Raw genomic sequence first — 233,673 nt, 5'->3', positions numbered from 1 at the left:
CGGAGTTCGACCTCATTCCAAAGCCATTTAGGCCTTTACCATTGAGCTTAAAGATTTTATACCCAAAAAACCTCAATAGCTTTTGCAATACATATGGTATGACAATGAAGCTCCACTAACAGCTAATATAACTATGATGGGCATCTACTTGTGAAATTAAAACATTCCGAGCTTGTATGACCTACTTAGTAAAAATAGTAAGTTTCCAAAAATAGTAACTCTACCTTGAAATAGCCCTTATTGAAAAGACAAAAACATAAATATTTTTGGGTGATGCAAGATTGCCCTTACACCTAAGATGTTCTTGGATCATAAAGGTATTAGTTAAGGGTATTGTCATTCAATGCCAAAGGGGGAGATTGTTGAGATAATCGGTATTAGGAGATAAAAGGAGACAATTGGCATTGCCTAGGTATATGATTATTTGGTCATTGTCATTGATGACAATCATTCGTTGATTGGTGAGTGAGAACTAAGTTGGTAATCCAACAAGTTCATTAGTAAAAGCATAGATTAATAGGCAAAGGAAGGACACATGTCATGATCTGTGATCACTAAGTGATGATCAATGATTATATGATAGAGTGTGGATGATTTGCAAACTAGTCAAGGAAGAGGTTAAATTAAAAAAGGTAGTCACACTAGATAGTTTGAATCCATAAGGTGATAACTAAGGAAGGATTGCCTATACCTAAGTAACACGTTTTGACCAGTCCAAGTGGTGGATAGGTAAAACATGTTGTGATGTGGAGCCTAATTAGACTTGGAAGTTAAATTTTTTCCCACTTCATTTAGCACGGTGTCCCCTAGATTTTACTATAGCGGTTTGGGGGCAATGTAACCATGCTCTAGTAGTCAAGGTGAAATGCCCCTTGTAGGGTTAAGGGGTAGTACCCCTTGCGGGGTCTTGAGGTCAACGACACTAGGCGTGCTCCCTATTGTGATAGAAGGCAAGGTCGAGGGGCAACACCCCCAAAGGAAAAAATAAATTTACTATTGTAAAATGTGTTGGGAGTTATATTTTTCTATTGGTCAACTTATTCTAGCCTTAATTTTGTAAGTGGCATAAAGCTTGTATAAAATGGCTTAGGGTTAGGGATTTTTATTATGTATGGTGAGATTGTAGCTTCTTGTAGCAGTATTGAACTATAAGGGATACAGATTGTAATCGGGTTGTAATCACTGGATAATATGAATATTGGACTCATTGGTGGTGGACATAGCCTAGGGATAGGATGAACCACATTAAATCTTTGTGTATTGTGCTCTCTTATGTGTGGTTTATTATTTTATGATATTGGTTATAGCTGCATGTAATTGTTATTTATGTCTCATTAATCCTAACAAAACAAAGATAAAAGTTAACCCACTTGTATCCAATCATTTTGATTTGTGAAATGTTTGAGAAAACAAAGAGGGAAACAAAAGTTCAAATGGAGGGTCAAGATCAAGATGCAAAAAGATCATATATAAACATATAGGATCTGTAATAGGTATATCGGCATGTATGTTGTTAGAGATGAAGTAGATGATGAAGAAACCGACGAAGGAAGATGATCGGTGTAAGGTAGCAGAAGAGAGTGATATCGTAATTGTGATCAAGACATGGAGAAGAGAAGGGCACAATATAGCATTATTAGACCATATAGCATAAGGGATCTGATAGGAAAGGAGATCCATATCTAGATCAAAGATTTAATTGTATCCTAATAGCCATAATTGGTAAATTCCTAGATTGAGTGAACCCTAATAGGTTCAAAGGTGTAAATCCCCTTATAGGGTAGACTCTCAACACACTTTAGCAAATCCTCTAACAATGATGCAGGAGCATCCAGAGGTATAAGGGCAATCCTGTGTCACCCAAAAAAATGTACTTAGACTTAGTTTCTGTTTCATGTCTTTTCATTTTTGGATACCCATTTGGGTCAAATAAAGGTTCCAACTCTCACAGTTCCACTATCAGTGTGTTTGAAAATCTCGAAAAAATAGGAGCATGTAATTGGGCCATCATTTTGGTAAACTAGAAGGTGTGAATTGGCCAGATGAATGTAATCGTGATTTAGAGCATTCCAGAAAAAGAATCAGGTCAATAGGCCCCACGGTTTGAAAGTTATTACAATCTTTCGAATTTTGGAGACCTCCTAAGAATGCTTCAAAGTCAAGTTAGGGGCATTAAATGACCTCGAAAAGGGTCGAAAAATGGGGGATGAGTGAAGCTGGTCCATAGGGCTATAGAGCGCTTCCAGAGCTTTCCGAAAATGTAAACGGTTCATCAATCGGAGCTACGGTTCAAAAGTTATGCCTCCCAGAAGTTTGGTTACCGTTTCTAGATTCTTCTAGATTTGCGCCGACTTCTACCGCAGCTTCCGGAACCTTCTATTTGGTCGGTGGGTACCTACTAGCACTTTCTAGAATGTACTCCTAGTCCTTAACCCTTCGGGGTCTATTTAAGGAGATTTTTGGCATTGTAAAAGGTAGTTCGGAGTGGAGTTTGAGAGGAGGCACTGAAAGGAGAAATTATCTCTAGATTTATGCTATTGTAAGCCCTTAGGGCATGTTTTGAAGTTTATTTTCTCTGTACTATTTGTACTAGCTTATTTTCTCAATTAATACGATTTCTCTTTTCTGTTGTGTCCATTCTGTTCTTGGGTTGTGTCCCCATCAAGTGGTATCAGAGCTGGTTTTCCTGAGTGTGTAGACAGAACGCCGACTGTGAGGCAGTTTGCACAAGGACTGTTTGGTTGTGGGTTTGAGTTAAGAAGATGCCTCCACGAAGAGAGCGTGGTGGAAAGGCCAGAGCTATTAATCCTGAGGAGGTTAGAGCCCTCCAGAGGAAAGTACAAGCATTGCAAGAGGAGCTCCGTAGAGGAGCAAATGTTGCCGCTGGTGACGACAGTGAGGATGACAATGAAGAAGAAGTAATGGAACCAAAAGGGGAATTTGACGGGGAAGTTTTGAATCATGCAGAGGAAAGGCTTTTTAGGGCCATTACTAAGTTTGGGAAAAGACCTACAATTGAAGTGGGTATATTTTCAGGAAATCTGAAACCAGATGAGTTGATCGATTGGATAAATGAACTAGAAGAATACTTTGAGTATGAGGATATCAGGGACCCAGATAGCGTTAAGTTTGCAAAGGCCAAACTGAAAGGCCATGCCAAAATCTGGTGGCAAGAGGTTCAATTGGAAAGAAACAGAAGAGGAAAGGAGAAGATCACAAGATAGGATCGCATGGTGGACAAATTGAAGAAGCAGTTCATTCCTGTGGACTATGAGCTTGATTTGTTTAAAAAAATGCATGGGTTAAAGCAAGCAGGAAGATCAGTCTAAGAATATACAGAGAAATTTTACCGACTCTTGATTAGAGCGGGACATGCAGAAGCAAATAAGGAGAAGGTTGCTCGTTATATCAGTGGGTTGCGACCTAGCATCCAGGAGGAATTAAGTCTGGTAAGAATGACCAGCGTTGAAGAGGCATACCAATTTGCCCTACAAGTTGAAGAGAAACTGAATAAAAGGTTTGAAGGAAGACAAAGAGGGCGCGGTCAAGGAGGAAGGGGAAGTGGTAGATCATTTGGAGGCCGCAATGAAACCCAAAAGAAAAATGAAGATGTGGGTACTAGCAGGAACTAGAGGAATGAGGGTTTCAACCGCTCCCATGATCAAGACTTTGGAAATCAGAGAGGAAGAGGTAGACGATGTGGACAAGGAAGAGGAGGCTTCCGTGGTACCTGTTTCTATTGCAATGAAGATGGCCATCGTGACTTTGAATGCCCTCAACGACAAGGAAGGACAGATAGGAGAGCTGAGGGCCAAGCTAAGGTTGCTCATGTGGATGAGGATGCACAATCATCACATTCAGAGGACGCAGAAAAAGGAGAGACCTTGGTAAATGAAAGAGTCCTACTAAGTGGTGAGATTGAACCAGGACAACGGAGGAGTTTGTTCCGTACTAGATGCAAGTGTGAGGATAAATGTTGTGACGTGATCATTGATGGTGCTAGCATTGATAACTTGGTATCAGAAGAGATGGTCTCTAAGCTAAAGCTCAAGAGGGAGAAACATCCCCAGCCCTATCGGATTGCTTGGGTAAAAGATGATCATAAGGTCCTGGTAAGTGAACAATGTTTAGTGAAATTCAAAATTGGGAGTTACCATGATGAAGTTCTCTGTGATGTTATTTCGATGGATGTTTGCCATCTATTGTTGGGTAGGCCATGGCAGTTTGATAGACATGTAGTACATGATGGACATGCAAACACGTACTCTCTGACAAAGGATGGAGTTCGCCACAAATTGAAGCCCGTGAAAAAGGAAGGTGAAAAGGTATGTAGCAGTGCTAGGATTTGTCTTGTTGATGGAAGGAAGTTTTTAGATGTCATGAAACATCAGCATATGTGCTATGCTTTGATTCCTAGGAAAGATAAAGAAGTAGTAGTGAAATACTAGTTGAAGTTTCAGATTTACTAGGGGAGTTTGGAGATATTATCTTTGATAATGTTCCAGATGGATTGCCACCAGTAAGGCAAATCAGTCATCAGATAGATCTCATTCCAGGAGCTAGTTTACCTAACAAGGCTGCTCACAGGATGACTCCTACTGAAACAAAGGAGCTAAATAGACAGGTTCAGGAGTTGTAAAGAACCTGTTGCTGTAGATAGAACCAAGTGGTTAGACTATTTGATTCAGGATGGCATGTTGTTCAAAGGTAGTCAATTGTGCATTCCAAGGAGTTCCATGAGGGAAAATCTGATTAAGGAGAAACACAACAGAGGGATGGCAGGACATTTTGGTCGAGATAAGACCATTGCCATTCTTAGAGAACATTATTTTTGGCCTCAAATTTCACAAGACGTGAAGAAGTATGTACAGAGTTGCCAGGTTTGTCAAGTTGCCAAGGGGTTTAGTCACAATACTGGCCTATATCAACCATTGCTTGTTCCACCAAGGCCATGGGAGGACATAAGTATGGATTTTTCTCTTGGATTGCCAAGGACACAAAGTGGTAATGACTCAGTATTTGTGGTGGTTGATAAGTTCTCCAAAATGGCACATTTCATTCCATGCCACAAAACTCATGATGTTGTCCATATTGCAGACTTGTTTTTCAAAGAGGTGGTAAGACTACACGGTCTTCCAAGGAGCATAGTTTCTGACAGAGATACTAAATTTGTGGGGTATTTCTGGAGGACATTGTGAAAAAAGTTGAGAACAGACTTGAAATTCAGTTCCACGCATCACCCAGAAACTGATGGCCAAACAGAAGTGGTAAACAGAAGTTTGGGCAATTTGCTGAGATGTTTAGTTGGGGATAAGCCCAAGGGATGGGATTTGATTCTACCACAGGCAGAGTTTGCTTATAATAACTCTGTAAAAAGGAGTACTGGAAAATCACCATTCCAAATTGTATATGGGAATAGCCCAAGGACTGCACCAGAATTGAGGAAGATAGAGCAAGGGGAGAGGACAAGTGTTGAAGCGGAAGAATTTGCTGAACATATCAAGCGTCTACATGAGGAGGTTCAGGCACACATTACCAAGATGAATCAAGAGTATAAAGCTAGGGCTGATCAAAGGAGAAGACATAAGGAATTCCAAGTAGGAGATTTAGTCATGGTACACTTACGAAAAGAAAGATTTCCAACCGGTACTTACAACAAGCTGAAAATGAAGAAATTTGGCCCCTGCAAAATTTTGAAGAAACATAACTCAGAAAATGCATATGAAGTGGAGCTGCCAGATGGTATTCACATTTCTCCCATTTTCAACATTGTAGATTTAACAGAGTATCATGATGATGGTGCAAATGAGGAGTTGGTGTTAGAGCCATGTCCAATTCCTGCTTCTAAGAAGGAGGAGATAGAAGACATTCTAGATCATCGTGTGGGTAGGAGTACCAGAAATAGGCAGCATGAAGAGTATTTGGTCAAATGGAAAGGACGACCGATCGAGGACTCAACTTGGATTTCAGCAGCTGAGGTTTCCCATTTGGGATTTCCTCTACCATTCATAAAGTGACAGGGTCACTTTTCAATCTACCCTAGGTGTCTGATGCAAGAGCATCCAGAGGTATAAGGGCAATCCTGTGTCACCCAAAAAAATGTACTTAGACTTAGTTTCTGTTTCATGTCTTTTCATTTTTGGATACCCATTTGGGTCAAATAAAGGTTCCAACTCTCACAGTTCCACTATCAGTGTGTTTGAAAATCTCGAAAAAATAGGAGCATGTAATTGGGCCATCATTTTGGTAAACTAGAAGGTGTGAATTGGCCAAATGAATGTAATCGTGATTTAGAGCATTCCAGAAAAAGAATCAGGTCAATAGGCCCCACGGTTTGAAAGTTATTGCAATTTTTCAAGTTTTAGAGACCTCCTAAGAATGCTTCAAAGTCAGGTTAGGGGCATTAAATGACCTCGAAAAAGGTCAAAAAATGGGGGACGAGCGAAGCTGGTCCATAGGGCTATAGAGCGCTTCCAGAGCTTTCCAAAAATGTAAACGGTTCGTCAATTGGAGCTATGGTTCAAAAGTTATGCCTCCCAAAAGTTTGGTTACCATTTCTGGATTCTTTTAGATTTGCGCCGACTTCTACTGCAGCTTCCGAAACCTTCTATTTGGTCGGTGGGTGCCTACTAGCACTTTCTAGAATGTACTCCTAGTCCTTAACCCTTCGGGGTCTATTTAAGGAGATTTTTGGCATTGTAAAAGGTAGTTCGAAGTGGAGTTTGAGAGGAGGTACTGAAAAGAGAAATTATCTCCAGATTTATGCTATTGTAAGCCCTTAGGGCATGTTTTGAAGTTTATTTTCTCTGTACTGTTTGTACTAGCTTATTTTCTCAGTTAATACAATTTCCCTTTTCTGTTGTGTATATTCTGTTCTTGGGTTGTGTCCCCATCAAACAAGGTAGATCTTTGCAGATCTATTTGTACTTCCAACAAGGTACAAGGTAATTTCTAACAGGGAAAACCCTCAAAAAACATAATTGTATGCTCTTAAACTAGAAAATTAATTTATTGCAGTAGTGAACATTTATAGGCACAATCCTCATCGCAATTTTTACCTTTTAACCAAGACTTTCCTTACAACCAAAATCATCACATAATTGTGATATATGATTAACAAAAAAATTAAGTTGAGTCACCTCAACTTCACAATAGAGTTATTTAGATGCTTCAACAACATTCTAGATCCAACAAGACTTCCAACACAATGTCAATGTTTTTAATTTGAACAATAATATATTATCTTTGTTAAATCTTGATAGCCATATCACATTTTAATTAGTTTAAATATGAATGCATATGCCAAGTGGTGTTCTATAGTGGAAGTATGGGGTGTTTTGTCATGGTCATCTATAAACTTAAAAATTATAGTCATTCACATGTCAAACTATTATGTTCTATGATCTACGATTGGTAGTACAACTGCATGTGGCAAACAATGAAGGCATGGAGAAGATAGTGCAAAAACTATCGTCATTGTGGCAATGCAAGGTACAACTAAGAAGTGTTGAAGGTGGTGGAAATTTCATTATTATTTTTGGTAACAATGAGAATAATTGATTAGACAAATGAAATCTTTTGTAGGTGAGAAGCTTAGGAAGGTGCAAAAAAATCGCATGTCAAACTATTAACATTTTATGATCTAGGATTGGTAGTAAAACTGCATGTGCCAAACAACAAAGGGATGGAGAAGGTAGTCCAAAAATTATCGTCATTGTGGTACAACTAATAAGTGTTGAAGGTGGTGAAAATATCGTTATTATTTTTGGTACACCGAGATTAATTGATTAGACAAATGAAATCTTTTATAGGTGAGAAGCTTAGGAAGGTGCAAAAAATTGAAAGGTTTTGGGGGAAGGACGTAATTATAGTGAAGAATGAAAAGAAGAGAAAGAAAAGAACAATAGAAAAAGGAATAATTTTATAACCTTCATAGAAAGAGAGATAGAAAAGCTTAAGCTTCACCATTACATTGTTATGACTTTAGGGAACTTGCAAAAGAGATGCATGACATGCTATGTGCTAGAATCAAACTCCCCATAGTTAACATGCTTAACAACCTCAACTAGGTGTAAGGACAAAAAATTCTTTAACATGTAGACATCGAGATGCACCTCAATGCTATGTACGATAAGTGTAGCTTATCGTGATAGTATTGAGGTTGCACACCGAAAAAGTCTTTTTCGATTGTATCTTAGACAACTTTATTCCAAGAAAAATGAGTTAGAATTGTTTGTAGAAGGCAATGTGAGGTAATATGAATAGTTTGATGGTAATCTTACCAATGGATGCTATTCTAACCCTCTTCTAAATGTTGTGAATGATGGTTTTGGTGAAGTTATCAATATACTAGAAATTAGTAATGTTTTCTCTTAACCTAAATTTTTGATCTCTAGCTTTGGGTTCAAGTGGTATAATTGGACAATGGCTTGGTGTTTTATTGTGGAAGGATAGTTTTGTAATTTTTTTATTACCAATTACTTGGGTATCTATGGATTAAGTCCTCATCAATTATTTGTGTGATAATTTTTTTTGTGGATTTGGTGGTCCTTTGTGCCAGCATCAAGGCATTGTGGGCATGTTTTTGTTTCTATAAATCTTGGGCCATACTAAGTTACTTATATATACAAATATATCAATATATATATATAAATTCTAAAAAATAGTTCAGCTGTTTTATTTGACATTTAGAATAATTTTATTTACATGCATATATGAACACAAATTATACTTTCAAGTTTAGAAGTTTATTTTTAGAATAGTTACACTTTTGTATGTGATTGGAGATATCACATGGCAAGTCCTCTAATAACACATGGGGGACGGGGATACTAGACTATATGACCTCATGCCAGAAGAATTATTTATCTTATCTAAACTTGAAAGAAAGAAAAAATATTTTAATTGAAGAACTATTTTATTTTTTAGTGATATAGAAATAAATCATAGAGTATAAGGAATGCAAATAATATAGATTTCTTTTCAATTATAACTTAAAATTATATCATTATATAGTAATCAATAAATTTTGTGTCTATATGAATAGTGAATAAAATGATTCTATAATAAAAATATTATTAAAAAAGTAAAAATAATATTGAATAAATTATTTAAGATATCTATAATAGTTTTATAATCATGAAATAACCAATTAAGCATAAAATCATTGAATTGCAACATTCAGGTTGGACTCAACTTAAAATTTTGTACATTCAATTTGGATTCAACATAATAAAATTCATTACATATGAAATTTAAATGGCCTTATACTAGAGAAAAATCATGGTCAATTATGTCAGTGGGCTTGTGTAATCTTTTCCCCACCTCATTTGACTTTAGGGTTTTTAGGTGTTGAGTTATAAATGTTTGAACTCTACCTTTGGGTTCAAGTGGTATAATTGGACAATGGTTTGGTGTTTTATTGTGGAAGGATAGTTTTGTATTTTTTTTATTACCAATTAGTTGGGTATCTATGGGTTAAACCCTCATCAATTATTTATGTGATAATTTTTCTTGTGGATTTGGTGGTCCTTTGTGCCAACATCAAGGCATTGTGGCCATGTTTTGTTTCTATAAATCTTGGGCCATACTAAGTTACCTATATATACAAATATATCAATATTAATAAATATTTTTAAAAAAAAATCTAAAAAATACTTCAGCTATTTTATTTGACATTTAGAATAATTTTATTTACATAAAAACACATATGAACATAAATTATACTTTCAAGTTTAGAAATTTATTTTTAGCATAGTTATACTTTTGTATATGACTGGAGATACTCGCATGGCAAGTCCTCTAATAACACACGGGGGAGGGGGAGACTAGACTATATGACCCCATGTCTAAAGAATTATTTATCTAAACTTGAAATAAAAATAAAAATTGAAGAGCTATTTTATTTTTTAGTGATATAGAAATAAATCATAGATTATAAGGAATGCAAATAATATAAATTTATTTCAATTATAACTTGACTTAAAAATTATATCATTATATAGTAAACAATGTGAATACAATAAATTTTGTGTCTATATGTATAGTGAATAAAATGATTCTATAGTAAAAATATTATTAAAAAAGCAAAAATAATATTGAATAAATTATTTAAGATATCTATTATAGTTTTATAATCATGAAATAACCAGTTAAAAGTAAAATCATTGAATTGCACCATTCAGTTTGGACTCAACTTAAAATTTTGTGTCCATACGTGTAGTGAATATAATGATTCTAGAATAAAAATATTATTAAAAAAGCAAAAATAATATTGAATAGATTATTTAAGATATCTATAATAGTTTTATAATCATGAAATAACCAGTTAAAATGATTGAATTGCAACATTCAGTTTGGATTCAACATAATAATATTCATTACATATGAAATTTTAATGGACTTATACTAGAGGAAAATCATGGTGAATTATGTACAATGGGCTATGTCTTACTTCTTATCACATAGTATGTGTTGAATGCATTGTGATAGACCGTGTTTACAGACAATAAAAATGCAGTTATGCTTTTCTGAACCACATTGACGGCAATCATATATGAGATTTTACTTCAGGCACGATTTGTTCGTCTTCCAACCGCCAAAGCTAATTCTGTATCAACTTTAAGGGAAATATCCAACGCCCGTACAGAATGTGTCAAAGCACCACTGCAAGATTATAAATTTTACAAAATCAACACAATAAGGCGAAGAAATGTGGTCTTCTTTCCAGCAACTCAAACAATATAGGTAATGCCTACACATTTTTGTTTGATACAAGTAAAAGCTACGTGCATAAAAAATATCATTCTAGCTCCAGATATTTCATTGTTGGCACTACTGTAGTACTTCTATCTCGAGACATTATTGTACCCACCATCGTTGATTATATAAATTCGAATGTAAACTGCAGTAATTACAATCCGAATGCTAAACTTCTCTTAAAGCTAGGCTAGAATTCAGTGCTATTGACTGCAGAAATATAAAAGATATCACAAATGCTGAAAGAGTCTGTTGCAATTTTTGTGATAAAAAAACATCAGTGGGGTACGTGATGTCTTTCAGGCAAACTGACCAATTTTTAAATCCCTCTCAGATTTTATGCCCCTCTCAGATGCATGTGACCTGATCTACTAATATCCTTCACATCTATAATTCCTTAATATGGTATGTAGTAAAATCTGTTAATCCATCAAAGGAAACAGACCAAATTCAAGCTTGAGGACTTGGGGTTGAAATATTATAAATGTTCAGTTACACCAAAGTTAGAAAGGGTGCGATTTGGCAGAGAAATTTATGATGCCAAATACATGAACTTCCTGGAAGTTGTGATATGGACGGTGCCTTTAAGTCATTTTATGTGAGACATCACTAATATACGTTGCCAGCATTTTGTGTTCAAACTTCAGTTCACTCATTGCCAAAGAGCGACTAGCCAGTTTTCAACAAATGCATTGACAACTGGTTTCCAGAAGGATTGTGATACATGCGTCAACAAATATTCATATTGGCTGCTTGGCAACATGTGCTGCCATGGAACATGTTGCCACATAGTTATCATCTAAGAGAGGAGTTTTATCAACACACAAGTGCTCATGTTGCTCTTAAGGCTAGAGTTGTCACCAAAACTATGCTAGCAAAGGAAGATGAACAGTAGCACAATCAGGTAGAACACAGCATGGCGATAACAAGATTATTCCAAGATACTTTATTGAAACTTTTCATAGCATGTAACATTGCTTGAATATTATTATTAGCATAAAACATGCAACTTGTTCTTCTTTTAAGGGTCACTGAAGGGTCACAAGGTTCAAAGAACACTTTATCAAGCATTACAAAAGACCCTAATCTTGGTTCTCCATGTCAGTTACAAGGATAATTATTCATTCATCCCTTGAAAACAGATAAATGTGTAGCATAGTTAAGTTTTAACAGAGTAGCTGGTTGGTTTAAGAATCATTTGGCATCAATTGGCATCAAATTAAGAAAATCAATCATGACAAGAAGAATAGTTGCAAAAGGAGGCCTACATTACATGTTTTCTTGGAGACTAATAGATATTCAAGAAGGCTTGTTCACAGGTATATCAAATGGAGCATGTAAAGATGTCATAAATTCTAAACAAACAAGCTAACAAGAGCAGGAAGAATCTGAGAAGAGATTTATGCAAATGGGTGCTACCACCTCTACCTTGATGAACATGTTTACCAACGCTATGTTGAAGGAGTAAGGCTCCTCCAGAAGCAACAACAATAGAAACAAGTTCCTAAGATTCAACCTGACCATATTAGCACAGAAGTTGAATGTTCAAGATGGGATCAAGTTTGCTTGTCATTTTGTGTATTTAAGCTTAAGTTTTAACTACACTATACCCCATTTCTTTTGAATGTTGAGAAATTATATTGCTGGTTGCACCATAGACAATCAATTTTAAAGGAGGTAGTGATTAGAAGAAGGTTCACCTTGTAAAGTTGAAAATACCAGAGCATGTGCTAATCTAGTGGGAGAGTTGAGGCCTTACCTTCCAGATATAGAAGACATTATATGTCGGGAACTCAAAACATGGAAATTCTCATTGAATACTCACTTCTATTCAACTACCCATGAAGATGACAGATTAATCAAGTGGAAATCAAATAAAAGCAAGGACAGAATGCACAGAAGTGCAAATATACGTTTTGGCCAACAAGAACGGATAGGGTGATATAATCCATGCCATAATTTTGTCGACAGGAGATAATTCGTATGCCTCAGAAAATGTTTTATCTAAATACAGGAGAAAACCCACAAGCATTGCAAGTAGAATTGGAAACTCCAAGGAGTGATATTGGGCATTCCTCTTCAAAAATAGTTCCAACCAATAGGATGGAAACTAATATTCACAAAGAGAGGTCCTGCCAACACGTGGCTAGAAAAAAGTGTCACTGCCATCATTAGCTAAGCCATTGCCTAAGAAGATGGCTGAAAACAATTTACGTCAACAAGAGTGGGACAGTGTCAATGATTAAGAAGTTACAGCTGGTCGCTAACATTTTGAATATTCAGTTTAGTATGTCTTCAAAGGCCTACTATTATTGACTTGGTTGATTCCACTACCAGTTTTATTATACTTTTCATAAGAAAAGTACTCGATCATTATTTGCAGTCAGGATGTCATGGTGGTAAGTTGTTTTAGGTCTTATAATATGTTTAGAGATGGATAGTATTCTCTCAGTTCATGTAATACAAACATTAGGCCTTTTAAATGGCCTTGCAACTAGGCGCTATACTTCTCACTGATTAAAAATTGACGGTTCAAACATATATAATACAAAATGGTCATTTGGAATACATAATTAGATATAAGTTCACACTGCAAAGAATATTTTAAACTATATGATCAAGTATCGACAAGAAATAAGAGAATATTAATGTATTCAACATAGTTTGACTAAAATATTCCAAAAATGTGATGTTAGGAAAAAGTCTACAAATAAAACTCGAAGCAACACTCACAAGGCTCTAGAAACAACTCTGAAATGAAGGTGCACTTTATGCAGAATTTCCATTATACTGTCATTAACAACGTCAACACAGTAGTGCTTGGAGAATTCAAAATCAAATTTCAGAACAAAGAAATTTAATGAGAGATGTTTCCTTTTTTATTGAAAGGGGTGAGAATTTATTGAATCAGAAAGAGCAGTAGAAAACAAAGGCCAAGCAAGCCCGGAAAGACGGCAAAGCCAAAACTAACAACAAATAGATGACCCTAACAGGTCACCATTAGTCTACCATGTCTTCCATAATACTCTCTTCAAATTCTTTAGCATACTCCTGGGTCTACTAGCCCCATTCTCTTATGTACCAGTTATCCAGCCACTCAGAAGCCCACTTACTAGATAGTCTGCCACCTTGTTCCATCCCTGCAGAACATAACAGAACGAAATAGATTCCAAGGAATCCCTTAGTCCAAGTATCTATCTATCCACCAAAGCCAGATGCCACTCAACGTCATTCACTACCTACTTGTCCAGCATATCCACAACCACTTTGGAATCAGATTCACGAATAATCTTACTTTTACCAAGGTGACATGCTCTTCCCAAAGCTAAGAGAACAATAAGGGGTTGCATGTAATTGTTAGCCTGCATCCCCTTATATTCAGAAAAGCAAAAGATCAGATTTCAGGTGCTATCCCTACCAACTCTTCTAATACCTACATGTCAAGGATTTCCTCTAGAAGAACCATCAAATGCTAAACTTTGGGAATCCACGAGGTGGTGGAGACCACTTGACTCGTCGTTGAGCACTCTTTCTAGCATAGAGAAACTTAGTCTATCGTCTTTTGAGGGATCCACTAAGATCCTTACTAAAACTATTCAGAATTTGAACAAAATGCAAATCATTGGGATCCACATCCACCAAAAGATCACACTTAGCCATCAATGTTTCCTGAAGCACGCCAGCAATTTGTAACCACAATTGTTGCACCATTATCTTCTTATCTTGAAAAATCCTGCAGTTTCTTGCTAACCACGATATCCAAATAACAAAACAAGGTCCAATCTCCCAAGCAACTTGGAAAAAGGGAGTCTTAGTAGGCGATCTACTAAGGCTGTTCCAGAATTCAACCAAAGAATTAGCATGAACATAGGCATGTCTCCAAACTCCCAACCACAAATGCTGAATCTCCCTAGTGAAAGAACATTGGAAGAAAAGATGGGAGGTATCCTCTTCATTATAATTGCATGGAATACAAAGAGAGGGCCCCTGAAACCCTCTTTTCCCAAAGATTATCCCAAGTGAGGCATCTATTATGAGCCACTAACTACAAGAAATAGTTACATTTAGGCCAAGCCATTTTGTTCCAAAGCTTCATCCACCAAGGAACAACCACCTTCATATATATTGAAACCATAGAGAACCTCCCCATAGGATGAGGGACCCAGCAAGAATATTTGCACCAATCTTCCACTAAGATTACACAATCTTCCAGCCAAGAATAGTAAAACAATCGTCCATCCAATATCCTAGCTAGCATAGCTCCTCCCTATCCTCCAGAGATCCTCCTAGAGTTCATGTGGTTTTGTCCATAGAGTCACTTTTCTCCTTGACCCAAGGTGGAAGTATAGCCTTCAAACCATCCAGCCGTAAGAAAGCTATGACACAGATGTTGTAAATGAGGAAATTGAGAAAGGATGGGAGGAAATCCATCCCAAGAGCCTTTCTAGAAAAGAGTTTCAGCACCCTTATTACAAATCCAGAAGAGTCCTTGCTTCACTAGATGGGCTCCCCTCTTAAGGGTACTCCAAATCATGGAACCATTACCTACTAGATTTTAACAAAGCACATCCTTTCCTTCCACCCTTCCCTAGATAATATTTAGCCCATCTTTGATCTTGATTGATGTACTACCTCCAAAAAAACTTAGGAGCTAGAACATAGTCATTCATGCTTGCTTGATACAAACCAAGCCCACCATCCTACACTGCCCTACAAATAGTCCCATCTAACCAAAATCCACTTAAAAGAGACTAAATTACCTATCTACAAGAATTGTTAGGAAATAACCTCAAATTCCTTAATAAAACTTGCACGAGTCATCTACACAAAACATCTATAAATAGGGAGGGCTTGAACTTATTGGCTAAAAAAATTGTAAGTCATTGTAACTACAACTTACAAAATTGTGACATTAGGCAATGTCCCATGAGATTTCTCTCTCTTTTCAATAATAGCGGAGGCTCCCTTCTTATTGTAGGTGGCTTCAACAGAGACCTAATTGAAATTAAAAAAAGGGCAATTCTTCTTAATCACTTCCTCTTTTTTCAAAAATGACCGATACACAACTATAACTTTGAACTTAACAAAAGGTATCTATTGCTACGATAATATTGATGGCTCCGGAGTTGACATAAGAACAACACCAGAGACAACAGTTTATTTATATATTTTGTGAAACAAATACACGAACCCAAAGTCTCTTGCGCTTGACTTGGAATGAGGAATCAAGTAGAATAGCTATTAAGGCACAAAGCATCTTACTAGATACTCTCAAATTTAATAAAAACACTTACAATTTAAGCCTAAAGTCTTTGGCTCTAAGTACTTGTAGCCACTACTATCTATAACAATTTGTCCTCTTGAAGCTCAAAGTCTTAAAAATTTCAAATTGGCTCTGAATACAATAGGAAGCTCAAAATTTGCATAATTGGATTCAAATCCCTCTTGAACAAAGCACTTAAACTCACAATCAACCCAAGAAAATTGTCATGTCCCCTTTTTGGAGGTAATTTGATTTAATTAATTAAATTAATTAAGTTGTCCAAAATAATGAATATTTTATGAGGATGACTAATTAATTATTTTAATTAAATAAATAAGTGGTATAAAGTTATCAAATAAACAAATATTAAAAGATAACTTTATATTTAATTAATTTAATAAGGTGACTTGAATTATAAAATATTTTTGGAGAAAGTGGAGAAAAAAAAAAAATAGGCATCCTCGGCTTCATTTTGAGGAGGCAGATTTGTTGTTGTTGATGTGCATTGTGGAGCCTAGGGTTTCTACAGTAGTCACAATTGGCCATTGAGAACGAAAACTCTCAATTGGTACGCAATTTTGAGGGTGTGAAATATCACTTGAATTATTGCAGCTGGGAGGAAGATACTTCAGTCTTCTATTTGTGCTACATTGAGAAAAAAATAGTATGAAAAAGTAGATCCGAAAAAACAGTTCGAAAAAGTAGTCTGAAAAAGCAATAAAAAAAAGCAATTCGAAAAAGCAGATTCGAAAAAGCAAAGCGAAAAAGCAGATCCGAAATAACAAAGCGAAAAGGCAGCATTGGTGAAAATTATTACAACCATCTACAATCAGGTTCCTTTGGATATTTCATGCATTTTTCTTATCATTTAGATGCATATTAGAAGGTAAGGCTGTAGGTGAAAGTTTGTAACAGATTTAAGCATTATTCTTGCGGATGTAAGCCAAGAGTCTTGGCCATTTTCATACTAGCATTGTAGTTGACATTTTATGTGCAATAAAGGAGACATTAGTTGCTGGTCTGATATAGTTGTAATTGAATATGTATTTATCATTCATGATCCGCTTATTAGTTTGCATGCCAATTGTTTGACAAAATGTCAATTGGCTGTAGGTTCTCTTTTTGGCATAAATAATGCTATAATTCTGCATACCAAGTGTTTGTATTAATGCCACTTGGCCATAAGTGCATTAATGCCATCATAGGTTGCATCCAAAGTGTTTATCATAATTACTATTTGCTGTAACAACATATTGCAAGTAGTTTTTAGATACATATATGCATTGAATATTGTCAAAATCAGTTGCACATTCATGTTAGGTCATTGTGTAGTCAATTTCGAGCCTTCTTGCAAAAGATTCTCATTGATACAAATTGAAGAAAGAATCATTAAAGCAAACTGAAATACTATATCAGTTATATGACCCTTGCATGTGAGTTGTTTGATGAAATTTCTTGAACCTTTATCAACATTTTGAGATCAGATTTGAGCAAGGACATTACAAAAATGACATCATATAGCAGCTTGAATTGGCACAAAGTCTCTAAACAACTTGTCTCTTTTATTGAAAGCGATTAAATTTAAATCTAAGCTTAAAGTGTGCATATACAAACTAGCAAAATCTTCTTACATTGTCAAAAGATTATTATTTACAATGAGCTCCCTCCTTTATATAGGAAAAGAGAGGAGAGAAAGGTGGAGAAAGAAGGGGAAAATATTTAACCACCTTGATTTATTCTCAAACTAACTTTGACTTACTCGATGCTACAAGGCTTAAAGAACATGCAACATGATTACATGAAACAACTTTGCACACGATACTATCATATGAAATTACATTGTGTTTTACATTACATGTAATCTATCAAATACAAATTACAAATACATGATCCTTTCTTGGTCTCCATGTTGCTACATGGATGCTTTATGATTGATGTGCTCAGGATTGGTAGAAGCATCTTGATCTAGAGCATAAACTTACATCCTTGACCGTTATACAATATAATGATGGTTGTTTCATTAAAACCACATTTCATTTTTACATCTGTCTTGAAAGCATTCTATGCTTGCAATTGTTCCATCTTTCATCCCTTTCTTTGCATGTTTTTGTTCTTTAATCATGAGAAAAAACCATAACATGGTCTTTCAAGCTCAAATTTTGTATATCTTGAAGTCTATGCATATATGATATGAGTGGACGGCTTTTGAGCAACAAAGGGTGAAGGATTTTAGGCAAAACCAGCTCTTCAAATGAGCGAAAAAAACTCAAATATGGGATTTTCTAAAGGCAATGGATATGAATAGACAAGCTTTAGGTAGAAAAATGAAGCAAGAATGGATACATATACATGTGGTGAGGTATCTTCTTCTAAATGGAATTTTGAAATCCTATAGTAAGTCCACCAATAAGCACTTAAAACTTTCAAATGGGGATTTTAAATCCATTTGCAGCCTTCGTAAAAAGCATAGAATGAGTGTGTAATACGCTTGAAAAGTGGGCTTTAATCTTGCGCTTGCATGTGAGACATAAAACTTGCTTGTTGAATGAAATTAGCCAGACTTGACCTATTGTGCAGTTGTTTACACTAGGAATACCTAAATATCTTTGCTAGCACTTCTTTGCGTTTGAAAAAGTTACTTGAAAGTTCATAATTAAATAGGAGTTTCCCTTTGATTCAGTCACACGTCACTCAAAAAATATTTGCAATGCATGATGATTATCACCAATGTTGCGAGGGGATATTGAGATAAATTGGATTCATGGAGATACAGACATAACAACAAAATGCTAAATACAAGCAACTATTTCCTTAGACTCATCGTTATATATTGCAAGTTGGACTATGTTACGGACTCTACAGCCCTTGGGTGCTATCATGATGATTCCTGTAGAGACCGACTCTCTTCACCACCACTCCTTTGCCATGTGCACTTATTGCAATGTGCCTTCTCAACTCGAGCCCTACAACATCTACCCACGATCAGTGCTTGTGCATTCCCCTTGTTGCTCATTACAGCCGATATTCAATTCAACTCACATGATTCTGTTATTATCGATATTTCCATGTTGGAGGTTTTGGCTGCTATCAGTCTCTCCTCCAATATTCAAATATATATTGATACTCCAAACTTTTGTAGCTGACTAAATAAAACCTCAAGACCCTCCTAAGACGGTGTCAAGGTTGTTGGTATGTAGGGTTAACGTCACACACACCCTCGAGCTTAGCTCTACAAATTCCTATGTAGTTCTCCCACACTGTTCAATGCTTTTGTTTTTGTTCCTAGATGATATATGTCTCTCATAGATGATCTCCTTTTTTCTCTTTCCCACCCTCTTCGTATTCCCTTAGGAATGCAACTACACCCAATGTAACGTATGAGTCGACAGGCATACTCATAATCGTCTACTCAAAGCCATTAGCTATCAATGGTCATTGTAGGCATTCAATATGAACTGTGAGTTGGCATGACACATCACTCATGCTTTGTCTTTATTCCCCTATCACTACTTGTCCCCTTTTAGGCCCCAATTTTGCCTTCACAGGACGGAAAAAACTGAAGGCAGGCGATTCACACTTGAGCCTCACGTTGGAGGCATTACGGTCTGCCCCCCCTGAATTTGCTTGTCCTCAAGCGGATTCAGTCCCAACTGCTGAAGTAGCTCCTCACGTTCCCAGGTTGCATCTTCATAAGGCAAATTTTTCCATTGCACCAAATAGTCCTTGATGGTCCTATTGCGAAGCATCCGCTCACTCGTGTCTAAAATTGCCTCAGCAATCAATATCAATTTCCCTTCATCATCAAGCGATGGTAATTCCATTGTAGGTGTCATATTTTGCCCAATTGCCCTTTAGAGGTGAGACACATGTAACACATTATGTACCTTATTGTTAGCTAGTAATTCCAACTCATAGGCCACTTTCCAACCCGCTTGACCACCTTAAAGGGCCCACAATAACAAGGCTTCAGCTTCTATGCCCCACTCTTCTTAAGAGAGGATTTCCTATAGGGCTGCAACATGAGGTACAACAAATCTCCTACTTTAAAGAATCACTCCACCTGGCGCTGGTCTGCATACTGCTTCTACTAGTTTTGAGCTTTAAGCATATTATCCCTGAGTGATTTCATGATGTCTTGGGTGTCTGACTATCACTGAAGAGCAAGGCCAAAAAACCAGTGCATCATAGCCATAGAGGGCCATGAAAGGTGTCATTTGTATGGACATGTAGTGTGTTGTATTATAGCAATATTCACCAATGTGTAACCACTTGACCCATCCCTTTTGATGTCCGACAACATAATTACGTAAATAACCTTCAAGCCACTTATTCACTATTTTTGTTTGACCGTCAAAGTGCGGATGATAGTTGGTGCTCGATGTGAGTTCAGTGCTGCATAATCTAAAAAGTTCCTGCCAAAACGAACTCACGAACCTGTTGTCCCTGTCACTAACAATCATTCATGGTAGCCCATGTAGTCTAAATTTCTCTCTAAAGAATATCTCTGCCACTTGAACTACAAAATGGGCAAACTTAGTTAAATGATCCACCACCACGTAAATACAATCCCTACCCTATACCTTAGGTAATCCTGTGTCAAAGTCCATGGATATGTTGTCCCACTTTCGCTCAAGAATGGTAAAGGGTTGCATTAACCCACGAGGATAGGAATGTCCATGTTTATTTTGCTAACAAACTACACACTCCCTCACATGCTACAAACATTCATCTTGAGTCCTTTCCAAGGAAATTGCCCACTCACCTACATGTATGTCTTAAAAGTAGCCACAATGTCCTATCATAAGTGAGTCATGAAAGGCTGTAAGGATATTCCAGTTAATCGGAGAATCCGGTACTAGCCATATCCTATTCTTATACATGATCAATCCATTCACACCTGTATACCTTTCATCCTGGATAGTGTCATCTATGACGCCAAAGGCCCAATCATCTATAACATAATCCACCATAATCAGCTCTCTCCGATTATCTAGTAACACCCCAATAACACACAAATGTGGTCTACAAGATAATGCATCAGCTACTATGTTCTTCTTTCCTTTTACAAAAACTACATAGAAATCATATGCTTAGTTTGCTGACCCACTTGTGTTGCCTATCATTCAGCTCCTGCTGCCCAAGGAAATGTTTCCATTTGTCATGGTTTGTCTTGACTATAAACTTGTTACCAACCCAGTATTGTCTAAATTTAGCCAAGGTGTGCATTATGGCCAACATCTCTTTGTCATTAATACTGTAACTCCGCTCACCCCCTCTCAGCTTTCTACTCTCATAAGCAATCAGATGTTTATCCTACATCAATACTGCTCCTGCACCCTTCTCTGAAGCATCACAATGTAACTCAAAGGGCCTAGTAAAATCAGTAGTAGCCAACACTAGGCAAGAGCTCATGAACTGCTTGAGCTTGTCAAAAAACTACTGAGACCTATCTATCCACTCAAATGCATCCTTCTAAGTCAAGTCAGTAAGGGGGGTTGCTGCCTATGAATAATGCTTTACAAAGCGCCTATAAATTGCACATAGTCCCATGAACCCTTGGAGGTGTGAAAGGTTCCCGGGTGGTTGCCAATTCATAATGGTGTGAATCTTCTTTGGATCCACCCAGACACCCTCTGCACTAATGATGTGTCCAAGATATAATAACTCTATCATGCCACACTCACACTTCGACATTTTTGCATTTAACAACTCCCTCTCCAAAATGCTCAGAACTGTGTCTAAGTGTTGCAAGTGCTCTTGCCATGTCCTACTATAAATGATTATATCATTGAAGAAAATCAATACAAATCTCCTCCACTGGTCTCTAAATGTCTTGTTTATACATGACTGGAAAGTTGTTGATGCATTGGTCAATCCAAATGGCATGACAAAAAACTCGAAATGCCCATAATGGCAACTGAAAGCAGTTTTCTCAACATCCTCATCCCGGACTCTGATATATAGTGGTAGCCTGATCTCAAATCAATCTTCGAAAAATCGCATGCCCAATGCAATTCATCTATCAACTCATCGATCCTAGGTATGGGGTACCGGTTCTTACTGGTGTGCTTATTAAGCTCCTTGTAGTCAATGCACATCTGAAATATCCCATCCTTCTTGACTAAGACCACTACTGAAGCAAAGGCAGTCTTACTCGGCTTGGTTTGACCCATCTCTAGAAGCTCCTTGATTGCTTTCTCTATCTAATCTTTGTACCTCTTTAGATGCATGTAAGGCGTAATAATAACTGGTTTGGCTCCCTCCTCTAACTCAATCACATGCTCCATCCCCCTCTCAGGTGGTCAAACTTGTTGGAATATCATCAAGCACTTTAGAGTATTTGGTCAACAAATCCTGAATCTATGGGAGGTACTCATGCTTTGTTGCATACTCTCTTCCGGCATCATCACAACTCTTGCTGCACACTGTACCTAATCATGTTGGATGAGTCTCTCCATGCGCCTCAAAGATATCACCTTAAGCCCCTTATCTGAAAGAGCTCTAATCACTTTCCTACCCTGATGGTCGCATTTCAAATCCATCCATTCAAATTGAAAGTGAACTCGTGTAGGGTCTTCATCCAAGTCATGCAAAAAAAGCAATCATAATCACTCATGGGAACCACATAAAATCTGCCTATCATATCATAATCTCCCCTACGTAGGGGCATATCCTTCACTACCAAGGAGTTGAGAAGTTGATGTTCACTAACCACCATGACTCTGAAACCTCTATGAATATCTGTCTGAAGTCTCAATCTATCAACAAGTGTCTCTGATATAAAATTATGTGTGGCACCTGTATCTACCAAGGTAATCACTTGCTGCCCTTGAATTGTGCTCCTTACAAGAAAAGTAATAGGTTGTTCATCACCTGATAGGCGGGCTTATAACTTTCCCTTCAATCACCTCATCATCCGTAGATTCACCTCCCTTGTTGTTCCCATCTTTTGAATGGCTGTCCTCTCCCTCTAATAATGATTCTTCCACTGAAAAGTATTCCATGTTAGCTGCCTTAGCTTTGAGAGGGCATTTATGAGATAAGTCGCACGGTCCCCTACAATGGAAACACAATTTCTTCCTTCTAAGTTCATTGAGCTGATCACTAACCAGCTCTTTGGTTTCAGCCCTTTGAGGTCGTTCCTTGAGGAAAGGCTTCTTATCTTCGTCCTTTTTTGAAGTGGAACCCTTAAAATAAAATATGTCCCTAGTTGTAGTTGGCTCCATGTCCCTTGCCTTTTTGTAAGCCTATTGCAATGAAGTTGGACCCAATCCTTTGATCAATCCTCTTAGTGGTTCGATGAGGCCCTCCATAAAGAGCATTAAGAGCCTATTACGTGCTATATCAGTCACTAGGGCTGCTAGCCTTTGAAATTCAGCTATGTAATAATCAACACTTGTCCATTGTTTTAGCTGTGCTAATTCTTTCAAATGCAACTCAAGATCCTTGTTGTTTACAGTATAGGGTAAGAAGTTCAACACATGTATAACGCGATTCAATTCAAAACAGGTACTTTATTCATGTATGCACTTGCTGATTACAGTCCGATTACAATGACTACAATGATCAATGATGATTCCAAAGTCCATCTCGGACGTGTACATATACCTTTCCGAAGGGGTGACTGAAGCGTCATGCGCCTGTTCGGATACTACTCTACCTGTCGGCTACATGATACATTTACCGACAACATCATCCCCCCCAAAAGAAAAGTTGTCTCCGGACGACAATACAACAAAATTAATAACAAAATTTTACTAACAAAATGCATCAATGCATAAGTACTGGACAGAGGGATGCGTCCCTGGCGTAGTGGTCGTCCGCATCCGCAACTCATTCACCTCTGCCCTTAGCTTGTAGACCTGTTCTTTCTTGATCTTCAGCTCTGCTTCTACTTCCAACTGGAGCTCTAGGGCTGACTGCATCATCTCTCCGACCTCTCCCAATTCCTTCTCCTTCTCCGCTGCCATCTTTTCTTTTTCTGCCACCAACTATTCGTTTGCTGCTGCTAACTATTCTTTTGCTGCTGTTGTGGTTGTTTCCTTACTATCCTTTGCTTCCTCCATCACTCTCAAGGACGGTGTCATATTTATAATAGCCGTACGCAACTGTGGCATGGTGAGAAGAAGATCATTTAATTTAATTGGCACTTCCGTTTGCATTATCTGTTTCACCATGTTTTGTTCTGCCAAATTTCTTTTTGGAATTTCATCAGTGTCTTTTACTTGTGACTTCTCCGCTCTCATCTGCTTTTCTATCTCTGTTCGAGCTTTTTGTAACCTCTCCTTTTCTTCTTCCGCATTCAAATATTTTGCTTTCCTCGCCTGCTCCCGTGTGATTGCCAACACGTTCTCATTACTTGTTTCAATACTTAATAAATTACGCTTTGCTTTGGACATTTTGAATCTTCATGGTCCCCTGGACCACACCATCTGCATAGTAGTTGCAGTGTCTCCTTCGTAGTACAGTCCCTCGTGAAGTGACCCCAAAGATTACATGCCCGACACTGTATCATCGGCCGTCCACTCGCATCATATTGTATTCTACTCCGGCCTCCATTGTTATTGTTATTGTTTCCACCCCTTCCGCCTCTATTATTATTTCGATATCCACCTGAAGTTGCATCATTGCTCGTGTTATTACTATTGTTCGATGCTTCCTACGTTAGTAACACCTGTTGGTGTCCTTTTGCTTTCAAGTTAAACAGGCACTCTTTCAGGGAATGCCCCGCCACCTGGCAGATGTCACAAAACTGCTTCTTCGGGCATGAACCTTTCGTATGGCCATCCTCCTTGCAATTTGTACACCACAGTTCTCCTTTTACTATAGCTGGATTCTTTTTCAAATTTTGAATTCTTTCATCATCCGAAGCATGTCTTTCTTTAGGGCTTTCACCTTCTTTTTTGATTCCTCATCGCTATTGCTGCTCTCCGAGGATGAATCATCCGAATCAGAGGACTTATGCTTTTTCTTCTTACTCGTCTTCTGTTCACTTTCCAAATCCATAGCGTGAGTATATGCATTGACGTACGACGCCGGTGGTACAGTCTTCATTTTCTTTTTAAGAGCTGGTCGTAGCCCCTCCACAAACCACCATTTTTTCAACCCATCCGCTAGTTGACTCTCCATCTTTCCGATCAATTCTTTTAGTCGCCTGGCATAGGTTCGGACTGTCTCATTCTTTCCTTGTTTGGTGCTGTAGATTTCTACCACTATTTCTTTATCATCTCGGAGTAATCTGAATTCTGCTATAAATTCTTTTTTAACATTCTCCCATGTATTAAGTTTTTGAGGACTAGTGTCAAAAAACCAATCTATCGCCACACCCTGTAGGGTCCTTGGGAATTGTCTTACCCAATCATCCTCACCCGTCACACCATTTGCCATCCATATGGTTTCACACGTTTTACAATGTCTGATACGGTCTGCTGAACCATCACCGTGAAACTTGGGTAACTTTTCTTTAGGGCCAGCCATCATTACTTGCCTTTGATTCTGAGGTACTTGTGTACCCGCGCTGTTCTGGATTCCTGTGCTGTTCTGAGCTCCCGCGCTGTTCTGGTCTTCCGTGCTGTTCTAGATAATAGTCTTGTTTCCAACAACTGCGTTGTCTGGTGAAAAGTCTTCAAGTGACGTTCTATTCTTCGCCTGTATCTGTTCGTTTGGTGTATCGGGAACGAAGAGATCACTCCACGCTTGTGCTCCCTTGGCACTCCGAGCCATGCGAGTTGCTTCCCTTCCATTCAGACAGTCTCCCCTCGGCATATACAGGTTAAAGAATTCTTCCCTTGTTTCCTCCAAATTCAAGCGTTATCAAGTTTCTTCCAGCAATTCCTCGGCACTCCTCAGCCTACTAGGTGAGTGCACTCCCTCCGTCTGTGCCTCTTCACCCCTTCCGTGCCCCTCGGCAATCTGCTTAAGTCTCTGTTTGCGCTCTGCTTGCTGTGTTAAAATTAAAATTTCTTTTGTTGTACTTAGTTCATTTTTATCTTTTACCTTGTTCCGATCCTTGTTTGGCAAATTCGGCATTAATCTTCATATCATTTCTTCGTTCTAGGTACGTCTGGCAACGGCGCCAAATGTTTATCGTATAGGGTAAGAAGTTCAACACATGTATAACGTGATTCAATTCAGAACAGGTACTTTATTCACGTATGCACTTGCAGATTACAGTCCAATTACAATGACTACAATGATTAATGATGATTCCAAAGTCCATCTCGAACGTGTACATATACCTTTCCGAAGGGGTGACTGAAGCGTCATGCGCCCATTCAGATACTACTCTACTCGTCGGCTACATGATACATTTACCAACAACACTTGTTATCAAACCTTTTAATCATTGTTTCTATAAAGTCAATATATAAAGTAATTTGATTATGCCCCAAGGTAATCATACCATGATTCCACCATTCATGTGCAAGTTCCTCTAGGTGTAATGCTGCAAATTTGATGGCATCCCCTTCTGGCATAGGATTCAGCTGAAATTACATATCTAACTTTTGGACCCAAGCCCTTACGGCCGTCTTACCCGTTCCATCATAAGAAGGGAGGGAGAATTTATTAATCTTCCTCAACAACTCTGTCTATTGGTTTCTATTGCCACCCCTTGGCATATGTCTCATCCTCAAATCCATGTAGTCATGCAAAGTGATGGTTGCGCAAAACTCATCTCCTTCTGCTGTCCATTCTCTCATTAATTGGCCCCATACATCTTGTAATTGCACCTCTTGCCCTTGTTGGACTTGAATTCTAGGAGGAAAATTCGGAATGCTTGGCCTTGAACAAGTTGTCCTCGCTGGTCTAGGCACCCTACCAAAATTATAAGCCGCCTGTATTCCTCTGTTTGGTCCATTTTGGTCAACCTACCGGTATACATTGTTCCCTTTATTAAACCCACCATTGTTGCCCATATTTTGTCCTCCATTAACTCCCCCATTCGCATTTGCTGCACCATTGACCCCAATATTGTCATTAATATTCACATTTAACCCCATTTGTTGTGCCATCATTTGCATCATAAATTCCATTCGCTGATCCTGTCGTTGCCTCTTTGTTCAGTCAATATATTCTCTTTGTTGATGGCTTCTATCAACTATCTAAAAATACGTGCCTCATTGTCCTCTGCATTTCTTTTACCCATATTCTCAAATATTACTTTCTCAGAATCCATATCACTAGGTTCTATCTCTACCTATAATGAAGTTTCACTTTCAAACTTCAGACTTCAACCACATCACAATCTGCCCATAAAAAACTCCACAATGGAGAATCGTTAGGCTTTGATACCACTGAAATGAGCCAAACCTGACTTGTTGTACAGTTGTTTACAATAGGAATACCCAAATATATTTTCTAGCACTACTTTGTGTTTGAAATGGTTATTTGAAAGTTTATAATTAAATAGGAGTTTCCCTTTGATTCAGTCACGTCACTCATAAAACATTTGCAATGCATGACAATTATCACCAATGCGGCAGAGGAATATTGAGATAAATTGGATTCACGGAGATACAAACATAGAGCAGAATGCTTAATACAAGCAATAGTTTCCTTAGACTCACCATTATATATCGCAGGCTAGACTACGATAGGGACTCGATAGCCCTTGGGTGCTATTGTGACAGCTCCTGTAGAGTCCGACTCTATTCTCCACCAATCCTTTTTTGTGTGCGCTTGTTGCAGTGTGTCTTCTCAACTCGAGCCCTTCACCATCTACCCACGATCAATGCTTGTGCACTCCCCTTGTTGCTCACTACAACCGATATTCAATTCAACCCACATGGTTATGTTAATCCCAATATTTCCATGTTGGAGGTTCTGGCCACTATTAATCTTTCCTCCACCCATATTTGAATATATACTAATACTCCACACTTCTATAGCTGACTGAATAAAACCTCAAGACCCTCTTAAGACGGCGTCAAGGTTGTTGGTATGTAGGTTTGACGTCCCACTTAGCTCTACAAATTCCTATGCAGTTCTCCCATACTATTCAATGCTTTTGTTTTTGTTCCGAGATGGTATATCTCTCTCACAAACGATCTCGTTTTTTTCTCTTTCCCAACCTCTTTGTATTCCCTTAGGAATCTGATTGCACCCAACGTAATGTATGACATGACAGGCATACTCATAATCGTCGATTAGGACCCACCAACTATCGATGGTCTTCACAAGCATTCCATATGAACCGTGAGTTGACATGACACATCACTCATGCTTTTTCTTTATTCCCTTGTCACCACTTGTCCCCTTTCGGTTCACAATTTTTCCTTTACGAGATAGAAAAACTGAAGGCTGGCAATTTGCACTTGAATGAGGTTTTTAATCTCAACTGCATAGACAAGAATGAAGAGCTTCTTGCATATGCATCATGGAGAAATTAAGATGGAAGAAAGAAGGATCAACATATAAACAAAAACACATGCAAATCTGAAAATGAAATGAAGGATTTGCATTTACAAACAAGAGCAAAAAATATATAAATGAACAAGATAAGTTGCTTGAAAAGTGTTTGATAATGGAGAAATAAAAGGCACAAATCTAGCAACAAGATTGAACCATTCAAACCTGAAAATGACTGAAGAGATTTCCACATGCAATAACAACCAAAAACGGTGCCTAGCAGGTCAAATGCAACTTGTACATGATAAGACAAGCTGAAATCATTGTTTACAACCTTAGATGCCCTCCTTGATCTAAAATACAGGTTTTAAGAGCAAGAATCTTCACTCTTTGAACTGTTTTTGGCCAAGAAATGATATAGACGGACTGTTTTTAGCAAAACGGATATGTTAAAAGAGCATGCAAATGCTCGGAAAATCATTGCAGAACCTTGTTGGAGTCAAACGCAGAAAAAAGGAGTTAAAACGTGTTTTTTTGGATCATTTACACATGTATTTGCTCATAAAATTGCCAATTTGGTCAAAAGTAGAAATATCCCTTGTATAGGAAGGGGTGTATTTGCTCATAAAATCGCATCACTAAAAAATAAGGCATATATAGTCAAGTACAAGCCCTTCCTCCACACTAGTAGGAGCAGAATCCTCAATGACCAAGGCAAAATTAACTATTGACTTGTACGAACTCCTTATGGGAAGATTGAGGAACCCCCTTTGAGGAAATAACAAAAGTAATATAGCTTCCTTTCCTTCTATCTCTCATAGCATTGTGGAAAAAGAAGTTGTTTCAATCAACCTCTTAAAGTCAAACAACACATGACTTTTGCTTCCAAATTTTCCTCACAGAGCTCCGATTCTTCCAACTGCTTCACTGTGTAGACTCCTCTTTGTATAAATCCTGTAATAAACCTTATCTTTGATTTTGCAAGTGATAGCATCAACTCAAAACTGAGCATTCCTTTTCTCCAAGAAGATATTGCCAGAAAACATCGAGATCCACCTTTTAAACTTATGTTTAATGTATTATAGTTGCTTGAAAAAAAACACATTGCATTACCAAAAGAAAACTTCCCCTCAACAAATTCAGCAGAAAGTCATGATGGGAAGGGTTTCAAAGCCACATAATCTAAAATTTAAAATAAGGGTGTTGAGACACTCAAAATTGAGAGGCAGAAAACTTGATCAACCAATCATGAGATCCTCTTCAATCTAATATCTTCGAACTATTTGCTTCCAAATTTTCCTCATAGAGCTCCCATTCTTCCAACTACTTCACTGTGTAGACTCCTCTTTGTATAAATCTTGTAATAAACCTTATCTTTGATTTTGCAAGTGATAGCATCACCTCGAAACTGAGCATTCCTTTTCTCCAAGACGATATTACTAGAAAACATCAAAATCCACCTTTTAAACTTATGTTTAATGTATTATAGTTGCTTGAAAAAAAACACATTGCATTACCAAAAGAAAACTTCCCCTCAACAAATTCAGCAGAAAGTCATGACGGGAAGCATTTCAAAGCCACACAATCTGAAATTTAAAATAAGGGTGTTGATACATTTAAAATTGAGAGGCAGAAAACTTGATCAACCAATCATGAGATCCTCTCCGATCTAAAATCTTCGAACTATGAGCCCAAATATCACCCATCCAATAGCAAGAGACCAAAAGTGTATCTAGTCTCTCAGTATTGTCTCCACACCACATCTATTATTCCAAGAAAATAATTGATGGGTTTAACATCAATTAATTGGAGAAGCTTGATATTGTTCCTCAAGAGACCAGCCAAAGGGTCAAGCCTCACATTACCACCTTTCTCATCTAGGCTTGATATTGCATTAAAATCCCCTGCAAAAATCCACAAGAAGAGGGGAACAAGGGAACAAACATACCTAATATGTAACCAAAGCAAGGATTTTCTAAAGAGGTCAATTTGAGCATAAACATTGGAGAAAATAAAGTCTCACCAAATTTAAAGCTTATGGTCATCAAAGAGATAAAGGATCTACTAGAAATCTAAAAGAGTAAGATAATCTTTTGCGGATTTCACAAACAAGCCAGTTGGTGTGAGTTCTATTCCACTCCATACAAAATCAAGCAATCAATATTTTCGGATGAAGCAGCAAATACTCAATCCTCTTGAATAAGGTCACTTCTCATGCTAAGCTTGCAAAGTAAGATCATGAAATGACTTCAAGGTTCCCTTTAATTGTGCATACTAGCTCAGTGAAACAATATGATTTTCAAGTAATCACTCAAGGAAAAAATGAAAATTACATTGTTTTTTAGAACCAATGAAAAATGGTACATGTCATATCCCCATTTTAAGATAGAATTTTAATAATAATTAAATAAGATAATATTATTAAATAAATAATGATAATAAAATCATATATTACAATAAGTATTAACATATAAAAAATAAGAAATAGTAAAAAAATACTATTCTAATATAAAATAAATAATAATATAATATATTATCAATAAAATAAGATCTAAAACTAAATAAAACTATAATGGACAAATAAATTAATAAAATTGACTACAAGAGATAATAGGGTGCCGGACATAATAACCCTGGACACAATAACCCCACCATAATAACCCAAGGACACAATAACCCAGGGTCACAATAACTCATGGTCAAAATAACCCATGGACAAAATAACCCATAGTCATTCTGGATCAAGTTAGTATGCTTAAAAAGGGATTGTGAGGCACCATAGAGGATATTTAAGTCATTTTTAGACCACATATCCATTATATACCCCTAAAATAGCCTTAAAACATTTTTAATATGCTTAAATAACTTATAAAATGGTAAATAATTATAAAAATAAAGACAAATTTGTAGGAATAAGCTAAGTAAGAGTTATTATGAAAAGATGTAAGTCAAAAGGCATTATGAAGAGGCATTAAGAGGATATATAAAGTGGTAAAATTAAGAGCTTAGAGAAGTAAAGGAAGGAAGAAGGGGAGAAGAATGAAAAGTGTGTAGAGTGATAAGAAAAAGACAAATCAAAATTCATAAAAAAAAAAAAAAATTTAATCTAATTTTTTAAACATTATATTAAATTTTTCTAGGGGTTTCTATAAAGTATACGAAAATAAATATACTTTTAGGGAATCAAGAAATTCTTCATAGTTTTTAATATATACAATGCCTCTTCAATTTTTAACAAGTCAAAAAATAAGAAATTACTAATTTTAAATGGTTACACATATTTGCTTCATCAAGAAGGTGGCAATAAAAATGATCTGGCGTTGTGCAGAATATTTTACAAATAAATGTTCAAGTTGATGCTATACTACAACACAAACAGAATATGGTGATGTGATTAGTAGTACAGGACATAATCATGCTCCAAAAATTCAGATGATCACTATCAAACAAAAGTTGACTCAAATAAAAGACATGGCGTGCTGGACTCAAGACTCTACAAGAAATATCATTTCTACTACATGTTCTAATATTTCATTACCAGTAGTAGGAGCAATCCCATCAACCAATGTATTATCCAAAATGATTCGAAGGAAAAGAATAAGATTTGAAGCACCACCACCAAATCATCAAACATCGAGAGATCTTATCTTACCAATTGAATATACAATTACCAATAGAGGGGAAAAGTTTCTTTATCATGACAATAATGATGAGAATCATTTTTTAATATTCACCACCATACAAAATTTGTAACTACTAAAGAATCTGAAAATTGGTTTAGTGATGGTACATTTAAAACAGTACCAAGTAATTTTCAGCAGTTGTACACAATTCATGGCTTGAAAAATGATGCAATATTTCCACTCGTCTATATTCTTATGACCAACAAAACAAGATCCACTTATATACAAGTACTTGTAAAATTAAAACAACTGCAACCTGATCTAAACCCAAAAAATATACTTATTGATTTTGAATTAGGTTTCAAGGGAGCTGTTTCTGAAATTTTTCCAAATATCACTATTCAAGGATGTCTTTTCCATTTCTCTTAGTGCTTGTGGAGGAAAGTTCAAGAAGTAGATCTACAAACACGTTATAGTGTCGATGAAGTATTTTCATTTGAGATCAAAAAACTGGTTGCATTAGCTTTTGTGCCTCAAATATATGTAATCAATGCATTTGAAATACTTCTACAATCTCCTTATTATATAGAACATGAGGAGACTTTGCAACCCATAATTGATTATTTTGAAGACACATGGATTGGAAGACTAAATAGAAGAGGCAATAGATAGTCACCCAAGTTTCCAATCACAATGTGAAACTGCTATTCAGCTATTCAAGATTATCTTCCCAAAACTAATAATTCTATTGAGGGATGGCATAGAGGATTTAATGAATCGCTTCAATCATCGCATAGCTCAATCTGGAGATTCATCAAAGTAGTGAAAAAAGAACAAGGTCACCAAGAGAATAAAATAGAGAAATATATGGCTGGACACACTACACAACCAAGCAGGAAAAAATACCGTGAACTCAAAGAAAGACTAAAAAGACTAGTTGATGGTTATGACAACAATAATATTTTAGATTACATAAGAGGCATTGCTCATAATTTGACACTTTAATTGAAAATTCGAATAATTTTTTTTCTTAGAAATATACTTGTAATTTATAAATTTTGTTTTCCTTTCTCTATAACCTTATGGGATTATTTTGTCCTTGGGTTATTATGGCTAGGTTATTATGTCTTGTAATCGAGATAATATTGTATAAAGTAAATAAGTAAATAAATAATATAATATAAAACAAAATAAGTTAAATAAACCTAATGAAATGTTAAGAGATATGTAATAAAGAGACGCGACTCTTTCAAAATAAGATACAAAAGAGAGGAGAGCTCATTTCAAAAAGGAAGAAGCGAGAGGAGGAAAAGATAGGAATAAAAGAAGGGATAGTGGAAGAGGAAAGTAATATGAAGAAAATAAGGAAGTGAATTTATCAAAAGGTATCAATGATATTGAAAGCATGTGACTCTTCGAAAGATTCATAATCATTAATGATTGTTACTCTTCAGAAATATTGTAATTATAAGATATTGAGACATTTTTCAAGCATAATGATTATGAAGGGTTGTGACTTTTCAAAAGGGTTTTGACTTTTCACGTAGATTGTAACTATGGAGGGTTGTGACTTGTCATGTGGATTGTAATTATGAAGGTGTGTGACTTTTTGAATGGATTATAATTATAAAGCAAAATATAATACAGTGTGATTTCTTCAAAAGAAGGAAATAAATATTCTTATATGATTCTAAGATATATTTTAAGTTATATGATATACATGTTTATATATCTGAAATTGATCAAATATCAATAACTATTGTAGTACTAATAGTCTTGAGAATCTCTTTGCATCCTAGCTTCTACCTTCAACGACTCACCTTGAGAAACAAGAAAGAAAAGACATTAAACTTTGAGAAAGAAAAGGGAAGGAAATCTGGAAGATCTCATGAGATAAAAGTATTAACATGAAAGAGTCAAAATGAAATTAATTAAACTCGAGATCAAACCTTTTTCTTTTGTGAATTTTTAGCTGCAGCTTTTTTTGATACTATCATCTTGTTATCACAATATGAAATGAAATATTTCAAAAAATATGGACTTTAAATGGCCTTGGCTATGCACGACATCCCTCGATTTTGGCTTCTCTTTTCACCCTTTAGAATTGATTCTTCAAAAGAGAGATCTGCCTTTAAAATTGCCTCCATATCAATATCTCATATTGCTCAAATTGATGTAATTGTTGCCTCTAGTTAAACTCATTTTGGTTTGATTTCCAAATAAATTGATTGTATCCTCTTTATAGGGGCATTGAAGAGATGTAGAGGCGCTATCTCAAGGCTGGCCAACTTTGACTATAATTGGACAATAATGTCTTATTGATTTTGTCTTTTTTCCCCCCTAAGGCTGACTTCTCAAAGGAATAAATGATTTCTAAATATTTTATTTCATTCCAACCATGGTTGCTGCCTTGTTAATCTCAAACCGAGCCTCATATAAGGGGCAGAGATTTGGGGTGTGCAAGGATAAAATCCTCATGGGAGGGCAGAATCCGTCCTCCATAGATGAATTTTCTTTGTCAATTTAGAATGCTCATCGCTTCTTTACACTCAAGCATCAAAGATCTTGTTCAACATCACCATCTGCAAAGAGGAATCTTTATGCATTTGGAGTTGTGCAAAATTGAGGCAGGCACAAGGATTTTTTCGTAGAGTTGGGTGGAGATCAAAGAAAAGAGAGTATACAATCCTCCTAAGGTAGCGGATATATTCCTCTTGAGCTCGTTCCTCTTAGGGCGGCGGATTTTTCTCAAACCACAACATTTCCCAACATCATCCATCTCATTTTGACTAGGCCAACTATTTACTCACCTCCTTTTGATTGTTTATCTTGCATTCTAGACGGAACTACATGATGTTTGGGCCCCCATACACTCAAGGCAGAAATTAGCCCACTAAAAGGAACTTGCATGCTGTATCTTACATCTATCTTCACTTCAAAAAACTCGATCGATTTTCATAGTTTCTCTTTCTCAAGATCAAGTTGTCATTCAATTGGGCTTCATTTGACTCCAAGGCCTTAACCCTATGTTTTCTTTGCATAGGATGGGACGCAAGCTTTAAGGGATGAGAAAAATTCTGGATTCCTCAAGGCTAGGTAGACTTCGCCTTGCCTTAGGGAATTTTCCTCATACTTACTCTCCGTTAACTCATATCACTATCTAAACTTGCCCCATCACTATATCGCTAATTCTCATTGACCATCTTGCAAATTAGAAAGAGTTGCTTCATGTTTAAGGGCCTGCAAAAACAACATGGAAATTTGCAGGCCAAGATGAACATGTACTCATCATCCCATATTAAACTTCATTTCATAGACTTGGCCTAGTTGATTGTTGCCAAATTTTGTTTATCCAAATATATGTCTTGAACCTTGCCTCATCTTCATCACAAAGGAGCAAAATTTTGGGCCTAGACAGGAATTGTCTCTTTTATGCTTGACAAATTCAAATTAATCCCAAAAGTCCACTGAGCTCACCCTCATATCATCAAATTCAATCCTATGTCATCAAAGTGTCAAATAGCTCATACCTTGATGGGGCAAGAATCCACTAGCTAAGAGGGTAAAAATCCTAGGGAGGGGGTGGATTTTGCCTCTATCCAAGGATTCTACATTTTCATTTCAATCAAACATCACTCTTTTTGCCCCTTTTCCCTCATCAACTAACTTTCAACTTCATTCCCTGTCACTCCAACTTACATCAAATCATCACCCAAAGGCTGAATTGTTACAAATTTTAAAGGGTGAAAGTCAGGTATATACAAGGATAATGAATCTTGGAAGGCAGGCGAAGTCCGCCCTACCTCCAAGATTCTACCCTATGCTCTTGACGCTAGAACTTATTATTTTTTATTTCCTCTAGGCCCTCTAAAGCACATCAAATATGTCTAGAAGTTGTTACCTAGCTATGTGTGCTTGGTCTAGAGTCGATGCCACCCTTATCTCATCAAACTCAATGTGACCTCCCACTAAGGACTGGTCATTTGAAATTGCTTCTACATAAGACCCTAAAGACCATCTACTCTTACTAATAAACAAAAAAGAGGGTTCCCTATTTGCAATGGGGCGATGGTGTCAAAAACTCATAGTATCAAGCACCCAACCAAAGAAATGTTCCTAAACATTTCAAGGAAAAAACTTGCATGGAACTAAGAACCTTTGATCAACTCCATTTTCGCCTATCAAACAACTAGGAAATGCACTCAAAATGTAAGAAACCATAAACTAAGCTAAGAGTCTTCATCCTTGATTACCCACGAGTGTGCAATTCCCCAAGTTGACAAGAACCTACAAAGCTTCTTAGATCCATAGGACATAGTTGTTTTAATATCCTTACTTCAACAACATCCTGGATAGAGCCTTATTGTCAGTCATGTTGTTTACGAAACTTTTTCAACTTAGTTTCGCATTTCTCTAAGTTTAGTTCATTATTTATTAGGTTAGTATTGATCAATCAACGACCCCCATTGATATAATGATTCCTCTTACTGAAGGTTTTCGTCATGTCTTTTTAGTTTTTCTAATTGTCAAGCTTATGCTTGATTTTTGAAGTCTTCAATGTCCTTTTTCTTATTTTTCAATGTGTGTTTGTTGGCTTTTGGTCCTTTGGTTTTCCACAAATCACTGTTTTTAGATTTCCCTTCGATTTGATCTTAGGGCTTAATCGGAGTTGGCAATCAAAAGATATGATCATTTTAGTGCCCAAAAAGTGGACCTTTTAGGTGCAACTACACAAATTAAAAATATTGTGTTTAAGTTGACATTCACTTTTTGAAAAATATAACATGAATTCATTTTATGCTATGTTTTTAAGTTACTTTATCATTTCAATTTTTCCCTTGAAGTAACTATAGTGCACTTTATTGAGTTTTAAATCAAAACATTTTTATAAATATTACTTTTAAGATGATATTTATACATACTATATTAACTCTATAGTGTAAGTATTATTTATGACCCACTTGAGTAATATTTATTCAAACATTTAATTGACATGTGTTTAATTCACCACTTAAGTCGTGCGAACATGTCTACAAGCACATTTTCATTAAAAATATGCAATTTCACCTAAAAGGTGTAATTTTGAATGGAAATGCCTTTGAAAACACTTAAAGCATATTATTACATGTATTTTTTAAACATGCAATAGCACCCAAAAGGTGCATTTTTGCCCATATACACATTTTTGTGCAAAATTCAAAACATGCAATTGCACCTAAAAGGTGTGTTTTCACTTATGGCTCCCATTGCTTACATGTAATGGCATCCAAAAGGTTTGTTTTGCCTTTAGAGTCATTTTTTAAAAACATGCAGTAACACCTAAAAGGTGCATTTTTGCTAAGGAAGTCATTTTGAGATAATTAAAACATGTAATGGCATCTAAAAGGTCCTTCTGTCTCCAGGAACATGCATTTGCCTCCAAGAAACCCATTTTTGAAGATTGAAGAGAAATTTCATGCGCTTGCCCTCCAAGAACACGTTTTTGCTTGGAAACTCCATATCTCTTCATTCCAAGTCAAGAAAATCTTCTCTATAGTGTTGTTTTTGCGTCTCAAGGCATTTCCATGCAACAAACGTCATTTTTCACTCCATTTTAGGGAACGTTTTGACAAAAAAAGCCCAGATTTGGCCATTTTCAAATCACACTTTTGCATAAAGAAGAGGGGTTTTGTGATATTAATCCATATCATTGCTATTGGAAGACACGTTTTTGCCCTTCAATGCCAAAAAAGACTCATGTAAGGGCAGATTGAAACCACATTCTTATCCAAAAATGACCCATAATCTTGCATTTATTGAAAATGTTGGAATTGAGAGGGATTTTAGGGCACGTTTGGGTCATTCTCATCCAAAAAACGCCTCATTGGATGCTCATTTTGAATTCATTATTACAAGGTTGAAGAGGTCTAAGTTTGTTTGAGAATTTGTCAAAGTTGGAACTTCATTCCCTTCATATTTGGCACATTAATCTTCAAGTGGACATTTTCCATTTTGCTAATTAATTCATGCTTACCTTGCTGATTTGATGCATCTTGTAGCTTGATGTTTCACATTTGTTGATATAGATGCCATGAAAGTGCATTTTCATTTTCAAAAGATGAATAGTCTCATTTTCATACTTTTGATTTTTTCCCAAATTCCAAATTCGAGTTTGCATGTTGAGGCATCTTGCTTGTTGACATGATTCAAGGTATGTATTTCTTTTGTGCTTGCTTTCATTGTTTGCTTGCTTGTTTTCTTGTTTGTCTTCATTTGGAATAAGTTGCAAATTCTTTCCCAAGAACTTGAGCACATTTCATTTCACTCCATCTTCCATCAACGAATGCAAGTGCATCTTTTCATTCTATTTTCTTCATCACATGTCAAGGCACATTGCATCCATTCCTTTCATATGCAAATACATTTCATGAGCAATTACACGTAATTCCATTTTTCATGTCATAACACATTGCATCTCATCTTTTGCATGCAATAACATGTAAACTCATCTTTCATCCGCATTTACATGCAATCTCACTTTTCGTCCCCAATTGCATGTCATATATACATGTAATTCACTTTTTGTGCAACAACATCTTGAAAACCTATTTTTGACTTAAAGTCACTTTTAAAAAGTCAAAAAAATTCATTTGCACGCATTCCTATGCATTTAACTTTCATGTCTTAAAGCATATTCATAAACACTTACTTCTGCCTCATATTTTCATCCCTTCAAGCTGTATTCCAACCTTTACATATGCATGTTGTCTCTTTTCAAGATTATCACATTAGATCTTCAAAGTGTCTCATCCATACTTCCAAGCTTTGTTGTTGATCAAGAATCAACGCTTTTATGGAAGCAATATCCTCTAATGATGTGTTCACATTTTGTATTTTCATGTTGCTGCACAAGCACAAGGGATGTTCTCATCTACAAAATCAAAAGGCAAAATGAAATAATTGTCTCATACGACTCCATCCCAGGTCATGTCTATTCTTGATAGTGTGTCAAATACAGAGAGCAAGCATGTAGATATGATTGATTTCTTGCGAAGGATAGAAGCTCTTGCTAGTCATGAAATGAAACCCATCAAAAGGAGTAATATTCATTCAATGTCTTCCTTTCCTATGGCTGCCCTAGAACCATAATTTGTTCTAAGATGTGTAAAGCATTTTAGTTTGAAGTCAAAAAAATCAAGGATGCTAATGGTAATGTTATTATCAGCAGAGTGTATGGATTTGACTAAAGAAACATCTTTGCAGATATGGAATGCAAATAAGGGAAATTATCAGAAATATGTTAATCTATATTGTTTGGATTCCAAGAGAAATAATTTCTCAAGATGGCCTAAAACCATTCACAAATCCAATTTTAAGCCAGAATACAAACCCCTGATTATCCTTCTCAGCAGAATACGGGGTCTCAAGGATTCCAGTGATTTTGAACCATTGATGTATGTTCATCTTCCAAATTATTGATAATAAGGAACATATCTTTTGGGGAGAACTCATCGGCACTGCACTTTGTGAGCAGCCACTCAATGTAGGAACATCGACACCTTTCTACATGAATTCTTATCTTGTCTATATTGTTGCTACTATGGGATTTTTTTTAAGGACTTTCAACCAAAGGAGACCATCTTCAAGTTCCAGTTTGGGAATATTATGATCAGATTACTTTGACAACAGTAAGTATCACTATAGAAGAGTTCAAGATGCATTTTTGGGACATTTTAGGTGCTTGTTTGATAAGCAGTTCTCTGTCAAAAGAGTGTCAGATGAAGCTTGGGATAAGGTTAATCAATATGGTTGTATCTTTATTTAGTTTCCAACTTTTACCTATTTAAGAGTTGGGTATTTCAAAGGAGAACCATATACCTTACGTAGGTATGCTACCGACAAGATCATTATAATGGAATTGGCCAGACAACTCATGGAGGTTCAATCTGATCAACATGCTCTTCATAGGCCAAGTTTTGGTATTTCTTCTGCCAAACTCTTGGTGATCGGTCATTATATGATCAATTATGTACACAAAGAAAAGGTCATGGAAGTAGAACTTCAATTGGTTACATTGAAGAAATTCAAAGCCAGATTTGATTTTGATTACATAGAGATGAATTCAAAAATCAAGAGAGCATTTACTCATGTCCATCATATAGAATATATTTGGATTGATATGCAAACGGAGTTGGATATAATGAAAATGGACTACTGCAGGTTGACTTTGTTGCAAATCATTGATCTTAATATGCTCGAGATCCCATCTGATCTTCGAATTGAAGATGATGGTAATATTCTTGATCTAGAAAATCATTAGGCTGGTTTTGATAAACGGTGCCCTTTCCCTATTCAATGGCAGCAAAAGGAAGGTACTTCTATCCTTGATAGATTTCAATCCATTCTAGCAAACACCAACAAGTGGTTGAAAATCAAAGGTCTTAAAAGGGTCAATCCAAAGTTGGGTTTGGATTGTGGAAGTTTTGGTCCTCCTAAATTGAAGTTGGAATTAGAAATTGCCAGTAAAGATGGAGCATCTTCTTCTAATTTGACAAAGTCCCTCAAATTCAAATTGAAAGGTGGGGAAAGGATTTAAATCATCTTCTTCTGATTTGAAGAAGTCCCTCAAATTCAAATTGAAGGTGAAAAGGGATTTAAATCATCTTCTTATGATTTGAAGAAGTCCCTGAAATTCAAATTGAAAGGTGGAAAGGGATTTAAATTATCTCAGATACCTGAACAAGTTCAAGAGTCAGAAGGAGAATCAGATGAAGGACTTGATGAAGAAGATGAGGAGGAAGAAGAAGAAGTCGTGATCATATCTCCTTTAAGGCTTGCACAAACTCAGGAACCATCTATGTAGGAAGCACCTTTTTTGGGTACAATAGATGATGATGTGGATTTATTTTCCACTGTTTACACACCTTCCATCCCAACCTCAGAAGTAAATACATTGGCTCTTCCTATATCTTCAGCAGCTCCTCCCATTTTAACAGTTGAACAATGTGAACATTTAGGGAATGTGTTCGAGGATTTTCCAACTGTTACAAAAGGTCACATTTCTCAACTTGATAAATCCCTAACTAGTTTTGAGTTGTTCATTACGGAATCCTCCTATCAAGCACCTATCAATTCAGTTGTGCAAACTACATCTTGCTTGGTCACAACAGAGATACAATCAGGATCGATATCAATGGTCTCTACTATACCTACTTCCACAAATAAAAATTTCAGTTTGCCTACATGGTTGAGCAAGATTACAATGAAGAGAAGAAAGGTTGTCGTACCCCCAAACTAAGTCACAAGATTTGAGTTCGAGTTCATGTTAGACAACAATAAAATTCAGATGAAGTTCGACAAGGGTCAAAAGTTCGGAAAAAAATTCAACTTTTAATTTTCCTTATATAAATTTTATTTTTTATATTATAATAAATTGATTAAATTATTAAAATAACTTAACATCGTTAGATGAAATTGAAATAAAATAAATTATTTAATTATTTATTAAAATAAAATAATATTACTTTAAATTTGAAACTTTATGTATATATTTTAGTTTTACAATTAATAAGTTAAAATTGTAGAATTATAGAAAATAGATTAATGTAAACATTAAAAAAAATTTAAAATCATTATAATGCAAGCAAAATTAAAGTTTTAACTATTTATTTAATTAATATATAAATAAGAAAAGTGTTGTTTATAGTATCTGAAATAATAATTCCCAAAATGTATATTAAGTAATAAATATATCTTCAATATGTACATTAAATAATGTGTTTTAATGTATTATTTAGTACTTCATGTACATTTGCGTACACATTTGTGGGACTTAAAATACTTTTGGACTTGTATTATCAACTCTCATTTTGACCGCTCACCATGCTGGAAAAGGATTTGCATTGTAGGGAATAATCTAGATGCCTAGTAGACAATCTTATGGAAAATCCGTATTTTCACAACAATATTCTACCTTGGGAAACATTCAAGATTCATCATAACGCTCAAAATCATCTTAGATGGAAAACTCAAAACTGACTTCTCCTCGGTGGGCTTTTTACCCATTAAGTCCGTTGCCAAAGACAATTGTAAAGGAAAGAAACGAGAAAGTGGGTCCCTTTTCGACTTTCGCAGTCCCTTTAAGCTTTTCCGAACCCAAAGGAAATTTTAACTCAAAGGATAAAGTTTAAAGGAAAGCCTAGGTGGAAAAATGAGAATCGTCTTCTCCTCAGTGGGTTTTCAACCCATGAGGATGATTTTTCGCATTCAAGAGGAAATCAACTTTGTAAGCGGTTGGCCCCACAAATTACACACAAAACATCTTAAGATGATAATGGAAACAATCTAACCATTACGAGAAAGGTATACTGAGCAGAATACAATTAGGCGGATATTTCCTTACGGGGTACTCTATTCATAATTCTCTCAAACTTAATGGGAAATGGAAAAGTAAGCATGAAAGAAAGGAAAGTTACCGTTGGGCCAACAAAAACAGTGAAAAGACACCGAAATATCCGCTAGAGCTCCTGCATTCACTGTTTCAACAAATTTATCCTTCAATTCATTCGTGTAGCGCGAATTTTAAAGATCAACGGATGAATTGAAACTCCTATATAGATGAAAACATAACAGTTATTCAAACTACCGCCTTTTCTTGAACTGTTATTCTGTTAAATTGCACAACACTTTCAAATAGTTTGTATTTGTGAATTCAATATCTTGTTCTTCATCTAGATTTGAAATTTCAATTTACTTCATTCTTAGACAAAATGGCAACCAGGTTTGCGGGTTTTGATGGGCTAAATGGAATCAAGTCTGCATAGTAGAATTTTATAGAGACTTCACTCCGTTTTTATGATATGCAAGATTTCCAAAGGAGGCTGAAGTTGGAGCCAATTCATCCCATAACTGAGAAGCTCTGAGGATGTGGACTAGTAGAGGCAGTTGGTTTCCCAGTGGCAGTCCAAGTTCCAGAATTGATTTATGAATGCATAAATCACTACAATTCGGATACCAGATAGATTTTGTTACCTAATCATACAGTATTAATCTCTATTGATAGGTAAACTGTGGTGAATTGCCTTCGAGTTCTAGAATGGGAGGAGTTTTCGGACTTGACAATAGGAGCAGTCTCTGAGTTCTCCGCAAAGAAGATGGTGTGGAGGAAGGAAATTATGCAATCCTGGTTTTAAAAGCCACAGAGCGCCAAGAGTAAGGTCCCCAAAACTCTATTTGGTACTAATCTCAAACCTGATATTGTAGACATTCTGGTTCTCCTACACAAACTGAAAGGTGAGGTAGAAGCTCTAAATTTTGTTGAACAGTATTTCTTTCTGGTACAAGTTATTTGTTCAGATATGCAATATATTGATTGGGCTCATGAGGTAAGTGAAAATCTTTCCAATGCTCTTAGTGCCGCGAAGTTCTACAACACTTTCTATATCTCTTCCTTTCTGATTTACATGCTAGCATCTCTACAGTTATGGTCAATCTTTCCAAGAATAGAAAACTTTCCTGATAACGTGAAGTGTTATGAGTTCTATCCATGTTTGCAATTGCAAAATAGTTATGTGGAGTATGTCAAAGTTAATGATGCATTCACAATGAGAATTTGTAGGGAACTCCAAGGATGCCCAGAGACGAGATTCAGTCCGGAGGCAATGGCGGCTATTAGTCAGTTCAAAAGCTATTTTATCCAGTTCTCATCTTTCTCATATTTGGTCTTGTAGCTTTCAATGGATTCCCCTTGAAGTTGCCTAGGTATCCGAGCAACATGATCGTGCTGATAGAGATCGTGAGGCAGGCAATCCAGGTGAATGTGCTAAGCGGAAGCTTGAAGAAGAAGGGATATGAGTTCCCTATGAAAGTAGGAGCTTTCAATTGCGAGTCCCGATCTGATGCAAAGAATATGCTCAAAGTGTTCGAGATGAAATACAAATTAAAGATGTATGAGGTCTTGAGACCTATGTTTGATTTGAATGGATATGCTAGGGAGGTGTTGCAAATTGGGAGTGTGATCAAACACATTACCACGGTTGAAGATTATTGGGCAGATTGTAAAGATGAATTTGAAAGTCAAGATCTTGCTTTTGCCAGTCTCATAGTGGAGCAAATAAAAACATATAATATAAATCTTAATGTTGAAGGATTGGATGATGATGGGCAATATATGTATAGTAATACATATCTAACTAAGTTAAGAAACACTCCTATCAATTCGGAGCCTTATGAGGATGCTGAGGAAGATTTAGACACTATGATGGCCCGAATCATCAAAAGAACTGGGAAATGGGTCGAATGGACAGCCAAAAGAAGCCGAAGTAAAGGCACGACCACTCAAGCTTCTCCAGCAACTACAACTCCCTCTTGCTCCTAGAGTGCTACACCAGGCGTAACATTGGCTATCACTCAAGGACCAGCTCAACCTTCGGGAGGAGGAGACCAACCTCTAGACAAGAGCATCCCCATAGCTAAGACTTGTCATGATGGCTCCCTCTCAGTTATTGGAACCCAAATTGATGCTAAGGAGAAGAAGACGGAGGAGCCAAAGGATAGTGTTGTTACCTCAGTTCCCTCTCCTCATGTTACACCAATCCCCTCTCCTCATGTCACCCCAGTTCCCTCACCTCATCATAGCCTAGTTCCACCAGTAAATGCTACACTTCTGCAACCAAGTGGCTCCCCGGTGCAGATAGTAGATTTGGGAGATGGAAAGAGCAGTAGCAGTGAATCTACTGAATCTAATGAGGCAACTAAGAGAACCTCAAAGGTGGAGAAAGGCCAGAGCTCTTCTAAGCTCATTTCTCAGGCCCCGAAGAATCCCTTCTCTTCAACTGCGATGACAATCACTCTAGTCAGATGATGTTTAGCATAGACTCACTTGGGACGGCCTCCAAGGTGATAGGCATTGATTTTTGGTTAGAGGATACTCTGGAGAGAAAGAGAAAGAGGAAAGATGAAAGCGCCCCCGCCAAGGATACCATATCCCTTGCAGTTCATTCTGGATCTGCATTAACCAAGGTGAAGAAGCATAAAACCTTGTCTATACTTGGGCAAGATCCAAAAACAGGGCACCTAACAATGGAGATAGCCAAGCCCAACAAAGAAGGAAGAATTGAAGATATGACTACTGATGATTTTACTTTGCACTCGGTGGACCTTGGAGAGGCCAGACATGACACCAAGGTTGGCTTGTGGAAGTCAACCAATGAAGTAATTGAGGGACAATTGGAAAACCTGAAGTTGTCAAAAGTTAGGATGAAGGCTGAGATAGAAGAGTTGAATAGATTCATCAGACAATTGGTCACTCCATTGGCAACTATCTCCGGAGTATAACTCACAAGAAATCCTACTGCTGTCGAAGTTCAAGCCCTTATCTCTCAACTTTAGGAAGATAGGCACTTTGGCTAAATTGGTAAAGATTGGACTGGGAAGCTCAAATTAGAGGGAGTTCCTATTATAGAACAAATTGGCAATGTTATCATAAGATTAGAAACAGAGAAAGATAACATCTTAGCAAATAGTAGTACTTTGGCTGGAGAAAGAGCGAAGAGCGACGATTGTATTTCTCTTCTGAAGATGATCATTCAAATGAAGGCAAAGGAATCCGTTGAAGAAAAAAATCTTGCCAAAGAGAGGCAAACCTTTGTTTAAATGGCTTCAGAGCATGCAATTCAAGTCAGAAATGATCTTATTAGCAGAAAAAGGACTTGAGGAAACAGAGGATAAAGTGAAGAAGACCCAAGACAAAGGATTTGAACTGATGAGGGGACTACATACAAATTCACAAACTAGTGGCCAAGGGAAAGCACTCATTGGGATAAACGTCATGAAGGAGAATTTCTCCAAATTCTTAGATAGTCTAACTGATGTATCTTCCAGTAATCAAAATAGAGTTGCGGAACTCCAGAAACTCAGCGAATGCATACACGTGGCCACAGAGGAATTGCCAAATCAATTGAATGTTGTAAAGGAGTTGGTCAGGGAGCATTCTAAGTGGCTCTTGCAATACACCAACATATACGTGCCTAGACATGAAGAGCTAATCCCAATCATAGTTGTTGCTAAGGCCTATAGAACAAAAGCAGAAAAGGGGAAGAAGACGAAGTGATTCACATTCTGCCCCCTTTTCACTTTCTTATGTAATTATTGCAATACGACAAACTGGTTTCTTGCCATTTGTCACTCTATGAGGAGATGAACCGATTGAACTTCTATTGTAATGGTCATCTCAAAATCCTATATGTATGAAATTGAAAGATTAATAAAAGGTCGGTGAATTTTTTGTGTGAAGTACTTGATGTTGCAGAGTCGATTGAATGATATTTTGTATCGACTATTTTCTGTTCCATTTCTGTTAGTTGTTAGTTATATGTTTTCTCTTCTATCTGAATTGAAACAAGGAAAGAACAGAGTTTCATTCCCCTATTTCGAGGCAACAAACGGATGTGATAAGTAGTGTCATTACATGTTCAAAGAGGAATCTTTTAAACGTTTTTTTTTTCCCTTTCAGTTAACTTCTTCACTATAGTTCAGATTCTAGTCAATTCAGATCAGTATTAGTTGTTATGCTATTTTAAGTCATTAAGCTTTGTGAGTTCATAAGACGTGTGGGTTCATGAACTTAATCAATTGTTAAAAAATCTTTTTTTGCCTAAGTTAGATCCTGTTTAGGTCTGGCTCGGTTTTACCTCTTCTGTTCTTGGGTCAAGAACACACCCCCATATTAGTTTTAGGAATAAAACATAATTCATTGCAAATCCACCATAGGGAGCTGTACCTATTAGTTCAAAGAAAAGTCAGTCTATCCAGAAGTGGCTTTTCAACTGCTTGTAATCATCTAGATATTGTTCATAATTTGGGCATTCAAGAATCATAATAAAAAAGGAACAAATCTGTTTACCAACAAATAGTAGAAGCTATGAAGTCTTGGATGGGAGAAGTCATTTTTGAGGGAGTACAAGCCATTACAAATACGACCAAACTTCTTGGACGTATCAAAAATGTTGAAGAAATGATACATGATTTGACTGCATCTTTAGCTCAGGAGGCTAATACTTTGAATGAAATTCTGAATAATTGGGATGAGATTGCTAAATTTGATCTAGATGCCATGGTTACGTGTGACCTTCTTCCATCTTGTGAAATGTTCTACACATGTCATGGACTCATGGATTACAAGGAAGAGACGTTAAGAAAGCTCATAACAAAGTTGCGGGCTAATTTAGAAGATTGTGAGGCAATGGAAGTTGGGATCACATGTGACTTGGAACAAATAGGATGCTAAATTCTTGATGAACATAGTAACTCAGTTCCAGTTGAAGGGATAACTTCAGAAAGTACAATCAAGATCAATGTTGATTTAGATTCTGAAGATTTTGGTTCTCATACAATGAACAAGTTTGCTTTGTATAAATCTTTAGCAAACAGCTTACAAGATTCTTTGTCGGCAAATTCCAAGATTGTGAAATCAGCATATGTCGATGCAGTAAGAATAGAAGCTATATCAAGACAATGAAGATTTCTGATCTTCCGACAATGCGTGATGTCATCATCAAATTCAAGGCACTAAAGAACAATCTTTAAGATTGTTATTCTATTTTTATGTGTGTAGATCAAAGAGGTTGTATGACATGAAATTGTGTAACTACATATAATATGAATTGCATGTGTAGTAACATGTAATCCAATAATTTTTCTTTCAGTTAGACTATAGGTCAAAGTTGGTTGAGTTCCTCCCACTTTTTCATCCATCTTTTTCTCAACTCCTTTGCCTATATAAAGGAGTGTTCTCTTATTGTAAAATCTATCTTTTATTGTATGGAAGACAGCTCTGAAGAAATTGCGCAAGCATAACTTTGATTGTGTACCGCCATTTTGAAAGAAAAGTGAATACAAATAATCAATTGAGATTGAACTTTGATTGAGTGAATCTATTACTTGTGCAAGTTAGAAGCTTTAACTATGATTTGCATTTGTTATCTTTGATTCACGTGTTGTTTTGCATTCTTGATAATTGAGTTTAAAAAGAATTAGAAAGCAACCGGATCCAAAGCTGTGACTAGGAGCGGTTGTAGAGATATATAGACTAGTTTTGTTTGTAGCTTATATCTCTTTCTTGATTCACAAAATAATTAGGATATCTTTACTTCTGGAAGTCTTTGTGCCCCAATAATAAAGCTTATTCACATAGAATAGATTACGACCGGACTCAGAGCCAAATCGGTACACTTTAAGCTAGCCTTTGAGTTGGTGTTGGTTATCAGTATCACCGTTTTCAGCTATTAGATAGAAGTGTAGTTAGAGATTTCATCTTGCCCATTACTTGCTCCATGGGTAAGTGGATTCTTTCTTGAAAGCCAAGAGGAAAGAATATTGGTAACACCCCTTTACAAAATCTCTCGACTTATTTCTTACTTTTGAGTTGATCCAAGGAATGATGAGAAGGGGGAGCCTTCTCTTTAAGGTAGGAGAGACTTTGTCTCACACGCTATGGCTGGTCATCCTATTCTGCGATTGGATTTTACCCAAAACTGTCGGTTGCAAAATATTCACCCAACAAGTCAAGCACCCATAATCGTTGGGGTTCACCATGAACATTGTTCTACCTTTGGGGATTTGACTCAGTAGCACTAGTAAAGGAATTCGCACACCTAGAGCCAAAATGCTTTTCTAATTCAATCATTCTCAATTTTTCTATTTTCTTTTTCTTTTCCTTGCTTTCTTCTTTTCTTTTGATTTTTTTTTCTTTTCAATATTTTATTTTGGTTTACAAGTAGTGAAGCTTGTAGAGGGCTTCAAAAAACCATAGTAGTTTTGAATCAGGTGTACGATTTTTACTAATTCCAACTTCACTTTAAGAACTCCCAAGAGACTCGAAAAAATTAAGTGTGAATAAAATGTTGTAATCGAAAGATTGAATTACTCAAAAACACAACTATGACAAAATCCAAATTTAGGACAAACCATTTTCGAAAGATTTCCAAGAAATGAACCAAACAAATCTACTCGGAAAAATACCAGCACTGTACGATACCTCACCCCTTTCTCACAAATTCGGACCCCTCAAACTAAACTAACCACAACACACACCTAAACTCTAGCAAATTAAACAACTAAAGAAAACAACTACTTGGGTCAAAGACTCAAGGTGGACCTACAAACTGACTCCCTAAAACAAACTAAGCTAAAGCAATTGATTGAGCCCCTCAAATAAATCTCAAGTCAAGCGACTAGAGGAAAATTAATCTTTAGGCTCAACAAAGCAACTAAACTAAATACAAGCATAAGGGAAACCTACTATAGCCCTCTTGAACCAAGTGGCTCAAGAGAAACCTACTCTATCTATGTACAAGACTCTAAAGCAATGTTACCGTGAGACTCATCTCCCCCCCTTCCAAATGCGTCTTGGAGATGGAGATGTGTCTTTGAGACTTTTCACGTCTATGGAGTCTTCAAAAATGGCTAGAGACTTCATGGTGAATCCTTCGAAGAATCCAAATCTCCAATTCCAAAATATGAAGTCTAAAGCCCATCTCCTAATTAAAAAGAAATTTAAAATACAACATTAAATCATTTTATGATTTTGACCCTGATTTTTATTTAAAATACAATATTAAGTCATTTTGTGATTTTGACCCTCATCTATGACGTTGACCAAGGTAGAAGAAGCAATTGAACCAAATGGCCTTAATGATTGCCTCCATTTGTACTACAACCAGAGGAACTTGAGTTGGAGAGTGATGATTTCTGGACAGCATCATAGCTGAAGACCTTGAGATGGATGATTACAGATTTGTGGAATAGATGATAATAAATAGATTTCTGATTTTTGTTTAAAATTCTGAGTTTTTTGTTTGAGTATCATCGATTTAGCATCAAGCTATAAAGTTTTGAATTTCAAATTTTAATATTGATGATAATCTGAGCATTTATTAATCTCATGTGACAACGATCAGATATGATATTATAAATTAGATATCACTATGAGATATGCAATGTGAGCTTTGAACAATTTGACTCGATATTAATATAACATTACTATTTAGTATTAGTCTTTGACTCTTTAAACTTTTAATGTTCAATGTTCATACTTATAACTTTCCATTGTTCTTGTTTTCAAAGCACTATGTTATGAATCTATGTTATTTCTTAGAAATTGTTTAATTATTTTAAAGATTGTTGTCTCCAAGTACACCCCCCCCCCCATCTCCTTTTAAAAAAAAAAGTTGTACTACTACTGATACTAGTACCGTTACCAAAGATCTCCAAGTCTCCCCATCTCCAAGTAACCTTGCTCTAAAGGGATGACACTAGAAAACTTCATATACATGCTTGACTAAATATGGTTTCTCAAACTATTCAGGAGCAACAAGGCTTGTGTGATGGTTCTCAATTTGGCAAACTTATCCTTATGCTCTCAATAAAATTTCACTACCTCATTTTCAAACTCAAAAAATTAATCATGTAAGATCAATATAATTGAGATTATTTATGAGGGTCATGATCAATCCAAATGCAAGCTTACTTCCCTAGATTACCTAATCAAAATAAAAGCTTTCCAAATTAAGACCAGGGAAAGAAATAACCAAGTGTGCTCTGAATAAAAATTCTTGTTCAAGCCTTTGTTGATCATTCACAACTTCTAGGGGGCGAACATGGTGATAAATTCTTCCACTAACATTAGCATCAAACTCATGAGTAATCAAGACAAGATCAATATTTAAATTAAGGCCTTGGAATACCACTCTTGGAGGCTTGTCCTTGTATTAGATGAACCGTGCATCCTTGCGAGCCTCCTAGAGTGCACCCTCAAGACTTAAGGATTCTTTGATGATTTATCCCTCAAATATCTTTTCAAGTTATTCAAATGGAATATCTAGTTGTAGCACCAACCCAAAGTACTTTTCATTTTTATCCTCCATGGGAGTAACTCATTCACCTCTCATTCTATGATTCCCAATTGATTTTTCCTTAGGAATATCTTGCACTTCTTTATATGAAATTCCATCATGCCAAGTATCCTCAAAACTAATAGGAGGATCATCAAACATTTCCCTGTATTGATCATCGAATGGTATTTCAAGTGATAATGTCTCTAAAGGTCGAAGTTGATAGTGAAGCATGCCACTTGCAACAACTTGTCTATCTTGAAATGTCTTTGGCAATGATTCCCTTTGTATTCTTTCATGAGATCATTCAATAACTGCCCCCCCACACAGACAATGGAATATGGTGGTGATGACATCCTGTATTGCCTTGTTGAATTGTTCTTCACATTGGAATTCATTTGTGATAACTTGTAATTCTTTGTTCAACTCGTCCATTTGGCGACCTTCTCCTCCAAAAATGTTTCAAGTTTCTCGAAATTCATCCTCAAGAATCTCACACTGTAGCAAACTTCAGCAAGGATTTCTTCTTCTTCTTCAAATTTGTGATGGTTTTTGCAGTTCTTCAAGTGTTTCTAAATGTCTCTTTTCTTGTTCATTCTCTTCCTCGTAGGAATCTTATTGCCTCTTGGGTTTCCTTCTCAAATACCTTCTCCTTGTGATATAATCAAGGATCCCAAAATCACCGCGATTCAGGCGATTTTTCCCGACTCAATGACTCAAACCGCCAATTTTTTCTCATGAATCGCCAAAAAATCACCGAGTTAGGCGAGTTTGGGAACTTTTCGCCTAAATTGCCGAGTTATGTGCTTCATGACTCTGGCTAAATTTTATATTTTCTTTTGTTAAATTTTGTTTTTGTTGTTTTTTTTTTTTTTTTTGTATCTCAATTATGAGTTATGATTATTTTTAATGTTTGATCAGTAGATATTGGTGTTTTGGAAACACATCAGATATATAGTTACAAATAAATTTGAGAATACCTTGACCAAACATACCATGAACTCTAACATTCTTAGAAGATAATTAGATCCTCCTTAACCTCTTTCAATCATATGCAACATTCAACACCTTTCATTAGATCAGATATATCATATATCATATTATCAAAGCAATAAACATTACAATCATTAATTTTCAATGAATTCTTGCTCTAGGGCTTAGTATATCTCCTCAAATATAAAGCCACTTAAGATGAGATCAAAAGCAATGGAGAGATAATTCAATACACTAACAAAATCCAAAGAATTAAAATTTTCTAATGATTAGAAGTAAAGGTATCAAGTTATTTGTATTCAAAGTTACAATGTTACTATTTACACTTTACTATTACACATATGTGTTTCATGGAACATTTGATGTCATTGGTTTCATGGACTTTACATACATTTATGATTTGACAACATTTATAATTCTATATATCTATGTCATATGATTCTATGTTTTCTATTTCCTGCAACTACAATTTACATTTTACGTATGTTATGGATTTATCATTTATGTTCCTTGCTTATGTATGTTAGCTTCTATTTGATGATGTTATAGTGTGTTTAAGTTATATTCAATAACGGGTGCATAAAACAAGTTATACATCATTAAAATCTCCAAATCTCAAGGGTTTTTTTTCACTTTGTTGATTCATAGTTGAGTCATAGTTCGATTCACGATCGAGTAGGCCTTGCTGATTCCGAGTTTTAATTCTTTGGATATAATACATGAAAGTTTGTCTTCCTCTTGAATGTCTTTGTCATTATGCTCAAACATGCTACCTAGCAACAAATTGTTCTCCTTGGATGGTGATGTTGCATGCCCTTCATTTGATTCCAAATTGAGCACTAAATAGACCCTTGTTTTCCTCCTTCGTCGATTTTTCATACAACACTATTTGTAACTTGACTAATTTGATGATATCTTGGCAAGGTGGACAAGTAGATTTTGAAAGAAATAGGTCATATACACTATACCAACAATGATTGCAACTATTTCCTCCATGTCTATTTCTTGGTTCTTTATGAATCTTCTCTTTAAACATTAGGGACTTTGATTTTGCTTTTAGAAGAACCGCTAGTTTATACAATACTATTAAAGAAACTATTTGTTGGGATCCCAACTCCACCCTCAAAAGAAATACCAAGCAATGCATCTCCTCATGCTTAGTAGGTGTCATGTATTCTACATTGTCCTGATGCTACAAGTTGAGATAATCCTAGTGGATGTAATTGTTTCTTCAAATCGAACCATATTAAAAAAAACATCAACATGCATGTCCATTGAGAGACTTTTTTTCTTAATTTTCTGATTTTTCATTTTTTATGGATTTTTTAGACTTCTCATTTTTCTTACAGGCATTGGCATTGGCCTTTTATAGGTGCTCAATTACAATGAAGGGTCAAGATCAATTCAAGATCAAAGGCAAGGATTAATCCCTACAAACTCTAATTAGGGCTACCACCCTATTAATCAATTATATGCAGACACCCCTCAATGGGCCAATAAGAAAATTAAATTATTTTTGAGTGTAAAAACCACTTTTTCTGGGTCTTAACTAACAACTAGCATATCAAAGAAATATAGTTGCTACTTCATATTCATAGGAAGACAGTTAAACAATTATTTTCATGTAAATGAGATTAATGGCTACAATCAATTAAACAAAAATTTCATAACTAACAATGGATAGCATCATCAATAAATGTAAATATAGAATTTGAGTTTTTCATACCCTAAATTCTGAAACCGGAATCTACCTAGGGCAACATCTACAAAACCCAAGTTAATCCACATATACCACTTAGGGCACAAATAGTTATACCACTATCGAAATGTCAATTACCATTTAGGGCATCAAATGCCACTGCATCATAATGACAAATACCATCTAGGGAATCAAACACCACTATATCATCCTTTTTCTTTCCTATGGCTAAATATGGCAATAACATATATTTTAAAGATATGTTCATTTTCATTTTTCACAAAAGGACAGTTATAATATCCATCAAGTAGGCCTATCTCAAGCATACAGATATAATTCATGTCCAATTGGAAGATCAACTGATCTAACCGGTTACCGTTTATATTGACGAGAAAAGTTGACTCCATTGAAGGATATAACTAATTCAATGATATAAATCAATCTAACATATCTTCAACTTGTAATTTCAAAATATCATAAAAGTAAAATACATGTTACCAATATATGTTTGAATGCATAACTTATCTTTGTCTTGTGCAAGACTTGGCATCTGGTGGAGAGGGGAAGCATTGTCAGGGGCTCAACCTCTCAACCATGGACCCTTAAATATCCCCACACAATCTCATCCAAGAAAGGCCCTCCCTACCTGGAAATAGACATGAGACACCTTGTCCAACCACTGAGCATTCTGGCATTTAGAGCATCAACCCACTGCTTGACTAGACAACATGAATTTGTACAAAGAATTTCCATGAGCTAACTTAGTTACTAATTTGAGTATTATTACTGATTATATTTTCTTTCATTGCAAGATTGTTCCCGCTTTCTCCTTTCATCTTGACCATGTCAGTCCTCATGGATAAATTCTAGGGAGTTTTCTTATATGATATCTACTTCATAGAAAACTTATGCATTTCCATCTTTCATGCCAGTTCCAGCCTATGGCATTATAAAAGAGTAAAGCCCTTATTCTAATCATTACTTTTACATGTAGAGCAGCTCCCCATCTCACTGATATATATATATATATATATATATATATATATATCTATGCTCCACGGGGACGCGTCCCCTGCCTCTGTACCCTAGTACCCGTACCGGGTACGAAACGGGGACGCGGGTACGGATTTTGGACGTACCCTGCGACGTCCCTTTTTGAGGGGAAAGGGGACGGTCCCCGAAACGCAAAAAAAAATTTCGTAGGAAACTTGGGTACGGATTTCCGTACCGGGGACGGCGTTCCCGTCCCTCGCCCGTACCCTTTTGCCCACGCCGTCCCCTATTTTCCAGCCGGCCATGGGTGAGTTAAAAAGTTAAAAAAAATGGTTTTTTTAAAAAAAAATTTAATCTTTTCTATTCCGCCTAGGGCCCACATGGATGTTAAGTTGTTAACCCTAATGTGTCTTCTTAAATAGTTAAAGTTGGAGCTCATTGCTCATTTGGAGTTGTTTGCAAGTTGGGAAGAGGAAGAGGAAAACATTGAACATTCAACAACAACAAAAGAGGAGTGTGTTTTGGAGGTGGAAGAGAAAGTTTTGCCTTCATTTCTACTTCATTCTAGGTATGTTTTTTATTTTCTTTTTGTTTGATTCAAACTTCATTGTTGTTTGTTGTCATTTTTCATTTTTTTCAATGACATAAAGAGGGCATGTTAATGGAACATTGAAATATTTTTTTTTTCTATAACTTGCAGCAGTATACTATAAATCATTGTAAAATCCAAAGGCAAAAACATGAGCAGCAGTGAGAGTGAGGGAAGTAGTGATAGCATGGAAGTTGCCATGCAAGAAACTCAAGTGTCACAATTACAAAGACCAAGAAAAAGACCTAGGGCAGCCATTGATGAGCCTAATGTAGATGTCCCTATGCCTAATCCATTTGAGTGCCCTTCCAAAGCCTTAAAACAATATGCCAAAGGCCCATTCAACCCTAAGAAACCTCTCCTACAATTTGCCACAAAAGTAGACAAGAATAAGAAGAAAAATTCGGGGGGTAGTAGGGAATGGGAGTGTCATTTATGTAAGAAGCATTATTTTGGGAGCTACACAAGAGTGTATTGCCATCTTTTATGGATAGGTGGGCAAGGGGTGAAAGGTTGCAAAAAAATTACGGAGGAAGAAAAACTTGAGGCCAATAGGTTGTATGTGGAGGGGGAGTTATTGAAATCCGGGGGTCCTATGAGTAGCACACCCACACCCTCATTGACTCCCACTAGCACTGTTAGTAAAGGGAAGGGAAAGGCCAAGACTAAGAGAGATACCAATGTGGCTGATTTATTTAACATACAAGCAAAAGATAGAGCTGAAGAGTCCATTGGCAGATTTCTTGTTGCTCATGGCATACCATACCATGTTTCTCGTTCCTCATTCTATAAACAAATGTGCAAAGATATTTATGCTGCTGGTCCCTCATTTGTACCACCAGGAGAGACTAAATTACGCACCACTATCCTTGACAAAGAGTACTCAAAAGTAAACATTTTGATGGAGGATATGAGGCAAACATGGATGAGTGATGGATGTTCTATTATCATGGATGGTTGGACCGATATCAAACATCGGCCACTCATCAATCTTATTGTCACTAGTACAGCAGGGGCCTATTTTCTTAGAGCCATTGATTGTTCGGGAAAAAAGAAGGATGCATCCTTCCAATTTCAGATTTTGAAGGATGCTATAGAAGAAGTAGGGACTTCAAATGTTGTGCAAGTAGTCACTGATTCAGCCCGTGTGTGTAAATCAGCTGGATTGATAATAGAGAGCACCTATAGACACATTTTTTGGACCCCATGTTGTGTACATGCATTGAATAACACCTTGAAGGACTTTGGGAAAATTGATTGGATAAAGACTATGGTGTTTGAGGCTAGAGACGTGCAAATGTTTATTTGCAATCATCACACATCTCTTGCATTATTTAGGACATTTTCCAAAAAAGAATTCCTCAAGCCTGTGGAGACTCGATATGCTAGCTACTTCATTTTGTTGGAGAGGATGCTTGAGGTCCAAGAGGCCTTACAATCCATGGTGGTCAATGCAGAGTGGAATAGATGGCATGAATCAAGCACCCCAGATGGAAGACTTGTCAAACGAAGAATCCTAGATGAACATTGGTGGACCACAATGAGGTAAGAAACTTAAGAATTGGTGGATATCATAATTGTTATTATTGCTGATTTAATAAAAAAAAAAAATTGATTTAAGCACTTGCTGATTTTTTTAACATATTATGTTTCTCACTTGCAATTTTCTTTCATTTGCAGATACATTTGCTCCTTCATTGACCCTATTGTGCAGGTCATTAGATATGCTGATACTGACTCTCCTAGCCTTGGAGAGATTTATGAGACTTTTGATAGCATGCTTGGGCAGATCAAGCAAGCTGTTAAAGATAAGGAACCTACTTTGGAGTTCTACGAGGAGCATCTTAAGCCCATTGTAATGAAAAGGTGGAACACTATGAACAACCCACTTCATATGGCAGCCTATGCAGTCAATCCAAAATGGTATGCACCAAGGCCTGGGAGAGTGCTTCCATCTAATGATGAGGAGGTGAGTTTAATTTATTAAAGAATTCTGATTTTATAATACATTTTTAAATATTTTATTTTATTTGTAAAGTTTATAAACTCTAAGTTCTCACTTCTTAATTTTTGTTTGTTCAATATAGGTGAAGGACGGCTTCTTCAAGGCCCTTTCAAAAATGTATAGTGCAGAGGATGCTGCAAAAATTCGAGGGCAATGGCTTGACTTTGCCAATCTTCGTGGTCCAACATTTGGTAGACCAGAGGCGAGGACTGATAGAGCTACATTAGCTCAAAAGGACCCGATTGGATGGTGGACATGGCATGGTAGAGATGCACCTGAGCTGAAAGCCCTTGCCACCCGTCTTCTCTCACAGGTTGCGAGTTCCTCTGCTGCAGAGAGGAATTGGTCTACATATAGCTTCATTCAATCGGTCAAGAGGAACAACCTTACCTCTAGACGATCAGAGAAGCTTGTGGCTGTTCATAGTGTATTGCGACTACAGGAGCGACAGAGTCTTGAGTATCGACAGACTCCAGCACTACGTTGGGATGTTAATCCTGAGGATGCATTGCAGATTGATGAGGATAACACACCCCCAGGGCTGCTTGGAGTTCCATTGGATGAGGACCCTCTGCCTACCCCTGCCAGTGATTCAGAGGATGAGATTGATGATGATCTTGATTTAGATAGAGATTTAGATTCCTAGAGGACAGCCATATATTTGGCTTTCTGCTTTTCAGATACTCAGATACATTATTGCTTTTGATTATTATGGAGTTGGACATCTCATTTACACTTCTAGTATTTACTTTCATTGTGTCATTTTGATTTTCATTTCATGCATGATGATGATAGATTGATACTTGGAGCCTTTGGGCATTTTTGCTAATTGTATGCGATATTCGGATATATCATCATATCATATTCTCATTTTGATTCTAATCTTAATAGTTTTCAATTTCCATGTATTCTATGGTGAATGGTTTATCAATGTTATGATTTATCATTGTTATGGTATGCATATCAGAAATATATCTCTAAAGAAGTCTAATTCTCCATATATAAAAAATTTAAAATTCCCTATATTTTATAGCCGTCCCCTGAGGTCCCGTCCCCTAAATTTTGGCTTCGACCCGTACCCGTACCGGAAACACGTTCCCGTCCCCTAAAACGTCCCCGTCCCGGAAACTCCGTGGAGCATATATATATATATCTATATATATATATATATATATATATATATATATATATATATATATATATATATATATATATATATATATATATATATATATATATATATATATATATATATATATATATATCCTTTTATAGTTCGGTACTCATGACAGAAAATAAAACATATGTGCTTTTGAATTTAAGTATCATCACTTGAATAGTCTCTTGACGATCAAATAATTACTTTTTTGTAACAAAGTTATAATTGAAAAGGAATACTTCACAGTAACACCAATCAATTCTGGCTTTCAAGGAAAAATAAGCAAGGTCTTGTTCCTAGTGGCAAGGCGTCAATGTTTAGTTTCCACATGATAAACATGATCAATAGTATGTGATTGTAATTCATGACCTAATTATGGAGACGTGATTCAAATAGTATAATTGGTATCAGTGTCAGAAAAAAAGCCACCCACTTTTACAAAGAGACTATCAATTTTGACCAAAGATTAATACATGGGATTTCCTCATAAGCTAGGCAATATCAAGCATTCCCTAGTTACAAAAACACCACAATACTTAATTATGAGCAGCGAGGGATATAGCATGAACAAGATAAAATATTCATATTAATGTCCAACAAGAGACCAACAACGGTCTAGGGGACTGAAAGATACAACAGTGCACAAAAGAATAAACCAGCAAGAGCGCCAAATAGCCTCCGGCAAAAAAACACTAAACAAGAAAGAAAGAGAAAGGGAAAAAACAAGAAGAGAGAGAAGGATCATCAATCCTTTCTCAGTACAAACAAATCCCGCACAGAGGGATAAGGCCCAAGACAAGCAAGGGTCGGAGCCCAGCTCCATCTCTATCTCTGTGTAGCAATTGGGATAGGGTGTCATTGCTTGAGGAACCCACGCCAAGGTTTGACCAATCTAGTGTCTCTGGAGATGGGTGTATGCAGTCATTTGATGCCCTTGGAAGTGGGCATGGATGGAAAGAAGTCAGTGGTGAGCTGATCCAAGGTCTGGCTTTGAGGGAACAAGAGTTGTAAAGTGTGGTCTCTGAGTTGGGAGGTCTCCCGGAGGTAGAGCGCTAAACACTGCTAGTCAGAGTAACTGAAAAAGGTCGAGAGGGATCTACAATCTTTGAATAGGCAGTGGAATCTGCCTCTGATCTAATAGTAGATGGGGCACTTGAAGACAAAGTGGGTCTCAGTCTCCGTCTCGGATATAGTGCAAAGGCGGTACACACATTCCTCTCTTGTCAGGTGGTGATCAGTCTAGCAACGAAGTCAGTGGGATCCAACTGAAGAAGAGATTTTTGTAGTAGCAAATTTTGAAAGCTAGCCCCCACCCCCTTGAGAGGGCATGAGAACAATATAGAAAAAATGCATTTATAAGGAGGCGAGCAAGATAAGCAAGGGAACGCCCGCATGCCTACTCGGTTATGGAAGAAGGACTGAGGTGGTGGAGAGTTACGCAAAGCCAACGCTCAAAGAAATTGAAGCCACCAATTCAAATATTTGACTTATTATCTTCCAAGTAATAAGCCCGATGAAAGAAGAAAGAATATTAATAATAATAATAATTGCTCATCCTCCTAATGTTTTAATGTATAGGCACCATGTTATCTACATCTACCTCTATTTGCATGTACACCTGTACATATACATGTGTCAATTTCAATCGTATATTTCTCATGTATACGTTCTTAATTTGATTTCTGCATATATACATATACATGTATGTACAAGTATCGGTATCTAGGTGTCACGGTGTCGATATATTAAGACATGCCTAACACACTAGGAGGCTCCACAAGTATCTCAAATAATAAAAGTAACAACTTGTTCTCACTTTAATATATGCTTAGTGTTTTGCTTTATTGTTATATGTTAGATAATAATTGGTTAGCTCATGGTCGTCCAACGTACACTCTTGCTTGCCTGGTCATTTACCCTCACTCACAGTGATTCAGGACTTGTACCTATTTGCCCAATAATAGGTGGTGCCCTCGTGCCCAATTCTTTTCTAACAATGCTTTCCCCCCCTTCGATGTGCTCCTGCATGGAAAGGAAATTTTCCATGATTATATCATATTCCTCAATATAATAACAATTTACTATAACTAGTTATTATTCATAAACCATCATAACGGCTAACCACCATTCTACTTCCCATGATGAATAACCAACTTTCTAACATTTCAAGATAACAATATAATAGCATAATAACGATTAACTAACATGTCATCTTCATATGAAATTATAACGACTAACCATCTTTCCATTTCACGTGATCATAACAAATCTTAACGGTCAATTGACTTCACGTGAAACCTCAACGGCTATATGAACATTTTTAATTGGGTCAAAATTTGGGATGCAACAAAGAACCACTGGGAAAATGGTACACTTGGCATAATATGATTGAATGGGCTTGTAATTGAGATTTTCTGATTAGAGAACACAACTAGGTGTCACCTTGTCATCCTTATCTTGTAGGCATGATCAATATTTTAGTGAAGAGAAAATATCTCTTGATACTCAACATTACTAAGCCTTCGAATTTGATGGTATATTCCCAAATTGCCTCATCTTTCTAAATCTTCTTCATCTTCTTTCTAAAATCTTCTAATTGCTAACTTGAAGCACTTGCATCTTGAACTTGTAAACGTGGCTTGAATTCAATAACCTTGACTTGAAACTTCTCATCTGAAAGTCTTCAAGCTTAAACTTTCCTTTCTACATCTTGGAGTTCTTGAGTCTGATCTTATTAGACTAATATCTCCTAAGTTATTCTATTTCTATTTTATTGGTCACTTGTAGATATTGCAAATATCCTATATAATAGATTCTTCCTATTATTTGTCTATTTCATTTAGAAACATCTCAATTGTAAACTCTATAAGAACAATTCATTCATTGTTAATTGATCATCCAATATTCTACCGAATATCTGTCTAATATGGCATCAGAGCAGGATATTTTAATTCTTTGGAAAAAAATCTCTTTAGTTTCTAAAAGAAATTCCTTTGGAAAAATATTTTAGAGAAATTTTTTTTCAAAAACTCGTGGGTGTGTTCGAACTTCTAAGAAAGTTTTTTCCTACCCACATTTGTTCTCTACAACCCATTTATGTTTTTTAGGCCTTCGTTATTCTTTCTTCTGGGATTCTTTGTCACAATTGCAACATATTTTAGGTTTTCACTTATTGTTTTTTCTGAAAAAATGACAGCAGCTTCAACTCCATTGTCTATGGCTCTCACGATCTCTATTTGTGGTCATGTTTTCCGCGACGACGTCCAATTATGTGACCTTTTTTCTGCAACTCATGACAGGCCACTTTTCAGTGTTTCATGGCCTTTCTACGCATCTAGGGCATGCAAGGCTCCTTTCTTTATCTGTCTTATAGATCTTGCAACTTGGATGTTTGAGGTTGAGCTTGTTTGGAGTCTTGAGAATCTCTTTGCCACCTAACTTCTCCCTTAAACTACTCACATTGCGAAACAAGAAAGAAAAGGCATTAAACTTCAAGAAAGCAAAGAAAAGGAAATCTGAAAGTCCTCATGAAACAATTGTATTAACATCAAAGAGTCAATATGAAACTCCTTAACCTCAAGAACAGACCTTTTTCTTTTGCAAATTTTCAGCTCCAACTGTTTTTTGATAAAATCATCTTGTTATCACAATCTGAAATGAAATATCACGAAAAATCTGGACTCTAAATGGTCTTGGCAATACATGGCATCCCCAGATTTTCGTTCTCTTTTCACCGTTCAGATTTCATTCTTCAAAAGAGACTTCTGTCCTTAAATTACCCCTATATCGACCCCTTGTGATGCTCAGATTGATGAGATTGTTGCCTCAACAAAGGAGATACCTTGCTGCCCAAATGCAGAGGTAAAAATAGCTTTGGTTTGATCTTCAAATGGACTGATATCATCCTCTTCGTATAGGCATTGAATAGGTTTGGAGGCACTTATCTCAAGGCTGGCCGTCTTTGGCTATAATTGGCCAATAAAATGTCTTATTGAATATCTGTTTCCCCAATAAGGCCGACTTGTCAAAAGAATTAATGATATTTAAATATTTTCTTTCATTCCAATCATGGTCACTGCCTTGTTAATCTCAAACCAAGCCTCATAAAAGACATGGAGATTCGGAGTGTGGGAGGATAAAATCATCATGGAAGGGCAGAATCCACCCTCCATAGAAGAATTTTCTTTCTCAATTTAGAATGTCCATCACTTCTTAACACTTAAGCATCAAAGACCTTATCCATCATCACCATCTGCAAGGCGGGACCTTTATGCAATAGGAGCTGGGTGGAATTGAGGCAGGTAGGAGGATTTTGTTGTTGAGTTGGGCGGAGGTCAAAGAAAAGAGAGTATACAATCTTCTTAGGGTGGTAGAACCCTCCAGCCTTTGAGGATTTTTCTGAAACCACTTCATTGACGACCACCATCCTTATCATTTTGGCTTGGCCAACTACTTTATTACCTCATGTTAATGGTCTATCTTGCATTTTAGAAGAAACTGTGTCATGTTTGGGACCCCACACTCAAGGCAAAAATTAGCCCACCAAGAGGAATTCACATTCTTTACCTTACATCCATCTTGACCTCAGAAAACTCAATCAAATCTTTATAGTTTCTTGTTCTCCAGATCAGGTTACCATCCAATTGGACTTAATTTGAATCCAAGGCCCTAATGCTATATTTTCTTTGCTTAGGAGGGGAGGCAAGTTTTAAAGTATGAGATAAATTCTAGATTCCTCAAGGCTGGGCAAATTCAACCCTGCCTTGGGGAATTTTCCTTAGACTTACTCTTCGTCAGCTCATATTATCATCTAAACCTTGCCCCATCATTGCATTGCTCATCTTGTTTGACCACCTTGCAAATTAGAAAGGGATGCTTCATGTTTTAGGGCCACTAAACACAAGACAGAAATTTATAGGCCAAGAGGAATCTGCACTCATCATGTTATATCAAACTTCATTTCGCAGACTTAGCCTAGCTTCCATTGTTGCCAAATTGAGTTTATCCAAATCTAAGGCTTGAACTTTGCCTCATCTCCGTCACATAGGAGCAGATCTTGGACCAAGAGAAGAATCCTTTCTCTTTTATTCTTGAGAGCTTCAAACTAGCCTAAAAACTCCACTGATTTCACCCTAATATCATCGAATTCAATCTTATGCCATCAAGGTGTGAAAAAGCCCATAGCTTGATGGGGTGGGAATCAAGGTGCCAAGAGGACAAAATTCCTAGGTAGGGGGCAGATTCCACCACTACCCAAGGGTTCCACATTTTCAATTCAATCAAACATCACTCTTTTCCCCTTTGTCCTCATCGGCTAACTTCTAACTTCACTCCTATCACTCCAGCTTACATCATTTCATCACCCAAAGGCTGAATTGCACAAATTTTAAACGGAGAAAATCGTGGGAGGCAGGCAAATTCCACCTTGCCTCCAAGATTCTGCCCTATGCTCTTGATGCCAAAAATTAGTCATTTTTGGTTTCCTCTACACTCTCTAAAGCACATCAAAATGGGTTTGGAAGGTGTTGAAGTTGATTCCTAGCTACGTGTGGTTTGTCTAAAGTTGATGCCAATCTTTTCTCATCAAACTCGATTTCACCTCCCACTAAGGATTGAAAATTTGAAATTATTGCTATCTAAGACCCTAAAAACTGTATACTCCTACTAAAGAAAAAAGAGGGGGGCCCTATTTTCATGGGGGCAATGGTGTGAAAACCTAACAACAAAGCCATACACCCAAAGCTTCTGTGAGCCCTAATGCATTGACAATTAATTCTAGCCCAATTTTTTTCTGTCGTGTTCAACCTACGTACCATCATTACATAACTTAGTTTCCTGAATAAAGATCAAGTCAAATGAGAATTGATGAACTCTTCAATTGCTTTTTGTCTAAGTATGTTATTTAACCCCCTCCAATTCCATTAAAGAATAATCATTTCTAGAAAGGAGAGAAAAGGGAATCAATGTCTTCATAGAGCTAGACTCCACTAATATCAAACCATTTAGCTTCACCTTCTAATATTTTTTCCTTCCCACCTTTGGAGGCTGCTCTAGGGCACCTTTCATAAGATCTTTCTAGTGGATTCCTAAAACAAGGGGAGTTCCTTTTATTACCATCTTGAGACTTTCCCTATATTGGTCCCAAAGTAGCTGAGGCCTTGCCCATCTTTCATTTTGTTATGTCTCCAAATCACCTGAAGCCCCCAATAGGATGTTTGTTTCCATTTGCACCACTAAACCATCCTCCTAGGATCCTAATTGAACAAAAATGCCCCTTTCAACATTTGGATCTCCGTTCTCTAGAAGATCTTGTCCAATGTAGAAGTTTGTAATAGCCCCATCAAACTGATCTAAATCCTCTAGAACATCAAACCTATTAACAATATCATCAGATTGCTTACTACTAAAAGTACTCTTTATACCTCTTTGCTTGTTATAGATCCTAACTGGAATAAAGCCCTCCTTATTGTCCACCATAACAGACTTCCACTTGTCATATGCGGTAGTTGACCAAGTTGTTCCAGTGTTAGATGCTCCCATAAGGTTTGATTTAGGTAACATTCTCTAGAAATGTCCACACTCGTGATTGATATGACAACAAAATGATAAAGATTCATAATCTTAGTATTGAATCCATGAATTCAAGCCCAACAAAATTTCCATTCAACTAGGAAGAGGCTTAATCAAATAAATTTAATACAAGCATGAGAATTAGTGATTACCTTTTTGTCCATAGTTTGTTTTGAAGAACCCACTAACTTGCCAAGTTGCACTACCACACAAGATATAAGGTATCGTTTCGGAAGCCTCACCCAAACAAGAAACCACAATGGAAGTTCTTCTATAAGGTTGAAGCCAACATTGTTACATCCCAAATCTTCGCCCTAAATTTTAAGTTGAACATAGCCATTGATTTAACGAAACAATATCATGTGAAATTGAGTTAGTTAATTATAGCCATTGTTTATTTCTTCATGATCGTGTGAAATTGAGTTAGTTAGTTATAGCCGTTGTATTGATTTATTTATCATATGAAAGTGAGTTAGTAAATTATAGCCGTTGTATCAATTTATTCATGATCATGTGAAAGTAAGTTAGTTAATTATAGTCGTTGTATATACGATGAACATGTAGAGTTAGTTATTCTAACATTGATAAAATCCCTAATGGTCACTTGATGATTTGAATTAGCAATTTATAAATCTTGAATTGATGTCTTGGCGAGAATGTTGTTTTGAATGATTATAGGAAAAAGACTGAAGAGAGAGGGGAAGCATTGCTAAACAGGTTCGTCAGAAGGGGATGGTCGAATAGTTCAATCATTAGAATCGACAAGTTTGACCTAAAACTATCTTGGCAAGGTTACTAGGACTTGGCAACATATTTCATGGTGGAACCACATGAGCTATAAGTGGAACATTATAATAAATAATGTAAAATAAACATAAATTCTTACCTTTAAAGAAGTATTAAATGTTAATATTATTTAATTATTATTTTACATTCTCAAATATGATCATATGTAAATAATAATAAGATGACACCATTACATTATAAATAATAATCCAATGATGCCACCCTATCATTACGTACACATTAGCATAGATGAGAAAATATAATAATAATAAAATAATTATAACTTTTAAAAACTCCTCATTTTCTTTCTTTCTTTCCTTCCCTCCTTTCTTTTTCCTTTAAATCGATTTGAATGGCTTCGAATAGAATCTTGTAACTGTTGGAAGCCGATGAGTCAAATTAAACCTTTTAATAGAGACTGACAAGTTCACCGAATACATACACCTTTTCCCTCTATTTTTTGATGATTTCCGACTCACACCTATGAAAGAGTTAATCTGCGAAATACCTCCTGTTTTCTATTTCCTGTACATGCTACTCTTCCGTCTTCAGAGCTACAAACCAAAGTCAAGCTCAGTCTATATCTTGCCGCAGCAAAAGACAAGATCAGTCACGTAAGAGTATTTTTCCTTTGCAAGTTTATTATACTTTCTTTTGCTATGAATTGCATGAGCTATCGAACATTTATGCATAATCTTAATCATTTGCTTTGCCGACTGTAAGTCTGGCTAATCGATGGAACCCGGCTGAATAAAATCATTTTAAGATGAGGATGTGATACGTTTTAATTAAATACTGAAGCCACCCTTTTTCCTTTCAAGTTTGAAGTCGATTTAATTAAGAGAAGAATCTTGTTCAATCATTCTGTTCAAATCTCTTTGATAATCTTTGATCTTACTTTAGAAGTATCAACCTTGAATATACCACAATAATCTTGTATAATAAATTTGATCAGAACATAATACATTCTTTCTATCATACTAAGATGGTAATTATAATCCACACTGAGAAATTCACCAGCGATAATACCATAGAAGGTGAAGAGCTGTATGGTGGATATGACTCGTGAGCACTTGGGAATCACTGGCATGGTAGCCTAAGATGTGAGGAGGTGATGAGAGTTTGTACAGAAAAAAAAGACATCAGATGTGAATAATAAATTAAAACACTACAATAGCTCATGCATGTTCTAGTTACGCAATATGTTGTCAAGCCGAGTGGTGGAGATTGGGTTTGTAGACCCAATTTTGAAAACCTTGGCCAAGGTGGAATTAGGCTGAATTGTCGAACAAGTGATCTTTGTTGATTGTCCAGACGCTTCAATTTTTTTGGCAAATAACTGTTGGGACTTCAACTCACTTGAATACTCTGATGGCTGGACTTATGAACATCCCAAGCCTGATCCTGAGGTAGGAAGGGTCATTCTATTAAATTAGAATAAGTGGGGATAAGTAATGGTTTGAGGTTGGGAGGTTAAGCCTATGTGAATGCTTCTCCTCTCACTAAAGCCAGGGCTTGGACAACAAATAAAAGAAGTTTCTAAAATTATATTGTATGTTCTTTAAACCTCTGAATGTTTAGTTATTTCATTTCAAGATGAAAGTCATTTATTTACAAATAGCTATTACTTTAATTAGAAAAAGTTAAATGTTCGCAATTATTTCAATCTGTAATTTGATAGATATTTCTTTTCAAGAACATCTTTCAGTTGAATATTTAATAGTAGTTAAATGATTGCATTATATAATATCTCATTTTGTGTTTTGATATATATGTTATTTACTTTCAGCTGAAAATGCAGTTTTATGTATTGTAATCTCAGAAACTCGGTAGATTATGTAATGTATATAATGAAAGTAGTTTCTTATTTCAGTTTAAAACAGTTGATGGAAACCATAATCATGTGAAATGAAATAGGAAACCAGTTTGATTCAAGATTAAAATTAGATTGGGAAAATTTGTACGTTACAAGCATGTCATTGTTTTAATGAAGTGATAAACTTGATTGCAAAAATTGAGGCTCCCTTTTAAAGTCTTGTTCCTATTTGGCATGCATGGGAAAATCATGAAGTACAAACCACTGGTTGCTAGCAACACTTCCATTTCTCCCTCTGGGTTCCATGTGCATCGAGTCTACAATCCTAAGAGAGGAAAGGACACCCAAATGCCCATGAACTTAGATTAAAGCACGATTAGACAGATAATTGATATCCTCCTCAACAAAATTAGGCCGAATCACAAGGACAGGCATATGGTCACTCCTTGCAAGGCATCCATTGACTTTTGGAGGCTTGAAGCCTCCGAATTGAAAACTTCCTCCCGTTCCATTTTTATCCACACCAAAGATAGATTTCTTATGCATGTGTCGAGAAAGACTGTATCTAACCACAACATCTGTAAAGGTAAGCTTGATCCTCCATAGAAACCTCCTCTCAAAGCCATTCAAGGCTCACGCAAGAGAAAAAAACAACCAAGAGCTCACAACAAGCTAGAAACAAAATAGCAAGCCTAGGGGAAAGGATCCCCACCAAACAAAGCACAAAAAAGCTTGCAAAAAAGCTCCAAAAGGTTCGCCACTTGTAATATCCCACACGGAATATCTAACCAAATTCTTCATCACAATTTCCAGAATTTATACAAAACATTTCACACAATAATTTTCAGATCTAGAACAGAAAATAACCCTAAAATTTCCAGAATTAAATGTATTGTATTATAATAATCAGTAACACGATAAAAAATCACCAATATCTAATCTTAGTACAATAACAAAAATCAGGTTGGAAAATTACTTAGGATGAACTTGCATATGCAATGCGAACTCCGTCTTGAATCCACCACACATTGAACTGGCTTTGTGTTTATTTGGTTGAGAAGAACCTAAAGTTTTTCATCCTCAGGATCCTTGAATAGAAGTTGAAGCTTCCTTAATTTCTCCAAGAGAAACCTCAAATCAATTCAATATCCAAGCATGCTCAAAATGAGTCTCCTTCCATCTTTTAAAGCATCAAGTTGTGACTTCAACCTCCACTCTTGTCCCTTGCCTTCTTGCCAAATTGTCTTTATTTTACCCTTTTTATAATATAAAATTGACTTAAATAATATTTCCTTAGTTCCTCTATAAGTCAATTTCAATATAATTTTGGGTTGGCCTAATATCTCCTTTATGTCCCAAAAAAGGGACATTATAGTCCTCCCTCCTCGAGATTGCTTGCCCTCAAGCGATCATGAGTCCATAAACCAATACCCAAATCCCATATCCATTTGTTAGCATCTCTGTGGCCCACAAGGGCAACTTTGAAGTCATGACAAGCCATGTTGTGAAAACCCAAAGAAGAATACAACTCATATGTCAATAAGATGCCCATATCCCATGCCAACCTAAGAAATATTATTGCACCTGTTTGATGTGTTGCTCTGATTACAACTGCTCCAAGCCCAAAACCGTGTAGAAGCTCGTCATAAATGCCAAAAGTAAAGCACTTATATTGTCTACTCCTAGGTCCCAAACCAGTCTATCTATTTGATCGTGGAAATAGATGTGTATACTTCTACCAACTTCTCTGGAAATCATCCCATCACTGTAGTCCTATGACCAAGTTCCAACATCAGTTCATGTACCTAGGTCCCAAAAGCTGCAATCAATCCCATCATTGTCATGTGAATCCGTATGATCTTCCTCATTCAATTCAAAAACCAAATTATCAAAAGTGAAATCAGCATCCATCTCAAGTAAACAATTGTCAACCAACTAAATTTTTCTCATCTTATCTTGACATTCCAACAGTGCCAACAAATTCTTTGGGCAGCTACCCAAGTCATAGGTCATTTGAATGTTATGTTCCTTAATCACTTCTTGGAAAAAATTATGCTTTCTTGTGATCTCCTGCTCCCTACATTGATTGGTGATAAAAATCTGATTTTCAGCTTCAGGCAGGGCAATCCGTGTATTATCCAATGCCTTATGAGTAGCATTAAGCTCCCCATCGAGTTTATTAATCTCATCATCTTTTCTCCTTAATTCTTTAGCATATTTTCTGGCAACCTTTAAGATGTGATCCCTGTCTGAAAGTAAACATAAATTATCTAATTTCAAAGACTCAAAGGCTACTTTGACCCAGGTAAACCAGCAACATAAGAATCACTTCCCAATTCCATTTGACTCTTCCCCATTTTTGCCTCACTGCAAAGATCATCAATGGTCCTATGAGTGTTGTCATAGCATACTAAGGCTGCAACAATCATATCTTCAGTGACTTTCAGCTGATTTTTCAAAGAATCATCGTCACTCTGGCATTCATTTTCTAGTTGGTCATCCAAAGCACCGCCATCCTAAAAGTTTGTTTTTTATTGTCCCTCAAAATATCTATCATATAATAGTGAGTGGTCATAAAAAACACATGATTCATCACTCCTCACGAAGATGTCATCAAATGTCATGGTAGTCTTCAAGCTTCATGTTTAATTGATCTGTATGCAATGACAAAGTAGCTGTCATGTCATAATTTTCAAGCAAATTGTCATCAGGTGAGGTTTCCGAAAAAAATCTCTCCTTAAATACAACCATCCTCCTCAAGTTGCTTGGCTATAACCACCTCCAAGTCACCAATATGGAGATGCATAACCCATTCCAGCGTTTGTGCTTTGTAAGGGCAAAGTTTTGAGATTTAGATCTTCTTCAAAGCTGGCCTAGAATTCTTTGGTTGTCTTATCTTCATTATAATCCTTACAAACATGATTTAGTGTCCAAGTTTGTTGGCATGTAAAATAAATCTGCTCTCTTCTCATTTAATTTTTACTTTTCTTGTGTGTCTCTATAACTTGTAAACCCATTAAAATTAATTCATTTCTTGACATGTGCTTCTTGAACTTGTCAATTTGGTGCTCAATCAATCTTTTTGAGAACTTGTAAGCAATGGATGATACCAAATGGCCAACAAATCTGATCGCAACTGTCTGCATATACCATCATTTTCATCTAGGATTAAGGATATCACAGTATGCATGCAGGTCTTAACATTATTTGAATGATGCTTCCTGATTTCAGCTAAGAAGCACTGAAACATGTGGTGAATTAGATCATTGCATTCAAGGTCAATCATAATGATAAATGCTTTGACTTTTGACATAAATCAACATTATCAAATTTCCACAATCCATTTGAAATAAAATTTAAAAAATTGGATTCAATTGTATATGTTTTTTTAGCATCAATGTTTCTGATCGCACTTTGTGATTCATCATCAGGATGAGAGAAGCAAGAACAAATTATTCTATTTTACTATTTTATTCTTGCTTCTCTCATCCTAGTGATGGATCATGGAGTGTGATCCGAAAAATTGATGTTAAAAAAACATACACAATCGAATCCAGAAACAAAAAAAAATATTTTGACATGATTTCTAGGATCTTAATCCTCTTAACAAAGGTAAGGCCTTTGTTATCATGTAATCCTTGAAAGCCCTTGACCAATAGCTGCAAACTTTCCTCAACACATCATCATTATAAGCTGCTATAGGTGCAGTTATCCATGTGATCTCACTGAGACATGAAGCCACTGTAAGTCTTAACATCTTTATTTGATGTTCCATATACTTGTGTTGAACCAAAGCAATCACTGAGGTTTGTAGAGCCCAATTAAGAAGCCTACAATCTGCCTTGTCCACTTTGGACAAATCTGTTTCCAGTTCTTCTAGCTTGAAGAGAACACCATCTTGGATTTCCATGGACTTCAATTGTAAGCCAATCACATATGGCCAATTGCCTATTTCGATTTCCCTCTGTAAATCCCTGAGCTATTTACCATTGAATGTGTCATTAAAATCCTTTGAAAAGAGTTCAATTTTCAGACTTTCCATAGTTTAAATTGTGTTTTGCCTCCAATTCTGATGCACTGAATTTACCTCAAGAAAAAGGATTTTATCTACTAGTCAAATGACCTTTCTAATTATACAACTGCCATAACCTTCCACTCCACAGTATGGCAAATTATTATTCAATTCTGCAACTAGTCTTCTAATTACAGAGCAACCCAAGGGTACAAACTTCTTGCAATCAAAGAATAACATCAATCTGGAATGACTCAAGAAGTTATGCAACTGAAGGTTTCATGCATAGAAAATGATCTCATATAATCTCAACATATAGAATGAAAGGTATATTTCTGACCCAGTGTGATGAATTTCAACAATTCTGACTTGTCACCAATTTTGTCTCCAACAGTCCGGCAATACCAAAACAATTCATTTGCAATCTTCACCAATTAGGAGAACTGGACTCTCAATTTCTTATTAGATTTCCCTGTGAATGTTGTATTTTACAGACCAATGCATTAATGCAGTGATCATTTCTGGACGGACCAATGTCTTACAACTTATGTCGCTCCCATGAGAAAAAAAGCTATGCAGAGCATTGTCTTCTTGTCAACTGTAGAATTTGTCAATATGAAGAGTCTCGTTCAAAGCATTACATTCTCATGAAGACCCCGATGCCTCACAGGGTCAGAGGTAAAGGAATTCCCAGGCAGAAACTTAAAAATATTTCTTGTCGTTGAAAGCCCAGATTCACATAAAATGCAAAACGGCTCTCCAACTATTACTAGCAAGAATAATTCATTTACAAAGTTTGATCTTTAAATCTTCTTGAAAGAAATTGTTGCATCAAATACTAAATGACATGATGATAGACTTCTGTAGAACATGGAATCACTCTTTGTATGAGAAAACCTTCATATGCAAACACAGATGCCTCAATTTTTTTTCTAACTTTTCTCAACAATAAAAGACTTCCGTCTAGCTCAAGCTCAACACTGTTTCTTCAAACTTCCATTAATTTACGACTTCCTGCAATCTCCCATTCATTACCATTTTCCTTCAGTTTAATCCAACGTTACACTACGTGCTCAACTGAGTCATCTCATAGTAAAAAAAACTTATATGTCGCCGACCATAAATGATTAATTTGAATTTTCGAACCAATGCCCAGGCATCTGCGATATTTTGTAAAGTTAATAAATTTGGTCCCTCCCTTAATATTTCTCACACCCCAATAGTAAACATGGCCTCCCTTAATATATCTAATTACATTACACTATGAAGATCGCACCAAAATTTCGTACGAGCTTAAAATCTTCATCTTCAGGAACGAAAATAATTAACAGCCTCTTCCTTTGATGTTACTCACACAACTGGTAATTTCTTTCTAATTCACAATGAATAACAAACTCCTCCTAACAAGTCTGCACAACAATCCTTCCATCCCTGAGCATGTGTTTCAATGGCGAAGGCGGGCCTTACCTTGGTTGGACACTTGCCTACAGTTGTCGATGTTGATTATTCAAACTCAATACTTGGCCAAATTCCCTTGACGAAGGAAAGGAAGACCTCAGTTTAGTGTATTTGTAAAGCTCACTTCTCCTTGTTCGTATTTCTTCTCACTATCAATTCCAAGCACTGAATTTTAAAGCGTTACAATATCATCGCCTCATCAAGAAGTATATTTGAACATTTACAAATGATAGCATTCTCCAAAGTAGGACCCAAAGATTTTTATGAAACGCAAACCACAACCTAAACCTTAAATTTTCTTTGACAACAATTAAAATATTTGATCCAATTCTATATTGTTCACCTTTCAATCTTCCCGACGGCAATAAACAATTCAATATGGTCACAAACCTTATGTCTTGTCAATAAATCTTGCTAATTTGGAATTTATTGCTCTTGACAATACCAAATATTTTTTGCTGCATTATTCCTTCACCAGTCGATGCCAGAATGAAGACTCTCTCCCTCAGTTAAGCTTCTCCCATTTTGTAAATGTAACCACACTCTTAATTGTGTGACACTTGTCTATGTATTGGCATTACTGTGGCTGTTTATGTCCAGGTTGGGGTCACCTTTCACATAGAAGACATGAATGAAGAGGTGATTTGATGTTCAAGTTTTCATTTCTAGAAGCATCCTGAAATTTAAACAACACTAGAAGGAAGCATGGTTGTTGATGTTTGATAGCTTCAATCGAATAAATCTGTATATAATTATATATGAGATATAAGCTTATTGTGTTGTGAGAGAAATTCATATATATATATATATATATATATATATACACCTATGATTATATTTGTTATTATATTAATTACCTGACTAATGAATGGACGTGTCCCATGAAGGGACATGTCTCTTCATAGCTTATTCTCAATATAAATAAGAGATTGTTGTCATTCAAAAAATATATACCTGAACAGACAGTGCCATTATACTTGCAGCGATCTTGAAAAATAACATGGTATCAGAGCCAGGTTCAAAGTATTAGCAGATTTAGGTTGCATGAGATTTATACCGGTACATCTATTTTGGTCGACTCACAACTTCATATCACTAAGAGTTTGTAGACTGCCAGATTTGTGGGAGATTATCTGCAAGGCTGCTTGGTGAAATAAGGATATACTTTACATAAGTAAGAGAAGGCCCAAGGAAAGGAAATAAACAATGACACTAATATATTCTGTAAGCATGCTTTCAGCACCCGAGTTTTAACCTTTGCAAATTGGTCCTGTGGGGAAATGGTTTCAGTTTCTTGTCAGTTTTTGTTACTAACAATTCCTTTGTAAAGTTTGATCTACGAAGAAGCAGTGTTCTGGGATCGCGTTGAACTTGAACATGAACCCTGAAGTTCAAAGTTCAAAGTTCGGAATGCAAGTTCATTGATTTGGGAATTCAGGTTCAAGGTTCAGAATTCGATGGCTCAGCATCTACAAATTCAAGGATGCAGATTCAGCAGTTTAATAGTTCAGAAGTTCAGGTGCAGATCCAAAGTTCAGCTTCAAAGCACATATTGGTTGATTAAGTGAAGTTCAACTTCAAGGCTCTCAAGATAGAAATTCAAAGGTCAGGTTTGAAAACACAGGCGGCCAGTTCAGATTTGCAGTTCAAGTTCAAATTTCAAAAACTGAGCTTGCAAATCCAAAAGTCAAGATTCGAAGATATCAGTGTGACTGTTCAAAGTGCGAATGCTCACAAATTCCAATCAATGGCTTGAATCCCGAAGCATAGGCACACATTTGCTGGTCTAAAGATGAAGAATTTAGCACATTGTTTAATACCCTGACCATTGAGGAAACATTCATCAGACCTCCTCTTAGCCTTATATGTAGAAGATGTTCCTCTGAAGATCATTGTATCTACATGGACATTAAGGCAATGAGTTCCATGAGATGTGCAGTCGGCATTATCATCAAATGTTTACAATTGATTTTAGAAGAAAAGTGTGAACTTCCTTGATAACTGACCAGGTACAGCAATAGACAACATTGCTTGTAAATTCATTGTGGCATTATCCAATTTAACGATCGACACATAAAAGCCTTGTTATGTGGATCCCCGCGTATTCATTATAAAAGGAGGATATCTCTCATCAAGTCTAGTGGCACCAATGATGTTGGAATTTCAAGTCTATGACACTAGTTCATCAAATAAGGGATTAAGCTAATATACAAACATCTAGGTGTATCAGAAACCGACCCGAGATTGTCTCTATGTTCAGGCTCTCGATTCGGAGGAGACTAGCCATCAGTAGCAAAGCAATGTATTTTGACAAATAAAGAAGATTGACATTCAGTTCAAATTCCACCACCACATGAACACCCATGTATTGAGGGGGGGAAGTGGTAAAGTTGTTGATGCCCAAGTGTGCCACGACGTACCTAAGAACCTTCTTCATATTTATCAAGAAAGGTCAGGTTCAATCTATAATCCAACTGCAACTGTGAAGACAATCAACAAGGATCCATTTCTAAAATTGAAATTTGAGCTCGGATTTCATGAAGATATGGACTCTAGTGCAGCATCTCTCAAATATGAATGTTGTGGGCACTTCCATAAAGGAGATTTCTCATCACAAAGGAGGATGTTCATGATCTGTTTGACAAAATGCCCTATTGTTTGGAAGACTTGTGAGAATACGATTTGAGCTTGTGAAGATGAAACCCGATACTAGCCCATCAAGCTTCTATGCCCCCAGCTTATCAAATATCGTGAATCTTGTTTAGCGAATCCCAAGTGCAGATGTAGACGAGACCGAACCTTGGGTAATTCACACAAGCCATGAATTGGGCATCCAATGGGTAGAAATACATTTCATCATGATCGCAACCAAGCTATAAACTTGCAGATGATGAATTGTGTTATTGAGGCAAGTCCTTGTTAAGCCACAAGACAAAACACGGAGGACATAGATCATTCTCCTGGTTGATGACATGAGGAATATCCCCAATTTTTGTAAAATAATGAGATTCATCGAGTATGTATTGAAGATTGTAGCTGCGACAGAGATCTTTCTCTGATTTTATCAGAAAGAAATTTGTTTGTTATGACCATTATGGTCATCTTCAGCTGAAAGAGATATTTGCGATCGAATCCAAGTTAGACGTGTCATACATCATGCAAAGAGTCATGCGCATGGAAATATGAAGGGTCTTATTTTTGGGACTCAAAGAGACTTTCGTGTAATAGATCTTTTATGAGTATATTATGGATGTTGAGAGATAAGTATTTATGATTAGATCTCTTGAATATTGATTTTTTAAAATAGTGATTACTTGTAGCATTGATAGTTATGAGTTATTAATATCTCTCATGGTTGCAGGGTGCAACAAAGAAGCAATGAGATGACTATTGCCTTGGTGATACATATTCATAGGAAGACTATTCAGCTTCAGAGGGAGATTACGTGACAGAGGGAGATGTCCAACCCTTTGCAAGTTTATGCAATAGTTAGCCATCTTATTTTGGTGATTAAAGATGTCCCTACTGAGAGGGAGTCTATGTTAAGAGAAAATCTCAGTTACTATATTTGTCCCTACTGAGAGGGAGTCTCTATTAAGAGAAATTCTTGATTATTCATGCATTCTTCTCTGGGAGAAGTTTGAGGTGAAAGTCCTCGTTCCACCCTCTACAAATAGGTACGGTGGACCATCCTCTGCAAGTAGGCATGGTGGAAATGTATTCTTCTTTGGGAGAAGTTTGAGGTGAAAATCCTCGTTCCACCCTCTGCAAGTAGGTATGGTGGACCACCCTCTACAAGTAGGCATTGTGGAAATGTATCCTTCTTGAGAAGAAGTTTTGAGATAAAAGTGTTTGTTCTACCCTTAGCAAGTAGGCATGGTGAAAGTCATGTGTGTGACTTCATTCAATGTACTTATAAAGTAACTACGGTGGATTATGTTATGCTAAGATAACATGTGAATTTATCATCTTTGATTGCAAGTATGTGTGCATGCTTGAGTAAAGATTTTTCTTGCAAAGAGAGAGTTGAAGATTGTAGCTGCGACAGAGATCTTTATCTCTAATTTTATCAAAGAGAAATTTGTTTGTTATGACCGTTATGGTCATCTTCAGCTGAAAGAGACATTTGCAATCATATTTAAGTTATTATTTTATGTAAAAGGACATGTGTCATACATTATGGAAAGAGTCATGCGTATGGAAATCTTAAGTGTTCAATATGTGGAAAAATGAAGAGTCTTATTTTTGTGACTCAAAGAGACCTTCGTGTGATAGGTGAAGAGTCTTATGCAATCTATTTAGATGATTGCTTGGTTTATTGAAAATGAATCAAGTGGAAACCTATGTAATTGAATTTTTATGATCAATATAATGATATTTTGTTGTGTGGCTGGGTTTCTCCCTTCATTCTAGGAGGGTTTTCCCAAGGTAATTCTGGTGATTATTGTTTCAGTTTTTGGCTCTTTCATATTGTTGTTTATCTTTGTTGATTTTATTAGGCTCAAAACTTAACAGTATGAAAGCTACATTCATGAGATCACCGACCTCCTTGGCGACTCACCATGACTAATAATGTGGTGATTGAAAATGAAACATAAATCTAAGGTACGTTTGAATAGGGATAGATTTGAACATCCAAGTTGAAGTTAGATGCTGAGAACGAGGAGTTAATTATATTTGATCCAAATTTGTGAATGGCTTTATAAAGAGTAAAGCCAAAGAGAATAATACAAATGTGACGATAATAAGCTCATTGATGCACGTAAACTGTTTGAGATAATTCTTATAAAATCAAACCCATCGAAGATAAGAGCTTGGTAAGCATCAAGCGAATACACAAAGAGAAATCCGATAAAACAAGGCTTAAAGGTAGTTTGGAGAGGATGAACCCACTTGGGCTTCAAAGACTACTTCTTAACCTGAGAGATACATGTATACCTATATTCCTAAATCCATGGCATGTTCAAAGGGAGGAACAATATCAAACAGACATGTTATGGTAATATGTAGATCCAAGTCATGACACAAAATCCCTCATTGGTAGGAGTGACTTAGCTCAATCGCTACAGGTGGCAAGATAATATGGTTGCACTATTATTCCATGATTAATCAAGCTCATTTCAGGCATATGGAGACACTTGGTAATTCATGGCTAAAGAATAATATTATAAAATCATATAGAGCACCCATCTTCAATGAAGTTTAGTTTCATTTCCAAACTATCCGAGGATGTTGAGAATTTGTAAGGATGACAAGAATTTATGGGGAAGAAAAGTGAAAAAGTGGTTTCCCAAGAATCGGTTGTTAGAACCAAAAGAGAACATCGATATGCAAGAGGCAACAGTGGCTATTTATTGGATCGGGTTTCTCATTTTCAAGGGTTCTTTTTTTTCTGCAGGTCATAAGGCTACAAGAAGAAGACATTTTAGTAAAGGTTGATTGTAACAGAGGACAGAGGAATGAATTTGTTACTTTGTATTTCTTTGTAATTATAGGGATAGGTTAATCTTAGGATTTCTTATTATGAGTTCATAATAAAAACAGTTTATGCTCATCAGATTGTATGGTCTGAAGGTGTAATTCTAGGATTGCTGCTGATTGGTCATTGCTTTCATGTTTTCAATTCAGTCTTGTAGTTATTCATAATTGTAGAATAATATTTTGGTTTTCTTCATTTTTCTATGATGTAAAGGGGAGTTGAATGATTAGTCGTATGGCTTCTTTCTATTCTTCCTCACTTTATTCTATTCTTAAATCCGACAATCGCATTCATTCCATGTTGATGGGTGAATGTCTGTAAACCTTCGTGTCTTTGGGTAAAAGAGATAACTAGTCATCTAATTCATTCTAACTCTTTTTAAGAGGGAGTTATAACTCTCAAATCAGAGAAGAGTTATCAATCAATGATAACTCATCCAACTATTAGCACGTTTTGTTCTTCTCTTTGGGCATATTGAGTCATTATTTACATTTCTTTCCAAAGGACAAATCTGTTCACTAACATATTCCGTGATCTGTGTGCTAGTCCTCTTGTATGTGCGTTGGAAGGTGAACTAACCGAGTACAAGGACATCTATACAATCAGGTTTGGTACCTAGGGACATACTTTATCATCTGCTTTCTCACTCAACTTTAAAAAATCTTCTATATATTGTAAGACATGATACCATAAATACCCCATTCATCTTATGTTCATCAAATGTGAAAGTGTCGTCTAACAATGCAATGTCGTGATAGAAAATTCAAAACGAAAAAAAAAAAGAGAGAAGTTATACATAGAAACTACATTGTCATCAATTGTAAAACTAAGCGGATTTGATACATTACAGAAGACATTTTAATGGTGAGAAATTTGCAATTACAAAGAACCTGTCACAATCCAAGTTCATTTGAGTTGACTCGTGACAAATATTTCTGGGAATACATTCTTTTTCAAGAAAAATTAAGCGAGAGGAAATTTAATCCACGGTTCTTCACATTGACAGAAATATCGTCCCCATTTTGCTTGGTAAGGAAACTATATAATTGACATCCTTACGTGCACTAGACGACAATGCAATTTGATAGAGGGAGACGTTTGTGTAAACTTTGGAAGAAGAAACAAATCAACAGCAAACGTAGACAACGAAGTAGGAAGGAGTGAGTATTATCAGGGAATGTGAATAGAAAGGACCGAACAATAGAATGAAAAGTAAATAAAATACATTAGCCACAAACATCACAGTACATTGATCAAGTGGCGTGGGGCATACAAACCCGTTGATAAGGTCAAGGGCTACAAAATGGTGGAGGAAGTCCTTGGTCATGCAATCAGGTGACGTGGACTACCAAAGAAATCTGGTGTGATATTGTACTTGCGAATATAAGGGAAGGAACACCAAATAATAATAAAGGACACGAATTGGTACCGATAGAAATGATGTAGAGTGCAAAAGGATACAACCAATGAGAACAATCGAGGATTGTGAGTAAACACAAGGTATATGATATTGTTATTGGCTTAGTAAACACAAGAATGAAAGTGCTAGTCTGCAAAGAAGGTTTGAATGTGTCCACAAAGCTATAATTTAAAGGATATCTTAGTTATTTAGTTGTGAACTTTGAAGGGTTGTTTCAAAGTTAATATTTTGACTTAAAGAGTTTATTTACCATGCCAATCTCCTTCACTGATAATTGATTTTATGCAACTGAGTAGGCATGTATGCAATGGGAAAGTAGAAGAATTTCACTCTCTTTATTTTACTTTTTTGATAGCAAGTTTGTTCTTCTTTTTAGTAATTTGAAAAAATTAGAGATTGATTGATTCCATTTTGGTTGTTAAAAACGTCTGAAGTTTTTGTATTAGGCTGTATTCACAGAATTCCTTTGTCTCTTTTGGACAGGGTGAAAGGAATTGCAAGAGAATCCTTTCATTTAACATTGGACGAAAAAAACAAGTATGGAGTGGAAGCAAATTTTGGCTATGGGCAGGTCTTTGTATCCTGAGATGACCAACAACTAGACTGGGTAGATAGGCAAATGAAATTTTGGGGGAGAGTTTCACGAGTTCACCCGGGTTTATGTGTACCAAATTCATCCGTCTAAATCCGGAGCAGTAGGAGTTCGATCCCTTGACCAATTCTTGACATGTGCTCCAAATTAACTCATGGAAATATTTGTCAATTCCTATTTGAAACACTTCCAAATCCTCTGATCTCTGCTTTAAAATCCATAAACGAACTTAGTTGCAATGGTAATTATATTTTATTTTAATAGTGCTTACAAATATATAATTATTATTATTTAATTTTTTATTTTGGTTGTCTTTTAAATACATAGATTATATTCTAATTTTTTTAAATTATTAATTTATTTTATGTTTAGTATAAAAAGATTTGTCACTCATATCAATAAAATTAACAATGTAGATATAATGTAATAAAATTAAAGTAATTTAAAGTCACATACTAATATTTATCTAGAAAAAGAAGATAGATATTATTTTAGAGCATTCATTTAATAAGTGTATTATCTAAAATGTTGATATAAGAAAAGAATAAATAATTGAATTAAGAACTTAAAAAATCTCCAAGTCAATTATATTAAAATTAATAAAATTTTACTCTATTAAATATGATTTCTATATTATATTATTTTAACTATACTTATCTGAACTAAAATATTGTTACTATGAATTAAGATTAATATATGAAAATATTTAGTAAATTCACACAAAAATAAACATACACAATTAGGGTGAATAATGCGCAAGCACATAACTGGTATTTGATTTCAAAGTAGCTCAAAAGTTAGATGTTTTATAATTTGTTACAAATATAAGATTGGAAAGCATTGTTTAAAATAAATAAAAAATAAGATGCTTACCAGTAAAATTCTATGTTACCTCATTTCCTTAAGAAGTATGTTAAAGAAATTGTAGGTTATATTACATAAGGATATATTTTAACCATTTAATGGTTTGGTGACTTGGGCACACTATTTTTATAGGACTACATTACTCTTACTTAGTGCTAAAATATAGCATCCTTACAAGGTATGGCCATCCTTTAGAGTGTAGCGCTATAAACTGAATGAACGACTCTGTGGAATTTGTAATGTGTGTTGATGATGTGAGGTGAAGTGTTTCTCAATTGCCATTCGGAAAACAACTGCAGTTTCAGAGGAAGAGCACTCTCCTTCCAAAATAAGCTTGTGCCTTGCCCCTCATGATGTTGCCCTATGCTAATGGTGACCTTCAATAAATCCTCTATAAACCTAGTTAAAAAGTGACTGTACATAGATTTTTTCTTTGTACTAACTACTTTGCAATGGATGGTGCATCATACTCACAACGAACATATGGACACAGGCAAGCCTTGTAAACAAAGTTCTCAACGAAGTCATTGACATTGTTTAGTCATGATTGGAGGTAACGCATAGATGAAAGTAAGATTCAGAATTTACTTTTCTTATTTTTCTTCTACAGCATATTGTAAAGTATATATCACTATTGGCGAAACCATTGCACCTCCTTTTGGTGCAAATGCTAGTATTACCAATGGTGTAATATCCGTCTTGTGTTTATTCTTCCTACCTAAGAGGGAGTGTGGATGTTTGATAGCTTTAGTCCAATGAACCTAAATAATATTATATCAATATGATATATAATTTATATATCTGTGTTCATTATATTTGAGATATAAGCTTATTGTTATGTGAGAGAAATTAACATAATTTATATATATTTATATAACTAGGATTAAATCTGTTATTATTTTAATTATCTGATTATCGAAGAGACATGTCCCATGAAGGGACATGTCTCTTCATAGCTTATTCTCAATATAAATAAGAGATTGCTGTCATTTGGAAAATATATACCTTAATAGGCAGTGCCATTACACTTGCAGTGATCCTGAAAAATAACAACGACGACACAAATTCTTATTCTGCATTTCCTACTCCTTATGGCTTCCGCTTCAGATATACTCTGCAACACTTTCACAACTATAGCTGGTCCACAAATATTCGACTAGTATAAATATGTCACTGTCATGGTTGACTACAAATGGGCAAACCAATGATAACAATATTTGCAGTATTAAGAACTTGCAGGAATATTTTCAGACACACAATTCGCAATACTTGTTATTTTGGTGCTTATTAAGGAATATGTCGAGACTTTGCATGCAGAATTTATTTGAGACAGCTTCACATATTTTAATCAGCCCAAAAATATTCCAAGACTATACTCGAGTCTGATTAAATAAATCTCGGTCAATTATTTAATATGGCAGTTGTATCTTCTAGTCTCAGGTTTTATAAAATAGGCCCAATGATTTAATACATTGAATCCTCATGACAAAAATTTAATACTCCAGCACATAAAAATGAAAGTTTCTGAAGTCTCGATTAAATATCAATGACTTGATTCTACTTTTGCCTTAATAATTTCAATGAGCTTTACTAAGTCCGTTCCAAATATGATCGTGTTTCGTAACTTCTGAATATAAACCATATAATAGTTGTAGTAGTAATCTTAATAACAAATGGTTTATAACCTAGCCAATAGTAGGATCGTTGCTCAGAGCATAACTTGAGATGGTCTTCCCTGCTCTGAAAAAATTCTGATAAGTATTTCTCGGCTCTACAAATGATTAAATTTTGGGAAATTGTTTCTGCATAAACCCCGCAGGATGGCAGGATCAATGCTCTGATACTACTGTAATATCCCTCCCAGAATATTTAACCAAATTCTTCAACACAATTTCCAGAATTTAAACAAAAGATTTCATGCAACAATTTTCAAATTTAGAACAGAAAATAACCCCAAAATTTTCAGATTTAAATGCTCAAGTTATTGTAATATAATAATCGGCAATACAATAACAAATCACCATAAATCCAATCATAGTACAGTAGCAACAGTCAGATTGGAAAATTAGTTAGAATGAACCACAAGCTGAACCGAGTTTGCATCTGATTCATTGAGAAGAGCCTGAAGGTTTCCATCCTCAGGATCCCTGAATTGAGGTTGAAGCTTTCTTAATTAGAGAAACCACAAATCAATTCAATATCCAAGCATGCTCAAAATGAGTCTCCTTCCATCTTTTAAAGCATCGAGCTCTGACTCTTTGGTCTCCACTCTTGTCCCTTGTCTTCTTGCCAAATTGTCTTTTTATCCTAACCCTTTTATAATATTAAATTGACTTAAATAATTCTGCCTTAGGTTCTCTATTAGTCAATTTCAATATAATTTTGGGTTGGCCTAATATTTCCTTAATGTCCCAAAAAGGGGACATTACACCATTCCACCCACAAATAGAAAAACTATTCAACAGCTCCACCTGCCACCACATATACCCCCCTAAAACACAGCCCGAGAGGACTCTCAACCCCCAACAACAGATCTGCCCCTTGCCCAGCAGCCAACAGCCCTCATCTACACACAACTCACGGTCGTGAGAATAATTCAAGAACTAGCCCGAACAGCCCTAGCCTAAGACAGGGACACCCATCACAAAACCCCCCCACTTGGCCATAAGGAGAAATGTTGGGACAGGCAAGGCTACATATTATTTGTTGAGTATTTCTTTTTGTACTATGCATAAGAATCATTAGAAGAAACAACAACTCATGACCTAGGTAAAAGCATAGTGAAAAATTTCCATGTTATCAGCATATATGACTTCATTGACTATTTACAATTAGCTCAATAGATAGAATTTATCTTTTTTTAAATTAGGAAAAAGGAGCAAATCTGCTTTGGTGTAAAAAAAAAGTGGATAATGCTAGTATTGATTGATAAAACAATCAAAATAATAAATTAGTAAAATATACAATGATAAAGCTTTTAATTACAGAAACCTGACATACTACCAGCTCCTTATTTTCTTATACAAGTCTCTAGAGTTCAAGATCTAAACAAAGGATTATTTACAACCGACAAGCAATTTATCATCTTGTCCATTTTCTAAGGGCCTGTTTCTCAATTATGATGTTGACTTAATCATTTATTTAAAGTTCCATCACACAGCTAAAAAAGCAAGTGCTCAATAAGAACAAAGCCTCCATAACAAAAATCTCAAAAAAAAAAAAAAAATGTTTAAAACATACGATTTCTTATTTTTCACTGCCTTCGTGTTAATAACATACATCTACTTCAAATTATATTATTCACAACTAGGAGATTGTTTCCTGCGAATCTGAAATTCCAAGACTTTTGTGATCACATTGATCACTATTCTAAGTTTGTCCGTCTGATTGTATTAATTCAAGCTTGCAATTTATTTTCAAACAAAAATATCTGCATATATAAGGTAGTGTTCCATTTATTTTCAAATAAGAAAGAAAATGCATGCAAAACATTAATATGCACTAGTTACTTTCTTTTTAAAAAGCATTTAAATGTTAAGAGTTACCTGGAAATAAAGGTTACTCCAGTTGTTCCAATTTTTCCAACAGTGTCGAGAGTAACATTTCCTGATGCCTTTCAAACAGATAAGTTTGTTAGGCCATAATTATTCTTTGTTGGTTCAAGAGAAAATCCAATGGAAGAAAAAGTAATATTAGGGTATTAGTTATAAACATACCTTCAATATTAATTGTCAAATAAAGCCAAATATTCTCACAACTAGTGTGTTATACTTCAAATTATTATGTTTGCAAAGGCGGAGAGGGGAATATAACAAAAATGTTCTGCTTAGTGTTATGGGATCTCATTTATAAAAAAATCAAGAGTAAAAGAAAAGTCCAATGAAATCAGAGAAAATGCATATTTTCATTTTGTTAGAAAAAGATACACTCTTATCAAGAATTATAGCTCGCCAAAACCAACAAAGAATGGTATGCCATTTTTAAAATATTATTAATTACAGTTTAAACAACAGAAAATCATCCAGAGAAAGAAATATAGTGTCTTCGCGGTGCATCACTCAGAAACTACCAAACAGGCATATACTGCAGTATATGTCTTCCCTAGATTTTCATTTACTTAACTACATTCCTAATTAACAAAAGGGTGGACATATGGTGGTTAAACTGCATTGTACCTTATATTTACCTTTGTCTGTTGACTGTGAATGGTGATTGGGAATGAAGAAATAAAAGAAGCCACTCATTGTAGGGTAATCTCTGTGCAAAATTCTCAATCCGACACGTGGAATTGGAACAGTTTAGCAGGAACATCTGGAAGACTGAAGGAGAAAATAAATATATGACTGCTAAATTTGCCTATTGCTATGATTTTCTTGTTTGAATAAATGGGCTCCTGTTGGATGAACATCTTACTTTTGATAGTTAATCTTTTCATAGTGTACAACACTTGCAAACATGTATTAAGCATTCAGTCTATAAAATGAAAATTTATAGTGTGTAACAATATTGAATTACATTATACAATATGGTTTGGAGGGTAACTATGTTTCTTATTTTCCATAGAATAGTGCCAGAGGCATGAGTCAGAGTAAGGGCATTTTTCTTCTTGTGAGGTGCGATGACTTCATCAGATTTTTGTTTCCAGATTTCTAGCTTGCAATTTAATCTCAATATTGTGTCATAATAAGCTTCAGATCAAAAAGGTATAACAGTTCACTCAATAAATTCCAAGATTTATAAAATCATTTTCCACAAGGCTCCAAGAGTCCATACAGATGGCTTGAGATATGTGTGAAGACATCTAAAAAAATAAAACTGCTGTCCCTTGCTTGCTGAGTGTCAGTATTGCTTGGAAACAGGAAAACTAAATGTTGCCATAAATTATTCTATTGTCAACATGAAAAGAAGACAACTCTTCATACACAGGAAAGAAATCTACTCTCGTTTATAGCTGCCCACTGATTTAATTATTATCCATGCACATTATTTGTTCTTATTTGTATTTCTGTGCAAAAAGTTCTAAATTTTCAAGTACCAGCATTGGTGATACCTCTTAATTGACACCTAGAGGTTTAGAGCATAGATGGAAAACTCGCCGAGTTTCCTAGCTCGGCGAGTTTTTCACCAGTTAACTCGCCGATTTAAAAACTCGGCAGTCTGGTAAAAACTTGCCGAGTATTCAGCGCGTAATCGGCAAAAACTCGGCAAGTTTTTATGAAAAACTTGCGATTTACAAGTGAAATTTTTGCCCGCGGCCTGTGACGGATTAAAGCGGCAGTGAGTGTGTTTTTTCTCATTCTTTCTTGTATTTGCATTGTTTAAAGCCTTGAGGAGTGAAGAGAATAAGGTTTGGAGGCATTCTTGGCTGATTGCAAGTGATTCAAGGCGGATTTGAGTGGATTGCAGAGGATTCTAACCGATTTTAGAAGACAAATTTCTTTCCAGGTATGTTCATCTTATCATAGTTTGAAAACTTTTTATAGTTTTATAACAAATGTTCTTTTGTTTTTGTTGTTGTTTGTAAATGTTTTCAAATCATTTAAAATCATTTTGAATCATTTGAAACCCTAGCTTCTAAGGATATGGTTGAAGTTTGTTTGAAGTTTGAAGTTTGAATCATTTGAAATCCTAGCTTCTAAGTTCTAACTTTGTTTATTCATTTTTCTATATATTTATGTGTAGGGCAGCGGTCAACCATTAAAAAAATGACAAACCTGCAAGAAGAGTGGCCACAAACACCATGCCCATCTGGATATATAGGCACTCGGCCTAAAAATGCAAGAGATAAGGCATGGTGGTATGCCTATGAAGCTCCAAGTCCAAATGATATTGAGAAGGTGATATGCATTCCCTGTGAGAGAATTATTTCTGGAGGCATAAACCGCCTCAAATATCACCTTGCAGGCATAAAGAAACATGACTCAAATCCTTGTCTCAAGGTAACTGATGAAGAAAAAAGATTCATCAATGCCCTACTTGCAGCTGCTGAAGAGAAAAAATTGAATAGGGAGAGGGCAAAATTAGCTATGAGGGTAGCCATGGTTGAATCTGAAGGAGCTCCTTTTGATATGCAAGAGAAAAAAGAAGCACTTGAGAACATACCAAGATCTCTTCATGGCCCACGGATCCGCAAACAAAATTTCTCTTTTACCGGTTCCACTTCTTCTACATCTCCTACTTCTTCATCATCACCATCTGGATCCCCATCAGGGATAGGTGGTTATTTTGTGCCCAGGAACACACCTGGAGCACAACCATCATTAGAGGGCACTGCATGGTTTAAGGAAATGCATGACCAAACTGATATTGCAGCAGCTGATTTTTGGTTTTTCAACAATATCTCAATGAATGCCGCTGATAGTCCCTATTGGGTCAATATGGTGAATGCAATGACAATATCAGGCAAAGGGTACAAGCCGCCTAATCGCAAGGATATGAGTGGAAGGTTAGTATTTTACTATTTAGTAATTGTAAATAATTGTGATTCACTTTAGTTCATTGTTATATTTTAAATCTTAATTGTTATAACTTATTTTCTAATATTTTACTAACACTTACACTTTATTTAATATTACACTTAAATTTTGTAGGTTGCTTGACAAAGCGGTTGGTAGGGCAACATTGTTGATAGAAGACCAAAAGAAAGAGTGGAAGAAGTATGGCTGCACCATTTTATCTGATGGGTGGACAAATGGAAGAAGTAGAACCATTATTAACTTCTTGATTGCTTGCAAAGATGATGTGGTGTTTTGGAAATCTGTCGATGCCTCCAACAAAGTGAAAAATGCAGCCACATTGGCTTTAATGTTGGAGAATGTTGTCATGGAGGTGGGAATAGAGAATGTGGTGCAAATAATCACAGATAATGCAGCAGCATATGTGGTAACAGGTAGATTTAATTTTTTTTATTTGAATCAATATGAATCATGAATGTAATGCTATGGTATTATTCAATTTAGATTTGATGTAATTTGTAAATACTAAATATGGAAAGTTTGTTACTGATTATTGATTTTTTGCTAATCTTTTAGGTAGAATCCTCCAGGAGAGGCATCCCACACTTTTTTGGTCACCTTGTGCAGCACATGTCCTTGACCTTCTTTTGGAGGACATAGGAAAACTTGATTGGGTGAGTCTAGTTGTGGAAGATGCTAGGCGAGTCACGAAATATATCTATAATCACCCATGGGTTCTCAGTTTGATGAGAAAAGCCACTAAAGGCAAAGATTTGATGAGACCTGCTATGACAAAGTTTGCAACAGTCTTCTTGATGTTGCAACGTATTCTTGACCACCTTTGAAGCAAATGTTTGTGTGTGCTGATTGGGTTGCTTCACCTTACTCAAAGAAGCCCGAAGGAGAGGCTGTGGCACGAATAGTCTTTGATGATAGCTTTTTTGCAAAGGCTAAGGAGATTGTGAAGGTAACTTCATTATATTTTTAGTTTATTCAAGTTTCATTATCAATTCATAACTTACTATGTTATTAACTAATTTGTATTTTTCAAATTTCAAATGTAGATGTCTCTGCCCCCGGTTCTAGTCTTGCGCACATGTAATGGGCAGCAATCCCAAATGGGAGGTCTTTATGAGGCCATGGATAGGGCGAAAGAGGTTGTTAGAAGTTACTATCACGGGGACAGTCTCAGATTTGACCCCATTTGGGAAATAATTGATAGGAGGTGGAACAATATGCTCCACCAACCTATTCGTGCAGCAGGCTACTTCCTTAATCCCAAATTCAGGTACTATGATAATTGATTGTCCTTGAAGTTGGGATTTTAATAAGTCTTTATTTTACTTTACTTTTTAAGGTTGTGTAGTAAGACTTGATATCATTTTCTATTTGTTTTAGGGTTGATGATTCCTACTCAGATCCTAATGGAGAGGTCATGGAAGGTCTCTCTAAATGCATTGAGAGAATGATATCAAGTGAAGAGGAGAGAGACCTTATTGTGACCGAAGAACAAATCTATGTGGAATCAAGGGGTCCTTTGTTCTCTTCTATGCTAGCAAAGAGAGCAAGATCTACTCAAGCACCAGGTAAAGCGTCAAACTTTAAAACTTTTGCTAATTGATAAGTTGTGCTTCTATTTTTATTTTTTATTGCTTTATAACTTTTTTAATTTTTTTTTGCAAATGCTTGGTGGGCAAGTTGGGGTGGCAATACCCCCAATTTAAGGAAATTTGCTCTCGGAGTCCTATCCCAACCTTGTAGCTCATCCCATTGTGAGTGCAATTGGAGCTTATTTGAGTCCATCCATACAAAGAAAAAAAACAGAATGACTCAAAAACGGCTTAATGACCTTGTTTATGTGCACTATAATCTTAAGTTGCGCATAAAAAAGACACAGCTCTTAGAAGTACCTGGTCCGTTTGATCTAGATGAGATAGATCCTTATTCTGATTGGACAGCACAGGAGCCAAGTCCATTGTTTACACCAGATGAGATCGCTGATTTGGAGAGGCAGGCCATGGAGGGGGAGGCTAACACTGATTTTCAGTTCACTATGGATGACATTGAGGATGAGGACGAGGATGATGATTATTCAGGCGAGGATTAGGCATTACCATTAGGAAGAGATGCATCCTCTTCTAGGACGTTGAGCCAGTTAGTAGGGACGTCGAGCGAGGGGGCACAGCCACAGAGTTCACAGTCACGCAGCTCACGCCCTATCCCAATGCAGGGCACTTCTTCTAGGACTAGACCCCCTCGCTTTCCTGCTAGTGCAAGTGGAAAGAGGAAGATGCGATTGACATTGTATTGATGTATTTAGACTTTTAGTATTTACTTCTAGTTTGACAGATTGAAACTATTTAGTAATTTACTATTTTGCTTCCTACCATGAGCATTCTGCATGAGAATGCAATTTTGTACGCATTATGCATTTATATATATCTAAACTTTGTTTCTTTCTTTTGTATTGTCTTTAATTAACTTATTAGATGCATCTTCTCATTAAATTTTGCAAAATAAATGTATTTTTAATTAAATTTCAGCGATTTTTTAGGTTCCCGAGTTTTTTTTTTAAATCGCCGAGTTTTTCCCGATTAAACTTTTGGGAGGCTTGTCGAGTTTTTGCATTTGGCAAGTTTTCCAACTATGGTTTAGAGTTCAAAAGAACAAGCTGTTTCAAGCATTCTCCAAAATTTTGTTGGTTCATTATTTCTTTAGAAGCACTTTGAACTAAACTTGAATTCATTGGAAACCCAGTTTGAGTCCAAAAAGGTTAAAAGTGTCAAATGATTTTTTCACATTTTTTGTCATTTTGCAAATCTGTTTGCAGTTGTGAATCAGGAAAACTACCAACTAAGGGTGATTGGGAAATTGGATGATACAGGTGAATCACAGAGTATTTTTCCTAAAACTTTATTTGCTTGTTCAAGGTCTAAGAAAAAGATCCAGTAAACATTTTATTCTTGCTCAATGATAGGGGCGGGGCGCAATAAAATAATAGGCATACCCATAAAATTCTAGGCATACCTAACCTAACCTAAAAATTCTAGGGCTAGGGGGCGCAATAAAATAATAGGCATACCCACCATACCATAAAATTCTAGGGGGTCCCCCCCATAAAATGATAGGCCATAAAATTTGAGGCTAGGGGCTAGGGGCTAGGGGGCCCTTTGTGTTTTGCATTTCTTGCTTACAATGACAAGAATATATTATGATGGCATATTAATATAATATCTTTTTGAATCAATATAAGAAATATAAAAAAGGTTGAAGTAATCTGAGAATGGTGGAGCCACTACAATTCTAAGAACAGCATTTATTGTACTAACAGGAGATAGATATTAAGCAAATTCAGCTAGATAATCAGACATCAGAATACTGTTGCATCATTGTCCAGCACTGCAAAGCAAAAGAATTGTATTGCTAAGAAGATTGATGTATCTTCTCCCAACATATGAAAGCAGAGAAATGCACATGTGAAGAAAAAATGTTGCTGTCATCAAAAGTTGAGCTGAAATCCAATCTGACAAAATAGGTAGTCTCAGATAAGAAGAATGGTAGGTCAAAACTTATGTATACACTTTTGCTCTGCTCCCAAAATTCAACTTGTAGGTATGGTAATCACAAAAGGCAGGTAGTGGTTCATGTGATCTACGACTCTACTGTATAAAGATTTTGTGGGATGTTTTGTTCCCAAACAAAACATATCAAGTTTGTATTTGACAGTACCCCTCATCAGTGGCAAATTGTGTGTTCTCTTGTTTGTGTTAGTGAAGTCCAACCCCTAGGTTGTGCACAGACCAAACCAGGTTGTGTTCTCAATGTGGTTGTCATAGACAGAGGTCAGTTCACTGTTTTGATATGAACCCATGTTTAATGTGTGGTTTACAGGCACATGCTTCTTGCCACTGTTTTTAGAGTAATGAGTTAATACATGTTGTGTGTCACCGATCCCTTGTTTGTTCCTATCAATGCAGAATACCACTGTTGTTGCAAATGCTACAGATGTAACACTTGTGTCAAAGATTATATCAAATGTTGAGAGTTGGGCTCCTAATTGTGATGTGGATGATCTTCCTGCCGTTCAAGCTTGGGTTTGGTGTTCGTTGTTCCAATCTTCAGATGTGTATGTGAAAATCCTCCGTGCTAGATTCTTGTTTCATATTTGCTCCTGATTCAGTTCAACATTGTGAGTCTGAGAATGTTGGATGACGTGCATATGTGATTGTTGTTGATGCTATGGTTATGTTCAGATTCCGGTATGTGTGTTCATGTTAGTAATGTAAGCACAGCCTTGTGATCACCTCTGTGATCCTTTCTGTTTGTGCACAAGTTCATTAAATTGAAAAACCAAACATGTAGCATAGTGGAGACTTGTGACAAATACCTGTAAGGAAATCACTGAGTTCTGTGCACTTATGATCACTTTTTAAGAGGTGTGATACTTCACAGTTAGAAATTAAATTCTCTCTACTTCATCACATACTGAGGGGGAACTTCTCCTTTTGAATATGTTACCCTTCTTTTAACACCAGCATTCTAAACTTTCAAGTCAACTCCCTACAGTAAATTTTGTCCAATTTTTTATCACTGATGATAGTTTATGAAGTATAAGTCCTTAGTTACCGGATTCGTGACCTAGAGGTTGGATCCGGATTCGGGTCCGATCCGGATCCAGATTCGTGCCTAGATTCGTGCAGATCCAGGCAGGATCCTTGTTTTACACAGTGGATTCGTCCGGATTTGTGGGCCATGAATCTTGACGAATCCACTGTGTAAAACAAGGATCCTACCCGGATCTGCATGAATCCAGACATGAATCCTCAAGGATCGACAGGTTCAAGTGAGTCTAAATTATTTAATATGACTTTTTAAAATATATTTTTTGGCTTTCTAGTGCTAAAATGACCTTTTTATGCATTATATATACTAATAAACGAGAGAAATAAAAAAATTAAAAATATATATATATATATATATATATATTTGTTACTAGTTGGGGCTTGGGCAAGATCAGTAATATATATATTCACGAATCCTCCACGAATCCTAATCGGGAAAAAAAAAATCACGAATCCACAGATCCAATTCACGTGCCCGAATCGGATTCGTATCTCGAATCGGTAACTAATAGTATAACCTATGAAGAAGATAGAGTTATGAAGATATGCTGAGGTGGAATCATCGAATTCAACAGTTCAATTTCTGCTTCATTTTAAGATTGGGTTTGCAGAAGGCTGAATTGTTAATACATTCCAAGGTGCAACATAATCGTGCGAAGTTGAACTCGAACTTGAACCAAAGGTTTCAACTTCAACTTCAACTTCAAGTTCATGTTCGAGTTTGCAGAGTCAAAATTCAAGCTTCAAGGTTCAAGATCAAGATCCGAAGCTCAGTTCAGATTTCTAGAATCAGATCAATGGACACTATTTCTTTGAATTTTAAGATACAACTTGAGTGAACCCTCAACAAATCGCAGCTCCAAACATGTCATGATCATCTTGGCAAGGCGTAGTGGCAGAATCGTCATTAAGGCTTGAGCATGTTTAGATTCAATAAAGAGTGATATGTAAATTGTTTGATAAATGAGTCTCACTTCAAACATGAGTAGGTGATGGTGGATAATGAGATGTACAACAAGAAGGCTTCAACATGTGATTTATGTGCAGATATTGGTGCATATACTATTATAAGTTTTAATACAACCTGCAACCACAGATTTTTGTCAGCATTAAAATAATAGTCACAATGCGGGGAGCATAACTTTTAGCTCCACTGTTGGATCTGATTTAATTTTAGATATGTTTCCCAAAATCAAGTTTTCTAGACGTGCACCAAAGTGATCTTCAAAATTTGGCCAAAGTCAAAAGTTATAATGGACTGTATGCAGGTCTGTCAACGCACCAGCAAATGCAAATGTGCTGCAGTCAGAAAAACAGTCATGTTGCGGGGCCCACAACTTTTAATGCAACCGTTGTATTGAGCTAAATTTCAGATATGTTTGAAGAAACCTAATTATCTAAATTTTCTCCAAGCCGTTTTGTAAAATTCATAACGAATTATAAGTTATGATTATTTAAATGCAGCAGTATATCAATGACAGTTACAAGATCATGACAACAGTTTGCTACCAGCATATGCCACTCGTCCAAGAATGCACATGGGATTCATTTTAAATTTGGTAAATAGATTTGTTATAATTTATGAAACTTTAAAATGGCTCAACTATTAAAATTCCAAGGTGATAAGAAGAAGATTATTCATGATAATAATTAAACTAATTTTCAAGAAATGGTTATGGAAACCAAAAGACAACCCAAAGATGTTATTTATTGCAAGATTTAGATGTAGTGGGGGTTCTTCTTTTCCGGGGGGGTGGGAGTTTTATAGCTGCTGCTACATGGAGAAGATAGTTCTATTTTTGTAACAGGGAAAGCAATTTTTCTTTATGCAAATTGACTATGATAAGGGGATTGAACAATACTATTATTGTTTCATCATGTTCTGAAATAAAGAGAGATATGAGTGTGCTTGATTTTGTAGTCATATACATTTGTGTTTCTGATCTGGAAGGATTCTGAGTCCTTTTATTTCTGTTTTAGATACAGTTCTTTATTACCATGTTGAATGTGATATACGTAATCTTGTGGTTATGTATTCACGCTTTTGCATAAAGATATTTACAGCTTTCTCTCTTTCAGTTTTCTCTGTAATGTGAAAGACTTGGTAGATAGTCGTATGGCTATTTGCTAGTTTTTCTCTCATTATCAACTTATTAACCTTATAATCACGTTCATCTCATGTTGATGAGTGGATGTTAGAAAGCCTTGGTGTCTTCTGGTAAAAGGCATAACCAGCTATTAAAATTCTTTGAATATCTTTCTAAGAGGGAGCTGTACCTCTCAATTCAGAGGAAAGCTATCAATCTCATGATAGTATTTCCAACCATTAGTGGCAGTTGTTCTTCTATTTGGGCATTTTGAGTCATTCTTTGTATTTAGTTTTGGAAGGACAAAACTGTTTACTAACAGAATACGACAGGAGGAATCTTGTGTGTATTTCAGATTCAAGAGTTGGTGGCAGTCCCTTACACCCCCTTTGTAGTCTCTTGCTGGACATTAATAAAAGTTATCTTATCTCCTAAAAGATGCCTTGTGTTGCAGATCAGATCTGGTTCTTATGTGCATTGTGATGTAGAGATAATGTTGCAAATTATGTTGCAACAGACAGTGTGTGCCTCAGATGTAAACTGGAGATGCAATTGAGAGTGCCTGAGTTGCACTTGGTGATTAATTACATTTCATTTGGTGATGCTGAGATGAGCTAATATTGTCTTGTGATTGTCCAGAGTCTAGACGTTGGTTCTTTGATGTAACTAGTTATCCAAAGATTTTCATATATCAATGCATGGTCTTGGATAGCTTTGGAATTGTCAAGTAGTTGTTGGCTTTTCTCAATAAGATGAATTGTTGGTGCATTGATATTCACCTTGTTGAGATTCCTGGATGGTGGATTGATGCTTGCTTACCAATTTACATGGATCATTCTTGACTGTGTGTATATATATATATATATAGAATTTTGTAAACATAAGGATGAATGCATAAAAATGTCAGCAACAAGAAGAGTCTATCTTGTGTTGCAAATTTGACCCGGGTTTCACAGTGCCACAAACTTAACCTGTATATAATTTTGTAAACATTCACGTGAGTCATAAAAATATCAGCAACAAGAATTAAAAAACAGGACTGTAACTTGAAGAGAATTTATTCTTGCTGCAAATTTGCCCTAGGTTGATTCTGTACCAGAAAACTGATCCAGATCATTTCCATGCTACAACATCAAGCCAAACCATGCAAAAACAAAATTTCAACAGAATGGAAAGGGTTTTAGCATACAGCTTCTTGAAGGTTTCTCCTTGCTCTAATGGATCATGATTCATTATAAATAAGGGCAGGATGTATGTCTTTAGACATGGAAGAACTTCAATAGTTGTATTGATTGAAAAATTAAGGCTTCAATGACTCATCTTGGTTTAAGAGGTTTAGACAATGTGGATCACCATTAAAGGAGGAAGGGTGAGTTTGCATGTTAAAGATATGGTACATCAGTCAGAATTTGAGGACTGTTCTGATAAATCTGTATACATATGTGCATGTATGTATGCCAGTTCATCATATGAATTGGTATAGATGCATACACATACATACATAATCAGAACTATTATTGCCATCAGTGAAATAGCTCTTGAAATTGACCAAACTATCATCGTCAAACTAAGTAAAAATTCTGAAGCATTCATTCTCTTGGGATCACGTTTGATCAAGCAAACAAATCGTGGTTATGATTGTTTATTCCAGATCGAAGTTTGCAGATGATTAGTTTAACCTAATCACACCCAATTAGGATCAGGTTCCTTAATTAATGCTCTTTAATATCTAATCGTGTCTCTTCATGAAGAGAGATATGGTGAATAGACTTGACCGTTTGTGATTGTGTCCCTTGGAGTAAATATAAGATAAGGATCCAAACAAGAGATATGACCATCAAAATCAATAAATGATTATATCTCTTCAGATCAGGACTGCAGTACAGTGACCGAACAAACACTAGTTCAGATTCAGACCTGTTAATTTGTAGTCAGTGTTTTTCAAAGCTGTTTCAGCATTTTGAAAATGTATCAGAGTCTCGTTCCTTCTATAAAGCCTAGCAACTTGAAGGTAGATCTTCAGAACCAGACTAAGGAAGATCCGATTAGATTATTTTTGAAGCCCTGAAAATTTGTGTTATGATAAATACTTAGTTACCGGATTCGTCCATAAACACCCGGATCCAGATTCGGGTCCGATTCGGATCCGGATCCACGTATGGATCCGTGAGGATCCACAGGCAGGATTACGGATCCTACCCAGATCCTCGAGGATCCACACGCGGATCTACACAAATCCGCGGCAAGGCCCAAATAAAGAAGCAAAAAAGTGGGCCCAACTTCATTTTTTAATGTTTCTTTTTTCCTAAAGGCCCTAAACCCTAAAAACGACCCTCTAAATCACAATGCAAGTTCATTTACTCTCTATTTTGCTCTCTCATACTTGCTAGTTTGAAGTAAAGTGCTTGGATTTGAAGGAGATCGGTTGTGGAGCTTCAAATACCTTGCAAGAAGTGTTTAAGGTATGCATTTCAACCATATTCTTGAGTTCTTTCATAGATTATTGATTTATTTTTAGTTTTGCAAATTTTCAAGTTTTTGTGTAAGTGTGAAGCATGGTTTTCTTTCACTTTTTTTTCTACATTGCAAGAATAGAACAATGAGTAGTCAAGGCTCAGTGGGTAGGGGTGGGGCTACATCACCAAGCTTCAAAATTGATAAGGGGTCTCCTTTATGGAGACACACAACAAGAGTTGCACAATGTCTTGGGGGTGGGGCATACATATGGAAATGTAATTTTTGCAACATACAACATAAAAGCTCCTATTCCCGAGTGAAACTACATTTTTTGGGCCTTGCGTGTGAAGGAATTCACATGTGTCAAGGTAGTGATAAGAAGGGATTACCAGCTGCACAAATAGCAGCATTAGCAAAAGAGCAAGATGATGCTGATAGAGCAATTGCAAAAGCAAAACGTGGTGCTTCCAAAAAAACAAATATACCAACACCATCATTCGATCAAACAAACACAAGAACACATCCTTTTTTGCCTATGCCAACTACAAATGATGAAGATGAAGACCCATCTCCACTCACCCGCAAGAGAGGCCCACTAGATAGGGCATTCCAAAATGAAAAGAGAGACATTGCTGATCACAAAATTGGACGTTGTTTAATTGCAAATGGTGTTTCATTTAATTTTGCTAGATCACCTTATTTTAGGGAGATGGTGGAAGCAGTAAATGATGCACCCCATAGTTACAAACCGCTTGGTTATGAGAAGTTGCGCACTACCATATTACATGATGAGAGGAAAAATGTAGAGGCTCAACTTCAACCAATAAGAGATTTTTGGGTTCAATCGGGTGTGTCTATTATTTCGGATGGGTGGAAAGATTGTAGAAACCGTCCATTGATCAATGCTATTGCTGTATGCCCTAAGGGGGCAATGTTCTTGAAGGCAGTTGATTGTGAAGGGCAAGTGAAAGATGCAGAATTTATTTCACGCATTCTCATTGATGCCATAGAGTCAGTGGGTCCTGATAATGTTGTCCAAGTGGTCACGGACAATGCAAAAGTTTGCAGGGCTGTAAGGATAATTGTATAGTCTAGATATGATCATATCTTTTGGACACCATGCACCGTCCACTCTCTCAATTTAGTGATGAAAGCAATTGGCACCGAAATAGATTGGGTGAAAAGGATATATGAGGAAGTTGAAGAGATTCAAATGTTTGTGACAAATCACCAATGTCACAAGCAATTTTTAGGAGTTTCTCGGACTTGGAGTTATTGAAGGTAAATTTTTATATTTAATATATAATTGAATATTATTGGATTCCAAAATTTTTTTTTTTTTTGTTGTTTACATTAACATGTTTTAATTTTTAAATGTTTTACTAACTTGAGTTTAACATGTTCTTAGGTTGCTGAAACCCGCTTTGCCTCTCACACAATCGTCTTGAGACGACTTGTGAAGGTAAAAGAAGCATTGAAGCATATGGTCATTAGCCTCCAATGGGGCGTTTGGAAGAATTCCAATACAGCAAGGGCCTTAAATGTGAGAAGAATGATACTAGATGAGGATTGGTGGGGTCTTGTGAGTTATGTGTTGGAAATCACCGATCCAATAATGGCAATGCTTCGCTTCGCAGATAGTGATGAGCCATGCCTTGGGGATATTTATGATTCCATGGATAGTATGCTGGAAAAAATTAAAATGGTAAGTTTTACGCTCTTTTACAACAATTTTTTATTTGAGAGATATCTAGATTCTAAAGTTTAAATTGACATATTCACTAATTATAATTATTATTCATATTTCATATCTTAGGTCATACAGAGGAGGGAGAATGATCCTGAGGACACCCTTTACAAGAAGGTGGAAAAAATTGTTCATCATCGATGGAACAAGATGACCACACCTTTGCACCTCCTTGCATATGCTCTATCCCCGAGGTACTGTAGTTCTTATCAAATGTTTGTGCTTATTTTATCCAATGTTTGTGCTATTGATATTTGATAGTGTTCAATTGTCTTTTGTTATCCTCAGGTACTATAGTGCAGATGTACTTCGCCTTCCAAGTAGAGTGCCACTATTTAGAGATGAAGAGGTTGCAGATGGGTATAAGAGGGCACTAGCTAAGATATTCCAAGATCCAGAGATTGAGGCAATTGTGAGGAGTGAATTTGCTGCTTTCAACTCAGGTGAGGATTTCCACCCTATTGCCATAGCAGACCAAAGCAAGATGGGCCATCAAATGGTGGTACCTTCATGGGCAAGCCTTCACGTACCTCCAACCTCTTGCCATAAAGGTCCTATCCCAAATAAGTTTGTAAAATTAAGCTTAAGGTTAACATTCTCAATTCCTTGAATTTATTATTTAATTTATTTATCTTGATTGTTGTATTGATAATTTTTAATTTCTGTTTAGGTTGCCAGCTCTTCTGCAGCTGAGTGGAATTGGAGTACTTACTCCTTTATCCACTTAGTCAAACGCAACTGGTTGGCTCCAAAAAAATTAGAAGACCTTGTGTTCATTCACAACAATTTGTGCTTGTTGTCACAGAAGGATCCCAAGTACAAGAAGGGGCCCAAAAAGCTTTGGGATGTAGCACCCGAGACTCCTGATTTAGATATGACCATCCGGGATCTTGCTAGATCCACTTTGATTGATGTGGGTGATGAGGAGGAGGATTATGAGTTAACAATCCCCTCTACTACTAGTGGTTTGGGTTCCTCTACTGATACAGATGCAACACTTGCACCTCATCAGTACCCCTCTGATGCGGATTTTCTTGAAAATCCATTTGATGATTAAATCAAAAACTTTAGTGTTGACTCTTGACTCTTTTATGAGTAAATCATGTTACAAACTTTAAGTTTAATGATCTATATTTTGAATGTTACAAACTTTCACTTTTAGTAATTCAATGTGAATGTGTTGATTTTCTTTATAATCGTGAAAATAGATTAATTATCAATGCCATCGATCAAGTATACTAGATTCATAGATGCATACTAGAATCATAGATTCATACTATAAAATGATTTAGTTTTAGAATTATGTATATTTCTCTTATTTTTTAGTATATATAATGCATATATATATGCACGAATACTCCACGAATCATAATTGGGGGAAAAAAAATCCCGAATCCACGGATCCGATTCACGTGCCCGAATCGCGGCAACTAAGGATAAATATCGTGCAAACAAAGTATATTTTAATTCAGGCCACAGTAGTGGAATTTACTTGTGATATGAGTTTCATAACAATCCACGTATCCCTTCAGAAGATAATACAGAGACAGAATCAATTCTAGAAATAAATATTTGAAAATTCTTTGCAATGATGATAGGAATATATTTTTTAGTTGGAATTTCTGATGACTGTGTTGCTAGCATATGGAAATAATAAAAGTAATAAAATGGTCTCCAGCAATGATAAATGTCATATCTGGTTGCCAACAGCAATCAAAACCAGAATGGCTTCAGTATATATTTCCTGGACACCATCTGAATGAATCTGCTGACGAAATTCTCTGTCAAAGTAGTTTGATAGATTTGAATGAAGGAAGGTGAATAAACGTCGAAGAGTTTGATGACTCGGTGGATCCCATGCCACCGTTTACAATAAGTTTGCAATTAACGCAAAACTGTCAGGCTAGGAAGTTATTTATTATCTATGTTTGCAGCTGTTAAATGATAATAAATATATATTATCTTGATGCCTTTAAGGATCCGATTTTCAGAATATATTTTTAAGCAGGCTTCGATTAATTTAACCCGAGCAACTAATTTCAATTGTTATTAGCATAAGGGTGAGTATACGGACGACTTGGGCTTAGTGTTACGTGTTTAATAAATTTTATAATACCCATTATTTGGCTAATAGGAGTGTTTTAAATAACTAATGATACAATTGGTGTACTCGATGGAAGTTGAAACTGAACATATCTATATATTTTGTCTCATTCAATCATCGAACCTGTTTACCGTACTGGTAAAGTAAATGAACACATACAGACAATGAACTCTAACAGCAGAATTATATTCCCGATAGTAGATGAATGATGATTTACAATGATCCCAGACAAGATATAAATACTACTGCCGAACCTTCCCGAAGGAGTCCGTCGGCCACAATTATTCTATCCGTTACAAACTATTTACCGCCGGACCGTCAGCTACGGAGTACCGAAACACCGCCGGACCGTCGGCTACAGAGACATCGCCGGACCATCGGCTACAGAATACAAAATACGGCACCGTACAGGTAAAGAAATCAACACATTTAGATAATAATAGCAAAATAGCAGAATAATATTCGCAGTAGTAGATTAATGATGATTTACAATGACCCCAGACGGGATATAAATACTACTGCCGAACCTTCCTGAAGGAGTCCGTCGGCCACAATTATTCTATCCATTACAAACTATTTACCGCTGGACCGTCGGCTACGGAGTACCGAAACATCGCCGGACCATCGGCTACAGAAACATCGTCGGACCGTCGGCTACAGAAACATCGCCGGACCGTCAACTACAGAATACAAAATACCGCCGGAACCATCCAGTCGGCTAACACCATCCCCCCCAAAAAGAAAAGTCGTCTCCTGACGACTAACAAAATATCTGAGACAAATTAACAAACAAAATACATTAACAGAGTGACTACAACAAGAGAAATCTGCTTCTGTCACATCACTTCCACATTCATCACGTTACATCTGTAGCCTCTGCTAACACAATACTGTCTCCTCAAGCTGACCTTGATAGCCACCTGTGCTGCTTTCTCTGTTTTCAATTCCTCGGTACCCTAAGCCAAGTGTCGCTGCACTGCCTCCAACTGGATGATCGGCTCCTCCCGAGCTCTCTACGCATCCACCAAGACAGCCTTACAGCCAACACCTTCTCCCACTGCCTCTGGTACACAGAAAGTCCATGCTTGCAGCAACTTCAACTCTTCTCAATTGGTCAGACTGCCACGACTGATATCCGCCACGACTGGGGGTCCAAGGGGCAACGCCCCCGGCGGGGTCGAAGGGTAGCGCCCCTCGCCACCAAGACCAATTTAACACTTCACAACTCACACAGAAATGCACGGATCACACCATTTTTGTCATTTTCTGCCGATTCTGCACTCTTTCTGGCAACCACGGATGTGTCCCTTTTCCTTTGGCATCATTTGTCACTCATTCTGAACAACTTGATTCTGTCGTCGTTTTTTTTTTTTTGCTTCCTCTACAATCTACCACAAATCCCTTTGTACAGAAATTCTTCTCCTTCGGATAGAACAAGCACTCTTCTTTATGTCTCTGTTTCCCGCGGAAGTCTGGCTGGAGGAGGGAATGGAGTCTGGCGGGAATGGTTTTTTACCCACGGCCTTTCTTCTCCTCCCTGCGGCCTATCTTCTCCTACCCGCAGCATTTTCTTTCCTTACCTGCGGCCTTTCTTCTCCTACCCGCGGCCTTCCTGTCGTCGCCCGCGGTCTTTTCTCTTACCGTCGGAGGCTGCTAAAAATTCTGGCGAAAATGATTGTAAGCCCGCGGCTATCGTTGGCGGAGGATGCGAAAAAATTTTGTGCCCGCGAACCATTCTTCCACCGGTGGCTTTCTGGCGAGGATTTCCTAAAATGTTATGCCCGCGGGACTTTTAATAACCTGCGGACACACTGTCCGCGGGGACCTCCGCTTCCCTGCCCGCGGGACTTTCTCACCCATGGACAGACTCTGCCCGCGGGGCTTTTTCCACCCGCGGACAAACTCTGCCCGCGGGGTCCTCTTTCCACCCGCGGACAGACTCTGCCCACAGGACTTTTTTCACCCGCGGACAGACTCTGCCCACGGGGTCCTCTTTCCACCCACGGACAGACTCTGCCCGCGGGACTTTTTTCTCCCTTTTTTTTTTTTTTCTGTAAAATATTTTTCAAATTTTTTTTAAAATTTTTTTTTTTGCTTCCTCAAATAACAGGGGTACCTGGGGCATCTTTGGAGGCCGCCGCCGCCAGAGAGTGTTGTGCTGACGACAAGGCAGGATTCAACGACGGCGAGAACTTCCTTACACGATATGGTTTCAACTTGGACCTGTTAACCAGCTGAGCTATCTCCTGTCCGTCCAAGGTTGCCAATTTCATTGCCCCAGTGTCGCCAATTTCTCGGATTTGATACGGTCCAACCCATCGCACTTTGAATTTGCCCGGCTTGATTTCATTACGGCCGTCATACTTTAGTACTAACTGTCCCGGCTGAAATCTGCTACGTTTCAGATGCTTATCATGCCAGAGTTTGCGTCTGTTTTGCGCCACTTCTGTTGCCCACTGTGCCAGCAACCGTTTCTCCTCCAGTTTATTCAAATTATTCAATCGCTCTTGGAGGCTTCTGTCATCATCCAGTTTGTTTTCCAACGCTATTCGGAGACTTGGAATCACGAATTCTGCGGGGACCACTGCTTCCTGTCCAAACATTAACTGGAATGGTGTGTGCACGGTCGTCACTTTGTATGCCGTGCGGTACGCCCAGAGGGCAGCAGGTAAGTTCTCTTCCCAATCCGCACCTTCCACCGCGCAGGATTTGTAGATGATGGATACCAGAATTTTATTGGTGGCCTCTGCCTGCCTGTTTGCTCTTGGATAGTATGGAGTCGACAGTGAATGATAAATCTTGAACTGAGTGGTGAGCAGTCGAATAACATGGTTAACAAAATGACCTCCCCTATCACTTGTTAATTGTAATGGGATTCCATACCTTGTGATGATCTGTTCATAAATAAATTTCGCGGTACTGACGGCCGAGTTATCTGGTAGCGCACGGGCCTCCACCCACTTGGTCAGATACTCCGTTGCAACAATGATGTAGCGACACCGTCGGGTCTTGCTCACCCTCAGTGGTCCAATGAAATCTAGTCCCCATCGCTCAAAAAGTTCCTGCGCATGAGAGGGTTGAAGGGGCATGAAATCTCTCTTCAGCGGCTTCCCAGTCCGTTGGCAAGTGTCACATCAGACGACCCATTCCCGTGCATCATTGTACACCATTGGCCACCAGAGTCCTGCGAGCAATATCTTCCGTGCAGTGGTGTCAGGCCCCATGTGTCCACCTACGGTATCTCTTCTTCCAACACACACCGTCGAAGAATATGATCCGGCCCCATTTTGTAGAGCAACCCATTGATTAATTGAAATGTACAACTCCTGATTATCAACTTGCGCCTATCGTTTGGTGACATCCCCGTGGGAAACTATCCTATTGAGAGGTATTCACCAATATTCCTGTACCACTCCGGCAGCACCCCAATCTGAAACAGCTGTGCATCAGGGAAGTCGTCATTTACACCATCCGTTGGTTCCCCTGTTTTGATCCGTGACAGGTGGTCGGCACTGACGTGTTTCTTTCTTGGCCGGACAATGATTTTGAAAGTAAATTCCTGCAATAGTAACAACCATCGGCTGATCCTCCCTTGGATGACGGGTTTGTTAATCATGTACAAGAGGGCCTGGTGATCAACATAAAACAGAAACGGTGTAGCAAGCAAATAATGGCAGAATTTTTGCACGGCATAAACCATTCCCAAAGCTTCTCTTTCAGTCGTGTTGTAGTTCTGCTTGGCCTTTGATAGCAATCGGCTAGCAAAGTATATTGGATGATCCAATCCGTGATTACCAGTCTGTGCCAGGGTTGCGCCGATCGCATAATTGGAGGCATCCACATGAACATGAAATTCTTTATTCCAATCCAGATATGCCAGGATGGGTGCCGTAGCCAGTCGTACCTTTAGCCCTTCAAATGCCTCATCCTGCTCTTTCTCCCATCTAAATGCTTCTTCCTTGCATGTTAGCTTATCTAACGGTTGTGACACCTTGGCAAAATTTTTAATAAATCTCCGATAATAACCTATATGTCCGAGAAAAGATTTTACCTCCGTGACATTAGTAGATGGCTGCATTTCTAGAATGACTCTCACCTTGTCGGGATCTGTCTTTAATCCTTCCTTACAGACAATGTGTCCGAGCAGTCTGCCGTGTGGAACCATGAACCGGCACTTCTTGGGGTTCAATGCTAGCCAGGCCCTGCGACATCTCTCCATACACTCACCAAGTGCTGCCAGGTGTCCATCCTCTGTGCTAAATATTGACCAATCATCCAAGAAGGCCTTGAAATTTCCCACAGACATCTTGTCGAAGATATGCAGTATAATCCGCTGGAATGTGGCCGTTGCATTACACAACCCAAAAGGCATCCGATTGTACGCGTAGACCCCATCTTCAACAACAAATGTCTTCAACTTATCTTCCTCCGCTATAGAAATCTAATTATATCTGGAGAACTCGTCCATAAAAGAGTAGATTTCATGTCCCGCAACCTCCTCCAGAATGGTATCTGTGAATGGAATCGGAAAAGGATCTTTGATTGTTACTGCATTCAGGCATTTGAAATCAACGCATATCCGGATCTGAATAGTATCCTTCTTCAAGGAAATGACTATTGGTGACACCCATTCGCTGGTCTGTACCTTGAAGATAATGCCAGCGTCCAGCATCCGGTTGATTTCCTCTGTAACGCGTGCGGCATAGTTCTTATTCATCCTGTAGGGTCGCTTTCGTACAGGTACAGCTCCGTCCACCAGCGGAATGCGGTGCACACACAATTCCGGCGGTACTCCTTTAAGGTCCTTGTATGTCCATGCAAACACATCCTTGTAGTCCATAAATATCTTGAATGCCGCAGCCTTCAGTACTGGATCCCAATTATCTCCGACTAGTATGTTCTTCGGCTCTACCTCGTCCCCCAAATTCATTGTTTGCAGTGGAGCTTCGTTGTACTTAATTGTCTGTCCTTTACTGAGTGCATGGGCAGGTGTAACATCCAACGGTGCCTCCCCCTCCTTTACTTCAGTAAACTCCTTTGGATATTCGTTCTCAATTGACAGAACATTACAGCTGTGAAATAATTCATAGTCCCCCATTTGCCAGTGATAGAAACCGTTGACGGAATCCAAGTCGTCATCCGTTGTTCCTCCGTCCAATCGGAGGACACCCTCCTGATCTGGTTCCATCCGTCGTCGACCTTCATCGTCCTCTCCGTCAAAATCGGATGACAAAGCCTCTTCCCCTACCATTTGGGTATGCAGATCAATGACAAATCGGCGGCCTTTACTTTCCAGGGATAAAGTGTTCTTCTTCCAGTCGTGTCGAGCTCTTGCTTCAATAAGCCACCCGCGGCCTAGGATGGCATCATATCCTTTCCTTTCCAATGGAATCACTACAAAATCCATGAGGAACGGCTGGGTGCCAATGGTTACCGGCTGTGCCATGAGGATACCTAGTGGTTTAATTCCATGTTGATCGGCGGTTAGTAGCTGAAACCTTGGAGGCCACAATGTCGGCTGTCCAAGTTTCCTCCAAGTGTCTTCTGGCAATAAATTTACGCCGGACCCTCCGTCCACTATAGTATCTGTGAGAACATGTCCAAGTATCCCCATCTCGACAACTGTAGGGTGTCGTCCGGATGTCAGCGCCAACAACATCTGATCTTCTCCTCCGGCAACAATTTCCTTTCTTTCTGTCCATTTGATTCTCCCGGTAACTTTCCCTTCTGCAGGCTCGATTCCCTTGCCATATTTGAGAGAGCAGAACGAAGTTGGGGCATGGTGAGAAGCAAATCACTTACCTTTACTTGCACCTCCGTTTGCAAAATTTGTCGTACTATGTTCTGTTCTGCGGAATTTCTTGCTGAAGTGGTGGCGGTGTCCGGAGGAGTTACTGCTTGAGGTACTTTTCCAATCTCCGCCCGTGCTGCCGCAAATTTCTCCTTCTCTTTGGCGGGGTCCGGGTATTCTTTTGCTTGTTGCCGTGTTATTGCCAGAACTTCTTCCTCCTCGGCTCCAACAGTGATCAAGTTCACTCCGGATTTTGGACATTTTGAGTCATCGTGATCGTCGGGTCCGCACCATCGGCACAATAGTTGGGGTGTATTTGCTGTTGGACATTCCCGCGCAAAATGTCCCCACAAGTTACATGCTCTGCACTAAATAATTGGCCGTCCGTTTGCATCATACTGAATCCGGCTTCTGCTTGTATTGGTATTATTATTGTTGTTATTTTGTCCACGCCGATTATTCCTGTAGCCTCCAGATGTAGCGCCGACGGCATTCGTGTTTCCGTTGCTACCTGACGGAGAGGCCTCCTATGTAAGAAGCAGCTGCGGAGATCCTCTTGTTTTCATGTTAAAGGGGCAGTCCTTTGTCGAATGTCCCATGATCTGATAGATGTCACAGAATTGGTTCTTCGGACACGATCCTTTAGTATGACCATCGGTCTTACATTCCGTGCACCACAATTCATTACCTTTTGGTTCTCTTTGCATATTTTTAAACTCCATCATTCGAACCATATCCTTCTATAAGGCACGAACCTTTTTGTTACTACCTTCGTCGTCGCTGCTATCATCCTGAGCGGATTCATCATCATCAGAGTCAGAGGAGCTGGTTTTCTTCTTCTTTGTCTTCTGCGCACTTTCAAGATCGAGGGCTCTGTTGTAAGCATCGGCATATGATGACGGTGCCACAATTTTCATTTTCCTCCGCAGTTTCGAGCGTAGGCCGTCCACAAACCACCTTTTCTGCAATCCGTCCGCTGGCTTGCTTTCCATTTTGTTTATTAAGTCTTTCAATCTCCAGGCGTAGACACGAACAGTTTCGTGCTTCCCTCGCTTGGTATTGAAAATTTTTGCTACAATTTCATTATCATCCCGCAAGAGTTTAAATTCCGCCAAGAACTCCTTTTTAATGTTATCCCATGTATCCAGCTTCTACGGATCCATATCCGAAAACCAATCAATCGCGACACCCCATAGGGTTGCCGGAAATTGCCTGGTCCATTCGTCGGCATCTGTGATTCCATTTGCCCGCCAGATTGTCTCACATGTCTTACAATGTCGGAGAGGGTCGGCTGTACCATCGCCTTCAAATTTCGGTAATTTTTCTTTGGGTCCCGCCATAACTCTGGAGGTCTACACTCCTACAGTGGTCGGCACTCCCACACCGACAGTCTGAACTCCCACACCGACAGTCTGTACTCCCACACCGGCGGACTAGTCTCCCACACCGGAGGTGTCGACAGCTGCAAACCTTGGTGAAGACGAAGGATCCTCCGAAATTGTTTCCCGCAGAAGTCTATCCTGGACGAAGAGGTCACTCCATGCTCGTGCTCCGTCGGCACTGCGAGCCGTGCGAGTTGATGCTCTCCCGTCTGAATTTTCTTCCCTCGGCGAACACAAATTCAAGAACTCCTCCCGTGCTTCTTCCACCAATTCCACCCGCTGCCGAGTCTCCTCCAACAATTCCTCCGCACTTCGGTTTCCATCGGCAATCCTCTGAAATCTTCGTCGACGTTCGGCTTGCTGTGCTAGAATTAAATTCTCTTGCGCAATACAGATTCCATCTTTTCCCTTCGCCTTATTCCGATCCTTGTTAAGCTGATTTGGCATTAATCTTCATTCCTCCCACCTTCCAAATTCATAAGGCAACGGCGCCAAATGTTTACCGTACTGGTAAAGTAAATGAACACATACAGACAATGAACTCTAACAGCAGAATTATATTCGCAATAGTAGATGAATGATAATTTACAATGATCCCAGACGGGATATAAATACTACTGCCGAACCTTCCCGAAGGAGTCCGTCGGCCACAATTATTCTATCCGTTACAAACTATTTACCGCCGGACCGTCGGCTACGGAGTACCGAAACACCACCGGACCGTCGGCTACAGAATACAAAATACCGCCGGAACCATCCAGTCGGCTAACAGAACCAAAACTTGAACCCGGCCCTGACTCAACAAGGGTAACTCAACTCGTGAACTGGCTCGGACTCGCCCGTGACTCGGCAAAGTGATAAAACCGTTGAAATTTAGAGAATTTTTAGGATTTAAAGAACATTTCATACACCCATTATTGAATAAAGTGTAAAGACATAGTAACATCATAAATAGAAGGTAATTTGATCACATAAATAAGCATACATTGATTACATAAGTACAAACATAAATTTTAGACGTATTAAGAAAATTTTAAAAACTAAAATTAAAAATCAAGCAAGTTAGCCGAGTCAGCCAAGTCAACTAGGCGAGTCAACTGGGTCGGGAGAGTCAGACAAGTCACCCAAGGTGACCCATTAACTCAGGGTCATGGGCCATTTTGACCCGGCTAAGGCTACCCAACTCGCTGATCGGGCAACTCGCCTAACTTGCGGCGAGTCTCATTACACTGTACTCAATTGAGATTGTATATTTGCCAATGAAAATTGTTTAAATCTTCAACTAAAGAAGTATCGAATTCAAAGAAAATGAATTGTGTTGTACATTTTGAAGTTTGTTTCTGGAGTGTTTGAGATACTAAAATCTGAAAGGTGAAGAGCAAGGTTGAATTGATGTGATATGCATAATCGACAAATAACTTTCAATGAATCAAAATTTGGAGATTTGTCAAAGGATTAGAGAGAAGAGATATTTGTTTGGAGTAATTTGAAATAGTACCAAGGTTTGAATTTGTGCTTTTGATAATTAATCCAATGTTACATTACTCAAATTGATTGAGTAGGTGCTCAAGTTGAAAGAGTTATTGCTCCTTAGGGTTGAAGACCTTAAACTTGTACAAGTTCCATCTAATTAGAGGGCTGACTAACAAAATTGACCATCTGTGTGGATAAGAAGATAAGACTCAACTATAGAACTAACTCATTGGAGGAAACTTTATGTCATGAAATGTTGCACAACAGAAGAAATAATATGAAATATTATATAAATACTTGATAACAGCTGAGAGTAATAGGCCACTTTGAGGGGCCAACCTCCAAATATCTCCAATGAGAACACACTTCACAATATGATGTTTAAATAAGACTCACAACCTCCTATATATACATAATTATACTTAGGTTGAATATGTACAACCCTACATAACACCTAAGCCGACCTACCTACCTAAATAATAATAAAATAATTATAACATGACTTAATTAAGGATTAAGATAGCCACAAGTTGACCATTCATAACCCTATATACACCAATATTAAGGGCATAGCATGCCCCCTCTCTTGAAAGAAGCATTGTCCTCAATGCTAACCAAGTGTGGATTCTTTCAAATGAACTCTTCATCCTCCCATGTGGCCTCTTCAACTAGTAAGTTCTTCCATTGGATGAGATACTGAGTCAGGGTTATGTTCCTCAGCTTCTTTGTACGTGTTTGAAGAATGCACTCTGGTTCCAAAATTATTCTTCCTTCTTCATCAAGTTCTAGTAGTACTGTTTGCGTAGGAATATTCTGCTCAATTACCTTCTTCAAACAAGAAACATGAAAAACTGGATGTATCTTTGTTGTTGGTGGCAAGTCAAGCTTGTAGACAACACTACCAATCTTTTGCATGATTTGGTATGGTCAATAATATCTTGGAAACAACTTATTATTCTTTTTTTGTTGCTTCATTGAGATTTGCTTATAAGGCTACAATCTCAAGAAGACCCAGTCCCCAACTTTAAAATTTCTTAAACTACGATGTTGGTCCACTTCTTGTTTCATTCGATTTTATTCCATAGCTAAATTCTCCTTGAGTCCTAAAAGTACCTATTGTTGATGAAGCAAAGTGGTCCTCTACTGCCTGAACTCTTGGTGACACCTTTAATGACGATGTGATGAAAGGAGGATGAAATCCATAAAGTGCCAAAAATGGAAATATTTTTTATGAGCTATGAAAAGAAGTATACTACCACCATTCTACAAGAGGTAGCCAATCTACCCATTGAGATTGTTTTTCTGAAGTGAAACAACGTAGATATCCTTCCAAACATTTATTAACAACCTCAATTTGCCCATCTGATTGAGGATGGTATGAAGAACTATGAGCCAATTGAGTACCCAAACATGACAATAAATCTTTCCAAAAGTGACTAGTAAAGATACGATCACGATCACTAACAATAACCTTAGGTGTAGTAGCTTTTGGATATTCTCCAAGAAAACTTTTCTCACTATAATTGTTGTAAAAGGATGTGATAATGCAATGAAATGTGCATATTTAGTGAGGCAATCAACTACTACCATGATAACATTATGACCTTTAGATTTGGGAAGCCCTGTGATGAAGTTCATGGATACCTCTTCCCAACATTGGCTAGGAATAGATAAAGGTTGCAAGAGACCTGGTGTCTTAATTGTTTCCCCTTCATTTCTTTGACAAACCAAACATTCAGCCACATATTTTTGAACAGCACCTTTTAGCCCTTCCCAAAAAAAATCTTGCTTGACCCAATGATATGTCTCCAAAAATCCCAAATGACCACCAATTGGGGACACATGTAGTTCTTGAGAATCTTGTGTTTGAGAGTGGAATTCTTGCAGAGATACAAGTGCTCTTTATACCAAAGAATATCCAGATCCCTTTAAACAAAACTTATCTGAACTAGTAGGGTCATTTTTTATTTGTTGGATGAGATTACTTCTTGCAACATCATTTTGCCACTCTTCTTTGGCTTCTACCACCCAATTTTCTTGTAACATTGAAAGGGCACACAATAAGGCTTCATCCTTTTCATCCTTCTTGGAAAGTGAATCAGCCACCATATTTTCCTTCCCTTTCTTGTATACAATTTGAAAGTCATATCCCAACATCTTAGTGACCCATTTTTGTTGCTCTTCTGACGATAGTCTTTGTTCCAAAAAATATTTTAGGCTATCATGATCTGTCTTAACCTTGATGTGTCGACCCATTAAATAAGGCCTCCATTTTTTAACTGCATGAAGGATTGCTAGCATTTCCTTCTCGTAAATAGGTTTGAGTTGATTTTTACCTCTTAATCGACGACTCTCAAAAGCAATTGGTCGACCTTCATGCATGAGAATTGCTCCTATCCCATTTCTAGAAGCATCACATTCCACAATGAAGTCCTTGGTGAAGTTTGGAGTAGCAAGCACTGGAGTTGTACACATAGCCTTCTTCAATTGCTCAAGTGATACATTAGCAGATTCATTCCAATGAAAAGAATCCTTCTTCAATAGAGTGGTAAGGGGTGTTGCTCTACAACCATAATTCTTTACAAATCTTCTATAGTATCCTGTCAATCCCAAGAAACCCCTCAGCTTCTTAATAGTTTTTGGAATAGGCCATTCCATGATAGCCTTAATTTTGTTAGGGTCCACCTTTACTCCTTCATGTGAAACTATGTGTCCCAAATACTCCACCTCCTTAAGACCAAAAGCACACTTGGATGGCTTAGCATAGAGTTGATGATCTTTGAATAATTGTAATGCTTGATCTACATGCTACAAATGTTCTTCCCAAGTCTTGCTATAAGTTAATATATCATCGAAAAACACTAACACAAATTTTCTCAAGAACTTAAAAATGGAATTCATCAAACTTTGGAATGTAGATGGTGCATTGGTAAGACTAAATGACATCACCAAAAATTCATAATGACCCTCATAAGTTTGAAATGTTGTCTTACAAATATCTTCCTCCTTAATCCAAATTTGGTGATAACCTGATCTAAGATCTAGCTTGGTAAAATACATAGCTCTATTTAATTCATCTAGAAGATCATCAATGACTAGAATAGGAAACTTATCTTTAATGGTGTACTTGTTGACCACTCTATAATCTGGACACATGCGCCAAGTTTCATCCTTCTTACGTGTAATGTCCCCATTGGTTGCCAACATCAGTATTTCAGAGATTAGCCTAATATCGGATCCTTCTAGGCTAAGGTGGATGGTTAGAGGGTCTTCCAAGGATTGGTTCATCTCCAACATTCAGTGATTTATGGATTTGGCTTTCGTTCGATGTCATTCAGACTCCATTTGCCATACTTACTATGTATAGTAACTCAGGGGTAATAGAGATAGACCTTTTCTATTTTTAGAAAGTGTATTTGGTCACATGGGGAATTATGAGAGATTCATATTTCACATGGCATGGCAATCAGACAAGTATTTCAAGAGATATTAAAGTTTGAGAAACTTAAGTGATTTATTTAAATATTTAATGTTATAAAGTTATAAGGTCACTTAAGTGACTAGAAGACGAAATTGGCTTTTAATCCCACATTTCCTAGTTGTTTGTGTCTACCCTCATATTGAGGTTATAAAAGCGTGAAGCTACATTGGGATTCATACAACGAATATATATGATACTTTTTCAAATCTTAATGGTTGCTTTAATGTGACTAGATATTTTCCGAAGGACAAAAATCCCTAAGGAAAGTGGTGAGACTAGACGAAAACCTAGTGGCTGACGTTATAATTACAGGACTAAGGCTTCGAATTAAAGGTTTAGAAGTTTGCTACATGAGCTTTAGACAACGCACAGATACATGGTGATTGAGTGCCCAAAATATCAGTTGGAATATAAAGTTTGGCAGCAACCAGTGGAGTCATTCTATTGGCAACTGAGAGGCTCACTTTAATGTAAGTTCTATCCCTTTTGGTATCAGAATACGATGTTAGTGTTTGATTGTGTCATACAAAGTAGCAGAATAAGGGTAGCAAAAATAGTGGACAATGTCTCAGACTTACACCGTAGTGCAATACTGTTATAAATATCTGCATTCCAACAGTGACGGCAAGGAAACTATAGTGGGTCTGCATGCAAGGAACAATGCAACCGATCAAACATCAATCAGTGTGTCACGATTTCAGTACACAGGCATTCTCCATTCTAATCAATGACTGCATATAGCTGGAATATCATCATGTCAGCAGGAGTAAATCGTAGTTTAGCAATACCGCCATGAGCCTCTGCAACACACAGGTTTCATCATTATTCTTGCATACGCTTGAGATTTAAGTGTAGTTAATGGTTGAAGAAATGTCTCAGTAAATGTTTCAACATTAGACATGATATTTAAAACATTGTATGACTTTGCTGTGATCTTGAATTTAATAAAATGCAGTAGTATCATTCTCTGGGATTATCTTATTACATACGAGTTTCGTAGTCATATTGTTATGCAAACTAGATTCAAATTATTTACAGCAACATCAGAACATATTATCAGGATTACGTACCTAGTATTTGACAGAAATACGTCTAGCCAATAAAAAGGGAACTGCATCTCAATGTAAAACTAGACTGAATGTTATATTTCTGAATATTCGGATAGTCCTATGATACTCCATACGTGTAGTGAGCCAACTATCTTTCAGTCGTTATAAGTTGTTGTTTCATTACCTCAGATGCAACTTATCCCGTAATTTAATGTATCTAACGTATCAATATTACAACCCTTGTAACCATTAAATCAAAGTTGTTGAATAGTGACGATTTACGATTGTTAAACTTAGTTACATGGAGCCATTTAAAACTAACGGCAGTATTATGCATGCCAATTGTTTGGTAGAATTCCTTGGTTACAAGTTTAACTCTTTTCTTCAGTTTTCAAGGAGGAATATTACATTACACACCATCACAACAGGTGAGGAGCAAGCACTTTGGCTATGCCTGATAATTCCTGCCTCTAGCATTTCCTCAACAATTTTTTCTATCTCACTTTTTTGTATGTGTGGATACCTATAAGGCTTGATGTTTGGTGGCTGGCTCCGTAGAACTAGTTGTATGGCATGGTCATGATCCCTCTTAGGAGGAAGTCCTTTAGGCATATCTCCAAGAATCACTAAGTGACGATCAATTATTGCTTGTAAATCTGGATGAGTGAGATCATTAGATTGAGAGACTTCTAATGAACATAGCTGGGCCACAAATATATCCACACTTTTCTTAAGAAACTTTTGCATTTGATGAGAGCTTGCCATCTATGGGAATTTTGCCTTCAATCCCCTTAGAATAGTTCTTGGAAGTTCATCTCAATTGTTCCCAATGTAGTAAGCCATTGTACTCCCAAAACAATATCCACTGCACCCATAGATATCGCATACCTTGGGGTATCAAGTTTATAATCTCCTGTTGATAATTTGATGCTATGACACTTCCCTGAACAACTAATTGTGCCCCCATCTGCAATCAAAACCTGAAACTCTGGGGCTAGATATATAAAGCAATTTAGAAGAGTTGCCAACTTTTTTGTTGATGAAATTATGAGTACTACCTGAGTCGATCAACACTGTTACTTTCTGCTTCTTTAAGAAACCCACTACCTTGAGAGTTTGTGGTGCACTGAAACTTGAAAGTGCATGACAAGAAATGATTGGTTGAGAATCATGTGATTCCTCACCTGACTCCCTATCCTCCTCTGATATGGGCTCATCCTCGTCTTACTCACTTTGACCTTCAATATAGGACAATTTATTTTTACTACATTTATGTCCTCGACTATATTTGCTATCACAATCAAAACACAACCCTTTTGCTCTTTTCTCTTCAATTTGTTATGGAGTCAACCTAGTAGGTTGAGGAAGGGAAGGTGTTGAATATCCTTTTTCTCTTGTCACACTAGCCCCTTGCTTTCTAGGAATCAAGAACTTCTCCTCTACCTTGCGTACCAATATAGAACACTCATTTACTGAGCTGGGACAAAAGCAAGAAAAGGAGTGAGTTATGAATGTGCTGCCCATAGAATTGTAGGGCCTGGAGATGTTGGCCGCTCGACTTGATTCCGTACTTTGTCACGGGTGAAGGACGGTTCAGGCAGAAGCAGGCAATCAATCTCAGTTCTGGGACAAAACATGCGTACCTAATGTTGAATGTGATCCTTGAGACCACCCAAGAATAAATCATTCAAGTTCTCCTCTGTAATTGTATCCACTCTTAAGGATAGATTTTGGAATTTTTGAATATAATCCTTAACTGATCCTATTTGTTGAAGCTTAGCAAGTTGGCTAAAGAAGATTTTTGTCACACTATTGCTATATTGTGCTTGGAGTTCTTCTATAAAAGTTGACCATGATACTTTGAGACCCTTTTTCCTCCTATGAGTACAAATCCAACAATACCAAATGAATTGAACTGGTTCTAGATATAAGGAAGCCATCATGACCTTTTGTCCATATGGTATTTGATGTACTTCAAAAAAATTCTCCATTTGTTTATCCATGTTAGAGGATCCTTGCCATCAAATTTGTGCATATCCACCTTTGGAAAAACATTCCTAGATCTCGTAGTATTAATAAAATTTGTGTCATTATTAGTCAACTTGAAGGTTTCACCTTAATTGCTTAAGAGCCCCTTCCTTGTTTCATTCATATAGGTGCTTAACATGCTTCGTATATCTATTATATCTCCTCGTAGGTCATAGATCCCTCTTAACCTCTTCCTTAAACTTAGTTCCTCATTGGGATTACTATCCTTTGTTGCTTCCCAATCTTGATCAGAGGATTTCCCAATGTGGTAGCATTCTTTTTGCCTCTTCTTGAAGGCCCTATCATGATGGAAACCAATATTTCACACAAATGAAATGTAAATTCTCTTATTTATTTATTTTTTTTATTGTAACTTACTAGGGCCAAAATACCTTGGAAAAAAAATCTAGAATTTTTTTAGCAATTTTGCTCCCTTGAGAGAGAATTTTCCTAATTTTGCAATATCTTGCTTATTTTTTCTTCAATTTCTCCAAGCTTTGAAATTTAAGCTCCTTTAATATGTATTCAAAAACCCAATACAAGTTATACTCCAATTCGGCAAGATGTGAGAGATATGAAGATCTCAATAAATTGTGTAGAAATAGTAATTCTGCAATAATTTGCTCAAATTTGCTCCAATTCCTCTAAATTTTGGACGATAGCTTCTTTAATATGATCTTCAAAAACCCTTTAAAAATCTTTGAAAATTTTGCTAAAATCTGAAAGTTATGCTCTTCCCAAAATCGCCCCAATGTTGAGAAAAAATCTTGCCTCTATGGTGCCAAGATCATGCTCTGATACCACTTGTATTGAAATAACTTGCACAATAGAAGAAATAATATGAAATATTATATATATACTTCATAGTAACTGAGAGTAATAGGCCACTTCGAGAGGCAACATCCAAAAATCTCATAAATGAGAAAACACTTCACAATATGATGTTTAAATAAGACTCACAACCTCCTATATATACCTAATTATGCTTAGGTTGAATAGACAAAATCCTACATAACACCTAGGTCGACCTACCTACCTAAATAATAATATAATAATGATAACATGACTTAATTAAGGATTAAGATAGCCACAAGTTGACTATTCATAACCATGTATACACCAATATTAAGGGAGTAGCACTTTATTCACATGAGGCATTATTAGAAAAAACTATTGTCACAAAGTGTGATTCCATAGATTAAATTTGTGGAAAAGGAGACTTCTCTTGACCAGTGCAAGCTTAGCTATCTGCAGTTACTGACATCCTCATGGATGTCGGGCTTTTAGTTGTTGAAATAATACCCATATCAAAGTGAAAAATGACATGAGGTTGTCACATTCTAAGCCATACCTTTCTACTCCTACAGAATTTGATACATATATTGTTTAGAAAAGACAGAATAATTTGTTGTTGAGAAAGATTACATAGAAATTTGAGGCTGCTAAATGTGTTAAGCCATCAATGTGTCTAACTCTGCTTTGGAAATTGATATATGAGCCTACCCCTTGCTTGAGAAGGTGGCTTCGATCCTAGTGGTACTCTTGTTCATGTAGAAAATTTTGTTATCTATGACAACCTGGGGGACCGAAATGTTCGTTTAGTTACTCCAAGGAGAGCAGATTTATCAGCTCAATGTGGTGTGTTGATAGTATCTGCTGCAACCCACAAACAAAAGTCAATGATCTTGCTACAAACTAAACACAGGGGCATCTTTAAGATTACAAGTTACAAATATATTGGTGAAGATGTAGAGCGAGTATTAATGGCAAATTTAATTCTCTTATTGATAGCTTAGTTAATAAGTTAAAGGATGATAATAAAATGTATTATGTGCAACACACGAGTGACTACCATTGCAAGGAGAACTCACTATCTATTAGTAGTCAGTTTTGGACAGATCTTGATTGTCAAGTAGACTAAGGTTCTCAGATCTATTAAACAAAATAAAAGTTTGCATATTTAATGTGCTGCAAAATTGTTCAACAATCATGTGCCTGACAATGAGTCCTTTGGAACAAGATATTTTCCATGATTGGAGTAAAGGAACAGGACTTGCCTCTATCACAAAGGAAGCAGCTTAAGGATCTACATTTATTGGCAACCAATGATATTGACTCAGAAAGAGTAGACCATGACGAGGTGGTTTCTCTAACTTTTAGTTGAGGTACATGATCACTAAAGAACAGAAGGTCAACATTTTCACAAAGCCTCATGCTAGAAGAGAAGTTTTGTGTACTTTTGGGACAAGCTTGATACGTTTGAGAATGAAGCCTTAGCTGAAAAGGAACTTCAGCATCAATGATCTGTTATTTATATCCTTGCATATTCTTTCTTTTGAGAGAGAAGTTTGGGATGAAAGTCATTATTTTCACCCTATGGATTGAGCCATAGTGGACCCACCCTTTGATATGGTTCAAGGTGGATGTCATGTGTGTGATGACATGACAACACCATGTAAGAGAATCCATGGTAACTCTGTGTGAAATCTTTTATTGTCATGTGTATGACTCTATGACTTTATGGGGCCCCCTGTGTACAAAACTGAAAGGTGATCAATCTGTGTATTCAACATTGTAAGGTGATGACTTTACAATGTTCACTATCATGACAAATATTATGCTGCCTTGATATTCATGGAAATGTCTTGATCTTTAATATCTCTTGGACTTATTGATAGATATCATGCTGACTTGATATTCAATATGTTCTTAATGAGATAATCATGGGGGATATAATGTGACGTAATATCCATGGACATGCCATGATGTGTTGTGGTAGACATCATGAGACGTGATGTCAGTGCACAAACCATAACTAGGATATACGAATGTCATGTGACTTGATATTTTGTACTCCTTAATATCACGTGTTAGGTGATGTCTAAACTAGTTCATACTTGGTCATGTTCCCTAGCCAAGAGGGAGTGTTAAAGATATGGTAGCATCGGTTAGAATTAAGGACAGTTATAATAAATCTGTATACATATGTGCATGTATGTATGCCAATACATCATATGAATTGGCATCCATGCATGCACATACATACATAATCAGAACTATAATTGCCATTAGCAAAATAGCTCTTGAAATTGACCAAACTATCATCGTCAAACTAAGTATAAATTCTAAAGCATTCATTCTCTTGGATCATGTTCAACCAAGCAAACAAATCGTGGTTATGATTGTTTATTCCAAATCGAAGTTTGCAGATGATTAGTTTAACCTAATCACACCCGATTAGAATTGGGTTCCTTAATAAATGCTCTTTAATATCTAGTCATGTGACATATGGTGAATAGACTTGACCATCTACGATTGTGTCTCTTAGAGTAAATATAAGGATAGGATCCAAACAAGAGATATGACCATCGAAATCAATAAATGATTGTATCTCTTCAAATCAGGACTGTAATACAGTGATCAAATAAACACTAGTTCAAATTCAGACCTGTGAATTTATATTCAGTATTTTCCAATACTGATTCAGCATCTGAACATTGCATCTAAGCAACCATAAATATTGAGTAATTTTATACAATTTAATAAATTTATTTAGTATGTATGTATTTTCTACCATAAGCACCTTTACATCTTTGAGGGTTTCAAGGATATATTCTTGAGATCTTGTATGGAATTAATCTTTGTTGCAACATATTTTCTTTTGAATCTAGTCAAAATTCTCCAACACTTCCATTTGAAAGAATAAGTAGACTGTAGAAAATGTTGATAGTTTGTCGTTTGTGAATTCCTATGTGTCAACAAGTTCCTAGAACTAGGACAGCAGGAGACAAGGAGACAGGTTGCAGGGATAGGCATTTTGGATGCTATACAGGGCATGGTAGGTGTGGCAAAGTGGATGGCTATTAAAACATAGGAAATTTCAAATATTCGTAAAATAATATTGATAAAGCATTCATCATATACATTATATATTCTTAATAAATAACATTTGTTGTATGTTCAGACAAAAACATAAGACAATATGCTGCAACCCCTAAACTTGCAAAGAACTTGCGCAACAAATGAGCCTATCTCCATTGTCTCAAAATTGTCATGGTTCAACAATTGATCAAAATTTGTTGAATTTGTATTATGATTGGAAAGAGGCTGCCTCATTAAGACTGAAAACTTTGCCATTATGTACTATAAACTAGTGTTACGGGACTTGGACTCGCCTCTGACTCGGAAAGTCAAAATTGGGCTCAGACTTGGACTCAGTGACAAGACTCGGAAAATTGAAAAACCCATGAAATTCAAAGATTTTTAAGGATTTAACGATTTTTTCATGCATTTTTTGGTCAATTAACATCAAATACACAATAACTGAGATAAAAAGAAACTACTTAATACACATACACAATTTTGCATAGATCGCATAAGTATAAAAGCAAATTTCTGGAGCTAAAAAACTGAATACACAATATAGAGTGATAAACATAGTGTCATTGCAGTGTCAAATGTCTACGATATTCATGGATTGCGAAATCCATGGTATCAAAAGTTCAAAACATATATCAAAATAACAACTAGAGTACGCCTAAGATAAGTCATGGAAGACTGTAGAGCCATCCTCTCTCCCTTTGTCTAAGGCTAGACCTCAGGGGCATCCTCGTCCTCACCCTCACCCATATAATCCTCATCATCAAACTCAGATCCATCACTCCTAGGCTCAGGGTCCTGCACTCTGTCTCCTCGTGCTTTAACCTCCTCAACTGCCATCTCTACTGCCTCAGCCTCCCGATCCACTTGATCAACCCACTCCACGTCTTCACCACTGAAGACAAGATCAACAATCTCTATATTCCACTTTACATGTGGATCAACAGTCACTAATACAATCAGTGATGTATCGGTGCCCTACATCTATCTATGGCGAAGGCGAAAGTTGTAGTAAACAAAAACAAGATCATTCAATTTTTGCATTGCCAACCTATTGCGTTGCTTAGAGTGTATATGCTCAAATAGACTCCAATTACATTAGCATCCTGATGCACTTGATGGCTGGCTCAAGATGCGAATCATAATCCTCTGTGAATTTGGCACCTTAGTGCCAAACCTCTCCCACATTGCATCTGAAACAAGAAAATTTTAAATCAATTCAATAACTTTGACTTTATCAAATTAAAATATTGATAGAATTATAAATTAGGATGCAAAATCATAGATTTTTACCAGGTATCAATTCTGTCCTATTTTTCTTGCAAAACTCTTATGAAAATAAGTCCCCTTGAGCTTTCTTAAACAACTCAATCTCACGGACTACAATTGTTCCAACTCTTAAATTAGGTGACATTCTCTCTACAACATCATAGAAGTCACTCCACACCTCATCATCAACTTTGAAATGTGGGCTGAATTAGTATGTTGGATTGAGGAAGTAGGCCACTACATGTATAGGCCTGTGAAGTAGATTGTGCCAACGTCTATCAATGACATCCCATATAGGCCCATACCTATCTCAATTCCTTGCAAAAAATGAGCGAATGGCCTCCCTCACTCTATCCACGCCCTCATAAATGTAGCCCATTGAGGACTTCTCTCCATCAACAATTCACAGGAGAACAATAAGCAGCTTTATGAGTTGCATACATTTATGAAAGTTGAAAGAGAAACAATCAGCTTTTAAGTTTTTCTTTAAAAAATGAACAATAATTTATAACATAATTTCATAAACAAAAAAGTTGAAATGAGGACAAAAAGGAAAATTAATTTCACAATCTTAGCGATCGGTGTCCCAAAGGAAGCCTCATAAAAAATGTGATCAGCTATATCAGTACCTGTAGTGGTCTTTGCATATGATGAGGAGATCCACTCCTCACTTACAAACATGCATCTCAAACCTCCCTTTGAATTAAGCAAGGATTGCAAGGTGAGAAAATTGGTTGCAAATCTAGTAACCCCTGGATGAGACAACTACTTTTGTTTTGTGTATTTCCTCATGAGGTTGAGGACCCATGTATGATTATATATGAATTTGCATACACTCCTTCCTTGCTCTATAATTGTTTTTATCCAAGGGAGTTTACCAAGATCCTCTAACACGAAGTCAATGCAATGAGCAGCATAAGGGATCCAAAATAAGTGAAGGTGTCTCTCCATAAGAAGCTTTCCTATAGCAACATAATTTCCTGCATTATCTATAACTATTTGCACCACATTCTCCTCACCCACATTTCACTTCATCCATTACCTCACAAAGATATTCAGCATTCTTTGTTTTTCCCGAGGCATCAATTGATTTCAAAAAAACCGTGGCACCTGAAGAAAAATAAACAAATTAGCATAATGATCAATGATCAATCATAAATTCATAATTTATAAACTTAATCACTTAATCAAGATTCTCAATTTTTTAGTACAAGTTCTACTTCTAAATTTTTAATGTCTACAATTACCTGATGGGGAGACAAGAAAGTTGAGGAGTGTTCTACTCCTATCAGTCCAACCATCAGTCATGATGGTGCAACCCTTTGTCTTCCACACCTCATGTTGCTCCTTAATTGCACCTTATGCATCAGCCACCCTTTGGGTCAAAATAAGGTCACTTAGCTCATCAGCAATAGGGGCTTTGAAGGTTGGACCCTTAACAGTAACAGCATCGATTGCAATTTGCCAATAAGGGGACCTAAAACAAATTAAATAAAATTTAAACAAATTAGTATATTATATTATTTACTATTAAATTTGAAAAAAAATTATAATAAACAAAATAAGCATATTATTGTCTCTTGAAACTTGAAAGCAAGAGAAGTAAGACACAAATTAAATAAACAAGTGCTTTGTTGCATTGAATGAAATGTTGTTGTAGATGAAGAAGTCTCGAAGTGCCAATTTTGCATTATCATGCTTCTCCTTGTTCCAACCCATGCTCTCAAGTGATGGTTGTGCACCTGGAGCTATGCGTGGAACAAAGATGGAATCAAGTGTCGATCTTTTCTTATGAATGCGAGGTCCAATGATCACACTCATAGAAGCAGTAGCAGTAATAGGTGGAGTAGGAGATAATGGAGAGCGAAAACTAGAAGATCCCTCTTGAGCTAGTTGTGTCATTTCTTCTAGTTGCTTCTTTTTGAATTCTATTTTCTCCATTTTTTCTTCTAAAAGAGCTTGTATGTCTCGCATAACATCTTGGGGTACTTCTTTGCATTTTTTAGCATCACACCTAGGTATATGTGTTAGGTGATACTTCAATCTATTTATGCATCCCCGATTATATGTTACACCACAATGACAATATGTAACAACTCCCTTTTTGTGGCCCGGGATGGCATGTTTCCAAGCCCTATCCCTTGTTATTGCAACTGGGTCTACATCAAGGTTACATGCAACCCTAGTTCCACTTCTACAAGGCTCACCCTGAGGCATGATGTCAATGTGGGTGCTGCTGCAATATGAATATATTATATATAGAAAAAAGTTAGCATTAAATCAGATTTTTAAACTTTAGGGCCTTCTTAGTTCTTACTTATCAAGTTTGTCATTGAGATAAATTAGAATAAATCTAAATAGTAGATACTAAAAGTAGAGACTAAAACAAATGTAAACAAAATGTAAAGTAAAAAATATGAATGTAAAACAACTTAGAAAACAACACAAAGAAATGCAACTTATTGCTTACCTCTTCAAATTTGCACAAACAATGGAAATGCAAGTTTGTATAAGCCTCCTCCAAATGCTTCTTTAAGCTCCTCTGAATGCTTAAGTGCAAGCTATAAAGTTGCCAAAACCATCAGCAATTGACATGGGAGAGCCAACCAGTTTGCTAATTTCTCTCTCAAAACCCCAATACTCTTCTCTAACTCTTTCCTCTCTATCACAAGCATTAGCAAAGGGTGGAATGACCTTTTTAGGTCAAATGGATGTTATACAAAACAAAACAAAAACTTAAGATTTTATTTTAATTTATTTTTTCTCTTTATGGCTTCAGCCGCCGACGAGAGTCCTAAGCTCAGGACTAGGCGAGTTTGGCGAGTCTTTGGACTCAACAAATCCACGTAGACTCTGCCAAGACTTTGCCAAGTCCAAGTCCAGACGCCATTTGCCTCAAAAATGTGGACTCTAGCTCAAACTCGCAGAATCCCCATAACTATGCAATAAACTAAAATTTTATGACTACAAAACCAACTAAAAAATTTTGTTTCCAGTGATAGAAAATCACTAACTTGAGATTAAAACACCACTTTGAGAAGTACAAATGGAGCTTGAAATTCTAGGTACCATTTTGTCTGATTTTTCTTGAAAACTTTGTTCCTTCACCAACTAAAATGGATGAAAATGTTTTCAAATTTTGCAAAGCCAACCCCAACAGCATGTGACTATCAAACACTATAAATAGCTTGCAAATTTGTTGTTTTGCATATCAACATATCTCATTTAGTTCCAAGAATGGTACGTAGGCCCACAAAAGAACAATAAAATATTTTTAATAAATTTTAAGTGTTTTAAAGTCAAAAATTGAATGTGATTGCAAGGGGATGGCTGGTTGTCTATGAGATGGTTAGGGGAAGTCATCAACATCCCCAAAAAATCCCTATATTATCAAGACATCAGGGCCAGTTGTTTGTTGCTTGGGGATGGTAAGGGCATTTCAGAGGCATCCCCAATACGGGCGCATGTCAAAAATGGTGGTAACACATCCAAGGGAACATTGGTGAAATCTACTTACTTTTGGAAAATTTATAGATTAAAAAGCTAATCCCCCACATTGTTTAGATTAGTGTTGTTGCAACAGTAAAAGTGACCTTGTTTATTTTTTAGCACCTAATGATTGCATTGGTTGGTACTTGCTTCATTATTGGTCGGTGGATAGTTATTGTGTACATATTCCTCCTTATTGTGCACATTTGTTTGGTTACATTGGATTTGCACTTGATGAGTGCATGCCTTCTTTGGATATTTTGTTATTTTGTTATTTTGGAGATTTTTAGGTGGTAGCAGAATAACTGACACAAAAAACTTAGATAATGTCAGTGATGATGTAAATTTGTCCTAGAGTATAAGCTGCATGTCCACTTGCTGATCGATCAATGTATTATAGAATTTTTTGAGAAACTTTGGTCATGAGAATGGCATACAATAGTCCAAATAATAATCAGTAAACAACTGCTAGGCATTAGTGATCACAACTGATTGTTCTCACTGGTCACTACTTCTACAAGGTGATAGTAGCTAAGATTTTTAATTTCAGACTTTTGAATACAACTGAAGCTAGACCAAGATTCCTGATTTTTTACTGCAGATGCTCAAAGACTGATACCTAAACAATGATATTTTGAGTGAGCATCAAATTAAGACTGAATTATGATCAATTAGAGAGTAATTTTCACTGATGATTAGGATCGCAAATTATTTGTTTAGGGGAAATGGGATCCACAACAATTAAAATGTCATCACACTGAAGGTGCCAGCGTCTGACTATATTTATAGTTGCATTAGATTCGAGAATGCAAGCATTTCAGTGATTGATTGATTATCATTCAGAAGCTAAGTCATATTTTTCTTTATAACTGAATGATCTGCACACCATATGCACACAACAATTGTCAATACAACTGGGAAGCCTGGTTGATGCCCCATTCATGTAAATACCAACATTGTACACAGTATAAATAGATAAGAATAATTCAAATATTGTGTCCCAACTTTAGATAGATCTTCTCCAATTCACTAAATTAATATGTTCAAAGTCTTGTGCACAAATCAAACATACGTTAGATTCTAGCTGTATGCTTGTGGATTATCAATTAATTGTAACAAACAGATTTTCATGTCTAAAACAAAGATGGTTTAAACTAAAAACTCCCATCATTCACAAAACAGATAACTGAATCCTTTTCACATGACATTAACTGTTTTTATCAATTAACAGAAAGTACTGTGATCATATTCAATTGAAATACCTAAATCAACGATTAACTATTCACAACCGTATTCATGATCAGCTGAAATAAGCAGGTTAACGATTAACTAGCATAACTGTATTCATGATCAACTGTAATAACTAGATCAATGATTAACTATTCACAATTGTATTCACATTCAGCTGAAATAAATAGGTTAACGATTAACTAGCATAATTGTATTCATGATCAATTGTAATAACTAGATCAATGATTAACTATTCACAACTGTATTCATATTCAGCTGAAATATCTAGTTTAATGTCTAACTAGCATAACTATATTCATGATCAATCGCTTTACGAAACATACAAGTAAAGTAAATACTAACAAGAAAAGAAGGAATGGAACATACAAGTATCATCGGAGGAACTTTAGTTGGTTGTACAAGCCTTGACTTTGGTGAAAAGAGAAGCATTGACATAGGCTTTACCTCCCAACCTCGGACCATACTTATCCCCACACATTCTATTAATTTAGAAAGACCCTCCCTACCTTGGGATCGGGCTTGAGATGTTCTTTGGTCTAGCCACCTGAGCATCTTGGTATTTTGAATGTCCACTCAGTTATGAAATGGACATGTTTACATAACTAGCGCTACTGACATCAAGTGATCATTAGATGGAAAACATGCCTATAAACTACCTTGGCCAAAGATTTTCCAATGGGTTCAATGACCCGATCACCACCGCTCGACTTGTCACCAGGATTCAATTTAGAGATGAGCATGAGCTATTAAGTATATTTCATTTAAGTTATTCATGTCTGATTCTCTTTTGTTTTTTTGCAAATTTATTCCACCTCTTCACCATTCTTGGCTGCACAACCGGTGATTCCCAGGTGTACTAAAAAATATGAGTTTTATGTCCTTTTACACCTCTTCACCCTTTTCTTGGCTACAATGCCGGTAAATCCCAAGTGTATATAAAGATTATGAGCATCTCGCCCTTGATTTCTTTCACCAAGATTTGTGACATCTTATTTCTGAGATCAGCAATATTCATACAAGTTCTTATTGTATTTGGAACTCTCTTGGGTATGGATTACTATTCAACTAGATAAAAGAAATTAAGTTCTTTATAATTCTTCAAGGTTCATTAAGGAAGTTAAAGTAACATGAATATAGACACAAGAGAAAGTTCTGATATTAGCCGACTGGTATAGAATTGCATTAAAAGCTTGGAAAGATAAACACATGACCTGTTAAGTATTTGATATTGTACTAAAGGATTCAAACTTTGTTTGGTCCTCTCTTGTTGCGTTGAGATGTTACTTGTAGAACATTTGATCACAGATCTTTAGCAGGAATTATTGCACAGCAAGGAGCAGAAGTTCAAACCACTTGACAAGGCTTGATATGGGTGTGTGGTGGTAAAGAAGTTTGAGAACTTGGCATCCGATTGGAAGTTTTCTCTCCTTAAGATATTGCAGACATATCTATTGCAGAAAACTTTATCCTCAATGTCTGGGTGTATTTGGTAGGACTTCTTCTTATAATGGACGATAGATTGATAAAAGAAGGGGATTTCTGACTCTTGGAAATGGGTGCAAGTGGGTGTTAAAGGTGGCAGAGACAATATGATATGTGGCTGAGTGAGGAATGAATAATTCTCGACCCCTCTCATGGCTTTCAAATAAAGAACCAAGCCGTGACTTCTTGGCTTCCATCATTTTTAAAAATTGTGTCAATTCGAATTTCTAAGTGATAATTCGATTACGAAAAGAGAGGTAAAGAGAAAATAAAATAAAAAGTTGAAAAGACAAGTTGGAAAGATTATAATTTTCATTTGTTATTATATTATATACTTATATACGTTCATGTAAGTATATCAATGGAGTGACATCATTTAATTACATTATTATAATTTATTGGTGTCATTTCATTTTTATATTTATATGTACGTATGTAAGTATTTATTATAATATTATGATGAAGATCAATTAAAAATCTCTTGAAGTATGTTTTATATTTTAAATTGGATTATTTTATGTTTTCTTAGATTATTTCTCTTAATAGCTCATGTGGTCCTAAAAATGTATCCTGCGATCAAGTCGTTGCATCCTTTCCAAAGAAGTTTAAGATCATACATGTCGATCCTAATGACTGAACTATGCGAACATTCCATTCCGATAATCCCGTTTAGCAATGCTTCCCCCCTCTTCATCTTCTCCTGCAATCACCCATAAAAACACTTCTACGATAATAATAATTCCATAATAATTCATAAAAGCATAATAATCGTTATTTTAAATCAAGCAATTGCTAATCATCTAATAACAATTAATGGTTAACGACCATTTTCATTAACATTTAATACAACATATATAAATAACTACCTATTGCACATGATCATGAAAGAATAATTCGTTAAATCCAACGGTTATGAACAAGTTTAAAATTAGGTCAAAATTTTGGGATGTAGCACTAGTATGCAAGCTTTCCCACTCGTCCAATTGGCAATCAAATCATTTTTATCACAAATAGAAATTTGTCACGTCAAACTATTAATAACCCTCACATCAAATCAAAGATTCAATAGTGATGCAACACTTATGTTCTCTATCATGATCATGTATGAAGAAAATACTAAGCCAATCAAATCCTTGGCACAAGAATCTTCTTCAAGATCCCTAAATGAAACTATCTGCATATACAAAGGGATTCAACATCTCCAATTCTAGAATCAACAACTACAAGATGCTCTCCAATAAAGGTGGAATATCTTTAGCCTTATCATGGTGCATCTCACAAATCTCATGATGTGCAACATCCAACACATTATTTCTATCCTAGTTCTTTCTCAAGTTATGGGATATAAAGTAATTCCATACAGAAGCTATGGCACACTCTTCATAAAATGTGTGCTAGTACGATACACATCTACGTCCCTACACTTCCATGTGCCTAAAGATAAAAGGCCAATGTGCCAACATCACTTGAAACTGGTGATGTACAAACTATGGTAGATGGCAAAGAGACCAAGCCATACTAATTTTGAGTAAACAATAGCTACACACAAGGAGGATTACATCATATTCTCTTTGCAAACAACAACAATGAATCCTTAACATCATGCATTGCTTCATGTAAAAAAAGGCGACACATGTTTTCTTCACAAACAAGTGTTAATGATGTTTCCCCATTGCGACTTGTCTCTAGTTATTCAACTGCATGCACTCAACACCTTAGATATATATCCTATTCTCTTTTGGATAGCATCACGCATGCAACCTCAATTTCAGCACCACTTCAAAGGAAATCAATGAAGCTCTACAAACTCAAAGGGATGCACAAACTTCGTAATGAAACCCTACACACCCACAACATTATAATATCTACACTTACACTCTAAAAGGGGGCATAGAATCACTGCATAAACTAACAAGCAACCAAAACACAAAAGCAACTCGGTTTCTAAAAGCATTGTCACTGTACAAATCACATAGATAAAGAATGTTTGAATCTCTAACCTAGTGCCACTTGTAGGAGGTGCACTCATTTGAAGTCTACTCTTTAGTGCTCAAACAATCACATAGAATGAAGCAACACCACAAGTAGATTGACCTAGGTAGATGGAGGAAATCACTACCTTTCTATAACATGCCAAAAGGTAAAAATCCTCCCATTTGGTCCCACATTGGATACAAACAAGTCCACTACTATACTACCATCACATTAGCATCTCATCACCTTTATAGGTCCATGTCAGCAATAGATCATAGTCATGTTCACACAAGAAGATTCATCATGTTTTATAAAACTAAAGCTTACAAGATTTCTAAGCTCCACTCATCTACGGTTAAGTTAATAGTAAATGACAAATTTGCACCACACTAAGCAACATCAAGAACAAATTGAACTACTGACACTGGTTATATTTTATGAATTCACGATGCCCTTTAGCATGTTTTCTACAATCTACTCTTATGTATAGGAAGTGCTCACGCACATTCATTAATAAGGCAACATTAGTCCATCTGCTCACTCTCCTTTCAAATGTTAAGAGTACACGAGTCCACTTTCCTTGACATTTGTAGGCTTCTGTAGTAGGAACACAATCAATGAAAAAAACATTAGTTTACTTGAGAGCTTTGACAATTAACCCCAAATGAGGATATTTTCTCTCCAAGAAAGGGAAAAGATCAAATTTAAATTATACACAAGTTTATCTACAGTCCTTTAGTAGACACAAACTCTCTTATATATCACATTTGCACAAATCATCAATAGACACATGCACCATTAGTTGGTTCTCATTGAAGATCATTAGTCACACATAGTCATGCACTCAAGTCCACTAATGCATATAGAGACTTCACATAACCCTCAAAAAAGCAAGAAGCATACACATAAACCCCTCAATTAAAATGCCGAAGTCAAGGATTTCCTAGATCTGTTGATAGATTTTTTTAGCCAACACAATGGTAGTCATTTCTCTTCAAGAAAGGATGAATGATTCAAACACAACCTCATGCACCTTGTGTAGCATGTGATGGGATAGAATATTACTAATTTTTTGTTAGGAGTTGCTAGTCTAGGTGCTATAAGGACCTTGAGTTTATGATCGTCTTCTATGATTTGTACACTTATGATATTTTGCTTTAAGTGGCACGCTGCCACTAAGACTTTGATTAATCTATGTTTTGTTTGATGGGATTAGGATAAAGACCTTGGATAACTATTTTTAGTGATACGCAAATATAAACTCTTACCAAGATGTTATATGAAATTGTTTTGACTTAAAATTAATCATTTGATGAATAACTGTGTTGCATAATCTGTGTGGGAGCTTTGCCTCTAGTTTTTGTTTTAATCTTTATAATGCAGAGCAGTGGTTGGAGCATGAACATGCCTAAGGTGATTAGCAAAAGACTCAGTCCTGCAGCAGAAGGTGGTAGCATGAAGATCGGCCTGCAAACAGTTACATTGACAACTGACATAGCCCAAGTCATGAGTTGTTCCTAAGTCTGCTAAGATCCAGGATATAATAGGTAGCTAGATTCCAGGATTTATGTTAAATGAGCAATTTCCTGTTATAATAGTTTATGGATTTTACTCCCTGATGTAATAATGTTTCCGCCTTTGTCTGTGGCGAAGTTAGTTAGTAGTTGGAGTTTTTCCTTTAAATAATTCTCCCATCTCCTGCGCAAGATATAGGAAGAGGAGATTAGAAGATAATAACAAGCTGTTGGTTTTCAGAAAATCATCAAGTATGAAAGTTAATGGAAGAAATGTAAGTTTTGAGCATATCAGATGTATTTGAGTTTTTCATATGCTCACCCAAGGGGGCCCACTTGGAGAGTAATCCTTAATTTCCTTTAAGTAGAATAGATTTCATTTCAGCAATTACTCGCATTCCAGAAAGCAGATGCATGTTCCTGCAGCCAAAGGACTAAGTAGGTTCGAGTCTGAGTCTAGCAGGCGTAGTGTGTTGATCACAAGTATCAGTGTGTGAATCTAGATCCAGTATTTAGCTTGAAGTTATTTCCTTCTAGTTCTTAGCACATATATAGTGCTGACCCATTTCAACTAAAATGTCCCTATAACCTTCCACAGTCAATCTTAATTATGAGGGTAGCATTTTTGGCGTCATTGTTGAGGATGGTGTCAACTAAGAACTTGTTGCAGTCATTTGTAGAAAAGAAGTATTTTGATTCCTGCAGTATAGGTTAGTTTAGTCAGTTGAAAATCCAAAAGTTTTGAAAAACCCAACTGTGTGAGTAGAAGAGTTAGAGCAAGAGATGCTTATGGATCCTTTGTCAAAGACGACGAGATGCTTATGGATCATTTGTCAAAGACGACCCCATCTATCAAGTAAACCCTGTTGATGAGCCCCAACCAAAGGAAGAAAAAAATCCTTTTTCTGATGCCTAGAAAAATCCCTCAAGTACGTCCTCTTCTGAAGAGGATACATTTGGTTTCTATATTTTTGCAGAACATGAAGATATTAATCCTTTTTCATAGCTCTTTGCCAATGTCCAACTGAATCAACAACCTAATCACGGACCTGTCAACAACAACAGAGCACTAGTCCTTTGTCAAGGCCAACCTAAGGAACCAAGGATAGCTAATCAACCTCCAACTTTTCCTTTCCCAATCACAGATCAACGAGACAACAATAACCTAAAGAATATACCAGCCTGAGCCCTTCCAAAGTTCTATGGATTGGTTACAGAGGATCCTGATACCTTTCTTTTTCAGTTTGACATCCTCTGTAGGAGCAATGACTAAACCACCGATGCTCACAAGCTCAAACTAATTCCTGCAACTCTCAAAGAATCAACTCTTAGATAGTTTATTGGGTTAGGAGTTAATGTTGTTCATGACTGGGATGAGATGAAATTTGCATCCCTCAGCAAATACAAAGAATAATGTAGAGGGAATGACATGAGAGGGGATGATATTTTCAAAATGACTCAAAGAGAGGAAGAGAGTATTGAGGATTATGTCTCACAGTTCTTCTTTAGCTTGCAAAAGATTACCCATCATCAACTGAATGAGGAGTCTCAGAAGTTGATATTTTTGAGAGGAGTGCATGAAAGGAGTGCAGAAGCCTTAGACCTTATGGCAGGAGGTGATATTGTACAATCAGCATGGGATGACATCAAGAAGATATGCCTTTATTATTCAAGAGCTGCTGATAAAAAAGGGCAGAGGGTTTAGGCCTAGCACTGGGAAATCCAGTGGGTCTGAAGTTTCATGAACATAGATCTTCAAGAAATGATTCTGATGTAGTCATTACAAAGAGCGTGGTGAAAAATGTATGAGACTAAGACTGAAATAAATCTTCACAACTTGAAGGCTTTCACTGCCTAGCAACAACTGATCAGATATTTTCTAAGCTGAATTTTACGATCATAAATCCAAGAAATCAGATAAAACAAAATATATAACAAAGAACACAAAGCTTATCTTGGAAAACCCTCCTACTCGAGGGGGAAATCCCAGCCACACCAAAATGTCACTTTATTGAATAATAATAGGAGAGATTTAAAATGCTCACAAAATGAATAACAAAATGAATACTCCTTTGAGTCCACAGATGCTTATCCATTAATACATGGATTCTCTAAACCTGTAATAGTAATGGGTGCTACACACACTGTAATAACAAGAAGAATACTTTCAACTGTTAGTACAATGCCAGACAAACCACCTAATTCTGATGGAATGCATGTACATTGTACATGCCAACATGGTATGAAACACAATGATAATCAACAGAATATTAACTCTTCCCTCTGCACTATACTTGATAAATACTTAATGAACATCTACAGAAAACAAGTGATACTGAAATTAAGAACAAAATACTGATCAGAATGAACACGCCTTTTGTTGACTCAAACACTGACTAGAATAGCCAAAAATTAAATTCAGGTTGTCATAACAGAATATGGCAAGACTTCATCTTCTAACCGACACAGCACATGAGTCTTAAATTTCCAAAAGTTATGCAACCCTTAGACTTTTTGCTTGCCAAAAACCACACATGATAAGGCTTTTGGGTAATTGACAAATATACACACACGTCTCTTTGAAGACTGACATTACAAGAGGTGGTAAAGCTTCCACCATCAAACTCTTCACATGGTCTGCTGTGGCCTTTTGACTGCAGACCTAGAAGGCTCTTCATAGTCTTCGGAAGTTTCACCAACATACATGACACTGTTTATCCAAAAATTAGATGAAACAAACAGTAGGAAGACTCTTCGTAATCTGACTAAAATAGAAAATAAGATTAGACAGCAGTAGAGAATGATCATCACATCTACTCGAACAGAATGTTCATACATACATCTCAGGTAAGGAAAATATCTCCTGCAAATAATCCCTTAGCCAAAAAAATCATAACACCTCCCCTTCCTAAAAAATAGAAGCTTAGGCTCCCAAATTGGACACCACCCTTAAATTAGTAAACAGATAGATGAAGATGCTTTCTTACTCACTTTATGAAATATGGTGAATCCTTAGTACTTTCACCAACAAAGACACCACATTTAGTATATTACACTAACAATATTTTAGTTAGTTCAGTTATGAAATTGTCATTTGAACTGACAGTTGATCTTCTTGTATTGCCTATTTTATGGCAGTGTTTGAAATAATAAATCATCAAAGCATTTATCTTTCTCTTTAGCATATGCTAGCAGAGATATCTGAGTGCCTGTAAATGTGATTTGCTGGTGACTGTTGAAGCTATCTAAGCATACGTCTACGTGGAAATCACATTTGAATGTGATCTGCACCTGTGAGTGACTGCACTTTGCATTGTTCTCTAACCTGCAATGGAAGGTGTAGATATTCACACAAGTGAAAAGAAGCAAAATTGGGATGCATCTGAATGATCTTCCAGGACTACTTTATCACTTAATTCTTGGGAAGAGGAAGTGATGGAAGTGACGGCTGAAAATTTGCAACACATTGATAATGATTGAACAAATATGGGATCTCAATGGTTTATCTTTTTATATTGTATGTATGATGGGCAAGCATTTTCTTCATAGGTTTCATTATTGAAGTGACTGATCTAGAGAAAATTGGAGTTTATTAGTTTATAAGTAAAGCGCAAGAGAACAAATGAATGATATTTTATTCAAGTACACTAATAATGATTTTCTTCAAAGTATGCAACCTAGGAATGTGAAGCAGTGGTTGTAGATGCAAATATGATGGCGACCAATCCGAGGAATTTGATAGGTTGAATCATAGAGTAGTTACTATTCTATCTTCGTAGAGTTGAATAGTATTCAAAGGTGTCGAGCAAGGGTTAAAATCTGCAAAGTAGGAAGGTGCAGTTTGAATGACATTGCAGGCTATGAATTTGCAGAAACTTGAGCAATACAGCCTTGACAGCATACCTACATTTCCTGTGTAAAAAGGAAAAAAGGACGTGATAGACATTGGTTATGTAGATTGTGAACACTGAACTTTGCAGTATTGATTTCATGAAGGTATCCAAGGTGGCATGAGATTGAAGAATGCCAAGTAATGAAAGAACAGTGGAAATACATTTCAAAAGTTATGTATGAAGTTGATCTGCACAAAATATTACAAAATTATATATATTAAGGAGACGTAAGGATGTGATTTCCCATATCTACAATGATAATATATAATTAAAAAACAGATGAACCAATAAAGTTAACTATAACAATATAATATATATCACTAATAATATAATAATACGTCATCATAATATATAATAACAAATTAATTTTATAATATATTAATATTATCAATTAATTTACAATACCAAGAACCAATGATAATTGCATTATACAACTGCCAACAAATAATTTATGAAGCATGATCTCGTGATCAACTGCGATTGATTACCTGTAACACTTTATCTAAGACATTAGTCAGTGAACTTCGAATTACCAACAATTTGGATTTCAATTGAAGAGATCATATGAGGATTATAATTCCCACAACTGACTTGAGATTCCCACGGAGAAAAGCTATCAAGAGATGCTTGATCAACATCAACGTTGCTAAAAAGGGGACACACAATTTAAACGTCCTCTGACAAGCTCGCAGGATATTATGCTAGTCATACCACCCAGTCAAAGGACATTTAGAGATGACAAAAGATGCAGGTTTGAACAGGAAGACTAGAATGAATTTCAAACATAAACGATTAAGGCTGCGGTTATATCTGAAATTAATACCAGACAAGAAGAGTGACCATTCTGATTAAGGATGACAAGGAATCTCAGTTTACTAAGCATGATGGAATAAATGGTATTCAAAAGGTCATCGATGAATATCAACTAACTATGTCAGGCACCGTCTAAGACCGAATTGAGTGGAAATAATTCACAAGAAGAGATCGTAATATTGTATATCTGTCTAAACTGAACAGAAGCAAAAGGGTACAACTGTGAATAATGTGCAGACCAAACACCATCGATAATAGAGGATTGTCGATACAAATACTCAATGAACTTTTATGAAATAAGAGGTTGATTATTACTAATAACCAATGATTGGTAAAACAAACCATAAACATTAATAACAAATCACCAAAGTCAAGAGTATACAGCAAGGTAAGGAAAGATAACAACTCATTCATTAGTCATAATAAATCAAGAAGGTTGTGACAATTCAAATCTCAAATGATGACACCCATTCAGTTTTAGAGATATAATAATGAGATATTTCTCCCTCAATGGGGGTATTATTCGAACTTGGCTTGTATCATAGTTAGATTTCTTCTTATCGAGAATCGTCTCTCCAGCACAATTGTATTGCAGAAGTTTCAAAACAAAACAGAGACACCAACATTGCTGCAAGCATATTTGTTTATGTCAGTCACGTCAGTACTGATATTATTGAATGCCAGTAATTCCTTACTAGATATAGAAACTATATCATTGAAAAACAATACTGCAGATCACTAATTACAAGATTTGGAAGATCATACTTGAGATAACAATTTGACTACTATAATCAATCTTTCCAGTCATTCATCAGATTCTTTCAAGATTAATTTAGGAATAACAATCTAATGGCTATAAGAAATCATAATCATAGCTCACAACCCAATTTTTTTGAGAAGGCTAGTATATTCAAAAATATAAAAATCAACTTGCATAAACGCTATAATTCATAGTGATCTATATCTTACCCACATGTTGTTCATTGAAAGACATTATTTTGCCAAATTACATCATTTTCATATTATAATTGAGGGCTTAGAAGAAGTACGCCTCTCATTTGTTAAGTTTTCATAGTAATGATCCCTATTTCCAGACCTAGCCAAGAAGGTGGTTATTACGAAGGACACAATTTTTAAGTAATTTGGGATTCCAAGGTGGTTTAAATGGAGAAATTAACTACTATTACCAAATTTGAAAGGTATGAATTTAACAAATGGAAAATTAAAATACAATTGTTTTTAAATGAGAAAGACTTGTGCGGCATTGGAAATAAAATTGTTAAAAAACCAAAAGATGCAGATGAGGCAACAAAATGGATGGTTAAAGATAGTAGGGCCACAGCATTGGTTGGTCTCTGTTTATCAAATGCATATTTGCATCACATTGATCTAGTAAAAATATCAAAGGGAATACAAGATGAGCTTAACACTGTCTGGTTCATAGGCTTCAAGTGCTAAAATGTCCATAAAGTAGAAATTGTTTGGGTTGAAGATGATAGAGGGAGACGTTATTCTTCAACATATAAGTACATTTCATTCTCTGCAGGTGCAAACTCCAAAGTTTATAACAATGATGCCCAGAAACTCTTACTAAATAGTATGCCTTCAAGTTTTGATCATATTGTGTTTACATTGAAAAAAATGAATCCCAATTTGGGAACTATATTTTCTCTCTAATTGATGAAAGAAGTAGAGTTGACAACAATAATTTAATTGTTGAAAAAAGTGCTTTGCTTGCTAAGAACTAAGATTTTCAAAAAGGAACGAATATAAATGTTATTATTGTTAAAAAATTGGACATGTGTAGATGAATTGCAAACAACCGACCAAAGATCTCATTGATTGAAAACTGAAGCAAAATATAACTATAACTCCAACTGGAGGTGAAAGACGCTTTTGCAATGCATAATAATGACTTATCTAACGATGACATGTCCTCTCACAGTGTGAAAATTGATGAAATATTTGTGCTTTAGGGAGTAGCAAGGATACTATTGGAGGTGTGAGGCAATGGACGCTGGAGATTTTTAATCATCCCAAGTTAGCTTTTTCTCAAGGACGATAGACTGCATAAGAAGCACCCTATTTGTGTCCCTAAAGAAAAAAGGAGGTTTAGCATCATGGTTGTCCCTTCAAGGAGCAAGGGGGACAAGATTTCTTCTGGGTGCACTTGGTGTACTCATGTTTCAATTGATGATTTGTTGAGCACCTAAGGATATATTCGTTACATTCCAATTTTAAAATACTCCTTTATAATGTTTGTTACAAGTTCATCGAGGACGATGAAACACAAGGGGAATGGTATGTTACATCCCAATTTTTGACCTAATTTAAAGTATAGCCGTTGAGGTTCACATGAACTCAGTTGGCAGTTTAATTTGTTATAATCTTGCGAAATGATAAGATGATTAGTCGTTATAATTCCAAGTGAACATAACAAGTTAGTGCATCATTTATCATAAATTCATGGAATTGAAAAGATGGTTAACCATTATGATTATTTATGATTAAATAAATTCTTATGATAATATAATTTAACTTCAGAGAATTTCTTTGTAGGAAGCACGTCGAAGAGGTGGAAGCATTGTCAGAAAAGAATTAGGCAGGAGCATCACCATCACTGGGTAGATGGGTAGAGGACCTAGCGACTTGAAACAGGATACATCTGTGGGACCCGCATGAGCTATTTAAATAAATAATTTGAGAAATATAAAATAATTGGTTTAAAATATAAAACATACCTCAAAGGATTTTTGATCTTTCAACATATTATTTTAATAAATATTTTTATACATGCATATAAATATAAAAATGATTTAGCACCATTACAATTTAATAATTTAATAATGTGATGTTTACATGTACGTATAAGATGATAATAATATTCAAAATATAATAACATTTGAATTATAATATTTGAATTATAATCTTCCAACTCTATTCTTTCCATTTTAATATTCTTGCTTTTAACCGATTAACACTTGGCATGATAAATCAATTTAATATTTGGCAATTCGAATTGTTTTATAATCTTTCCAACTTTATCTTCCAACCTTGTATTTTCCCTCTTTTTTGTTTTAATCGAATTAAACACTTGGGAATTTGAATGGCTTATAATCTTTTTGTAACCGATGGAAGCCAAGGAGTCAAGTTTGCTCTTCCTTTTTAGGTAGCCGTAAGGGAGAGTCGGGACCCCTTCTTCTCCTTGGTGCCCAAATCCTTTCTTCCTTACTACAATCCAAATTTTCATGCTCTCTTACCAATTTCGACCCTGCTCTACTATGCCCTTGCAATCTGCCTTGAAATGTCTAGAAATCCACCATTAAGTCCCCTGCAAACTACCATTGATATCAACCTCGACTAGATTGAGTAATTTCCAACTAAGCTGAGGTAGTAAATATGGCTAAAATACTGAGGATCAGTGTAGAAGAAAGCCAAGAGAAGTCGTAAGACTCAAGTTTCCAAAGAATACAGTTCAGGTCATGAATTAACCTTTCAAGTTTATAAATGCAAATTTATAGCAGCCAGCTAGGCAAGGAAATCTCTTATCTTTGCTTATGATCATGCTATTTTCTTTACTAGTTGAGTAATCTCTGAAAATTATGATGAACTTTCTACCTAACTCTCATGGTTTCTAGAATCATAATAAAGAGTGTTGAATAGTATCTCTTAAAGTAGGGTTTCCTAAGTGTAATAAAACCTTAATGAAATATTCTATTTGGAAATCATAATTCAATGATATTTTTCCAAATAGTCTCAAGAACATATTTCTTTTTAGTCATAGTTCGTGATAAGATATACTAATTAATGAATCTTTTTAGAACTTATGCAAAGAGCAGATTGCCCAGAATTTCCAAACACTGGGATTCACCGGTTGTATAGCCATGTAAGGTGAAGAGGTGGAATGAATCTGTAAGAACGCAGAAGAGAAATCAGATATGATTAAATTAATTAATTAAACAATTAAATCTACAATCTTAAGAATATCCTTTTCCAAATCACAAATCGTGATAAGTTAGAACATATATGCTATTCATGAATTTGTTAGAAATCAACAAAAAGAACTAGTTGTTCTGAGAAATGCAAACACCTGGGACTCACTCGGCTGTGTAGCCAAGGAAATGGTTGATGAGGTGAGAGAAAGGAATTTGAATAACATGAAACAGAATCAGATATGACATAACAATGTTATCATTTTTAGTTTGAATTATTTAATAGTTCATGCATGATCCTGTTAATTGTATCCTCATGTTGTCAAGTCAAATGGTGTGTTTAGAATACCAAGATGCTCAGTAGATGATAGATGTTCCCTGTCTATTATGGGTAGGGAGGGCCTTTCTCGTTAGAGATTGTGTGGGGATAAAGTTTGGTCCGAGGTTGGGTGGTTAAGCCCCTAACAATGTTTCACCTCTTCCCAAATTGTCGGACGTACAACAGACAAAGACAAGCTATACATTGAATTGTTATCAGAAACAGGTATTGTTACTTTTATGATGTACATGCAAGATGAAGGTAAGAATAATTGAGTTATGTCATTGTCATAGTTATTTTACATTTAGATGCGATAGATGGATTTATCTGATGAATTGATATATCAAACATTCATTTATATAAATAATAAAAATGAACATATCTTCTAATCTTGAGTTATTGCCACAATTAAGCTATCGGAAGGAAAGAAATGATACAGTGGTAACTGGAGTCCTAAATGATACAGTGGCATCTGAAGCCCTAATTGATACAGTGGTATCTGATGCCCTAAATGATCCAATGGTAATTGATGCCCTAATTGATACAGTGGTTTGAGATGCCCTAATTTTATATGGTGATTTTTAATAGTAATCGTCATTTGTTTTTGATATTGCGGTATTGGATGGTAGTTGTCAAATGATTTTGTTATAGTAGTATTTGTGGACTAATCTGGGTGATTGCAGAAGCCTTCTTATAATAATTTATCAGTTCAAATTCCATGGTATGTAAATTTTAATTTCTATAGTAAATTCATTGAAGGTGTTCTAAGTTCTTAGTTAAGAAATTTTGTCTAACTAATTTTAAAGGTAAATCTCATTCACATGAACATGACTGATATAATTGTCTTCCTATGAAAATGACATAATAACTATATTTCTTTGAGTATCTTAGTTGTTAATTAAGACCTGGGAAAACTAGTTGTTACAATATTAGTCACACTTGGAGATTTGAAATTTCGTAAGAAAGGCTGTCTCATGTGTAGGCAGTGGATTGGTGATTTGTGCAGCGGATGAGGGATTGTTTCCATAGCACTTGAGGAGGCAGTTGACACACTCAAAGGAGATGTGGATTTTTTAGGGAAAGGTGTCTCATGTGTAGCGGTAGAGAAGGCATTAGACACATTTAGAGGAGATGTGGAATTTTAGAGGAAATAAGTCTCATTATGAATGGAGAATGAGAACACTTTTATGCTCACTTATGTTGTGCAAATGGTTTCAGGTTCTACAGTTAGGAGATCTACTGATGCAATCAATTTGGTGTTTTTGGGTGAAGGAGAAGGATTGGTGAAGCTGATTAATCAATCTCCAAAGGTTTAGGTTCAAAACCCATGTAATGTTCCACTCATGTTCAAATTATTGTTATAAGGCGGGGAATGTTGGCATATCACAATAGCAATAGTTTCTTTTCCTTGGCTCTCTTGCATCCTAATGATGGATCATGTAGTGTGATTTGAGATGATGCTGAACCCCAGAATAAAAAATATACATTGATATGGATTGTGGAAATCTGATAATGATGAAAAATATTTTAGTTGGTTCAGTTTTGAGACTCTAGTTAGTTCAGTGCAGAAATTGTCATTAGAATGGATAGTTGTTCATCTTGTATTGCCTATTAAAGGTAGCATTCAAAATAATAAATTGTCAAAGCATGTCTTTCTCTCAATTTCATACTTGTTGTGAACAAAGTTTTAGACTATAGAAGAAAATATTTATCATTTCCATTTTTAAAAAAACTTTGAGAAACATCCAAATGCTTATACTGGAATCAGAGAATCATCTCATGTCTGCAGCCACATGGGATAGGGAAAGTAAAATGTAGAAAAAAATTATTACCTCAGTCTCAACTCTTCCATTGATCAATTGAACAGCTTCTTTAAGCATGGACACATCAACATCTCCATTGCGGAGTGGAACAATCATATTGTCTAACATTATACGTGTTACCACAGATCTTCCTTGATCAATATATGACAAAACTTCCTTTACTTCTGCTAAGGTTCTGGTCTCAATCTTCACCAAGTTTGTACAAAAAGAAAACATGAAAAAATTATTTTTTCTTGAAATCTTCTAGATACATCATCCTCAATATCCAATTGTATATTTTATTAGAAAAATAGGCAAGGTCTCTCAACATGTGAAAACTTTCAACAATAATCATAAAGTAAATCAATTAATGAACAGATTGGTGTGATCAGTCAACAAATGATTTCCTGGTTTAGTATTTCCTTTTCCAATTATAACTTCCTAGGGAACCTGTCAAAACTGCATTTTAGCGCTGTCCAACACAGCAAAGGAAATTATAAGCCAAGATTTCTCATAAAAAGAAGAAGTAGTTACTACACATTATGCGTGTTAAACTGATCTTCCTTGATCAGTATATGACAAACCTCTTTTACTTCTTCTACGGTTCTGGCCTCTGCCTTCACAAGTAAATTTAAGTATGTGTACAACTAGAATACAGAATAATGTCATTTTCCTCTAAATCTTATAGGTACATCATCTTCCGTATCCAATTGTATAATTTATAAGAAAAATACGCAATATCTCTCGAAACAGTAAAACTATAATCATAAACTAAAACAATTAATGAACAGAGATGTGTGAAGAACAATCAGTCAACAAATGATTTCCCAGTTTACCATTTCCTTTTCTAATCATTGCTTCCTAGTGAACCTGCCAAATCTGCATTTTAGATGTCCGACACCTCTGCCTTCACGAGTAAATTTAAGGATGTGTACAACTAGAATACAGAATAATGTCATTTTTCTCTAAATCTTATAGGTACATCATCTTCTGTATCCAATTGTATAATTTATAAGAAAAATAGGCAATATCTCTTGAAACATGAAAACAATAATCATAAACTAAAACAATTAATGAACAGAGATGTGTGAAGAACAATCAGTCAACAAATGATTTCCCAGTTTACCATTTCCTTTTCTAATCATTGCTTCCTAGTGAACCTGTCAAATCTGCATTTTAGATGTCCGACACCACAAAGGATGCCAGGGTTCTCATAAAAAGCAGAAGTTGCTACACATCATTTCTACTCATCCCTAGCAGTTGAAAGCTCACATGCTTTGATAGGCATAAGAGCACCAAAAGAAATGTTTTAAGTTGCCATCAAAGAAAATGAATGTTCCTCAAGGGCACACCCATGTTTTCTACATTTCCTCAAAGGAAAACATTTTAAGGATAACTGGATAGGAGAGCATTAGATTCAACCAAACCACCCTCACTTCAATCTTTTGAGGTGATTGCACTGGATTCAAATGGGGAAATTGAAATCTGTGAGTTCATCATCACCAAACCCAATCACAAATATGTTTGATGTGCAATCGTGGAGATTGCAAATGAGACTGTTGCTAAAATCTAATTAGTAGTGATATCCTTTCCATGTTACTCAATCTCCTTTATACAAGGTTTTTAACTTTTTATTGACAAATTAAACAAAACTTGGTTATGAGTATCTTTGAGAGATGAGATTGTTTACTGCATAAGTTAATTAAGAAACGCACACAGATAATGAACCCGAACACGTACAGCAGAACTCTTATTATTATTATTCGCATAAGCCAAACAGTACATTATGCTTGCATGATAAGATCTGATCTGATGAATACAATGCTTCCTGAAGGGGTTATAAATACTTTCTGAGGAACCTTCCCGAAGGTATTCGTCGGCCAGATACCTTATGTCCGCTACAAACTATTTTCCCATCGGCTACATAACAAGAACTTTCCCGAAGGTACTCGTCGGCTGATACAAAAAACGTTTCTGAAGGGTCCTGTCGGCTGATACACAATTTCTACCGACGACATGATCCCCCCCAAAAAGAAAAGTCGTCTCCTGACGACTAGCAAAATTAGGAGACAACCCACAAATAATAAAAGAAATACTAGAGAGAAGGAGGTGTCCCAGAAGAGTGTTGTTGACGACGTAACTCATACACCTGGTCAGTCTGGATGCGCAGATCTGTCTAAATCTGTGAATTAACCTCTACGGCCTCCTTCAGTAGAAGCGCAGCATCCATAGCCTGTCTCTTGGCCAACTGTAACTCATGCTTTGCCGAATCTTTATCCCGGATAGCTGCGTCCTTTTCCTGTACCATTGCTGCCATATCCTTCAATAGTGCTGCCCATGCTGCCTGCTTGTCGGCCAAATCAGTGGCTAACTTTTCTCTTGCCTCTTTCTCAACTGCTAGAGATCTCTGAGCTGCAACACTGTCTGTTGCCCTATTCGCCTCCATGCGCTGCCGAGCATAGTAAACCTCTTTGTACAGTCCCACGATCTCATGTGCCAACTTCATCATCGGAGTGTCACTCGGTCCCAACTTTGGCTTAGTGGCCCAATCTGCCAACATCTCTGGTGTCTCAACTGTCGACCAACCTCTATCCACAAAACAAGTTTGAAATCGCTTAGGACAAATCCCACGAATATACGCTCGGATCAAATGCCACTCCCTTCGCCGAGTGAGAGCCTGAATCGCCACATCATGCCCCTTCTTCAATGCAGACTTCATAGTCCTGAGGTAGTCACTGCACCTGTCCTCATCTGACTCGTAATCCTCCTTGGCAAAGTCCTCCAATGACCATTTGGCATCACTATTGTCCTCCTCATCAGCGGGAGCCATGCCCACATTCGGTGCCGCCTCCTCTGTTGTCGGCGCAATCACGACATGTGGCATTCCCTCCTCCTGAGACTGAGGCTCTGGTACAGGTGCTACTCCAGAATAGCTGGGGGACTGAATGGACGGGCCACGCCTATTAGGAACGAGTCGGAACTGTTGCCTCAGAAAAACACTAGCTCTATCCATGACCTCTGGTTGTTCAGACTACGCTGGGTCCGTACACTCCTGCATTCTTCCATCTAGTACATTCTCTACTGGAAGTTCCTGAACTTCTGCTGACTGTGCTATTGTAACAACTGTTGTTGGCTGACTTATGGCAGGCGCCACGAGTGCTGCTACCGGAAGTGCTTCAGCAGGGGCTGAAGAAGTCTCTTGGGTGACGGGTGCTGTCAGGTGGGCAAAGCCTACCGCAAATCCAACTCCCGGCCGAACAGGAGAAGGTCATACCCCGTGTTGCCACGGTGCGGCTAGTGACTGCCTGGTGGGATCCTCCAGTCATCAATATCGGTCGCCAAGTCTATCCAAACCCAAGAATGTGAGCCATGTGTAGACCTCGTGGCACCAACTCGGAAGTCATAGGAACTGTAGCACGCGGAAATAGCAAGGGGGTAGCCGTGACAATCTAAACCTCCTCGTCATCCTTGCCTTCCCCTTCTTCCTCCACACTGTCCTGCTCAGAAGATGTCTCCTGTCGGCCGCTATCAGTATCACCTGCCATGTCCATCCGAGGCCTCTTTTGGCCTGCTGAACCCTTCTACCCAGTGGTTGTGTCCAAGTGCTTCCACCGCATGATAGGAGGTTCTCCCGGAGCCAGTGATCCAGGCTTTGCCTCTAACTCATCCGTTGGAATTATCCATGCTGCTGCATCAAGGAAGAGACCAATGGTGTAATGGGGCATATAGAAGGTCTTGTGTTGAAGAGTCATAAACTCATGCATCCGTTCAGCCAGCACAGACACCCAATTGTACACTTTCGCAGTCATTATTCCGTTCATCATGGATACCTACGGAAATGTGATATCCGATGCCCTAGAGGATCCTGTGAGCCTGCTCTTGACCAAGTCCATCAGACACCGCCATGGCCCCTCCTGAATGTCGACTTTCTTTAAACCCCTTCCCTTCGATGTCTCAGCTAATGCCGCCTGCTCTGCTTCAGTCAAATCTCCACATACTAATCTGATTAAAAATAGCTTCCCATCTTTTGGAATTTTCTTCGGCTGAACCTTTTTGCCCTGCTGCCTTGGAATGCCAAAAACACGTGTGAAATCGGCTGCCTTGAATGATACCACTTAGTCCCTTCCCAGATACTGAAATGTGCTCCTTCGAGAAGCTCTGCCATATGTCTCAATCATGGTACGCAGATACCCTTCATAATCTCGAATGCAAAAAACAGGCATTTGAATGGCCCATTCAACCTATGCTCTTCTAATGCTTGCTTTAATTGGATGATCATCAGGGGTTTCTTCCCACCATTTCCGGCAATCCGTTCCATTCAACCCTTCAAATTATATAGTTTGTGGTGTGACTTCAATTGCTGCAGGTGCTGTAGTCTTACGCTTCTCCTTGCTGCTGTTTGAGCCTTCATTCAGGTTACCTATACCTGCCATGCTCCTGCCTTCCACAACTTTAGACTGTGCTAATTGTTTTTTCCACTATCGTTTACCTGCAGACTCCATCAGTTATATCTTTGTCTTTTCTTAACGGTCTTCCAAATCCGTACAGTGGAGAATTCTTCCAAACACGTACGGTGAATTGCAACCTTTGGAATGAAAATTCGTACTTTGGAAAAGTTGGAAGGAAAATCAAATAACAAAGCTGTACCACCAGAAGACCATAAATCCGTACAACAGTTTCCCTCCCCAAATCTGTATGGTGGTATTTTTAATGCCCTTCACTGATCAGCCGTACAGGGACCATAGTATGCTGAATCCGACTAGAACTAATATAGTGCAAAAACCGCCTTGCTTATTGCTGAATTCCGTACTTTACCCTTTAGAACTTGTGATCTCATAATCCCACTGATAGGGATGGAATCCGTACAATTACCTAGCTCCAAAATTCCGTACTACAGAAGAGACCATACACTGCTTCCATAAAAATCTGTACCTTGCATTCCTTGTACACTGCTCTTCACAAGGGATCCGTACGGCTTCAAACTTGACACTGCCTATTGATTGCAGATGGAATCCGTACACTGCTTTGCACAAGGGATCCATACAGCTTCAAACTTGACACTGCCTATTAATTGCATATGGATGCCTCCTTTCACTTTTTAGCAGACCAATTGTACTGTTGCAAGGCAAGGCCTGAGATTTTACTCTGATTTTTCCTGGAGCTGCCACGCACACGGGTTTTGATGAAACAATTATGAAGGCGTCTTCCCTATTTAAATCTTCTGGAAAAGTCGTACTACAATATCCCACCAAGTCTTCAAAATCCATACAGCAAAATCCGTACGATGGAAATTAACAAAAATTGGCTCCAAATTCCGTACCTTAACCTTCTCTATTAAAATCCGAAAGGTGGTCCCAATGTTACAATATGCAGCTCTTTAAAAACCGTACTACACTAAAACCGTACACCAGCCTTTAGTTAAAATCTGTACATTGTATTAAAAACCGTACTACAGCAAAACCGTACGCCAACCTTCAAATATGAAAAACCATACGGTGCTACTTTTTCCTTCAAATATGGAAGCCGTACGGTATTCTTCCCTTCAACTATGAAATTCGTACGGTACTGTTTTCTTCAAAAAATGGAAACCGTACGGCACTTTCCTTCAATTATGAAAATCGTACGGCACTTTTTTCTCTCTTTTTAATTTTTTTTTTTTTTTTTTAAAATTATAAATGAATAGCAAAGTCAGTTTTCCCTTCGACCGTCGTCACCGTCGGTCTGCAATGACGAAGGGGTCTCTCGAAGGCCATTCTGTGACGCAGAAGTCTTCCGGCCGTGGTATATCTTCAGCTTCGAGCCATTCACCGCTTGAGGCACTTCCTATCCATCCAAAGTCCATAATTTTATTGCTCCATTGTCCCCTACTTCCCGGATCTGATACGGCCCGACCCACTTAACTTTTAACTTGCTCAGTTTGATCTCATTCTGGCCGTCGTATTTCAATACCCATTGTCCAGGCTGAAACCTGTTTAGCTTCAGGTGCTTATCGTGCCATGCCTTTCGCCTATTCTGCGTTACTTCAGTCGCCCACTGTGCTAATAATCGCTTCTCCTCCAACCTATTCAGTTTATACAGCCACAGCCGCTCCCTTAAGCTCTCCATGTCGCCCAACTTGTTTTCTAGTGCTATCCGCCGGCTTGGTATCATAAATTTCGCTGGTACTACGGCCTCCTGTCCGAACATCAGTTTAAACGGCGTGTGTCCTGTTGTAACTTTATACGTCATGCAGTAAGCCCACAAAGCAGAAGGTAATTTCTCCTCCCAATCCTCCCCTTCGACTGCGTAGGATTTGTATATAATTGATACCAGGATTTTATTGGTAGCTTCGGCCTGTCCGTTTGCCCTTGGGTAGTATGGACTTGATAGCGAATGATAAATTTTGAACTCCGTGGTAAGCAGTCGGATCACATGATTTACAAAATGTCCACCTCTATCACTCGTTAATTGTAACGGAATGTCGTACCTGGTAATTATTTGTTCATAAATAAACTTTGTTGTACTTATCGCTGAGTTGTCGGGTAGTACACGTGCCTCCACCCATTTAGTCAAGTATTCCATTGCGACAACAATGTAACAGCACCTTCTAGTTTTGTTTGTCTTCAGAGGTCCTATGAAGTCCAAACCCCACCGTTCAAAGAGCTCTTGAGCATGAGAAGGATTCAGAGGCATGAAGTCTCTCTTCAAAGGTTTTCCAGCTCGCTGACATATATCGCATGCAACAACCCATTCCCTGGCGTCATTGTATACTGTTGGCCACCATAATCCTGCTAGAAGTATCTTTCGTGCAGTTGTGTCCAGCCCCATGTGTCCTCCTGCCAGACCTTCATGCGCTTCCTTCAGTGCCCGTGGAATTTCTTCCTCTAGGACACAACGCCTCAGGATCTAATCGGGTCTCATTTTATACAACAATCCATTAATCAGCTGAAATGTTCCGCTCTGTATCACCAACTTCCGTCTTTCATTCGGTGGCATGGTATTTGGAAACTGTCCCGTTGACAAGTATTCGCCGATGCTTGTATACCACTCCGATAGTGCAGCAATCTGAAACAACTGTGCATTAGGAAAGTCATCATTTACATCGTCTGCCGGTTCACCTATTTTGATACGTGACAAAAGATCCACGCTTACACGTTTCTTTCCTGGCCGTACAATGATCTTGAAGGTAAACTCCTGCAACAGGAGTAACCATCGGCTGATGTTTACCGCATAAGTTAATTAAGAAACGCACACAGATAATGAACCCGAACACGTACAGCAGAACTCTTCTTATTATTATTCGCATAAGCCAAACAGTACATTATGCTTGCATGATAAGATCTGATCTGATGAATACAATGCTTCCTGAAGGGGTTATAAATACTTTTCGAGGAACCTTCCCGAAGGTATCCGTCGGCCAGATACCTTATGTCCGCTACAAACTATTTTCCCGTTGGCTACATAACAAGAACTTTCCCGAAGGTACCCGTCGGCTGATACAAAAAACGTTTCCGAAGGAACTTGTCGGCTGATACACAATTTCTACCGACGACAGAGATTGAGAACCACTCTTTTGGAAAAAAGTAATTCAAAGGTTAACATTTGACAAAAGAGGAAAGCCAAATGGATGACACCTAGCTAGACTTAGTTCTTGAGGAAAAATGATTGTGAAAGAAAATGGAAAGAAGTTGGGTTTCAATTTCAGATACCACTACAAACCATTTATTAGGACAGCCCTTGAGATGTAGTGCAAGTGATTACTGATGCAACAGAAGTTAGCAGACCATCAGGTAGATTGATTGAATCTACCTGCCACTTATTGAACCCCTTCTTGTGTGCATACTATGAACATCCCTCTCAAGAAAGGAAACAGATTAACAAGAGAGGTAACAGATTCACAAGTGAGATAACAGATTATACATTACCTCTACAGGCATGTGAAGATTGTGAAGCTTTAGATATCGCTCAACAGATGCAATGGCATTAGTGATTCCTCCAGCCACAGAGATATGGTTGTCCTTCAGCATTACCATATCAAATAGTCCCATCCTGTGATTTTCTCCACCTCCTATCAATACCTGAGTATCTTGAAAGCAGAAGATTGATCTAGCATTAAGAAATGAAAACTAATCTTGTATTTCACATGCTCAATATTAATGTAATATTTCAAAATGAAAATTGATCTCTTATTTCAATATGCTATGTATGGTATAAGAACGAAATGGTAAACATCAGTGTTCTTTTAACTAAAATTAATGTGAATTATTTCCAAAAGCTCGTCTTAAAGTTTATGACAGAAGAACATACCGCCCACTTGTCCACCACTCGTAAAGAAGGTGCAGTTTTCCTAGTTTCTAACATGCGTGCAGGCCTTGCAGCATCAGACATTGCCTGCCCAAACAGATACAGATATAACTCAAACACTTGTACTTTGAAGAGGAATTAATATTCAAACAGGTTGTTTGCATGATGCATATTTAAGCATTCTAATGGGGAACTATATAGAAGCCATATTTTGTCATTCAAAATTAAATATTTCAATAAAAAGTGCAGAAAGATTTAGCTTATAAGTTTGCCTTTTAGCAGCTCAACTGGTTCACTTTTTTCCATTCAGAGAATGTTCCCAATGCAAATCAAATGAATTGACATACAGGATAGCATAAATCAAAAGGTTGAAACATGTAAACAAACCAATTAGCACTGGCAACAATTAAAGACCAAGGTAATCATGATCTCCTATAAAACCACACTGACTTCTACAAATTAAGTGTTCAATGAAAGAGTTTGTCTTCTTCAAAGCACAATCTGACACTGAATAGTGATACGTATGTTATCTTGGATAACAGAACATAAATCAAGAAAAGAAAGAGTACCTTTGTAAGAGTTGCAATTCCACTCATTCGCTGCATGAAGTTGAGGACAACTCTTTCTGCCACAAGAATGCTCCTGGCACTGCCTGCAGATCAGTTGTTAGCCAATCATGCTACTTTTCCTTTGATGTGTATAATCACTAGGACAACCAAAAACACAACATACCATATACTGAGCCAAACTGTAGACCTCTCTCCACATTATTCCCATCATTCCGACTCCACTCAACCTGCCTTGCAACATGCATCGTGAAAGTCATTGGGATATGGAGTGACAATGTAAACTACAAAATCAGTTAGTATAGCTAAATATTTCTACCTTCAACTGAGGATCCACTTCCTGAAATATCATGTTTGCCATTGCAATTCCAGCAATTACACCATCTTCCTTTGCTAAAAAATGTGCTTCTGCTTCTTGCTCAACTGGAATGGTTGCCAAACAAGATATGTCTCCTGTGGTTCCAAGATCATATATACATCAATAGCAACAAAAAGCTTTTGGAGAAAAAATCAGAGTTTAAAAAACATAAATAAATGCAGAGAATGGAAAAACACCTGCTGTCTACTTCATAAATAATAACTAGATGCTTATAGTTTTCAAGTTTTTAATTACAATCTACTTTATACCTAGTCAACTACAAACTAAGTAAAGGTTCCAAATAATTAGACATAGCCACGACTCTTGCTGGTATGGATAGAGCTACACTAAAAGGCTGCAGGTGCTAATAATGAAACTCCTACGCTAGAGCATCTCACAAGTCATTCAAAAAGATCATTATCAAGGTTGGCCTCTATTAGGATATAAAAACCTTAGGATCAAGAAGAACTAGGCATTTGTCAATACTAAATAGGCTATTATCTATTTCAAGAGATGCATGAATTTCTCATGTATATTGTCAAGTGGGATATTATTTCCAATAAGATTTTTCTTTTTCTGCTCAAATCTCATACTTAACACTCCACCTTTAACGGGGAATTCCTAAATTCAGCACATACCTACAGTTTGCATTTTCCATGGATCAACTGCAGGTGTTACTACCATGTCCTCTTATTTAGCAGTTTACAAAAAAATTAGAAACAAGAAATTTGATTTCCAGAAATAGGATCTGCAATGCACTTGAATGGAGACTGAAACTACTTCCTGCACGTAATCTACTAGTGAATGACGTTTTCAATTTCAGGGATAACTGCTTATCCATTGGATTATAGGGTCACCACACGTCATGAGAGGCAACACTGTAATGTTCCCTTTTTGGGACATTAGGAAATTTAAAGACATATTCATATAATATTAAAATTGACTATGAGAGAGTGGATTAAAATTATAAAAGGTCAATTTAGTATTATAAAGTGGGCTAAAAGTGACAAGGAGAGCTAAGATGAAAAGACAGGAAGGGAGTCGAAGAGTCACAGCTTTGAGGATTAAAAGGAGAGAGACTCATTCATTCGGATTATGCTTGGTTTATGATTCAGATTTTGGTTTCTCTCTTGCGAGAGTTACTTGGAAAGCTTCATCTTTAATCCAGTGGGAGGACGAAAACCCTCGTGCCGTTAGACAGTGAATGCAAACCCATTGTCCATGGAGACGTCACATCAGGTGTCTCACCTGTGCTTATAAGTTATTTTCTTAGTATTCCAATTTGACTGTAAAACTGTGTTTAAGATTGGATTTTGGATGTTGGTTATTGTATTGCTGATGTATAATACAATAGCATATTTCAAGGGATTTTATGAGAATCTACGGTTCTATATTGTTGATTTGTAATACATCTTCATATGTTTATGCTCTGAGAATTATATTTCGGTAGAAATCAGGTAAATATCTATTGGGGATATTTCAGTTGTATCAAAGTCATGCATCCTGCCAACCTGCAAGGTTTTAAGTTAATACAGCTTGCAAATTGAAGCTTGGTGGACATTATCAATTTTTGTTTTAAAAAACTCCACCTGAGATTTGGGCCTACATTTTATTATTGTTATCGGGCTTCATACTTGGATTCGACAATATCCTAAGAGCAAACTTTGCCGCCAGTAACCTTTCTTCATTCTCGAGGATGGAGAAACTATTTACTGATAAGTAGGAGATAATCTCCACATGGGTCAATGAGTTTGACTCAAAATACACAGTTAAATCCTAATAGTAATATCACAATTTGACTTGTTGTGGAAATTATCTCCTACTTATCAATTGATGAGCTTAAGGGGCTTTCTAATGAATCGTTCATAAGGCACAACACTTGGTGAAGGTTTTGCAAATGGGGTTGGAAGCTTTGGGTTTAACCATGGAGGAAACTCCGTAGTTAAGTGCGCTCAAGCTAGAGTAGTACTAGATGGGTGACCTCCCGAGAAGTCCCAATGCTTACCCCTGTCAGCATCACCTAGATCCAATGAGTGCCAAGTGTTCCATTTATTCTTGTCAGCCGACTGGATGGTCTCGGCGGTGTTTTCTATAGCCAACAGAATGACTGTAGTCGGTGTTTTGTATTTTGTAGCCGACGGGTAAATAGTTGTAGCAGACATAATGTTTGTGGCCGACAAACTCCTTCAAAAAGGTTTGGCGAATAGTATTTATATCCCGTCTGGGATCACTGTAAATCATCACCTACTATCATTAATCATTGATCTTATGAAGCATAAATGTATGTCTAGCATATGCGAATATAATTTTGCTATTTTGTTCCATTGTCTGTATGCATTCATTTATTTTACCTGTACAGTAAACATTTGGCGCTGTTGCCTTATGAACCTGGAAGGTGGGAGGAATGAAGATTAATGCCAAATCAGCTTAAACAGGATCGGAATAAGGTCAAGGGAAAAAATGGAATCCGTATTGCGCAAGAGAATTTAATTCTGGCACAGCAAGCCAAACGCCGACGGAGATTTCAAAAGAGTGCCGACGGAAATCGTAGCACGGAAGATTTGTTGGAGGAAACTCGGCAGCAGATGGAATTGGTGGAAGAAGCACGGGAGGAGTTTTTTAATTTGTGTTCGCTGAGGGAAGAGAATCCAGACGGAAGAGCATCGACTCGCACGGCTCAGAATGCCGACAGAGCAAGAGTGTGGAGTGAACTCTTCGTCCAGGATATACTTCCGCAGGGGACAACTTCAGAACACCCTTCTTCACCAAGGTTCGCAGTTGTTGAGTCTGACGGTGTGGGAAAACAGTCCGTCGGTGTAGGAGTGCAGTCCGCCGGTGTGGGAGAGCAGTCTGCCAGTGTGGAAGTGCAAACTACCGGTGTGGGAGTGCAGCCTGCCGATGTAGGAGTGCAGACCGCCGGTGTGGGAGTGCAGACCGCCGGTGTGGGAGTACAAACTATCAGTATGGGAGTGCAGACCGCCGGTGTGGGAGTGAAGAGCGCCAGTGTTGCAGGACCGAGCAACGCATGTTTACAGAAACCAATTGTGATGGCGGAACCGAAAGAGAAACTGCCGAAGTTCAATGGCGATGGTACGGCCGATCCCATTCGACATTGCAAAACACGTGAAACGATCTGGAAGACAAATGGGATAACTGATGAAGACGACTGGATGAAGCAGTTTTCGGCCACCCTACGAGGCGTAGCAATTGATTGGTTCACTGATACAGATCCACAAAAGCTAAACAGTTGGGATAACATTAAAAAGGAGTTTCTAGCAGAATTTAAATTGTTGCGGGATGATAATGAAATTGTAGCAGAGCTCTTCAATACTAAGTAGGGGAAGAACAAAACCGTCCGCATGTATGCTAGGAAATTAAAAGACTTGATAAACAAAATGGAAAGTAAGCCGGCAGACTCACTTCAGAAAAGATGGTTCGTGGAAGGCCTACGCTCGAAGTTGCAAAGGAAAATGAAAATTGAGCCACCGTCATCATACACGAAAGCTTATAACAAAGAAGTGGACTTCGAAAGTGAGTAGAAAACAAAGAAGAAGAAGAACACCAGCTCATCTGATTCTGATGACGACGAGCCTGCCGGAGAGGATAGCAGCGACGATGAAGGCAATAGCAAGAAGGCTCGCGCTTTACAGGACATGATCCGCATGATGGAGTTTAAAAACATGCAAAAGGAGCCAAAAGGCAGTGAGTTGTGGTGCACGGAGTGTAAGACCGATGGTCATCATACTAAAGGATCGTGTCCAAAGAACCAATTTTGTGACATTTGTCAGATCATGGGCCATTCGACAAAAGAGTGCCCCTTTAACATGAAAACAAGAGGATCTCCGCAGGTGCTTCTTACACAGGAGGCTTCCCCGTCGGGCAGTAGCGGAAATACGAATAGCGCAGGTGCCACATCCGGAGGGTACAAGAATAATAACAGAGGGCAAAATAACAACAACAATGCAAACGATAACAATAATAATGGGAGTTGAAGTCGAACCCAATATGATGCAAACAGACAGCCGATTGTTCAATGCCGAGCATGTAATTTGTGGGGTCATTTTGCGCGGAATTGTACAACGGCAAACACACCAAAATTATTATGCAGATGGTGCGAACTCGGCGACCATAAAGATGCCAAGTGTCCAAAGTCTGGAGTAAACTTGATCACTGTCGGCACGGATGTAGAGGAGGTTTTGGAAACTACACGGAGGCAAGCGGAGGAAAAGAGAAAATTGGGGGAAGCGCAGGCAAAAATTGCAAAAGCATCATCGGCGGGGAAGTCTCAGTTTAAGGACATCACCGACACCTTGGCAAAGAACTTCGCAGAACAAAACATTGTACGACAGATCTTACAAACAGAGATACCGGTCAAGATAAGTGACCTCCTTTTCACAATGCCCCAATTACGAACGGCCATTTTGAATCATACACCGTTTTCGAAAGCAATGGAGGACACAGGAAGGGACAGTAGGGAAGTGATGACAACAGACCCAATGCTGCTAGCACTCACATCCATATGGCATCTGGCGGTCGTCGAGATGGGGATCTTGGGAAACATTCTGACAGACACAATTGTCGACGGAGGGTCCGGCGTGAATGTGTTGCCGGAGGATACTTGGAAGAAGTTGGGAAAGCCGATGCTGTGGCCACCTACATTCCAGTTGCTCACGACGAACCAGCACGGGATCAAACCGTTAGGAACCTTGAGGGTGCAACCGGTAACCATTGGTACGCAACCATTTTTATTGGATTTTGTGGTCAATCCATTGAAAAGAAAAGGATATGATGCTATTCTCGGACGGACTTGGTTGGTGCAAGCAAAAGTAAAACATGATTGGAAACGAAATACCCTATCAATGGAGCGCGGAGGCAAAAGATTCATAATTGACCTAAACACAAATGGTAGGTGAGGAGGCAGGATCCTCAAACTCAGAAGGTGAAGGCGATAGTGACGACGAAAGAAATGACGATGAAGGAAAGAGGAGAATGGAACCGAACGACGAAGGAGTATTGACACTAGAACGAGGATCGAATGATGACAACCTAGACTCGGTGAATGGCCTTTACCACTAGCAAATAGAAGACTACGAATTGTTTCCGAGTTGTAATATGCTAAGGGTCGACGAAGGTGAGAAAAAAGAGGAAAATGAGTGTCTGAAAGAATACAGAGCAGCGGAAGAAGGAAAGGCGGTTACGCCTGAAGCTGAGGGGAAGAACATACAGTCCAAACCTAGAAAAAAGAAAGATCCCACCATTCGGTACACGGTGAACGGACCGCACAGGAAGAAAAGAAGGCATCACACCATAAAATTACTTGAAGGGTACCGACAACAAAGAAATAAGCTAGATGCACGATGATCGAAGGCACAATGGGCGACGGAGGTGACACAGAACAGATGTAAGTCGTCGCATGACAAACCTCTCAGACTCAACAGGTATCCGCTGGGGCAGTTGGTACTCAAGTATGACGGACAGAATGAAGTCAACCCGCAAAGGTTTAAGGCCAGATGGGTTCGACTATATCAGATCCGAGAGGTCAACGATAATGGAGCGATCAAATTGTCAACCTTGCACGGCGAAGAGATACCTCACGCAATCAATGGATCTTACCGTGCCAGGAAGATGCCATCACCGTCACCGTCACAAAATGATCAGATGATTCCCTTGTTGTCGTCGTTGCAGAATGGCGACGCCTGGAGGCAAAATTGAGGTGCTGTTTTTTATTTATTGTATTGTTGTCGAAAAAAAAAAATTTTAAAAAAAAATTGAAAAAAAAAAAATAGTAAAAGTCTCGCCGGTAGATGCAGCTATCCGCAAACTGTCCCGCGGGCAAATGTCCGCGGACAATCCCGCGGCAAATGTCTACGGACTATTTCGCGGGGGACTATCCCACGGGCAGAGGTCCACGGACTGTCCCGCGAGTAGCTCCCGCGGACTATCTGCTGCAGGAGCAAGTGTTGGGCATAGGAATAAATTTTTTGTTTGCAATTGTGATGGTGTTTAGATGTTTTTTTGTTATTATTAAATTTTAGGGTTTGCATTGCATTCGGGGTGGTGTTTAATTTTAGGGCTTAATTTAATATTTTGTTATAACTTTAGTAAAGGTTTAAACAAAACCTTTACGGGTCTGGTGGTTGCCAAAACCAGTTCTTAACTGTTGGGCTTTGTTTATAAATTCTCTTTGAAATCTTTTGGGAGGGTATGATTTGAGATTTTTCTTTTCTGTGTGAAGGACTAAGATGAACAGATGAAATAAATAAAATTGTAGTGCTTTCTTGCTACTTGGTTTGGTTTATTTTATTCACACTGCAAATTGATTAGGGATGCATATCATATCTGTTGTTTTCTGAATAAAATAGCAGTAGTAGCATTGTTTTCTTTTTGTAGAAGTTATCATTGCAGGAAGCCAGACTCACACTAGAATTTCTGAAAATTAAATTGGGCAGTAATGCCTTTTGCTCACATAATCACCATGTGAAGTGGCCTGAGTGTGGTGGAGAGCGCGTAGGAGGAATGTACATTACTTTCTTTATGGCCATTTGCAGGAATGGGCTACAGTTTGAAGAAACATGTGTTTGGTAAGGCAACATCCCTATGTGCTTGCCAGGAATGAACACATGTAACCTGTAAGGTGTTGTTCATATTTGGTGTTTCCCTGTAGTTTTTTTTTTATTCCTCCTTTCCATCCAATATTGAGCCTATTATAGGCTTTGTTATTGTTATCTCCTCATCATATTGGTATCAGAGCGAGACAAGATCTTGCTAGGAAGTGTATGTCTGCAGAAGAATCACAGGCTGAAGTTGAGGCTCACACCATGCCTCCAAAAAGTATAACTCCAGATGCCATCAAAAAGATGATGGAGGAACTTCTGGAAGAGAAGTTGAAGGAGTTCAAGGAATCCAGTAACAAGGATAAGGAGAATGAGGTGGAAGAAGGTACCAGTGGAGATGAAGAAGAAGAACAACACCAGGATCCACCAACAGAATTGGGTGCAGATCAAAAGGCATTCGTTGATGCCTTAAAGTCAATAAAAGGAGATATTACTGATAAGCTACCTACATATGGAGGTAGTCTCAATAGTGAGGAAGTGATTGAATGGATTGAAGCAATCACAAATTACTTCGAGTTGAATGAAGTTCCAAAGAATGATAGGGTAAGGATTGCAAAAGGAAAGTTGAAAGGATCTGCTCTCTCATGGTGGAATTATTTTCAAGGAAAAAGGATACAAAATAACAAAAATATGATCTCTTCATGGGAAGTGATGAAGGGAAAAATCAAGGCACAATTTTTGCTTGCAGATTATGAGGTGCAATTGTTTAAGAAGTTGCAAAGATTGAGGCAGCTAGAGATGAACGTGAATACCTATACAGAGGAGTTCCATAGGTTAACTCTTAGGGCAAAGAAACAAGAGGAGGAACCAAAAAGAGTGGCTAGATATTTAAATGGTCTGAGAATGAACATACAAGAGGAGATCAGCCTCTTGGCCCCAAATACATTGGGGAAGTGTTTTCAACTTGCTCTTAAAGTTGAAGAGAAGTTGAAGAGGAAGAGTGATCAGCAACAAAGAGGGAGAAGTGGAAGGAATGACCAAGGTAGGGGAAACTTCAACAATAGAGGACAAGGCCAGAGGACCCAAGGTGAGTCTAACCCTAAGGAGCAAGCGGGTGACTCAAGTAGTAGAGGAGGCTACGGTGGAAGGGGATCTAATGGAGGAAGGTCAAATGGATCAGGTAGAGGATCCAGGTTCTCGGGAATGAAGTGCTACAGTCGTGGTCAAATAGGGCACCCAAAATATGTGTGTCCACAAAGGGCATCTACTTCTCAAAATGGTGAAAGGAGAGTCACTTATGTGCAGGAAGATAATGTGAGTATGAACTCACCAGAAGTTCAGTTGATGACAGAGGCTCAGGGAGAAAGTCTCATTTTAAGGAGGACACTTCTTAAGGAACCACTAAAAGAAGATACTACTCAAAGGAGGACTCTTTTTCGAGTTCAATGCAAGGTGAAAGGTAAGTTGTGCAAAGTAATAATTGATTTAGGTTCCACAGATAACATCATCTCACTTGAAGCTGTAAACAAATTGAAGTTAGAGAGACTTCCACATTCTTGTCCATACAAGGTTAGTTGGTTGAACAAAAGGCAACAGGAAGTTGTGAACGAGCAAGCTTGGGTAGAGTTCAGTATAGGGGAATATAAAGATAAAATATTGTGTGATGTCTTGCCCATGGATGCTTGCCACCTCTTGCTGGGAAGACCTTGGCAATTTGACAGGAAGGTACGCCATGATGGTGAGAAGAATTCTTATAGCTTCGAAAAGGATGGAGTAACATACAAATCGAATTCTGAAGGAGAAGAGAAAGGGGTTGGTCAAGTTGGACCAAGTGTGTTGATGGTGGGTGAGAAAGAGTTCATTAATACTCTTGAAGAAGATGGAATAGGTTCTGCATTGGTGCTGAAGCCTAAGGAAGATAGGAAGGAGCGTAGGACAGCAAGCCCGAAAGAAGTTGAAGAGTTGTTGAACCAGTACAAGGAAATCATTGCTGAGGTAATGCCTGAGTCTCTGCCACCAATAAGAGACATAAGTCACCAGATTGATCTTATTCCTGGAGCAGTGCTACCCAACAAGGCAGCATATAATGACACCACAACAAAATGAAGAGATTTTCAGGCAAGTACAAGAGTTGCTTGACAAGGGGCTGATAAGGAAAAGTCTTAGCCCATGTGTTGTACCCTCAGTTCTTGCTCCAAAGAAGGATGGTAAGTGGCGGTTGTGTAATGATTCTAGGGCTATTAATAGGATAACTATAAGATATAGATTTCCTATTCCTAGAATAGAAGATTTGTTGGATTGTTTGGGGGGAGCTTCATATTTTTCTAAAATAGATCTCAAAAGTGGGTATCATCAAATAAGGATACACGAAGGGGACGAATGGAAGAGAGCCTTTAAAACTAATGAAGGGTTGTATGAATGGCTGGTTATGACATTTGGTTTATCTAATGTTCCTAGTACATTTATGCGACTAATGAATGAAGTTTTGCATGACTTTATTGGGAAGTTTGTTGTTGTCTACCTTGATGACATTTTGGTGTATAGCAGGAATAAGGAAGAGCATTTGCAGCATTTGAAGATGGTTTTTCAAATTCAAAGGCTACAGGAGCAAAAGTTGAAGATAAACTTGGAGAAGTGTGACTTTTTGAAACAAGAGTTGATGTATCTTGGATTTGTGATATCCAAGGGAGAATTGAAAATGGATCCATCTAAAGTGGAGGCCATCATTAATTGGCCAACACCAAGGGCTGTTGGAGAGGTTCGAAGTTTTCATGGTTTAGCCACATTCTACAGGAAGTTCATAAGGAACTTTAGCAACATTTGTGCACCAATTTTAGACACCATCAAAGGAGGAGGTAACACAAAATTTGAATGGAATAATGCAGCAAATAAGAGTTTTGAGGAACTCAAACAAAAGGTAGCCAAATATCCTGCTCTTGTTTTACCAGATTTTAATAAAGTTTTTACAGTAGAATGTGATGCTAGCGGCTTTGCAATAGGGGTTGTTCTTAGTCAAGAAGGTAGACCCGTTGCATTTTTCAGTGAGAAGCTAAATGAGGCAAAGAAGAAATATTCTTCTTATGATTTGGAATTGTATGCCATGGTCCAGGCATTGAAAAAATGGAGGCACTATTTGTTGCCTAAAGAGTTTATTGTGTATACTGACAACCATGCTCTTAGTTTCTTGAATGGACAGGAAAAACTCAACCATAGGCACATGAAATGGGTTGAGAGTTTGCAAGCTTATACTTTCACAATCAGGCATAAGAAAGGACAAGTCAATAAGGTGGCTGATGCACTTAGTAGAAGAATGTTAACAGTGCAAGAAGTACAAATCCAAAGCATGGGCGTAGATGCATTGAAGGGAATGTATGCGGACGATAGAGATTTCAGTGAAGCATATGAGGTTTGCACTAAATTGGAAGATAGTTTTCATTCTAATTTTGCTGAATTTATTGTGCAAGATGGACTGTTGTTTAAAGGCAGCCAACTATGTATTCCCAAATGCTCTATGCGGGAAAATGTTATTAAAGAAAAACATTGTGGAGGTCTTAGTGGTCATTTTGGACTCAACAAGACATTAGAATTGGTAGAAAGATTTTATTATTGGCCTAAGATGCAAACAGACATTAGGAAGTTTGTGGAAGGTTGTCTGGTATGTCAAAGGGCAAAGGGAGTATCAACAAATGCTGGACTTTATCAGCCTTTACCCATACCGAACAGACCATGGGAGTGTTTGAGTATGGATTTTGTCATGGGATTACCAAGAACAAAGACAGGTTATGACAACATATTTGTGGTTGTTGATAGATTCAGTAAAATGGCTCACTTTATTCCATGTAGAACCACTAATGATGCTAGTTATATTGCAGCACTATTCTTTAAAGAAATAGTTCGTATTCATGATTTGCCATTGAGCATTGTATCTGACAGGGATAGCAAGTTTGTGGGTCACTTTTGGAGAACCCTATGGAAGAAATTAGGCACAAATTTATCTTTTAGTTCAGCCTATCATCCTCAAATAGATGGGCAAACTGAAGTGGTTAATAGATCTTTGGGAAACCTTTTGAGGTGCTTGACACGAGAACATGGAGGTAGTTGGGATGCTATCATACCTCAAGCAGAGTTTGCATATAATGACTCAGTGAATCATAGCACAGGCATGAGTCCTTTTGAAGTTGTTTATGGGAGACATCAAAGGGGAGTTTTGGAACTCAGAAATATGGATGGTTTGGAGAAAAGGAGTGGACATGCAGAAGACTTTGCTGAAGCAATGGTGGAAGTACATGAGCATGTGAGAAAAACTCTACAACAAAATAACCTAAAGGTGAAGGCTAAAGCAGATTTGAAAAGAAGAAATGTACAGTTCCAAGTTGGAAACATGGTTATGGTTCACTTGAACAAAGATTGGTTACCTCGGGGCAGCCATACAAAGTTGATGATGAAGAAGATTGGCTCCTGTGAAATTTTAGAAAAGTATGGAGAAAATGCTTACAAAGTGGCATTGCCTCCAGATGTAGCTATTTCACCTATATTTAATGTCTCGGATCTCACATTGTATAAAGGTTCAAACAAAGAAGTTGGTACAGAAGCAAAAGCACATGAATCAAATGACTGGATTCAAGAATTGCCTTCTAAAGAGACACTCCAGATGGAAAGTATCATCAACAGCAGAGAAGCAATGAGGACAAGACACAAAGTACACATGGAGTATTTGGTTAAGTGGAAGGGCCTTCCAAATTCTGAAGCCACTTGGTTGCCGGAAACATAAATTCTAAGGCAAGGTGAGGATATACAACAATTGGTCTCCGAGAGGACTTGAGACAAAATTCACCCCCGGGAGTATGCTGCAAGAGCAAGTGTTGGGCACAAGAATAAATTTTTTGTTTGCAGTTGTGATGGTGTTTAGATGCTTTTTTGTTATTATTAAATTTTAGGGTTTGCATTGCATTTGGGGTGGTGTTTAATTTTAGGGCTTAATTTAATATTTTGTTATAACTTTAGTAAAGGTTTAAACAAAACCTTTACGGGTCTGGTGGTTGCCAAAACCAGTTCTTAACTGTTTGGCTTTGTTTATAAATTCTCTCCAAAATCTTTTGGGAGGGCATGATTTGAGATTTTTCTTTTCTGTGTGAAGAAGGACTGAGATGAACAGATGAAATAAATAAAATTGTAGTGCTTTCTTGCTATTGCTACTTGGTTTTGGTTTTATTTTATTCACACTGCAAATTGATTAGGGATGCATATCATATCTGTTGTTTTCTGAATAAAATAGCAGTACTAGCATTGTTTTCTTTTTGTAGAAGTTATCATTGCAGGAAGCCAGACTCACACTAGAATTTTTGGAAATTAAATTGGGCAGTAATGCCTCTTGCTCGCATAATCACCATGTGAAGTGGCCTGATTGTGGTGGAGAGCAGGTAGGAGGAATGGACATTACTTTCTTTATGGCCATTTGCAGGAATGGGCTACAGTTTGAAGAAACATGTGTTTGGTAAGGCAACATCCCTATGTGCTTGCCAGGAATGAACACATGTAACCTGTAAGGTGTTGTTCATATTTGGTGTTTCCCTGTAGTTTTTTTTTAATTCCTCCTTTCCATCCAATATTGAGCCTATTATAGGCTTTGTTATTGTTATCTCCTCATCACTGTCCCGCAGCAGATGTCCGCGGACTGTCCTGCGGGTAGCTCCCGCGGATTGTTCCGCGGGAAGTCTTCCGCAACGTGATCTGTCTGTTATCTTCCCGCAGAGTTCTTCATTGGGCGCCGGCGGAGTTGTCCGCATCTCTCAGCAGAGTCTTTTCACATTTTCCCGTAGACTGCCCCGTGGCTTTGCATTTTTTTTCCAAGTGCATTAGCTCTGCAGTTTCTGGAGAAGCCCGGATTTAATGCGATGTGCAACAAGAAATTTCGAAGGAATAGATTGTTTGATTGTTTTCACTACCGAAAGAATTGTTGAGCTTCTCATTGCCGGAGGAGTTGTTTCAGCGAAAGATTGTTGGAGTTTTGTTTCTCATTTGCGGCGGAGAGATTGTTGAGTCTGTGTAGAAGATGGGTGTGCGGGGTTTTATAAAAAAGAAAATAAATTTTTTTTTTAAAAAAAGAAAAAAAAATTACGACAGATTCAAGTTGTTCGGAATGAGTAGTAGATGATGCCACAAGGAAAGGGAAGCATCAGCGATTGCCAGAAAGAGTGCGGAATCGGCAGAAAATGACAGAAATGGTGTGTTCCGTGCAGTTTTGTGTGGGTTTCAGAGTGCTAATTTGGTCTTGGTGGCGAGGGGCGCTGCCCCTCGACCCTGCCCTGTACTACGACAGGGAGCGCACCTGGGGCGCTGCCCCTCGACCCCACGGGGGCGTTGCCCCCTGGACCCCCAGTCGTTGTGAATATCAGTTGTGGGAGCCTAACCAGTTGAGAAGAGTTGAAGTTGCTGTAGGCATGGACTTTCTATGTACTAGAAACATTGGGAGTAGGTGTTGGCCGAGAGGCTGTCTTGGTGGATGCGTAGAGAGCTCGGGAGGAGCTAATCATCCAGTTGGAGGCAGTGCAGTGACACTTGGCTCAAGGTACCGAGGAATTGAAAACAGAGAAAGCAGCACAGGTGGCTATCAAGGTCAGCTTCATTGAGGAGGCAGTGTTGTGTTAGCAGAGGCTTCAGGCACAGGACGAAAGTGACAGTGATGTGTCAGAAGCAGATTTATCTTGTTATAATTAGTCCGTTAATGTATTTTGTTTGTTAATTTGTCTCAAATATTTTGTTAGTCGTCAGGAGACGATTGTTCTTTTTGGGGGGGATGGTGTCAGCCGACTGGATGGTCCCGGCGGTGTTTTCTGTAGCCGACGGAATGACTGTCGTCGATGTTTTGTATTTTGTAGCCAACGGGTAAATAGTTGTAGCGGACATAATGTTTGTGGCCGACGGACTCCTTCGGAAAGGTTCAGCGGATAGTATTTATATCCCGTCTCGGATCATTGTAAATCATCATCTACTATCATTAATCATTGATCTTATGAAGCATAATGTATGTCTGGCATATGCGAATATAATTCTACTATTTTGCTCCATTGTCTGTATGCATTCATTTATTTTACCTGTACGGTAAACAATTCTCATGAGAGATGGATTTATGTTGAATCACTACTCATGAAACATGGGTCAATGAGTTTCAATGAAAAATCACACAATTAAATCTTGATAGCAATATCACAATTTGACTTGCTGTGGAAATTATCTCCTACTTATCAATTGATGAGCTTAAGGGGCTTTCTAATGAATGGTTCATAAGGCACAACACTTGGTGAAGGTTTTGCAAATGGGATTGCATGCTTTGGGTTTAACCATGGAGGAAACTCTGTAGTTAAGCGCGCTCAGGCTGGAGTAGTACTAGGATGGGTGACCTCTCGAGAAGTCCCGGTGCTTCACCCCTATGAGCATCACCTAGATCCAATGAGTGCTAAGAGTTCCATTTATTCTCGTGAGAGGTGGATTCATGTTGAATCACTACTCATGAAACATGTGTCAATGAGTTTCACTCAAAAATCACACAGTTAAATCCTGATAGCAATATCACAATTTGATTTGCTGTGGAAATTATCTCCTACTTACCAATTGATGAGCTTAAGGGGTTTTCTAATGAATGGTTCATAAGGCACAACATTTGGTGAAGGTTTTGCAAACGGGGTTGCAAGCTTTGGGTTTAACCATGCAGGAAACTCCGTAGTTAAGCGCGCTCAGGCTGGAGTAGTACTAGGATCAGTGACCTCCCAAGAAGTCTCAGTGTTTCACCTCTGTGAGCATCACCTAGATCCAATGAGTGCTAAGTGCTCCATTTATTCTCATGAGAGACGGATTCATGTTGAACCACTACTCATGAAACATGGGTCAATGAGTTTGACTCAAAAATCACACAGTTAAATCTTGGTGGCAATATCACAAAAACTATTTACTGTTAACATATGGAGAAGTTTGAATACTATAGTTGAATAATTTTGTGGCAAACTGTCTGCAACTTTCTAGACTCATAGGAAAAAATATTTGGGTGTAGCTATATGTTCCGAGAACTAAGATTGGTTATTTAAAAACATGGAAATCCTTTTTATGGCTATCGAGGAGTTCAAGAGGTTATAGCAGAAAGTGAGATTATCATAGTTGTCGTGAAAGAAATAGACACTTAATCGCAAGGCCTATGATATGTTGGCCTAGACATTATACAGCTATAAGGATAATTCTGGGAGCTTGTTATGTTGTACCAGGTGCGTAGATATACTCAACGCAGGCTATAGTGCTGCAATAAATTTCAATTTTTTTTGCGAAATCCGACATTCTTCGTGGTAGAAGCACCATTGTAGAAATCGCAGTTTCAGGGAAGCATTGTCGAATTATGTCTGCAAAAATATTGGTGGGAGTTCTAGTACTGCAAATCGGTTCACACATTTGCAATGGACCATCGCAGTGAAGTATTTATACTACTCGAATATTTGTGGACCGACTATAGTTGTGAAATCGGCATGTATACACAGAGTATATCTAAAGTGGAAGCTGCAGAAGCATCATTGTGCATTGGAAGAAGATGAAACGGTTCATTTCATTTCCGTGTGACTCTTCACTTCTCAAGCTTGGCGAACTAGAAGATTTTTCCAGTCAAGAAGACCGAAAAATTCTATTCTAGGGCAGGTAAGGTCACAGGAGCTACGAACTTGATACATAGCCCCATTCGATTTGGCAAGCCATGGAAGGAATTTTAGTAACGACATATTTTTGTAGTTGACAAAAAAATAATTTTAGTAGCTAAGAGTTATTATTGAAGCCAAAGATTAAAGTGACTTCTATTTCATATCTGCCACCAAGAACGTGGTCAGTTAGATATGATAGAAATTGACATATAGAAGATAGAGGGAGTGCCTTGATAATGCACGATATGTAGTATGCCATTTCAACTACTAATGTCATTGAAGCTCTCAATATCAAAAAAAAATTAAAACTAATGTTTAGTTACCACCAAAACTATATTGGAGGCCATTATTAATATTAAAGGTGAAAGTTTTGGAAGACTTGAATCAGTAAAGTTCGTGGCTATGTTTCTCTATACTCAAGACAAATAATTGTTGTTGTTACTTATTAAAGCGAGGAGTTCTTGTATTATGTTCTTGCCAAAAAAAAATGAATGTATCAAACAACTACAATGTAATGATAGGAAACAGAGCTAGTGTAACGGAAATTCTCGACCTTATTGCTAGATAGTTGTTTCTTGCACAGTAATGAGTATTGGCAGATATCTTATTGGAGTCAGGTATCGCAATTTGTTAAGATTAATGTCTTTACAAAGGGACCCAAGCATCATTGGAGCCAAAGATTTTATTTTATTATAAGCCAGAACCTATCATTATTACGCGACAATTATTTTGGCTTGACGTCCATCTCACTGGATTGGTGTGAATATACTCCTATGGGACTGTATTGTTTAAAGGCTATTTTGATTTTTCTCGCTCAAATATTTGAGTCTGCTTAAACATTTTACAAGGAAGAGAAGCTTCTATAAAGCAGAGTCGATGTTGGACTCTTACTCACCCAATTGTAAGCATTACACAACAAGTTAACAGTTCATGAAAGGATTCTAGAATCATTGCAGCGATTTATGTAGTCATCAACACAATATCAAAGAAAGTGTAATGAACTAGAGATTGCCAAAAGGCTTGCGCTGATTTACAAAGAGCAACTGAAGGAATCTCCCTTACGTGGTCTCAAAGACAGAAAAACTGTTGACAAGGAGGCATCATTGGAATTGAGAGATGATCAACAAAGGGAGGTAATATTGCCTTCAAAATTAGACAGCGTTGAATCAAGCAAAATCTTGGAAACATTTGACCCTACAACTATTGAACAAAGAAAAGTTGGTGATTCTATTTTTCTAAACAAAGTAGAGGATTTTGTTTCACAAAGCTCTGAGATCACTCCAGATTCTCGAAACCCAAGGGATGGCAGGGTTGCAACTGTGATAAACCTTGCACAACCAAAGGATTCTCAACCAGCAAATACAGGCACATCAGTTTCTGATTGGGATTTGCTCAAAAGTATTGTATATGGTGGTTTGACTATGTTAGTTATAAGCTTTGGAGTTGTTTCATCTACAGCTGGTGGGGAGGCAAAAACATTGACTGTGATCGCGATTAGCATTTCAAATTTGGTTGTTGGATTCTTTCTAATCATAACAAATATTTCGTACCTCAATCACTTTCACCAAAACGAGTTCACTAAAATAGTTGGACACAGCATTTGGTTCAATGGATTTATGGCAATACTTTCTTACCTTATTTTTGGATCACTGGCACCAATCACCTATGGCTTCTCTTTCCAAAAGAGTGATGATATGGTGTACAAATCCCTTGCAGCAAAAGACTTAGGTGTATTTGAAAGTTGGACTCCGGTGTTCCTGAAGCAATCTATTGATGTTGTGTGTCCATCAACTATTTGACAGAGTTATTTGAGCAAATTGGAAAGTTTTGGTTGTAGTCAAGTCTGGAGTATTAGTTGGGGAAAATGCCTAATCCAGACAAGGTTATTAAGGACCTTGCTCAAATTAAACAGCAATTAACCCATAATTTTCACTCTGATATAAGAGCATATATACTCGAAATTTATGATTAATATAACAAATTTCTAGCATGAGTTCAAAGCGATTTTTTTTTTTTAAATTTATTATATGAACTTCCATCCAAAACTTCAAAACAAGACCAATATGGCAAAAAAGAAGTATTCTAAATTGGTCCCAGATCTCCTTGCAAAAGACAAGTGCAAAAATTTGTATAAGGAGTTTTTAGTCGACCAAAATCATCTAATAGATGATCTTGAAAAAGAAGGGCAGTCAACTACCATTGATTTGCAACCTTCTCGTGATCATGTAGAAGATGTTACACAGGGTACAAGTTTCTACATTGGTGATTTGGAAGTTAGCTTTGACAATCGTGTTGATGAGGCCAGTTGTACTCGAAGTAATAGCATGTTGGAGTCTTTGTATGATAAGCCTTTATGCACAAATGATAACATAGCAACACTTTTGCCTTTGCATGCAAATCAAAAGAATAAGGGAATGGAGGCTTATAATTTTGAGAGGTGTGATGAACCATATGTTTCTTATACACATGATATAAATTTAGAGGAAAAACCCAAGATGACACGGCAAGATGATGAGCTGCTTCAACAATGACAATAATGAGATGCATGCCTTAAAGAACCAGCTGAAGGTTAGTGAAGACATGGTTGTGGCATCTTTGGTATGTTAAGACAACACTCACAGGATGGTTGAGGATCTCTACAGGAAGGCTCAAAGGGAAGTGGAAGGAGATTGGTTTGTTGCTGATTTGCAGGTAGTCAAAACAGCCCTTAAATCTATGAAATCAGAGTATTTATGTTTGCTTTCCAACGGGGATTATATTCTTAAGATTGTGGGAATATATGTAGATCAGCTGAGTAAAGGAAAGAATAAGATTATGGAGCTCAATAGGGAGCTTAAGTATGCTCATAAGGCATTGGATGATACGCAAATTGCTTTTCAGAAAGCAGAAAATCAGGTTAGGATAACAAATCATTCCCATGAGCATGAGAGTAAAGAGAGACAAGAGAATTTTCAAGAAGTAATTAATAAACTTGATAGCATTCAGTAGACTTATGACTTGGATAGTTGTCCCAAAAGACCAAGTACCACATTCAACTTGTAGAGAACCCTTTGTTTGAAGTAGATACTGGTTGAATAAAGGAGAACCCGCTATTCGAGTCCAATGATGGCACACTCATTGATTTTTGTGAGGAGTTTCGGATTGACAATTGTTGCAACCAAGAGGTTGCTGCCTTGACAAAGGCACATAACGCTAATTACAAATCAGCCTAGGATAGAGATGTGGCGAGCAGTATAGCTAGAGTGCATACAATGGGAGGGACAGCGTTGTGGCAGTTGAGCAGCTGGAGTACTCCACCCAATATGGGCACAACACAGCACTATAGTATAGATAGTTGGGAAGATGGATGGCCCTTTTGTTTGTGGGATCCAAGAGGAACATTCCCATGGTTTGTAATGTTTCCAGGAGTTGGTTGGCACATAGTTGAGTTCCCATAATTATTTGACCACAGTGGTGCTTGTGATCTCAATTGGAGTGAGATTCTCACTCGCACTAGGAATCTTCTTGTATATGATGTTAGCACACATTAGGTTGTTATGGTTTAACATGCACATGAGATGGTATGGGATCCAAGTGTTGAGTGTATGTATCTATGGCATTTTGAGGATTTTGTTGTAGTTCTACACAATTTGAGACTGGATGCAATGATGATCAGAGTTGTACAACCTACAAATGCAGCAATACTTCATAGATTAACATGGGATCCAAGGATCTGGTTGATGGATAGGTTGCATTTTGACACCTTGGCAATGTGGCAGAATTTGTTTTCAAATTGGGCTCCAGGGCTACCTGCAAATTCATATGTGATCCTAGTACTGATTGTTTGAGGACAAACAATCTCGAGGGAAGATTTGCAGTGTCCCCTTTTTGGGACATTAGAAAATATAAAGACATATTCATATAATATTAAAATTGACTATGAGAGTGTAGATTAAAATTATAAAAGGTCAATTTAGTATTATAAAGTGGGCTAAAAGTGACAAGGAGATTTAAGGCGAAAAGACAGGAAGGGAGTTGAAGAGGCACAGCTTTGAGGATTAAAAGGAAAGAGACTCATTCATTTGGATCCTGCTCAAATTTCAGTTTCTTTTTTGTGAGAGTTATTCGGAAAGCTTCAGCTTTCGTCCAGTGGGAGGACGAAAACCCCCATGCCGGTAGATGGTGGATGCAAACCCATTGTCTATAGAGACATCACATCAGGTGTCTCGCCTGTACTTACAAGTTCTTTTTTTAGTATTCCAATTTGACTGTAAATTTGTGTTTAAGATTGGATTTTGAATGCTAGTTATTGTATTGCTGATGTATAATGCAATAGCATATTTCAAGTGATTTTATGAGAATCTACGGTTCTATATTGTTGATTTATAATACATCTTCAAATGTTTATGTTCTAAGAATTATCTTGAGGTAGAAATCGGGTAAATATTTGTTGGGGATATTTCAAATACATTGACAACACAAAGGAATAAGAGTTGTGTACAAACATATACCACAAATATTGATAACAAATAGATAGACATACTAAGTAATCCATCTCCAAACTGCATTAATACATATGTAACAAGGAAAGGGCCATAGAGCTTTTAGAGACATAGAATGTTGTATCATTCATCTAATCACTGTTATATTTATACCCACAGATGGCCAAGAAGAAACCCTATGACAGAATTCCCCAGGAAATCTACAAATGGAGCTATGGGAACATTGAGTAACAAGAAAAATTCAAAATATTAACCTTGTGATTTATATATAATGTTTCTCTGATGGCACCTGGATTTGTAGGACTTGAAAACCTAGAAGTCTATTTGATTTAGAGTCGTGTGGAAGAGAGAATGACCTTATTTCTAGAAAATGATTTGGCATGTATGATGCTTTATTGGTTTCCTTATCACTTTAGGAATCAAAACTTGCAAGCCATGAATGTGGCATGTAAGGCAAGTATATATCTCACGAAAACCAACCACAACATTGATGCCTTGACAAGCAAGAGGGCCATTAGGAGTTGAAACTCCATCACTAAATGGCGCACTAATGATGGCATTGACTGTCTTCATCCATCTCTCGAAGGTGCATGGGAATCTGCATTCTTGCGATAAATGTTTTTAGGAAAGAAAACCCTAGAATATTTGCAGTATCAAATTTGTTCATCAATGGTAGTTGGATTGTATAAGGAGATAGGTGAGAGTGGTTGATGCCAAATCTAGGAGTTGTCAAGTTTCAAGGTTCATGAGTCAAAGATACCTCATAACACTTTCTAGGGACAAGCAAATCAAAACACTCCTGCATTACAAACTTCAAAAAAATGTATGAAGAAGATATTGAGACATGGGGTTAGGCAATACCACAAAATACATAACACTTGTCAATTTTGACCTTTTGACATTCATCAAATGGTTGGCATGCAATCCTTAAATTCTGATTTTTGAATGTATATGCATTTGCCTTGTTTGTATTTAAATGGTTTTGCAAATCCAAACATATACCAATGCATGGAATTCAAATTACAAAGCTTGAAACAAACAAATTAAATCTCTAGCAAATTTATTTCTTCATCCCTCTGCAAAATTTATAATGTCAAATACAATGCATATGAATTATATTAGAAACCCTGGGACTGATCACTTACATCCAAAGACACTTGTATTTGCAACACTGCTTCCTCTGAAGAATCATCTATCGCCCAAGCAAGGTAATTTTAACTGAAGGCACGCAGCTTCCACACGTGCCTACAATCTATTTACACTGCCCAGAAATTTCATAAGCAGCCTTCCTAGCCTTGGCCACTGCCAGTAGGTTATGGATGCCAACAAACAATTAGCCACGGCAGCCAAATAAAGTCCAATACAGCCTTTAATTTAATGCAGCGACTACCAATACACCAAACACAGACCTTCAATAAAGGCTCCAATCTGCCATAAACACCTTCCTATAACCCTCTAATGTTTCCTTGATGAAACACTAAATCTTCTTCCCCATTCAGTCACCAAATCAAGCACAATGATGGCACTAAATCATACCATCCACTAGCACAATTTCACTGGATAGTTTCACCAGTTTAGAGTGCAAAAACCCACTTAAAAGAATTCCCAATTCTTCCAGCTTCCAATTACTCAAAGCCTAGGTACAACTCAACCACCAATTTCACAAAATCAAAATGCACAATAGAATGATTTCATCCTTACTTTGAATGCATTTATAACTTTCAATCCAAATCTGCTAGTAGCTTCCAAGTTACACTTTACATTACTTAAAAACAACTTGGGCATTTGAATAAATTTGCTTATGTTCCATGTTTAAAATATTATAGTTTATTATATTTCCCTCCAAATATAAGCACCAAGTCACTCAATCATCAAATAAACATTAAATGCACTTGAGTGTAATTTATAATATAAACTTTATCAATTAAATGGAATTTAATTAATGGATATAAATGGCTTTAATACCTCATTAATGTCTTTTAAGGACTTGCTCCAAATCTAGGTGCTCCCTACTTGACTCAAACACCAAGCTGCCTTGCTGAAAATAGTACTGACCATAAATTGACTTACTATAAATAGTAAGTCCCAAACTAGAAGTTTTGTCAATGTCCCCCTCAACTCCATGCTACTATCAACTGTTCAAGTTCCCTGATTAGAATAGTAACCCTAATTTTCCCAAAATACTAACTTGCTATAAACAGAAAGTGTGTCAATCTAACTCAAACAAAGAGTAATCCTGAACATCCTTGACCACTAAAGTGGGAGAATCACTCTGGTTCAATCAACTGAGACCCTCTACCAACTGATTAGCCTATGAGCATAGTTATACTGCCCTAGGGACAAGGGGGCAGAGGGGCCTTAATTTGAGGACAGGGGCGAGGGACAGGGGTGTGTGTGTTGTATATACTATACATATGGTACTTAAAATGTTAGTTATGAGAATATGTATTGCAATATAAGATATAGAGATGTAAAAGAGTAAATAGTTGACCATTGCATTGAATTGGAACATCAAACACTGAACATATATAGTCGAATCAAAAAATAATCAACATAGGGACATCCCCCCATCCTCAATAGAGGTGGCAGAATATAGTGGCACCGTTGGAGACGAGGGAACGAAGTCCCCAAGTCCTCAGTGCATCCTTGTCTCCGAAAAGTGGGGCAAAACTGGGGGGGTGGGCGCATCTCCGTGTTACTATGCCTACGAAGGTCAAGAAATAGGCTAATCTCTCGAACTCTGATGCTCACAAAAAAGGAGACATTATAATCTGCCCTTCCAAAATTGGTTCTCACCAAGCAATCACAACTACAACAAAAATACACTACAGTGAAAGTCTAGAGGAAGACTAAGAAATGTCCCACGTTGAAACAGAACTAGAGCACTAGTGTAGCCACTCTACACGGAAATGAACCCATTTGTCAGATCTTTGCACACTAAAACTATGCATTTGAAACAAATCATGTGCATGAAGATCGAAGGTGAAACTGCCACTAGCCCACATCATGTACACACTACAATACACCCTAGTGAACTTGAATTGGAACCCTGATGCATGTGAAGGACCTAGCAACGCATTGAAGAGTATCCAACCAAACATACCAAGATCTAAAATCCAAATTAGAAGCCTATCAAGAAGAATAACCTCAAACTCCTGTTGCGCTAATCTAATCATTATGTCACCACATTGCCAAAGGTGTAGTAATCCAGTAGGACCCATCAAACTTGCAATGCTAACCTTTCATCCACCGAGATCCTAGAAAAAAACTCGCATCCATCTATCATACGGACGTAAGAATATCTAGAAGCCTTTACTACATTGAATCCCACTAAACTTTGTTAGTCCTTCCTAGATGTGGAATCCATCATTTGCTAAACTTCCCTGGATGTGTTGACTCTGCAAGAAGCCCCCCACCAACTTGTAGCTGCTAACTTCATCTACTGAAGAAGGTGAATATCCATCCCACAAAGGATGGTATAATCCTAGAGCTAATTGACACTGAGGCGTCATTAAGTTTTCCACGTGTAGATCAGAAGAAAAATGATAAGAACTCATCGCTATGTAGTTATGTTAAAAGGATCCAATCTCTATCAATGGCTCATCACTAACAACTCTAGAATTAGAAGATGGCTCCTATCCTTGACCCTAAACAGCTGATTACGCAGGGCCTCTAGTGAACTGTTCTACAAACCCAACCATGAAACCTCTGTGAGGAAGCATCATAGTTAGAGTATCTGCAATTTCTCCCACCAAACGTTGAATGTTACGAGAACCTCGGATGAGAATTGCCTTAGTGACTCCAAATCGTCCCCTCATAAAACTCTGGACTCTCAAGTAGGTACTCAAGAAATGAATTCGTGTAGTAAATACTATATGTTGAATAATCAACCTATTCCTCGACAACCCTCAGCTGATCACTCTGATTCTCTAACATGACAAGTTGCCTATCACCATCATTTGCATGAGATGAAGTAATCGATTTGCTTCCAGGAGAAGGAAATAAATTGCATGAGAGCCATACTCCCAACTAGATGACATCCTATGAATATCCTATAACGATGATGGAGTAGCATCATGTATTAACATGCAACTCTTTGGAGAATCCACCATAGTCACACAAGACTTATCAGTAACGGGCATGCATCATCTTTCATACTAACTAACCTCGACAAAACCTGATGCAATATGTGGCACTCTATTGCTCTCAACCAAAGTACGCATTCCATCTGAGACTATTGCACTTGTATCAAAAATAGATGTAGCCACATCCTCACTAGAACCCGTGGATACCAAATCATCACCAACTACCACTATAGGAATCTATACTATAATCATAGATGGTGAAGACTATCCTTGACTCAACTCCATGGTAAACTCTTCTAATCGTGACTTTGACTCTTAAAGGGCCAACTAGATGCTCTCCAATGAGTCCATAATAACTCCTAATTCATGAGCGAGCTCATCTACCCCCTCTTCCTTCCCCTCGGTGCATCATAGCAAGTGAAACCCCGCTCAAGAAGATAATCTTTGTCAACCAACAACTATAAATAGTTTTGTTTCATTATTTTGATGGCTTCTTCAAGTGTATGAAACTCTCTAAGGGAAAATTTACCATCATAGTGCTCATTTGTCACAGGAGTGCTCCAACCATAGGTAGCCAACATCTAACGAGTAACATCAAAGTGCTGTATAGTTGTGGCAATCATATGGTCATTTACCTTTAGTTACCCAACCAAATGATGTCTTTGAAATCCATGACTCCCATCCAAACTCTCTAACTCACAATTAGCATTGTGTTACGAGTTTGTATTTACATCGCTCGCCTCATGACAAGTTGCAACATGTGTTCTATCATCAGTGCACACATAAACAATTGAGGCACTACTGCTAAGCAATCTCTAAAATCCATGACTCCCATGCAAACTCTTTGACCCACAATCTGCGTTGTGTTATGAGTTTGTATTTACATTGCTCGCCTCATGAAAAGTAGCATCATGTGTGCTATCATTAGTGCACACATTAATAATCGAGGGACTACTGCTAAGCAACTTAATGAACGACTCATCTAGTAAAATGGAAGTTGTTATAAGTCTCCTTGCACATTCCCACTTCCAATGTAAATGCAAGTCCACCTAAAGAACGATCATGGGACTTCTTGCTAATAAGAAAATTTTCATGTTCATCTTCTAGTTATGAAAATCAGACTCACTATAGCATTAATCTTATTCATAAATTGTGTCATTGATACCGAACTCTTGAATTCCAACTTTTGACAACTCCTACAGAACACCACATGCGAAATCTTTGTTGTCTCATGCTAATGCAAACATAACACACTGTTGTTATGAAAATCAAGATCGTTGTAGGTTGTATCTTCCATTATTTTGATTGTACTTATAAGACTATTTGTATTAGTGTTTGCTTCCATTTTTTGGCAAATAAAGAATCCAAAATTTCCGAATGTTGTAGATAAGATAAGAAAAAATTATGAATATCCAACAAAAGGCCAACAAGCGGGTTCAAGGGACTACAACAGCCTGGCAAAGGAAAAGCCAACAGCTGGACCACTAAAAGGTGACCAAGGAAAGGAACAAAACAAAAGCTACAACATAAAAGGGAACCAAAATGAGGCAGCGAGAAGAGAAGCTGAACTGCCCCACTAGTTGTCCAAAATAACTGGGAAGAAGTCCAAAACCAAAGGATAGGTCTTAGGGGAGGAAGAGACCCCAAGCCATCATTGAGGACCTCTAGGGGAGGGTGTGGAGGAGTGTGAAGGAGGGTTGCAACTCTAATGAGGATGTGCGAGGACACACAACCAAAAGAATTTGGAAGGACAATCAAGAGGTTGCTTGGGTATAGAAAGATGTAATGAGCTGATCCTAGTGGACCAATGTGGGAGTGATGCTACAACAAGTGGTCCGAAAGCCTCAAAGCCTCTTGAAGGTAGAGAGCAAGGCACCTCTTATCAGTGTTCTTGAACGAGTGGAGAGATTGAATCTATCTGAACAGTTAATAGAACCTCCCTTATTATATGGGGCAGCAGAAAATAGAATGAGGCTCATTCTCAAGCACCCCCAAATTACATAGTTGGCAAATAATATCCTCTCTCAATAAGTGATGGTCGGACTGGATACAAAGCTTGTAGGAACCAACTCTAAAGGACCCAAGGGAGATACGAAGCGCATGAGACCAGCTTTGGAAAAGTGTGATGACCCCTACTCGAAGGCTATCGATAATCAAACTTTGACATCCATTACTACATAACCAATTTAATAAATTTTGAGGAATGACATATATCTTGTAATGTTCTTAGTAATTAGAATGTTTTATCCTTGATTCCTTACATCCATCCTATGCCCATCCTAAGGAGAGCGTGAATTTACTTGTCATAGGGAGCTTGACACTAGTATATCCTCTGGTTTTACTCCACCTCTCCCTACAAAACACCAACAATCAACTCCTAGGTGTACACTGAGAAAATAAGCGAGTTTCGCAAAAAAAAATCCTAATCCCCTTGCATTACAAGTTATGTACATCTATATAAACATAAGCCTACTTAATAATCCCTTATATAAAATAGATCTTATATGCCTATATTTATTAAGGTATACATCTACATCGATGTCATATATATGACCTTACAAACATATGTATAGCACATGCCTCAATCCCACATTATAAATTTCTATCCATTTATCTAATACCCATAAATATAAGGTTTAGAATAAAAACTAGTATGTCAACTTTGATTGTTAAGGATGTTTTATATTTAAATATATGCTTAATCGGGTGTCTCGATATCTATGAGAGTTGACTATCTTTTCTTGTTGACCAATGGCTATTGGGTCTTATCTTGTTCACACCAAAATACTTCTCACTCAAATCCTGAACGGATCCTACATGGAATGACCCACAATCAAGGTAGGTTATTATGCCTTTGCTTAATACTTGTCCTGCATGTTGCTGCTCTTTTTCTCATGAAGGATCTCATTTTGTTTGCTAGGTCGTTCATGGTGGTTCTCTTTGTCCCTCCCTCTTTAGTTTCCATAATCTTCTATTCACAGGATGGCAGGATTATGCTCTGATACCACTTGTGATGACCCCTACTTGAAGGTTGTCGATAATCAAAGTTTGACATCCATTACTACATAAGCAATTTAATAAATTTTGAGGGATGACATATATATTGTAATGTTCTTAGTAATTATAATGTTTTATCCTTGATTCCTTACATTTATCCTATACCCATTCTAAGGAGAGTGTGGATTTACTTGTCGTAGGGGGCTTGACACCAATATATCCTCTGGTTTTACTCCACCTCTCCCTACACAACACCAACTATGAACTCCTGGCAAGTATAGTGAGCAAATAAGAGAGTTCAGCTAAAAACATCCTAATCCTCTCGCGCTACAAGTTATGTACGTTTATATAAATATAAACCTACTTAATAATCCCTTTATATAAAATAGATCTAATAAGCATAATTTTATTAAGGCATACATCTACATCGATGTCATAAATATGACCTTACAAACATATGTATATCACATGCCTCAATCCAACATAATAAATTTCTATCCATTTATTGTTACAAGATTCAAGAATTGGCAGATTAACGGATTTTTGGATGATTGATTGATTAACAGAGGAACAAATGTGTTCCTTATAAAGAATTACAAAGACGTTTCTTTTAACATAGACTGAAGATAGAATTAGAAACAAAACTGAAGACAGGATAGGAAACATTCCTATCTGGACTGAAGACAAAAGAGACAGGATAGGAAACATTCCTATCTAGACAGAAAGACGAACTACAGACAAGTAGTTGACCATTATAGAAAGTATAAGATATTATCTTAATACCCTCCTTAATGGTCAACGTACGGATGTCGGAACATTCTGGGATAACTGAGACCCTCCCTGGATCTATAGAATGCTGAAACCAAGAGTGCTATGGCTCAAAACATATTACAAAACTTTGTTTTGTGGAAAAAATGGTAAAACCCAGAATCTCACGCAACCTTGCATATTACAGACAACATGAAATGATTTTTGAGGAGAAAATCAACAAACCAGAAAAACAGAAATAGATTCAGAAGGCAAAAAATGCAGCTTCGCCTTGATCAAAAAGTTCGACAACTTGTGTTGTTGGCTGGGAAGCATTTTGCCTTGCTTGGGCAGCCAAACGTTTCCGGCTCTTGAACTTCATATGGCCAAACTTGTGACAGTTATTATACTGTACATTTTGCTTCGTAGAGCCATCCAGGGATTGAGCAGAAGGTTGATGTTGGGAATGCTGAGAAGACTGATGGTTGCCTATGTTCTGTTGAAAAGATTTTACAACAAATGTCTACTCTGAGAAAGCTATAGAAGCACTGCTATCAAACTGTTGTTTCCAACGATCCTACTGCAGAAGTTTAGTGCATAATTCTGGAAACTTCAAATCAACATTAGTTGACATAATGTTAAGTGTTTCTATGAAGTGCTCATAGGATGATGGTAGACTTTTCAGAGTGATGACTACCATGTCCTCTTCCTCCATTTTTCGACCAATAGCTTCGAGTTGATCGCGGATGTCCTTAATCTTTGTCAGATGCTCTTGTAAGGACATACGTTCATCCATCATAATGGAGAACAATTGATTCTTCAGAAAGAACGCCCGACTTTTGTCAGATGTTTCATGCAGCTCCTTCAGATATTTCCAAATTTTTGCAACTGACTTGCCCAAAGGAATTTGTGGTAGCTGATCATCGATAACAGAGAGCTTAAGAAGCATTATAGCCTCTCGATTGCAATCATCAATTTTGTTCTATTCTACTTGGTTGGAGGTCAGACGAGTCTTTGTGCCTATAACAAGCTCATCCAAATGACGATATTTAAAGATGGTTAACATGCACTACTTTCAATGATTATAATTGTGGCCATTGAATCGTAGACTACCCTCCAACATCAGATTAGTCAAAGATGCCATTTGCACAAAGTTTGAGGCAATGTTGAGGCTGACCCAGAAAAAATGGCAAGTGGCCAAAAGAGTAGACGAAAAACTCAGAAGGAATCTGCACTCACAATGTAAATCCACCAGCCCAAAAATTGAGGCACAGAAAACGAAGTACCCAGAAAATTCTGAAGAAGAACCAGATGAGGTCTCGAAAAACCCACCAAGAATCTGAAAACAAAAAAAAAATCGGAGGTCAAAAACTAGGGTTTCGAGCAAAACTGTAGTCGGCGGCTTTGAAGGTCGAATTTGTAGAAAAATGTCGATTTTCTGTGAAAACGAACTTTTCTTTTCAGAATAGGGACTGACGAACTGATAGGGCAGTAGAGATGAGGATTTCGACACCAAAAAATGGTGTTACAGACACGTTTTTGTTGCAGATACAGGGGAAAATGCTTGCAAAACACAGCTCGCGATTTTCCAGTCAAAAACAAGCAAGAGAAAAATTACGCAAGCAATAACAAGCACGAAATATTAGAGGTTACTGAAGGCATTTGCTGTAGGTCGCGGACAAGTGCGAACAGACAGGCAAAAATGAAGACAAGTCGCAGTCACGAGCAGAATACCAAGCACGGGCAGAAATGAAGACCGGGCGCGAGCGTGAACAAAATGCCAAGTGTGGATAGGAATGAAGACAAGTCACAATAATAACAGGCGCGGGCACGATTGTGATTAGAACCCTAGACGTAGGCGTGAGCAAAATATTTTGAAAACAGATTTCAGCCTTAGCTCTGATACCATGTTACAAGATTCAAGAATTGGCAGATTAATGGATTTCCAGATGATTGATTGATTAACAGAGGAACAAATGTGTTTCTTATAAAGAATTACAAAGACGTTGTGACTGAAGACGGAATTAGAAACAAAACTGAAGACAGGATAGGAAACATTACTATCTGGACTGAAGACAAAAGTGACAGGATAGGAAACATTCCTATCTAGACTGAAAGACGAACTATAGACAAGTAGTTGACAATTATAGAAAGTATAAGATATTATCTTAATATTTATCTAATACCCATAAATATAGAGTTTAGATTAAGAACTAGCACATCACCTTTGATTGTTAAGGGTGTGTTATATTTAAAAATATGCTTAATCGGGTGCCCCGATATCTATGACAGTTGACTGTCTTTTCTTGTTGACCACTAGCTATTGGGTCTTATCTTGTTCACACCAAAATACTTCTTACTCAAATCCTGATTGGTCCTACATGGAATGACCCACAATCAAGGTAGGTTATTATGCCTTGGCTTAATACTTGTCCAATTTGTCATTGCTCTTTTTCTCATTCACTTCCTTGCTCGCATGGCACAAATATTAATGGAGGAAGAATATGGTGTTTGAAACGTGGACTCGTTACTTTTTCAGTCATTGCTTCCTTTATTATAACCGTTTTCCAATCTTTGTTGTGTTTGATGACTTGACATAACACTCTCATACCCTATAAATAGGGTGACATGTGTTGTGACTTCCTGTCACCATCGCCCATTTCATGGGTCCCCTGTTCATGCCTATGTTTATGCCTGGAGCGGATTGTGGAAGTGATGGATGTTTTCATAGCATAAAAAGCCAGTCTAATGTAGAAACTAGTGTTCGTCAGTGAAGTAATATGCAAAGTCCCCTTATTTGCGTGTCAATGTAGCTGGGAGGAAGGGAGGATGCGGTAAAACTAAAATCAACACATTCCATGACCCACCATGGATTCCTAGTTTTTCGGAGCGTTGGTCAACACATCCCAAGGAATGGTCAAAGCAAGAGAATTCCATGGCATCCTAAAAAATGCGCTCTCCCAAAACCTTGGAGCGGAAGTTTGCAATGGTGTTGGAATGTTCTTTGAAGGGACGAAATCCTTCACCCAATGAAAACTGCACTCTCTACAAATTACTAAGTGTACCTTTGTGCATGATGTGGAAAGTCTCCAAAGGATGGTTATCCTTAACATCCTTAAAACCCCACTTTCCACCATTCACAGAGCGCAATTTTGGTGATGTGGATTTTTACTACATAATGGAATCCTTGACTTCATGAAAAGACCGCTCTCCCCAATGCTTGGAGTGCACTTTGGTGTGTCCCAAAAAAATTATGCAAAAATGCTTCCACAATCCCTTCAAAAATTTGCTCACCAGAAAAGATGGGGGCACAATTGAGCCTAAGTTGGGGAATTTGTCCATCATGGTGAATCCTCAATATCCTAAAAACTCCGCCCTCTGTAAAAAGAAAAGAAAACTTTTGCATATGCTACAAATTTGATTCCTCATGGATAAAATCCATGACCACATAAAAATTCCCCGCTCTTCCAAACAATTGGGGGTGAAACGATGAGATTCCAAAATTTGGAAATAGTAAAGATTCAAAAAATAATAATTGGAAAACTTGAAAAATTCCAAAAGTTGTGAAAATCGCCCAAGTTTCAGAAAAGTTGAAAATTTTGAAAAAAATTTAAAATTATAAAAACTTGGAAAACATGAAAATCCAAGATGTCCTAAAAATTCCGAAGGGCAAAAAATTTGGAATCCAAATGAGAAAAGTTTGGGAAAAGTTTTAAAATGCAAAAATTTGAAGAGCAAATTGAAAATAGGAGTGAAACTCGAAGAGTTTGGAAAGAAGATTTTTGGAGAATTTTTTTGAAATCATTGAAGAGTTTTCTAGGAATTCATGACATGGGATCTTGAATTTTATCAGAAAGGAACCTTTTCAATGAGTTGTGGAAAATTGTATGTTTCTTGAGAAAATCTAGAAAAGTGAATACTAAGGAGAAGAATTTGAAATCTTGACAAAAATCCAAAATCTCTGTCTTTTGGACAAATTTGTATCTGTTTTTTTATGCTTTCTACATTTTCTTACATATGGGCATTCTCTATTTTGCAAGAAGGGGGAATGGAAAAACCCAGGGGAACAAGAGAAACGCGCAAACAATTGATAAAGAATGAAAGGAGAGGATTCTACCCTGAATCCAAAATCATGTCAAAGTGGGCGGAAATTGGAGATACAAGCCTTGATGGCCTTGATTTGAAAGAGTTTAATCAGAGAATGTTTGAATACAATGACCATCATCCAACGCACCTAGCTACAAGAATTGTGAGAAGTGGAATTGTTGTTGCAGCTAGTTTCCCTCTTTCCTTTCAGCATCCAAAATTGATCGTGGAATGCACCAAACACTACAGTCCGAGGGAAAGAACCATCAGGGATTCTGAACGAAATATGCTGGCAGATTTTTCTCCAGCATCCATTTCTGAAGCGTTTGGGATTCCTTCTCACCCAAGGATGGTCGCGAAAACACAGGAGCAGACACTTAGAATCTACACCTCTAGAGTCCATTTCTGTGAAAAAATAATCAACAAAAGATGATTGAAAAATAATAGATTGCATCATTCCAAGATTCCTAAGGAAATAGTATTGCTCGACTTGCAGAGGGAGTATAGCGACATGATCATGATGCTGAGTCGCATATTTGGCATGCCTCATTCTTATAGATTTGAATCTTGGATGTGGTATTTTGTTGAGCAGGTGATGGAGGAAGGTGACAGAATAGATTCGGCTAGGCTCATAAGTGACAATCTGAATGACCAACTGATGAATCTAGAGCATACAAAAAAAAATTTACATGAGCTCTTACGTCATCTACAAGCTAGCACAAAGGATGAATTATGATGGACTACGATGCAAAGGACCGATTGGAAGTGAAACCCAACACCTCAAAGTTCATGAATGTTACCCGTTGTTGCATTTATATTCAAAGGATGATTACATAAGGGTTAATGATACCTTTGCCATGTGCATAATAAGAACACTACAAAAGAGGCTACATATGAGATTGTCAGTTGGTGCGATGAAGTTGGTTGAAGATTACGGTGCCTGGTTCATTTAGTTTCCTACCTTTTCATACATCCAAGTTCAAGGATTTTCCATGGAACCATACAAACTTCTCAGGTACTAATGGATAAGATGGTCTTGTTAGAGCTTACTCAACAACTCACAGCCTATGACAAGATCCAGAAAGGGAAGAAGAAGTTGGGATTGTAGTTCTCAATTTCCATAGGAGAAGGAAAAACAGAGGTATGCCCATGTCTAAAGGCTGCAGAGAGATCATCAGATGAGCTCCACTTCTTCCATCTTCCACTTTATCCAAAAAGGACTGATTTTGATCCCTACAACAAGAACACATCAGTAGCAGGATCAAAGTACCAACACAAAGTTCACCTTGAAGACTTTTGGGCAAATGTTGCAGATGAGAATGAGATTAGAAAGAAGATGAATTCAAGATTACTGTTGACCATTATCAGAACATGCAACATATTCAGGGTTCCTAATCAAATGGAGGAGGATCAAAACGTGATGCGAAAAAAATTCAATATAGAAATGATAGCTCGGCCATATGATTGGAAAAGGAAAGAGGTTACAGATCTAGAAGCTCTTTCAAAGCCAATTTTGGATTTTATGAAGTGGTGGATTGAGTGTAAGCTTGAAAAATTAGTTTCACCAGCCAATGGATTCCCGTATAGGTTGCTTGGTCACTGACCACTTAGGGATGAAAGATCGGGACAAATATCTGAAGGGATTGTTGAAGAAAGAGGAACTCCATCGGAGGATGTAGGAACCAAGAAAGGGAAAGAGGTATCTCAAGAAAAGCATCCTAGGATTGAGGAAGTCATCCAAGAGCCTCAAAGTAAGAAGCAGAAACATGGAAATGCTCCTTCTTCTCTGAGTCGCACTCCCAGTGTTCAAGAGATAGAAACATTTGAAAGGAAGGAGGTAGAGACAAGCATAAGAAGATTTGAGCGAGAAGAAAATTTGGACAGGCTAGTACATGATAGACTGAGTATAAATGCCTATCAAAAATCCATGCACGAAAGAGGGAGAGATCAAGATATTGCTACAAAGGAAAGTCTTGCTACAATCTTATAGTGAGAAATGACAAAGGCTGGAGATGGTCCAATAGAAGAAGAGGTTCCTGCAATAGCAATACATCTTCCAAATGTTGAAGCCGCGGTTCTTGAAGTAACGGTGGATAGTCTAGGAGGTGAAGAGGAGATTGACATTTGAGCAGTCCAAAGGAAAGAGCAATTGGTGATTCCAGGGGACCAAAGTATACACATTCCTAAATGGTTGAGGCAACGAATTCAAATGAGTCAACAGAAGGAGGTTGCTCTGGCAATTGAATACAAGAAATTTTGGACTAAGCAAACCGATCAAAAGAGCAAGGGAAAGCAAAAAGATATACTAAAGTTGTTAGAGGAGAATTGGAGTCTAGAATCTTGCAGATTGCGACTCCTACAATCAACAAGAGCAAAAATCAAATTTCTCCGGATGAATACCATGTTGCGGAAATAAATCTTGGTCATGCCTCCCAGGAGAAAATATCAGAAGAATTTGATGACTCTACACAGGCTTTGAAGGATACAATGAAGGTGGAAGAAGGGTACGAGAAACAAAAAAGAGAAATTAGGGCCTTATATCAGTACATCAATGGCTTGCCTCGTCCAGTAAGAGAGGAAGGTTCATTATTCGTCCCTCCGACAAGTGTTTCCACTGAAGTGGTAGATGACATTGACAGGATCAAGCGGACTGCTCAAGGCGCAAAGGTCTGAGTCGAAGGAATTTAGGAGGAAGCCTTCAAACATGCAGAAGAATTAGTGCAAGTGCATTGTAAGGCATTAGTTGCACTCTCTAGGATCCAATGCATGCCGGAATCATGGGAGGATGAATATATTTACCAAGATGAAGTGATTTCTGACATTCAAAATCTAATGGAGACCCCAAAACAAGCATTGATCAATGGTCAAGCCATCAACGAGGGGGATGCCTATGATTTTCTTCGATGGTACCATGCAGTGATCATAGCTAAGGAAATGTTCGAGAGCTTCACCAAAGAATCCACTTGATGGAAGAAGATTGTTGACAACATCAAGCAAGGGATATCCAATGCAGTTGCATCCTTGTTATCACAGAGATTGGTGGAAGAAGAAATGACAACTAATAATCTGAAAGTCAAGATAGAGGAATTCTTTCAACTAAATATCTATGAAAGAGATAATTTTGAGAACTTCTCCATCTTCTCGAATACAATGAACACTACTCAGGACTTGCTACCAGAGTCGGAGGAAGGCTTGGGAAAAGCAGAAAGAGCAATTACAGTTCTAGAGTTCAAGCAAGAATCTGCACCAAGCATCAATACAAAGCAGTTGGAAACAGTGATGGATCAATTTCATGTTCAAGCGGGGGAATGAAGGATAGATGCATTTAAAGCATAGTGGGTGTTCTTAGTGGTCATTTATTGCACCCCACTCCCTTCCTAAACTAGCATGCATACCAGGCATTTATTACCCACTACAGTAGTGGATTCCTTGTAGCATTAGTGTAGATTCTTTTTCTTTGACCTAACCCTAATTAGGGCTGATGTGGCATGATCTTGGCCATCAGTTATTGTAATCATCCAAGCCGCCCGTTGTAATCGAGGACCTATATAAAGGCCTAATTTCTCATTTGTAAGGAGGATTTTTATGAGATTGTTGCTATGAGCTACTAAGATAATAAAGTTTTCATTGAAGCTTGGTGAATAATTGATGTGTCTTAGTGCTTGCTTACTCTCTTAAATTCCCTCAATTAAGTTAAGTTTAGCCTAGTTAACGTGTGATGATTACAATGAAGAATATGATAGTGTATTGATGAATTCCTTTGGTTCATACTTTTGATGTTTTAGTGATTCTAACTGATTGTGCAAAGTTAGCATGAACCTCTTTCATGCATATGTTTAACTTCTATCATTTGTATACATTGTTATTTATGATGGTGTATGTGGTGGTGTAAAAATCTTTGGCATCACTCTTGAAGATTGCACCAGTTCACACATAGTTGTAGTATAACTTGGCGAAGCAAAGCTCGATAAATTGAGGAATTTGTCCACTAGAGTATCATCTATTGTCATCACTACCCTTAGGATTAGAATAGAATTCATGAACCCTATCCTATTTAATTCCTGCATATTTTATGAAAACTCCAAAATGTACTACATTGCAAAACCTTAAGATAGCTCCCACATCCAATATGGCTTGAAATGAATCTGAATAAACACATAAGGCCCCTTGTGATCATCAGCAAATCACATCAACCACTGATCTTATCCACAATCAAGACCTAGCATTAAAGGAACCTTGAAGTCATTGTACAATCTTCTAGCAATCTTAGCATACACAAGACTTCATTCAAGAGAGGATAAGATATTTTGGTATTTTGCTCTACTGTTTAGTGGGTCATAAAACATGCATCAACAACATGGACATAGAAAAACACATGCCTGTTTGTGCTCATGTGGCTTAAAGGAAGAGTCACATGCCATCCAATTGTTAGAGGAAATATAGATATAGTTATCGGTGATATACATTGTGATGTTTATATTTGCATTAATACTTTATTACTTGAATAGTATTGTCATAGTTATAGGCGAAACATTTGGATTTATGAAATTTTATATCAAATCAATTTTAACTAATGAATATTATAGAATCAACAACAATATCAAATTACTAAAAATATAGAATCATATAAATCTCATCAAATGTGATTATTATTATATTCATATATTCATTGATATTAATACATTATTGAAGGTTTGTGACACTATAGTCCTCGTCTATTATCTGTTAGTAGGGCTCATGACAAGTCCACCCTACCTCGAATTGCTTAGCCTCAAGCAATTTCTATTTCTCACATGACATTTTATAACTTAAGACATTCTCCCACCTTAATATCAATAACTTTGATTATTTTTTGATAAACATTATCTTATAATGTCTTTTCGACATGTTTGTTCTCTTCTTCATCATGTCTTGCTCTTTTGTCCCACTACCTGTTTGTCTCTATACCGAATATTATTTTTACGTTGAGGGTCCGCTCTCTCTTTCTACATCTATGTTCTGGACTCTATTTCTCGTTACACCTATAGCACCATTTTCTCTCCTCTGATTCTCTTTAGTGACAAGTGTGCCCTCGTCCCCAAGGTTCTTGGCATTTGAAACATTAGTTCTTTCTTTTAAGCTCTTCTTTCTCTTTTCTTTTTCTAAGAGCGAGTCTCTATGGAATTCTTCTCTTTTGTGGAACTTGTCTCTCTCATAGGATCCAACTCTCTTAGTATGGCTACTTGTTGATCTATTGTCTGATGAAGACTCTAAATTCGATGTTGTTTCGAATGCATCCTCAAGATTTCCTAGTTTTAGTGCACTTACCAATCCTTCAAGCAATTCCTTTAATCCGTTTATAAATAGATAAGTGAGTCTATCCTCGTCCATTCTTGTCACTCACATTCATATTCTTTCGAACTCATTAATGTAACTTTCAACTGTCTCATATTGTTTAATACATGTTAGTCTTTTGAAATCTTCTTGGGGATATTTTCTAGTGAATCTTTTCATAAACTTTTGTGTGAATTCCTTATATGAGGAAATATTGTCATGACCCTAGGTGTTTTTTCCATGGTCACCATTCACATGCTATGCCCTCTAGATGAAGAATAGCAAATTGGAGTGCATCTTCTTCAGTCATGGGGTTAAAGGTCAAGTAAGTGTTCAGTGCTTGTAGCCAATCATATGGTGTGATCTTTTCCGATCCATCAAAGTTTGGAATATCTACCTTATTTTCTTTATGCTTAAGATCTTTATTAACAAGTTTCTTGGGTAGTTCCCTTATCTTTGTAAGGAAACTCAGGTGCGGAAACAGCTTCCTACACTAATCTCATAAGGAAAGTATGATGCAAATCCTATTAAAATCTTCTACACTTACAGATTCAATATCATGTAAACAACAATATTGCAGCCAACCATGCATACAGAAAATAGACAAAGAAAGAAACACATAACACAAAGATTTTCCGGTGGGGAAAAACCTTTCGGTAAAACAACCCCACCCCTTCAGAACCTGCACAATGTATTATCTTCAACACAAGGTTACAATACACTTGCAATGCAAGTTCAACATCGACAACAGAAGACTCCAGTAGCAACTCACAGTATCAACAATACACCTTTTTCGCATCATCTCTCTTCGCAACCCTAAAAACGCTTATAACATGCGCTTCACTTTAGGGCTACTCCCAAAGGTAAACCGTATTAGGGTTTTACCATTCTCCGAGAAAGTGTAGAGTGTACAGTACTCAAATATCTTAGTTGCCACATGTCTTCACCTGTCATTGAATCTTCCTAACATAGCTCTTACGTGTCATAGGAATCCGTCATAACCGTTTTAGCCATGATCTCCTTACACACAATTCAAGATGTCGACACATCAACATTATTTGCAAGAAATACATTTTACAAAACAAATAATAAGAATAGGAATTATACAAGATTGAGACACCTTATTCCTAACAATCTTCACAAGATTCCCTAAATGATACTACTTCTCTAATAAGAGGATCTAATTCTGCATAGGCTCTTGCTATGTCCTCAATCCAGTTCATGGTTTGCTCTATCCCTTCTTCTCTTAGTATCTCCTCACAAGGTAAGAATGTGGGTTGTGGTATCTAGGGCATGAAAGACATATTGCTATTCTCTGAGTGGCTTCAGCTAGTATCTCTTATATGAGTAGGCTAACCTTTCAGATTGTGACTAATTGAATTCCCCATATTTTGCAGTGGTTGGAGAAGTGCTTGGTTTGATTTTTCCATTTGACTAATCAGTGTTTGGTTGTTTTGTTCCATGTAGGATCTCATTTTGTTTGCTAGGTCGTTCATGGTGGTTCTTGATGTAGCGCAGTGCAGGGGAATCCCCAAAGGAGATGTCCTAGCCCCCAGCTATATAACCACATAGCGGAAACACAACAACAAGCAACAATGCAAGATCTGATACCAAATACAATAATTTGTTCATAAAATATAACTGATTACATGCAATATGCCCGGCTGTAAGACCTTTCGGGTTAGGGCCAAATACAAACAACAATTATAAAATTAGTTCTACAGGATCCAACAAGATCCAACTTACAAAACCAATCTCAGCTAGTCCAAATACACAATTTGATAAGAACATCAAGAAGAATCCACACTTCTACCCTCAGGTCCACCAAGAGATCCTCTAGTTCCTAAGTCGCAGCTCTAGCTCTTCAAATTCACATCCATCCTTCATTCCATCCCAACTCTATGACTAAAAGACTCTACAAGACCCTACTTATACCAATCTAAGCCACAAGTCAGCCTAGCAATTACAAATTAAATAAACTTAACATTAAATACTTGAAGAGCCACAAATCGACCTACAACAACAACTAAATTAGAACTCGTGCTTCAAACTGAAGGTATAACTTTAGGTCCTCTAGCACCCCTTAAAGGCGCAAAGGCTGATTCATCAAGGATAAGGGCACATCCATCCCAAAAGTCAAGCACAAAAGACTATCGTGCAAAACTGCTAGAAATCGATACTTCCGGGGAATTGCCATATCTCTCAACTTATGAGGAACTAGAACTTGCGCCCTTGACACAAAGAAGTACTCTAGGCCCTCTTCAACCCCTGAAGTGTGCATCCTCTTATTCATTGCACAAAATTAGTTACATGTCCTGCAACAGGCACCCAGAAACCAGAAAACATAGTTCCAACAACAAGGAACAAAAAACTCAAACTTCAACTCAATCCATCCAATCTCTATGCAATCATGAGGAAAGGTTCCCCAATGTGTCTCCAACACATCCCTAACCATGAAAATCATAACTCCATCAAAATCCAAGCTAGATGCTCCTCAACACTTAACCAAAATTCCTCCAAACATGCAGGATTGCTCGCAAGCCTAGGATGCTCCTGCATCAGACACCCCAGGTTCAAAATAATGTTCTAGTAACTGGGAGAACATCTTCTGGGATTCAACACACAAATCCCAAACTTGTTCTTCACATAGATGTCCTCCAAGTCTTCAATTTGCACACTCTTTCCCTTGTTTTTCTTCTTCTTCTTCACATCCACCACAGTTGTTCCACAGGTCTGCTTTCCATGCTACTCTCCAACCTTCTCAGAATCTGTCAACTCAACTCGGCTGCCAATACTCAAGTTCCTCCTACCAAGCTCTTCATTCTACAAAGGAATCAGGGAAAACGTCCTACCACCTTTCTCAACAATAAACACATTCCTAACACAATCATACACAGCCTTGCAATCATACTACCAAGGTTTGTCAAGTAACACATGACAACTGTTCATATCCACAATATCACACAACACTTGATCCTTATACTGCCCAATCTAGCAATCAACAAGGCATTGCTCCCTCACTTCCAAAGCATACTCACCTTGCAACCAGCGAGTCCTATAAGGACAAGGATGTCTCACTCTCTTCAAACCAAGTTTCTGAAGCATCTCTCCAGCAACAAGGTTATCAGTACTACCACCATCCACAATCACCTTGTAGATTTTGCCACTAGACTTACAACAAGTCCTGAACAAACTAGTTCTCTGACAAGAATCTAGTGTCCTCTCACCAATCAGTACTCACCAAGCCAGCAAACTCTCTCCTTGCTCAAGCTAACTATCCTCGACTGCAGCCTCATTCACAACAGCAATTGTCCTCCCAATTGAACATTCAAAAGATCTATGCCCTTCTTGACCACACTTGAAACAATTACCTATGAACCCACCTCCACCTGTCCTTTTTTGTTCAATAGGTTTTGGTTCACCTTCTACTTTCGGTTTACTTGTGTTGAGCTATCTTGCTTCTCCTTCCCTCGGGAACTACCTTGATTCTTCCTCTTTAGCTTCTCCTTTGCTCTCAAAGCATACTGATAAGCATCCTCAACTGAAGAAATATTCAGCATTCCAACCTCATACTAAATATTGAATCTCAAACCATTAATATAACGAGCTACCTTCTCTTTTGACAATTCTCTATGCCCCTACCGAATAGTCAACATGTAGAACTCCTCAGTATAATCCCTCACAGTCATATCTTTCTGCTTCAGATTCTGCAACCTCTTAAACAATTCAAGTTTATAATCAACAGGAATGAACTTAGCCTTCAACTTAGTCACCATCAACCTCCATCTAGTGACTTTCATTTCACCTTCCTCTTCTCTATCTCTTTGTAGTTCTTTCCACCAAAGAGCAGCAATTCCCTTCAGCTTAGTTTGTACCAAGCTTACTCTGAGTGGATCCTCAATATCCTCAAGCTCAAAGTAGTCTTCCAATTCACCAATCCAATCAATCAAGTCTTCAGAGTTCAAAGTACCCAAGAAATTAGAAACCTCCATCTTATGCTTCAGCTTCAACTGAGATCTAGGTCGAGCAAACTAACCAGCCCTAATTCCAATATGTCTCTCCACACGATCAGTTATGTCCTCACTACTCAATCTAGCGACTTCAAAGTCTTCAGTAACTTCCTCATAACTACCTTCAGTACCCACATGCCTAGGTACACCACCTAAAGCACTTACAATTTTAGCAATCATGTCACTCTTCATCAATGCTATCTGAGATCTGAAACTGGCTTTAACCTCCTCCATCTCAAATCTGAAATTTGCTTTAACCTTCTCTAAGATCCGTTCTTCTACAGCATCACTAAGATCATCAATTGCCCTAGGGTCCAATCTTCTTGAAAGCATCTTCCAAAATTTTAGCAAACCCTAAGCGACAAATCCACCAATCCAGAAGATCAATCAGCCACAAGGTCAAGCTTCTTTGCAAATTAAATCCTGGTGTAAACTACCTTAGCTTCAATGATCTGTCAACACACTTAGGAACAACCTTCGCTCTAATACCATCTGATGCAGCACAAGGCAGGGGAATCCCCAAAGACAATGTCCTAGCCCCCAGCTATATAACCACACAGTGGAAACACAACAGCAAGAAGCAACAATGCAAGATTTGATACCAAATACAATAATTTGTTCATAAAATATAACCAATTATATGCAATATGCCCGGCTGTAAGGCCTTCCGAGTTAGGGCCAAATAGAAACAGCAATTACAAAATCAGTTCTGCAAGATCCAACAAGATCCAACTTACAAAACCAATCTCAGCTAGTCCAGCTACACAATTGGATAAGAACATCAAGAAGAATCCACACTTGTACCCTTAGGTCCACCAAGAGATCCTCTAGTTCCTAAGCCGCAGCTCTAGCTCTTCAAATTCACATCCATCCTTCATTCTATCCCAACTCTATGACTAAAAGACTCCACAAGACCCCTACTTAGACCAATCTAAGCCAAAAGTCGGCCTAGCAATTACAAATTATATAAAACTTAACATTAAATACTTGAAGAGCCACAAGTCGGCCTACAACAGCAATTAAATGTCCAGAAATCGATATCTGAGCAAAATTGCAATATCTCCTAGCTCCAATTAAATTAGAACTCGTGCTTTGAACCGCAGGTATAACTTTAGGTCCTCTACCACCCCTTAAAGGTGCAAAGGCTGATTCACCAAGGATAAGTGCGCAACCATCCCAAAAGTCAAGCACAGAAAATTGTCGCGCAAAACTGCCAGAAATCGATACTCCGAGAGAATTGCCATATCTCCCAACTTATGAGGAATTAGAACTTGCACCCTTGACACAAGGAAGTACTCTAGGCCCACTTCAACCCCTGAAGTGCGCATCCTCCCATTCATTGTGCAAAATTAGTTACATGCCCTGCAACAGGCACCCAAAAACCAAAAAACACAGTTCCAGTAGCAAGGTACAAACAGCTCAAACTTCAACTCAATCCATCCAATCTCTATGCAATCATGAGGAAAGGTTCCCCAATGCGTCTCCAACACATCCCTAACCATGAAAATCATAACTCCGCCAAAATCCAATCTCAATTGTCCTCCACTTAACCAAAATTCCTCCAAACATGCAGGATTGCAGGCAAGCCTAGGATGCTCCTGCATCAGTTCTCTTTGTCCTTCCCTCTTGAGTTTCCATAATCTTCTATTCACAGGATGGCGGGATTATGCTCCGGTAGCACTTGTGATGACCCCTACTTGAAGGTTGTTGATAATCAAAGTTTGGCATCCATTACTACATAAGTAATTTAATAAACTTTGAGGAATGACATATATCTTGTAATGTCCTTAGTATTTAGAATGTTCTATTGTTGATTCCTTACATCCATCCTATACCCATCCTAAGGAGAGCATGGATTTACTTGTCATAGGGCCCTTAAAACCAATATATCCTCTAGTTTCACTTCGGCTCTCCCTACACAACACCAACTATGAACTCCTACAAGTATAGTGAGAAAATAAGGGAGTTCGGCTAAAAACATCCTAATCCCCTTGCATTACAAATTATGTACGTCTATATAAATATAAACCTCCTTAACAATCCCTTTATATAAAATAGATCTTATATGCATATATTTATTAAGGTATACGTCTACATCAATGTCATATATATGACCTTACAAACATATGTATATCACATGTCTCAATCCCACATAATAAATTTCTATCCATTTATCTCATACCCATAAATATAGGGTTTGGATTAAAAACTCGTACATCACCTCTGATTGTTAAGGATGTGTTATATTTAAATATATGCTTAATCGCATGCCCCAATATCTGTAAGAGTTGTCTGTCTTTTCTTGTTGACCAATGGCTATTATTGGGTCTTACCTTGTTCACACCAAAATACTTCTTACTCAAATCCTAATCAGTCTTATGTGGAATGACCCACAATCAAGGTAGGTTATTCTGCCTTTTCTTAATACTTGTCCTGCGTGTTGCTACTCTTTTTCTCACTCCCTTCCTTGCCTGCATGGTATAAATATCAGTGGAGAAAGAGTATGGTGTTTGACACATGGGCTGGTTACTTTTTCGGTGGCTGTTTCCTTTATTATTACTGTTTTCCAATCTCAGTCTGTTCGATGATATGAAATAACACTCTCATCCCCTATAAATAGGGTGGCGTGGACATTGAAAAACACACGCCTATTCGTGCTCCCGTGGCTTAAACAAAGAGTCGCACGCCATCCAATTGTTAGAGGAAATATAAATATAGTTATCAGTGATATGCATTGTGATGTTTATATATGCATTAATGCTTTATTAATTGAATAGTATTCTTATAGTTATAGGTGAAACATTTGGATTTATGAGTTTTAATAATAAATCAATTTTAACTAATGACTAATATAGAATCAATAACAATATCAAATTACTATTAATATATAATCATAAAAATCTCATCAAATGTGATTATTATTAAATTCATATGTACATTGATAATAATACATTATTGAGGGTCTATGACACTATAGTCATCATCTATTATCTGTTATCAGGTCTCATGACAGAAAGATAGGAGGGGTGAACAATGATTACTTGTAGAAACCTTGTTAAATTAATATCATAGTTTTAAAAGGCCTGCATGAGCTCTGGCATGAGTTCTTCTATAGAATTCATTATACCCATACTAAAACAAAACAAGAGTGTCGGTCACTCAAATATCATATATATGATCAATATGTCTTTTAATTTTGAATCCCAGCAGGTTGGCACAAAACCGCTCTGATACCATTGTAAGAACCCCAATGGTTCTACCTCTGAAGACTTAATTTTGACCTTTTGACATTTCACCAAAAGGCTGGCATCCAATCCTTAAATTCTGATTTCTGAATATATATGTGTTTGCCTTGTTTGTATTTATATGGTTTTGCAGTTCCAGAAATATACCAATGCATGAAAAATTACAATGCTTGAAATAAACAAATTCCAATATGGCAAATCTTTAGCAACTTTATTTCATCATCCCTCTATGCAAAATTTATGATGTCAAATACAATGCATATGAGTTATATATGAAAACAAATATAGAAAACGTGGGACTGGTCACTTGTATCCAAAAGACACTTATAATTGTACTGTTGCTTCCTCTGAATAATCACTGTCACCTAACCAAGGTAATTTTATCTGAAAGCACTCAGCTTCCACATGTACCTATAATCTATTTATGCCGCCCAGAAATTTCATACGCAGCCTACCTAGCCTTGGTCATTGCCTGTAGGTTATGAATGTCAACCCACAATGAGCCACGACAACCAAATAAAGTCCAATGCAGCCTTTAATAAAGGTTGTGATCTGCCATTAACTCCTCCCTTTAACTCTAACGTTTCCTTGATGACATGTTGAATCTTCTTGCCAAATCAGTCACCAAATTAACCACAATGATGGCACTGAATGATACCATAAATTAGCACAATTTCACTAGATAGTTTTGAAAAATTTTGAAACCAAATTGCATAAAAAAATACAGGAAAGATAAATCAAGATATAAGAATACCAGAGATACCTTGGGAAACCACTCATACTCGAGGGAAAAACCTAGACACACCAAAAAGTACTCCATTATTTAGTAATAAAAATAGTCTCCAGTACACAGCTGACAAAGTCTTGAGCTTTTACACCAATAAACAATCAACAGAACTCCCCTTACAAAATAATGAGCTTGCGACTACACACCAAATGAATGTTGTATACAGAGATAATAACAAACAACCTTCACACTATCTCCTACAAATACATACTAAATACAAAATTTAACAATGCTGATCAACAATGTTGTAAGATTCAAAACACTCCTACAGCCACAATCTGCCAAAACAATAGTCTTCAAAATCAATGCTACAACAGCTTCAATGATCATATACTCTGCAAACTAATAATAATCAATATCCAATGAAAGACGTCAAACTAATAATAATCAATATCCAATGTAAGACGTCCCTTCTATCATCAGAATCACGTGACCCATGAATATTAGCCAATACTCAGAAAAATGGTGAAACAAGAATGATATACTTTACATCTCTAACTCCTGAGTTGCAAGAACTAACGACAATTATCAATGCTTGTTGTTTCATATTCTCAAGATTAAGATGTTTCATTGAGTTTTAATGACCGATACCAAGGATAGGACTCTCCAGATAAATGAACCATTCCTCATTAAAAGCTTCGGCGGCCACATACATCATAATTATCATAATGGCAGCGCTACATATGATGAGGTTCTTCAAATCATCAATAGTTACGCAAGCCTAGGACTCTCTGCTTGCCAAAAGCCAGACATGATAAGACTCTTTGATGTCTCATCACCACATATACATATAGTCTTTCATCTGCTGAAGACTCTTCTTAGTCTTCAAAGAATGTGATATTGTATGCTGATAAAGACATTGCAGGTATAGTTAATATCTCCTATAGCGACCAATCTTTAGCACTCCCTCTTAGCAAAGGAGATATATATATTCCAGATTATCATGACATGGAGTCTCTCAACATGACAATTACAATGGCTACACCCATTATGATGGACACCAAAACTTATCATGGAGTCTCTCAACATGATGTTCACCATGGCTACTCCCATGGGTGAAATAAACACAAGCTCACATTACGGAGTCACTTAACATGATGTTGTCACAAAGTCTCTCAACATGACATTCACTATGGCCACTCCAATGAGTAGAAAGAGAAACAAGGCCTTTACCTCAATTTTTCTCCATCTCAAAGTAAAAATGGAATGCAAGGACTTTCACCTTAAATTTCTCAATCTGAGAGAAAAATGCATTACAAGGGCTTTCACCTCAAATTTCTCCCTCTTGGAGAAAAATGAATTATAGCACATAATAAGAGTAACCAATGTTGAGACTCCTCTCATTTAAGGCAGCATTCTCACAGCTTAGATTATCATGATAAATTATAGTTGATTCCAATGGTTGATCAAACAAGGAGCTTTTGAAGCCACATTGCTTCACAAGCTGGTTGATCCTCTGCAAAGGACTTGGCACTCTCCATTTGCTGCTCAAGCTCCCTCTCAATCTCAATCCCAATATGAAGGAAGAATCACTACAGAGAATTTGCACACTCAAACTAGACAATGTACTGGACATGCTTTCAACAATGCAAAGATAGAACCCACAAATTGCAATTGCATTCAGATACAATCCCACAATTTGTAAATTCATGCCCAAAACTCACACAAGTTGAATATCCAGTGCCTCTATTGATGAGATTTGGCTTCCATCTTTAGCAATTGATATAATAGTAAACACAACACAAATGCCCAATGTGATGACTCTCTTAATTTTGACAAGATTACTTTAACAATATTGGCTCAATAAGTCTAGAACTATACCATTCTAGAGTCTCTGCATACATATAATTTCCAACTTCAAACATTACAAAGTCTGATAAATATGAACTCTAGTAATAGAAGGCAGCCAGTATTAGAATGTTTAGGCAAAACAATAATTAATGAGCTTGTCACAGATCCATCCACAGACATAATTAATCAAACATCTTAATTTAAAAATCCAAGTAATTATAATATCAGATTCGATAATAGGACTTATTTACAAATAGACTTCCCTTGAAAACTTCCTCAAATATAAAACAATTAGAAGGTCTAAATAAAATCTAACAAAGACTGTCACTAGGTTTGCAGCTAGGGGAATAGTCTTCTTGATAATCTAGGAATTCCTAATCTACGAAAAAACTTCCCCTTTCTGATCTTCATAGATGTAATACAAATAACAAAAACTTTGCAACCGTCTTTCAAGCCACATGCACCAGCAAGGGCATCAAATCTCTCTTCGATACTTCAAAAGGCCACGACTAAGAGATAGCAATAATATCAAACCTTGCAATCAAATATCAATTGCCCAAAATTTTCTCCATTCACAATAAGTATTAAACTTATGAACTCCAGCAAGCACCTCCTAACACCTCCTTATATCCACGCCAATTATTTGAGGGTTGTTGATACATTCATAAATAAAAATTGCATCCAAGTTGTTGGTTCCCATAACTACAGATTGGAATCCTATGAGTCTTGCCAACTTGATGTTAGGATATCCAACCGTTATGGCCAACTTGACGGGATTGATCGATGCGATCCAAATCCCCTGCACTTCTAGCTCTGCAAGGCCAAGGCGGGTGCACCTGATCCTGAACGAAACACTTAGGTCCAAGACACTTGTGGCAGATTGATTAGAATGTGAATGTTACGAAAGCTTCCAAAATTGCAAGAATTATCAAAAACTTCAAACTTGTGATTTATGAATTAAGAATAAAAGTAAATGATTGTATGAATGTTTTTAAAATAAGAATAAGTATAGATTAATGCAACAAATGAATATATTAATTCTTCAGAGGGAAAGATATGAAATAATTGACAGCATATGGATTGCGAATTATGAAAAAATATAAAGACCAATGCCAAAGGGCGATAGAGTCAGATTATAAGTTTAAAAAACATACAACTTTATAAAATTCTACGCACATTAATTATAAAAAATTTAGTAATCAAGATGCGACAGATCAAATATATGGACGCAATTTTAAAACAGTTTGGAATGTATTTTAACTCCTGTGATTTGGAGACAAACTCGACATAGATTTGGAAACAATAAAATATTTCTCAATATCTATGACGTTCAATTTTAAAATGCTATAATTGATTCTTTCGACTTATCTATCATATAAATTATTTATAAAATTAAAATAATAATTATAAAGGACGAAACTATATAATATTTTGAAGATATTTAATTTTGTTCCATGGTTGAAATATAATAGTTTATTATATTTCCCTCCAAATATAAGCACCAAGTCACTTTATCATTAAATAAACATTTAATGCACTCGAGCACACTTTATAATATAAACTTTATATTAAATCATTAATTAAATAAAATTTAATTAATGATTATAAATGACTTTAATAGCTTATTAAAGTCTTTGAAGAAACGTTTAATGCACTTGAGCACGCTTTATAATATAAACTTCATATTAAATCATTAATTAAATGAAATTTAATTAATGATTATAAATGACTTTAATAGCTTATTAAAGTCTTTGAAGGACTTGCTTTAAATCTAGGTTCTCATTGTTTGACTCAAACACCAAGGTGCCTTACTATAAGTAACACTAACCATAAGTTGACTTACTATAAATAGTAAGTCCCAAATTGGAAGCTATGTGAATGTCCCGCTCAACTCCATGCTGCTACCAATTTTTCAAATAACCTACTCATTATAGTAACCCTGACTTTCCCAAAATTGTAATTTACCATAAATAGTAAGCTTCCTAATCTTATTCAAATGAGGAGTGCTCCTAAACATTCCTGATCACTAAAGTGGGATAATAGCCTCTAACTCGACCATCTGAGACCCTCTATCAAACTAATTAGCCTCTGATGCTCACGAAAAAGGGGACATTACACAAGGATTGAGAATCAAGCGCACCATACCTCATGCTTAAATGTATCACAAAATCATCAACTCCCAAAGGATACATGAAAGGATATTAGGAGTCAAGGGTCAAGGAAACCAAGGAACTCATTCCACGAGGCACACAAGTATGGATACACTCGACTTCACAAAACTGATAAGAACTCAATGGAAAATATTAAGGAATAGGAGTCAGGAATACACCTACCAAAAGTACCACATTGATATTCCCACATTTACAACACCAATGAGAAATAGAGAGGCAAATGCTAAGTGTCAGGGATTGGAAATTCCAAGCAACCAATACTATTAGGTATGCAAGTAAACAAATGGCTGAAAGTGTAAAGCCAAAAGGTAACGTCTCACTAAGTGTCAAAATGCAGGGGTCTAACCAAAAGCATGTCCATAAGAAAAGGTTTGATACTCCAACAAAAGCAAGGATAAAAGGGGATTTGAGGGAAAGGTGTCCTAGGATGAGAAAAACCAAATTTCTGAAACTCGGTGGATTCTGGAATTTGAATAGAAAACCTTCACACTTGGAATTTCTAGGACCTTTGTAACTTCCAACACATGATAAGCACATGGGCGATGGTGAAGGGCCACACTTATGCAAACTTTGTGCAAGGGAGACCCATTAAAAACTATCTCGAATCAATTATAAATGATGGGAGAATAAAGACAAAATGTACAAGGGAGATTTGGCCTTGGCAATTTTTCTTGGAATTATGTCTTGTCAAATAGTTATTCCTTCAAAAACTTGTTTGCAGCACATGTATTCGTTTTAGTCAATAGGAAGTTGTTGTCTCTGTTCATGCTTAAATATATTCAGCCTTTCACATCTGATAAATCTTGTTATATGGCACAGTTTTCAACAATCAACTGCATGCATCCAAGGCAAAAACATAGGCACTTCATCATTTTTATGTGGATCCTCACTCTGACATCTTATAGAGTATTTATATCTGCATATTTTGTCTACAGCTATAGTCTAGTTTACTTTTGTGTCAGGTTTTGAAAAGTTCCAAACAGCTTCCCCTTCTATTTTGAAGTGAGGTTTTAACTCACACGCTGTTCCACTTTATGTTGTCTTGCACAAGACAAATCAAAATGCTAAAAGAGTTCAGACTTGTGAGTTTTTGTTCATTTTACAGCAATGTTTGTTTGTAGATAGCATACTTTGGTGCACTGTTTTCACTGGAATTTTTCATTTTAATTACTCTGTTGTTAGGGTTAATTGTTTTGCACAAAATTTGTTTACCATGGTCTAGAAAAATTTAACAAAAATTGATGCAATTTTTTTGTTGTTATTCATTATCTAACCTCATTTCTCAATTTTTTATTGGAAGTTTTAGGGTAGAAAATTATTGACACCCCAAGGCTTATGCTTAATGTTAGATCAAAGGTGTTGATTTTCGTGTAACAGACAGTCTAGATTTATGTTTGTTGCAAACCCTAAGTTTGGTGATTACATCATTCTTTGATGTTGTTCCTTTGGATGCATTTGCAGTCCATATATCTTTGACAAGAAAGTAGTTTATTGTTGTAAGTCAAACAAGTGTCACTTCATCAAGGAGGGACAAAGCTTTATGCTGTCTTCTTACCAAGTCAGACAAAAACTACCTATAGGGCTCTCAAATCTCCATGGGAAAGGAAGAGGGGAATGTAAACAAAAGCCAATAAAGCTCATGTTCAAGCTTTTTGACATTATATCACTAATCAAATGATTAGTGACAAAAGGTTTCCAAGATCTTGGTTGGAGTGGAGTAAGGTTAGATGGCAGCCATGTCATCTATCAAGAGGAGCATCCTTCCTACTTTGTCTTTGTAGCTTTTACAGATCAGAAGCATATGTTTTGTCTTCGTAGCTTTTAGGGACCAAAAGCATACGTATTAGGGAGATTCGATCCACAAAAACATTGACTTGAATTCATGGTAACAAAGAAGAAGAGGTTCTGAGGCCAGGTTAGATACTTAGATGCTAGAGAATATTAAGGATGGTATAGGACATCTTAGAGAAAGATAGGGTAGAAAAAGAAAATTGAGAAAGGAGGAGAGTTTCTTGATTCTGGATAAATCTGTCAGTTTCCAACGGATGGAAAATTTGTAATCATCAAAGAAGTTTCATCTAGGTATGCAGTAGTTTCTTCAGAAGGAAGTGGCGGTTTCACAATTAGCCATGGCAGTTTTGTAAATCCTCTTAATGATAAGTGAAAATTTGTTGTGAAACAGAAAAAGGCCTGTAGCGTTCAGTTTGTTATGTAATGTAAAACAATAATATGCAATTGTAAACCTGAACAAGCTAACTAGAGGATGGCGACTTCCCAATTTCTTTTGACCAGCCCAATATGTCAATGGAATTTCTAGTGGATTCAGGCAGTTCATAGGTCCAAAGTAGACTTTTCTTCGGGCACAACAGAATGATGAGCTATTAGAGAGTTGCTAAAGATCTTAGTGACTGAATGAATTTGTGTTACGGTTGGGATAGAAATAAGTGCAAGATGCTTAACACCTAAATTGTCATTGGAATCATGGATAGAAATGAGTACTTTAGTCCCGATTTGTTGGAGATCCGTGAATAATTTATTCCCAATTTCTTGGAGTTTTTCTCCCACAAAAGGTTTTGTAGCTTCGGTCAGAGAAACACTATGAGTAGCAAATATGAACTTTATGCATATATCATATCAATATGACTTGCATATTGATAAACATTAGTTCAATGTTATTCTGATATTGCTTTCTCAATACAATACATAAGTTCAATGTTATTCTGGTATTGCTTTCTGAATACAACTGATGCACTTATATATATTTCATTGAGAAAAGTTTGTATGTATTTCATATGATTATCGGCATTTCTGTATATGCCGATCATTGTTTATCTCATATTATTATCAACTTGACTGATATGCCGATCCATATTTGGCATCTTGATATTATCGATCATACAAGTATTATGTGTGAGTTATACACAATAATGAATTAGTGCTATGCAAACTGATCTGTATTAGCAACTGTTATTGATAACTAATCTATGTTAAGATATCCAGGTGAATGGTAATGTCTCTAATTAGAGACATTCCCATTCACCCACGTACCCTATCATAGATTATTTATATCAAATGAATCCATTCTTGCAAGTATCAAAATCAATAAATACAAAGCATGACCTGGATAACAATTAAAGTTCAGTGATTAAAAGCATTTCTTATCTTTATAACAGTACATATACATATAAAGCCCTGCAGGAAATCAAATCGATTGAACATTGAAAGTTTGAATCTGCAACATATCCGTATTGAAACAATAAGATTCTGAACCAAAAGAAAGTCATACTACAAATCTGATCTAAACTTAGTAAAAATTAACAAAAGGATTTCCCTAGAGTAGATCTAGTCTTAATTTACTTCCACTCTGTTGGAGATTTGTGGTGTTATTGCTTTTGGTTGCATTTTTTGAGTTTCACATTGCTTAAAGTCATCTAGTATTGATGACCTTTTTGCATATGTAATTAATGCAGTATCAAATTTATCATCCATAATAGTTCTCCAGACAAACTTTGTTATGTCAAATGACCTGATGCATGCGGTGCTCTGATTCCCAGCACACGTTGCCATGGGGAATTCCTGTGTTATTCTTACATTTCATTGCTTCTGTTGGAATAGTTTGATGTGAATTTGTCTTCTCTGATCTACAAACATCAAACTGCCACCCAAAGAAAACATTTTGTATCCATGACATTGCAACCCCACATGTTAAAGATATTTTGGGTGAGAATGGCTTATGCAACTCTATGGCAATTGATACCAGGGCTTCCATTACAAAGGACATCATTCACAAACTTAGGTCTATGGTTTCTAACTTGGTAACAAAACAGTGAACTCCTCAATAGAATCCTTCCTAATGACAACATTATCCTGCTGGAGAAGAATTTTGGGGATATGCTTGAGTCAAGAGTTTCTGTAGCTTGGATTTAACAATCAGAAGAACTGGGAAATCTTCAACAAATTGTGCACTTACTGGCCAGAATAACATCAATCTGGCACTGTACCATCATGAACATGTCCTACATGTCGATAATATGCAAATTAACATTCAGGAGTGGTTTTTGGAATGTCTCCCATGCAACTACTGAATCCTTCTGAGAGAGCCTGGTGTACAAGTATCAGTTAAGGAGAACTTTTTTCAAGCCTTTTCAAGCCCCTTATGGCTGATTTGGTCAGTGATTTTGTTTAGTATTAATTATTTCTGCGGTTTTATAGACCAAGCTGGTTCACTTGATTTTTAATAGTAATGTTAGACATGGCTATTTGACTTTGAATAACTGAGTTACCAGGCTTTTTCGGGCAAGCTTGATTTTTAATAGTAATGTTAGACATGGCTATTTGACTTTGAATAACTGACTTACCAGGCTTTTTCGGGCTTTACCAGCCCATATTGTAAAACTAATTGTCACTTCTGAAAGAAGAATTAAGCTGTCATGCAAAATGAGAAGTTCGTTTAGTTCAAAATTTTCGGTTTACTGTTTAAATTTTATTTTCTTTTTCTACATATGATCAAGCAATCACTGCTAGAGTTATTAGAATTTATCCATTCCGAGAAGGGGTTTGAAGGGTTAAAAGGAGATCAAAACTGTGAGAACAAAACCACTGGATGCAAAAACATTGAACCACTACTTATCAGAGAAAAATGCCAGATCCAGATTTCATGGAGACAATACTCATAATCACAAACAAAACTAAAATTACTCTGCCCTCAGGGGCTGTAGAAACTAAAAAGACAATACAAACACATCAAAAGGCTTGAATGCGCTGTTTTGATTCCATGATAGAAAAATGACAGAATCTTGTAGAGGGGAGAATCCTAAGAAAACTGATAAGAAGTTCAGTTAAAAAACGAATTTTATCAATAAACATTCATGCTGCAGAGTGAATAGAAACTGGACAACAAAGATTGGAATCAACAGATACAATGAGCAGAATCTCATTGAAATACTTCTTTATTGATTCATCATCAAGGTTTTACAGTGTCCTTTCGATTCCACAAGTAACTTCTAACACACGGCAAAACAGACTCACAACTTCCAACAAGTCCAACTATCAGTCACTTCTTCAACAAAACAGCTCTGCACCTTCTGGCAATCTGCAATTCTATTCTTCATCATTGGGCTGCTTCTTGGGAGTAATATATTCTACTTTCTCTCAACTCATTCCAACCCCCTTCAAAGGCAGTCAATCTTCCCTTTATAGATCAAGAAGGGCATGAGGTGAAACTGTTCGACTTCTCAGCAACAACTTCCGACTGTCTAAAATGATGGTCGTTTAACTCCCAACAGCTATCTGACTTCCTGTCACTGTATTGTTACGAAGTTCTGCTTTATCTCATGAACACATGTTGGCAGGGACTAAACTTGGAACAAGTCTACAAAATTGAAGATAAACAAACCAAAATCAAGAGCCAGCACAGTGATCCTGCACCAAGATTTAGATGGATTTGTGCTACCATATAACTGTTCCATCTATACAGTACACAAATATAAGACCAGATTGCATTTTTCACAAAAATACGGGTTGATGGAATTGAACATAATTGAATTAGAACAAATTGAATGAACTAAAATTGTAGTCTCTACTTGAAGCAAGTGAGAATTAAAGTTTGAAAATTTTCCCAGGTAAACATTTGAAAAGTATGTCTGCATTCTGCAACATTTTATCATGATGTACTTCCAAAATAGGACCCACATATCTATTCCAAAAGCAGACTTATCTACCCGTCCATTACATCAAATAGCATCTTCATACCATATGTAAACAAAGCAAAAGAAACTTGTGTGTGTATCAGATGCCAATGATCTGAATTTCTGATAATGTTAATAAAACCAAATTCCTTTTAAAAAAAGCATACGTGACTCTAGATGGGGTTGTACTAGTATATTATTATATAATTAAATAGCTACATATAAATTGTAGTTTAAGATTATGGCTAAGAGATGGTCATTTTCAGGAACAGAGAACTGATAAAATTTATTTCATCTGCAACATTTTATCATGATGTACTTCCAAAATAGGACCCACATATCTATTCCAAAAGCAGACTTATCTACCCATCCATTACATCAAATAGCATCTTCATACCATATGTAAACAAAGCAAAAGAAACTTGTGTGTGTATCAGATGCCAATTATCTGAATTTCTGATAATGTTAATAAAACCAAATTCCTTTTAAAAAAAGCATACGTGACTCTATATGGGGTTGTACTAGTATATTATTATATAATTAAATAGCTACATATAAATTGTAGTTTAAGATTATGGCTAAGAGATGGTCATTTTCAGGAACAGAGAACTGATAAAATTTATTTCATGTGGCGCTTATTGAAATATCCCTAGCAGACCGATTCACTGATCTGCTGTAATTTTATTTAAATAAATAGAATTCTTCTGCAATTTTTTAAGTGTTCTTACAGAGTAGACAGAAGTGCAGAAGTTTGGTGTTTGATTTTTGATATTTTCTCTTCAAAGTAGATGTGTTACAATATCTACTAGTAACAGCAATATTTAAACAGCATAGTAATAATCCAAAACCACAGCACTTGAAAGCTGGGAATACCCAAACGAACCCAATAACAGCACTGGAAAGCTGGGAATACCCAAATGAACCCAATAATAACTGTTACAAAAATAAAAGCAACCCAGTACCTTAGCTACAGTCAACGCCAGATATGGATAGGCGGCCAGCTACAGGTCTGCAGCAGATCTGTTCTTATTCCAACGCCCAGGTGTGCAGAAAAGGCGGCCCAATGCTGAAGATCAGATCTGAGATGGTGGCTGCTGCTGAAGATCAGATAAGAAGGGTTGCCATTGCTGAAACTGCTTGCTTTCTGCCTGAAAATAGTACTGAAGACTTGCTGAATCACAGCTGCTTGAGGGTTACGTCCCAAACAGTTTACTCTCTCAACCTAGGGTTGGCGTCCTAGTTGGAGGAATGCTCTACCAGAGCCAAGCACCCAAAATGATGGATGAATAATGTAAAAGATAATCTTTCTTTTCTTTCCTTCTCCTTATAACTCCCTACTAGGCATTCGAACCCTAAAAATGACCTAATATGACTTAAGTGGAAACTTTGGGTTATAATGTTTATTTTCATTATTGGCGTCCAACATAGAGGAAAAAACATTATTTCAATCATGGTAAAAGTATCAAGCGTCACCGAAGCTCCTGTAGCTGAAAATCAAATGGTAGAGGTCTAGCACTTTCCAACGGACTATCACACCCCAACACAATTGACCAACTGGAGCCAAAAATCTCCTTATTTCAACCTAGTGGCTAATAAATTAGCCTTATTTAAATATTTAATTACTGACTTAGGGAAATATTTAAATATATTTAAATATTTGCCCAAGAGCCAACTAATAGCCAGATCACCATCAGAAGGTGAAACTGAACTTGCCACCACCTGTGACTAATGTCGGATATCAAGAAATAATCGACAGTCTCATCCCTTAAATCTAGGGATAACCCTAAAAAGTAGGAAGACCTCTGAATCTCCCGAAATTGAAACCAAGGGACGGTCTCCTATAACTCTAACTACATGCGGTGGTGATCAATAATATACCTTCCGATTCCTTGTAGCCACTGCATACCCAAAACAACATCATAATCCTCCAAGGGTAGAATATAGAAGTCATCTGTCAAAGTGAAATCCCCCATCTGAATACTAAGTTGTGAGATCCTCCTAGTGCAGCCCAAAATTGCACCATCCGCAACCTTTACTCCAAAACCCTCAACATCTCAGATTGTAACCAATTTCTGATCAATAAAATTATGTGTAGCTCATGTATCGACCAAGCTCATGATTCTCTGGCCCTGTAATGTGCCTTTCAGGCGAAAGGCGTGGAATTTGGGATAACCAGATGAGGTAGCCATAGTCACTTTGGTTGCCGCCAATGACTCTGGCATGTCCAATTTCAACTAAGATTGCTCCTGATGAGTCTCCTCAGGATTGTCCTCAGTGTCAGTGTCAGGTATCTCCTCATCACCAAACTCAGATGTCACCTCAATCAAATGAAACTTGTCCTTACCCATACAACGATGCCCGGGCTCCCAAGATTCTTTGCATGAAAAGCAAAGCTTTTTCCTCCTCAAATCATTTCGTGTCTCTAGGTCCATCCTAGGGGGTCTAGCTGACTGTTCATCCCTATTCTATGAGGTGTTGGCCTTCTGTGGAGGTCTTGCGTCCCTGAATGGTCTCTTATCAAACTGATAAGTAGGAATAACGTCCAGTCTTAGTGTTACATCAATGGCGTCCTTAACGGTGGCTGGCTGGAATGCTCAGACCAATCCCTTAAGTCTGTCCTACAACCCCTCAATGAATAACATCACACTCCGCTTCTAGGCCATATCAAGTACCATCACAACAATGCATGGGAATTCATTAATGTAAGTTTCAGCCTGTCCTATCTGTCTAAGATGAGCCAATTCTCTGTAGTAGAGCTCTGTGTCTTTTCGGTCAAACCGAGTAATAAGCCACTCAGTAAAATCTATATAAGAGTGAATCAATCCATGATCTTGGGTGATCAACCCATGATGCCACCAGTCATATGCAATCCCATTCAAATGTAATATTGCGAACTGTATAGCCTCCCTCTCTAGCATGGGACGTAAAGATAAGTAAATATCCAATTTGTGCACCGAAGCTCGTGCACTAGTACTACTGGTACCATCGTAAGTGACCAGTGAGACTTTCCCAATAGCTCTGTTGAGATCATTATTTTGCTGTGGTCTAAAACCCCTGTCACCTCTAAACCTAGTAGTATCCCTATGCTAAGAACAGTACTGGGGAAGAGGAAAAACATCACGGAACTCAGGAGGTAAGGCCCTCCATTCAGTTGCAGCTTCCATAATAGATTCCTGAAATTCCACCTCCAATGGATCTACCTATGGTCTACGCTCTCCTGGTAAGAATTGTGGAAGCAAGGGTCTGTCTCCAATAGGTGAATGGGGGCATTCACGCCTATGGGAATGAAGGGAGCTCCTTACAAAAGCATGAGATTTGTGGCTGTGCTGACTCCCTGCTACTGACACAGATCTACTGCGTCCCTGTCTACCGCTGTGCCTATCCAACTCCATTCTTTCCAAGTTATCCTGTAATCTCTCAAGGGCTTGGACTATCAAGGGCTGTGTTGTGATGAGTGTTTGCATCATTGCTCTTTCCTGTTCTTCTACTTGGTTCTGCTTGGCATTTCTCTATTCATCGGCCATAGTGTTTCAATCCTAGATTGCAATCAACTCACAGGCTGGCAAGATTAGGCTCTAATACCACTGAAATATCCCTAGTAGACCGATTCACTAATCTGCTGTAATTTTATTTAAATAAATAGAATTCTCCTACAATTTTTTAAGTGTTCTTACAGAGTAGACAGAAGTGCAGAAGTTTGGTGTTTGATTTTTGATATTTTCTCTTCAAAATAGATGTGTTACAATATCTACTAGTAACAGCAATATTTAAACAGCATAGTACTTATCCAAAACCACAGCACTTGAAAGCTGGGAATACCCAAACGAACCCAATAATAACTGTTACAAAAATAAAAGCAACCCAGTACCTTAGCTACAGTCAACGCCAGATATGGATAGGCGGCCAGCTACAGGTCTGCAGCAGATCTGTTCTTATTCCAATGCCCAGGTGTGCAGAAAAGGTGGCCCAATGCTGAAGATCAGATCTGAGATGGCGGCTGCTGCTGAAGATCAGATCTGAGATGGCGGCTGCTGCTGAAGATCAGATAAGAAGGGTTGCCATTGCTGAAACTGCTTGCTTTCTGCCTGAAAATAGTACTGAAGACTTGCTGAATCACAGCTGCTTGAGGTTTACGTCCCAAACAGTTTACTCTCTCAACCTAGGGTTGGCGTCCTAGTTGGAGGAATGCTCTACCAGAGCCAAGCACCCAAAATGATGGATGAATAATGTAAAAGATAATCTTTCCTTCCTTTGCTTCTCCTTATAACTCCCTACTAGGCATTCGAACCCTAAAAATGACCTAATATGACTTAAGCGGAAACTTTGGGTTATAATGTTTATTTTCATTATTGGCGTCCAACATAGAGGAAAAAACATTATTTCAATCATGGTAAAAGTATCAAGCGTCACCGAAGCTCCTATAGCTGAAAATCAAATAGTAGAGGTCTGGCACTTTCCAACGGACTATCACACCCTAACACAACTAACCAACTGGAGGCAAAAATATCCTTATTTCAACCTAGTGGCTAATAAATTAGCCTTATTTAAATATTTAATTACTAACTTAGGGAAATATTTAAATATATTTAAATATTTGCCCAAGAGTCAACTAATAGCCAGATCACCATCAAAAGGTGAAACTGAACTTGCCACCACCTGTGACTGATGCCGGATATCAAGAAATAATCGACAGTCTCATCCCTCAAATCTAGGGATAACCCTAAAAAGAGGAAGACCTCTGAATCTCCCGAAATTGAAACCAGGGGACGGTCTCCTATAACGTCAATGCTGGATGATACCTCCGCCTCCTAGAAAGTAGGGGTCTCCTCCTATAATTAAGGAACTCCTCTGAATCGTGCCCTCACTGTCAGAAACTTCAAATCCGAACACTGTAACCCTGATTGAGACTCTAAACACTCTTGCCAACCTACGAGACTCCTTGATAGGCTAACTCACATATCACTGCTAGAAGGAGCTAAAGAGGGGACATGACACTTATAACTTCTTTTTGGCAGTGAATATACAGGAACCAAACTTGGAGCCTCTGCACGAAGCAACTATTTAACAGGACTTGATTGCGCACCCATAATACCAAGTAGTATCTTCATTCCACACAAGAAATAATAAGAGCAACAACATAAATGTCTCAATGAGTTACATTGCATGATTTTGGATAATTAGGAACTTGCCCTCCTTTGCAGAAATTTCAGCACATGTTTTGACTCTCAAAACATTCCTTTAGCCTAAGCCAAGAACTTAGTGTAAAATTCTCAGTAAAGAAGGTAAACAAGCTACATAGACAAAGTACAAGGCACTGATCTTGTTTACTCAGTTGTTTGACCAGAAGACAAGAACCTCTACTTACATCTGAGAATTCAATTGGACAAAGTACAACACCCCTAGCTAAAGGCTGTAAGTAATCTATGATACTTGTTAATAAGGAGATGAGTCTCATGTGGATGAAATTTCAGCATGATTGAAATGTTGTTAGATTTTTAAAAGTTATTAGAAATATATGTTACATATTTCATCAATTCCTCATGCCACTGTGGATGTAGTTGACCTCAAGTGAAATACTATAAACTGAAATGATTTCAACAATGTCTATGAGACTGCAAATATTACAGCTGTCTCAACCACTAAATGAGGCTGTTGAGAATGTTTTAGTTTCTTACCATAGCCAGGTCTTTATTCTTGCCCCTTTTAAGTGTTCCAAAATGGAGTCCACTTCTAAGGTCTCCTTATATCAGTATCAATTCTCATTGTAATTGAACATTTCACAGTAAAGTGTTTCTATGTTTTTACTGTTGTAGTGACTATGATACAGAATACTTGTATACTCTCTTTTCACTCTTTCTTTTTCTGAATCAATCCTTATTCAGATTATATATAGTTTCTCCCTCCATTAGACTTTTGTTTCTCTCTCCTTCTAATGATGCTCATGAGTGGGGTTGCATATGTGAGATAGTCGTGTTGTTTCTTTCCTATATTCTTTATATAGACAGGCCTTCTAAAATTTCTTTTGGGCTATGTTTTATTTATTTGTTAGTGTCCAAGCATCCATTCAAGCTAACATCCCACCTAGTCATCTATTAGTGTATTCATTCATCAATGTGCCTTTTCTTCTGTAATGTTCTACTACCATCTTCTATCACTTGTTGGTCCGGATGCCTCCTGTTTTTTTCAAGTGGCCTAATAACCAGGTCATAGTGGATCCTCATATAGGGGAAACACCTCCCTTGGTGAGCAGTATCTAGTAAGGATGGTCATAAATCAGGGGTACTTGTGTAGCAAAAACTCATAATCACAATTCTTACAAGACATGTCCATGTAGTATTAGGTAATGTACCGCATCCAACTCTAGTTATAGTATCCTCCACAGATAACAAGAAGTGTAAACCGTGGTCAAATTTGGCAGAATAAGTACCTATTTGCCATGGTATCTAAGCCAAAGGTAAACAAAGCCCTAATGGGCAATAGAAAAGGCAATATAATTAAAAAGGCTACATCAATAGTTGCTAGCTCATACCCCACATTTATTAATTCACAAAAAGTGCTACTCCAAAAGTTTTCACATCGTACTGGTTATAGATAGCTGGTGTCAAGGGAAAAGCAATGGAGTGATCTTGGCAACCAAATTTCAGACCTGGATGTGTATTGCTCTGTGCTATTGACAACCCAAATTAAAATGATATAGATGCAAAGGAATAGTAAACTGACATCTGATAAGGAATCGATCCAAGACCTGGGTTTATTTGGGTTATGACAAAATTAAAATCAAGACTAACTAAAGTTGAAGGTACAACAACGTCTTTCTAACAAGCACATGTTCCAACCCGTCGGCCCCCTATTAAAATTCCCATACCACTTCGCTATACAAATATCTGTAAGAATGTTTATGGAAGGAACTGGGTGTGGTTTTTGTATTAAGGTTTACGATTGCACTCAGCAATTCATCATCAGGAACAGAAAAACTTGATGAATGCATTTTCAGATGTTATAAAAGAAACACAAAATTACTTCCATTAAACTTCTTCCAAATACAATACGTAACTTTAAAGTTACCCATGGTGTACAGTTTTGGTTATCTTGCATTCCCTGTACCCTACCTTGATGGAACACACAGTAAAGCTAACCAACATTTTTCAGCATGTCTACAGAAGAAGTAATCCTTTATCAGTCGCATTTTGTTCCCGTAAGAAGCTACAACAATGTTATTAGTCTTCAGCACGAAATATTCAAAACAGCAAAACTGATGTTGGTGAAATAAATAAAAAGACAATTTACCTATATGCCCTGCATCTTCAGCTAGAGCTAATCTAATTATAGCTGTGAGGTCATAAGTTGGGTGAGCAGGTGGTTGCACTGCCATATTGAAATTCTTGTAGGTACCCATTGACACTGCTTTGCATCTAGGTATGAGAAATCGAAGCAATAATTTAAGTACTTCAACAAGAATATATAATTGCAGGAGGAAGAAAAGCCAACTGAAATCTCCTACCCATAAAATATCCTCGGCCTTCGAATTGCTTTCACAGAGAAGTTAGTGCTGATAGTTCCGGAGGTAAGAGCAAAATATGTAGAGCGAATGCTTTGCACAACCTCCATGAAAATTCACAGCAACATAAATAGAAATAGGGTAGTCTCTATGTTCGTAGAAAATCGCTCGGTCACATTGAAATGCCAGGACATGGTACCTGTTTATTGTACTTCAGTCAGTTAAGGTCCGTTTTTATTTTTTAATTATTAGTAATTGGAAATGAAAACGGGCTGGGTTTCTCGTGAGTGGTTCTTAAAATGCTAAGACGTGGATGGGGAGGCTAAAATGCTAAACTTTTGAGTTAAAAAATTCACAAGTTTTCATTTTTAGTCCCAGGGAACTAATGTTTTATTTTTAAATTCTTTTCTAAATCATTAATTTTTAATTTAGAATCATTAATTTTTAATTTCTGATTGTCACTAGTAATTTTCCTACGGGTATAATTATATTTTTAATCTCGAAAATAACAAAAAATAAGTACAGAGAGGCAAGTGGTTGTAATAATTATTATTAAGATAAGGCACTGTCAGATTTAAATACGACGGTCGGTGGCATCTTTCGTTAGGGTTTTTATGGATTGAGGCCTTTCACCACCAAGCCTTAGGCAGCGCAATCTGGGCACCGGCTACGGTGCAACTTATTTGCACCGTGCCGTTTAGCCTTTCTGTCAATGGCCTTCCGTCTATTTCCCTTCCAGTCTGAGTCCGTACCAGTCTGAGTTTGTACCTGACAGTAGCAAATCGATGTCAGGAAAAGATATGTTTGCTGCCCTAAATGTAATTTACCTTTTTGTTTGTTTTTATAGTTTTTATGAGTGAAGTATGTAATTTAATTAATATTTTTTTATATAATGTTTTTATAATATAATTGTAATTAATAAGATCAAATAAAAATATTTATATTGTTTTTAATTGAATGTATTCATATTGTAAATTTTAATATATTCAAAATAAATAAATAAAATTATATTAAATATTAAATAAAAATTATATTTTGTTTAACTTTATCTATATTGAATAACTAGATGGTACAATAAGGAGGTGATCAAGATGTTCACAAATTAACTATTCAAACTATTTCATTTATTTCTTGCATAGTTAAAACATTTTTGGCACGAACTATGATGCTTTGCAACCTTGTTTATTTTAGTTTTGAATTTGATTTTAAAAATACTAATAATTATCTTACTCAGATAGAATTGTTTTGTAATTTATATTTTTATTGTAATTTTATTTGGAAAAAAATTCTATCTGAGTAAGATAATTATTAGTATTTTTAAAATCAAATTCAAAACTAAAATAAACAAGGTTGCAAAGCATCATAGTTCGTGCCAAAAATGTTTTAACTATGCAAGAAATAAATGAAATAGTTTGAATAGTTAATTTGTGAACATCTTGATCACCTCCTTATTGTACCATCTAGTTATTCAATATAGAATAAAGTTAAACAAAATATATAAAAAAAGGATTTTTTTTTGAAATATTATATATATTTAAAAAATATATGATAAACTAATTAGATATAAACTTACGATTATAGTTAATTTTTATTTAATATTTAATATAATTTTATTTATTTATTTTGAATATATTAAAATTTACAATATGAATACATTGAATTAAAAAATAATATAAATATTTTTATTTGATCTTATTAATTACAATTATATTATAAAAACATTATATAAAAAAAAATATTCATTAAATTACATTCTTCACTCATATAAAAACTATAAAAACAAACAAAAAGGTCAATTACATTTCAGGGCAGCAAACATATCTTTCCCTGACATCGATTTGCTATTGTCAGGTACGAACTCAGACTGGTACGGACTCAACTGGAAGGGAAACGGATGGAAGGCCATTGATGGAAAGGCTTAACGGCTCGGTGCAAATAAGTTGCACCGTAGTCGATGCCACGCAGTCTGTGCTCTGTTTCTTTGTAGGCTGCTTTGCTCTGTTAAAATTATATTGTTGTAGGAATAATGGGGAAATACGTGGAGATGTTGGATCTAGGCATGAGGATCACCACAAGGTTCCAGTCTCATTGCTCTCAGAAAGCTCAGCTGTATTATCATCCTCTGAATCACGCTCAAATTGCTTAGAATTCAAACCCTATTGGGAAAGTCTTGTCCGCCATTAACGTGTTGAGTGTTTCAGCAATGGTGTATACCTGTGCTTGCAATTAGGGCATTTTGAGTAATAATGCAATGATTATTGCTTGGCAGTAATGGATATCGTATGTTCTTTGTTCTTTCATGTTTTTATGGGTACCTTGGATGAGAAGCTTTCAGAAACCGTTTCTTCACTCTGTTCCATTTTATTGTTATCATTCTTTGTGCTTTTGGGCTTGGATTAAATAAAATTCCTCTGTCATGAGATCTTCAGTACCAAGAGATTTTTAAGGTTTTGTATGGCGTGACCTATGAAGAGGATTTTAATTTTATTATTAGTAACAATAGTGTAAAGTTTAGGGTGCTTTCTTTTTATAGAGTGTTTTCTTTATGTAGACTCGTTTCGTTGTGTTCTGTATAAGAGATCTACTTTTTTTTAAAATGGAATTCATCAGATTTAAGTACAACTACCCTCTAACTCGTTTCACTAGGTACGTTTCACTATGTATCGAAAAATAGAATAAATATTTGCACAAAAAAAATGTATTAAATGTTCACATATTTTTAATTTTGGACAATGAGAATTCTAGACAAATTTATGAGTATTTTACCGTGATCCGAGATGAGATGGAGAAAATAAAATTTGGTCTTAGAAGTATTTAGTGTTAATATTTTTACTTCTTAGAACATGTGCAAAAAGAACTTGTGGATGCTCCTAGGAAAGATCTTATATTTAAATTTAAAAAAAAAAAAAAAACTTTTCATATTAAGATAGTTTTTTGGGTTTAAAATAAGTTTTATAGATAATCTAAATATTTTCATTATTAACAAATGTATTTTGTGATATTGCTATCAGGATTTAACTGTGTGATTTTTGAGTCAAACTCATTGACCCATGTTTCATGAGTAGTGATTCAACATGAATCCATCTCTCATGAGAATAAATGGAACACTTAGCACTCATTGGATCTAGGTGATGCTCATCAGGTATCAGGATTTAACTGTGTAATTTTTGAGTCAAACTCATTGACCCATGTTTCATGAGTAGTGATTCAACATGAATCCATCTCTCATGAATAAATGGAACACTTAGCATCACCTAGATCCAATGAGTGCTAAGTGTTCCATTTATTCTCATGAGATGGATTCATGTTGAATCACTACTCATGAAACATGGGTCAATGAAGTGGGTGAGCATCACCTAGATCCAATGAGTGCTAAGTGTTCCATTTATTCTCATGAGAGATGGATTCATGTTGAATCACTACTCATGAAACATGGGTCAATGAGTTTGACTCAAAAATCACACAGTTAAATCCTGATAGCAATATTACAATTTGACTAGCTGTGGAAATTAACTCCTACTTATCAAATGTATTTTGATTAATATAGAGATTAATACTATTTATAAATATATTTATAATTATTAATTATAAATTAATGATAAAAAATAATATTAATATAAACTTTTTACTAATTTTTCTCTTAATTTTATATTTTATATTTAATTAATTTTTATATTATAAATTATTATTTATATTTTAACTATATTAATGTTAATATATTTATACAATTTATGTATGTCTATTTTTTTCTTTTCAATTTGTATTAAATTTTTTTACACTGTCACATTGATAAGCATAAAATAGATAAGATTAATTATATATTTGAAAAAATAAATGATATTTTAATAATTATATTAATCATAATATAATTTATAATTCTACATTAATTTCTATGAAATTAGATTAGTACAAATACAAGTCTCCGATTGTTGGAAAATCTTAACACTCTTTTTTTTCTCTAATAGTTATATTATACAAATCAATAGATTTAATTTAATTAAAAGACAAATATAAACATTATATTAATATGTAAATCCTATCATAATTTACAACTTTTCACTATAAATATACTTTTTAAAATTAAATTATCTAACTATTTGTATATATGAATTTATTTTTTCTCATAAGCTTTAAATACTATTAATAAATATATTTATATAATTTAAGATTTATACAATCTGAATAGGACTTCCTATTATAAAAAAAAGGATTTAGTATTTGTAAAATATTTACATTATAATAATAAAACATATAATAATATAAATCTATTACTTAAAAACTATTCATCACAACTTCATGTTGGAGAATTCTCACAATCATTTTCTAGAGAAAATTGAAGGTGGATGATATTTTCTTGTTCACTCAAAACCCTAATCCAAACTTTTTAAACATTTAACAAATGTTTACTCACTAAGTTATGTTATAAGTATAGAACATCTTCTATCTTCTATAAAATGCAAATCTATAATCTATGTACCACAAGGCAGGGACTCTAGCTCTTCTAGAGCTCTTGTTAACTAACTATTCAATATGTTTTTTTTTTAAATAAGTATTAATAGTTCTTTTATTGAAAAAAACAAGGAGAGACAGCAAGCACTGCCACGTAAAGGCATTGCCTAACTAGTATTAGTTTCCAAATAGTATTTTCTTCTAAATCTTATAGTTTTGTTAGGAAAAGACCACTCTATAATCATTAAGTATTTGCCTCATGTAGAATTTTAGTTATTTTTGGACTTACAAAGATTGTCCATACTCTCTTAATAGCCTAAGTGTATAGTTTTCTTGGAAATATAAGAGGTAAAGAGCAAATTTTGAATATCATTATAAAAATAAATTTAACAATTTATATTAATTTATATAGTATTTAATAATATAATTTTATTGATGTTATATAATAAAAATTATTTTATTTTTTTTAATAAGTAATAATTTAGAGCCAAGAGTTTTATCATTCTTAAATCAAAAAAATTGCAAGTACAAATTCATTTGGTACGGGCACTGGTAGGAAAGAACAAGTGAAGAAAACTTTAAGCCTGGCCCGAGACTTGTTTAAGTTCAAATTATTAGAAATCTCATGCCTATATATGTGTGTCAAAAGCTAAAGAAGAATACTAACCCTATGTTTACAAATCTATAGTTCTTTAATTACATCTATAAATCATGCCTTCATAATATGCAAGATGAACTTAATCTGCCAACATTGCATAGTGAATCTAATGCAAGAGCATCCTAGGCATAAGAGCAATCTTGCATCACCCAAAAATATTTTCTTTTCAATATTTTCTATTTTAATAAGGACTAGTAGACAGGTGGTTACTATTTATGGGAACTTGCTATTTTTAGTAAGTTTGTCATACGAGCTCAGAATGTTCTCATTTTCTACATGAAGGTTCATTTTAGAGTTATAAGCCTACCATAAAAATCTCATTGCTCCAGCTTAAGTATTAGAGAAGTTATTACAGATTTTTGGTGGAAATATTTGAAGAAAAATCTTCAAGGTCACCGTTGGAGGCCTTAGAGTACCTAGATGAGGTTCGAAAACTCGATGAAAGGGCGCCTGCATAATTTTTAGCTTGTAGATCAAGATATGGTGTTTTCAAAAAGTGGTTATAATAGCCAATTAGAGTAACAATTCGTGAGTTATGGCCTTTCAAAGTTGGGCTACTTGAAATATCTAAAATAATTGTCAAAAATGTATTTTGCCAACTCTATATGTATTGTTAGGGTCCATCGGCCCTAGGTATTAAGTTTCAATGTCTATAACCTTCTCAGGTGGCATAAAATTGCATATTTAAGAAAGGCCTGAACATTGTCTAGAACAACTCTAGGAGGTAGTTTGTAGCTTAGTCTTGCATATTGTTGTAATGAAGGTGCTCATGTGGGTTAGCATTTTGTACTCGTGAATTCTATACTTTCGCATTTGCAGCACAAATAAGAAGTCCATATTTTGTTCTTGCATTTGTTGTTATTTCTTTGTTTCTATTATGAGTTTATAGTTTTAAGGGAAGCACCCTTCATCAGAATCCTAGTACTAGACAACCATGCATACTCAGTTGATCACTAGCTTATAATAACAAAGTACATCTCAAGACAGTCCCTAATTCTCAGAGGAAGGCACACTTCTTGTTTGCTTCTCCCTTATCATCCTACTTTCATTAAAACCTATAGAAAACAAACATGCTTCCTCTTTTTGCTACGAGTTAGTAATTATTCTAACAAACCTTCATTATTGAATCTCCAAATAGAAATTAACTTATCAAAAAGCAGAAATAGAGCCTTTATATGAAGTCGTTATTAGGTAAATTCCATAGCAATATGTTAACTTTAGCATAGCTAGTAGGAATTATTATTATTGATATTTTAATCTACACGAGTCACACAAGCTCAACCATAATCTAAAAAATTAACAATTTAACATTCATCATATTTCTAAACTAGGTTAGGTATCAAAGCAAACCTAACTTGCCAATATAATCTTCTAAAGTTTATTCAAACCATAGAGATAATGAAAGTTCATTTAATAAAAATTAATTCTTGTGTCAGACCTAGAGTATAAAGTATTCTTCAACATATGCCTTCAGCAACCATAGTCTTATAATAGCCAACTTTTTCATTGCAAGAGTATTCTGGAAGTATTCTATTGAGCTTAACATAGATAAACAATATGTTATGCAAAAGGAAGGACTTATAACTATATTTAAGCTACCCCTTATGTAAGCCTAGAAAAATAACTAATGGATGAGCTAGATGCATTAGAGATGACCTTGTCAACCCTACCCTGTATGTGTCTGTGTGTAGAGAGAGTGTAGAGAGAGAGAGAGAGAGAGAGAGAGAGAGAGAGAGAGAGAGAGAGAGAGAGAGAGAGAGAGTATGTATAAGGATTTCCTTGGGGACATGCAAAAAAGTCATCTCCATTATAGCATCACCTAATCCAAAATAAAATGACAGATTTCTAAAACATGATTGAGTACTTTATTATAAATGGCTTAAGAGAAGGAAAGAGGGAACCAAAGCAAAAAGTCACTAAGATAATATATCCTATGATGTATATATACTAAGAAGGCATCCATTGATATCCATTATACTTCATAGAAGAATCATAATAAACTGCCAAGGTTAAGTTCTATTATAGGGCCAACAATCTAATAAAACTCAAAACAAAGAATTTTCCCAAAAGGCCTAGAAGTCAAAGCATCCTTAACTAAATACCCTTAAAAAGGTACTAACAACTTGACCTGTGAGAAGTTCATAGTTAAACACTATATATTAGGAGGATAACATTTATATCCAAACCAACCAAAACAAAGCCAAAGAAAAATGCTTATTGGCTATGTTGGGTGCATTGACATAGAGATTTAATGTCTTCACCATGGATAATATCTTCAACCACTCCGTCAGCAACAATGTAGTCTCTCAACCAATTCCTATTTGTTAGAGCACAAATCTCAAAGAAATGCACATGAGAATGTCTAAATTTATGACAATAGTTGATCTTTTAGCCCCAAAACCCTTCATGTCCTCCCAAAAGAGAGTAGGGTAAGTAATGAATGGTATATTTCTAACCATGAGCATATCATATATTTTAGGCCAAGGGATTGTGAGATAATCCCTAATAGTAACCATAACCCTATCAAGGTCAACCAAAACTCTACCTTAAATAGTCTAATAATATTTGTTCAATTATTATATGTGTATAGCAATTCCAAGGAGAATTATTAGGATATATGAATTGGCCCTAAACCTATCTTTTTAATTCATAAACTAGCTACATCTAGACTCTTAAACACCACTCATTAGATGACTCTATTATTAACATTAAAAACTGCCTAATTCTATCAAGCTTTACCTTTATATCGAAAATCATTTGTCTATTCCCTCCATCTAATTTGTTCAAAGTATCGACGACCAACAACTTGAGAGCTATTAGAGAGGAACTATATCAAGGACCTTGTAAATAACTAAGAATAGGGATCTCTATTTATTAGCATTCACTTGGTGAGATGTTTAAAGCAAGTTGACATTCACAAATGCATTTATTGTCATGATTAAAAGCTCTCATTTTCATTATGAAACATCAAAGTAGACACTTTCATCAATATATTGAAAGACCCCCATGACCAACATATTTGTTTTAAGGAGACATCTTCCCAAATAATATAAATCATGAAAATAGATACCCTACTAGTTAATTCATATATAGTTTATCCATCTCTCTTAGATCATTAGCATAATGATATATATATATATATATATATATATATATATATATATATATATATATATATATATATATATATAAAAGAGGAGTATGTATGTATGTCTACATAGATATATATATATATATAGATAACACACACAAAATAACTAGCCCAAAAGGTCAAAATGGAGAGGATAAATGCATAGATCTATTAGAGAGACAAGGGAGGAAAAATAGATCAAATCCATAAAGGGAGATCATCCTTATAGGGAATATATAACATAATATTTAATTACACATTCTTGAGTCTTCCAGCCATTTTCATATAAGAATATTATATTTTAAACATATAGAGATATAACCAAATCATCCATCTATTCCAAAAGGGATGATTTTGAAGTTTATAGATTACTATAAATTATATGTAAGAATAAATACTATCTAGATCAACCCTACAAGCTAAACTATAATAAACTAAGATCCTTCCCCTTTCCTAATGTCTTGTGATAAGCCTCATTAGGCTTTTCCTTGTTATATTCATCATCAATTTGACTATCAACATCCAAGAACCATTCAAGCCTTTTCCATTCTTCAAGTGTGAACGTACATGCATAATGCTCAAAAGAAAGTGTTAATTCCTACTAAAAGTTAGGATTCTTTTTGTAATATTTGAGTCATCATTAATAATCAACATGCAAGAGATAGAATCTAGGTGGTTACTTACCTCGTAATTCCTCCTCTTTGGGATGCATAGGTTTTCATAAAATTATCTAGAGAGAATATAACCCAATTTCATCAAAGAGGTTTTAAATAGACTTTTACAGAGGTTGTTAATAGATGCTTTGTTCTTATCAACATCCAAGAATCTAGAAACAAACATATCAATGATCTTTATGTTTGTCTTTGGCCTTTCAACCAACATCAAGAATTTCTCGCCCACAATTCTCAATAAAACCCTTATGATTAGGCTATGCTTTGCTCTCATAATTTTCTTCAGTTTGATCTCTATTATCTCATTTCAAAAGGAACATTATCTCTTTCCTCCATTCATTCGAATGGGAATATCAATCACTAAAGACAACCAATCGATAGATACTAAGGAGATATAAAACCTAAATAATAAACCAACACAATAGGAGAAAAGGATGTCTAGAATCAACCAAAAATCATTCAAAATTTGTGTGAGATTCCTTTAATCTTTCTCCCATAGGGATAAAAAGTTATTAAATGTGATCTAAAGGGGGATGGTGTTCCTATATGAAACTCTATTAGTCTATTATATCCAAAACCCAATTATCTAACAGATACCCAATTTGCCCTTTATTCACCAATTCACCTGCCCAAGAATTACCTTCTCCATAAATGTGATTAAGGGTTATATTCCTAAGGAAATGAATTAAGTGAAGAGCTCTAAAAAGAATAGAGTTTATTTTCAAATTGGGCATAGATCCTTTCCTAAGAAAATTTATTATAATTGTTGAATCTCCTTCAATAGAGAACTTCAAAATCCCCAATATTCTAATTAGTAGGAAACCCTCCATAAGAGTCATTAGTTTTCCATATTGTTTGTTTACAATCCAATCGGTATTGTCAATATTGCCACTTTTCCTCTTTTTTATTATGGAAAAAACATCCCATTCCTTCCTTACCTATGTTACCTTTGCAAGATCCATCAAAATTGGCCTTGAGCCATCTTCTGTTTGAGGGTTACCACACACACTCTTCTCTTTTATGCTCATTCTCTTTAGCTCCTAACCATATATGGTGAAATTTTAAGCCCAATAAATCTATGTCTCATTTTATCATGTTAGTAGATCATATTAGATTCCTTTTTATGTAAATTCATGATTCTATAATTTAAAGTTTCAATGATGAAAGTCTTTATTTATTCATGAGTTGTTTCCAGTCCATTTTCTTATCTTTAAATAGATATCTATTCCATTCTTTCCTTATCCCCAAATGATAGTTGAAGGGGATATATTCTATAGTCCACCATACAAGAAATGTTTCATCATGACATACCAAGCCTAGAACATCCCCAAAATAGTCTTGGGAAAAGAAGAGATCCAACCCAGTTTATTATGTAACCATTTATAACATTAATTAGAAGGCTTGGAGTAAATAAGTATATGATCTACATTCTTCTCTTCATTATCGCATAGCGGATACCTTCTTGAACCCTCACAACCCATTTTCCTAAGCCTATTATTCTCAGAATCCTATTTGGTAGAGCAAGATAGGACAACATTCCTTCCTTAGGTAGGCCATACTTGTTCCAATATAGGTCCAAGGGGATAGTTATCTTGTGCCTAAGTTGTTTACTAACAATGCAGTCATAACTCATGTTATTTTTGTACTCCCCTATCTTCAAGCCATCTCATACCAAATTGTATTTCTCTAGGTGGAAAGTTGTATTTCTACAACTTAGAAATATTTTCCATCTCTTCTTGAAGTGGGATACTCATGTCCTCCAAGGATCTCTAATTCCACCCTTTAGACATATCCCCCTATATTAATCCAATATAGTCCTTCACATATCTACCCCATGTGGACTCCAAAAGGTTGTTAGAGGTCTCAAAGTTATACATCTTTTATATTTCTTTATACCCCTCAAGAGTCCACATAGAATAAGGCCAACTCACCCTCACCCATATTCCATGTTAGCTTATTTATAATGGTCTCTCCTCACTCTTAAATAAAGTTCCAAATACAAGACCCTCTTGGAGGATATTTCTCTCTAAAAATACTTGTAGAATCTCAACTGTTAATTTACTTGTAAGTTATTGGCCCACGTAAGGTGTGGATTTCTATACATTCTCTAAACAAATTTTACACCAAGGCTTACTCTACTCTTTAATGTCCCCTCCCCCCACCTCCTTCATTCTACAAATTAAGTTCAACCCAAGATAAAAAGTGATATTTTCTTTTTCTCCCTAGTACCTTGCTAGAAAAAAGTTCTAAGATGCTTATTTAATTCCTTATTGTTAGCCATTGACAAGATGATGCATGATAGTTGGTAAATTGACATGGGTGATAATATTGATTTAACCATAGTTTATCTTCTTGCATGTTGCCCTGGTATTAAGTCTGACCAAAAAATTTAAACTTTTTTTATGTTAAGTAAGGTCGTTTATGGAGTCATTGTACCTATGTTGTCACTCATTTTTTTGTGGTCTTTGTTGGTCAAATGTTCAAAATATCATTATTTTGACTCAAAAAAGGTAATTGGGTATCAAAATTTTAGCTTTAAAATGGTCATTCATTTATCAAAGTTTTGATGGTTTTATGTTTTCAAAGCCTTCAGTTGTATACCATCTCCATCCTGCATTTTCAATTTTTGAAATCTGATGTTTAACTCATAAAGTTATTCGAAGTTAATCAAAGCTTCCAAAAACATATTTTTGAATGACTCAATAACCTAAAATATCAAGAGGTTAATAAATCAATCCAAAATACACAAAATTGAATGATTTGTTATGCTCCAAAAAGAAAAGAAGTTAAGGGATAATTTAACAACACATAGATTTTAATGATTCATTAACCTCTCTAATAAATGAAGTCAATAGAATTGACTAAAATATGTAAAAAAATTCATTAACCTCTTCCAAATATAAAGATTAATTAACTTATTAAAAATATGTAAAAGCAAAAAGTTAATTAACCTCTTTAAAATTTGGTTATTTTGTGTGCCCATGGAAAAATGCAAGAAAATATAGACATCCTCGCAACTTAATGGAAGACAATCGTCATCTGATATTGTAGTTGTAGGTACTCTTGGAGACAAACATGCAAATTGTAGATCACCTACAAAGTATTCCTAAATTAAAAACATGATATTGAAAAATAATAAAGTCTAAACAAATGCACATTTAAATGCAAACTGTAGGATCATAAGCAAAGTATTCCCAAAGTAAAAACATGATATTGAAAAATAACAAAGTCTAAACAATTACACATTTGTTAGATTTATAATAATGATTATTTTGGTAAACCAATGTCCACAATGTAATTAATAGAGGATGTCATGAGATATAGCACAAAAATATCTGACACAATGATCTAATGAGATGATTTTATGGATCGTATCCATTGTTGCATATGTGTAAAATGGGAAAGTCAAAATACCAAACTCCATAACTTATGCAAGTACCCTAGTTGTAAACATGCATGCTGACCGGGTTTGTAGAAGTCTACTAAAATAAGAAGCCAATTGTTAACTATTTGACTAAATACCATCATTATTCAGACTAGAATGTAATAAGTGAAAGTTACGATAGAAAGGATTCAATGGAATGGTCATATTTTTTCATTTTATGAATGCAATGGGAATGTATAAGAACACATTCAAAATACTTGAGTAATGACCTCTCTACCTATGCAAAAAGATGAGATTTGAAGTAGATTATCAACATCTTTGGTCATCCTTACTTCTAAGTAAGAAAATGGTATGGCATGCTGTCAAGAGTCAGTTCCCATTCATTCTCTAGCTCTAGGATAGAAATGGAAAACTAACATAGACAAGAATTTAGTGGAATCTCTAACAACCATGACAGTAGAGATAACACATAGAAAGAAACTAACAATAATACTCAAACCAAAGATAAAAATTTCTTAAGCCACCAAAGAGATGGAAAAAACCCAACAAAGACTAAAGATAGAACTGTCAAGTACCATATAAAATAAAGATGAATGTTATAGAGATTTCATCACCTTTTTATGTGATAGATTGATTACTTCAATACTTCATAAGGAATGACATGAATGTGTGTATTTTTAGAGAATGTGGAACTTTGAGTGGTGCAACTATGCATAAATGTGGAAAGCAGTAGTTTAATTACCATTCAACCCCACTGTATAATATTATTGATTGGATATTATTCTTCTTCATCAGGTTTAGTGACACTAATACTTGCCCATGGAGGCTCTCAATGCATATTTGACAAAGGATTTATTGGCACTGAGCTTAATGGTAGTTGACTTATTGCAAGTATTCTTGTGTATGTTACTTTTACGCCTTATACCAATGCATCATTCCATAAGGTTAGTTCTAAGAGTAAAGATAAAATAAAGAGTAACATAATCTACATTTGTAGTCACCCTTCTAAGTGTAGACACCCATGTGCACCGGTTAAAGGACAAGTGTCATCTCATAGGTATAATTTGGAGGGGTAAGCATATTCTTTTTCTTTCTTTTTTTGGGAAGGAATATGCAATCACAGATTGTTGTAATGGTACAAAAAAAATTTAAAACATACATTGACAACCACAGAAGCATAAATGTAAATGGGATGCAAATAATTTGTTGAATTTCTCAAACATATGTTGATTAATGGAAATCATGTTAACATCATCAAAATTACTCAATTCAAAAGTAGTCAATCTACAAACCAAAGCATCAAGAGTAAGGACATTACAAAGAATAGCACTAAATTCTTGAATAGTTGAAATGCTAATAGCATAAATAGGCAACAAGGTTCTTAGTACTTTACATACAACATCTTCATCGCATACGATTCCTCTAGCACCTTTGATGGCACTAACCACTTCCTTGATTTAGTTACTCTATTGTGCAATGTTCTCTCCTTTCATCCTCAAATCATCAAACTTTCCTCTTAGGCTCTTAGCTTTAGCTCTCAACACATTCTGATCCCCTCCATGAAGTAGGGCAAGTTTATCCCACATCTCTTCCGCAGTAGCATAGTCCTTGACATCATCAAATTCATCATCTTTAAGCGAGGAAGCAATCTTTATCATTAGGGTACTATATTCGTGCTTTTCTTTTATCTATTCAACTATCATAGGGCCAAGTAGTGGTGATGCATACTGGTTGTCCACATAGTATAGTGCATAATCTTTAATTCTAGATAGGTACAATCTCATCATTCTTTATCCATGATGCAAAGATCTCTTTGTTCATCTTTGGAACCTCTCTCTTATACATCTTTAGATCTTTAGCTTAAGTCCCTTCAAACTTTATCCTTCAAGCACTTTGGTTTGATACTAATTGTTTGATAAATGAGAGGGGGGTGAATCAGTTATCCATAGGTCCTTAAACACATTTCGAAAAACATTAATGCTTTGAATTTTCAATTTACTAGCTCGGTAAACAAATCAATCTTCATAATAACTATCAAATTAAACTTTTTAATAAACTGCTAACTCCATATACCAAGTATAAGAGTAAACTTCATGTGTATACCAAGTTGCAGTGATAAACAATAAATATAAAATAATATGCAAAAAAATCAACATGCACACATTTTATCGCAAGTATTTTTAACAAGGAAACCTGATTAAGGGAAAAACCACTAAGGATCGGTAACCCAATAATTTGACTCTTCTAATGTGAGCTCGATTAGGAGCCAACCCAGTTAAAGGTTATATACACACTACTAATGTGACATGGTTAGAGGATTTACACCAAAGATCATCTAGACCTTATTAATCCTCAATTTGAGTGGCCTTTTCTAAAGGAATTACAAGCATTCAACTGAATTTCACCATACAAATGGATTTACAAATAAGACTATTGAGTTCACTCAGTTAAAAGATTTTCTCCTAAAATGATTAGAGAGTAATAATGAAATGATCTAAGAATAGTGCAACTACCTTTTCCATATTTTTTCTTCATTTTGCTCATTCTCTTTCCTTTGTTCTTCCTCTTTCTTCCTTCTAGTTGATCCACTCACATACAAATCAACATATCACTTCATTTGCTAGATCTCCACAATGTTACTCTGCTCAATAACCCTTTGGCTATCAACTTCAACTTGATCAACAACAATGAACATATTGTTCATCCCTTAAATAGACAACTTATTGTTGCTTAGTCAAATTCTCCAAAGTTTCCTCTTAATCAAAATCATCCAATCTTCATCTAGCTTAGATTCATTCAATCTAGACACTCAGGTATCATGCTTTCTCCTTGAAATTTGTGCTTCATTTCAAATCATTAAATCTCCTTCATCATATCTTCTTTTAATTTCTCTAGTCGTAGATCTCATAACAAACTTCATCCTTATCTTTGAATTTTCTTGATCAATCATTATTTCCATCAAATGTCAACCTTCAATTGAATCTTCTAGAAATTGTTCTTCTTTTCCTTACTCATTTAACACTACACTCGCTAGGTCAATACTATGCTCAATTAACACTATTCTTGCTCGATTAATACTATCCATCCTTTACTTTCTTATCATGTCCTCAATGACAATTGTAGTAGCCCAGTGACCATTAGTCCTTCATTCACCGACCAAACTATATATCTCGATGCAGCTTACTATTTTTTTGTCTTCTCACTTCATGACTTCATTACTTTCTTATGCATGATCTCAAAACTTAATCAAATCATGTAAAACAATCAAATAAACATTATACTATCCAAGTCCAACTCATCAAGTCCCCATTGAAATCCATATGCTTATCAACACTTTCTTCAAATCCTCTTCATTAATCAAATGATATGTCACTATACTAAATTAGCATAATGTCTTACCAATTCAGGCTTGACATCAATGAGAATGTATAAGAACTGCTATGAATCTTACACATGCATTATCTCCCTTATCTTCAACATTATCATCTAGGGCTAACAATCTCCCCCTTTGGCATTGTAAACATTATTGCATATTATTAAATTATGAAAAATACATCATATACCAATATAAATAACTTTAGTTGTATCTTCATTGGGTTCTCTACAACTTCATGATCTTTGTGCTTCATTAAGTTCTTTGCTTTGTATTGGGTTCTCTGCTTGGTTTGCAACTTGTGACTTCATTCATATGCTCCTCCTTAGGATATACTTCAATTTTCAACGTCTTCACATATTCTCCCCCTTTGGGTTTACTCATATTCTATCCCTTTACATCATCTCTTCTTTATTGATTCTACTTCTAGTTTCTTCCTTTACTTATCTTCTCCCCATTGTACAACCTGTTTCATACTCAGACATCTCCATACAAATTATTTCCCATAGGAAATCATCTCCCCTTGTGAAAATAATGCCAAAGGTAACTGTAAACTTTATGTTGAAACTTATAAAACCTTGTAGTTATACCTTGCAACTTACATGTATTGATTACAACTTCTGCATTACAAACATTTTTGTAGCTCTAGGATGATTCCTAAAGAGTGAACTCCTACATCAACTCTAGAGACATATTTTGATCATCCATGAATTGATGCAACCCTGCATCTTTGCTTAGTGTACTTTAAGATAGTGGAAGGACCCCTAATTTACCTCTTAGATACTTAAAATCATCCTTAGGCAATGACTTTGTGAATATATTTTCTTTATGCTCCTTGGAACTCACATACTCCAATCTAACATGTTTTTCTTTTACTTGCTCCCTCAAGTAGTGATACTTGATAGACATGTGCTTTGTCTTTGCATGCATCGCTAGAATATTTGATATGTTAATCACACTGGTATTGTCACAATAGATAGTAATAGGTTCTATGACTTCCTCTTGCATATCTTCCAAAAGTTTTTGATCCATACAATGCTCGAACAATTGATTGCATCAATTACTTACTCAACTTCAATAGTAGACTATGAGATGAAACTCTTCTTCTTACTTAGATCCATGTTACCAACCTTTCTTCTAAAAATAAGGCTCCTCCACTAGTACTCTTTCTTTCATCAACATTTCCTGCCCAATCAACATTACTGTAGACTCTTAGCTAAAAATATCCATCTTTCTTGTACGATAATCCATAATCTCTAGTACCCTTCAAATATCTAAAGATTCATTTTATTGTAGTCATATGTGTCTCATTAGGATTGGTTGATTCCAACTATATCTTCTATATCAAGTCTACTATGAACCACATATTTCAATTTCCAATCGTAGATCTATATAGCGTATCATTCACTTTTGTCAAGTTGCCTTCCTTAAACATTTTACATCCAATGACCATAAGGGTAATACGTGGTCTTGACTCATCTATGCCAGATATTTTCAGTATCTCTTTGACGTGTTTGGACTAAGTAACATATATTTCTCCTTTTTCTTGATGAACTTGTAAACCAATGAAGAACTTTATCTCACAAAGCATAGACATTTCAAATTCTTTCTTTTTTAATCACTGAATGACTTACACATCAATTGATTAACTCCAAATATAATGTCATCAACAAATATTTTTGTTGTTAAGACCTTATCTTTAGCTGCACTTTTCAAGTATAGGTTATTGTTATCACTAGTTCTAACAAAACTATTTTAGATTAAATAGGAATGCAATCTTTTATACCTTGCTCTCAGTGCTTTCTTCAATCCATATAAATATTTGTGTAGTTTACATACCATGTGCTTTTGATTTGGATCCAAAAATTCTCTAGGTTGTTCAATGTAGACCTCTTCCTCCAAACTTCCATTCAAAAATGCAAACTTAACATCCATTTGGTAGACCTTGAATCTTTTGTATGCAACATATGCCAATAGTGTTCTCACTCCTTCTAATCTTGCAATGGAGGCAAAGGTTTCTGCATAGTCAATTCCTTCTTGTGCATAACCTTTACATACAAGTCTATCTTTGTTTCTAACAAACCCTTTCTCATTAAACTTGTACTTGAAAATTCATTTTACTCATATCACATTTTTGTCTTTGGGTCTTGGTACTAGTATCCATGTGTTCCACTTGTTATTCTTCTTAATTTGAACTATCTCTTCATTCATTGCATTGATCCAATCTTCATTAGTAAGTGCATCTTTTACAATTATAGGCTCAAACTCAAAAATCAAGCATGTGTTATCTCTTAAATTGCTTCTTATCATCACTCCAACATTCTTGTCTCTAATAATCTGATTCTATGAATGGTTCTTTTTGACATATTTTACTAAAATATGTTTAGTTTTGAATTCTTGAGCATTATGAACACTTAGTTGGGGCTCAACATTATGCTCAATGTGCTCTATCTATGGCTCAAGTATTGTAGGATGTTATTTAGTTGCTCTTTTTTGTTGTTTGATGATCCTCTATTGTGGCTCAGTTGCGTGCTTAGGTAAAGTATCAAGTGCTCCTACCTAAACATAGACAAATCTATTGTAATCTTCTAGTTGTTTCTTTCTCTCCTCATCATTCCTATTTGTAAACTCATCAATTCTTACATTTGTACTTTCAACCATAGTGTCAGTCACTTTATTCAAACATTTATATATTTTGCTCCTAGTAGAGTATTATTTTTGAATCAAACTTTTCATTTCTAGCATCCTTATGAATATAATACCTACTTCCTAAGAATTTGAAATACCTTACATTCAGTGTGTGTAGTTACTAGAGTTCATAGGGTATCTTGTTTGTACCTTTCTTCAATTGAACTCGGTTGAGGGTATAAACAATAGTAAAAATGGATTCTCTCTAGAACACTTTTGTAACTCCTTTCTTAATCAACAATGTTCTAGCATAGTCAACAATGGATATGTTCCTCTTTTCAAAAATGTCATTCTGTTGTAGTGTTCTAGGTGTAGATACTTTCCTTTTAATTACATGCTCAATACAAAATTTAGTAAACTCATTACACATGAATTCATCTCCTCTATCATATTTTAAACATTTTAAATACTTACCAAAGTTTTCTTCTCAACTCATTCTTTGTATTGTTTGAACATATCAAATGGATAAGTTTTAACTTTAGAAACATCACAATCATCATTCTTGAATAATCATAAACAAATAGAATGAAGTATTTATCACCATATTAACTTTTGACTTTCATAGGACCACAAAGATCAATATGAACTAACTCCAAGATATCATTAGATGAATGTGATTTTCTTGAGAAACTTAAGTTAGTCATGTTACCAAGTTGACATTCTTTACACATAGTGTTATAATGTTTATGTAAATTGGTAAACCCACACTTTCTTCTTTCTACTCACTTTAACCATATTATCAAAGTTCACATGATAGAGTCTCTTATACCATAACCAAACATCTTAAAATTTAACAAACGAGCATGTACTTACAGTAAGATCTAGGTAAAATAAGTTACCTTTTGTTTGTTGACTAGTTCCAATCAATTCTCCATCAACATAAAAATTGTTCACCTTTTTGTTCTAAAACTTCTACTCAGTGACATGTGTTATTTAGTTATGCAACACTCAACAAATTGTATTTTAAACCTTGAACCCAATACACATCATCACATATAATCTTGTCATTCAACATCAATGAACCTCTTCCTTTCATATGACATGGAACATCATTTCCAAGCTTAACAAATCTACCATCATACTCTTCTAACTTATCAAGCTTATCAATATCACCAATCATATGATGAGAATAATCACTATCAATAATTCAAGTGTCATTTTCACTAACATTTGATATAAGGGGTTTTTCTTCTTCATGCATTTCTTCCTTTGCATCTTCTTTCACAACAACATACACAACTTCCTCACTTTTATTTTCATCATCAAAATATAACTTGGTTTTTACTTCTTCAAAAATGTAAGAGGACTTCTTTCCCTTGTCTTTGTAATCTTTGTTCCTTCAGTATTTGTTCTCCTTCTTGTCATTCTTGTCACTCCTTCTCTTGTTAGGACATCTAGATGCAATATGAAAAACTTCATTGCATTTGAAACATGTTAGGGATAATTTACCCTTGAACTTTCCTTTTCCTCTCTTGGCCTCCTAGCCAACAATTCTTTATGCTTAACTTTCTCTTTGTCACCCAAATCTGAGTCATTATAATCTTTGTTTCTCTCATCTTTCCTTTAACTTTCAATGGTTAGTGATGTCTTCAAATCTTTCCTTTAACTCAACTCAAAAGAATTTAATCTACCAACCAAAGCATAAAGAGTAAGGACATTACCAAGAATAGCTCTAAATTTTTTAATAGCTAAGACTCTAAAAACATAAATAATAAATAGGGTTCTTAGTTCTTTACTTACAACATCTTCATCACTTATGATTTCTCTAGCAACTTTGATGACACTAACCTCTTCCTTGATGTGGTACTATATTTTGCAATATTCTCTCCCTTTACATCATCTCTTTTTTATTGATTCTAATTGTATTATCTTCCTTCACTTATCTTTCCCCCTTTGTACAACTTGTTTTGTACTTTTTAATCTCCTTACAAATTCTCTTCCATAGGCAATCATCTCCCCCTTTGGCAACAGTGCTAAAGGTAACTATAAGCTTTAAGTTGAAACTTATAAAAGCTTGTAGTTATACCGTTAACCTTCAATGTACTAATTACAACTTTTGAATTACAAATATTGTCATAGATCTAGGACATTTCCTAAAGATTTAACTCCCACATCAACTCCAACAATATGTTTTGATCATCCATTAATTGATGCAACACTGCATCATCACTTAATGTATGTTAAGATAGCAAAAGGATCCCTAATTTACCTCTCAGATACTCAAAAAAGAATCCTTGGGCAATAGATTTGTGAATATATTTTCTATTTACTCCTTGGACTTGACATACTCAAATATAACTTGTTTTTCTTGTACTTTCTCCCTCAAGTGGTGATACTTGATAGATATGCAATTTGTCTTTGCATGCACCACTAGATTCTTTGATATGTTAACCACA

The 233,673-nt window shown here is 36.7% G+C and overlaps 3 protein-coding genes and 1 long non-coding RNA gene across 7 annotated transcripts; 2 read left to right on the top strand and 2 right to left on the bottom strand.

Moving 5' to 3' along the window:
* Window positions 1-10,320: 10,320 nt before the first annotated feature.
* Window positions 10,321-213,099, bottom strand: QPT (quinolinate phoshoribosyltransferase). 4 transcript variants are annotated; one of them, XM_089819850.1, is made up of 10 exons: window positions 212,927-213,099; window positions 212,713-212,837; window positions 150,758-150,891; window positions 150,605-150,668; window positions 150,442-150,524; window positions 149,876-149,959; window positions 149,494-149,646; window positions 141,620-141,796; window positions 84,842-84,909; window positions 10,321-10,665 (listed from the first exon to the last, which is right to left on the bottom strand). In XM_089819850.1, exons 1-10 carry the CDS (start codon window positions 213,031-213,033, stop codon window positions 10,569-10,571), a joined length of 1,092 nt encoding a protein of 363 aa, XP_089675976.1. In that variant the 5' UTR covers window positions 213,034-213,099; the 3' UTR covers window positions 10,321-10,568. The 4 variants fall into 4 exon arrangements, with proteins under 4 accessions (XP_089675976.1, XP_089675978.1, XP_089675977.1 ...); XM_089819851.1 differs by lacking the exon at window positions 10,321-10,665 and adding an exon at window positions 84,240-84,726; XM_089819852.1 differs by lacking the exon at window positions 141,620-141,796.
* On the top strand, window positions 54,605-57,881 carry LOC149566547 (uncharacterized). The gene is made up of 4 exons (XM_089819849.1): window positions 54,605-55,114; window positions 55,247-56,680; window positions 56,816-57,104; window positions 57,223-57,881. Exons 2-4 carry the CDS (start codon window positions 55,287-55,289, stop codon window positions 57,784-57,786), a joined length of 2,247 nt encoding a protein of 748 aa, XP_089675975.1. The 5' UTR covers window positions 54,605-55,114; window positions 55,247-55,286; the 3' UTR covers window positions 57,787-57,881.
* On the top strand, window positions 86,045-90,211 carry LOC149566546 (uncharacterized). Its single transcript, XM_089819855.1, has 2 exons — window positions 86,045-87,741; window positions 87,887-90,211. The coding sequence occupies exons 1-2, from the start codon at window positions 87,002-87,004 to the stop codon at window positions 88,224-88,226; spliced, it is 1,080 nt and encodes a 359-aa protein (XP_089675981.1). The 5' UTR covers window positions 86,045-87,001; the 3' UTR covers window positions 88,227-90,211.
* Window positions 204,642-212,671, bottom strand: LOC149566545 (uncharacterized). Its single transcript, XR_016362217.1, has 2 exons — window positions 212,535-212,671; window positions 204,642-205,109 (listed from the first exon to the last, which is right to left on the bottom strand). It is a non-coding gene; the product is annotated as an uncharacterized LOC149566545 (long non-coding RNA).
* Window positions 213,100-233,673: the final 20,574 nt, after the last annotated feature.

The sequence above is a fragment of the Cupressus sempervirens genome, chromosome 3 (assembly GCF_028749045.1).
Source record: "Cupressus sempervirens isolate cs-2001-9-10 chromosome 3, ASM2874904v1, whole genome shotgun sequence".
NCBI lineage: Eukaryota > Viridiplantae > Streptophyta > Pinopsida > Cupressales > Cupressaceae > Cupressus > Cupressus sempervirens.
Note: the sequence above shows the minus strand (reverse complement) of the source record. Positions and strands in the feature narration are given on the sequence as shown.

Excerpts from the sequence above, each read along its gene's own strand:
- LOC149566546 (XM_089819855.1), top strand. The coding sequence starts at position 87,002 with ATGACAAACCTGCAAGAAGAGTGGCCACAAACACCATGCCCATCTGGA. Across the intron at positions 87,742-87,886 it reads CGCAAGGATATGAGTGGAAG|GTTGCTTGACAAAGCGGTTG; the intron begins GTTAGTATTTTA and ends TAAATTTTGTAG.
- LOC149566547 (XM_089819849.1), top strand. The coding sequence starts at position 55,287 with ATGAGCAGCAGTGAGAGTGAGGGAAGTAGTGATAGCATGGAAGTTGCC. Across the intron at positions 56,681-56,815 it reads CATTGGTGGACCACAATGAG|ATACATTTGCTCCTTCATTG; the intron begins GTAAGAAACTTA and ends TTTCATTTGCAG. Across the intron at positions 57,105-57,222 it reads TTCCATCTAATGATGAGGAG|GTGAAGGACGGCTTCTTCAA; the intron begins GTGAGTTTAATT and ends TGTTCAATATAG.
- QPT (XM_089819850.1), bottom strand. The coding sequence starts at position 213,033 with ATGGAGGTTGTGCAAAGCATTCGCTCTACATATTTTGCTCTTACCTCC. Across the intron at positions 150,669-150,757 it reads AAGTGGATCCTCAGTTGAAG|GTTGAGTGGAGTCGGAATGA; the intron begins GTAGAAATATTT and ends GTTGCAAGGCAG. Across the intron at positions 141,797-149,493 it reads ATCTTCACATGCCTGTAGAG|ATTGAGACCAGAACCTTAGC; the intron begins GTAATGTATAAT and ends AACTTGGTGAAG.